The sequence below is a fragment of the Aethalodelphis obliquidens genome, unplaced genomic scaffold, assembly GCF_003676395.1.
Source record: "Aethalodelphis obliquidens isolate GAN/ISIS:26980383/991018 unplaced genomic scaffold, ASM367639v1 scaffold7, whole genome shotgun sequence".
Taxonomy (NCBI): Eukaryota; Metazoa; Chordata; class Mammalia; order Artiodactyla; family Delphinidae; genus Aethalodelphis; species Aethalodelphis obliquidens.
The window spans coordinates 63,685,473-63,973,830 of record NW_020837951.1 but is presented as its reverse complement, the minus strand read 5'-3'; the positions used below and the strand labels follow the sequence as shown (position 1 = coordinate 63,973,830).

The 288,358-nt window shown below is 39.2% G+C and overlaps 3 protein-coding genes across 5 annotated transcripts in view; all 3 read left to right on the top strand.

The window, feature by feature from the left end:
* Positions 1–95,813: 95,813 nt before the first annotated feature.
* FREM1 (FRAS1 related extracellular matrix 1) lies at positions 95,814–251,803 on the top strand. Its single transcript, XM_027105887.1, has 36 exons — positions 95,814–96,306; positions 101,143–101,237; positions 103,946–104,247; positions 105,623–105,819; positions 110,152–110,475; positions 110,874–110,982; positions 129,229–129,360; positions 131,455–131,799; positions 137,599–137,741; positions 149,231–149,427; positions 150,147–150,237; positions 151,583–151,750; positions 155,285–155,493; positions 158,939–159,032; positions 162,157–162,409; positions 172,121–172,300; positions 176,122–176,307; positions 181,590–181,786; positions 185,252–185,474; positions 190,070–190,214; positions 194,965–195,106; positions 197,676–197,871; positions 201,851–202,115; positions 209,823–210,237; positions 215,884–216,085; positions 216,803–216,947; positions 225,667–225,796; positions 228,364–228,436; positions 234,751–234,900; positions 236,364–236,602; positions 237,293–237,340; positions 237,614–237,778; positions 237,958–238,086; positions 238,524–238,636; positions 247,029–247,114; positions 248,929–251,803. The coding sequence occupies exons 1-36, from the start codon at positions 96,067–96,069 to the stop codon at positions 249,126–249,128; spliced, it is 6,528 nt and encodes a 2,175-aa protein (XP_026961688.1). The 5' UTR covers positions 95,814–96,066; the 3' UTR covers positions 249,129–251,803.
* Positions 251,804–270,713: 18,910 nt separating this feature from the next.
* CER1 (cerberus 1, DAN family BMP antagonist) lies at positions 270,714–275,035 on the top strand. The gene is made up of 2 exons (XM_027106001.1): positions 270,714–271,850; positions 273,687–275,035. Exons 1-2 carry the CDS (start codon positions 271,188–271,190, stop codon positions 273,999–274,001), a joined length of 978 nt encoding a protein of 325 aa, XP_026961802.1. The 5' UTR covers positions 270,714–271,187; the 3' UTR covers positions 274,002–275,035.
* Positions 275,036–287,098: 12,063 nt separating this feature from the next.
* The window catches only part of ZDHHC21 (zDHHC palmitoyltransferase 21), a 69,111-nt gene continuing 67,851 nt past the window's right edge, over positions 287,099–288,358 (top strand). The window contains exon 1 of one of the 3 annotated variants that reach the window (XR_003432673.1): positions 287,099–287,307. The gene's annotated coding sequence lies outside the window, so the exon portion shown is untranslated. Of the gene's footprint in view, positions 287,308–287,687; positions 288,020–288,358 lie in introns of those variants that run through there. The other 2 variants (XM_027105883.1, XM_027105884.1) reach the window with 2 other exon arrangements.

Here is a 288,358-nt window from a genome sequence, read left to right as displayed (position 1 = left end):
GAAACGAAAATCATTTTATTGCCAGTAAAAATCTTCCAGGTTTAGTCAAAGCAAGTTGTAATTTCTGGTGCTCCTTGGCTCATTAGCTCTTCCAGATGGTGCATGTAAACATGGCAGGAGCTGCAAACTGTGTGAAGGCCGAAATGTAAGTCAAGAAATAAGTACTCATTATAATTTGTATGACAAATGGAAAGCCTATAAAGCGAAACGGTGCATTGCTCAATCAATTTCATCCCGTTACTTTTGGGATCCCCCAGGGACTATTTTAGGAAAAGGACTTTCCCCATTTTGTCAAGGTCAGTTGTCATTACAGTGTTTAGAGGAGTCCTTAGTCTAGCACAGATATGTTTGGGTGCATCGTAGGTGCATTCTTTCTGCTCTTGATGATCTGTGGGCTGATTTTAGTTCTTCCAAGAAGAATGAAGGAGAGAGAGGAAAATGTCACCTTAAAAATTTGAGGGTTGGGGCTTCCCTGGTGGCGCAGTGGTTGAGAGTCCGCCTGCCGTTGCAGGGGATGTGGGTTCGTGCCCCGGTCCGGGAAGATCCCACATGCCGCGGAGCGACTGGGCCCGTGAGCCATGGCCGCTGAGCCTGCGCGTCCGGAGCCTGTGCTCCGCAACGGGAGAGGCCACAATTTGAGGGTTATTTGAGAAGGAATAGGAGGCCGGTTGCACGTGTTCTCATGCCCACTGTAGTGGATGTGATGGTGCCCCATCCAGATTCCTCCCTCTCTAGGACAAAGGTACTCATTCCACTATCCTGCTGGGAGAGTTGATGGCAGGTAACTCTCAATGGAGGCCCTGAAGAGATCTTCCTGGCCCAAGGTCACATGTCTTCTGAGCAGTCCACATCTATTGGCTGGTTAGTGTGGGAATATAAAGGTTCAGGTTCCCCATCTCACCCTCTATCATCCCCCTCCTCAACTCAGGACAACTATGAATGGCCACCCCAGCACCTGAGATCCTCATAGGATTTGCTGAGGCCTTTCTTGCTACTGAATTGCAATCCCACTTTCTGTGCAAACTTTAATAATTTAGCACCCAACATAAGCAACAACATGAGGTGGTAGAAAGGGCTCCAGACCAGGAATCAGGAAACTTGGGGTTTAATGCAAGCTTTAACAGTGTTAAGCTCTAAGATCTCAGACAAATGATTTGTCTTCTATGTTCCTTATTTTCTTATCTTTCAAGTGTAAAGCTTGGTCTGGATCAGCAATTCTTACCGAGGGATCTCCCCAAGGGAGTGTCCTTCGACTCTGAAACTCTGAAATTATACATGACGTCAAAGGGCTCCACAGAAGTTTGAAGAACCAAAGCACCAGGTGATTATCAAGTCACCTCTGGCTAAAAACCGGTGCTTCTATGAATACTACATGAATTAAGATGAAAATTATAGAATCTACAGTGAAGAGACACCTTTACTGACTCTGGCTTGTAGAATCTGAGTCTAAGTAAGGAGAGAAGAAATTTCAATCTAGTGAGAGAATTGAGAAATATAGGCAACCTTTGTAGCAGTTCACGGGGAATTTCTGGAGAAAGCTGGAAAGAACCCTGGCTCATTTGATCCTTAGGAAGTGGAGACTCTGAGGGATCAGCTTCAGCAATCTAAGGGCATCTGGCTGCATATTGAAAGTTATAGCTATGACAAAACAAGCTGACCTCTGTGCTGGGGGAGATTCGAAGAGCACTTCTTTATGCAGCAGCTTATGGGAGAGGATGACAGAAGTACCCGAGGTGGTTGCTTCCTAGGAAGAAGCGATGGAGTTTATTCTACAGAAGGGAAAACGTAAAGTAGGCATCAGAATATAGCATAGGTGGGAGAGTTTCCTACCTTTGCAAGTATTTAAACAAGGCAGAGAAATCACTTGACGGTGTTGGGGGAAGGATTCCTACCCTAGAAGGAAGGTTGGGCTAAGCTGTCCTACAACTGTATGGGTCAGGGTTTTTATGAACCCGGAAGGATTCTAATTCATGATCATTGCATATAGAAGCTACAATTAATAGAAGGGCTACGACAATTAGAATATCATGTAATGATGAAAAAGAGATCATGAAACCAATCAAGAGATAATACAAAATTTCCCCAAGTGGAAATATTGTCGGCATGACCCAAACCTGGTGGATCTAGCTAAGGCTCGGAGTTGTTTTTGTTTGTTTGTAATACATCTATACATTGTAAACACACTTTCAGTTTATGAGGGATTACTAGTCATATCCAGTAGGTGGCTGACAGTATCTTACTGAATAACAGAGGATGCATGGGACAAAATAGATGAGAAGATTCTGGATTTTCCTGCATAAATCACACTGACTGCTCCATGCTGATGATCAAGGACCACGATGGAGACGTCTTGGCTTATGCTGAAGAAAACATTTGCTGTGCCGTGTGGCAGTGTTTCATTATTTCTGTCAGCCTCAGGTGACTTCTCACTTTCCTTGAACAGCAGAGTAAGCCTATTGAGCTTGTAGGAACTTGTTATTTAAAACTGGAGATTTGATTTTCCAGGCCCCAGTTCTGATGTTATTGCCTTGGTGCACAGTCTTGGATCTCTTGGGGCTCTCTGAGTCATTGTCTTTCTAATTGTGTCAATCATGCCTCATTGCTTGCATTTCACTGACATAGACTTCTCTTAACTCCTCAAAAATTTAAATGGACTATTCATACCTCAGGTTGGCCTGTTTTTATAATTTTCAGTACTGGTGTCCATTAATTTTCTGTTAGTAAATTCATCTCAGGACAGACAAGAATGGTCTTTTTCTTCATATTTTTGAAGTGAGTTGTACAGGAATCTCTAGAAATGCATGATTTATTTTTATCAAGCTTGATTCTTTTATCCTTGGATATTACCTTACACCTTCAGTTAATACAATTATTTTAAAAATTATTCATCAATATAAAATTGTTCTTCTAAATTATGAAATCATTTTTAATATCTTTTCACAATATGTGAAGAGATAATCTTACTGGCAGATATGAAAAAAGTATTTCTTCCTGAAAAGTTCATTAGCTGAATTCCCATTTCACTAGCTTTTTATGCACCATGTCTCAAAAATACATCAAACAATACTTGAATAAAAAATGACTGGGAAACTGCCTGCAGAAGCAAAGACACTAACATGATGGATATATTATCCATCATAACCATCATAACATAATATGATGGATATATTATCCATCATAACTCAAGTTATCTTTTACACAGTGGCTATGGAAGCATATTCTTTATATGTACGGGCTCATTAAATCCTTCCTCATGAGGTGTTATGCCCATTTTATATACAGTAAGCATTAAAGGGACACTTGCATAAATCCATCACATCTTGTTTCCTTTCCATTAATCAACCCCCAAACATCGTGGTGAGGCAGTTCTCTCCCTCCCTCCCTCTTGTCTCTCACTTGGTCTCTCTCTCTGTCTCTGTCTCTCTCTCTCATCACATCTTCACCTAGCTCACCACACCTAGCTCAGGCCCTCGTTATTTCTCACTTAGATGACTCTAGTAGCCCTGAACTTGTATATCATTCTCTACCTTGCAGCTGGCTTGTTTTTTCTAAAATAGTGGTCTTGTATTAGGTTTTTTTGCTTGCAAGTGAGTGAAACCCAATTCAAACTGTATTAAACAAATGATGTAGGGATTTATTGGGCTACATCAGACCCAAAAGATGGGTCTGATTAAAGGCTCAGCGTGATGTAGGGTTTCCGATATACATGCTGCGTATGTTGGTCACTGGGAGCCCAGGACTCAGACTCTACCAGCTGCACAGCCCAGCAAAAGCAGGACATCTTCCCACATGGTTTTGGCAGAACAGGTCCCAAGAAGGGTCATGGGTCTGTACGTCAACCAATCACTGAAGCTTGAGTCATGCAGGCCTTTCTTTGGGTAGAACTGGGCTTGGAGGACAGAGTCAGCTCCACCCAAACCCCATGAATGGGTTCTGTTATCAGCTGAAGGGGAGAAGGGAGCCTTGGCAGGCGAACACAACAGATGTACATGACATTCCATATTGAAAGTCTTGCCACCACTCCCAGCTGCCTTTGGATAATTGCCAAACTCCTTAGCATGTTACATATGCCTCATCTACCTGTATGGTTTTATTTCTGCCTCTCTCTGTTTTTGACTGACAACTTGTCTAGGGTTCAATTTAGTCAGCACGTCACAACTTCCTTCTAGCCTGTCAAACTGGGTTAGGGATTCCTTGTCTGTGATTCCAGAGCACCTTAAACCTCTGCTATCCCAGCCCTGAACACCCTTTTTTTTTTTTTTTTGGTAGTTAGTGTTTATCAACCCTGAAATTACTAGAGAATCCTCTGCTCGGGAACTTAAAATATACCCATGCCCTAGCTCTACTCTAGCTCAAGTCCTTCAGAATCTCAAGGTGGGAAATGGGGGGACTGCCTATCTATCTATCTATCTGTCATCATCATTATTTATCTGTCTATCCATCCATCTATCATCAACCTACCTACGTACCTATCACGTATCTTATCTCACTCATTTTTTCTTAAGCTCCCCTGGTAATTCTGAGGTACAACTAGACTTAAGAACCACAGGGTTCCATCATGAACATTCCATCCAGATCTACAATTCTGTCGTTCTAATCCAAGATTTGGTAGGAGGTTTACCTACTCTTTACCTCTCTTTTCTCCTGCTCTTTCCTCTATTCCCCTTCCCTCTTTCTATTTCTAGCTCTTGCACTGAGAGATATTGAAGCCAGACTTCTATTAAAAAAATAAATACAAGGGACTTCCCTGGTGGTCCATTGGTTAAGACTTTGCCTTCCAGTGCAGGGGGTGTGGGTCTGATCCCTGATTGGGGAGCTAAGATACCACATGCCTCGTGGCAAAAAAAACCAAAACATAAAACAGAAGCAATATTGTAACAAATACAATAAAGACTTTAAAAAATGGACCACATCAAAAAATCTTTAAAAAATGAATAAATACAAAATATTTTCTCTTCATTTTAATTTTAATTGCCCTTAGATGCTTGGAGGCTATCTCAGTGACAGTGAGGTTATCAAAAGAATGAGTTACTTGGTCTGTTGCCTCTTTATCCTAGCTCAGCCCAGTCTTTCCTCATATGGGGCCCAGCTCTGGAGCTGTGCCTATGGGCCCCTTATAATTATGTCTCAACAGCACGGCCAGTCAGGCCCATAGTGAACAGAGTCATCTGAGGCGCTTTCTGTAATGTTTCAAACTGTTGTGTTGTTGACATTCAGTGCATGTGTTTGTCATTGACACACAGGCTCCCATTCCAGCTGGAAAGCCTTGCCTTTCATGTCAAACCTCTTTAAAGGAAACGTTCCTACTTCTCTCAAAGCCAGAGAGAGTGGATGGGAGGGAGGAGTTTGTTTGCCCACATCTTCAAACGCACTGCATTTTGGGGATGCCAACAGGACTGTTTTCATTTGCTCCCCACAAAGGGAGATCTCTGCTGCTCTTCCTGAGATCCTGACGGAAGAGTGTTTGTCTTTAATGTCATGAGAGAGAGAGTGCAGCTGTGTTTATGGTGGGAGTTACCTGTAATTTATGTTCTAACTTAAACATTTGGGAAGATGAGCTGTTTCCTTTAAAGACCTGAATTCTTTCTTTCTTTCTTTTCTTTTTCTTTTTTTTTTTTTAAAGCTCAACTCCTACAAATTTTTTAAGCACCAGGAAGGCAGTTGGAAAATCAGGACTTCTGATGTCTGGAACAGAGTTGGAATTATTGAAATGGGAACATTCTAGAATGTGAACATATACTTAATTTCAATCCATAAAAGCATAAGCAAATGAGGAAAACCTCACCCAGCTGGTTTTCTAAATAAGGGCAGGACATTTCTTTGTGGGTTCGTGAGCCCCCAAGCTGATCATATCATGTGTCTCCGTCAGCTCCCTTACTTTTTTTTTTATAGCTCAAATCATGCTAAATTTCATTATCCTGAAAAAGTGACTTCCAAGGACATTGGGGAAAGTGAGCTGGGTCACCACCACTCAGGTTTGGGGACTGGGAAGAGGCGTGCAAAGGGTAATAATTGTGAACTGATAGAATCTAATGGAACCCCAAGTGTTTGTTTTATAAACATCAACAGATGGATTCCTCCCCTCGGCTGACCCAGTGAAATATGGTTTGTTCTCCTGTAGGACCTTGAGAGGAAAAATCTATTTGTCCCTCCTCTGCTAAAGGAAACCAGAGCCATTTGTTCATATTTATCTTTAGGACCTGTTCTCTAAAAACTAACCTTCCACTGAAAAGTTTACCAGAATCTCTAAAGAAAATTAAAATGTAGCATCATTTATTTATCAATTCAGCAAACACTAAGTGCCCACTATGTACAGGTATTATGGAAGGAATAAAAAGATGGTTGTGAACGCTACATCTATAAAAATGCGTTTAATAAATTATAAGTGCTTTAGTAAGTCACTGAACAGAATTGCCACTGGTCGCAGACATCAAAAAAGACATAAAGTACTTGGATGAGATCTAGATTTAGTCTATGATGTTTTCTTATTCTATGAATCTTGGGGCCCTTTGACAAAAAATTCAAAGAGGTTAATCTGGCTGGACTCATTTTTTGTGAGCCTACATTGTCTCATGGTGTTGCTCTTTTCTTTACCAAAATTTTCTAAATTCTGAGTAGCAGTCAGTTCTAGAATTTTCCTGGGAATTGATTGTCACTGGTTTGTACTTTTCAAGATCTCTGAATGTTATTTTAATCATTTAGGTTTTTCTAACTGTCCTCTACAGGCAGCACCATACACAGGGGATGGAGGGTTAGTATTGCAATTTTGTAACCAAGCCATCAGCAGTATGGGAGCTTACAGTCCTACATTAGCCTGGTCAAAGTCAAAATGACTGTTGGGTTTCTGAGCTTGCACAGAAGTGTACTTTGTCCATATCCTCCCCACAAAAGACTTTCAGAATTGTCAGACAAACTCCCCTTTGGCTACTCAGAAAGCACCCACCAAAATGCCTTCCTAGGTTTTATGAGTTCAGTTTGAATTTGTTCCAGAATTATTATAAACACCTCTTTGTACCGCTAAACACTTTTTGATAAGTGTAAAATTATTTTAAAATAAAAAGTTAAAAATAATATAATTTATTCAACTAATTATTGATCGTTAGACCTTTAGACTGTTTCTAAATTTTCTTTTTTTGAATAGCTTTGTAGTGAATATCTCTGCCATAAATTTTTGTGTATATCCTATCTATTTCCTTATAATACATTCCTAGAAGTGCAAATGTTGGGTGAAAGTGTATGCACATATTTTTTCCCCTTCCAGTTTTATTGAGATATGATTGACATACAGCATTGTATAAGTTTAAGGTGTCCAGCACAATGATTTGACTTACATACATCATGAAATGATTATCACAGTGAGTTTAGTGAACATCTGTCATCTCATACAGATACAAAATTAAAGAAATAGAAAAAAAAATTTTTCTTATTATAAGAATCCTTAGGATTTGTTCTTAATTTTCATATACAACATATACGAAAGCAGTGTTAATTATATTTATGATGTTGTACATTATATACCTAGTACTTATTTATCTTATAACTGGAAGTTTGTACCTTTTGACTGCCTTCATCCAATTCCTCCTCCCTCAACCCCCTGATTTCTGATAACCACAAATCTGATCTCTTTTTCTATAGTTTGTTTTTGAAATATAATTGACCTGCAACACTGTGTTCGTTCCTGTTACATAACATAGTGATTTGATATTTCTAATGATCAAATTTCAAAATGATCACCATTATAAGTCTAGTTATGGTATGTCACCATACAAAGATACTACATATTTATTGACTATATTCCCCACGCTGTACATACCCGTAACTCATTCATTTTACGACTGGAAGTTTGTACCTCTTAATTTCTCTCACCTATTTCTTTTTTCCCCTCAATCCCCTCCCCTCTGGCAACCACCTGTTTGTTCAAAGTGTATGCATATTTTTTGATGCATATTATCAAACTGTTCCATAAAGTTTCTCTTAACATTACTCTTGGCTGTTAAAATTTTAGAAGTATTTTTTAGTTGGATAGAAAAGAATGATACTTCATTGTTGTTGTATCTTTTGCATTGCTTCTATTACTGAGGAGAGTAGCAGTCTTTTCAGGTTTATTACCTGTTTTTACTTTGTGTGTGTGTGTAAATTACCTGCTTATGACTTTCACACCTTTCACTTTTGGCAGTGCTCCCATTTATCTTTGCGATTTGTATCAAGTCTTTCATGTGGTTCCCAGTCTTGTCCCCGTGTTGAGATTATTTTCTCAGTTGACAACTTTGGAGGTTTTATGTTTAATTTGTTAAGAGAGTGTGAAAGTTTTGTGTTATTAAAAAAATTTTTCTCCAAGAATTGGAAGCATAAGAGTATATGAGCAGCAGCATCTAAGTAACATCCAAAATTGATATCTGCCCTGGTAATCAATCTTTACCCTTAGACTTAGCTCAAACCCTCCAACTCTTTCCGATCAGAAGATGAGTTTCTGATTAATACTGGTCTCTCAGGGCGTGGCAAGGGCATGAAAATGAAACATATAATCTGTGTTCTACCAGCTCATGTTCCCATCGGTGCAAAATTCAACGCAGGACTCTTCTCTGTTTCGAAGCCCTACCTTCTCTCGCTTGTGGTTTTCTGAGAATTCAAATAAGGCCCGTCACTTCATTTCCCACCAGTCCTGCTTGTGCATAGACACCTCCCATGAGTCAGGCTTCTCCTCGTCCCCAAACCTTTTCTCTAACAACTTTCTGTCATTGCTCCCACCTTCAGTTAGTTTGTCCAGAAAAGTCCCCTCCACTCCCAGCCCCACTTATCTGCTTGGAATGTTCCTACTCATTCTTAGGACTTCAGCTAAAGGCCACTTGTAAGCCTGATGCGAGGTGAGTTGATTGTCAAGGGGAGAAGTACACAGAATCCTTAGATATAAGTTTGAAGTCCCAGATGAACCAAAGCATAAGTGACTCATGGCTTACAATCTATGCAGGTGATTTCATTACCTCTGACATTTTATCATATTATACTTTTAATTTATTGTTTCCATCTGAGAAGTTGGAGTACACGTTTTCTGAGCCCTGGGGGCTCATACTGCCATCCCCTTCAGTGGGAAGCCTTCTCTTTCTTCTTGGGCAGGTTCCCAGTCTCTAGCATCATGCCTGTGTCTCTCTCAGGATAGTTGCTTGTCGTCCTGACAGTTCTCCCTCGATACTTTCTCTTTTTTTTTTGCCTACTCTACTGCAAGCTCTGTCGGAGCTCCCTCTGGGTCTTATTCATTTTTATGTTTTCTTTACCCCCAGTGATGCCTGATATATAGAATGTGCTCGATAAAAGTTGAGCATTGTTATTCCTCTCATTGCAGAAATTATATTTGTAGGATGCTACAATTGAGAAATATGAATTTTACTTTATATCCAATAGTTTGTTAATCACACAGTACATATATATTATGAAAAAAGTAGAAAATACTGTTAAATAAAAAGAATAAAAGTAAAGTGTTCTGTAATTACACTTCCCAGAAATCGCCACTGTTAATATGTGGGCATATATTCTTCCAGAATTTGAAGAAGAAGATGGTGAAGAAGAATATGTATTGAGTCCTCACTGTGTGTGCCAGGCATTGTACTAAACACTTCATATGGATTTTTTCACTCAATCCACATGTTAACACTGTGTGAGAGGGCGACTGTTATTTTCTCCATTTCAGGATGGAAGACACTGAGACTTAGGAAGGTTAAATGACTTGCTCAGGATCACGTGACTGACAAGTAGCTTAGCCTGGATTTGAACCCACACAGTGTGAGCCCAAGCACACGTGAGTCAGAAGAGCATGGTGATCAAAGTGTGAATCTCTAGAGCCAAACTACCTGGGTTTAAACTTCATTTCCTTCACTAACGAGCTGTGTGACTTTAGGAAAGCTAATTAATATCTCTGTGCCTCAGTTGCCATCCCCTCATCTTTAAAATGGGGTTAATACTGATATTAACCCCAAACTCTGCACAGAGTTGTAAAGAGGATAAAATGAAATAATTTGTGTGAAGTACTTAGAAAAGTGCCCACCTATAGTGAAATATGAATTGTTAGCTTTATATTACTATGTATATTAAATAAAAATCAGCATACTGTAATGTTTGTAAACTCTTGACTTACTATACTGTGAACATTATTTTAGTTAATAAATATGCTTGTACCACATCATTTATAAGACCATACAGTATTCCAGCTCTTTGAATATACTGTAATTTATGTAACCACTTTCCTGTTTCTCTAGGATATGAGCTTCATGAGATGGGTCCTGTTCCAAGTACTGTGACAAGGCTAGCATAAGGTAGGTCCTCAATAAATATTTGTTGAATGATTGAATGAATGAATATTATTGATGTTATTTCAAATTTTTCACTTTTAATCATATTTTTAAGAATTCCTGGGCTTCCCTGGTGGCGCAGTGGTTGGGAATCTGCCTGCCAGTGCGGGGGAAATGGGTTGAAGACCTGGTCCAGGAGGATCCCACGTTCCACGGAGCAGTGAAGCCCGTGCATCACAACTGTGGATCCTGCACTCTAGAGCTAGCGAGCCACAACTGCTGAGCCTGCGTGCCACAACTGCTGAGGCCTGCATGCCTAGAGCCTGTGCTCCACACAAGAGAAACCACTGCACTGAGAAGCCCGCACACCGCAGCAAGGAGTGGCCCCCGCTCGCTGCAACTAGAGAAAGCCTGCGCGCAACAATGAAGACCTGATGCAGCCAATAAATAAGTAAGTAAGTAAGAATTCCTTTCTTTGCAGGAGGTTTTGAAATTTCCCTAACCTTCTAATTATTGCTTAAGAACCAAAATGTAATTCTTACACTGAGGTAAAGACATGTTTTTAATTAATTAATTAATATTTGGTTGTGTTGGGTCTTCGTTGCTGTGCGCAGGCTTTCTCTAGTGCTGGAGAGCGGGGGGCGACTATTCGTTGCGGTGCACGGGCTTCTCAATGCGGTGGCTTCTCTTGTGGCAGACCACGGGCTCTAGGTGCACGGGTTTCAGTAGTTGTGGCTTGTGGGCTCTAGAGCACAGGCTCAGTAGTTGTGGCACATAGGCTTAGTTGCTCTGTGGCATGTGGGATCTTCGTGGACGAGGGCTTGAACCTGTGTCCCCGGCATTGGCAGGCGGATTCTTAACCACTGCACCACCAGGGAAGTCCCGTAAAGACATGTTGAGTCTAAGGATACCCATTTGGTCCAAGAGAAAAAATACTGCAGCTAAAGTAAAGGTGCATGGTTACGTTTAAAATAATAACTTTAAAAAGTCTCTTCCATGAAATTGTTTTCAAAGATTATTTTACCATGGGGTAAATTTTAACAAAAATTGCTCCAGTTAACTCCAAGCACAGTGACATGCATAATGCTTTGATTACACATATGAAATTCATTTAGTCAAATAGATTGAGCAGGAAAAATGCAAGTTTGCGAGGGAAAAGAAAACCCCATTATGATAATGATAGAGTAGTTCCCCAAGATCTAATCACATGCACATTTAGAAGAAAGCATTTTAGATTCTTTGTCACAGCAACATGTGGTGACTTTCTAACTATTCCCAAACAGCTTCACTCTGCCTTCAAAATTCCATTTTGTGTTATACACATCTGTGAAGTTGCCGGCAGAGACTTATGAAACTTGGACATTTTTCAATTTAACTTGAAAAATGTGCTACTTTTCCTCGTCCCTTGACCTAGGGTGGAAAATAGTGATGAATGGAGAGTAAAGATGAATTGAGGTGAGGAAAGCCACTTGACGTATTGTTCTGATGTAGTAAACACCTCAGGGAATTTCTTTAAGGAGGTGATGAGCCTGGCCGTATTGACCAGAAGGAAGATAAATAGACAATGACTAACTTGAGGAACAGCTGTAGCAAAGAGTTGCTCCAGAAAGGGAAGAAATCTAGAGTCCAGCCAAGAATATCCTTTTTGTCAGTTGAGATTGTGTCATGGTTATATCAGGCTTCTGGTTAGACTTAATTTAATTTTATTCTTTGGCCTTGAGCTCAAGTGTAAACGACATAGTCCAATCTGCGTTGTAGGATAGCACTGAAGTTGCTTTGGATTTGAGTGTCAATTTCGCTTTCATTTTGGTTTTGTTCAGTGTGAAAATGGTAGTCCCTGGCTACCTGCAACTGTAGTTACATCACTTGGAGCCAAGACTCTGAAAACATAATAGGAGACATTGGAGACCTGTGAACAATGGTTAAACGGTTCACTAGGCATCTTAAAGGGAGATAACCTATGGATATTTTGGCCTAAAGTCCACTCACAACCTAACTGAATAGCAGAGTGTGACGTAAAAATAATCTTCCTAGGTTTGCCTTTCCTTTATCTTTTCCTCTTTTTGTCTGCTTCTCAGTTTTTTCTCTTGTTCTCTCCTTTCGATTCTTTCTCTTTTCTCCCCTTCTCCCACCTTTAAATGTGTTTCTCCTTTTTTCCTATATCCTCCTTCTCCCCCACTCCCTCACTGCTGCTGCCCTTTGCCTCTCTCTCTTATGACTTCCCCTTTCTTCTCCACGCCTCCCCGGTTTTTAACTGCCAACTTTTTAACTTCATGGAGCTGAAGTATTGTTTTGATGGTAATTGTGAAAAAGAATTTTACTGTTTGTAATTTTAAAAATAGTTTGAGGAAAGTGTTTATTTTTCCAAGGAAAAAATTGTGCTCCACTTTTTCTGATCTTAGTTTTATTACCTAATATAAAGCACTTGAATAAAGGCTGGCACAGGAAAAGCACTACATTAAATCTCGGCGATTAGTATTCCCTTGATTCAGTTTTTCTCTCTGGATCGGTCAACCTTGAAAGAAAAAAGATTTCCTCTGTTTTCCTTAAGCAAATCAAGATGGGCTCTTGCTGTTGCCCTTATAGATGCTCTTAAGGATGGAGCATTCACCCTTTTTCCAGCCCCCTGTTTCAGTGGATCAGTATTAACTGGTCTACCCAAACTCTTTCCACGTAATTTAAGCTTACTTTCTTTTGTTTGAGCCTTAGCAGAAAGAACAAATAAATAATGCCTCCATGAGATAACAGTCCAAGTTCTGGAAAATGGCTCTTGGGCCACCTTTGGACCTGTTGTAGCATAGTCCACGGACAGAGCATGGGCTCTGGAGCCTTACACTCGAGTCCATGGCCAAAGCATTTAACCCTCTCAGCATCTGATTCTTCATCTGTTGGGAAACATTCAGAGGACTGTTGTGATAACTAAAGAAATCCAAGCTGACAAAACAGCATAGTGCCTGTGTGTGGTGAGATCCTGATAAATGGCAGCATAAACCCCTGGAGCTCCCACGGTGGGAGATTCTTCTCATGAAAATGCTACCAATTCTTTCTCCTACCTCTACATAACCCATAAATAATGAGTGTGGTCTGGGAATATTAAAATCAGAGAGATCAAAGATCATTAGTTATGGAGAGAGAGAGAGAAACAGAGACAGTCAATCGGCCTACATACCTTGTGCCTCTGGGCACAGAGACCGCCTCTTTGGCACCTGAGTGACTAAACCTGGGGGCTTCCCAACATAGAGCCAGGAGAAGTAGTGGGCCTATCATTTGCTGAACTGACTTCTTTCAAAAAATCTTGTGTAGGAGGGTCTGCCCCTGGGGTTACCCCTCCTCCATTTCCCCACAGGCATTGCACAAGTATCTTGGTTGTTGGAGAAACCAAGCAAAGGTGATAAACTGTCTCTTTTTCAAGCATAAGGGTTACACAAGACAATGTCCTGTGTGTGTGTGTGAGACAAGATAATAGAATTAAACCCTTCTCTTAGCAATACTTGAAGTGCCCCTAAAACTTAATCTCAGGTACAGTTTCTTGATACTTTCCTCAAAATAACCTAAAAATGCTGAGACCAAAACTGATCCAGGCAGGAAATGTTTTTTATAAAAACGTACATTGGATACACTCCTAAGGTTTCAGTGGTTCTTAATTGCAGGTCAGTGTTCACTGCTGCGCTGCCTGCCATCACCTGTGAGCTGCACTGCCAACTGTTTAACTTTGGGTTTTGTTTGTTCTTCTTTCTCTAGTTGCTTTAGGTGTAAGGATAGGTTGTTTATTTGAGATTTATCTTGTTTCTCTAGGTAGGACTGTATTGCTATAAACCTCCCTCTTAGAACTGCTTTTGCTGCCTCCCATAGGTTTGGATTGTCGTGTTTTCACTGTCACTTGTCTCTGAATATTTTTTGATTTCCTCTTTGATTTCTTCAGTGATCCATTGATTATTTAGTAACATGTTGTTTAGCCTCCATGTGTTTGTAAATTTTACAGTTTTTTTCCTGCAATTGATTTCTAATCTCATAGTGGTGTGGTTGGAAAAGATGTTTGATATGATTTCAGTTTTCTTAAATTTATCAAGGCTTGATTTGTGACCCAGGATGTGGTCTATCCTGGAGAATGTTCTGTGTGCACTTGAGAAGAAAGTGTATTCTGCTTTTGGATGGAATGTCCTATAAATAGCAATTAAGTCTATCTGGTCTAATGTGTCATTTAAGGCTTGTGTTTCCTTATTAATTTTCTGTCTGGATGATCTGTCCATTGGTATAACTGGGGTGTTAAAGTCCCCCACTATTATTATGTTACTGTCAGTTTCCCCTTTCATGGTTGTTTGCATTTGCCTTATATACTGAGATGCTCCTGTGCTGGTTGTATATATATTTACAATTGTTATATCTTCTTCTTGGATTGATCCCTTGATCATTATGTAGTGTCCCTCCTTGTCTCTTGTAACAGTCTTTAAAGTCTATTTTGTCTGATATGAGTATTGCTACTCCAGCTTTCTTTTGATTTCCATTTGCATGGATGCCAACTGTTTAATAGTAACATGATTAGTAGTTAAAGTGATCAAGCTTGCAAATGATTTAATTTCTAACCAAATAGATGAAAATGAATTCAAAATTTTCTCTATAATGACCTCACTTTCACTTGCTTTCATTATGCTTTCCTGGGTGAAGAAAAAGAGGTTGGCATTGTGGCTGGCAGGTGGGAATCTTTCTTGACCCAAGATGTGAACATCATTGGTCATGGCTGTCATAAACAGTGGTATAAAGATGAACCTGGCAGAAAATGGGATGCATTGGGCCACTATTGATTCTGAGGTGAAACCATAATGCTTTAATAATTCACTCTTTTGCTTACTCAAATTCACCTTTCTCAGGTATGCCTATAGATACAGTGTCTTGATGATGAGTGACAGTCTGAGGAAATAGATCTTTTGGAGGATCTGTATATGGAGGTGTAAGATGTTTCTAGTTCTGTGAGGACAACAGGGGAGAGATAAAAGTTAGACACCAGAAGAGGAGCAGGTTAAATCTGCAGGCAGCTAGTCTTTAAGGAAGCCAAGAGAAGGAAGGACAGCCGCCTTTCCTCCTCCGTGGTCATAGAAGAGATCCTGTGACATGATGACCCGTTTCTCAAATCTGAAATGGTATAAGAACCTCTGAGTTTGAGGGATTCTTTGCAGGCTGCAGACTTCAAAGATGTGATGAGTTAGGCTGGGGAAGGGGTCTGAGTCTATTCAGTAGAGTTTTCTTTTTCCTGCAGTTTCAGGAGGATCGGGTAAGAGAATGGAATAGTGAGAGGAAATAATGGGAGAGACAGTCTTCCATAGGCATCCTGTACTCCTACGCATCTTTGCTGAGCATGCCAAGAATGCAAGGCCAACATCACTTTATACCCAGGCCATTGCTCAGGACGGTGTTTGCAATGAACAGGCTTGAAGCATGAAGTAAAATCTCCCTCTGGGACGAAGCAGGCTTGGTTATTGCTTCCTATGACATGGTAAGTTCCTGGAGCTCAGTGTTCCTCTCCTGTAGAGGAGTGCCTGCTACCCACTCTGTGTGGGCATCCATCTGGCCTCCGTGTTACCGCTATTTGGAAGCCAAGTGGAACTGATGCAAACATACTAATGCTCACGCTGCTTGCTATGCCATGAGTAAAGTCCCCTTTCTCTAACCAGATATCCCGTGTCTTTTGCTAGCATCCACGAAAATGGTAGCAGGGTAACTTGTTAGTTTGTAGACAGGTTAAAATCAAATCTCACACCTAACAGGAAAGGAATACAAAAGTTTATAGAAATGTCTGGAAACTTGAGCCTTCACCAGAGCACTTTCTTTTTCCCTGTCCTTCATGAAGTTGCTCACCCATCCTTAAAAACCAACAATAAACTCTGAGGTTATTGGCAAAGCTGTAGAATTCTTGGACTCCTTAAATTTGACCTCAAAAGTCACTGAACTTCCTGAATTCTTCCACAGGCACAAGAAAGAAGCCATGAGAGCACTGATGCAGTGTGTTTGATAGTGGGCGACTGGGGTCTTGGAGAGGTCAGGCAGACCTTCTTGCCCTCAGGCTATACTTAAGTCAGTCCAATTTTCAGACATCTCCAAAGAGTGAGTGCGTTTAGCCACATTCCCTCAGGAGTCCGTTGTAACATTTTCCCTTTTCCCTTTTAGGGCATTTCTCTGCTTTATAATTTAAATAGAATGAAAAGGCTTATTAAAATTTTTTTCCTTTTGTGGACTTCTGTGGGTATTTAGAAAACTGGTCAGACCCTGAGAGAAAGACAGAACAAAACCTCATGAAGTTCACTGTCATTGTCTTTTCTCAAGGCTGAATGGTGTTCCAATTTTCTTTAAAAATCTTTCTCTGTGGGCTTCCCTGGTGGCGCAGTGATTGAGAATCTGCCTGCCGATGCAGGGGACATGGGTTCGCGCCCCGGTCCGGGGAGATCCCACATACTGCGAAGTGGCTAGGCCCATGAGCCATGGCCGCTGAGCCTGCGCCTCCAGAGCCTGTGCTCCGCAATGGGAGAGGCCACAACAGCAAGAGGCCCGCGTACTGCCAAAAAAAAAAAAAAATCTTTCTCTGTGAATTTCATTCCCATAACTGTTCTCTCTGTTGGTTCCTTCAGGGAAAATAGGAAATGAACTCAACTTATACCATCTCAAGATCTTTCCAGCCTGCTAATCCTTAATACACTTTTCTTTTTCTGCCAGAGACTTCCATGAGTACCATCTTTAGGGATTGTATTAAGTGGATCCCTCAATTGGGACACTGGAATGATCAAGTTCTAAGGCTATTTCCAACGTAAGTTTTTTTTTTTTCTGCGGTACGTGGGCCTCTCACATGTTTATTTGGGCCTTACCTTGTGCAGGCAGCTGAGATTTAATTATCTGATTGAGTATAGTAATTTAGCATGTAGCTCTTTGCCATAAATTCTTTATTTTTTCCTCTTTAATTCCTTAGTGACACTTCTCTGGCACAGGATTTCCTGGGTTAGGGGTGGAGTTAACATATGAGTGGGGAAAATTGTGCAAAAGAGGCCTTGGAGAAGACCCTGAGAGATCATTAAAACTCTGCTTAATTAGGTACTTAGCAGAATTTTATTTCTGCTCTTAGAAGTATTACTTTGGCTGTGACTATAGTCAACCATTTTAAGTGGTGTCATTATCAATACACTGACCATTAAAACATTATATTCTGCCTCTGAATTCAGCCAACTTTTAATAGCTTAAATGAAGTCAGAAAAAACATGATGTTGAATGACTGTTGTTAATATGAAAAAACATAAGTGATGATTTAAATTTTCTTCATTTTGCTCATATCCATTTTCCAATTTTTCTATTGTTAGTACCTAGAAAACTGATGTGGGATGTATTGCTCAGAGTTATATTTTTCAATTGTTGAAAGGGTCAATAAAACCCAGTAGGGCTTGTGGTGATCTTGCCATATTGTGGAAAACTCAGTATTACTGAATGTAATGTTGGAGTAGATGAAAAAAAGCACCATTTAGAATTTGAGGAGTAATAAATACCTGGTCCTTGTTTTATTTTATGGAAATGTTTCTGCTTTGAAGACCTGTCTTTAATATACTTATGTGGTCTCTGAAGCAGTTCCCAGTACTTCTTTTCATTGGCATAGCTCTTTTGGGGTCCTAGAGCCCTTAAAGGCCAATGGAGACTGTTTGGCCATCCTAATTTTAGGAGTGTCCCCTGATGTGAACATCTTATATAATCAGGTACAGTCATGAAAACTAGGAGATTAATTCGGTGCAGTGCTACTAGTAGCTAAATTACAGACTTTATCTGGATGTCATCAGTCATTCCACAGCTAAAGCCCTTTTTCTCTTCCAGGACACCACATTGCATTTACTTGCCATGTCTTTTTTGTCTCCTTTCCGGTCTAGGAGAGTTTCTTGCCTTTTCCTTGTTTGTTTATTTATTTTTTATGGCCCTGACACTTTTGAAGAGTATTGGTCAGGTTTTTTGGTTTTTTAAAACATTAAAAACGATGGAAGTATAGTTAATTTACAGTGTTGTATCAATTTCAGGTGTACAGCAAAGTGTTTCATATTCTTTTCCATTATAGTTTATTATAAGATATTGAATATAGTTCCCTGTGCTATACAGTAGGACCTTGTTGTTAATCTATTTTACATATAGTAGTGTGTATCTGGTAATCCCAGACTCTTAATTTATCCCTCCCTCACCCACTTTCCCCTTTGGTAACCATAAGTTTGTTTTGTATGTCTGTGAGTCTCTTTCTGTTTTGTAAATAAGTTCATTTGTATCATATTTTATTTATTTATTTATTTATTTATTTTTTGTGTTACGTGGACCTCTCACTGTTGTGGCCTCTCCCATTGCGGAGCACAAGCTCCGGACGCGCAGGATCAGCGGCCATGGCTCACGAGCCCAGCCGCTCTGCGGCATGTGGGATCTTCCTGGACCGGGGCACGAACCCGTGTCCCCTGCATCGGCAGGCGGACTCTCAACCACTGCGCCACCAGGGAAGCCCTGTATCATATTTTAGATTCCACATACAAGTGATACCGTATGGTATTCGTCTTTCACTGTTGGTCATGTATTTTTAAAAAATTTTTATTTTTTTTTGGCTGTGTTGGGTCTTCGTTGCTGCGCGCGGGCTTTCTCTAGTTGTGGTGTACAGGCTTCTCATTGTGGTGGCTTCCCCGGTTTCGGAGCCCAGGCTCTAGGTGCACGGGCTTCAGTAGTTGCAGCACGTGGGCTCAGTAGTTGCGGTGCATGGGTTTAGTTGCTCTGCAGCATGTGGGGTCTTCTTGGACCAAGGCTTGAACCCATGTCCCCTGCATTGGCAGGTGGATTCTTAACCACTGCGCCACTAGGGAAGTGCCTGATCAAGTATTTTTTAGACTGCCCCTCAGTTTGGCTTTGTCTGATGTTTTCTCATGATTAGACTGGAGTTACAGAGTTTTTGGAGAAGATACCACTCTTCTCGTTGCACATCACAGGTATATAATATCAACATGACGTTTTACTGTTGATGAAAACTTTGATCATTTGGTTGAGGTGGTGTCTTCTAGGCATGTCCACTGTAATGTTATTATATTACTCTTTCCACACCCTGTTCTTTAGAAGTCAGTCACTAAGTACAGCCTTTTCTCAAGTGGAGAGGAATTAAACTCCACCTCTTGAAGGGCAGATTCTCAAAGAATTGGTGGACATGTGTTAAAATCTCCACAGTAATAAATATTTTGGTTACAATCCTTTAAGGCTATGTAAAATGTCTCATTTCTCTATAAAGTTTTCCTCATAATTTTAGCCTTCATTAGTGAATCTCGCCTGCAATAATTTTTACTGTAGTGTTCTAAGGTGATTTATTATAACCTTCATTACTATGTTTATTACTTGGAATTCTTCGGTAAGGAAGAGCTGTCCCTTCTCCCGGATTTGTTCATTTGTTCAATCATTTATATGTATCAGAATGGGCTCATAGATATTTGTTTTTATTCTCTGTTTCTAGCTGAAACTTCTTACTGACTTATATACCTTCTGGTGGCATCTACCCCATGTAAGCAAATGCTGGAGGTCTCTTTCTCCCTCCTGGTACCTGTTTTTCTCAGATTTCACATTACTCTTTTGCCCTGTGATCTCAGTTGTTGGATGAGTTCAAGAAAAATAGGTCATTTGCATCTCAGCTTTTTTGTTGTTGTTGTGTGTGCGTGACACTTTTTCCAGCTCTTTACATCTCTACTCTGAAACCAGAAGTCTACATATTTTAATATAACATGTAATATAGTTCAATGTACTATAATACCATATAATATAATAAACAAACCAAATGTAAAAGGATATTCTGAGCATAAGTAGAGGAAACTATAATAGGTATTAGATGATATTAAGGAGTTTTTATTAGTTTTGGTAGATGTGATAACGGTATTGTGGTGGTGTTAGATAACGTCCCTTGTTTTTAGGATGGCTTGAGGAAATATTCTGGTATGAAATATCATGATCTTTTTGTCATATTTTGTTTTGTTTACACAAGGGTCTTTAAAGTGACTGTTTGATCATGGAGTCCTAAAGATTTAAGTTGAAAGGCAGGCAACCAAGATATGCTCAGTATAAGTTGAAAAATTGGGGCCTGATTTACTGCAGGACTTTGCCTGAATTGAGCCAGTGGTATAGGGAGCTGTTACTGTTCCCTCAACCTCTAGACTGACTTACTTTATAGACCCAGAGCCCTTTGAAAAGGAGGCAGGCACACCTGAGGAAGAAACTTCAGTAATATCACAAGCACATAAGGGGACTCGCCTTCCCCAGTGGGACCTGTAGACATTTTTCATGGTCACTGCACACTGTGGCTAGGTAACTACCTCAAACTTCTAGGAATTACTGAACACCGACTTTGCAACAACACTGGTACCTGGGGACACAGGATGCCATTGTAACGCGAGTTCACGGAGTCTGCGTTTAGGAGATAAATGGATTTTTAATCAGGATATCTCTCAGCGGTCTCAGTGGAACCCTGATTATCACTCATGGTTTATTTTCTATTTTCTGTGTGGTAGTTTAAATAGCGACCCTCAGCAGATAGTAGAATCCTCACTTTAGCTCCCAGACTGTTACAATAAAGGCTATTATGGTCTAAAAGACCAAAGGAAGCATATGGTATTTCACTTGCCAAAAAAAAATAATAAATCAAAAGCAATACTACATTCTTTGGGGGAACCTCAGGTATTAGAACCACCACCAAAGATGTGAAAAGACTGGTGCAGTCTTACCACATCCTCATTATTTATTTATTTATTTACTTACATTTCTTTTTTCAAAAAAATTTATTGCAGTATAGGTGATTTACAGTGTTGTGTTAGTTTCAGGTGTACAGCAAAATGATTCAGTTATACATATATTCATTCTTTTTCAGATTCTTTTCTCATATAGGTTAACACATAATATTGAGAAGAGTTCCCTGTGCTATACAGTAGGTCCTTGTTGGTTATCTATCTTATATATAGTAGTGTGTGTATGTTAATCCCAAGCTCCTGATTTAACCCTCCCCCCAACCTTGTTTCCCCTTTGGTAACCATAAGTTTGTTTTCAATATCTGTAAGTCTGTTTCTGTTTTGTAAATAAGTTCATTTGAATCATTTTTAAGGTGTTTTGTTGTTGTTTTTTTGTGGTACGCAGGCCTCTCACTGTTGTGGCCTCTCCCATTGTGGAGCACAGGCTCCGGACACGCAGGCTCAGTGGCCATGGCTCACGGGCCTAGCCGCTCCGTGGCATGTGGGATCCTCTCCGACTGGGGCACGAACCCATGTCCCCTGCATTGGCAGGCGGACTCTCAACCACTGCACCACCTGGGAAGCCCCATTTGAATCATTTTTAAAAATTAGATTCCACATATGACTGATATCACATGATATTTGTCTTTCGCTGTCTGACTTCACTTAGTGTGATGATCTCTAGGTCCATCCATGTTGCTGCAAATGGCACCATTTCATTCTTTTTTCTGGCTGAGTAATATTCCATTGCATATATGTACCACATCTTCTTTATCCATTCCTCTGTCAGTGGACATTTAGGTAACTTCCATGTGTTGGCTATTATAAGTAGTGTTGCAATGAACACTGGGGTTCATGTATCCTTTCAGATTATGGTTTTCTCTGGATATATGCCCAGGTGTGGGATTGCTGGATCATATGGTAGTTCCATTTATAGTTTTTTAAGGAACCTCCATACTGTTCTCCCTAGTGGTTGTACCAATTTACGTTCCCACCGACAGTGTAGGAGGGTTCCCTTTTCTCCATACCCTCTCCAGCATTTATTGTTTGTAGACTTGTTGGTAACGGCCATTCTGACCAGTGTGAGGTGATACCTACCTCATTGTGGTTTTGATTTGCATTTCTCTGATAATTAGTGATGTTGAGGATCTTTTCATGTGCCTATTGGCCATCTGTATGTCTTCTTTGGAGAGGTGTCTATTTAGATCTTCCACCCATTTTTTGATTGGGTTGTTTGTTTTTTTGATATAGAGCTGTGTGAGCTATTTGTGTATTTTGGAGATTAATCCCTTGTTGGTCGCATCATTTGCAAATATTTTCTCCCATTCTGTGGGCTGTCTTTTCATTTTGTTGATGGTTTCCTTTGCTGTGCCGAAGCTTTTGAGTTTAATTAGGTCCCATTTGTTGTTGTTTTTATTCTCATTACTCTAGGAGGTGGATCAAAGAAGATATTGCTGTGATTTATGTCAAAGAGTGTTCTGCCTGTGTTTTCCTCCAACAGTTTTATATTGTCCAGCCTTACATTTAGGTCTTTGATCCATTTTGAGTTTATTTTTGTGTATGGTGTTAGAGAATGTTCTAATTTCATTCTTTTACATGTATCTGTCCAGTTTTCCCAGCACCACTTATTGAAGAGACTGCCTTTCCTCCATTGTATATTCGTGCCTCCTTTGTCATATATTAATTGACCATAGGTGCGTGAGTTTATTTCTGGGCTTTCTCTCCTGTTCCATTATACATATTTCTGTTTTTGCACCAGTACCATACTGTTTCGATTGATTTAGCTTTGTGGTGTTGTCTGAAGTCAGGGAGCCTGATTCCTCTAGCTCCATTTTCCTTCCTCAGGATTGCTTTGGCTCTTCAGCATCTTTTGTGTTTCCATACAAATTAAAATTTTTTTTCTTCCCAGTCTGTGAAAAATGCCATTAGTAATTTGATAGGGATTGTACTGAATTTGTATATTTTCTTTGGTCCACATCCACATTTTAAATCTCCTGTTTGGCCAATGCCACAGACAGAAGGATTTTGGAGACTAACAATGGATTTCCTTAATCTTAATTAAGAGATGACTTCAACTGCATCCTTAATATAGTTTCCTTACCTGGAACAAATTGATTCTGTCTTGGCTACTGGATTTAACAATTGAACTGGCATTTCTCTCCAGTATTCAATTAGTAGAAAATATCAGGAAACATTTGCTTCCAACTGGAACAACAATAAACTTTGCCTAAATCACATCAGGTGATACCAACTTCATGACTTTATGCCACTCCACAGTGGTCTTGGGACCTTGGCCATTCCCACATTTCAACAAGATGTTATATTGGCCCACTACACTGATGATGTCATCCTGGTAAGACCTGAGGTGCAGGAAGTAATGAACACCATGGATGCTTTGGTAATACACTTATGTGTTGGTTGTGAGACAATTGTGTGTCAAAGGGTAGGAAACAAAGTCCTAAAATATACAGGGCTTTCTTGTTTATACTTTAAATCCTCTCCGCCTCATTGACCACTGTAGAATAAGATCACCAGATGTGTGTGGGCAGTGACCAGCATCGTGCAGTTACAACCTGACAGTGCCTCACCCTGGGCCTCTGGCACGTGCCTCTGACTCCTCACACTGGAGATTCTCTCACACTCTTACCTGGGATACCTGCAGGTGCCACTGTGACATTCATGCATATGTAAGCTGTTAGGGTGAGGGAGTTATGGCTCCATAGCAATGTGGCCCTGGATTAATTCAGTTGGCCACTCCTGCCTAGGACTTTGACTCTTCCAGGCGTAGCACAGAGCTGCAGGGACAGCCAGAGATTATTCATGTGGTAGTGGAGGTAAGAGTCCCAGGGTGTAATGATGAGTGTTCAGTGTTGGCGCCCCCAGCGGTAGAGTCCAAAACAGTTCCTGTGGAATGAATCTGGCTGTGTCTCACTTGGCTACCTTCCTTCGTTCCTGACCATTGTTTCAGCTTTGTTTTTCAGTCTTCATGTTGATTCTCTGAGCTCTCCAGTACTTGTTTCCGACAACTTTTCTGCTTAAGTAGTTTCTGCTGTTTGCCACCCTGAACCCTGACTCTGTAAAGTAAGAAAGTTAGACTAAATGACCTCTGCAATGATTACCTCATCTTTTTTTTTTCAGTCTATTATTATGCTCTTCCATTTCATCAATGGGTATGCTTTTGTGAAGTTTTTTTTAAGAAATAAAAGCACCTGAAATTAATATGATGTTGTAAATCAACTATACTTTGATGATAGTTAATAAAGAATTAGAAGTTATGCTTTAATAGACTTAAGTTTTTAATTTTTCTTGGGGTTGTCTTTTGAGAAGATGTGTGTAAAAAGCAGAGAATTTGTAAATACCAGTATGATTCTTAGCACTCATGAGGCTTTTTTTACTGGACGTTTTGAAATAATTTTATTAATTAAAACCCAACTGGGTGATTTATTTTAGAATTAATGGTGTGACATTTTATCAGGAGGTTAGTTCTGGTTGTTAATGACCACAAAGGCAGAATGTAAAAATTTCCACAAGAAAATTTTGTGAGCAAGAAAAAAGCAAGATTTTGATTGTTGTTGTTGTTACTATTGTTATATACTATTAACTCAATTTAACGCTTGGTGACTGAAGGATCTGATGTTTGCTGGTCTTTTCACACATGAAGATAGTATGAAGGATCTGGTTAAAACAAGAGAGAGATGCAGGGAGGCCCAGAGGAAAGATCACAGCCAGGTGCTAACAGCTTGAGGAGATTTGAAGTCTACATGGGGAAAGATAGAGAGGCAACCCTTTGGATGGTAGCTGAGGATACATTTTGGAGAAATGGAGATGTAGGATGGGGATTTTTGGAGAGAAATACTTTGTGTGTGATAAAAACAATCTCCATCTCCCCCAAGAAGTCATAAATTCCATATTGCTTACTGATGCCTGTGGGTGGAAGTCTCTTTATTTTAAAGGAGATAGGAGAAGTGTAGGGTGAAAATGGAGACAACATGCAAAGGTAGTCAACACTTGGATTACAGAAATCATATTTATAAAATCCTGTAAATGTCATTTTTCACTGTCCTTAACTGAGACTCAGTTGAGCTCTAGTAGGATTCTTGCTCAGAGGCTCTTTCCTTAAGATACATCTATTTTCACAGATTTGGCCCATTTCCACCAAGAAAGGAGTAGCATGTCCTGAGGTCCTACAATGCACCAGTCACTAAGCCAGTTGCGTACCAAGGTGGGGGAGGAGCACAGTGGGAGTTGCCTGCCTGGGTGAGAGAAGTAGCTGATCACTGAACTTCTTTAGGGCTGTCTGTGGATTATAATAATAAAAAGCAAGTAAATTTTAGCTGGTTTTATTATTGTTTTAAAATTCTCTGCAGATAATGTACCCCCTTTTGACTTGCACCTGGGTGCACATCTCCCAGTACCCCTTTGGTATGCCACTGCTCTCTGTATTATCTGTTTTACCATTTAGAATAACTCTACAAGGCATTGTCATCCCATATTATAGACGAGCCTTGAAGAGATTAAGAACTTTATTGGAGACAAGAGCGGAGTCAAGATTTCAACCCAGCACCTTGGCATGAAAACCTTTTCTGTCCCCAGTACATTGCCCTGTCCTCCTCAAGGCAGCCCGGACAGTATATCAGGGGACGGGTTTTCTTCTAGTCTAGGATTTGATAGATGACCACTCCTCTTTCTTCCGCTTTACCTTCATGAAGGGTAGAGGACCACTTTGGGCAATGGGCAAGTACTCATTCTGTCCCTGGTGACAAAAATAATTTGGTTGTCTTTGGTCTATAAAGCTCTTAGAATGTCAGCTTTGATTGTGAAAAAGACTTTATAAAAGTGGTGACTAAATTCGGAGCCATAGGACAGGAAAGCTGTCCTACTTCCTAATGCATTTACCTCATCCTCAAGAAATAAACATACATAGCACTGTAGCTTGTTTATGATTAAAGGCAAGTGTCTTGCATGAAAAAGTTGATCTTTTAAAAAAGAGCTTAAAGCAATCCAACTGTCCTGATGAAGTATCAAAAGTAATTTACCCTTGGTTAAAATGTGCCCTTTATATCTGCCCCCAGTGAAAGGATGGATGCACTAGAGCAGTAAATTAAGAGTTCAAAATACTTGGGAAAGTTCGCTTTGAACCGAACTAAACATTAAGCAGCAATAGAAAAAAACGCTTCTTAACTGCTTTTGAATTGCAACCTCCTTTTTCCTGTTTTCCCCATTTTAGGCCTCCTGTCTTCAGTTCTGAATATTTATTGTTAAAATATACTTACCAAAGATAGATTAATTCTTCTTTGCAGTTTTCTTGGTTAAGTGTTTCTCTTGCTTATAGATTAACAGGCAAAATATTTTTGACTCAAGTCTGAACAAGACAAACATATGGATTATATTTGTTTTGAAATAAACATGGCTTTGAGGCTTGTCTGTGGCAGTAACAGCACAAACAGAGGGAGAGAAAAATACATTCTGGCCTTTTCTAACATCAAAACACTTAGAAATATTTGGGGTCAGTCATAACCCCAGCAGCACAGATGTTTTCATCCTTTGAGTTATCCTGCCATTCACCCAGAATCCTACAACTCTAGTCAGTTGTAGGGGATTGGTTGGAAACTTCCCTGCTCACTTTCCATCTACCTCCTACCCCCTGGCCCTCCTTATTTTACGGTGGAAGTTAACTAGAGCTATCAACTTCTTAATCTAATTTCAGATTAAATTATGCTGCTGCCCTTAGTATCATATTTGTCCAAGTGTGATCTATAGACCCCCTGCATCAAATGACCCAAGGAGCGTATTAGAAATGCAGAGCCCCAGGCTCCATGCCAGTCCTAACGAATCCATACCTTCATGGGTAGAGCTCAGGGATCTGCATTTTAACCAGATACCCAAGCACGCAAAAGTTTGAGATCTACTGTTCCCAATCACTTAGTATTAGCTAAAGGTTTCCTCTTGTTAAATTGTTAGCCTATTGAAATCCTTGGGCTGTTATCTCGGTAACAACAGTTTTAGTACTGCTTAAGCTTTCCATTCCACTAGTATTTATTGATCCCCTGCATTTGTGCCAAGACTTTTCATGTTCATGATTTCAGGTAATGATAAATTGGCCAGTGAAGTATTTTATTCCACAATAAAGATGAGGAAACTGAGGCTCCCAGATATTAAGTGACTTTGCTCACCCAAGTTTACACAACTAGCTAACGGTGGAAGTGAGATTTGCATCAGGTTTGACTTCATAGCTCAACTTATATTTCTATTATAGCTGTTCTTTTGGTGAAATACAGGTGTTTATTGAGCTTCTACTACAGACCAGGCACTGTTCTAAATGATGGAGATGGAGTGAGAGCAGATGAGACCCCCCCCAGACCACATTCCAAAGGGAGGAGACAGACAGTAAAAAGCTCAAATGCACATAAATACCCGCATTAAAGAACACGTGACAAATGGAGATTCTAATTCAGAAAAAAGTGTCATTCTTATAATCTTTATTGTCACATAAAACTAAATAAGACATTATTAGTGTTTAGGGCTAATAAAGTTCTCAATTATATCTAGCAGACGATGTAAGAATTGCCCATAAATGTTAATTAATGAGATTGTTACCAAGGAAATACATAATCTGGAAATTCACTTCTATCTCATCAATAATCGTAGTTACCAATCAACTGGTCAGACTGGAAAGAATTTTCAAAGTTTTTAAGCACTTAACCATGTAACACATCAGGCAAACATTCTTCACCAATCACCTTGAGCATCTCAGCCTCCAGAAATGGATTTGAAACAGGACAGAAGTAACTGTCTCCACGCTTGAATTAGTCATGGAGTCACATGGGCTTAATGCTCATTATATTTTGAAGCAAGCTTGAACAAATGCCTTTCTAGCACTCACCAGAGAGCACTTTTATTTATTTATTTTACCTCATTTGTGGTTCTGTTCCTCCTGAAAGCGAAATTAAGATGAGTGACTAGTGAGAGAGAGAGAGAGAGATCTCCCACATGTTTCCTTGAATCCAATGAGGTTGCCTGAAAACAAAGCACTTAAATTCCCTTCACCTAGTTCCCGGCTGAAGTTCCTTCTTTGAGTTTCACTTCTCCATGCTGTTGAGGGAGTCCATGTAAGAAATAATTAGTTGAGGACTCTTTCTGCCTCCTCTCAAAATGGCTTTTGAGACATTGCTCCTTCTGTTTTCCTGAGCTGCTCTAAAGAGTTATTGGAACATAATGCTCAGAGCAGTTTTGTTGTCTGACGAGCTCTGCCTGGAATGTCTTTCTCTTTGTGAACGCCTGCCTAAACCTTTCCTTCAGCTCAGTCCCCTCTTACTTGCCGTCCCCCTTCTAAGGAGCTAATCATCCCACCTGCCTACCCAAGCTCTGCATCTTGAACACAGCTTCTGCAGCTGAGATTTTCACAGTTTCCTTGTCTATCTTCTTCAGCGTTACCCTGAGTTACCGTAAGGATCATAATCATGACTTAGCCATCTCTGAGTTCTTTGCATTCATCACAGCAGGAGCCACATATAACATTTTTTGAATTCAATCCAATTGGTGTTAGTTTGAGAATAGGATTAGGCTTTGAATACTGGGAAGAAGTTGTTCTGATAACTGAGAGCAACTGGGAAGGTATAGAATCTGTCCCAGATGTCACCAAGGGACCTACAACTCGGTGGGAAAGGGGGCACAACACAATCGGGGTATCTAATGGAAGAAATTGATCTCTTTCTTGTGAATACTGCTAGACGGTTGAGACTGCTCAACAAACTGGTTGCAGTCAGGGTGGCTGTAAGTTACTTTATTCTTCTTGCTGCAGTGGTAAATGGGATTGTTTCCTTAATTTCTCTTTCTGATCTTTTGTTGTCAGTGTATAGGAATGCAAGAGATTTCTACGTATTAATTTTGTATCCTGCAACTTTGCCACATTCCTTGATGAGCTCTATTAGTTTCCTGGTAGCGTTTTTAGGATTTTCTATGTATAGTGTCATGTCATCTGCAAACAGTGACAGTTTTACTTCTTCTTTTTCAATTTGTATTCCTTTTATTTCTTTTTCTTCTCTGATTGCCATAGCTAGGACTTCCAACACTATGTTGAATAAAGGTGGTGACAGTGGACATCCTTGCCTTGTTCCTGATTTTAGAGGGAATGCTTTCAGCTTTTCACCATTGAGAATGATGTCAGCAGTGTGTTTGTCATATATGGCCTTAATCATGTTGAGATAAGTTCCCTCTATTGCCACTTTCTGGAGAGCTTCTGTCATAAATGGGTGTTGAATGTTGTCAGAAGCTTTTTGTGTATCTATTGAGATGATCATATGATGGTTTTTATTCTTCAGTTTGTTAATATGGTGTATCACACTGATTGATTTGCTGATATTGAAGAATCCGTGCATCCCTGGGATAAATCCCACTTGATCATGGTGTATGATCCTTTTAATGTGCTGTTGGATTCTGTTTGCTAGCATTTTGTTGAGTGTTTTTATGCCCATGTTCATCAGTGATATTGGCCTGTAATTTTCTTTTTTTGTGGTATCTTTGTTGGGTTTTGGTATCAAGGTGATGGTGGCCTCATAGGATGAGCTTGAGGGTGTTCCTTACCCTGCAATTTTTTGGAAGAGTTTCAGAAGAGTAGGTGTTAACTCTTCTCTGAATGTTGCATAGAATTCACCTGTGAAGCCACCTGGTCCTGGACTTTTGTTTGTTGGAAGTTTTTTAATCATTGTTTCAATTTCAGTACTAGTGATTGGTCTGTTCATATTTTCTGTTTCTTCCTGTTCAGTCTTGGAAGGTTGTATCTTTCTAAGAATTTGTCCATTTCTTCTAGGCTGTCAATTCTATTGGCATATCATCACTTGTAGTTGTCTCTTATGAGCCTTTGTATTTCTGTGGTGTCAGTTGCAACTTCTTTTTCATTTCTAATTTTATTGATTTGAGTCTTATTTATCTTCTCAAAGAACCAGCTTACTACAGTGTATTTTATGCATACTTGAAGGCTAAGGTCCATCACTGGACTATGGCCTCTCCAACACAATGCTTGGGTAAGATGGGCCACTAGCCCCAGTTTTCTGGATGTTTCTGAAGTTGCCTCATCTTTGAAGTAGCTGGTGGAAGAGAAAAAGCTCTCTGGAGCTTAACCTCCTTGCTGTACCTCAGTTTCCCTCTATATTCCATCTCCTCCTCGATCCAGGAAGGGTGGATATTTTTGTGCCTCTCCTCCCTGATAGGCTGGAACTTTGCCTCTCTCATTTTCTCCTCCTTCCTAGCCTCATGGCTTGTTTAGCTTTTATGGTAAAAGGGGATCAGGAAGAAAAACTAGCTTCTCCATAAAGGAAAAAAAATTAGGAAGCAATTAAAAATATTTGCTGTACTGTCCCTGATTATAAATCAGAAGCTCCTAGAAAAGGTAGCCTATTGAGTCATACCATTAATATTTACCTTACTGGGAACAAATGAACAAAGGTATTTTCTTTGAGAGTTGGTTTTGATAGAAGGAGGGGAAAAGAAATGTTAAAGTCAGAAGTATCTATGACCAAGAAAAGTGCAAATGAGAGGTTAGGGAGATAAACTCACCCACTTCCTGCTAAGATACCAAATGTATCTGACCCTACTGGTAAAATTCATGTTTTCCTCCCTAGATTCAGATGTGGGACAAGCCTTATTCATTTATAATATTTATTTAGGACAGTGCTTCATGCTGAGCTGTTTGAGAATCCAGTTGTGTTTTATTTTCTGGTATTTTGAGCTAAGTGAGGATTTTTCATCCCCTAACATTTCAGTGATAAGAATACTTTATTTTCCAGACACAGGTTTTTACAGACATTTCCATTCTGTGCATTGCCTGGTCTGGCTTTTGTCTAGAAAAGACAGATCAGTCAAGCCCTTGCCAAATGAGAGATAACGATGGAGACTTTCTTTATGCCCCTGGGGTAGCACTTTGAGAAGAACTAATGGGGGAAGCCTGGTGTGTGTGTGTGTGTGTGTGTGTGTGTGTGTGTGTGTGTGTGTGTGTGTGTGTGTGTGTGTGTGTGTGTGTACACATGAGGTCTTTGGTTTCTCCATTCTTTAAATCTCAGTTTAATACTTTAGTTGGGAGTAAACATGGGAATTTCCTGGTTCACCCATAGGAAGGATGAGAAGCCTGGGAAAGCAGAGTCTTCATATGTTTAGGAATAAGTGAAGTCCTAATAGCTGTTCATAAAATGGGTGGGTTATTTTTCCTGATGGAGAATAAGTGATTCCATTATTGGTACAAATAACAGTATAGGTAGAAGTCTGGCCTCCACTGCTTCACTCCGGTGGGTAAAAGCCATCTTTCTCTGGGAGTGAAAGGGAATAATCAATTGCTTTGGAAAATGTGGGGTCATGGCCATTACCTGGTGGATGAGAAAGGCGTGGTCTTTGGGTTCAGACCTGGGTTCCAGTCCAGGCTCTATTACACACTAGCTGAGTGACTTTGGGCAGGTTACTCACCTACTCTGAGCTTCTGTTTCTTCATGAGTATGAAGGCAAAAGTAGTACATACCTCACCGAATTGTAAAAAGGGGATAGTTACAGAGCCTGCCTCCTAAAAGGGCTTCATTGAACACCTTTCTTTTGTGGATGCTGCTTTCTTTTGCAAAGAAGGAAAGCTAACATCCAGAAAATTAGTGAAGACAAACTCCCAAGAGCTGATTTTCTCTTAATAATCATCTACAGTAAATGGCAGGCGACTATTTTCTCAATGCAAGGAGTTTTATTCTATGAACTCCCCTCCTACATAATCTTAGAGGTCTCTCTGAAAATTTGGTGTGTCATGTCTCATAGAAGTTAGTTTTAAGAAAATGCTAAAAGTTTCATATTGTGCTAAAGGGGAAGAAAATGAGAAACACTGGGCATGTACCTAACAAATGGTGTCTTAGTTCAAGGACTGAGTGGTTTATAAACAACAGAAATTTATTTCTCACAGTTTTAGAGGCTGGAAGTTTGAGATCAGGGTGCCAGCATGGCTGGGTTTTGGCGAGACCCCTCTTCCGGGTGGCAGTCTGTCATTTTCTTACTGGATCTTCCCATGATGGAAGGCAGTGAGTGAGATTTCTGGGGTTCCTTTTCCATTCATGAGGGTGTTGCTCTCATGATCTCATTACCTCGCAAAGGCCCCACCCTGCTAATACGATCACACTGGAGTTTAGGGTTTTAACAATGAATTTTGTGGGGGGCAGGGGTACACAAACATTCAGTCGCAACAAATGGTGATTTTGTACCGAATTTGCCCACATTTGGTAGTTTCTCCTTGGAAAGGAAATCACCAATAATAACAGGCCGTCTACTACATGCTAGGTATTTTCATTACACATACCCTCTTTCTAATCAATGTGAAATACATACAAGAGTTATTTTTAAACATTTGCCTGTGACCCTTAGCAAGAAATACGTTTGAATTATGTGTGTGTACATATGTAACATAATTATATATGAAGTTAAAGCAAAAATTTCAGGAAACAATACTGACCCTTATGCCATGAAATGAAGCCTTGATATTTTCTATTCTATACCATTTCATTTGGTTAAAATGTTGATTGTAACTCAAACTGGTGTTATGACCTGCTAATGTGTAGCAAATTGCATTTTGAAAACCCCTGCCCTACATTCTAGGTACTGGTATCCACGTTTTGTTTTTTATAGCGGAAAGGACGTTCCAAGAGTGTGTAAGGTGTCAGAGGCCACATGGCTGGGAGGTGTCAGAGTATGGATTTGAATCCAGAGTTCTGATTCTGAACTCCATGTAGCTTATACCATACTATGCTGCCTTTTGTGGAATTTTCCTCTCTTTTTTTGTGTGTGTGTATGTGTGTGTTTTTATCTCCCAAACACACTTAGCTATACAGAGACCATGAAATCGTTTGTTAAACCAATCCTGGAAGTTATTAAAATAATTCCACTAGACTCAAAAAGCACGGCCTCTAGAACTTTTCTCCTTTGCAGGGTTCTCACTAAACATGCTCTATATGTAGAAAAACTGGTCTCTTTATTCAGAAGTTTAAAAATATCATTTTATTTTCTTTCCAAAGGGAGGCACAAGTTGCTGGTTTAAACTGAAGAGAAAAATATCTGCTTTGTGTTTGCCTTTTATTTTGCACCCACTTGGCCTAGAAAAATGAACGAAACTGGCACCAAAGTAATGAGGGCAATGTTGCACCCCTGGATTCATTCTGATGATGTTTTACTAACACCTAAAGCAAATCAGAGAATATGACACACCCACATTTTATAGCCTATCATGTTATTCCAGTACCATGTTATTTTCTGGAATTCTTAAAAATAGTAAGGTTTGCATATACAATGTGAAGAATAGCTAGTGTGTTTATTTAAAAAATATTTTATTTGAGGAGTCTGGAAAGACCGTTACATGGCCTTTCACCATTTGCAGTTAGATGGAGAGACTTACCTTATCTGTGTGATTTTTCATTAAAAAGCTGTAAGAGTCTGACAAGCGAAAGCCCACCAATGCCTCACAGACAGCAACTGCCTTGATAACTCTGTTATGTCCAGACCAGAGCTAAGCCTGGTTAAGTCAGGCATTTTTTTTTTTTTTTTGCCGTACGCGGGCCTCTCACTGTAGTGGCCTCTGCTGTTGCGGAGCACAGGCTCCGGATGCGCAGGCTCAGCGGCCATGGCTCACGGGCCCAGCCACTCCGCGGCATGTAGGATCTTCCCAGACCGGGGCACGAACCCTTGTCCCCTGCGTCAGCAGGTGGACTCTCAACCACTGCGCCACCAGGGAAGCCCAGGCATATATTTTGACATTCTAATTCTAAGGCTTCTAATTGAAATGGCCAGAATGTATATGTGATTACTGCAAAATACTATAGTTTGTTTAAAAAAAAGAACAAAAAAGAAATGAAAGAGATTGCAGGCTTTGATATAACTCAATAGCTACTAAAGATTGGACTACTGCCCAGAAGACCAGAAAAATCTCCATTATGACTGGTCATTCATTCAGTCAATAAATATGTATCAAGTATTGGGACTTCCCTTGTGGCGCAGTGGTTAAGAATCCGCCTGCCAATGCAGGGGACACGGGTTAGAGCCCTGGTCCGGAAAGATCCCATGTGCTGTGGAGCAGCTAAGCCCATGCGCCACAATTACTGAGCCTATGCTCTGGAGCCCACGAGCCACAACTACTGAACCCACGTGCCACAACGACTGAGCCTGTGCACCACAACTACTGAAGGCTACATGCCACAACTACTGAGACTGCGTGCTGCAACTACTGAAGCCCTTGTGCCTAGAGCCCGTGCTCCTCAAGAGAAGCCACTGCAATGAGAAGCCTGTGCACTACAATGAAGATCCAATGCAGCCAAAAAAACCCCCAACACACTATGTATCAAGTATTTACAATCAGCCCTTCATATTCCAAGATCCTGCATCCATGGATTCAAGCAACCATGGATAGAAAATATTCATAAAAAAAAATTACAGAAAATTCCAAAAAGCAAAACTTGAGTTTACTGCATGCTGGTAATTAGTTACATGATATTTACATTGTATTTTCAACTATTTACATAACATTTACATTGTATTAGGTATTATAAATAATCTAGAGATGATCTAAAGTATATGGGAGGATGCACCTAGGTTATTATGCAAATGCTATGACGTTTTATATAAGGAACTTGAGCATCTGTGGATTTTGGTATCCACGGGGGTCCTGGGACCAATCGCCCATGGATATTGAGGGTTGACTGTACTATGTGCTGTATTCTGTGGCAGGCTGTTTATTCTCAAGGAGTGTATTCATTGCAAAATTAATTTCTTTATGCCTCCTCTGTTCAGAAAGCATTTTGGGTGATTGGGAGCTTCCTCTGAGCACATTTCTGGTTCTGATGCCATGTGCAATGACATCTCATGGGAGGTCACTGGCGGCAGAGTTGAGGTTATAGCAGAAGTGGAGTTGAGCAGTCTCCTTTCCTCTTATCTCATTTACTGGGTAGTTGTCTCCGTGCATGAGGATGAGAACAGTGACTATTAAAATTCACTTTGCTCTATAGAGTAAGAGCCCTTTTCTTAGACCTTTAGAGTTCAGAGAGGTTTGGGAAGGGATCCTGATTAAGTATGGCCTTCGGGATCTGTGTATGTGTGTATTTTCATTCATTCATTCATCTTTAAAAAAGAGACAAACAAAATTAAAAACCAAAACACAACACCTCTACCCTCAGGAGCATCTATTTACTTTTGACATGGTGGTACTTAATCCAGGAGCCATGTTCCTGGGGAAAACTAGTTGTTTCATAGGCTTCTTTACAGACTTTTGGTTTCTTTGGAATAAAGAATTCCAGGAAGCAACGGGCTACATGTAAGAGAGCACAACAGGGCTTTTTAAAGGTTCACTGAACTGACCATTGTGTTGCAATTGAGTTTTAGGGCCAGGATCAAGAGTTCTTTTAAATAAATTTTATTGAACTTCTGCTTTGTCTGAACTAGATCCTACGTGGGCAAAAATACCTGGAACACAATAAAGGCCTAATAAATATGTTTTGAAAAAATAGGTGGATGGTTAATTCTTGGTCCCAATCTCAGTGAAGCTTGAAATCTAGTGTTGAAAACAGGCACTGATTTTCAGTGACTCATCTTTTCAACAAATATTTATTGTCTACTATTTTTTTTTTTTTTTTTTTGCGGTACGTGGGCCTCTCACTGTTGTGGCCTCTCCCCGTTGCGGAGCACAGGCTCCGGACACGCAGGCTCAGCGACCATGGTTCACAGGTCTAGACTTTCCGTGGCATGTGGGATCTTCCCGGACCAGGCCCCGAACCCATGTCCCCTGCATCGGCAGGCGGACTCTCAACCACTGTGCCACCAGGGAAGCCCTAAGTGTCTACTACTGACTGGTACTTTTCTGAGTTCTAGGCAACAAGATTATGTTAACAACGAGGAAAGTATTACCTTTGAGACCATTAACCAACCTTGAAATTGTAAGTTGAAACCTTAGTGTCATAGCAATGTCTGTAACAGATAGCTGTTGTTCAGTGATTATTATGTACCAGCTACTATACAAAATGTTTTACATAATTATCATATGTTTTACATAATTATCATATGTAATCCTTATGACACTCCTGGGGGGTACTGTTATACTATTTTAATTATTATGTCATTTTTACCGTTGAGGAAACTGAGGCTTAGAGAGGTGAAGTAACTTACCCAAAGTCATAAAGCAAAGAAGCAGTGAAACTAGGATTTTAATCTTTGTGGGATTTTTCCATTCCTAATAATTTTTTAACCTAAAAGCTAAACGTAACTCTTTGCAATTAAAAAGCAGTCTCAAAAAAAAACCCTAAGAAAAAAGTAGTCTCATATTCTTTTACTGAAATCCTTCTGTAAGTGAGGAAGCAACATTTTAGTTGATGGTTGATTCTGCTCCATCTTACTAACATAGGAGTCCAGGCCAGTGCCCGCATTTAGAGACCTTGAGTAATACTACATGAGTTTTATTAATGACTGCTCTTTAGTTAAACTTTATGAGTCTATGTAAATCTCATGACAAATGAGACTGAGCCTTGTTTTGAAATATTTCCTTTCCTTTTTTTTTTTTTCAAGTACTTAAAGTCTTCTCCTGCCAAATCTGGAGCTTTTAATTAAAAGTGCAGTGCCCTGGAAAGGATGAATTCTCTCCCCCGCCCTGCTCAGACCTACAGTTTATGGCCTCTTTGGAGGAGAAAGAGCTTATGCAGCTGTAAGAAGAGTGAAATGGTGGTCAGAGAGAAATAGCTTTTGGTTTCCTTCATTTTCTACTCATCTGATCCTCAAGCACCCATGCCAAATGCGAGGGTGGCTGCAGACTGCTGTTAGGTATTGAAGTTTAGTCCGATCATAGGCTGAAAAAACTACTGGTACAACTACTGGGGAGAGTATCTGTGACTTTCAATAGTCTTGCTTCATGAGAAACAGAGAGAGAAGATGAATAATATTTATAATCCTCCGTGCTGGGCTGATAATTATTTCCTTGGGTTACACTATCTGAAACCATTTACTCTACCTCAATCCCTCTTTCCCTATCAAAGGGCAAAAAAAGAAAGGTACAGCTGAGTTTTATTTCTTTTTATTTTTTAATATATTTAAAATTGAATTGTAGTTGATGTACAATATTATATAAGTTGCAGGTATACAATATAGTGATTCACAATTTTGAAAGGTTATATACTCCATTTTATAGTTATTATAAAATATTGGCTACATTCTCTGTGCTGTACAATATATCCTTGTAGTTCATTTTATACGTAATAGTTTGGACCTCTGCCTCTATATTGCCCTCCCGCCCGCCTTGGGGATTGGTCAGAGTGGCACAGGTACCTCTGGCTCCTCTTCTCCATCTTCTCTCTCTCTTCCTCTTCTGGTCCTTCTGTCAGTCCCTTTCCACCATTCACTTAGAGCAAAACCTTTCTTTGTTTGATGCCTAAATGTCTAGTTTTTATAAGTATCTACCTCATGCATTAATGAGAATGCAGTGAAATAAATAAGAAGTGAAGAACTTAGAAAGAATTCTGAAGATGTCAGTCGCAGGATTGACATTGTGGGTGGAAGTCCTGTGAATTTGCCCAGAAACCTGGACTTAGTCTGATGCCCTGTTGTCACTGTCTTGAAATTATTAATAATTTTTGAATAAAGGGACCACATTTTCATTTTGTGGAACTGCATTCCACACATCCTGGAGCTGGTTCTGCTTAGCGGTAAAGAGGCAAGACCATGCTTTTCCCAAGTGCTGTCATTTAACGCAATGATTGTTTTTGACAGTAACATGACTTAATATACTAAAGATTTACCTTTGTGAATGTGTGTTAGCACACCAAACTTCCTTTCCCTCTGTGGCCACTACAAGAGAGCTAAAAAATAATTGCCTTGTGGTATGTTTGACATAACTGGCTTTCACATACCACAAAGAAATTTGAGCTCCTTTAAAATTGAAGGATCAGCATTGTTAGGGGATTTACAGCATTTTCAAAAAGCATGCTCCCAGGTTCACATGCTTTCCTGATTCCCAGCACAGAGGAAATTCTGTAGAGAAGCAGTGAGAGCCCCTGCTCTCACCTTATAAAAAGAACCACTATGGAGTGTCATCTTTATTCATGAATCCATAAATCCCACAAATATCTTTTGGGTGCCTGTGAGGTGCAAGACACTCTCTTACCCACTGGGGTTCTAACCATGAACAGGACAGACCTGGCCCCTGCCCTCTTCAAGCCCCCAGTCTAGTGGGAGAGATCAGATGTTACAAGAGGTGCCGTGAGGAAGAGGTATTGAGTGCTGAACCAAACTTGGGTTCGCTCGCCTGTGTGCAGTAAAGCCAATCTACTGACACCAGGTTGTGGTGAAGGAAAGTGCAGCGTTTATTGCAGGCACCAAGCAAGGAGTCCGGGGCAGCTAGTGCTCAGAACACTCAAACTCCCTGATGCGTTTCAGGAAAGCATTTTTAAAGACAAGGTGAGAGAGGGGAGTCCCAGGGTAAGTCATCAACTTGTGCACAATTCTCTGATTGGTTGATGGTGAGGTAACAGGGTGGTGTCATAGGGTTAAAATCAATCCTTAGGTCTGGGAGCTACATGTTCATGGTCATCAAGTAGTTAATTTCTTCCATTTGGTGGTGGTTTTAGCATCTGTAAAACAACTCAGGAAATGTGCATCAGATACTATTATCTAGGGACTTCAGAGAGGAGCTACAGCAGAGGGTATGGGCGAGGGGATCTGTCCTGGAAAGGCCCCATATGGTCCTGCTCAGTTACACTATAGGAGTACATGAGGAAACCTAAAGCAAGTAGGGAATCAAGGGGGACTCCTGGAGGAGGGGACTTCTAAGTTGACACCTGAAGGATGAAAGGACAAGAGGAATGTGATCCCCTTAGAGCTGACTTCAGGGACAGCTGGCCCAAGGGAGTGAAAGGACCTTGTATAGCGCTACACTAAGCATGGTTTTCAGGTCAAGTTGAACTGAGTGTTCTTTTTGCTGCTAACTAGCTGTGTGACCACATAGAAGTTACTTAACTTCTCTGAGCCTTTATTTATCATCTGTGAAATGGGCATAATTATGGTACCTACTTCACCTGGCTGTGGTGAAGATTGAGGAGCTAATTTCTCCAAAATCTAGCAGAGTGCTTGGCAAAATTTAAGTGTTAAATAAATATTGGCTATATTGTTTCAAGACATATTAGCTGTTTTCCTGGCATAGCAGCTGTTACTTTTATGATTAAGATATGAAGTTCTAAAGCAACACCACAGAGACTTACTAATAAGTTTGGCTTCTTGTCATTTATGGTTTGGGCACACATTCACTGCTTTTTAGAGCCTCACCATATCTGAGCAGCATTTCTACTGCAAGGAAGGGGTTTTCCCTTGTCAGTGGGGAAACACAGTGGCCAGGGACCTCAATGAGAGGGTCAGTCAAGACATGAGATCTGCTGTCCTGAAGGAGCCAGAGGTCTGAATCTCATTCACTGTGCTCAGTTGTGTTGCAAACAGGACATGATGTGGTCATTCTCAAAGGATTCAAACCAGGGATCCTTTTTAATATGGGTATTCAAGATGTTGAGGTCATAGCCCTGAGAAAGAACTGGGAACCCTCATAATCCCTTTGAAAAGCATTGGTTTTATGCAATTTAGTTGTGGTTTTAGCATATGGCATCTAAAGGATGCTGGAAACATGAACGTCAGTACTCACCCCTGTCACCTGGTCTCCTAATTATTACCATCTGTCCTTACTTCATTGATTCCCTGTGACAGAGTCATACCTGCTCCATGATGGCCTAACCAGGTCAGTTGGAACAACAGCAAAAACCATGACTGATGTTTGTGGCGCTCTGCCTAACAGTCTGCTCATCCAGAAATAGGATGCAAGACTGTTTGGTTTTTCTGGCCTAAGGTTTAAAAAAGTTCTAAGAGTAGGGCCAGGAACCTTTGGCTCTGATCTGGATCATCTGCTTTGCAGAATTTGTTCTGAAATATCAGTTTCAGTTTCTTTTTTTTTTGCGGTACGCGGGCCCCTCACTGTTGTGGCCTCTTCCGTCGAGGAGCACAGGCTCTGGATGCGCAGGCTCAGCAGCCATGGCTCACGGGCCCAGCCGCTCCGTGGCATGTGGGATCTTCCTGGACCGGGGCACGAACCCATGTCCACTGCATCGGCAGGCGGACTCTCAACCATTGTGCCACCAGGGAAGCCCCAGTTTCAGTTTCTTGAAACACTTTGGACTTTCTGTCCATAGGTTTGTTTTTTTTTTGCTTCTTACTCATCTACTGATAAATAATCAAAACCTATATCCAAAGCACTCTAGAAAAAGGAAGCTCTATTCTCTGTGATCAAGGAGTTACAATCTAATTGCAGAGACGGAGCAAGCCTGTATGAATGGTAATTTGTCCATCTGTGGCTGATATATGGGCTATTAAATCCCTCAGTTAATACAGTGGAAGATGGAATTCATGCTGCAGCTTTGATTCATATGTAATTCTAAGATTTCATTGGTCAAGAATCCAAGGGTCTGAGGGAGAAGGCTGATTCACCACCCTAGTAAAGCTGAGTGATTTAACAATGATACTGCTGCTGGTAATAACATCTGGGTTATCTGTTACTTACCCAGTGCCCATCTCAGCTGTTATATGTGTAATCTTCCCAACAACACACGTACTATTATTACCGTTTCACAGAAGAGGAAGTCATCTCAGAGAGACTGAGCAATTTATTCAAGTCCACACAGCAAAAAAGTGGCAAAGCCAGGGTTGGAACTCATGTCTACCAGTCAGTGATTCATGAAACGTGTTTCTTCCTGTCTGTGTGATGTTGTAGACACCTTGAAGACAGCATTTCCTTTTCTGTAAATGGGATAAAAAGACAATTGGGGGGCTTCCCTGGTGGCGCAGTGGTTGAGAGTCTGCCTGCCGATGCAGGGGACGCGGGTTCGTGCCCCGGTCCGGGAAGATCCCACATGCCGCGGAGTGGCTGGGCCCGTGAGCCACGGCCGCTAAGCCTGCGCGTCCGGAGCCTGTGCTCCGCAACAGGAGAGGCCACAACAGTGAGAGGCCCGCGTACCGCAAAAAAAAAAAAAATAAATAAAAGACAATTGGGTTGTTGTGAAGATTAAAAGAATTGATACATTTAAAAGGGCTTGGAAAACTGTAGAGTGCTATCAATATATAACTTAATATTATAAAGAAAACTTACATATGATCTCCCAAACTCATAAAGTGAGCTGTTTTATGCCAAAGCAGGCCTGGGCTCCCTCCCTTAGAATCTGTTGGTGACACAGCTCTACACATGTTCAGCAACTTCTGTGATATTTGCCACCAGATGAATAGGCCACTGGTCACATTTGAGAAACGTTTATTGAGCTCATTTGTGTGTCAAGCAAAATGCTGGTTGCCTGCTATGTGATGGGGCAGACCTGCTTTCCTGGAACTTGTAGCTCTATGGGGGAGGTTAGGATTAAATCCATAAATTTGCATATATATATATATATGAAAATTTTGATGACTTCTCCAAGAGGGAAAACTGCCATTTTTTTGAGAGAAAACCAGGAGAATAGGCCTAATTCAAATGGGCCAGGAAGTAACTTTTGAATAAGTGATGTATAAGCTGAAACTTGAAGGTTGAGTAGAGGTCAATTGAATGCGGAGCAGGCAGCATAATCCAGGCATAAGGGCAAATTTGAAGGCCCAGTGTAAGGAAATAATAATAATACTTAATTATAGTAATTATAAAAGCTAACATTTAGTGAACTCTGATTTGTGTGCCAGCTACTATACCAAGTGCTTTACCAATATTATCTCATTTCAGCCTCAAATGCCCTCTGGGGTAGATGCTATTTTTATTCCTGTTCTACAAATGAGAAAACTGAGGCTAAAGAGATGAAGTGTCTTATCCAAGGTCATATAGTATGTAAGTCCTGGAACCAGGATGATTACAAACTCACATTCTAAGCCATGATCTTGGTTCAGCTAAATAAGGAAAAGTTGGCCAGTCCATCTGTTAGGGCTCAGCTGCAGACAACAGAAACCACCTTAGCTAGTTTGAGGAAGGAGAGATTTACCGGGTACTCAGTGGTTTACAAAATCACTGAAGGAGCTGAAAGGGAAGCTCCTGGGCTTAGAGTCCGGGCCAAGCTTGCAGAGACAACCTCTTACCCCCAGAACCACATTGTTACTTCTGTGATTAGGAAAACTGCTGCTGCAGCAGCAAATAAAATCTGGAAGCCAGTGACTGCAGAACTGTGCTGATTCTGGCCCAGTTTGTACCAGCAAAAGGGATGCCTCATCCTCTGCCTCTCCCCTGCTTAACTGGGCCCTCAGGTCAAGTCTCACACAAGTGCTTGTGATTGGTACAATGAAATGACATGCTGGTTTCTAGCAGCAAAGGGGATCCAGGAACTGCAGTTCTTAGCTTTCCTGACATGCGTTGCAGGGAGACATGCTCAACGGGAGTGGGCTCCCGTCAGTGGGCAGTCAGTCCGTGGGCTCCAGCTCACCAGTGGGGCTGGACTGCAGGAGTGATGGGGAAGGGTAGATGGGACCACATCACGAAGGCCTTTGGGCTATGTTAAGGAATTTATATTCTATGTAGAATACAAGGGGGAGCAGGAGACTGTCAAAGTCAGATAATTTTTTAAAAAGACTAACCTGGCTGATGTGTGGAAGGTGGATTGGAGGAGACAGGAGTGAATGCAGGAAGATTATTTACAGGCTATAAGATGGAAAGAATTGGACAGATTTGAAATATGTTTTGGATACTGAATCAATGTGGTATGGTGTTGAGTTAGATATGGGAAGATGGGAAAACCAGTTTTCAGGCTTGAGAAACTGGGAAGATTGGGGAGAATTTGCTGAGACAGAAAAGGCTGGGGAGTGACTTGCTTAGGTGAGTGCTGGGGGAAGAATTGGAGAATCAGGAGTTCTGTTTTGTAGATCTCAAGTTTGAGATCTCTCTTATGCCAGTGGAAATGTTAAATGATCAGTTGTGAATGACTCTGGAGTCCGGAGAATCAGGACTAGAGATAGAAATTTAGGCGTCATCAGTATATTTATTTAAAGTCAAGAGACTGGATGGAATCACCTACGCACAGAGGATGGTGCAAGAGGAGAAGGGAGCACAGGGCTGAGCCCTGAGCCATTCCAGCTGTTATACGGTTAGGGTAGAGGAGGTGGGACCAGCACAGTAGAATGAGAAACAAACACAGAGGTAGGAGGAGAACAGAAGAAAGTGGGAGAAAGTGAAGGAGAGTGTGACTTTTTAAGAAGACAATTGTTCATTGGACTAGACAGAATGGAGGGCTTTGGTGACTTCTGGTATCTTGGAGAGGGCTGAAGAGTAAGTTGAGGTAAGGAAGTGCAGAGAAGGTTTGTAGGCAACATTTCTGAGAGTCTCGGCTGTGGAGGAGAACAGCTGATGTACTTAGGGGACTGTGAAGTCAAGGGCAGTTTGTTTTGTATGTGTTTTGAACTCACTAGAGAAAGGGTCCCCAAGTCCCCAGGCCGTGGACTGGTGCAGGTCTGTGGCCTGTTAGGATCTGGGCCGCACAGCAGGAGGTGAGTGGTGGGCCAGCGAGTGAAGCTTCATCTGCCGCCCCCCACGCTCGCATTATCACCTGAACTATCCCCCCACCCTGGTCCATGGAAAAATTGTCTTCCACGAGACTGGTCCCTGGTGCCAAGAAGTTGGGGACTACTGCACTAGAGCATGGAGGATGCTATGGGAATGATCTTATGGAAAGGAAAGAGGAGTATACTTCTGGATGGGGTGCAACAAAGTGAAAAAGTGAAGCTCTTGAGAGGGAGAGGGGGTGGGATCCTGGCCCACAGTGCGAAGTGGCCTTTGATAGTCTCTCTTAACAGGAAGCAATTAACAAAGGGGAGCCACAGCCTTGAACGAGCCAGGGATTTCGTGGTGAAAGCATGTTGGAAGGTTTGTCTGTTGGTTTCTGTTTTCCCACTAGCGCAGGAGGCAAGGCTGAGGCATCAGTAATTTGAGGAGAGCATCCTGGTCCCTCTGTCTGAAGAGACAGAGCTGGAGGTCTGGTTCAATCCCAAAGGCTGCTACCATGTTCTCAGCCAGAACACTGTGACCAATGGATCATTCTGGTATCTGGCCCTGATAAAAGGATCTCTACTCCGAAATGAGTTATCCTTTCCACCTCTGGAAACCAAAACTACCCAGCAAAACCCAGTCGTTTCCCTACCATAATAAAGGAATTTAAGTTCTCTTCATCAGGCACATCAGTACACGTGTAACATGTATTTACTGTGGACACTGGGTACTTGCACTTGGATGGGAGAAATAGGAATAAACAGAACAATACAGAGAAATCCTGGGGTGGAAGGGGGGTGAATGCTGGGCTTCTAGAGAACAAGAAGGAAACCCAACCCACTTACTTCCAGACATATTTTGGTCCCCAGTTTCTATGTTCTTTCCAAAATCTCCATCCCCATTATTCACAGCTTCCTTCTTTCCTGGTGGGGGAACTCCTTCTCTGAGGGTGGTAGAGAAACTCACTAATGAGAAATATTAGAATATTAAGAGCAGGAGACAAGCATTACAGAGAATCTTCTGGCAGTGTATCCTAATAGAGGAAATGCTGTGTCTCCAGGTGGAGAATAAAGAAATCACATCCCCTGAAGCAGTTAAAAGGAGCAAGTAGCCAGACTATACAGGGTGTGGGTGCCCTGTCGTGGCCCCAGGCAAGACGTCAAAATGACTGTTTCCAATCAGAAGTTCTCAAAATATTGATACTATGATTTAATGCCTGTTAGAAGGCCCATGTGAGTTGTGATTGAGTATGAAATGGGACACATGATTTGCTTTATAATCCGTCTGAAGCCCTTATAAAGGCCCAATGTTTTGGAGAATATTTTAAGCTCTGGTGAAGGTCACAAGGCTTTAACTGGCAGGAAACTCAGGCGAACTTTATTAAAATAGCAGTTCTTGTGTAGCTCCCTGAACTAGAAGAAATGGTACAACAAAGAAGAGGAGGAGCACAGGTAATTATATTTCACTTACTTTTTCCAGTCCCTTTCTTTAATTTATTAGTCAGTCTTTAGAAACTGCTTTTGCTGTTACATTAGCTGTTGGCTTGTTACCTCAGCGATTCGCGGTCAGAAGACATCTCACTATCTCACTCTGGATAGTTTCACTGTTTTTCCTCCTTCCTCACCTCTACAACATTGGGTGTCAACTTCTCTGCCCCTTTTCAGAAGATTTGTCATTATTTTGTACGTGGACTTGGGAAAAAAATCCTATTTTTTTTTTTTAGTGTTTTCTTCCCTCTGTCTCCTCTAATTATTGTTGTTGGACATCTCTCTGGGTTTTCTATTTTTTGCGTTTTTCCCCCCTTTACAATTCACTTTGAGTGTGTTTCCTTTGAGCTGAAATCCCCAGAAGCTGGAAGACAGGTGAGGTGGCATCAGCTATACCCTTTCATTAAGGGTAAACTAAGAACTAGGGAGCAGTGCTCGTTTCTCCAGCCTCCATCAGGAATGGAAAGGGTTCCTGGGAGCAGGTGGAAGCTATTCTCCACCAGATGACTCAAGGTCACTGGGATTTCTCCTTACCCTTCTGAACTCAGGGCCTCACAACTCCCAAACTTCCAGTCCATTTTTAGGGTGTGTGAAGTTTCCTGGAGGCTGAGTTGGTAATCCTTGGTCCTCTGATGCCTGTGTAACCCCACTCACTCCACCCCATAGCTGTGTAATGTTCAAGACAACGAGGGAACAGAGGAACGACTGATTGGTTCAGATCCTGGGGCTTGGTCTTCAGTGAATTTTCTCATTGCTTAAACCTCTGAATGTTTGTAAAGTAGGGTGTTTGTGCATATGTATGTTTTTTAATAGCAGTATTATAATTACAAATTTTGAAAATGGGATATCTTCACGGGTACAAAGGGAGGAAGCCAGGATGGTGGTGTGTGTGCAATGCCGCGGTCAAACTCCCTTCCTGAACCTGGTCACCTTTGAGAAGCTATAGTGGGCTCTCAGTAACAGTTGAAGCAAGAGCCTTTGTTTTTCTCTAAGCCCGTTCCTTGGATTCCCTAAACTTTCCCCAAAACATGCCACAGAGGACACCACTTTTCATTTGGAAAAAACAGGTTTGGGAATAAATATTGCTGGTTAGGAGAAACAGAGACCTTCCTCTAAAGAGGATGTGGTAACGTGAGAACAAATTCATTTTCTCTAATTGCATTTCTTTGAAGAAACTTTTGCTACAGGTAGGGGTTGGAGGAGAATTTGCTGACTCACCCAAGAGACAGAGTCTGGGGCTCTGGTGAGTGTGGCATTATGGCTTGGGCATCCCTGGTCTAGGCTGTCAAGGCTTAGCTGGGGACATAGGGTCCCAGGGAGCATGGAAGAGGGTTGTTTGAAACATAGATGCTCATGCCGTGTGGTTTTCTGCCTCTCTCTGTGATCAGCATTATGCTTAGTGCACTCAGACCCTTAGGTTGCAGGATGTGGCCCTCAACCCTACCTTTGCTCAGGGAAGGAAGGAGCCCTGTCATTGCAGGAATTTGTCTGTTTGGCTCTGCTGGGTGCTCCAGTTCACTCAAGGAAGAACTCTCTTTCCTTGCGTTATCTTCACACACACACACAAGTGCCACTTTCTTCCTTAGGATCTGGCCCTAGATGGACTTGTTCTTTGTGAGTTTCAATATTCCCTTGGCTCAGAGAGGCAACTCCAATATCTAGTGGGCCTGGGCTGGGCACAGAGATGGCCGTTGTTTAGTCTTTGAGCTGTAGGTCTTCTTGTCACTTCTCTTTCATTTAAGGATGAAACCTGTGAAACAAATGCCTCGTGCTATTGTAAAATTTACTCTTTGATGGAAACTCTGGCAGGACCTGGGTGTCAGGTTGTGCTTTCCTTCCTGCGTGCCTCTCCTTGAAGGGCTCTGCTTTTTAAGGACCAGCTCTAGGAATTGACGTCTTCAGCCATGGTGGCCCTGGGACCTCATGGAAAGGAGAGATGAAAGATAACCCTGTTAGAGACAGGGGTTGAATAGTAGAACCTTACCTTTTAAAGTTCCCATTTTGTTCTTCCTGCCTCTACATTGATGCTGAAAGACAAAGAAAATGAGAGGCTGGGACCCATTATTCACTCTCCTCTTTCTAAGCAGGTAGAAGACATTCATTATGGAATGAATGATGTGATGTTCATTAATGAATTATGTGACTTTCTGCATTGATTTAATTGTGACTCTTTCCATGCTCTTCATTGTTAAAGTGGATAAAAATATTTTCTGCTGACCTTCCTGGAAAATTCAAATGAAGAAGGGTTTTCTGCATGTGGTCCTGATGGGTATTTCAGAGAGTGGTCCTCTACCAGAGAAAGATAGAATCTCAGGTCTTCAGCAACATGTATGTTCCTTTCTATAGGATTCTGCTTTCTTAGCACAGGTGGAGTAGTATCTGATCTCAGGGGCTCAGCATTGCTCACAGATCAGCTCTAACAAAATGGGGAGGCTTGGCTCACAGACACCTAAGATGAGAAGATGGCTGATGAGCCATTTGGAGGACCCATTCACCTCAGGTGTTCTGAACTCTCCTAATAAGCCATTCAATGGCCCCTGAATCACAGTGTTTGGGGTTACTCTGGAGCCCTCTGCCACATGCAGGTGGATGGTCTGTGAGCTTTGGAAAGAAGCCCTGGTCCCCGTTGCCTTTTCCCAGCTATTCTCCTTGACTAGATGTCCTCATCTGTCCCTGGAGTTCCCATTCCTGATGTCATTCTGTTTCAATGATTGATTTAGAAAAACGTGAAGGAAGAGAAAAAGAAACAAGAGTCAGTCTCTTCTGTGAGATGGACCTAGAGTTCCTCTACCTGATTGGTGTCATGGTCTTTTTCAAACATGGAATGCCACTGAATTCAGTAGCAAGACAGAAGGAAGACCCTGACCCCAAACAAAACAAAAGCTCCAGGACTCACTAAAAGGCAGAAGAAACCAGCCAACGTTCTGCATCATCTGACGTGCATTGCTGTCACAGGTGATGGGGCACAGAGAATGCGTGCTCCAGTCTGAGGTTCCAGGCCCCCATCAGAAGGCTATGGGACAGTCGCAAAGGGCTCCTGAGGACAAATGAGAGGCCAGCCCCTCTGCCACCATCCAGCCTAGCGCATCCCACCACCAGCTCATGGCTGCTAGATATCTCCACCCTCCCCTGGTCCTTCCTGTTTTCCTCAGCATACTGTAAATTTATATGTATACACCTGAAAACAAAAAAAATTAATCATAGTCAACCTAAGAAAGTAATGGAAAGTTTTATTTGAGCCAACCGGAGGATTATAATCCAGGAGATGGTCATTCAGAAAACTCTGAGGACTATTCTTACTGTTAAAGGTCAAGGCACAGTTCTATGAGTTTTGGAGACAAAGGGTTATATACCAGAGTAACATATTGACAGTTTGCATAGTCCAACAAGGCAAGTAGTAGGTTATTGTGACCCCTTACAGGATTGAGACAGGAATGTTTTCTATTAAGGAGCTACCTTGCTGGTGTCAGGAGGAAACTGCTTTTGTTTTTGGCGAGTAGACTTCCCTGTGTCTCCTAAGGGGATCTAGTTAATGTATAATCAGATGCACACTGCACACTAAAGGGCAAGGGGTAGTGGCTCAAATGGGCAGAGAGAGGATTTCATGTTTAAAAATGTTCTTGTCCTGCTTTAAAATAATTTTATTTCATCACACCTTAGTGTAATTTTCTCTCTACTCCACCTATAATCCAGTTACTACTTGGTTCCCTTTTACTCCTTCAAAATACAGGTTTGGACACCACCATTTCCACAGCCTTTGGAGATCTGAAGATCTCTCAGGAATTTTTACTAATTCCCAGGGACTGTTTTTTGTTTTTCCTTTTATAAAGTTCCTTATTAGATGGGAAGAATAGTATAGACTCTAGGGTTTGAAAAAGTATAACAGGTGACAGATGAAGAAACGTGAAATTAGAGATAATATTTTTATAAAACCTTTCATTAATGAATATTGTCAATCATTAACACTATCTTTTAAATACAATTATTACATTTATATGGTATTGTGACTTTTTTCCTGATCATTTTTACACTCATTATCTGGTTTGCTTTCACAGCTATTCTATATTATAGCTACTATTATAATTACTTTCCTCATCTTAAAGTTGAAAAAGCAAAGGACCTTTGTCAAAGATGTTATAATATTCACAAAAGTATATACATATATATATATACACACAGACACACAGACACACACACACACACACACACACGCACACATGCACACATACACTCAGAAGTGTATTCTAATATATTGGAGGCATTCAGAAAGTCCTGATTTGGTTTTGCTGTTGATTATTTAAGATCAACTATATCTACAAAATTTATTTAATACTGTTTATTAAGTGCATGCAGTATGAACGGCATTGTTCCAGAGACTATGGTAAATATAGAAAGAGTAACGTAGCCTCTGATATCAAGACTTATATAACTTAATTGGAGAGAAAGCCATATGAATATGTGATTTTAAGGAAAGACTAAACAAAATAAGTAGCATAATAAAATATTAGTCCAAAATTAGCAATTATAGGGAAATTAAAGTCATGTTATCTTAGTTGACAGGGATCGTTGTTTTAAAAACTTTTCTTGGGAAACACAGTACAGTTATGATCTAATCATGTATAGAATCTACAGTACATTTTGTTTGGAAATAGATCCTACACATTAAATTTATAAGGATCTTGTACACATCTTAATAATGGCTCTTATTACTTTCCTGATTTCTTCAAAGTTTTTTTCTTTTCACTATAGCAGCCAACATCTCCGATACTCCCCACCTCTCCAAACGTTTTCATTCTCTGCATTTTTTTATTTAGAAAGGCAAAACCCTTTCTTCCAAAATATCAAACTTCTTGACGATTTAGATATTGTTGCTTTTCCCTGGGTTAGGGATAAAAGTAAATATTTGCAGGTTGTGCAAAGAACTAAGAACGAATTGCTTGGTACAGATGGAGAAATGTCAAGGATTCATTCAGTTCTTCCTGGAAGAAGGTGGACATGCATATTTACAAATAGAAATACATATTGAGCGAAGTGGGGATTTCTGGCAAGTCTCCATTTCCTTTTTCATATGTTTTCTAACTCAGTTTGCAGACTCTGTTTTGCATTGAAAAGTATCCACCCAGATTCCATCAAATGCTAGCAGTTCTGAGTGCCCGCAAACTCCAATTACTATGGGAAATTGTATGGGATGGGAGAGACTCTGGATATCTCTCATTCAGGTGTTCAGTTGGTATATCTTAGTTTTTTGTTTTTAGATTTTCTCACTGAATGATAAAACAGGAGCGTACAAGCTCCTGGAAGCAATGAAACCCTGCATGTCATGAAAAGGATTGTAAGCTAAGATCACATCCATTATCATGGGTAAAAAGTCTTTGATACTGTCTGTGTAATTCCTTCTGTGTAATTACATACACGACTCAGGTTTATGGTATATAGAGATTGAATTACAATCCTTGGCTACATGCTTACGAGTTTTTGTGGTTGTCTCCATCAGAAAGAAAGTTTTAGAGTCTATAACTCATGAACTACATATTTAATAAGCGCCACTAATGATTCTTTCAATTTGTTTGTGTGCAGAACTGGCTCTAACTGACTGAACAAGCTATTTTTGCTCCAATTTCTTTATACTTGTTGAAATAGACAATTGTTACTAACTTAACCACGGGAAGAATAATTTCATTTGTATTGCGTGAAAAATATTGACTGGTTTCTAGTTTTATTATAGGTGTTTTCCAGTAAAAATTATTAAAACATGTAGATAATGCTTGCCAGTGCTAACTCAATAAGTAGAAAATAATTAGGATTATCATTAAGCTAGAGATCTCTACGTGTGTTGAGCAATTTTGGAGGCTGCACTGCTATACCCTCTATAACACTAGAAGCTATCTAGCAAATCGTAGGTGTTGTAACAGATTTGTAGTGTAGAAAAGAGTTAGTGCAGGGCTTCCCTGGTGGCGCAGTGGTTGAGAGTCCGCCTGCTGATGCAGGGGACACGGGTTCGTGCCCCGGTCCGGGAAGATCCCACATGCCGCGGAGCGGCTGCACCCGTGAGCCATGGCCGCTGAGCCTGTGCATCCAGAGCCTGTGCTCTGCAACGGGAGAGGCCAAAACAGTGAGAGGCCCCCGAAAAAAAAAAAAAAAAAAAAAAAAATGAGTGCAAAACTGAGTGAGAGGATGACATAAAGGGTAGGTAAAAGCTTAGCAAGTCAGAAGGGCTCTGATGAACCCACAAAAATTGTATTAAACTTTTTCAGGGATTCTTCTACTGATGGCATTAAAAGAAAAAAAAAAAAAAAAAGAAACACGCAAACAAAACAAACCAAGAAAATCCCCCAAAGAAAAGACAAAAATCATCCCATATATCCCTAGTTCCAAAGGGGAAAGAGGTATCCCTTGGTTTGTGGCCACATGATTCCAGTGTCTGCCTCTGTGTCATGTCACCTGCTCCTTTTCTGTGTCTATTCTTCCTTTGCCTCCCTCTTATAAGAGCTTTCGTGATTGCATTAGGACTCACCTGGATAATCTCTCTGTTTCAAAATTCTGAATTTAATCACACTTGCAAAGTCTCTGTTCCCATATAAGGCAATTCATTCACAGGTTCCAGGAGTGAGGACCTGGATGTCTTTGTGGGTCTTTATTCAGTCTACCCACCCCCACCTCTATCTTTATTCTTTTTCTGAACACTAACTAGTTGGATTGACTCTTTACTTACCTCCTCTCTCCTATTTTCCTCATCTGTCTTTGTGTTCTACCTTCTGTCTTTCTTATTCTCAATTATATTTTCTAAACCTTCTTTTGAAATTTTAATTTCTCCTGTCATATATTTAGTTTCCAATATTACTTCTTGCTTTCTTAATACTCTTTAAAATATGGCATTGTGTTCTTATTTCATGGGTGTAATATTTCCTCAAATGTCTTGTGGATTTTTGGCTATCAATTTCATTCATATTTAAGAGTGAAGCATCTAAAGGTCATTTCTGTCTATGGTTTATTGACAGGTAAGAAGGTGCTAAGACTTCATGGGTAGTTATTTTTTACTCAGCTGTTAATTTTCCCTAGAGAAGAAACCTCCTACATCGCCCATGTAAGTTTTCATTTACTCTGTAAGTCAATTGTCATTTGTCCATTTATTTGCCATCTTCTAGATTTTGTATTCATCTCTCATCTGGTGTCATCTTTAAAAAAGTGAGATAAAATTCACATAACATCAAAGTAACCATTTAAAAGTATATCATTCATTGGTATTTTGTACATTCACAATGTTGTGTGACCACCACCTCCATCTAGTTCAAAATATTTTTATCATCCCTCAAAGAAACTCCATACCCATTAAACAGTCATCCCCCATTTCCCCCATAACCACCCAGCCCCTGGCAGCCACTAATCTGCTTTTGGTCACTATAGATGTACCTTTTTAGATATTTCATGTAAATGGAATCATAAAATATGTGACTTCTGTGACTGGCTTCTCTCGCTTAGTGTTAAGTTTTCAAGGGTCACCCATGTTGTAGCATGGATTAGCATTTCATTATTTTTAAGGGTGAATACTATTCAATTGTATGGCTGTGGCACATTTTGTTTATCCATTCATCAGTTGATAGACTCATCTGCTGTCATCTTACTATTCTGTTTGGCTGAGTGGACTTGTGCCACTTAATACTTTTATTGACATTTTTGTAGGATTTGGGAAAGAAGCAAAGAAAAATGTATGTGTTCCAATCTGCCCTACTTAACCCAAAGTGTATGCCATTGTTTTAAACTAACAATACAGACATATTGTGCTTCTCTTGAATAACACACAAATAAAAAATTGAGCTTGTACAAAACAACCTGGAATGGGCATTGTCCTCTAACAGACCACAGCTGCAAGCAACAAATAATGACTCATACTGGTATTCCTCATCAAAAATTCATATTCATATTCTTTAATATACTAGAGTTGGCTTTCAGATAGCCCCTTTAAAATACTTTATTCTTATTTCTTTGTTTTTACTTTTCAGTTACATGTAGTTATATGTTACGTCATCATTAATTTTCAAATTAGGGAGGACTGGCTCTAAAACTGGTCGCACCCAAGAAACTTCAGTTACTAGAAGAATCAGACTAATTTAACAGCCCCACTCACCCTCCAGCATAATTCTGGATCATAATAATAGGGTGGATTCTAGATAGAAACTGTTAGATTCATTTAATTGGAAATATGTTGCATAATGATTTTAAAGATTTTATATATATTGTGTCCTTTATAATTCATTGTCAAGACAATACTGTAACAATAATGATAATCGAATACCCAAAAATCAGCCACAGTCTCTCAATTACAACAGATTAAGAGTTTTTAACACTCCCATCTAGCTCTTAGTTATTAACATTCCTAATGCTTACATAATTATAATCATTTAGATAGATATAATTCAATATTCTGCTTTATTTCACATATATCATAAGCATTTGTTTTTATTGCTTTAAAATCTTCATAATCGTCATTTAGTGGCTGAATTATATTTCATTATGTGGGCATACCATAATTTACTTAATCATTCTCCTAAGATTAGGCATTTGGGCTATTATGAGTTCTTTTGAATAACTGTGAGACTTGAATGGAAGCAGTTAATACACAGCTAGAAGGAAAGTGGTCCTATTTATAGCTCTTAGACTTTGTCTCAGACAAGCCTGGGTTCTCTTGTGTTGGCTCAACTGCTAGCTTTGTGCCTTGAGTGAGTTTCCTTTTATTTATTTTTGTAATTACAGTACTTGATTGAGGTCTCTTTTACATACAATAAAATGCACAGATCTCAAATGCCTAACAATGAACTTTTACATATGTACACACCTATGTGACCACATAAACCCCTCCCACCCAAGTGTAACCACTCTTCGATTTCTGGCACCATGAATTCATTTTGTCTTTCAAAATTCATATAAATGGAATCACACAATATGTTTTCTTTTGTATCTGTCTTATTTTCTTTGAAATGTTTTTGAAATTTGTCCATGTTGTTGTGTATATCAGTTTGGAAGTTTGTTCCTTTTAATAGCTGAGTAGTTTTTCAGGGTGTGGATATCCCACAATTTGTTTATCCTTTCTTCTGCTAATGGACTTTTGTGTTGTTTCTACTTTGGGGCTATTATGGATAGAATTGCTCTGGTTGCTATGAACATTCTTGCACAAATGTTTTTTTAGATACAGGCACTCAGTTCTCTTGGGAGTCTATCTAAGAATGGAATTGTATTATAAAGTAAGTATAGTTGGTGAAGTTGACAAACATGGAACAACATGGTGCAATCACAATACTGAATGGAATGGAAAATATGCCAAGACCTGACTTGAGTAAATCTTTCAATCTCTCTGAACTTTAGTTTCATCAGCTTTAAAATAAAAATGATAATACCTTCCCTGAAGAGTTGCTATGAAGATTAGAATATATGTGAAGAGCGTAAAGTACCTGGCATAGGATCTGGGGCACAGTAGGGATTCACTAAATGGGAGCTATGATGATGATGACGGTGGTGTTTGTGTAGTGGTAGTGGTGGTGGTGGTGGTGACAATGAAGAAGATGATGGTAATATGATCTCTTTACAGGCACTGTTGAGTAGACTTGTTGAATTAAATATAGAGCTGACCTCTTTCTCTAAACCTTGAAAGAAAGTCTGAAAATGTTCAAGAAGGTCCCTCTTGCATTATACATTGGCTATACCTTTGGTTCTTAAAAAGATGCCAGCAGCCCATCCCTGAGATTCCTCTTTAATTTTCTGAAGATGGGGCCCAGTCTTCTGTATGTTTTAGATGTTCCTCTGGTGGCATTAATCTGCTGTCAGGGCTGAGGACCACTGCTTAGCAGAAGAATTAATTTATAGCTCACCGTGTCAGACTTTGCCATTCCTCAGTTCTTCGAGGTAGCAGACTGACTGTGTTACTTTTACATTCTTCTCTGTGCTGACCACTTCACCCTCATCACCTCTGAGACCCTGAAACCATCTCTGAGATTTATGTCTTATTGGTAAGCTGCCTCTCCTCCTTTTCTCTTGTTTCTCTTACGAATCTCAAGCTGTTGATTTTAGAAGACGTGCCTTTGTTCCCCATTTGCTGTTTGGCCTCAATATGCAGTCTCAGTCTTCTCAGATGTCACCTTCTCAATATTTTCTTCCTATTTCTCCCGATGTTTTTACCTTTTCATTTAAAATAAACACAAATATGGCAAACTCCTGCAGCCTCTGGTAGCTGGCAGCCTGCAAACCTGGCTGTTCCCACCTTGGAGGTACAGATTATCCTGGCAGACTGTTGAAAGTTGTTGTGACTTAAGGAGCAGCTGGTTTTTCTTCTCCTTCTTTCTTTTTTAAAATATTTAAACCTTAGTTTATTTTCACTTTTAATTGTCAAATTAATATATGTTTACTGTGGCAGAAAATTTGGAGAATTAAGTCTAAAGATCCAAAAACAACAACAAAAATAATTTGTGTAACTTTGTCCCTTATATAGTCAACATCCAGTTTCAGCTCCAGCGACTCCTACATGTAGGGCCCTGGGTTACTTCTCTTCCTGAGTCTGTAGCCTCGTATGTTAAAGAGGGAGGATAACAAAAACCTGATAGAAAAATGGGAAAAGACATGAATGATAACTCACCAAAAAACAGATAAAAATGGCTACTGAACATATGAAAAAACATTCAATTTCTCTTATCTTCAATAAGATAAATGCAAATTAATGGCAAAAAGTTTAAGGCTTGACAACACACTTTGTCAGTGAGGTAGGGGACAAACAGGCGCTCTCAGATACTGCACACCCTTATAGAGAGGAATGTGGCAATTCTTAAACAGACTACATATATGTTTACATTCTGATCCAATAGTCCTACTGCGAAGAATTTACTCTGAAGATGTATCTTCACAATATGAAATAGACATGCACAAGATTACTCATTGCAACATTATTCATGATTGTAAAATATTGAAAATAAGCTAAATCCTCAGATGTAGGAAATTTTTATTGAATAAACTATGAAACATTTAAATTAAGAGGAACCATGCAAGTCTAAGAGAAAAGGATAAATAACTCCATAAACAGAAATGAAGTAATGTCTTGTGAAAGACGAAAAGGCAAGGGAATACTATATATACAGTATACTACCTTTGTGTAAGAAATGTAGGTAATAATAAAATATACATTGCAAGAAGGATAAATCGGAAACTAATGAGACCGATTACCTACGGGGGTGGATGGGAACAGAGTAGAAAGTACAGGACAGTGAGTGACACTTCTTTGAGTATATTCTCTTGTGTAGTTTTGATTTTGGGCATCATGCTGATGTTATTTCGCTCTCAAAAAATTTGCATCAACAAGAATGTAGGGGAAAATAACCTTAAAGTGGAATATAAACAGAAGTAGATGAACGCAATTTTCAATAAATTAATATAACCGCTTAGAAGGGTGAAGAAGAGCTAAATCGAGTAACTTTGAACATGGTATTTTGGCTATTGTTAGTCAAAAGACATTTTTTTTTCTTTTATATATTTATTTATTTATTTTTGGCTGTGTTGGGTCTTTGTTGCTGCTTGTGGGCTTTCTCTAGTTGTGGCGAGTGGGGGCTACTCTTCATTCCAGTGCGCAGGCTTCTCATTTAGGTGGCTTCTCTTGTTGTGGAGCACAGGCTCTAGGTGCGCGGGCTTCAGTAGTTGTGGCATGTGGGCTCAGTAGTTGTGGCACACAGGCTTGGTTGCTCCATGGCATGTGGGATCTTCCCCTACCAGGGCTCGAACCCATGTCTCCTGCATTGGCAGGCGGATTCTTAACCACTGCGCCACCAGGGAAGCCCCAAAAGACATTTTTGAACTATATTTATTAGGTTACTTTTTTTTTTGCATTGAATGGGTTTAGCAATTCTGAAATTACTTTCTGTATATGGTAGGACTGAGCAGTTGAGTAAATATATTGATGATGCTGGCAGCCAGACTTCTCACAGTTGGGGAAGAGGGATACAAGTATGGAACAGGGGAAGGCTGGGAAGAACACTGTGGTGATTGGTGTTGGACTGCAATTAGAGGTATCAGTAGGAATGTCTATATATCTATACATATACATATGTGTTGTTTAAGTCTGTTAGACCGCTATAAAAAATTACCATAGAGTAGGTGGCTTGTAAACATCAGAAATTTCTTACAGTTCCAGAGGCTGTGAAGTCCAAGATCAAGGAGTCAGCAGAGTCAGTGTCTGGTGAGAACCGCATCCTCATAGACAGCTGTCATCCGACTTTAATCTCATATAGCGGAATGGACTAGGGAGCTCTGTGGGGCCTCTTTTATAAAGCACTAATCCCATTCATGAGAGCCTCACCCTCATGATCTGAGTACCTCTCAAAGGCCCCACTTCCTATCATCACTTTGGGCATTAGGTTTCAACATAAGAATTCTGGAGGGAATACAAATGTATGTAATCATACATACATACATATTATACATATGTAAGTGTATTTATATATACTTAGGTATTTATATATACTCACGCTATTTATATATACATATATAAATAGTGTATATTTATACATATGTAGATACATACATATGTGAATGTATACACACACATTTCTTAAATACACACTGAAAAGACTTAGAAGCAACCCCTGCCCCCAACAGATTTTGGTTTTCAAATTATCATACCACATTAAAAATAGTTAGTGCTTCTTGAATTAATGGCCAATTCCAGGGCCAGGGAAGAGAAACAGGGCATGGGATATATTTTTGTCTAAAAAGTAAGGGTGTACTTAAGGAATAATGGGAACTTGTATTACTCAGGTTTCCCCAGAGAAACAGAACCAATAGGATTTATATATTTATATAATATAAAATTTTGTATATTTATTAGAAGGAAGTTAAGAATATATTTGGTAGTATATTTACTGTAAAGAATTAGCTCATGTGATTATGGAGGCTGGCAAGTCCCAAGATGTGCAGAGTGAGTAACCAAGCTGGAGATTCAGGGGAGTTGAGGTGTAGTTCCAGTCCAATGGCTGGCAGGCTTGAGACCTAGGAATAGACAGTGTTTCAGTTCGAATCCAAAGGCAATAAAAAGATGATATCCCAGTTTGAAGACCACCAGGCAGGAATTATTCTCTTTACCTGGGAAAGGCTCAGCATTTTTATCCTATTCAGGCCTTCAAGTGATGGGAGGTGGCCCACTCACATTATGGAGGGCAATCTGCTTTACTCAGTCTACTGATTTAAATATTAATTACATCCAAAAACACCCTCCCAGAAACACCCAGAATAATGTTTAACCAAATATGTGAGCACCCTGTGGCCGAGTTAAACTGAAATGAAAATTAACCATCATAAGAGCTATGAAAAAAGAAAATAATGAGAGCAATGGATTATAATTCATTGAATAAAATATAGATTGTGAGTCCATAGAGACAATAAATAAACAAATAAGTAAAAGAAAAAGCAAATCTCTTTATTAAATGAGAAAGCCAGGAATGATGGAGGTAGCTCACTGTTTTATGACCATTATAGTAAAAACTGATTCAGACAAATATCTATAAATATTACAATAGTAGGTGAAAGTTTGATGAGGTGATGCATATATACATACTCTCAAAGAATCCCCCTAAAAAGGTAACTATAGTGGAGAAATCTGGCTGACACTACCTGATGGTTTCAGCTTTATTTAACATCTCCAATTATGTGATAAATGGATGTCATGTACCTCCTGATGTGATGCACTGAGGACACAATATCACATATACACCATTCTTGCCAAACATGAAAGAAAAACAAATTGTGGGGAAATCTACACAATACATGGCCCATGCACTTAAAACATGTCCATGTCATGAAAAACAAAAGTTGAGGAGCCGCTTCAGATCAAAGGAGACTAACTCTTTGGTACAAACATCTGAATGCAGTGAGTGATCCTGGATTGGATCCTGGATCTGAAAAAAAAAAGTGCTGTGTAGGACATTATGGGGAAAATATAGTGTATAGTATGAATGTGAAATTTTCTGACTTGATCATTATACTGTGGGTATGAAACAAAATGCCTGTTGTAAGGAAACACACAGTGAAGTGCTTAGGAGTAAGGGGGCATGATGTATGCAACTTACTCAAGTTGTTCAGAAAATGTATGTGTGCCTGTGGAGAGAGACACAAAAAGAGAAAGATAAAGCAAACATGGCAAAATGTTAATTGGTAAATCCAAGTGAAGGGTATAGAAGTGTTCTTTGTAATATTCATGAAAGTTTTCTTTAAGTGCAAAGTTATTTCAAAATAGTTATTAAAGTTAAAGACAGAATAAGAGTATCTATACTATTTTTATAAGGACTAAATAGAATAATCTATAAAAGTATTTTAACCCAGGGCCTGGCATAGAGGGGAAAACTCAATTAATTGCTAGATATTATTAAACTAAAATGAATATAATATCACCATATTAATATTTTATTAATATAGCAATTGATAGTCACTATCAATATATTAATATCAACATATATCAAAACACTTGATATCAATATTATATTAGTATTTGATCAACATATATATTTACTATGTTGATAATAGCATTGATACATTAATATTACTACTACTAATATCAATATACAGATATTTACTGTTGCAGTAGCTAATTTTATTAAAATAATACTATAAAATAATTATGCTTTTTCACTTAAATTATATCATGAGTAATTTGATTTTTAATGATGTGTGATATTTTATTGTTTGTATATTTCACAATGAAAATCTTTTCTAATTTTGAATGTTTATGTTGTCTCTACTTTTTAAATTCTTTTATAAGTAACATCTTGCTTATAAATTTATAAAATAATTTATAAAAAGTAATATAAATTTCTGTCCCTCTTCCTGATTGTGTAGGACAGGGAGTAATATTGCAAAGTCAAAAGGACAGACATTTTAAAAACTCTTTTGTTAGCTGCCAGAGCCTTTCCAGAAAGATTTTTCCCCCTTTCTCTTTCACTAGCAGGATATAAATATGTCTCTTTTATCTGTCCTCACCAACATTGCATATTATCAATTATTTGGCTCTTTAGAAGGAGCTGATTTTTAGGAATTAAACTGTTTCTGAGTGGTAGAATTTTGTTAGTTTTTAAAACTTTCCATTTTACTTCTGCTTATTGCTTGACATTTTCCTAAGAAGAATTACCAAAAAAGAACCCCAATGAAATAATTAAAAAAAAAATAAGATGAGCTTAGTAGGCCAAAGTAATAATGGGACCAATGTAGATTGTATGGTTTCTATATTCACAAGGAAAATCATGCTGTCACCAAGGAAAATTAGCTTCACAGGTGACTAGACTTGAGATAGATTCCCCATGAGGACAATAGGTTTTTGGCATCAGATAGGCACGGGTTCAAATCTTGATTCTTTCATCTACTAGCTTCTCACTTTGGGCAAGTTATTGGACTTTTCTAAGCTTTTGTTTTCTACTGGCAAAATAAGAATAAAACCACCTACCTCATAGGGTTTTTGGGAAGTTTAAGTAATGTGGGAAAAATGCTTGGTAACTTACTGAATGCTTTATAAATATTAGTTTAAAAATTTATCATGCAGTTGACAATGTTTTCAGTTACAATCTTATAATAAATAAAATAGTGGGTGCTGTAAGCTTATAGGCAGTGTCTCTTAATCTGAGTCAGGAGGAGAATATTGCCAAAGTGTAACTCAGAAAGTGAATTATCTGGGAGGTTAAAAGTTGTCCTGGTATCAGGATCCATGACTCCAGTGATTGTAGTTTAATAATGCACTGAACCAAAGGTCTGCAGGTCGGATGACCACATCCTAAATGTTTAATTATCTTCCTGCACTTGCCCAGGAAAGAGACCACCAAAAAACAACTTCTTGCTAATTTGATGCTGACCTAAGACCTTTAGATAGGAGAACATTGATTTGATTTGATTCTGAAAGTAACAAAACCAACAGCTTTGTTTGTATCTAAAAATGCTGTAAAATGGTACTTAGATTGCTTAGGAATCAAACATGTTAGAAAAGATATGGCCATTTCAAGTTTCTGTAAATCAACATTGCCTTGGGGTTAGACTGAAAAAATGTGTAATATATTCCACCACCAAAAGACCTCTTCAAAAGGCGATTGTCTATTTCGCCTGGAAAAAAAAATATTTCCCCTATCACTAGGTTATCATTGTAAAGCTGGATTATCAGTTGTAAAAGTGCTCTTAATTTAAGGTTTAAAGGGAATGGATGTTGAAAAATTAAGTTTCTATTTATCTTTCCAGGAAACAGATACATTCCCTTGCTTCTTGATAATTAGCAGATGCTATTAATCCCTCACAAAATATGCCCCCAAAGCCTTAGCCTATGGAGCAGAATCTGCCACAAATGTCAGAGGATATTTACCTGGCCCAGATTTATGTTACACATTGAAATTAAGTCTAATATTAAGGGAAATAATCTATTTGATTAATATTTATGCATACTAGTGAATAATTTGAAAACACATGCTACAAACTTCTAAGGTAGAGTGGTAAGACAGTGTGCCAGAAATATGCACTGATGCATAGGCGTAGAAATGGAACTTGGTTTGAAAAAGAAATTCCATCCCTCTTTGGATAGTGCCTCTTTTTCGAATTCCCTTTTCAATCTGTGGAATAGGGTGCCATTAATCTACACTGATGATAACTTGTTTTAAATGTCGAGATAAACTCAGTGATACCTGAAAATACCAAGGTGAAGGGCCTCTCTTTGTGGGAAGCTATGGAAAGAGATGGAAAATTTCATCAGCGTCTCTAGTGCATTGCCTCCCTCACTAAATATCCAGGAGCATTTCATTATGGTGGTAGTTTGGGGAGTGTGCAAAAGCAGTGTAGTTCACAATTTCAAAGCTTGCATTATCTTCAAATTCCCCAGGGATCAAATGGCCCCACCTGTGACTGTGGTGGTTGGCCTTTCGAAGAAGGGAATTTATGATTATTTTTGCTGAAACTAAATTACTTCTGAAATGTTGTGACTTGCTTGGGGGAGAGTACAACTTGGTGTTGACCAGCCATTCCCTTGCAAATCTAAGAGCACTTCATTAAGAGACTGAGGGGTTTCTCCCTTCCCACTCTCTTGTTTTGTTCTTGGCAAGTTGAGTGTTGCATCATTCTGTTATAAAAACAGCTCCAAAGCACCAAAATTTGGCAAATTCATGATCTTCCATCGTAATCATGATGGGGATAGTTTGGGATTACTCTAGTCAAATTTGAGAAAGTAGTTTCAAAAGAAAAATTATTACCTCACTTTCCATTCCAGCCCTCAAACCCCACTCTTTCTCTCTAATTCCAGTTTTAATTATAATACCAAGATGACTAATACCATCTGAATTTTTTCAAATATAAAAGTTGGAAATTCACACTTCACATGTTTGACATTTATTTGGAGAAGTCAGAAAAGCTCCATGTTAGTCCAAGGTATTGACATATTTTAAAAGTTATTGATAATTCATTAGTAAGTGTTAAAATTGAAGAAACTGTCTTTCCACCGTTGTGTAGTCTTGCTTCCTTTGTCGTAGATTAATTGACCATAGCTGCGTGGGTTTATTTCTGGGCTTTCTATCCTTTTCCATTGATCTATATTTTTATGCCAGTACCATACTGTTCTGATGACTATAGCTTTGTAGTATAGTCTGAAGTCAGGGAGCCTGATTCCTGCAGCTCTGTTTTTCTTTCTCAAGATTGCTTTGGCTATTCAGTGTCTTTTTTGTTTCCATACAAATTTTAAGATTTTTTTGTTCTAGTTCTGTGAAAAATGCCATTGGTAATTTGATAGGGATTGCACTGAATCCGTACATTGCCTTGGGTAGTATAATCATTATGACAATATTGATTCTTCCAATCCATGAACATGGTATATCTTTCCAACTGTTTGTGCCTTCTTCGATTTCTTTCATCAGCATCTGGGAAGACTGGACAGCTACATGTAAGAAAATGAAATTAGATCATTCTTTAACATGATACACAAAAATAAGCTCAAAATGGATTAAAGACCTAAATGTGAGACCAGACACTATAAAACTCCTAGAGGAAAACGTAGGCAGAACACTCTCTGACATAAATCGCAGCAATACCTTTTGTGATCTGTCTCCCAGCATAATGGAAATACAAACAAAAATAAACTAATGGGACCTAATTAAACTCAAAAGCTTTTGCACAGCAAAGGAAACCATAAACAAAATAAAAAGACAACCCACAGATTGGGAGAAAATATTTGCAATGACATGACTGACAGGGGATTGGTCTCCAAAATTTACAAACAGCTTATGAGGCTTAATATCATCAAAACAAACAACCCAATCAAAAAATGGGCAGGAGACCTAAATAGACATTTCTCCAAACAAGACATACAGATAGCCAAGAGGCACATGAAAAGATGCTCAACATTACTAATTATTAGAGAATGCAAATTAAAACTACAATGAGATATCACCTCACACCAATCAAATTGGCTATCATCAAAAAACCCACAAAGAATAAATGCTGGAGAGGGTGTGGAGAGAAGGGAACCCTCCTACACTGTTGGTGGGAATGTAACTTGGTACAGCCACTATGGAGAACAGTATGGAGGTTCCTTAGCTAAAAATAGAGCTACCATATGACCCTGCAATCCTACCCCTGGGCATATATCTGGAGAAAAACATGATCCGAAAGGATACATGCACCCCAGTGTTCATTGCAGCACTGTTTACGATAGCCAGGACATGGAAGCAACCTAAATGTCCACTGACAGAGGAATGGATAAAGATGATGTGGTATATATATACGATGGAATATTACTCAGCCATTAAAAAGAATGAAATAATGCTATTTGCAGTAACATGGATGGAACTAGCGATTGTCATACTGAGTGAAGTAAGTCAGGCAGAGAAAGAGAAATATCATATGATATCCCTTATATGCGGAATCTAAAAAGAAATGATAGAAATGAACTTATTTACAAAACAGAAACAGACTCACAGATTTAGAGAATGAACTTATGGTTACCAGGGGGAAAGGGTGGGGAGTAAGGATAGTTAGGGAGTTTGGGATCAACATGTACACACTGCTATATTTAAAATGGATAACCAACCAGGACCTACTGTATAGCACAGGGAACTCTGCTCAATGTTATGTGGCATCCTGGATGGGATGGGATTTTGGGGGAGAATGGATACACGTATACGTATGGCTGAGTTGCTTTGCTGTGCACCTGAAACTATCACAACATTGTTAATCGGCTATACTCCAATATAAAATAAAAAGTTTAAAAAAAGAAAAAAAAATCTTAATGATTATGAAGCTTAATTAGAAGAAATTTTACAAAATAAAAAATATGGAATAATGAAAGAAAAAATGTTAAAATTCTTTCATATTTAAGAATATTTGAAGCCTTTCTATCAACCTTGTCGTTTACCTATGTTAAAGATTCTCCTGGCTCTACCTGGTTCAGTCTCTTCAATTTATTGGTATTCCTGTGAATATAGAAATAACAGAACTTGTCTTCATGATTTGAATCTCTTGTTCACCTAACCTCAAATTGCAAGTAAGATCCTTGTCTGCTTAAAGCCAGACAACCTTAGTCAGCAAAGAGCATTAAATTTTTCTATTTATACGCCATTTTTTGTTGATTCCTTAAATTAGAAGTTGACATGCCATTAATCTCAAGTAGAAACAGAAGTATCAGGCATCACTTAATCATTCGTTTAGGAAATTAATCATATTATAGGGGAAAATCCATCAAACTATGCAGAACATTAGAGAAAAAATGAAATTATCAGTATACCACAAAAGAACCAATGGCTGATTTTAGAAAATAATTGCAAAATCTGACTTTTTAAATTTAAAAACTCACTTGGTTTTCATAAGGTATTTAACTGCTATCAGTTTGCTGTGTTAAAGAGACAGCTTGCATTCTTTTTATCCAATATATAAGCTTAACATGTAGTCTGTCTCAGAAGATATATATTTGCTTCTAACCCAAATTAGACCATACTTACTTCTAGTGAATGCAAAGACAAAATTGACATGTGATTCTTTTTTTTTTTTTTACCCTTGAAGGATAAAGATACTTCCAGATAATTCACTTCTTTGAAGATACTTTCAGGTTTGGTAAAAGTAGGTTTTAGAGAAAAGATGATCTTGATTATTTAGAGAATATTCAGATACAGTTCCTTCCTTCTGCTACATGGAAAGCACACTAGATTGGGAATCATAAACATCTACATTCCAATCCCAGTCCAGCCAGTTGGACTCACGGCCATGGATCCATCATGAATTTCTCTAGGTCGGTTTCATCATCAGTAAAATTGGAAGGATAATGCCTTCTCTATTAACTTCAAAGTTTTGAGGATTAAATAAAATCATGAATGTAAATGTGGAATCATGAACCATAACACTATTTATGGAGACAGGAAAAAATATATGCCCAATATTCTTTGAGGAGAAAGTATAAACTCTATATTCTTTCATTTATTCCTTGCTTTGCAGAAGCCCTATTTTCTTTGATTCAATCTTGGCTAATGTAATCATAGCTAAAGCCAGGCTGTTGATCCAGGACTTGTTACATAAGGAGATTGGGAATGTTTGCAATACATTGGCTTAGATCAATAGTTCTCAAACTTTTTGGTCTGAGGGTTGCTTTACACACTCAAGAAATTATTGAAGGTCCTGGGACTTCCCTCGTGGTCCAGTGGGTAAGACTCCACACTCCCAATGCAGGGAGCCCGGGTTCAATCCCTGGTCAGGGAACTAGATCCCACATGCATGCTGCAACTAAGAGTCCACATGCTACAACTAAAAGATTCTGCATGCTGCAACAAAGATTCCCAGGTGACCTGGGGCAGCCAAAATAAATAAATATTAAAAAAAATTATTGAAGGTCCTGAAGAGCTTTCATTTATTTGAGTTATACCTATATTTAGTATATTAGAAATTAAAACTGAGAAATATTTAAATACCTATTAATTTCAAAGGAACAACAATAAATTTATTATATGTTAACATAAATAAATATTTTGGTGGAAAATAACTATACTTTTGAAAGCAAAAAACCCTGAAAAAGTGGTGGTGTTTTACATTTTTGCAAATCACTTTAATATCTGACAATGCAAAACAGCTGGATTTTCACAGCTGCTTCTGCATTCAATCTCTTGCAACATCACATAGCCTCTGGAAAACTATGTTTTATACTCATGAGAGAATGTGGATGAATAAGGAAGAGATTATCTTAATATTATAAAAATAATTTTGATGTCATAGAGGCCCTGAAATGATCTTGGGAACCTCCAGGTATTCCTGGCTACTTTTTTTTTTTTTTTTTAATTTTTTTTTTTACGCGGGACTCTCACTGTTGTGGCCTCTCCCATTGCGGAGCACAGGCTCCGGACGCGCAGGCTCAGCGGCCATGGCTCACGGGCCCAGCCGCTCCGCGGCATGTGGGATCTTCCCGGACCGGGGCACGAACCCGTGTCCCCTGCATCGGCAGGCGAACTCTCAACCACTGCGCCACTAGGGGAGCCCTCCTGGCTACTTTTGAGACTGCTGGTTTAGAAGGTACTTAAAAACAAACATTCATCCTGTGTTGTGATGAGGGTAAATCCTATTAGCATGATACCTGAATCTGATTTAGTAATCAAAAACATTTTTCTAGGCTGCTGTTTAAAGACCCGTTAATGATAATCTCCTATGAATTTAGCAATTATTCTTTTTAAAAATTGAGAAGTAATTGAGTTCTAACACTGTAAGTTTGTGTACAATGGGTTGACTTGGTACATTTGTACTTTGTGAAATGATTACCACTGTAGTGTTAGCTAACCCTTAACAATTATTCTTATAGCTAAACATACTAATTTGTTTTCAGGGAACTGAGTTTTCTGTACTTCACTTGTATATAAAGGGCTTAAAACTATCTTTTTATTGTCAGAGAACTATCAGTACTTCTCTGACTTATTTCTCTAGTGGCTTTTTGTATAACTGGTGACTAGATTATAGACTTATTTATCCAAACAATTTAAGAGGAACAATTTACTTTGATACAAATGTAAAATGGTATTATTATTGTGAGTGAGACCCAGGAAGGTAAGAGGTTTGCCTCAAGTCACACAGCTGCCTGATGGGAAAACTACAATAGAACCTGATCTGACACCTGATTTACCACTTATATCACAACTCATTCTTAACTCTGTTGGAACTCTTTTAGTAGAAGCAGGGAAATGCCCCCGGCTTCAGACCAGTCAGACCCCTTGTTTGTATGCTCCCATAGTGCCTTGCACTTCCCCCTTCATAATACCCGTCATGTTCTAATTTCTAGTTCACTGTTCACCACCCACGAGATGGTGAGCTTCATGAAGGCAGGGTTCACATCCGCCTCTTTCACTGCTATGTTCCTGATATGTAGCAGACTCTGAACAAATTTTTATGGAGTGAATAGCATTGTGCGGAATCCACAGAATTTAAAGTCAGGTTAGGTTTGACTGGACTTGGAAGTTAATATTATTATTTAAAATTCTGCTTAAAATACTGTAGCTAAAATATACATTACTTTATGACATAGCAATTTCAGACCTGAAATATACCCAAGAGAAATTAGTACATAGGTCCACCTAAAAACAGGTACAAGAATGTTCACAGCAACTTTATTCATAATGGTCCCAGCCTGGAAACAGCCCAAAAAAGAGAAATAAATAAATTGTTGAAGATTCATACAATGCTATAATATACTGTAATAAAAAAAGAGAAACTATTGGTGAAAAACATGGATGAATGTCACAGAACTTACGCTGAGTGAAAGAAAACAGACACAAGATAACATACACTATATGATTCCATGTATACAAAGATCAAGAAATGGCAAAACTCATCTATAGTGATTGAGGCCAGAATAGTGGACACCTCTGAGTTGGGGAGGAGGGTGTTGACTGGACAGGGAAATGAGGGAACCATTGAGAGTGCTGAAAATGTTCTCTGACTTGATCTGGGTGGTAGTTACATGAGTGAATGTGAGCATGTAAATTCATCATGCTCTATACTTAAGGTGAATGTACTTTACTATATATGGATGGTCATTTTGGTTGTTTCCACTTCTTGGCAACTGTGAATAGTACTGGTATGAATACACGTGTGCAAATATCTCTTAGAGATCCTGCTTTCATTTTTTTTGGTGGGGGGTATATATCTAGAGGTGGGATTGCTGGACCGTGTGTTAACTCTATGACTAACTTTTTTGTTTTTGTTTTTGTTTTTGTTTTTTGCGGTACACGGGCCTCTCACTATTGTGGCCTCTCCCGTTGCGGAGCACAGGCTCCGGATGCGCAGGCTCAGCGGCCATGGCTCATGGGCCCAGCCGCTCCGCGGCATGTGGGATCTTCCCAGACCGGGGCACAAACCCGTGTCCCCTGCATCGGCAGGTGGACTCTCAACCACTGCGCCACCAGGGAAGCCCTGATTAACTTTTTTGAAGAACCTCCATGCTGTTTTCTGTAGTGGTTGCATCATTTTACAATCCCGTCAACAGTGCATAAGGGTTCCAATTTCTCCATGTGTAATTCTTAAAGACTTTCTTTCCTCCTTGAGAGATTCTCTGGGGATTGTGACCAGAGGTACCATTTTTTTTCCGACACTTTTGAATTTTAAAAATATGCTTATTAGATTTTATTTTTTAAAGAAGTTTTAGGTTCACAACAAAACTGAGTGGAAGGTACAGCCATTTTCCTTATACCTACTGCCCCAACATATGCATAGCCTCCCCCCCTTATAAATATCCCTCACCAGAGTGGTATCAGATTCACCCAGAGTCTATAGTCTATGTTAAGTTTCACTCTTTTTTTTTTTTTAAGATTTATTTATTATTTATTTATTTATTTTATTTACTTTTGGCTGCATCAGGTCTTAGTTGCAGCATGTGAGATCTTCGTTGAGGCATGAGGGATCTTTTGTTGTGGCGTGCAGACTACTTCTCTAGTTGGGTGCATAGGTTCCAGAGTGCGTGAGCTCTGTAGTTTGCGGAACTTGGGCTCTCTTATTGAGGCACACAAGCTCAGTAGTTGCGGCGTGCAGGCTTAATTGCACCGCGGCATGTGGGATCTTAGTTCCCTTACCAGGGATCGAACCTGTATCCCCTGCATTGGAAGACGGATTCTTTATCACTGGACCACCAGGGAAGTCCCACAAGGTTCACTCTTGGTGTTGTATGTTCTATGGGTTTGGACAAATTTATAAAGACATCTATCTATCATACAGAGTAGTTTTGTTGCCTGAAAAATTTTCTGTGTTCTACTTATTTATCCCTCCTTTTTCCCTATCCCCTTATTTTTTATTGTCTCCATAACTTGGCCTTTTGCAGAAGTCCTGCAGTCGGAATGATACAGTATGTAGCCTTTCAGAATGGTTTCTTTCACTTAGAATCATGAACTTAAATTTCTTCCCTGTCTTTTCATGGCTTGATTACTCACTTCTTTTTTAAGCCCTAGAGATCTAACGTACAGTGTAGTCAAAAGAGAAAATAATTTTGTATTATAACCATCAAACTTGCTAAGAGACTAGAACTTAATTATTCCAACCACTAAAAGGAAAAGGTAATTATATGAAGTGATAGCGGTGCTAAGTATCACTACAATAGCAATCATATTACAATATATAAGTCTAACAAATTAACATGTTGTACACCTTCAATTTACGCTGCATTATATGTCAGAAATATTTCAATAAGAAAGGGCTCCTATTGCCTCAAAGATTGAGACGGATGTCTCTCATGGTGCCTGACTGTCCTGCCCAGCTGCTTCCCTATCCCTATTCCCTGTTCCCATTCGGAAAATCTTTCCCCACTCTACCTTGTCCTGTTGAGCCCCTAGATCCATTCAAGGTATTAGAGAATTGTCTAGATTAAATGAATTAATAAATGCGTGTAAGTAAAAATGTACATTAGGGATACATGTTCAATAATTATTAGTGATCCTTAATCATATCTCAGTATATAACATCTCTATATAGTTTTGTTTTTCCAACTGCATTGTAAGGTTTTTGAGAGCAGGCGCTAGGTCCTACTCATCTCTGTTCCTCCCAAGATTAGCACGCGGCCTACCTTATACCAAGGTACAGTAACTCTTGTTGAAGAGAATTTAACAGATCAGCATGTTCTGGTTTCTGTGAGACATATTTTTGTGACGTTAGCCTCATCTTTCTAAACAAGTCTTGGATTTAGTTAGTAGATTTGTGCTGTTTACTCCTACGATGAGAAAATCATCTTTTGCCTGTGGGTGTGTTTTGGTACTTTCAGTGTACCCCGCTTAGACTAAGCTGCCATGAATTTTTTAAATGTAATAACTGTTTTTATTTTGACTTTTTCTTTTCTTTTCTTTTTTTTTTGCGGTACGCGGGCCTCTCACTGTTGTGGCCTCTCCCATTGTGGAGCACAGGCTCTGGACGCGGAGGCTCAGCGGCCATGGCTCACGGGCCCAGCTGCTCCGTGGCATGTGGGATCTTCCCGGACCGGGGCACGAACCCGTGTCCCCTGCATCAGCAGGCGGACTCTCAACCACTGTGCCACCAGGGAAGCCCTATTTTGACTTTTTATGTTACAAAATACATTGTCTTTTGAGACAGAGGAGTTAGACTTTTTTTCAGAATCAGTAAGCAGAGACTCCCAACTGCTTGAGTTATGCTTGGAAATATAAAATTGTTCTTGGTGCTAAGCTTGTAAAGAGCGAATCACTCCCAAATCTCACAAAGATAGTGAAATGTAAAACATCTTAAAATTAAATTGTTTTTGCTGCTTTTGGTGCATTTCCCCCTTTGCTGTAAAAGGTGGGGATAAAAAGGATTCTTGATGATTTTTTCATGTTTTTAATGTATGTGTGGTAATCCTAATGTCTGTTTACTTTTTTCTTATTTATTAAAGTATATTTGATTTACAATGTTCTGCCAATCTCTGCTGTACAGCAAAGTGACTCAGTTGTACACATATATACATTCTTTTTAAATATTCTTTTCCATTATGGTTTATCACAGGATATTGAATATAGTTCCCTGATGTCTGTTTACTTTAATGCTAGCATTTGAAGCTGTGTTCAAGTTAATTATTAATGAGAAAAATGCAGCACACTGGAATGAAATGAGTCAGTTTATTGTGATTCCTGTCTCAATTTAGTGGACAAATGTGGAAATGATAATGCGATGAGTAAAATTTTTAGTCTAAAGTTTCCATTTCCACAAGCAATAGCCTTGAATATGGAGGATGGGAAACACTTTCTCAAATAGATTCCATGAAGCACATGTAATCTGAGTATTAGTCCTCATAAAATGAAAGAACTTGAATCTTTCATTCTTTCAGATCTCCAGCTGGACCACTGGCTCCAGACATAAAACAAAGTGCTAGGAGAAGGATTTCTTTTTATTAACAGCTGTACTGCTGAGTGTGTACATGTGTGTATTCGGAAAAGGCTGTCCTTTCAGTGTCTCTCTTGTCAGTACACTCTCTTCCAGTACCCTCATTCAGAAGATTTCTTTAATATATTTTATAAGGAGATTCTTTTAGAAATCTTTTATGAATATCTTTTAGATTTTTAAAAAACTCTTTTTTAAGAAAAAGTTTTAGAAATATAAGGTTTATTTTCTTCCTTTCCAATCCTCATGCCTCATTTTTTTTTTTTTTCTTGACTTATTGTATTGGCTAGGGTCTCCTATCCAATATTGAACTGTGGGCATTATAGCAGGCATTTTTGTCCTCTTCCCTCTTTAGTGGTTACTAAAAATTACCATTAAGGATGAAATTTCTGATAGAGGCCTTTGATTTGGTAAAAAGATTTCCATTCTATTCTTAGCTGGCTAATAGTGTTTTTTGGTTTGTGTGTTTAGTGAATCAGTGTTGACTTTTACTGAATACCACTTTTCTGCATTTATTAAGATGATCAGATGGCTTTTTATCTCCTTCAATATATTAAACTGCTAGATGTTTTTATTTTTGAACCATCCTTGCAATCATGAAATAAACCCTATTTGGGTACAATATATTTAACAACACATAGGTAGATTAGATTTGCAAATGTGTTATTTAGAATTTTGCACTATGTTTAAAAAAGTGATCTTGGTCTGTACTTCTCAAATTTCAAGCAGAGTGCATGGCTCTTCTTCCTTCCTTGCTGGGGTTTGTTTCATTCCCTGTTATCCCCTAGCCACCCTGAACTTTGAGGTCTGCAAGTCTCTGTCTCTAAACACACTCGCTGGGTTGCGTTTCTGTTCTTTTCTGGTACACGGGGTGTTGATCTTACTTTAATTTCACTGACTTTTAAAAAAAAACTTTTATTGGAGTATAGTTGATTTACAGTGTTTACTTATTTGTTTTAAGTTGATCTATTTAAAGTGTGAGCGCTTCCACTCCCGGCCAATAGTCTTTTTTGTTTCAGCATTGCTTCCCATAGCCATCGGGTTTTATAGATTCAGTAGAAAACCATCTTCACAATGTGTTGGATAACACCTCTGTGCTTGGTGCCATCAACAACATTTAATAGACCCAGTCCTAATATTTTTATATGGGCTGTTGGTGAAGGTGTTGGCTGTACTCCTTACAGAATGCTGTATTCTACAGCAGTTCAACAAAATCATTCATGTTTACAATCCAAAAAAGGTATGGTCATCTCCAACACATGACATTTTATATTTCTCATATCATGTCAACCCTAAGGTTAGAAATAGAATGATTTCTTTAAAATGTGTTTCATTTCAGCACTAAGTTCAACAGCACATGGTGCTTTTAGGGAAAGAATTCTTTGTTGTTTCTATGGCTAGCTCTTTTAAAATATTCTGGCTTTGCATTTTAACTTGTTTAAAGATTACTTTAGTAAAGTTGATAATTGTATTATTTCAACAGCCCCTATCCATCTGTGGAAGATATAAGAGAAAGACTGTATTTATATAAGCAGGCACTTAAGATTTCAAGATATTTGGGCTAACCTAAGTCTAGCTCTGTTTATTCTAGAATATGTTCAGCACAAAGTTAGGCCAAGCATCATGTATATAATTAACTTAATGAAAATTACATTTCTTGCAGATATTTTGAAACATGTTGCAATTTAAGTTTTGGGGTTTTTTTTTTGCTTAGAATGCTGAAGTTATTTTTCCCCATAGAAGTGGCATGAAACATTTATTTCTGTTTGTAGATGAATCCATAAACTTTATTTAGCCCAGATGTTAGAAGAAGCACATCAACGCATCATTCCTTTTGTTGTTGTTGTTTTTTGTTTTTTTTCGGTATGCGGGCCTCTCACTGTTGTGGCCTCTCCCGTTGCGGAGCACAGGCTCCGGACGGGCAGGCTCAGTAACCATGGCTCACGGGCCCAGCCGCTCCGCGGCATGCGGGATCCTCCCGGACCGGGGCACGAACCCGTGTCCCCTGCATCGGCAGGCGGACTCTCAACCACTGCGCCACCAGGGAAGCCCTATCATTCCTTTATCAAAAGAGTTTTGTGGGGCTTCCCGCCGATGCAGGGGACGCGGTTTCATGCCCCGGTCCGGGAAGATCCCACATGCCGCAGAGCGGCTGGGCCCGTGAGCCATGGCCACTGAGCCTGCGCGTCCGGAGCCTGTGCTCCGCAACGGGAGAGACCACAACAGTGAGAGGCCCAAGTACAGCAAAAAAAAAAAAAAAAAAAAATTGTGTCTCAACTAATAGCATCTAGAATCATCTTCATTTCTTTTCAGGTGAGATATTTACAAGCTGGAAATTTGTTTTTCTTAGCTTTATTCTAGACATAGAATATCTATTTGCAGATAAAAAGATAGATAGAACAAAATTAGCATACTATAATAAAATTTTGAAATAAATAAAATAGAATTTTACTTGGAAGAAAAGAAATTAAAGCTATGCTGAACTTTAGATAATTAACTTCCTTACCCCATGACATGTTCTATTTTTTAAATTAAATTAAATTTATTTTTTTATACAGCAGGTTCGTATTAGTCATCCATTTTATACACATCAGTGTATGCGTGTCCATCCCAATCTCCCAATTCATCCCCCTCCACCCCCCCCACAGCTTTCCCCCCTTGGTGTCCATATGTATTTTCTCTACTTCTGTGTCTCTATTTCTGCTCTGCAAACTGGTTCTTCTGTACCATTTTCTAGGTTCCACATATATGCGTTAAGATACGATATTTGTTTTTCTCTTTGTGACTTACTTCACTCTGTATGACAGTCTCTAGATGCATCCACGTCTCTACAGATGACCCAATTTCATTCATTTTTATGGCTGAGTAATATTCCGTTGTATATATGTACCACCTCTTTTTTATCCATTCGTCTGTCGATGGGCATTTAGGTTGCTTCCATGACCTGGCTATTGTAAATAGTGCTGCAGTGAACATTGGGGTGCATGTGTCTTTTTGAATTTGAATTTGGTTTTCTCAGGGTATATGCCCAGTAGTGGGATTGCTGGGTCATATGGTAATTCTATTTTTAGTTTTTTAAGGAATCTTCATACTGTTGTCCATAGTGGCTGTGTCAGTTTATATCCCACCAGCAGTGCAAGAGGGTTCCCTTTTCTCCACACCCTCTCCAGTATTTATTGTTTGTAGATTTTCTGATGATACCCATTCTAACTGGTGTGAGGTGATACCTCATTGTAGTTTTGATTTGCATTTCTCTAACAATTAGTGATGTTGAGCAACTTTTCATGTGCCTCTTGGCCATCTGCATGTCCTTTTTGCAGAAATGTCTATTTAGGTCTTCTGCCCATTTTTGGATTGGGTTGTTTGTTTTTTTTTAATATTGAGCAGCATGAGCTGTTTATATATTTTGGAGATTAAACCTTTGTCAGTTGATTCGTTTGCAGATATTTTCTCCTATTCTGAGGGTTGTCTTTTCACCTTGTTTATGGTTTCCTTTGCTGTGCAAACGCTTTTAAGTTTCATTAGGTCCCATTTGTTTATTTTTGTTTTTATTTCCATTACTCTAGGAGGTGGATCAAAAAATATCTTGCTGTGATTTATGTCAAAGAGTGTTCTTCCTATGTTTTCCTCTAAGAGTTTTATGGTGCCTGGTCTTACATTGAGGTCTCTAATCCATTTTGAGTTTATTTTTGTGTGTGGTGTTAGGGAGTGTTCTAATTTCATTCTTTTACATGTAGCTGTCCAGTTTTTCCAGCACCACTTATTGAAGAGACTGTCTTTTCTCCATTGTATATCCTTGCCTCCTTTGTCACAGATTAGTTGACCATAGGTGCATGGCTTATCTCTGGGCTTTCTATCCTGTTCCATTGATCTGTATTTCTGTTTTTGTGCCAGTACCATATTGTCTTGATTACTGTAGCTTTGTAGTATAGTCTGAACTCAGGAAGTCTGATTCCTCCAGCTCTGTTTTTTCCCTCATTACGGCTTTGGCTATTCGGGGTCTTTTGTGTCTCCATATGAATTTTAAGATTTTCTGTTCTAGTTCTGAAAAACATACCATTGGTACTTTGATAGGGCTTGCATTGAATCTGTAGATTGCTTTGGGTAGTATAGTCATTTTCACAATATTGATTCTTCCAATCCAAGAACATGGTATATCTCTCCATCTGTTGGTGTCATCTTTAATTTCTTTCATCAGTGTCTGATAGTTTTCTGCATTGTCTTTTGTCTCGTTAGGTAGGTTTATTCTTATGTATTTTAATCTTTTTGTTGCAATGGTAAATGGGAGTGTTTCCTTAATTTCTCTTTCAGATTTTTCATCATTAGTGTATAGGAATGCAAGAGATTTCTGTGAATTAATTTTGTATCCTGCTACTTTACCAAATTCATTGATTAGCTCTATTAGTTTTCTGGTGGCATCTTTAGGATTCTCTATGTATAGTATCGTGTCATCTGCAAGAAGTGACAGTTTTACTTCTTCTTTTCCAATTTGTGTTCCTTTTATTTCTTTTTCTTCTCTGATTGCCGTGGCTAGGACTTCCAAAACTAAGTTGAATAATAGTGGTGAGAGTGGACATCCTTGTCTTGTTCCTGATCTTAGAGGAAATGCTTTCAGTTTTTCACCGTTGAGAATGATGTTGGCTGTGGGCTTGTCATATATGGCCTTTATTATGTTGAGGTAGGTTCCCTCTATGCCCACTTTCTGGAGAGTTTTTATCATAAATGGGTGTTGAATTTTGTCAAAAGCTTTTTCTGCATCTATTGAGATGATCGTATGGTTTTTATTCTTCAGTTTGTTAATATGGTGTATCACATTGATTGATTTGCCTATATTGAAGAATCCTTGCATCCCTGGGATAAATCCCACTTAATCATGGTGTAGGATCCTTTTAATGTGTTGTTGGATTCTGTTTGCTAGTATTTTGTTGAGGATTTTTGCATCTATATTCATCACTGATATTGGTCTGTAATTTTCTTTTTTTGTGTATCTTTGTCTGGTTTTGGTATCAGGGTGATGGTGGCCTCATAGAATGAGTTTGGGAATGTTCCTTCCTCTGCAATTTTTTGTAAGAGTTTGAGAAGGATGAGTGTTAGCTCTTCTCTAAATGTTTGACAGAATTCACCTGTGAAGCCATCTGGTCCTGGACTTTCATTTGTTGGAAGATTTTTAATCACAGTTTCAATTACATTACTTGTGATTGGTCTGTTCATATTTTCTATTTCTTTCTGGTTCAGTCTTGGAAGGTTATACCTTTCTAAGAATTTGTCCATTTCTTCCAGGTTTTCCATTTTATTGGCATAGAGTTGCCTGTAGTAGTCTCTTAGGATGCTTTGTATTTCTACAGTGTCTGTTGTAACTTCTTCTTTTTCATTTCTAATTTTATTGATTTGAGTCCTCTCCCTGTTTTTCTTGATCATTCTAGCTAATGGTTTATCAATTTTGTTTATCTTCTCAAAGAACCAGCTTTTAGTTTTATTGATCTTTCCTATTGTTTTCTTTGTTTCTCTTTCATTTATTTCTGCTCTGATCTTGATGATTTCATTCCTTCTGGTAACTTTGGGTTTTGTTTGTTCTTCTTTCTTTATTTCCTTTAGTTGTAGCGTTAGATTGTTTATATGAGATTTTTCTTGTTTCTTGAGGTAGGCCTGTATAGCTATAAACGTCCCTCTTAGAAATGCTTTTGCTGCATCCCATAGGTTTTGGATTGTCGTGTATTCATTGTCATTTGTCTCTAGGTATTTTTTGATTTCCTCTTTCATTTCTTCAGTGATCTCTTGGTTATTTAGTAATGTATTGTTTAGCCTCCACGTGTTTGTGCTTTTTATGTTTTTTTCCCCTGTAATTGATTTCTAATCTCATAGCATTGTGGTTCGAAAAGATGCTTGATATGATTTCAGTTTTCTTAAATTTACTGAGGCTTGATTTGTGACCCAGGATATGATCTATCCTGGAGAATGTTCTGTGTGCACCTGAGAAGAAAGTATAATCTGCTGTTTTGGGATGGAATGTCCTATAAATATCAATTAAATCTATCTGGTCTGTTGTGTCATTTAAAGCTTGTGTTTCCTTGTTAATTTTCTGTTTGGATGATCTGTCCATTTGTGTAAGTGAGGTGTTAAAGTCCCCCACTATTATTGTGTTACTGTCAATTTCCTCTTTTAGAGCTGTTAACAGTTGCCTTATGTATTGAGGTGGTCCTATGTTGGGTGCATATATATTTATAATTGTTATATCTTCTTCCTGGATTGATCCCTTTATCATTATGTAGTGTCCTTCCTTGTCTCTTGTAACATTCTTTAAAGTCTATTTTATTTGATATGAGTATTGCTACTCCAGGTTTCTTTTGATTTCCGTTTGCATGGAATATCTTTTTCCATCCCCTCACTTTCAGTCTGTATGTGTCCCTAGGTATGAAGTGGGTGTCTTGTAGACAGCATAGATATGGGTCTTGTTTTTGTATCCATTCAGCAAGCCTGTGTCTTTTGGTTGGAGCATTTAATCCATTCACGTTTAAGGTAATTATCGATATGTATGTTCGTATGACCATTTTCTTAATTGTTTTGGGTTTGTTTTTGTAGGTTGTTTTCTTTTCTTGTGTTTCCCACTTAGAGAAGTTCCTTTAGCATTTGTTGTACAGCTGGTTTGGTAGTGCTGAATTTTCTTAGCCTTTGCTTGTCTGTAAAGCTTTTGATTTCTCCATCAAATCTGAATGAGATCCTTGCCGGGTAGAGTAATCTGGTTGTAGGTTCTTCCCTTTCATCACTTTAATTATACCATGCCATTCCCTTCTGGCTTGTAGAGTTTCTGCTGAGAAATCAACTGTTAACCTTATGGGAGTTCCCTTGTATGTCATTTGTCATTTTTCCCTTACTGCTTTCAGTAATTTTTCTTTGTCTTTAATTTTTGCCAGTTTGATTACTATGTGTCTCGGTGTGTTTCTCCGGGTTTATCCTGTATGGGACTCTCTGCACTTCCTGGACTTGGGTGGCTATTTCCTTTCCCATGTTAGAGAAGTTTTTGACTATAATCTCTTCAAATATTTTCTCTGGTCCTTTCTCTCTTTCTTCTCCTTCTGGGACTCCTATAAAGCGAATGTTGTTGCATTTAATGTTGTCCCAGAGGTCTCTTAGGCTGTCTTCATTCTTTTCATTCTTTTTTCTTTATTCTGTTCTGCAGCAGTGAATTCCACCATTCTGTCTTCCAGGTCACTTATCCGTTCTTCTGCCTCAGTTATTCTGCTATTGATTCCTTCTAGTGTATTTTTCATTTCAGTTACTGTATTGTTCATCTCTGCTTGTTTGTTTTTTAATTCTTCTAGCTCTTTGTTAAACATCACTTGCATCTTCTCAGTCCTTGCCTGCATTCTTTTTCTGAGGTCCTGGATCATCTTCACTATCATTATTCTGAATTCTCTTTCTGGAAGGTTGCCTATCTCCACTTCTTTGAGTTGTTTTTCTGGGGTTTTATCTTGTTCCTTCATCTGGTACATAGCCCTCTGCCTTTTCATCTTGTCTGTCTTTCTGTGAATGTGGTTTTTATTCCACAGGCTGCAGGATTGTCGTTCTTCTTGCTTCTCACAAGCTGGGAAATTTTAAAATTTTATCTGAGAAAAGATTGTCTGTCACACTGTGTTTCCTGTTGTCATTAAGGCTTTATTTCTTATTTTTCAAGATCAGTACATGAATCATACACTGTCACTATATTTTGTGTGTTTAGTAAATCATGTTTGTTTACTTATAAAGAACCTAGTGATTCTTGGAGAGGTTTCACGCATTATTCTTCGAGCACATGGAATGAATCAAGAGATTCTAGAAGATTTTAAATTTCTTGTGACCTTGAGTAAGTGTATATGTACCTTTCCTTGCTAAAGTATCTATAAAGCATGTTTTAAAATGAAATAATTGTTTTCTCTCTCCTCTTGAATTCTTTTTCATTTTTTTCTTTGCTTTATTCCTTCTTCAGATAATCTGCTTCCCTTTCTTTTCCATTTTCTTTTCTCTTCCTCTCATTTTTTCCAAGAGAGAGGGTAGTATGTGGTGACCTTGTTAAGGGAAACCACAATCTAGGCTGAATTGGATTTACAGTGCCTTGTACTTCTGGTTAAGGTTTAGAATAGCCAGACGTGTCTCCGTATAAACATTTTCCCCAAAGCAAGATAATACTCCTACTTCTCTATTTATGGTCAGTTTAAAAGTTAGCCCAGATACTATGCCATTATTTTTATTTTTTCTGGTGGAGATGAAATACAGGAAAGCATTTTATTATGCAGTTGTTAAGGAACAAGACTTTCACCCACCCACGGAATCCTGCCCAGTTTCACTGAATGAATCTGTGCTGAGAGGACATGTCTTGACCTGTAATAGAGCTGAATCAGTGGGGTCATAAAGTATATGCAAATGAGATGAGATTAATAGCGTTTTTCTGGATTTTTAAAAAAGAACCAGACACATTAAAAGCCTTATAAACTGAAGAACTAAGGTGGTACTTAAAAACAGCCCCCTAGAATCTCCTCTTTTCCTTTAAAGGCTGTGACCAAATTTCAGAGGGGCCAGGTCTCCTCTCTCCTCCCTTCTGAATGCTGGACATCTTGTCTGAATTTGAATAAAAATCTTTCAGGATGGGAATTTGTTCCAAGAAAGGTTCAGGAAGAGTTTGAAGTTTCTGGAAAAAAACTTGTGTGAGTATGAGTGTGGGTGGGTATAAGCAATGTGTGTGTGCACCTACGTGTATGTGTGTTTGCACGCACATGGGTGTGAGGGTGTGCACACGTGTGCCTGTGAACTCGTTTGTATGTGGGTGTGTGTGCGTGCACGTGTGTCGATGCCTGTGTGTGGTGTGTTTGGGTGATTGTGTGTATGGGGTGTGGGTGTGTGCCCATGTGTGTGTCTGTGAGCGCGTGTGCCTGTGCACTGAGGGCGGGAGAGGCAGCTTCAGCTCAGCCAGTGGCGGAGCAGTTAGTACAGAACTAATAGTGAGAAAGGAAGCTGGGGAGAGACTAGGAAGAGACGCAACCAACCTTATTAACGAAAGCTCAGTTTTGTCCCTGCGGACCCAGCCAGCAGAAGGGACTGGAGAGCTTGGCTCTCTGCCAGGGAGGTCGGGCTCCCTGCAAGCAGTTGCAGGCATCCTTGATCATGCCCTCCTCCCAGGGAGCCCTGAGCTTGGCAATCGGGAAGTTTTCAAAGCCGCAGAAGCTGCAGCCCCGGAGAAGACCAGCAAAGACAGTGGAGTGTGTATGTGACCTTCAGTTTTCTATTTTCTTGTTGGGTGGGTTAATGGATTTTTAGTACAAAGAAAGCTAAAACTCAGCTGACCTGAAAGACTGGAATTTCAGCTCTCTTTCCCTCCCCGGGCTGTTTTTCCTCCCCCTTCCTCTCAAAGCCCTTTAAACCAGAGATTACCGGGTCAGTGACTCTTATCCTGCCTGCCTGCGCCAATGGTTTCTAGCTCTTTGGCTTGGCAAGGAAAACCACTACCTGTAAGTATCTGCTTTATGTATTTCCTCTCATCTTGGCTGTGAATGTTCTGCTAGAATGCCCCAGAGGTTATCTGTGTGGTAGCTTCACTCGAGTCTGCTTGCAAAAGTTTAATTCTCATGTAAACTCCCAAGGTGGCAAATTGCGGTGTTAAAAAGCCATATGCCCCAAGTGGGAGGCTCTTTATTATGTAACACAACTTTATAACTCTCTTCTGAATCCATCCCCAGTAGCACTCACCAGTGAAATAAACATTTTTCCATTCTGTAATTGTCCCCCTCAAATCAGAATATTATTTCTTTTCAGCGAAATGAAATGGCAAAAAGAAAAGATGCCCAAATTAACAAAATAGATAATATTCTCATGGTATAAAGATATAGAAATTTGGAGGAATTTGGATACCTTTGCTTTAGTTTAGTTATCTTTGGATATGTATTTCTTAAAGCATGGTTTCTGTTTTTATGGGGATGAGAGCCGGTGTTGGAGAGGTAACGAAATAATATTGTTCTGAAGTTTCTCACCGATTTTTAAGCTCTTTCTTCTCATTCCTCGGATTTGGTCCAGAGACTTTGGTGCTGTAGTAAATAGTTTCCTTTAGTTGTCATCTGGATCCCCAAAATAATTTTCAAGGCATTTAATTTTTGTTTCTGTTTTTTTTTTTTTTAAACGATTGTGTGCAGTCTTCTTGTGTGGCGTGAATTAGAAAGCTTCAAAAGAGCATTTCCGAGGGCTGGTTGGAGTTTATGGCCTGGGAATCTTGCTGGAGAGATTAACCTTTTCAGGACTGTTTCACAGACCAGAGCTAGAGATCCAAATGCTTTTCAGGTTTCTGCTCCACAAAACTGATACCACCATACGCTGCTCTGGTTAAAGCTTGAAGATTTGCTTCTTAGTCCCCTGCCTTCGTGTGATACAAGTGCCTTCAGCATAACACTAAGAAAACGTTAACTACTTTTCCTCTTTCTCTCCATCCGAGGTCCTCATAACCCAGTGTACCTAAGAACCACTTGGGTGCTTGTTGTAAGGCAGGTGCTTAGGCCACACCCCGAGAAGAGTTTACATTTTGGGTAGAGCCGAGAATTTACCCAGGTGATTCTGATGCAGGCGCGCTCACACTTGGATGAGCAGTGCTCTGCATCGTCCGTCCTTGGCAATTAAATTCTTGTGACGTCCTTGGTTAATGTTAAACCTCATACCTAAATAATAAACTTGAGTTTGAGCTGATGTTGAACATAAGTTACATGAAGCATGGTTTGGCATGCTTGGCCGGCAAACCAGAACTTTTAACCAGCTCTCCCACCAAACCCTTTTTTTTTTTTTTTTTTCCTTTGCTCCCCCTTTCCATCCTGCCTCTCCATTCCCATGAGTGAGAAAGGGAGTCAGGGAAAGGTACCCCAATTCCATGTGGCTATGTGGTCTGACCTGCTCTGCATGGATAAGCTATGTTTGTCTTGGAAACTTTAAACCCAAGGGTATTCTTAATTCTTTATCAACTTGCAGGGGATACTGTGCTCCTGGGGCTGAGTTGGGCTGAACTGAGCTGGATTATTTCTGGGGACCGTTCAGGAGCAGTTTAATTCCTAGAAATTTGTTTTGATGGGACCAACCCACAAGGGTCGGGAGAAATAGGAAATGATACCTCCATCATGTTGAGGTCCTCGTTTGACAGCATATGACAGTAAGAAATCAGCTTCCATCCCCATCCCCAATGACATTGAATGGCTTGTATATTTATAGTAAAAAGAAAATAGGATGTGGCCACCAGTGCCCCTTCCTTTTTTTCCCTCTCCTCATTCCAAATATTTGTAGGTGTCTGCTACATGGCAGGCACTGTGTTAGTGCCAAGGACTTAGAAAGATCAGTGTGTATAAATGGATAGACTCTGTCTTCTTGGTGTTTCACATCTTAGGTGTTGCTAACCAATCTTGGATGAATCACCTATTCTTTTTATTTATTTTTTCACATTTTACAACATCTTTATTGAGATATAATTTCTATGCCATGAAAGTCACCATGAAATTCATTATAAAATGTACAATTCAGTGGTTTTTGTATATTCACAAAGTTGTGCAACCATCACCACAATTTGTTTTGAACATTTTTGTCACTCCAGGAAGAAACCCTATATTAACAGTCACTCCCCATTCCTCCCCACCCCCTCCCCTAGGCAACCCCTAATTAATCTATTTTCTGTCTCTATAGATTTACCTATCCTTGACTTTTCATATAAATGCAGTCATGTAATACGTAGTCTTTTGGAATCACCTATTCTTGCTAACCTTCTCTTCCTCTGTTAATATAACAAAAGGGTTGAATTCAGTGAGTTTTGATATCTTTCTAGCTCTGACATTCTGACATCGATGGATATAGCTCAGTTTCACTGTTTGCTTTGACAGCAGGCCCAAAGATTTGGCTTACAGCTTTTCTTAAAAATTTTAAAAAATACCCTTTAATTTTTTTTTTCTCTCACAAAGAACCAAGACCACTGATCTAGTGAGTTAGACAAATGCCACCTTTCAGAGCACACAGTCATTCCACACAATGGGATCCTGTAACTCTCTAGAAAGGCTTTTTCCCTGGACCAGGTTACATGGGATGGCAGCCTCTTATCTTGTCTGAATCTGGTGTTGCTCCCCCTTTGGAGAGCTGGGTGGTCTGAACAGGGCTTGCTGGCTTCCATACTTGCACAGCTTGCTCCCTGACCCTTTCATTCAAGTGATTTAATAGCTTTTGTACGACTAGGTGAGAGGCTCAAACAGAGACCTTTGAGGGGCTGGAGGAAAAAAAAAAGACAACTCCCTAATGAAATCTCGCCTTTTGTCTGTACTCGAGTTTCTCTTACTGCAGTGACTGGGGCAACATTTCAAAGGGTTCTAAAACTTGGCCATCAAGATAAGAATATCAAAATATAGCTGTGATCTATGTATTTTTCTGACAAACATAGCCTCCAGCTGTCTGAAGATACCGTGTTTGGATAGGAAAGTGCTCACTGGAGGACAGAGTACAGGGATCTTGCAAAGTTAGGATATTTTTGACAAAACATTCTTGGCTTCTCATTGGTAAGCTTAATGGAGATGGCAAAATAGACTTTGGTTTCCCTTTTATCCCTCCCTAGTTCTGGATTTGCTGATACGGCGTCAAAATACTCCTTTGGTGCATCATCAAAAACTGCCAAGATTGTTTGTCACTCTTCACTCTCAATTTTATCCTTGAAACCTTCCTATCTGGCTTCCTTAGAGACGGGGGCAGGTAACACTCCAGGACTCACTAAGCTCCAAGTCCTTCCATTGGTGCAGTCCACTTCCCTGGGATCCCATCTCTGCATCCTATCAAGTGTTACCCGCTGCTCAGTCCTTAGAGATGCTTCCTGAATCCTTCTCTTACAATAAATAAACCAGGGCTTTGCCTCATGAGGTCACGCTCAATGCCATGGTATTTTCATTCCCAAGTCTACATTTCTTGTTAGCACAAAAATTCTTAATAAATTATTGATATATTTCTTATAAATTATTGATATAAGCCCAAATCATTAAGTAGTTAGGATAATTTCAGAAAGGATCAGATTTCCCAGATGAGGATTCATCCAAATGTTTAAAAGTTGTTGTTTCCTATCAAATCCTGTTCATTGCCTAGATTTCCTTTTTTTTTTTCTGTGAAAGTGATTCTTCTCGTAAAAACAACACAGCAACAACAGAAGAGCAGTGCTTTAGTTCTGTTTTATATAAATCTTCTCTTTTGTTATAACATGGTAGGATGAAATAGTTTGTCAAATAGGCATTAGTGATTTTTTTGAAACCAGAAGGTAGTGTTGATAGGAGAGCCCTATCAAATATTGAATCAGAGTGTGGTGTAGTAGACAAAAAGAATGGCCTTTAAATAAATTTCAACTGGGTTCCAACCCTAGGCTGTGATGTTCTTTGGTTCTGTGATGTTGGCCAAATTACTTACCAGTTTCCTTGGGAGTAAAACAAATACATTTATACTTACCTCACCAGGTGTTTGGAAGGGCTAAAAGACATTTGGAAAGCACCCAGCATGGTGCATGACATATGATAAGTTCTCAATAAATATTTCTTCTTTAGGAGAGGACTAACAGGTGTGGAGGCTGGAAAGAATCAAACATGTGGCGAGCCAGGCAATTTACAGGTGAAAAGAAAAGGGAAATGGGAAATAGAACTTTCTTCCAGACCTCATGGACTGGGCAGGATAGATCTCCATCCACCACTTCCTCTGCCTGTAACTCTGGGCAGCAGCCTTGTACTCCCTTGATTCCTTCTTCCAGATTAAGTGGAAGCATGAAACAAATCCATGAGCTCACACACTACCAAAGGGATTTGTTAAGGAGAAAACAAAGGCAATGTGAATATCATTCTGTCCTTTTTTCCTGACCCTTCAGAACTAGAGACTTGTATAGCCATTGCACATAAATATCTGAGAAGAATCATTTTGTTTCTCTTGGGATTTTTCTCCATGGTAGCAAGTGGCCTAACCTCAGGGGAAAGTATTTGTTTGAGATTTTGAAACTCTGCAATTGCCCCATGGTCAGCCTACGAGCTATCACCAAGTGGAAAGACACAGCCATTCAAGCATGTGGTGTGAGCTCTTGCTCTCCCTCTCTGTCTCTGTCTCTCTCTGTCTCTCACTCTTCTACCAGTTTTTCTTTTAAGTCCAAAGTTTGCATTGAGGTAAGTCAGTCTCTCAGCTGATAACGTATTGATCTTCTCTGTGCCAAGCCCTGTGACCAGGACTGGAGATGTTTGAGTGAGCAGAACAATTATGGTTGTTATCTTCAAGAAGCTTACAGACTAAGGTCAAAGGCAGACATGTATAAATGACTGCAGATAAACATTTAAATGCCTGTAGGTGTGCAACACGTGGTAAGGGGTATTGCAGGATTCTATGCAAGCAGTTAAAACTGGTCTGGGAGGTTGAGACCCGAAGGATGGGTAGAATTTAGCCAAATGGAGTGGTAGGTGGGAGAGGGGAAAAGGGCATTCATGGCAGATGGGACAACATGGATGAAACGTGTAAAGGCCTAGAATGGGCAGTGCCGCGAGTTTAAGGAAGGAACGAAGACCTGAGTGACTAGCTTGTCCGTGGCAAGGAGGAGAGTCGTGTGAGAAGAGGCTGGAGAGGTGGCAGGGGGCAACCATACAGGGAAATCCAGTCTCACAGTTAAAAGGGACCCCAGAAAGCACCTAACCCACACTCCCTCCCTGAGACAAAGACCCCTTCCTGTGTCTGTACCTCAGCCCTCACCATTACTGGACAGCTCTGAAGGAAAGTTCTTTCTGAGGGGAAGCTGAGATTCACCCATCCTCCTGTTTCTGCACACGGGAACCACAGAATAAAGTCACTCCTCCTGCAGGTGTCTGAAGACAATTTTCTTTTTTTTCATAAATTACTGCCCAAGTAAATCTTCTCTTTCCCATATATTTGCAATTGATTTTTGGGGTTGTAAATTTATATGTTTGTGCTTGTTGAAAGTGAACTTGCTGGCTTCAGCCCATCATTCCAACCTCCATTATCCAGGACGTCGATCTTGATTATGCCCTCAGTGGTAACAGTTAACCTTCCTGGATTTTTGCTGTCTGTGAATCAGATAAGCTTGTTTCTATATCTTTGTTTAGGAATTTGGAAAATTGTTTAACCAGAAGGAGCCAAAAATGGAGCTATGGGCAACACTCAAGATGTTACTCACAGAAATGTCCAGGTATAAATGAGAAGAGCTCAAAGATGTTACTGTGTGTTGATAGTCTTGTTTTGACAAGAATGCTAAAAGCACAGTTCAACTATCATTGCTGATTTCATTTATTGATACATGTGTTGAATGTGTATCACATGCAACAGACAGTTCTGTCCTCCTGCTTTCAAAACACATAGTCACACCATCATGTAGGATATGATAAATGCCCCATGATGGGTTTCAGTAAAATGTGACTTTTCTGCAATCACAGAAACCAAATGGAATGATCAGATCTTAGGGCATCTTGGAGGAGGCATTTCGCAAGGCATTGATATGTGAGGAAGATTTTAATAAGGATGGAAGCAAAGACATGCAGGGGGCAGACATGAGCAGGGGCTTACAGGTGGGAAGTGTCAAGCAGGTCACTGTGAATGTGTAACTGAGGTTACGGGAGAGGGAGGGCTGTGATTTGGGGCTACATGAACCTAGAGGTGATGGCCAAAGACCATGGGAGTGGATATGTAGTGAGAAGCCAGTTGAAGTCAGATTTTTTTAAAATGTCGTAGTTTCAATGATACAATGTGACCGAGAGAGGAGAAAACAGAGGGTGGAAAGAAAAGGAAGAGAAGATAGAAGAGAAAGAAGCATTGGTGAGGTAGAAGGAGAAGCGGGGAGTATACTGAGTCCATAAACTAGGGGAGAAGAAATTGTGCAGAAAGTGTGGGTGTAGCGCATTGTGGGGCGCTATAGAGATCAGAGAGGATTGTTGGAGGAAAGTTCAATTTGCTGTAACAGTTAGGAGGTCACTGGCAGCCTTTGAGACAGCTATTTCAGTGGACTGGGGGCAATCAAAATCAAGGGTCCTTTTAGGAAATACAAGGCTGGTGAAGGAGTGGGTAGAGACAGCATTTTAAGGAGATAGGATAGTTGGTCAAGACGAGGTATATAATGGGAAAGGGGAAAAGAAAATGTTTGATGAGGATTAGTAGTTAATAGTCGCAATAACAATGTGCTTAGATGTGCCCACCCTAATGACCTCATTTTAATTTTCCTCCTTACGGACTCTATCTCTAAATATAGTAACATTCTGAGGTACTGGGGGTTAGGAATTCAATATATGAATTTTGGGGGAACAAAATTCAGCCTATAACACCATACCAGCACATCAAGGCCTCCTCCTGGCATTAATTAGCTGATCTTCCAAATTCTCTAGACATTACTGCAGCAAAAGAAAATAGAATGAAACCTGTAGCCACATAAACCCACATTTAAAAATCAGTTTAGTTTCTGCTTTATAGATGTTAAAAAAAATCAGTTTATAGTGCACTCTGGATTTAGAGTTTGTCTTCAGGATGAGGTGACAGAGAAACTTCCTCAAGCAGGACTACCTTTGCACTTTCTGGGTTTTTTAATTTAAAAAAATGGTTTTCTATAAGTTTGCAAACTTTGGGCTTAAAGGTTTTCTTTCTGCAGGAATTCTTAGAGCCTTTAGTAAGCTCATATTACATTGTAAATCTTTAAAAGAAGATTTTGGCATTCTGTGCTTCACATATATTTGGGTATAGAAGACTTACGCGGAAAACTTTTCAACGTCTCCAACATGTGCATTTTAAAAAACACAGTTTGAAAAATGTGGCCTTTATCAGCCAGATAGACATTGAAGTATTGAAAAATCTAGGAAAGGAGACCTTCTAATGAGTTTGTGTGGTGGTCAAAGATTCATCTTTGCAATCTTGCCCTGGATGGTACAGCCTGAGGGACACTTTCTCTCCACAGAGTGAAAATCAGGGTGTCAATTAGTACCATCTTTCCAAGTAGCATGCATCGAGAGCCTCAAAATAAGTTTTATACCCTTTGATCTTATGATTCCACTTCCAAAAAACTATCAGAAGGAAATAACTAGAAAAATAAGCTGATTTAATGAAGGATTTTTTCATCACAATTTATTGACATAGTAACTAGTTCAACACCACAATGGAATGACTCTAGAAATCCATGTAGAGGATGTAGTGCACAGATGAAAAGTAAGATCACAAGGAACGTTTAATAATACGGAAAATGGTTAGAATAGAATGTTATGTAACTGGAAAAGAATGGTACACTACTCTTTTTGTAGTGTGGTTCTAATTAAGTTTAAAAACTGTAGATACATATACTTACTTATGAAAACCGAAGGGCATTTTCTTTGGGTGTTGGGAAAGTGTAATGTTTTCCTTTTCTTTATGTGTTTATATTTTTATCCTTTAGTTAATGAGCATGTATTTCTTTTATACACATAAAAGGAAGTTATTTTCAGAAAAAAACAGGTAAATAGATAAAATGAAGGATACGGACTAGTTGATTTCTGAGTTTTCTCGTAAACCACACATCTGTGATTTAGATTACAGTTTAGAAAAAGTTGCAGAGTGAAGGAAGCAGAATGTTATAAACAAAATCAACATGTATTTTATTAATTTAATAGACTGGAATTTTGAAGTGGCCTGTTTGCTTTGAGGCCTTTAAACTGTGCTTGTAGTGTAAGGAGTTGGAACACTCAGATGCTGGTAGGCAAGGTATCTGCATTAATTATATGTTCTTAAAGTAACAGCTACTTCCTTGAGAGAACATTGCCTCCACTGAAATATTTATTTTTGTAATTTATTTTATTTATTTATTTTTGGCTGCATTGGGTCTTTGTTGCTGTGTGCAGGCTTTCTGTAGTTGCGGTGAGTGGGGACTACTCTTGCTGCACTGCGCGGGCTTCTCGTTGTGGTGGCTTCTCTTGTTGCGGAGCGTGGGCTCTAGGTGCGTGGGCTTCAGTAGTTGTGGCACGTGGGCTCAGTAGTTGTGGCTCACGGGCTCTAGAGAGTAGGCTCAGTATTTGTGGCTCACGGGCTTTGTTGCTCCGCAGCATGTGGGATCTTCCCAGACCAGGGATCGAATCCATGTCCCCTGCATTGGCAGGTGGATTCTTAACCACTGAGCCACTAGGGAAGACCGCCTCCAGTGAAACTTTAACTCCTGCAACAGCCATCAGTTGCTGTCTGGGACCATAAAGGAAGTTGTTAAGGGTTTGCATACTGTAGGAAAAAGACTCCATGGATAGTGAAGGAATTGCAAAGAGTATATGATTTTGTTGTAATGCAAAGTGGTATAATATAGCAGTTAAGTGCACAGGTCCCGGGGTCGGCAAATATGGGTTATACGACGCTGGAGTCAAGCTGATGACTTTAGGCAGGTAACTTAAACCTCTTTGTACCTCATTTTCCAAATCTGTAAAATCGCTGTCTACTTCCTAAAACCGTTATAGGAATTAAACAAGATAATGTATGTAAAGTCCTTTGAACAACGCCTAATCCATAGGAAGCACTTAATAAATGTTCGTTTTTATTATGATTATGATGTCACTTCCTTAAGTCACTGTTTATCTATAAAATCAGAATAATAATAGAAACTGCTTTATAGGTTTGTTGTGAGAAATAAATGAAAACAAATATATAAAGAATGTAGCCCAGTACCTGTATACAGTAAGTAAAAAGTACTAGTAGACATAAAATGAGAAAAGAAAGATACAGTCAGCCTTCCATATCTGTGCATTCTACATCCATGGATTCAGCCAACTACGATTGAAAATATTTGAAAAAAAAACTCCAGAAAGTTCCAAAAAGCAAAACTTGAATTTGCCTGGCAACTATTTACACAGCATTTACCTTGTATTTACAACTATTTACATAGCATTTACATTGTATTAGGTATTATAAGTAATCTAGAGGTGATTTAAAGTGTGTGGGAAGATGTTCATAGGTTATACGTAAGCACTTCGCCACTTTATATAAAGGACTTGAGCATCATCGTGGCGTTTGGTATCTGTGGAGGGTTGGGGGGTTACTGGAACCAACCCCTGTGGATACTGAGGGACAACTGTACTATAAATTGTTGAGGAAAATGAATCTTAGAAGAAAATCAATCTTAGAAGTCTTCTTCTCCACGATTCTATTCTCCCCGGAAATCCTGTGTTGGGTAAGATTGCCACGGATTCTCCACCCCTGTGGGGGGCATTGAACAATTAAAGCTCCATAAGAGGTGATGAGCTTCTTGAAAGAGAAGAACCTGTTTTGTATTTGTGTGTTCCCAGGGCTGCTTTTGCAGTGAGACTGTCAGCATAGAGGACAGAGCCCTTCCCCAGGGTGCCAGAGACCTGCTTCTCCCAGGCTGTGCTGCCTCCGGCTGTGACCTTGGGCCAGCCTTAGACTGACTCCTTGTTGCTTATGACAAGGTGCAGTTAGACTTCTCTGTCTCTCTCAGGGAAGGAAAGTCAGAGGAGGCAGTGGATCTGAAGTCCTTGGTAAAATCTAAGTCTTAATTTCCTCAACTGCTACACAAAGAAGAGAGCCACTTTCTCTGAGTTTAGACAGTTAGTTGTTCCCTTGGGGGACCGTTCTCCTCATTTCCAGTTCATTGCTCTTGGGTGAATCAATTTATGTCACATATGATTCGGAATCATTTCAGTTATTCTATGGATAATTATATGCAGCTATGAGTTTATGCCTGAAACTTTTACATTTGATTCATATGAATTATTTTGGAAATCAATTTGAGTGAAAATCATGATGATTGAAAAAATTCATTATAAGTAATTCCACGATGGCTTCTATGTTTCTTCTGACTGGTATTTTAAAGACTTTAATGTAGAATACAAGTCACGGGCTTTCTTATCAGTCTAGTCAAGGATATCAGAATCTCTGTTTGAGTGGGTGGGAATGGGTTGATCCTGAGTTGGCTACTTCTTTTTTTACTCAAAATGCCACTTCTCTATTAGTTTATTTTCTTTCTTAAAGACTATAGGGTACTTGTAGGATCTGAAGCTGTGAGTCATGAGGTAATAGCTTCAAGCACAGGGAAGATAAAATGTTCCATTGTTTACATCATCTTTGGTTGATTGGTAATAACTACCTGGAGTGCTGAGAAGAGTATCAGACCAGTAGGAGTTCTGCAAATAGCAAAGCAAGCCAGCAAAAGGTTAGGATAGATTATTGATATCTTTTGTTTTTTAAAAATTAATTAATTAATTAATTTTTGGCTGCGTTGGGTCTTTGTTGCTGCGCGCAGGCGTTCTCTAGTTGCGGCAAGCGGGGACTACTCTTGCTGTGGTGTGTGGGCTTCTCATGGCGGTGGCTTCTCTTGTTGCGGAGCACGGGCTCTAGGTGCGCGGGCTTCAGGAGTTGTGGCTCGCGGGCTGTAGGCACGTGGGCTTCAGTAGTTGTGGTGCACACGCTTAGTTGCTCCGTGGCATGTGGGGTCTTCCCGGACCAGGGCTTGAACCCGTGTCTCCTGCATTGGTGGGTGGATTCTTAACCACTGCGCCACCAGGGAAGTCTGATTATTGATATCTTGATATCTGTGCTGGGTGCAGGATGGGGAAGGTGCTTCTCTTGTGTCATGTAGCTTCCATTGTAAAATTCCACAGAGGAACAATAGTAAATATGATTATCTTCAGGGCACATCGTTAACATTGACCATCAAGAAGTTCCATCGCAGAGAGAGCCTGGGAGGACAGCGGGGATCCTGCTTTTCCTGTTGTGCACAGATTACCTAAGATAAATGACAGGAGTACCATGTTTATATCAGCATGGAGAATACATCCTCCTGTGGTTAAACTGAATGTGTAATTATGAAATGAAAACCAGCTCAGCTATACCAGATGAAATGTTACTGAATCATTTTCTTCTGTTCAGGAATTTACTAAGAAAGAACACTTTTTGAATTTTTATAAGGAAGAACTCAGAGCAGGATGGTTTTCCACTTTCCAAAACATCTTTTCACTTTTTTGTTGGCTTGTAGAGATATCCTTCGAATACATGATTTCCACATGAAGAAAAAAGGCAAGGGTGGGAAATGGCCTGTAAGAGCATAACTGATTTGCAGGATGACGTGAGGATTGTGAAATGCTGAGAAGCAGCTGAATCACACAAGCAAGCAGACAGGATTTGTTTCTATTGCAGCATCAAATTAAGTCCCATGTGGCTAAAAGTCAGTTGGTTTACAAGCTCCCTTGTAGAATCTGGCCACCTTTCTACTTCCCTTCCAAAGCTCCCACTGATTCTGCTGACGCTGTGGCTGCCCACATCAGTGACGAGAGCAAGCTACAGACAGCTGGATTCTGAGGATCTGACTTGGCCCTATGTTGGGATTAAGCAAACAGAGTTCTCAAGATGTGTTAGGTTTCCCACTAGGGTGTTGTCAAGTAAATGTTGGCTGCCTCTGGACATTGTAATTTTGTACCAGAAACTAGGCAATTCTGTCATCTTCTTTGGTGGAGATAAAAAATCCATCATCATCTGAAATCTTGTTTGACTTAGAATCCTGATTTCCATTGCTATTGTTCTGTGTGGTTTTTGTTTTTTTGTTTGGCCTTTTCTCTCTCTGTTCATCCAAATCCTTTTCTCTTTCCCCTCCACTGCCACCTTCTTCATGTGAAAAATCAGAGCAATATTTTCCATGGAATGTCTACGTACTTGGCATTTCCTAACACCAACAGAAAAATGCAAGCGCAAAATTAGAATGTAAATAAAACACAAATAAAGCATACTCTTTTTGATCTTTATGGCACCTAATTTGGTAGCCCAGTTGATTGAAGGCTGAGTTTTGTTTGATTTTGAACTTAGAAATTGTTACTCTTGTACTGTTTACCTCCCAGCAGTGTTGAGGTAATACTGAAATATTAGCATTCAGTTTCTTACTTCGACCTCCTGTTTTAAGACTGTGAGGAAGAAAAGGAGAAATTTTGAATGTCATTAAAACACACTTTGACTTTTACTGAACCTAATTCTGCCCCCTTCATCCAGGACCAGGTTCTGCCATTCTGTTTTTCTCGAGACAAGCTTTACCCTCTTATTCCTTTGACATATTTTGTAATAATAACATTACATTTATATGGGGCTTTGTAGTTAAGAAAATATTTCCACATGGACTATTTCGTTTGGCCTCACAGGGGAACTGGAACAGGCAAGACAGATGGCCCCATTTTTGAAAGAGAAAACAGATGTTCAGAAGAACCAGGGTTAGAATCCAGGTCTTCAGATTCAGGTCTTCCCTTCCCACATCACTGTGGCACGGGAAGCCACAGAAATAGATTTCCTTTTCTTTCTTTCTTGTTTCTTCCTGGTAGATGAACATTAGAATCTTGGTCTTTGACCTTATCTGCTCATTAAGGACTTACTATGCTATAATTAGAGAATGAGCTATTTCCCCATATGCTGTAGGTAAGAAGTTAAAATATTTACCTGATTTGTGACTAAACAGAATTAACAAAAAAATTGAAGAATAAGGTAGTTATTAACAGTGTAAAGTTATACTGGTTTATTATGCCCATTGGAAGGTCTTGCATTTTCATGATTTTAATTTCTGCACATGGCTACTGAAATATTTGTCAGAAGGTGTAGAAAAAAATGCCGTCTTTCCTGTTTAACAGTGGGTTAAACAGGAAAGAAGTTTACATCCTCTGCCATGTAAAATTCTGGCAGAGTGGGCTGGTGTGGTGACTTCACTTTGCAAATGTCCCAAACACCCAGGCTCCTTCTGGCTCACAGCTCTGCTAGCCTGAGGTGTGGCTCTCTTTTTTATGTGCAGGGCAGCCTCCTCAGTCTGGGTAACAAGAGGGAGAGAAGCATAAAGATAAATCCATGAAAAAAAAGGAAGAACGAGGTCGCTAGGGAGTGAGGGGAGACAAAAAACAGGTCCCAGGACTGGACCCTAGGCTCCCCAACATGAAAAAAGTCAGGGATTCTAGGAAGAAGCAGCAAAGGAGAAGAAGGGAGATGAGAAGAATGCCTGAGAGTATAGAGTCCTTGCAGCCTTTATGGGTTAATTTAATTCATTGAAATCTCAGAAAGCCAAGTTTTTTCTCTTATCTCTCAGTTTTGGGTGATGCCTACCCACCCTTTTGCTTCTCTTCTTTGTGAAAGCGCTGCTTTTTTGAATGATCTTAGGTGCCAAAGGTGAATGGAAACAAGTTGTGAAAGTTCAACAAGCAGGTTTGCATTCTTGCCCAAACAAGCCAACCTAATTCAGCCTGAGCGTGGGCAACATGGTCAGTGGGAGGATGGGACTGTTTTATTTGGGGACCGACACCATAAAAAACAGGCTGCTCTGTGAAGTGTGCACCCGCCCGCCCCCAGGTGTTAGGTGACATGTCACGCACTGTCTCAAAAGTGAAAGGTTTCAAACAGGGACAAGAGAATGAGCCTTCCCTTAATGTATTAGAGGTGGGCAATAGTGGCATTTTTGTCTACACCTTCTGACAAACATTTCAGTATCCGTGTGCAGAAATCATTAAAATTATGAAAATGCAAGACCTTCCAATGGGCCTAATAAACCACCATTATGGTCTATCATGGATAACTAATCGTGGATATGATTCGTTCACCTAATCATATCTTGGAATTAAAGATATATTTCAATACCTTGCACTTTGGATAAAATCATTTCTGTTCTTATGGGACACAGAGAAATACTCATGAAATTCTAAGTGGTTAAAATAGAAAAAAAGACTCCACTTGTGCGAATTCTATACTTTCTATGTAGTTAGCATTGCAGATGATGTATAAATGCACGTACATCTGCCGTGCCATTAGCTGTGTATGTTGAAGCTACGTTACTGGATTCCTAGCCCTTGTTACACCTAAACAAAACCCCAAATGATCACTTAGAAAAAATGTCTTTTCTCCAGTTTCCACTCAAGCGTTTCTTAGGTGTCTTCATTGCCCAGCAAAGTCAAAATTGTGCCCATGTGACAAATTATTAAGCCTTTTTTTTTTTTTGAGTGGGTTGCACTGATTTAGAATTAATCATGTTTTCAAACAGTGGGCAAGTAATTCTATCAGCTCTCTTGCACAAATGAGGTTACAGTCCTCATTTATCAAGTGAGAAGACAAAAGCAAAGAGTTCAACAACTTTCTGTGAACGCAGAGGAGCAAACGCTGCCCGTGGCCGTGAGGCGGGCTGCCTCCTGTCGGACCACACAACTGACGTCCCTGTTGGGACCCGTTGAGTCCGGAAGCAGGAGTTACCGCCGGGGAATGAAATGGCTGCATTGCCTTTCAGATGCCCCTGGAGGTCAAGTTAGTTTATTTGTTTTTAATTTAGCTGAAATTACAGGCTGGTTGAAAGATTCCTTTGTCGGTGGGGGTCTTTTGAATAAGCCACATAAACCTTTTTGTTTCTCTCTCACTTTCCTCCAACTCCTCGTCCCATTTGCAGGATTAAAAAAGCACTTGGGAGGCACATTAATCTTGCCGGGCGTTGTCAGGAGTGATCAGCGAGTTTTATTAAAAGCTCTGGGACTGCCTGAAAGACCTCCTTGTCTGAGTTTGAAATGAAAGGGACGTGTTAAGATCTTGGGGCACATTGTCGGGACCCCTTGCCCTGCCCCTTGGACTATGAGCTGACACCCCCGGAGAAGGCACAGAAGCCCTCCTTTGTTGAAGGGATTTCACTGGTGGATGGAAACGAGTTGGCCCCTGTCGGCATGAGCTCTCTACGCTGGGGTGGGCTCGGTGCCCTGCTGCTGCTGCTCAGGCTGCTCCCAGGCTGGGCCAGCCTCACCCTCATCCGTGTTAACCGAGGGGTCAGGGTGATGAAGGGCAGCTCCGCCTTCCTGTCTCAGGATGACCTGAAGTTCGCCATCCCCAAAGAGAAAGATGCCTGCAAAGTGGAAGTTGTGATGAATGAACCAATAACCCAGAGGGTTGGGAAACTCACTCCACAGGTAGGTCACATCTGAGATTTGCTATTTAGTAGTGTGTATGAATGAGAGTGTGTGATAATGTTGGGGGTGGGGGAGAGAGAGCGAGAGAGCGAGCGAGAGAGCGAGCGAGAGCGAGAGAGAGAGAGAGAGAGAGAGAGAGAGAGAGAGAGAGAGAGAGATCAAGCTCTTCCTTCAAGCTACCAGAGGTGAGTGTTGTAAGGTGTTCAAATTTGAAACGGTGGAGTTGCAGTTAGCGGGCATAATACTGCACTGTTTTTTCTATGCAAGGTGAAACCTGTTAAAAAAAGTTTTTTTGACGTATAAGGACATATAACATTAGTTTCAGGTGTACGAGATAATGATTTGAGATTGGTCAAACCTGTTTTTTGAATGTTCTTGGGTGACTGTGGATTACAGCCTTGAAACCAACAGGAGTTACTCCTATTTATGTCAACCCCTCTGGAGGAAGGATGGTTTGAACAGATATGGATGGATGCATTTTTAAAATTCGTAATGCACCAAATTGACAAGTCTTTCCAACTTATCCTCTCTTATTGACGAGATCTTGTGTGAATATTACCAGCTAACAGCTAATCAGCCAGGAAAAGGCATAATGGTAAGGGAATCACATCTTATTTTAGGTACATGGCCACTCTATGAGAATCTTAGGGGAGAGAGAGAAAAAAACAGAGCGAGGGGGAGAGAGAGAGAGAGAAGTAAACGAGAGGGAGAGAGAATGAAAACGGGTTGGAGTGGGCAGTCTCCTGTGTGGTGTGATAAGGTCAGTCTTTATGGGACTATTCCTGCCCCCAAATTGTCTCACCCATGGCCAGAGTGCCTTTGGATAAGATATCAGGGTTTCAGGACATCTTTAGGACACATTTGTGACTGCAGAATAGCAAAAGTTAAACACGAAGACATTTTAATCTATTACCATCCCTTGAACGTTCCCTTGAGTAAGGGAAGAGATCTGGAAATGATATATGAAGACACTTCATTTTAAATATTCATTGTTCTTCAAAAATGTCTTCATAAAATTTTTTTTTCCCTTTAATCACTACCATGGAGACCTTGTCATTTAAGGGTGTTCTGTGCTCAATCCTTTTGTAGGGTGGAGTTACCCTCTAATTCATTGGGTTTAGGAAAGTCTGTATTATCATACATTTGCTTAAAGAGCTTATCTTTATACACAATAGAAAATTGCTTCTGGTCTTATTACTTGTTCCTACTGTGGTTGAACTTTCTTCTCAAGGCAAACAGTTTTCAGAATATTCAATGCTGGGTATGGCTGCTGCTCCTAGCAAAATACAGCATTTCTGTTTGCTGAACTGTGAGCATTAATGTTCTTCCTCTTCCTCTCTATTTGGCTAAAAAACTATTCTATCGGCTTATTCAAAAGTGGTATTAGATGTCATAAAGATGAACTAAAGAGACTGAGATAGATGCTAGCTCAGGTTGACATCTCTGGACATTTCCTTTACTTCCATTACAGTTATAGTCTGATTCTGAAACACATCAGAATGCTGTGGCAGGCTCTCACATTGGGAGTATGGCTCATGTGACTGTGACTCAATGTCTCCCTCCGGCTTCCTGTGAGTTTTTCTTTTGTCAGTCAGTGAGCTTCAGATGGGCATCTAAAAAATGTTAGTATGTGCTCATGGACCCAGGTCACCCTGGTTTTCCCATGTGTGTGGTAAGTGCAACATCTCCCCACTTTCACCCAACATAACTTATGCTGGAAAGTGTGTTTGATTGGCACCTGTAAGTTAGGGATAAAGGAGACGCCTGGGATAGCTCATGTCTGGAGCCCCAATGCACTAAATGCGATGAGTAGGTGACACGAATAGGCTCAGCAGCAGGCCGTGGAGCCCTAACTACAGGCACGGGGGTCAAAAGCAAATCCTTGGAGTTTGGGGGAGCAGCAAAATAGGACCCGAATCCTAGATGTCTGGGATCCCTGACAGAGCAGAGACCCAGGGCTATATGGAAAAAGGTGGATGCCTTATAAAGACGATGAACTGATAATTTGGTAACCCTTCCAATCAATATATTAAAAAAACGTGTGCAACATGTATTTAGAAGTAAGGCTGAATGTATTTTGTGAGATAAGAAGAGAGGAAAGATTCCTCCTTGTAGCGCGCTGGGGTAATCTATGGTCCAGCTGTATTAAGCTCTGGCCCCAAGCATGCAAAACCAAAGGCCTATTATTCACCAGATTCTCCCTCCTTAGAAAGCATTTTGGGGAGGATCTCCTGTTACTTAAACCAGCCTCTGGGGATATCCTCTCCCCATCCCAAATAGCCTATGACTTCTAAAGTGCTTCATATAGCACTTTCTATGAGAGTAATGAAAAATAGCATCATTTTCAGTGATATTTTAATAGTCTTCACTATGTGGCTAGCTCTGAGGCACTGGAGAGCAAAAAGGGATCCACGTGACTAGAACTAGGTAAAACATTTATTTGGTCACAAGGATCAAGTGGTGTGATAGATCTCTAAGTTGTCTCCTTTTCAAACTTTCTCTGATTTTCTGGCAAAAATCCATTACTAGAAAGACAATGTGGAACAGAAACAACATATCTGTCTGATTTAGGGAAGTCTGCATTGCAAGGCAAAGGGGCAGGGCTCCAAACATCCCCAAAGGGTCCTCTAATGTGCTGATTAAAAGATAATGTTTAGTGTATGTCTATCCAGAGGTACATCTGACATCTCAAACAGATTTATATCATCTAAAGTAAATACGTGATATATAGCTGCTAACAGTTATTCTGTGGAAAGGAGTCCATTAAAATGTGGAGTTTCGTTGCCTTTTGGTCAAATATGAGAACTGTGTACTATCATGAAATCTGTATGTCCGGAAAACTTTGTTTCTCAAACCACTTGGTGATCCTATTTTTTCATTATGATAATTTCAACAAAAACAAAATCCCTAAGTGAAAACTGCTTTTTTGCAATATGTAGCTGTACTAAATTCAGGTTGATGCAGTTCTCCCCAGGGATTGATTTCTTATGGAGTTTTTGAAATTAAACACAGCCAAGCATAGCCAAGCCAATTATGCACACACAGACACACACACACACACACACACATCCTAAACATTACTCTTTAATAGAGCTCACTAGTAAGTTGAAAGCAGGCTTATTTGGGCCCATTCCTAGCGAGGTGACTGTATTAACAACACCCTGCTGTGTAATGAACCGTTTCATGTGAGTTGTACAGAAAATGTTTTGTTTAACATCTGTTCAATCAGTGTTTTCATTCCATTACTGAAGTTTGTCGTAGGACCAACAGGTTCATTTTCCTATTGGTTATTTGGAAAGGGATTTCACTTGGTGCACACGAGTACCTTCTGTCTCGATAACCTTCTCGAGATAGTCAATTAGAGAAGGTTGATGGCAATATGTTTTCCTCATGTTTTAGGACAAGACTTACCCACTCACAGTACTTCTCACCCCTGACCCAAAGCAAGAAATTTCCTGGGTGGAAAAGCACCCCTGTTTAGCACTGAGCTCGCTCTTTTGAATAGGAAATGCAGAAGTAAGAAAATATCTCTAGTTTGAACCAGTTTGCTGTCATTAAAGTGAGTAATGAGTTAGGAATGTGTGACAATTTAATTATAAATTGTAATTGAAAAGCAATTGAAGTGGAAAAAAACAAAGCTAGACAGTAATTAGAAAAGGATTTAGCTCTCCTTTGTTTTAGTTAGTAAATTTATGGAATTATGGTTGTCGCCTTTTATAAAAGGAAAACATATTATGAAACATAAAACAGATGTTTCTTTTAACAAAGCAGATTGTCTCTTTGTTACAGTGACTATCTGTCAATGATATGGGAAAGGTCTTTCCTTTATCTCCTTCCTTGTTGTCAATTAAAAAGAGGAACCAAAGATGTCTGTAGGAAACGATCATTTGTATTAGTGAGAAAGTCTTCTCAGGGAGGATTATGTTGTTTGTAAATGTTTGAGGCTGTAACAAGGTACAGGCTAAATAGCATGAACTCAACAATGATGATATGTGAATACCTCGAGGGTATTTCTTAGAACTCTACCAAGTCAGATCGGGCAGAATGAGGGTCATGGTGTGAATGGAAGAGAAAACTCTTCTTTTAAAAACTATGACTCCCAGAATACAACAATTAGCAATCCTTAGTAGTTCTGAGTGAGGTGATACAGTTAATTATAATTTTGTTTGAATAGAGAAAATTGCCTTGACATTGTTATTTGTCTCATCAGTCATTTCTGCTATTACATAACTAATAAAAGCAGGCTTTTGCAAGTAAATGAGAAACATCTGTGGGTCGTGTTTGGCTCTGATCGACCACAATAGTGTCTGTAGTAAGTGGCTTCATTTTTAAATATACTATTTGGAAAAGAAAGCAATAAAAGGAGAAGAAAAAAATACAGAGCTAATACAGCGTGTTTGTATGTGGGGTAATGCATGCCTGTTTCTACATACACAGAGGTAGACCTCTCTGACTCAGTTGCTATGGTGTTGGTAAATAACATTTTGAAAAATGGAACCATATTTTAAATGTACTATACACTGGAAAAAGATAGTTATTTAGAGATAATCACTGCTTAATTTATCTGCCTGATCTGCTTGGATTTTCATAATTTAGATATTCTCAAAGCAAAACACAGCTATATAAGCAGGATGGTCATAGGCATGGGGGTGGGTAGAGGTGGTGATGGTTAAAACACACACACACACATACACACACACACACACACACACACACACACACACACACACAATACTAAGAGACCGTAATTTCTTCAGGCAGTACTTTACTGCTGGAAAAATTAAAAAATGTACCAGTTTTCTCACAGATATGTATCCATTTCTTCATGTGAACTAGGTCTTTGACTGCCATTTCCTCCCCAATGAAGTAAAGTATACTCACAACGGTTGCCCAATTCTTGATGAAGACACAGTGAAGCTTAGACTTTACAGGTAAGCAGCATAGAAGCATTGTTCATTCCTTAGCAGATAACCACTCTGTGTACTTCTTTTTCTTTGGATAGGTATTATTATGATGGGAGTTACTAGATTTCAAACAAGTAATTCGCAGTAGGAACTGGAGACCTGAGTGGGTGAGGCAAGAATTGTAGCAACCTTTCAGTTACTTTTATTTATATCATCTTCCTTGGGGCATTACTGTGGCAAATTATTAGCCCTCTCCTGTTTCTCTTTAGAGTTCTTGTATGGATATCTCTGGTCATTCAATTCCCCACTTATGATAAAAAATGGAGATTACAAACTACAAATTTTTAATGAGAATTAGGAGGAAAATATATTCCAAAAGTGAATGAAATTCTTCTTTTTGATTATCAACTGCTTATTTATTAGAAGTGCAATATCTTCTATTTTTCAACATATTATATTTTAAAAAGGTTCAAAAAATCAATTATAGAGTTGGACAAAGTGACCATATGACCCAGCAATTCTACTCCTAAATATACATATATACATAAGAGAAATAAAAGATATGTTTACACAAAAATTTATACACAAATGTTCACTGCAGCATGTCTCATAAATGCCAAAAAGTTGAAACAATCTAACTGATGCATGTGTAAACATGATGTGGTATATCCATACAATGGAATATTATTCAGCCATAAAAAGGAATGAAGTACTGATACATGCTACAACATGGATGAACCTTGAAAACATTATGCTAAGTGAAAGAAGTCTGACACAAAAGGTCACATATTGTGTAATTTCATTTATATGATATGCCTAGAAAAGGCAAATCCATAAAGACAAAGTGGATTAGTGGTTGCCAGCTGTTGAGGAAGGGGTGAATGGGGAGTGAATGCTCATGGGTGTGGATTTTTATGGTGGGGGGGTCATAAAAATGTTCTGGAATTAGGGAGCATGACGGTTGCATAACCTTATGAATATACTAGAAACCACTGAATTATAAACTTTAAAAAGGTAAATTTTAGGGTCTGTGTAGTATATCTAAATAAAAAGTTAATTTAAAATTACATAGCACAGGGAGATCAGCTTGGTGCTTTGTGACCACCTAGAGGGGTGGGGTAGGGAGGGTGGGAGGGAGACTCAAGAAGGAGGGGATATGGGGATATATGTAAACGTATAGCTGATTCACTTTGTTATACAGCAGAAACTAACACACCATTGTAAAGCAATTATACTCTAATAAAGATGTTAAAAAAATATAAGCTCATGGTTATGGTATTGCTGACTTTATAGAAGCAACTGAGAATTCAGTGTAGGTGGAGTAGGCCTTATATAGTTTTTTACTTGGTTTTTGTTGCTTTTAAGAGTATTTGGCTAAAATACGGCAGCATGAATTTCCCCTAAGTACTAGACTAATATGAGTCTAGAGTTTTGTAGCACAGTGAATCATCCTATAAACACTTATGATCATCTGCTATAGGTTAGGCCCATGCTAGACATAGGAAACAAAAACATGAGGAGACATAGACTGGTTCTCATGGTCTCATGCAAAAGATGGGTCGCTAACTGTGATTCAGAATGACAAGCGGCGAAAGAGAGGAGTGAACCAAATGCTGTGCTCAGGAAATGCGATGGCACCGAAGGGTTCCTTAGGAAGCTATGCAATCAGCATACAAGGCTGTTTGATTTTCCTAAGACTTTAAAGTTAAAAAACAAATTAGCTTCAAAGAGCTTGCTGGGAAGGGCTGGAAAAGCTAATGAATTCTAGCTGTTCCTACTTCTTTCTTCCTTGAGCTTCTGAGGGATGGGGAGGGTAGAGGAGCACACATGAAGGGCAGAGTTAGAGGACCTGTCAAGTTCCCTGGTCTTGAGGATTTAAAATAGAATATTCAGAGGAGTTGGAGGCAGAAAACCAGGGAGCATGTTTATTACCCTCTTACCTCGTCTCTGGCCCTTTTGGCAAGCTACTTGACCTCCTTGTGCCTGTTTCCTTATCTGTAAAATGGGATTAACCACACTTATGATAGATTCCTGTGAAGACTGAATGATATACTCTTCATAAAGTTTAGTATCTGCCCGGGCCATCGTGAAAGCACGTCAGTTAGGAGCTGCATTATTGATACACACCCATCACCCATTAATTTTCTCCCTTCAGTAAAGAGTGACAACCCCTATCTGCTGGTCTCTGTAAGTATCCAGAAAACAGAGTCACTAAGGGAATGAAGGGAATGGAGGTAACAATCACGGAATACCCTTTATATGCCAAGCGCTGAGCAGAGCACCCCAACTAGACTGTAGATGACTATTCATGTAGTGGCATTTCTGAAGAGCAAAAGGGCCTTGGTGCTTCAGAAACCCCTCACCCCCTCACTCCTGAATTAAAAGTCAATCCATAAATTATACATGCTGGATACTCTTAAGTTGCACACATGCTAGAGAAGGGACTCTGAGCTCATCGCAGTCTTTAAATACCAGTATCGATGATGGATTTGAGAGAAGGTGTTAAAAGAAGGGTCATTGGAAAGGGAAGTAACAGAAAAAGGAGTTGTCACCAAGGTAAGGAGAAGAAGGGAAAAGAAGAGAGAGGTTGGGAGTAGAGTATAAAATAAAATCCACACTCTACGTGACACACTGATTGTGTGAAAGCCAATCTTTAAGCTTCCAGCCAAGTTAGTACACAATATCAGAAGTACCTGGGCACCAATAATATTGCCTTTGCTCTGTTCTGTCCACAGATTGACTGAGACAGACACCTTCACGGAAACCTTTATCCTGCGGGTCTATCTCCTGGAACCAGACTGTAACATCATCCGTATGAGTGACAATGTACTGGAGGTGTCTGAATTCTATGGCCTGTCCCGAGCCATTGATAAAAACCTGCTCAGATTTGATTATGAGAGGACGACTAGTCTGGAGTGTACAGTCAGGCTGGACCCTGTGGGAACTCGGCTGCCAGCCCATGGCCAGCTGGTTGTGGTGGAGCCCTGGCCGGAAGAACCTCGTGGAGATCAACCACACAGTTTTTTCCCTGAGTCTCGTATGATATGTTTTAATACTTATCTGGATGTTACTAAAGCTGACAGATCTGTAAATGGTCATCTTCTACCATGACAAAGATTTTTACTTAATATAATTTGTAGCTGGTTGAAAAATGTAAGTTAGTGGTTAAGAGTGTAGACTTTGGAATTGGAAAAACCCGGGCTTGAAAACTGCCTCTGCTATTTATTCCCTGTGTGCTTTTAGGCGAATTATTTAACCTGTCTAAGTCTCTGTAAAATGGACAAGGATAGTGGCTGTTCCATAGGATTGTATAAAGATGGGAGTGAATGAGATCACACAGACACAAAAGTGCTTAACACAGTGTCTGGCTCATAGCAAGTGCTCGGTAACTGTCAGCTGTTATTATTAATAGTAGGTAGCAATGGCAGTGGTAGCAAAAGTAGCTGGTGAATTTACTAAGTATTACTAGACTTGGAGCAGGTTTGAGGTAGAGCTGGTGGGCAGCAGCCATGGTTTAAATCAGGAAGAGTTAATGGATAACGTTCTTTCTGTTATTCATTTAATTATCACATTTTGGGTACCTCCTAGATGCATAATAGTGTTTCAAGCACTGTGGGAAGACCAAAAAATATAAGGGAAAATCATAATCACAGTAATACCTTGAATTTGGACAGAAATTTATAGCTGAAAACATGCACAATAAGTCATCTCATTTGGTCTTCACAGCCTTCACAGGGTAGGAAGTAGGATACCCATTTTGTACATCAGGGAAATGTGCAAAAGGCCACTAGACAAATAAGTGGCCTGTGAGTATCATATACTGTGCAGGAGTGAAAAAGGCAGTTGGACAGAGACAAAAGACTATGTGTTGGAGAGATGACTGTGGTTTTCAGTGGGAGACAGCAGGTTGGCTCAGGTGGTCAATGAATATTTGAAGAAAGGTTTAGAAAAAAGATTAAGTCGACCTGAAAAGGTTTTCAGGATTTGAGTGTGTGACAAGCACTAAGGGGAGTGAATTTCAGTGAGTAGAATATTCTAGCAGAGATGGCATGATGGTACCATGGAAGTGGATGCTGTAAAGGAAGACCAGAGCAGGACAGTGGAAGGCCTACAGTGAGCCTGTTAGTCAAAGATGGTCCAGCACCAGAAAATGCATTTTATATATTTTTTCTCTTGGTCACTTTTGGTGGTTAAGAACCTGATTGGATAATTGGTCAACTGTTCTTTTCAGTAAAGGCAATGACAGGTTTTCAAGAAAATGACAACCTACTCAGTGAATGATTGGAGGGTACATGTGAGTAGTCTTTGGGCAGTGAGAGGGAATGAGTACCCATGGGAGGGAGGATGGGTTTTTAAATTTTACAATCATTAATGTACAAGTGACTTTCTTAATTCACTGCTGTACATTCTAGAACTGGGAACAGAACTGAAGTGTCCTGGTGGCAGATGTCCCCTGGGACTGAAGAAAATAGGAAGTCTCAAAGTGAGCTGTGAGGAGTTCTTGCTGTCGGGGCTTCGATATCAACATCTGAGTCCCCCTTCTCCGCACATTGATTACATCTCCATCCGACTGGACCTCACAGATAGCAGGAGTAAAATCATATACAAGGTAGAGTCTGTGGGGTTATGTGTCTGTGTCCCCAGCTGATCCACAGCAAGAAAGCCAGTTCCACGGGGGCGCTCGTGCTGGTTCCTGTATGGTTGTGGGTAGAACAGCTCAGCGAACTGCAGACTTGTTCTGCCAGTACGTGCTTGAAACAGTAGCTTTTGTATATAATATCAGTACATAGTTTCCCTTCTCTGGCTCTCTTGTAGCTCTATCATCACTGAAGCAGCTTAGAAAGGACCTGGGTCAGGTTACATGCTAACTTTCTTCTCCCGTTCCCTTCAGTATTCCTCAGATTCCCGTTTCTGCGCTTGTAACTCCTACTCTTTGATGCTTCATTTACTCCTTTATTAGAACCTCCTTTCATCTGTTAGAGGAAATCAGAGGGTCCACCCACCCACTCTGCAAGGCCACAGGAATCTGGGAGAGAGGGGGAGCTCAGTCCTACTTTTATGGCTGTAGCAGATGATATCATTTTCACTCTTTCAGACTTTGAGTTGGAGGACTGGGTTGTCAAGGAGACAGCCCCCCAAGGACTTCCTGCATCTTCCAATCTCTTTTACATTCTCCTGCCCTTTCTTTCCTTTGATCTCTTCCCATGGAAACGATGACAGAAAGTGAAATCAGCCTATATAAGAGATTTGACATGCTATTCTCTTAATTCATGTATGCTGTAACTTGTTTATTTGGGAAGCTGGGGTGACTGTGTACCTGCTGAAACAGCTCAGATTTTGTGCTGATTTAAGGTGATCTGAGATGACATTTGTGGAAGACCTCCGTCTTTCACAGGCTGACTTCTCACTAGGATTTCTCCTAACAGACCCAGTCAAATATTGAACATTATTACCACAGGAATTAATAAAACACGGAATGATAAGGAAATGAGTAAACAGGATTATAGAATTTTATCATTGAGATTTGGAAAAACCCTGAGGTAGTCTGGTCAAACTGATCAGGTGAATCACTTGGGGAGCTTTGAAAGAATAGATTTGAGTCTAACATTAACAGTTAAGAGCATGACTTTGGGCCCAGGTTGCCTGGGTTCAAATGTTAACTAGCTGTGTGACTTTGTACTTTATGCCTCATTTTAAAAATCTTAAAACGGGCATAGTCGTACTTACTTCTTATTGAGAGGATTAAATGAGATAATGCTTACAAAGCACTTGGCACAAAGTTGGACATGTAATAACCTCTCTACATATTTTGCTAGTGAAAAAACTGATCATCAGCCAGGTTTGGAAGTAATTGGCTTAGCCCAAGCCCCTTGTTTTATAGTGGTAGCCAGAGAAATCGTGAACCTCGCGAACCTTGACTCTACATGCCTGGCTGAGTCAAGACTAAACCCTACGTCTCTTAACGACTAGTATGTGTCTTCTGTTCGTTTTGACGTCAAACTCCTTTCCCTTTTAATGCTTTTTTGTATCTGTAAAAAAAAATTAGAGCCATTTTTCTTCCTAATTGATTTTTCTTCTTTTTCCTCTGTATATTGATAAAGGGTTTTATGTTTTCAGATCAGTTTTGCTAGGAGTTTCCCCTTTAAAATAACCTTCCTGTATTATTTAGAATTAACCTATTCCATAGTCAATTTGGCATGTCACAAACAGATATAAAAGTAATATGCTCAACAGCAGAGGATTTTTTTTTTAAAGCACAGAAAGAAAAATAAGAAAACAAAACTAGGGGTATTTCCACCATTTTTATATATATACACCCTTACACACACATACACAAACACACATACAGAGTGAGTGGGGAGGCATGCACACCAGAGTTAGTTTATGGAACTGAATTTATACTGTATTTGAAGTTTTGTATCTTGCTATTTTTTAATTTTTATGCTGGTATAGTCCTTCCTCATCAAGTGACTAAATGACTGTTCACCCGTAATTTCTTATAGATTTAAAAACATTTTCCTGTTTATATTTGCCTTTTTATTCTGCCTGAAATGGATTTTATCATATTTTGAAACACAGAACAGTTTTTTCCAAGTAGCCAAAATTTTCAACACTGTTGAATAATGGACATGTTTTTAGATGAGTCTTCTATTGTATAGAAAGATATTATGTGTCTATTTCAAGGCTAGCTCTTTTGTTCCTTAGATTTGCCTACCTATTCTTGTGCCAGTACCATATTATTCTAAATATAAAAGATCTATAATAGACTTTAACATTTTACAGGCAAGTCCTTCCTCATAGCCGTGAGTCCTTCCTCTTCAAAATTTTCTTATTCATTCTCACCTATTCTTAGTTCTAGGCAAGTAATTAAATATTTATGTTAGTTTTTTAAAAAAGCCCCTAAATATTTTTTATCAGGATTGGATTAAAACTATAAATTATTTTGGGAAGAATTAGAATATTGGAACATTTCCATATTGAGTTGTCTCATCCAGACAAAAGTTATCTAACTTCATCGAGGCAAATGATATTCTATATGTTTCTGTAAAGTTTGTAGTTTTCTTCATGTCAGTTGTGCACACTTAAGTCCAGTCCTAGACAATTTGTTTTTGTAAAATTATTATGACTAGTCTTCTTTTCCTCCACTATTTCTTCTCATTGGTTACCGATGATAGATAGGAGAGCTATTTCTTAGACTAATCTTCTTTTGTCTGGCTTCATTCTTGAATTCAATTATTCTAAAAATTTTTCAATTCTTTGGGCATTTAAAGACCATAATTACATCTTTCACTAATGATGATAATTTTTTCCTTTCTTTTTCAATAATTATTCCTCTTTTTTCTACTCTTTTCTCCACTGGTTTGGCCAGAATAGTATTAAATATAGTGATGCTTATAAGAATCTTTGTCTTGTACATTTTATCACTGTCAACTGCCCACACTGTCCTTTTTAATGTTTCTTGCCTTGAATTCATTTCTCTTTGAAATTCTTATGGTTACAACTGCAAACTTTACATGATAAGTTAGGATCATCCTTTTACTTTTAATCTTTGTATATAATTTTAAGTGCCTCTCTGGTAAGGTAGATATAATTGGATATTTAAATTTCAGAATATTTGTCTTGAACAAGAGAATATAGGCTATATTTCTATAATAATGGATATCTGTGGGTTTTTTTCTATCATCTTGTTTTCTGCTTTCTTGCTAGTTAAAAGCAATTATCTTGCACTCTAGTTTATATTTTCTTAGCCTTTATCTTTACTTATTTGAAAAATCTTTATCCCACTTTAAAATTTATTTCTAAATTTAAAAAATTCTTTAACCTATATTTTTAACATTTAAAGTAAAAAATGAAGTCTTTTGCATCCTTCCTATATATTATGAGGATTGATCCTATCTATCCTTTCTCACTGCAGTTACTCACCAGCAGGCTTGGTTAATATAGTCTGCAACTTTAGTTCCAGTTTATCATTTTTATACCTTATGATTGCTTGCATCATCTTTTATTTCAAGTACACTCTTTTGACATTTGTATCCATTTTGTTAGTATGTTTCAAATAACATTTATTTAGGCTTAACTCTAGGTTTAATTGGTCTTATTGTTCGGCACCAGTCCTTTCATACTGTAATTTCCCCATTCTTGTTTAAATTGTAAATCTTCAAATGTTTTTCAATGGCTCTTGAAGACTAAATAGTGTAAACTCTGTGCTGTCTCAGCATATCACTCCTTTGTCTTTATAAATCACGCAGTGAGAAGGGGGTGGGGTTGTCTTCTTCTGTTTCTCTCTTTCTTTGAGCCTTGCTGACTAGTTTCTGAATTTCCAGGCTGGGGGGGGTGGGTGGTTTGGAGAAGTTTGGAGAGAGAGGTCTTATTGGACCAGGCACTGATGGAATATGACTTCATGTTCTCTGAGTCTGGCAGATGTTTCAAGCTGCTTCTTAGTCTCGGGGCAATTTCATGGTTCCTCTGGAGAGCCCCCATTGCGAAGGCCTCTCATCTTGGGAGAGTACATTTCTAGCCTTATTGGTCAATTGCAGTTCCTCCCGACACTCCTAGGGTATGATTTCCACTTCCAGGTTCTTTCTGCTCAGATTCTTTGGCTTCTCACAGAGGCACCCTAAAGGTCGGGGTCCAGGATGACCCTAGACCAACACTCTGTCCCACTTGCTCCACATCTGAGAACACTCGTTTATTCCTTCCTGCCACAAACAAGGACTAGAGACTGATCCCAGCACAGATACCATTATTCTTCTGCCTCTGGCCACTGAGCTTCCTCAGGTATGAGCCCAGCATTAGTTCTCTGTGTGCCCCACCAGTAAGAGACACATACTCAGGCTGGCGTGAAGGAAATAGGAATGTGTTAAATATCATACTATTTACCCTGATTTTATAGCATCATTTATATTGTTTCCCCCTTCATCTTTTCTTTCTCCTTCAAAAGTCAGAGAGTGTGTGGTTACCCGTCTATATCAGAGCTGGCATCCCTAATCAGATTCCAAGGGCTGCATTCATGGCCATGTTTATTCTGGAAGTGGATCAGTTCATCCTGACCTCTTTGACTACATCAGTTCTGGACTGTGAAGAGGATGAGACCCCCAAACCCTTGCTGGTGTTCAACATTACTAAAGCCCCGCGCCAAGGCTATGTGACTCACCTGTGGGATCACACCAGACCGGTGTCCTCCTTCACCTGGAAAGACCTAAGTGACATGCAAATTGCCTATCAGCCACCAAAAAGCAGCCATTCTGAGAGGAGACATTATGAGGTAAGAAGGAAGAGAGACAAAGCTGCTAGCCTATTTGGTATTCATAGAGTCATTGAAGAGGCTCCGCCAGTGGAGAACCACTGCTTTGAGAGAGGCTCTAGTGGTCTGATGCTGGACTGACATAGTCTTCTGAGCAAATGCAGGGAAACATGTCTAGCATATTTGCTTATTTGGGGTTAAGAACTTCTTTCACAGAGAGGAAAAGTTAAAAACACTGATAAACTAAGGAACAAGACCTACAGCCTGAAAAAGTGAGATTAGGTTGTCAAAAATGAGATAAGGCAACAGCAGAAACCTGAATCAGTTTTGCCTCCATCTGTGGTGTATAGCCCAGAAATAATGGTATTTTATATTATAAGCGGTCAATGTGTGGTTCATATGCAATTGTTTGTTTACAGGTGGAGTTGGAAGTATATGACTTCTTCTTTGAAAGGAGTGCACCTATTACCGTCCACATCTCCATCAGAACAGCAGACACAAATGCCCCGAGAGTGTCCTGGAACACAGGTAAAGTGCAATATAGGAGTCAAGCAACATAGCCTTGAAGGGAAGACAAGAAAGTGTATGGGTCAGGAAAAAAAGGTAGCTTTATTCCCATTTTACACATGAGGCAACTGAAACCAGACAGGTTAAGGGTATCAGATAGTTATCTTTTTGGTTTTGTTTTTCCTGCTGTCAGGGTGAGAAATTTAAATCCAGGATTCTTGTGTCCTGAAACGAAGTTCTTTCCTTTAGAGGAGATAAGCCAAAGATCCCTTTCCACTGATTGAGGCAAAAAAGTGACGATTTGTGATATTGAGCATAGTTGGACTGGGAGAGAAAAGGTCTCCAACTCAAAATTGTTCAGAAGCATTGAAGGAAGGCGTAGACTGTAATCCATTGTCTTATTGTTAAGTTGGGTTGCATGGAAATGAAAATGTATAAATAAGAGTTTAAACTGCTTTGTTTTATTTTTTTAAATTGTGTAACTGACTTACAATTTTATATTAGTTTCAGGTGTACAACATAGTGATTCAATATTTTTATATATTATACTCCATTTAAAGTTATTATAAAGTATTGGCTGTATTCCCTAGGCTGTACAATATATTCTTGTACCTTATTTATTTTACACATAGTGGTTTGTACCTCTTAATCCCCTCTCCCTATCTTGCCCTTCCCTGCTTCCCTTACTCCACTGGTAACCCGTAGTTCTGTATATCTGTGAGTCTGTTTCTGTTTTTTTTCATATTCATTTATTTTTTTAGACTCCACATATAAGTGATAACATTGAGTATTTGTCTCTCTGTGACTTATTTCACTAAGCACAATATGCTCTAAGTCCATCCACGTTGTGGCAAATGTCAGAATCTTATTCTTTATTATGGCTGAGTAATATTCCATTGTATACATAAACCACATCTTCTTTACCCATTCATCTGTTAATGGACACTTGGGTTGCTTTCATATAGTGGCTATTGTAAATAATGTTGCTATGAACATTGGGGCACATGTATCTCTTCCAATTAGCATTTTTGTTTTATTCAGGTATACCCAAGTAGTGTGATTGCTGGGTCACGTGGCAGTTTTATTTTTTAGTGTTTTGAGAAACCTCCATACTGTTTTCCTCGGTGGCTGCACCAATTTACGTTCCCACCAACAGTGTATGAGTGTTCTCTTTTCGCCACATCCTTGCCAACATTTGTTATTTGCATTGTTTTTGAATGATAGTCATTCTGACAGGTGAAGTGATATATCATTGGGGTTTTGATGTGCATTTCTCTGATGACTAGCAATGTTGAGCATCTTTTCATGTGCCTAATTGCCATCTGTATGTCTTCTTGGGAAAAATGTTAATTCAAGTCTTCTGACCATTTTTTTTTTAACATCTTTATTGGAATATAATTGCTTTACAATAGTGTGTTAGTTTCTGCTTTATAACAAAGTGAATCAGTTATACATATACATATATCCCCATATCTCTTCCCTCTTGCGTCTCCCTCTCTCCCAATCCCACCCCTCTAGGAGGTCACAAAGCAGCGAGCTGGTTTCCCTGTGCTATGCGGCTGCTTCCCACTAGCTATCTATTTTACATTTGGTAGTGTATATATGTCCATGCCACTCTCTCACTTTCTCCCAGCTTACCCTTCCCCCACCCCGTATCCTCAAGTCCATTCTGTAGTAGGTCTGCCTCTTTATTCCTATCTTGCCCCTAGGTTCTTCATGACCTTTTTTTTTTTTTTTAGATTCCATATATATGTGTTAGCATACGGTATTTGTTTTTCTCTTTCTGACTTACTTCGCTCTGTACGATGGCTGAGTAATATTCCGTTGTATATATGTGCCACATATTCTTTGTCCATTCATCTGTTGATGGACACATAGGTTGTTTCCATGTCCTGGCTATTGTAAATAGAGCTGCAATGAACATTGTGGTACATGACTCTTTTTGAATTATGGTTTTCTCAGGGTATATGCCTAGTAGTGGGATTGCTGGGTCGTATGGTAGTTCTGTTTTTAGTTTTTTAAGGAACCTCCATACTGTTGTCCATAGTGGCTGTATCAATTTACATTCCCACCAACAGTGCAGGAGGATTCCCTTTTCTCCACACCCTCTCCACCATTTATTGTTTGTAGAGTTTTGGATGATGGCCATTCTGACTGGTGTGAGATGATATCTCATTGTAGTTTTGATTTGCATTTCTCTAATGATTAATGATGTTGAGCATTCTTTCATGTGTTTGTTGGCAATCTGTATATCTTCTTTGGAGAAATGTCTATTTAGGTCTTCTGCCCATTTTTGGATTGGGGTGTTTGTTTTTGTGATATTGAGCTGCATGAGCTGCTTGTAAATTTTGGAGATTAATCCTTTGTCAGTTGCTTCATTTGCAAATATTTTCTCCCATTCTGAGGATTGTCTTTTACTCTTTTTTATGGTTTCCTTTGCTGTGGAAAGGTTTTAAGTTTCATTAGGTCTCATTTGTTTATTTTTGTTTTTATTTCCATTTCTCTAGGAGGTGGGTCAAAAAGGATCTTGCTGTGATTTATGTCATAGAGTGTTCTGCCTATATTTTCCTCTAAGAGTTTCATATTGTCTGGCCTTACATTTAGGTCTTTAATCCATTTTGAGCTTATTTTTGTGTATGGTGTTAGTGAATGTTCTAATTTCATTCTTTTTCATGTAGCTGTCCAGTTTTCCCAGCACCACTTATTGAAGAGACTGTCTTTTCTCCACTGTACATTCTTGCCTCTTTTATCAAAGACAAGATGACCATATGTGCGTGGGTTTATCTCTGGGCTTTCTATCCTGTTCCATTGATCTATCTTTCTGTTTTTGTGCCAGTACCATACTGTCTTGATTAGGGTAGGTTTGTAGTATAGTCTGAAGTCAGGGAGCCTGATTCCTCCAGCTCAGTTTTTCTTTCTCAAGATTGCTTTGGCTCGGGGTCTTTTGTGTTTCCATACAAATTGTGAAATTTTTTGTTCTAGTTCTGTGAAAAATGCCAGTGCTAGTTTGATAGGGATTGCATTGCATCTGTAGATTGCTTTGGGTAGTATAGTCATTTTCACAATGTTGATTCTTCCAATCCAAGAACACGGTATATCTCTCCAACTATTTGTATCATTTTTAATTTCTTTCATCAGTGTCTTATAAGTTTCTGCATACAGGTCTGTTGTCTCCTTAGGTAGGTTTATTCCTAGGTATTTTATTCTTTTTGTTGCAATGGTAAATGGGAGTGTTTTCTTAATTTCACTTTCAGATTTTTCATCATTAGTGTATAAGAATGCAAGAGATTTCTGTGCATTAATTTTGTATCCTGCTACTTTACCAAATTCATTGATTAGCATTAGTAGTTTTCTGGTAGCATCTTTATGATTCTCTATGTATAGTATCGTGTCATCTGCAGTGAGAGCTTAACTTCTTCTTTTCCGATTTGGATTCCTTTTATTTCTTTTTCTTCTCTGATTGCTGTGGCTGAGACTTCCAAAACTATGTTGAATAATAATGGTGAGAGTGGGCAACCTTGTCTTGTTCCTGATCTTAGTGGAAATGATTTCAGTTTTTCACCATTGAGGATGACGTTGGCTGTGGGTTTGTCATATATTTCCTTTATTATGTTGAGGTAAGTTCCCTCTATGCCTAGTTTCTGCAGGGTTTTTATCATAAATGGGTGTTGAATTTTGTCAAAAGGTTTCTCTGCATCTATTGAGATGATCAGATGGTTTTTCTCTGTCAATTTGCTAATATGATGTATCACATTGATTGATAGGGGTGTATTGAAGAATGCTTGCATTCCTGGGATAAACCCCACTTGATCATGGTGTATGATCCTTTTAATGTGCTATTGGATTCTATTTGCTAGTATTTTGTTGAGGATTTTTGCATCTATGTTCATCAGTGATATTGGCCTGTACTTTTCTTTCTTTGTGACATCTTTGTCTGGTTTTGGTATCAGGGTGATGGTGGCCTCGTAGAATGAGTTTGGGAGTGTTCCTCCCTCTGCTATATTGTGGAAGAGTTTGAGAAGGATAGTTGTTAGCTCTTCTCTAAATATTTGACAGAATTCACCTGTGAAGCCATCTGGTCCTGGGCTTTGTTTGTTGGAAGATTTTTAATCACAGTCTCAATTTAAGCACTTGTGATTGGTCTGTTTATATTTTCTGTTTCTTCCTGGTTCAGTCTCTGAAGGTTGTACACTTCTAAGCATTTGTCCATTTTTTCCAGGTTGTCCATTTTATTGGCATATAGTTGCTTGGAGTAATCTCTCATGATCCTTTGTATTTCTGCAGTGTCAGTTGTTACTTCTCCTTTTTCATTTCTAATTTGTTGATTTTGAGTCTTCTCCCTTTTTTTCTTGATGAGTCTGGCTAATGGTTTATCAATTTTGTTTATCTTCTCAAAGAACCAGCTTTTAGTTTTGTTGATCTTTGCTATCGTTTCCTTCATTTCTTTTTCATTTATTTCTGATCTGATCTTTATGATTTCTTTCCTTCTGCTAACTTTGGGGTTTTTTGTTCTTCTTTCTCTAATTGGTTTAGGTGTAAGTTTAGATTGTTTATTTGAGATGTCTCTTGTTTCTTAAGGTAGGATTGTATTGCGATAATCTTCCCTGTTAGAACTGCTTTTGCTGCTCCCATAGGTTTTGGGTCATCGTGTTTTCATTGTCATTAGTTTCTAGGTATTTTTTGATTTCTTCAGTGATCTCTTGGTTATTAAGCAGTGTATTGTTTAGCCTCCATGTGTTTGTTTTTTTTTTTACAGAGTTTTTCCTATAATTGATATCTAGTCTCATTTCAATTTTCTTAAATTTACCAAGGGTTGATTTGTGACCCAAGATATGATCTATCCTGGGGAGTGTTCCATGAGCACTTGAGAAGGAAGTGTATTCTGTTGTTTTGGGATGGAATGTCCTATAAATATCAACTAAGTCCATCTTGTTTAATGTATCATTTAAAGCTTGTGTTTCCTTATTTATTTTCATTTTGGATGATCTGTCCATTGCTGAAAGTGGGCAGTTAAAGTCCCGTACTATGATTGTCTTACTGTCCATTTCCCCTTTTATGGCTGTTAGTATTTGCCTTATGTATTGAGGTGCTCCTGTGTTGGGTGCATCAATATGTACAATTATTATTTCTTCTTCTTGGATTGATCCCGTGATCATTATGTAGTGTCCTTCTTTACTTCTTGTAATTGTCGTTGTTTTAAAGTCTATTTTGTCTGATATGAGAATTGCTACTCCAGCTTTTGATTTCCATTTGCATGGAATATCTTTTTCCATCCCCTTACTTTCAGTCTGTATGTGTCCCTAGGTCTGAAGTGGGTCTTTTGTAGACAGCATATATATGGGTCTTGTTTGTGTATCCATTCAGCCAGTCAATGTCTTTAGTTGGAGCATTTAATCCATTTACATTTAAGGTAATTATCGATATGTATGTTCCTATTACCATTTTCTTAATTGTTTGGGTTTGGTATTGTAGGTCTTTTCCTTCTCTTGTGTTTCCTGCCTAGAGAAGTTCCTTTAGCATTTGTTGTAAAGCTGGTTTGGTGGTGCTGAATTCTCTTAGCTTTTGCTTGTCTGTAAAGAGATCCTTGTTGGGTAGAGTAATCTTGGTTTTAGGTTTTTCCCCTTCATCACTTTAAATATGTCCTGCCACTCCCTTCTGGCTTGCAGAGTTTCTGCTGAAAGATCAGCTGTTAACCTTATGGGGATTCCCTTGTGTGTTATTTGTTGTTTTTCCCTTGCTGCTTTTAATATTTTTTCTTTGTATTTAATTTTTGATAGTTTGATTAGTTTAAGTCTTGGTGTGTTTCTCTTTGGATTTATCCTGTATGGGACTCTCCATGCTTCCTGGGCTTGATTAACTATTTCCTTTCCCATATTAGGGAAGTTTTCAACTATAATCTCTTCAAATATTTTCTCATACACTCTCTTTTTCTCTTCTTCTCTGGGACCCCTATAATTCGAATGTTGGTGTGTTTAATGTTGTTGCAGAGGTCTCTTGAGACTGTCCTCAATTCTTTCCGTTCTTTTTTCTTTATTGTGCTATGCAGTAGTTATTTCCGCTATTTTATCTTCCAGGTCACGTATCTGTTCTTCTGCCTCAGTTATTCTGCTGTTGATCCCTTCTAGAGAATTTTTAATTTCATTTGTTGTGTTGTTCATCACCATTTGTTTGCTCTTTAGTTCTTCTAGGTCCTTCTTAAACGTTTCTTTTATTTTCTCCATTCTATTTCCAGTATTTTGGATCATCTTTACTATCATTATTCTGAATTCTTTTTTAGGTAGACTGCCTATTTCCTCTTCATTTGTTTGGTCTGGTGGGTTTTTACCTTGCTCCTTCATCTGCTGTGTGTTTCTCTGTCTTCTCATTTTGCTTAACTTACTGTGTTTGGGGTCTCCTGTTCACAGGCTGCAGGTTCGTAGTTCCCGTTGTTTTTGGTGTCTGCCCACAGTAGCTAAGGGTGGTTTAGTGGGTTGTGTAGGCTTCCTGGTGGAGGGGACTAGTGCCTGTGTTCTGGTGGATGAGGCTAGATCTTGTCTTTCTGGTGGGCAGGTCCTTGTCTGGTGGTTTGTTTTGGGGTGTCTGTGTCCTTTTTATGATTTTAGGCAGCCTCTCTGCTAATGGGGTGTGTTGTGTTCCTGTCTTGCTAGTTGTTGGGCGTAGGGTGTCCAGCACTGTAGGTTGCTGGTCGTTGAGTGGAGCTGGGTCTTTGCGTTGAGATGGAGATCTCTGGGAGATTTTCGCCGTTTGATATTATGTGGAGCTAGGAGGTCTCTTGTGGACCAATATCCTGAACTTGGCTCTCACTTCTCTGAGGCACAGCCCTGACGCCTGGCTGGAGCACCAAAAGCCTGTCATCCACACGGTTCAGAATAAAAGGGAAGAAAATAAAAGAAAGAAATAAAAAATAAAATAAAGTTATTAAAAAAAGTTATTATTAAAAAAATTTTTTTAAGTATTAAAAGGGAAGGTAGATTGCAACCAAACCAAAACACAAATCCACCAATGATAACAAGCGCTGAAAACTATACTAAAAAAAAGGAACAAAAAAGGACCAACAGAACCCTAGGACAAATGGTAAAAGCAAAGCTATGCAGACAAAAATCACACACAGAAACATACACATACAAACTCACAAAAATAGAAAAAGGGAAAAAATATATATATATTGTTGCTCCCAAAGTCCACCTCCTCCATTTGGGATGATTCGTTGTCTATTCAGGTATGCCACAGATGCAGCGTACATGAAGTTGACTATGGAGCTTTAATCCGCTGCTCCTGAGGCTGCTGGGAGAGATTTCCCTTTCTTTTCTTTGTTCGCACAGCTCCTGGGGTTCAGCTTTGGATTGGGCCCCGCCTCTGCGTGTAGGTTGCCTGAGGGCGTCTGTTCTTCGCTCAGACAGGACAGGGTTAAAGGAGCTGCTGATTCGGGGGCTCTGGCTCACTCAGGCCGGGAGGAGGGAGGGGTACGGATGCAGGGTGAGCCTGCGGCGGCAGAGGCCGGTGTGACGTTGCACCACCCGGAAGCGCGCCGTGCGTTCTCCTGGGGAAGTTGTCCCTGGATCACGGGACCCTGGCAGTGGACGGCTGCACAGGCTCCCAGGAGGGGAGGTGTGGAGGGTGACCTGTGCTGGCACACAGGGTTCTTGGTGGCGGCAGCAGCAGCCTTAGCGTCTCATCCCCGTCTCTGGGGTCCGCGCTTTTAGCCGCGACTCGCGCCCGTCTCTGGGACTCTTTTAAGCGGCGCTCTTAATCCCCTCTTCTCGCGCACCAGGAAACAAAGAGGCAAGAAAAAGTCTCTTGCCTCTTCAGCAGGTTCAGACTTTCTTCCGGACTCCCTCCCGGCCAGCTGTGGGGCACTAGCCCCCTTCAGGCTGTGTTCACGCCGCCAACCCCAGTCCTCTCCCTGGGATCCGACTGAAGCCGGAGCCTCAGTTCCCAGCCCCGCCCGCCCCGGCGGGTGAGCAGACAAGCCTCTCTGTCTGGTGAGTTCTGGTCGGCACCGATCCTCTGTGCGGGAATCTCACCGCTTTGCCCTCCGCACCCCTGTTGCTGTGCTCTCCTCTGTGGCTTCGAAGCTTCCCCCCTCTGCCACCCGCAGTCTCCACCCGCGAAGGGGCTTCCTAGTGTGTGGAAACATTTCCTCCTTCACAGCTCCCTCCCACTGGTGCGGGTCCCGCCCCTATTCTTTTGTCTCTGTTTTTCCTTTTGCCCTACCCAGGTACGTGGGGAGTTTCTGCCTTTTGGGAGGTCCGAGGTCTTCTGCCAGCATTCAGCAGGGGTGCTGTGGAGTTGTTCCACGTGTAGATGTATTTCTGATGTATCTTTGGGGAGGAAGGTGATCTCCACGTCTTACTCTTCCTCCATCTTGAAGCTCCTCCTGCTGACCATTTTAAAATCAGATTGTTTGGTTTTCTGCTGTTGAGTTGTGTGAGCTGTTTATATATTTGGATATTAAGTAAGTTGTCTTTTCATTTTGTTGATGGTTTCCTTCGCTGTGCAAAAGCTTTTACGTTTGATTAGATATCATTTGTTTATTTTTGCTTTTGTATCTGTTGCCTTAGGAGAAAGAGCCAAAAAAATATTGCTATGATTTATGTCCAAGAGTGTTCTGCTATGTTTCCTTCTAGGAGCTTTATGGCTTCCAGTCTTACATTTAGGTCTTTAATCCATTCTGAGTTAATTTTTGTATATGACATGAGATATTGTTATAATTTCATTCTCTTACGTGTAGGGGCCTGGTTTACTGTAGGACTTTGCCTGAATTGAGCCAATGGTATAGGGAGCTGTTACTGTTCCTTCAATCTCTAGACTGACTTACTTTATAGACCCAGAGCCCTTTGAAAAGGAGGCAGGCACATTTGAGGAAGACACTTCAGTAATATCACAAACATATAAGGGGACTCCCCTTCCCCAGTGGGACCTGTAGACATTTTTCATGGTCACTGCACACTGAGACTAGGCAACTACCTCAAACTTCTAGGAATTATTGAACAGTGACTTTGCAACAACACTGGTACCTGGGGACACAGGATGCCATTGTAGTGGGAGTTCACGGAGTTTGCGTTTAGGAGATAAATGGATTTTTAACCAGGATATCTCTCAGTGGTCTCAGTGGAACCCTGATTATCACTCATGGTTTATTTTGTAGTTTCTGTGTGGTAGTTTAAATTGCTACCCTCAGCAGATAGTAGAATCCTCACTTTAGCTCCCAGACTCTTACAATAAAGGCTATTATGGTCTAAAAGACCAAAGGAAGCATGTGGTATTTCACTTGCCTAAAAAAATAATAAATCAAAAGCAATACTACATTCCTTGGGGGAACCTCAGGTATTAGAACCACCACCAAAGATGTGAAAAGACTGGTGCAGTCTTACCACATCCTCGTTTTTTATTTATTTATTTACTTACATTTCTTTTTTCAGAAAAATTTATTACAGTATAGTTGATTTACAATGTTGTGTTAGTTTCAGGTGTACAGCAGAATGACTCAGTTATACATATATTCATTCTTTTTCAGCTTCTTTTCTCATATAGGTTAACACATAATATTGAGAAGAGTTCCCTGTGCTATATAGTAGGTCCTTGTTGGTTATCTATCTTATATATAGTAGTGTGTGTATGTTAATCCCAAGTCCCTGATTTAATCTTTCCCCCCTTCTTTCTCCTTTGGTAACCATAAGTTTGTTTTCAATATCTGTAAGTCTGTTTCTGTTTTGTAAATAAGTTCATTCGTATCATTTTTAAAAATTAGATTCCACATGAGTGATATCACATGATATTTGTCTTTCTCTGTCTGACTTACTTCACTTAGTTTGGTAATATCTAGGTCCATCCATGTTGCTGCAAATGGCATCATTTCATTCTTTTTTCTGGCTGAGTAATATCCATTGTATATACGTACCACATCTTCTTATCCATTCCTCTGTCAGTGGACATTTAGGTTACTTCCATGTCTTGGCTATTATAAGTAGTGTTGCAGTGAACATTGGGGTGCATGTATCTTTTCAGATTATGGTTTTCTCTCGATATATGCCCAGGTGTGGGATTGCTGGATCATATGGTAGTTCTATTTATAGTTTTTTAAGGAACCTCCATACTGTTCTCCATAGTGGTTGTACCAATTTACATTCCCACCAACAGTGCAAGAGGGTTCCCTTTTCTCCACACCCCTCTAGCCTTTATTGTTTGTAAACTTTTTGATAACGGCCATTCTGACCAATGGGAGGTGATACATCATTGTAGTTCTGATTTGCATTTCTCTGATAATTAGTGATGATTTTCATGTGCCTATTGACCATCTTTATGTCTTCTTTGGAGAGGTGTCTATTTAGATGTAATGCCCAGTTTTTGATTGGGTTGTTTGTTTTTTGACATAGAGTTATGTGAGCTATTTGTATATTTTGTAGATTACTCCCTTGTCAGTCACATCATTTGCAAATATTTTGTCCCATTCTATGGGCTGTCTTTTCATTTTGTTGATGGCTTCCTTTGCTGTGCGTAAGTTTTGAGTTTAATTAGGTCCCATTTGTTTTTGTTTTTATTCTCTTACTCTAGGAGGTGGATCAAAGAAGATATTGCTGTGATTTATGTCAAAGATTATTCTGCCTGTGTTTTCCTCTAAATGTTTTATATTGTCCAGCCTTAAATTTAGGTCTTTGATCCATTTTGAGTTTATTTTTGTGTATGGTGTTAGAGAATGTCCTAATTTCATTCTTTTACATATAGCTGTCCAGTTTTCCCAGCACCATTTCTTTTTTCCATTGTATATTCTTACCTCCTTTGTCATGAATTAATTGACCATAAGTGTGTGGGTTTATTTCTGGACTTCCTATTCTGTTCCATTGATCTATGTGTCTGTTTATGTGCCAGTGTCATACTGTTTTGATTACTATAGCTTTGTAGTATAGTCTGAAGTCAGGGGGCATGATACCTCCAGCTTTGTTCTTTTTTCTCAAGATTGCTTTGGCAATTCTGGGTCTTTTATGGTTTTATGTTAATTTTAGGATAATTTGTTCTAGTGTGAAAAATGTCATGGGTGTTTTGATAGGGATTACGTTAAATCTGTAGATTGCTTTGAGTAGTATGGACATTTTCACAATATTAATTTTTCCAATTCATGAACATGGGCTATCTTTCCATTTCTTTGTATCATCTTCAATTTCTTTCAGCTTTCTGTAGTTTTCAGAGTACAGGTCTTTCACCTTCTTCGTTAAGTTTATTCCTAGGTATCTTATTCTTTTTGATGCAGTTTTAAAAAGGATTGTTTTCTCTTTATGATTGTTATTATTAGCTTATAGAAAAGCAACAGATTTCTGTATATTAATCTTGTATCCTGCAACTTTATCAAGTTCACTTATTAGTTCTAATAGTTTTTTGGTGGAGGCTTTAAGGTTTTTTATATATAGTATCATGTCATCTGCAAATAGTGACAGTTTTTTTGTTTGTTTTTTTGTGGTACGTGGGCCTCTCACTGCTGTGGCCTCTCCCGTTGCGGAGCACAGGCTCTGGACGTGCAGGCTCAGCGGCCATGGCTCACGGGCCCAGCCGCTCTGCATCATGTGGGATCTTCCCGGACCGGGGCACGAACTCGTGTCCCCTGCATCGGCAGGCACACTCTCAACCACTGCACCACCAGGGAAGCCCAAAAGTGACAATTTTACTTCTTCCCTTCCAGTTGGATGCCTTTTATTTCTTTTTCTTGTCTGGATGCTGTGGCTAGGACTTTCATTACTGTGTTAAATAGAAGTAGAGAGAGTGGTCATCCTAGTTTTGTTCCTGAGTTTAGCAAGAAGCCTTTCAGCTTTTCGCTGTTTAGTATGATGTTAGCTGTGGATGTGTCATAAATGGCCTTTATTATGTTGACATATGTTCCCTCTATGCCAACTTTGATAAGAATTTTCGTCATGAAAAGGTGTTGAATTTTATCAGATCCTTTTTTTGCACTTATTGAGATGATCATGGGATTTTTACCTTCCTTTTGTTAATGTGGTGTATCGTATTGATTGATTTGTGGATCTTGAACCATCCTCGCTTACCTGAAATAAACTCTACTTGATAATGTTGTATGATCCTTTTAATATATTGTTGATTTGGGTTTGCTAATATTTTGTTGAGGAATTTTGCCTCTATATTCATCAGAGATATTGGCTGGTAATTTTGTCTAGTTTTGGTATCAGATTCATGGTGGCCTTGTAGAGTTAATTTGGGAGAGTTCTCTCCGTTTCAATTTTTTAGAAATAGTTTGAGAAAGATAGGTATTAGCTGTTTTTTAATATATATTTGGGAGAATTACCCAGTGAAGCTGTCAATCCTGGGCTTTTGTTTAGTGGCAGTTTTTTTTTTATTATTTAAAAAAAATTTTTTTTATTACTAATTCAGTTTCACTACTGGTGCACAATCTGTTCAGATTGTCTATTTCTTCCTGATCCAGTCTTGGAAGAGTGTATGTTTCTAGAAATTTATCCTTTTTCTCTAGGTTGTGTAATTTGTTCGCATATAACTGTTTGTATTATTCTCTTATGATTTTTTTCTCTGTGATATCAATTATTTCTCCTTTCATTTCTTACTTTGTTTATTTGAGTCCTCTCTATTTTTCTTGATGAACCTGGACACAGGATTATTGTTTTTGTTTAACCTTTCAAAAAAAACAGATTTTGGTTCCATTGATTTTTTTTCTATTGTTTTTTTTTGTCTCTATTTTTATTTATTTCCTCTTTGATCTTTATAATTTTCTTCCTTCTGCTGACTTTGGGCTTCCTTTGTTCTTCTTTTTCTGATTCCTTTAGGTAGTAGGGTAGGTTGTTTTTTAAGATTTTTCTTGTTTCTTAGGGTAGGCCTGTATTGCTATAAACTTCCCTCTTAGAACTGCTTTTTCTGTGTTACACAGATTTTGGAAAGTTGTGGGTTTATTCTTTTTTTCATTTCTCTCAAAGTATTTCCTGATTTCCTCTTTGATTTCTTCATTGACCCATTGGTTTTTTTAGTAGCATGTTTTTTAGTCTCCACGTGTTTGTGTTTTTCTCATTTTTCTTTCTGCAATTGATTTCTGGTCATACCATTGTAGTTGGAAAAATGCTTGATATCATTTCTATCCTCTTAAATGTTCTGAGACTTGTTTTGTAGCCTACCATGTGATCTATCCTGGAAAACATTCTCTGTACACTTGAAAAGAATGTGTATTCTGCTGTTTTTGGATGAAATATCCTGTAGGTATCTGTTAAGTCCAACTGGTCTAAAGTGTCATTTAAGACTATTATTTCCTTGTTGACTTTATGTCTGGATGATCTGTCCATTGATGTAAGTGAGGTGTTAAATTCCCCTAATATTATTGTATCGTTGTCAATTTCTCTCTTGATGTCTGTTAATATTTGCTTTATATACTTAGTTGCCCCTATATTAGGCATATTTGTTAGCAAATGTTATATCCTTTTCTTTTGTTTATCCCTCTATCATTATATAATGCCCATTTTGTCTTTTGGTAAGACTTTGTTTCAAAGTCTATTTTATCTGATATGGGTATGCCTACCCCCTGCTTTCTTGTCATTTCCATGAAGATCTTTTTTCCATCACCTCACTTTCAGTCTGTATGTTTTTAGCTCTGAAGTGGACCGCTTGTAAGCAGCACATGGATGGATTTTGGGTTTTATTGTGTGTGTGTTTTTTTTAATCCAATCAGCCATCCTATGTCTTTTCATTGAAACATTAAGTCCACTGGCATTTACAGTGATTATTGATAGGTATGTACTTATTGCCACTTTGTTACTTGTTTTCTGATTCTTTTTGTTGGTTCTCTCTGTTCTTTTCTTCTTTTAGTTGCTTCCCTTGTGTTTGATGATTTTCTTTCGTGGTATGCTTGTGTTCCTTTACTATATATTTGCTTTTACTAGTGGGATTTTTCCTTTCCTACAGATTCTTACTTCTTGTTGTAGCCTGTTCTTTTCCACTTAGAGAAGAACCGTTAGCATTTCTTTTAGAATTGGTTTAGTGTTGATGTACTCTTAGTTTTTGCTTATCTGAGAAGTTCTTTATCCTTCCTTCAATTCTGAATGATAATCTTGCTGGATAGAATATCCTAGGTTGTAGGTTTTTCCCCTTTCAGCACTTTAAATATATCATGCCACTTCCTTTTGGCCTGCAAAATTTCTTCAGAAAAATCCATTGTTAGCCTTATGGGGGTTCCCTTGTATGTGATTCTTTGTTTTTCTTTTGCTACCTTTAGAATTCTCTTTTATCTTTAACTTTTGCCATTTTAATTATGATATGTTTTGGTGTGGTTCTCTGATTTCATCTTGTTTGGGATGCTCTATGCTTCCTGTACCTGGATATCTGTTTTCTTCTTCAGGTTTGGGAAGTTTTCAGCTATAATTCCATCAAATAAATTTTGACCCCTTTTTTTTCTCTCTTCTCCTTCTAGGACCCATGTAATGTGAATGTTATTATGTTTGATGTTGTTCCAACCGTCCCTTAAACTGTTTTCATTTTTAAAAATTTGTTTCTCTTTTTGCTTATCTGATTGGATGTTTTCCATTATTCTATCTTCCAGAACACTATGTGTTCCTCTGTATCACTTAGTCTGTCATTAATTATTTCTAGTATGTTTTTCGTTTCAGTTATTGTATATTCAGTTTTGACTGTTTTTTTCCATATTTTCTAGTTCATCTATTCCCTAGTTCAGTTAACATTCTTATTACTAATCTTTAAACTCTTTTTCTGGTAATTAATTCATCTCTGTTTCACTGGTTGGTTTTTCAGGTTTTTTTCCTTCTTTCGTTTGAAATAAAATCCTGTCTTCTTGTTTTGGTTAACTTTCTCTGTCTCTATAAAATTAGGTAAAAGTTACCTATCCTGGTCTTGAATGTGTGTCCTTGTGTGAGAGCATCCCTATACAGTCTGTGTGTTCCCAGTGGATTTCACAGGAGAGCTTGATCTGGTGTGAACATAAGTCATGTCTTTCCCCAGAGCATGCTGGCAGCTATCAACCTTGTAGGGGTTGGGGCTGGAGATGGAGGAGCTAGAGCCAGAGCCAGGTGTGAGTGGGAGCTTCTCCTCTGCTCAGTGGCCAACACCACCCTGGAGCTGGAGCGGAAACCCTGGGTTGGGCTCAAGCCAGCTCCCTCCCCCGCAACTGTGCACTCTCCTCAGCTGTGGCAGCCCTGATTCTAGTGGGGAACTGTGCCTCAGAGCAAGAGGGGTTGGAAAGGGTGCCTGGCATGGGCCAGGGCACGCACTGAGGCAGTTGTGGGAAACCAGCCAGAGTCCTGGGCAGTTTCAATCTGCTTTCTCTCTCTTGTCATGGGAGTGAGTGAGAATGTGTGTGTTCTTCATGAGCAGAGTCTAGATTTCTTACAGCCCTGTTGTCAGTCCTATTGGTTTTCAAACCTTCTAAGGGCACTCGTCCTCCCACTGTTGGACCCCAGGGCTGGGGGACCCAGTATGTGGTTCAAGCCACTCCCCAGGGATATCTCCACCCTTGTAATCCCCCTCCTCTTCTGTGTCCCCTCCTAGGGGTGCAGGTCCCAACCTGATTGATTCTCTTCCTTTCCTACCCAACTCCATGTGGATCTTTCTTTTAGCCTTGGTTGCATAAGGGTCTTTCTGTCAGTCTCCAGTCCATTTCCAGTGAGAATTGCTCCACATGTAGATGTATTTTTGATGCATTCACAGGGGTGGGAGGAGGACAGGAGGTGAATTCTGCATCTTCCTACTCTGCCATCTTGACCTCCTCCTGCTTTATTTCTTTTAAAAGAAGGCTTTGCACTGCCTCTCATTCCTGAGTAGATTTAAAATGCAATGTATATATTTAGATAAAATGTAAATGTGAAATGTAAATGAAGATTTTTTTTCCTTTCCCATTAATACCATCAGGAGCATTCAAAACATACTTATAAACAGTGTTGGTAGGTTCAGTTAACACAGAAGATATCTGTGTGATTTAAATACTCAGGTGGCAGCTTAAACTGATTACCTCTTGAGCTTGTGTGTGTGCTTGCACGTGGGTAACATACCATGTGTGCGTATTTGTATGTATGTGAGTTTCAGTAGAGATGGACAACGTTGGTTGGGCATCCTTGATTTATAATCTGCCTCTCCGTACAACTCTACCTCTGTTTGAGGGATAATGAGAGAAAAGAATGAATTAGTGATCTAAAGTTTAGTAATAATCAAATATTAATTACGTTATTGCTTGAGTGTAGAGACTTAATGGTCTGCATGTGTATGTGTGATCTGTGAAACCAGGCTTGTTAAGAGCTCCAAATCTGGTTTTGACTAGTTTGGACACCAGAATTTTTTTTAAATGAAATTTTATTTATTATGAACTTAAGTTCATCATTGAAAACTTGGAAAGCACAATAAGTAGGATAAATAATAATGAGTTAATAGTAATGAATAAATGAATGAAATAATGATAATATTGATAATAAATAATGATAATATTGATAATTATCAATATTGATATTATCAATATTGATAATATTGATAATAAATAATGATAATATTGATAATAAATGAATGAAATAATGATAATAATAATGAGTGAATAAAATCACTCATTACTTCACCACGAAGACATAACCACCATTACTATCTTGCTATATAAATTTCTAGTGTTCTCACTTGCTCCTCTCCTGGATCCCATGATGCCTTGTCCTGTGCTGTACTGTGCACTTTTGGCTTCAAAACCCTCATTACCAGTCGCAGAGGTTCTTTATATGTGCTTGTCCTCCCTCTCTCCCTCTTTCCCTGCTTCCCTTCCTTCTACCCATCCTTATTTCTCTCTCCCCCACTACCTCCTTCCTCCCTCCCTCCCTCCCTTCCTTCCTTCCTTCCTTCCTTTCTTTCTCTCTTTCTTTCAATATGCCATATGTCTCAGCCCAGGTACCATAGCAAACAGCCCCTTAGGCAGATTACATGCACTACGCTTTACTGAAAACTAGAGTAAGGGGAAGGGAAGTTGGGGGTTTGGGGGCAGCAAATAAAAAGGTGGTGTGACTGAGATGGTCATAGGTTTACAAGAAAATAAAGCTGATGTGCTCGATAGTGCTGATATCTCCAGTAGGAGATGAACCCACTCTGTGTGGGAACAGTCAGGGGTGGGGTTGAGAAAGTGTGAACAAACACATGTCAGCTCCTTCCATCTCCTCTCTCACCCTGGTCAGTTTGCCTCACTGGATGTTAACTCCCCACATGCCTAGGTTGTGTTACCTGGCTCTTCTTAACAGCCACTGTACAAACTCCTTGAGTCCCATGGTGTGGGACCTGGCCATGGTCACAGGGAAGTTCACGCCAAAACCTTGTCTGGTGGGCAGTTGAGGGCAGCAACATCAGAAGATGAGGCAGTGGTGGCAGCCAGGGCTTTACAATGTGGGGACTGCGGGAAGCCTATTGGAGCTGCTGCAGCTAGAAAGCAGGCACATGGTCAGCATCAGGAGGAAGGGGAGCTGGGTAGATTTGAGGGGAAGCATTAACTGGGTCCACCAGTGCACTGTCTTTAAATTTCAACACCCCGCTTCTTTAAAAGGCTTTGCTCCTTTTCGAGAGTCTCTTCAGTCTGTTGGCCCCCAGCTCTACTGGGTAATGGGAATGGTTGACGATGCTGCCTGTCTCTTAACGGCAGTGTTCAGTCTGGAATCCGTATTCTTGCTCTGAGCAGCACGCATTCTCTCCCCATATTCCCTCCAGCGTGCTGGGTCCAAGGAGAAGGTTTTATTTTTAATTTCTTTAGTTACAAAAGTCCCTTCCTTATTAGAGTCTAGATTAAAACACAGCCCTCATTATAAAGTGTCAGACCTTTCCTGTCTGACATCATTAAATATTCCCTAGCACAGTAACTCTGTGTTTGTGTATTTAACCACTTGAATTCTCTATCCCGTGGGACACTTATGCTCTTATAATTTATGTGTAAAAGCACTTCTGACTCTTGCCCACTTAAAATATGTGAATGCAGCCTTTGAAAAATTCCTTGTGGACCTTTTTGAACTAGAGACCACTGTGAGCATAACATCTGTTATTTCCTTCTAATATTTATTTTTGGCACCATCATGCCCCTAAAGGATATGCCATAAGGAACCAGTTGTCAGGTTGGAGTCAATAGTACTAATAGTAAAAATATTACTTAAAATAAACACTAAATTCCAGTTTCTCGAGAAGCTTTTGAAGATACAGTTTTTACCTAGTTTTGTGAGTGAAAATTCTTTAATCTTGTCTTAAAGTAGGCATCTTGGCATGTCATAGAACTTTCCAGGACACTTTTTGTGCTTTCTCTTGTAGGTCTGAATCTCCTAGAGGGACAGTCTCGGGCCATCACTTGGGAACAGTTTCAGATTGTTGACAATGATGACATTCATGCTGTCCAGGTAGTCATTGTGGATGGCCTGCAGCATGGACAGCTTACTCTGAGAGGTGAATGAACAAACTTTGTAACTTAGAAAAAAACCCAAGAAGTATTTTCTCCAAAAGCAAATCATATTTAACAGGATATGTGTAGTATCTCTTGGGCTTCATTTCTAAATGAATTATCATAATCCCCAGATCCAGAGATCTTGAAACCATTGGCTTTTGTATTAGGATGCTCAAATCAATGGATGACATTTTATGAATGGACTTTTGTACTTGAGTCATTGTTTAGATCTCAGATTTGCTTTCTGGAGCCATGTAGGGCTCCTTCTAAATATACTCCTTAACTGATTATCTTATCCCAGTTCAAAGACAAAATTTTTCATTTCTCTGCTTCAGAGAAATGCAGTGAAAAACAGAAAAACTTATGTTTTTTAATTAGTTAGTAATAATTATGCTATTATGTTATTAGTAGCAGTTGCTGTGGTTTAAAAGAAATGAATTTATAGTTATACGGATGGTAGTTAACAAGGTAATGGCCCTAATAAAAATATCCATACTTAATGATAATATAGTCCATTTCTTGTAATGAGCTCAGAGGATTTAATTCTATTATCCTCTTACTTTGCCAAACTGTAAAGTAGAAAGAGAGCTCTTATTTATCATTGTTTGTGATTAGGAAATTCTGAAAAAAATAAAGTCAAAAATAAAATGATAAATTCTCTTGCCTAATCCCAAGACAATGGGAGTTTAGCTTAAGCTGGATGTATTAGTTAGGATGGATGTTCAGCTGCATGTAAGGAAAACACAACTACAGCAGCTTAAAAATTCAGGAGTCACTCTCTCCTTGTGACAAGTTGCACAGAGGTAGGTATTCTGTATCCATGATGCCAGCGGCTCTTTTCTGCTCTGTCAGTGGTCACAGGATGGTGCCTACACCTCTAGGCTTTTAATCAGTGTTAGGGGAAGGAAGAAAGAGAAGGAACAATAAAAAAAATAAGGCCATCTAAGTTTGCTCTATTTTACACTTTTCCTAGGAGGCTGATACAATGAAGTCTGATTATATCTCTCATCAAGTTACATACTATCCCCCTAGGTGCAACAGAGTCTGGGAACCTGAGTATTTTTAAATAGTCATGTTACCATTCTAAATAAAACTAGGATTCTTGTACTGAGGAAGAAACAGAAAGTTCCTGTTGGGCAAGTAACTCATAGTGTTCATTATACTCATGTTTAATCCATAAAACCATATGGAGTGGGGAAAGAAATAGGACACCTGCCATCAAGAATTGTAATAGTTTGTGCAGAGTGAAGCAATGTTTATCAGTACTATAGAAATGAAGTGGAGAGTCATAGCCCATAATGCAATGATGTTCTGGCTCAGAGGAAGAAAATAGTTTAAACGTTTATTAAGCATTTACTTTGTGCCAGATCGTACAAAGCATTCTACATACTTTATCTCACATCAGCTTTATGAAGCAAGGTACTATTACACTCACTTTACAAATGGGAACCTGAGCCTTAGAGAAGTTGACTTGTCTGTCTGGAAAATGGCCGAGCTGGGATTCGAACCCAGGCCATTTGCTACCAGAGCTCTAGCTCTTGCTCATTAAGCTAGTGATTCTCAAACTTTAGCATGCATTAGACTCCTGAAGGGCTTGGTAAAACATAAATTGCTGGGACCCACCAGCAGAATTTCTAATTCAGTAGGTCTGGGGTAGGACCTGAGAACTTGCATTTATAATGACTTCCCAGATGGTGCTGATGCTGCTAGTTCGAGACCACGACTCTAAGAAGTGCTGTCAGATGATGATAATGAGTCGAAGAACAATTAATACTTATTGTAGGTACACTGTTGTTTGAGTTCTCTCATCCTTAAGAGGGAATGTTAGGTAGGTATTATTATCTCTCTTTTAGAGATGAGTCTCAAATAAATTAAATACCCTGCCCAAGTCCACCCAGCTAATAAGTATTACAGCCAGTATTCAAAACCAGGTCTTTGGAGCCCCAGAACCCACTAAACAATCTATGGTTTTTCCAGGCGAGGGAAGCATCGGCTGCACCACTTTCCATTTCACACCCTCTCCTGCAGTGCTGCTTTCACTAACCTGCTGCCTCCACACCTTTTTCATTCCGCTCCACCTCTGTTCTTTCCATCAGGGGGGAAGGGGTTTCTCTTCACCGTGGCTGACCTTCAGGCTGGAGTCGTTCAATATCATCATGACGACAGTGACTCCACCAAAGACTTTGTGGTCTTCAGGATATTCGACGGCCAACACAGCATCCGACATAAATTTCCCATCAACATCTTGCCCAAAGATGATAGTCCACCATTCCTCATAACCAATGTTGTGATTGAACTGGAGGAGGGGCAGACCATACTGATCCAGGGTTCCAAGCTGAGAGCTTCAGACATGGACTCCAGTGATGACTACATCTTCTTTAATATCACGAAACCCCCGCAGGCTGGAGAGATCATGAAGAAGCCAGCACCAGGACTGATAGGTAAGTTCTGGGCAGTTAAGATCATTTGTGTCAGAATTTGTGCTAAGGGGGACATCAAGTTTATGAGGTAAGATTCTATTATTATTATTACCATTTCGTAGATGGGAAGCCTGAGATTTAGGTTAAGTTGATCTATCCATATGGAATCTAGAAAGTTCCAGAGCTGGGCCTCAAGATAACCATTACATCATGAAAAATTAAGTCTGCTATGCAAGGTAAGAGAACAAATAAGGTTGAAGAGATATGTTTGACCTATTCTACATTATTGATAAAGAAATTTCATGAATAACATTTATTTACATTTTGTTAGAATAATTTCATAACTACTTTTTGAAGTAGGTAGGTCAGGAGCTTGACAAAATAGGTATCAAGCAGTTTTACTTAAGACTGTTTCTTTTTTTAAACATGTTTAATTTTATTTTTAATTAATTATTTAAAAATTGAGATATAGTTGATGTACAATATTTTATGTTTCAGGTGTATAACATAGTGATTCACAATTTTTAAATGTTATAATCCATTTATTGTTATTATAAAATATTAGCTATGTTCCCCATGTTGTACAACATATCTTGAAGCTTATTTATTTTATATATAGTAGTTGGAACCTCTTAATCCTATATGCCTGTATCGCTCCTCCCCCTTCACTCTCCCCATGGGTAGACACTAGTTTGTTCTCTATATCTGTGAGTCTGTTTCTTTTTTGTTATATTCACTAGTTTGTTGTATTTTTTAGATTCCATGTGTTAGTGATATCATACATTATTTGTCTTTCTCTGACATTTCATTTAACATAATACCCTCTAAGTCCATCCACATTGTTGCAAAATTTCATTCTTTTTAATGGCTGAGTAGTATTCCATTGTATGTCTATGTGTGTGTGTGTGTGTGTGTGTGTGTATACACACCACATCTTCTTTGTCCATTCATTTGTTGATGGACACTTGGGTTGCTTCCATGTATTGGCTATTGTAAATAGTGCTGCAATGAACATTGGGGTGCATATATCTTTTCAAATTAGTGTTTTCATTTTTTTCAGTCATATATCTAGGAGTGGAATTGCTGGGACATATGGTAGTTCTATGTTTAGTCTTTTAAGAAACCTCCATACTGTTTTCCACAATGGCTCACCAATTTACATTCCCACCAACAGTGTACAAGGTTCCTTTTTCTCCACATCCTTGCCAATATTTGTTATTTATGTTCTTTTCAATGATAGCCATTCTGACAGGTGTGAAGTGATATCTCATTTGCAATTCTCTGATGATTAGTGATGTTGAGCATCTTTTCATGTGCTTGTTGGCAATCTGTATGTCTTTGGAAAAATGGTTACTCAGTTCTTCTTCCATTTTTTAATCAGGTTGTTTGTTTTTTTGCTGTTGAGTTGTATGAGCTGTTTGTATATTTTGGATATTAACCCCTTATTGGTCATATCATTTGCAATATTTTCTCCCATTCAATAGGTTGTCTTTTTGTTTTGTTGATGTGCAAAAGCTTTTAAGTTTTACTAGGTCCCATTTGTTTATTTGTGCTTTTGTTTCTTTTGCTTTAGGAGACAGATCCAAAAACATCGCTATAAATTATGTCAAAGTGTGTTCTGCCTTTGTTTTCTTCTAGGAGTTTTATGGTTTCAGATCTTACATTTAGGTCTTTAATCCACTTTGAGTTTATTTTGTTTATATGGTGTTAGAGAATGTTCTAATTTCATTCTTTTACATGTAGCTATCCAGTTTTCCCAGCACCATTTATTGAAGAGACTGTCTTTTCTCCATTGTATGTTCTTGTCTCCTTTGTCATAGATTAATTGAACATAAATTCATGGGTTTATCTCTGGTTCTCTATTTTGTTCTGTTGATCTATGTGTCTGCTGTATGCCAGTATCATACTGTTTTGATTATTGTAGCTTTGTGGTACAGTCTGAAGTCAGGTAGTGCAGTTCCTCCCAGCTCTGTTCTTCTTTCTCAAGATTGCTTTGGCACTTCAGGGTCTTTTGTGTTTCCATACAAATTTTAAAATTATTTGTTCTAGTTATGTGAAAAGTGCCCTTGATACTTTAATAGGGATTGCATTGAATCTGTAGGTTGTCTTGGGTAGTATGGTCGTTATAACAATTTTAATTCTTCCAGTACATGAACAGTGTATGTCTTTCCATCTGTTTGTGTTGTTTTCAATTTCTTTCATCAGTTTCTTAATTTCAGATGCATTTTAACAACCCTGCATTTGTACTCTCCTCCCCTCACAGCTGTTTTTGATGTCATATATTACATCTAATTTTTTGTATATCCCTTAACTGCTTATTGTGGATGTAGATGATTTTACTACTTTTGTCTCTTAATCTTCCTCCTATCTGTGTGTGTGCATGATTTACTACCTTTATATTGTGTGTTTGCCTTTACAGATGAGCATTTTGCTTTTGCAGTTTTCACGTTTCTAGTTGTGGTATTTTCTTTTTCTCTTAGAGAAGTCCTTCAACATTTCTTGTTAAGCTGAACTCTTTTAGCTTTTGCTTGTCTGTAAAGCTATTGATCTCTCCATCAGATCTGAACATGAGCCTTGCTGGGTAGAATATTCTTAGTTGTAGGTTTTTCCTTTGCATCACTTTAAATATATTGTGCCACTCCCTCTGGCCTGTAGAATTTCTGTTGAAATTCAGGTGATAGCCTTATGGGTGTTCCCTTGTATGTTACTTGTTGCTTTTCCCTTGCCATTTTTAATATTCTCTATCTTTAATTATGCCATTTTATTTTATTTTATATTTTTAAAAATATTTATTTTACTTACTTATTTTCCTTATCATTATTATTTTTTTTGGCTGCGTCAGGTCTTAGTTGCAGCACACGGGATCCTTGTTGAGGCATTCTGGATCTTTTCATTATGGTGCGCGGTCTCTTCATTGTAGTGCTTGGGCTTCCCTCTAGTTGTGGCATGTGGGTTTTCTCTCTCTAGTTGTGGCGAGTGGGCTAGAGGGTACGTGGGCTCTGTAGTTGTTGTGTGTGGGCTTGGTTGCCCCGTGGCGTGTGGGATGTTAGTTCCCCGACCAGGGATCGAACCTGCATGCCCCGCATTGGAAGGCTGATTCTTTACCACTGGACCACCAGGGAAGTCCCAATTTTGCCATTTTAATTACAGTATATCTTGGTGTGTTCCTCTTTGAATTAATCCTGTATAGGACTCTCTGTACTCCCTACACTTAGATATCTGTTTCCTTTACCAGGTTAGGGAAGTTTTCATCTATTATGTCTGCAAATATGTTGATAGGTTCTCTGTTTCTTTTCCTTCTGGGACCCTTATAATGTGACTATTAGTGTGCTTGAGGTTGTCCCAGAAGTCTCTTAAGCTGTCCTCATTTCTTTTCATTCTTTTTTCTTTTGTCTGTTCAGCATCAGTGATTCCCACTACTCTGTCTTCCAGCTTCCTGGTCATTTCCTCTGTATCATTTAGTCTACTGTTGAGTCCTTGTACTGTATTTTTCATTTCAGTTATTGTATTCTTCATCTCTGTTTGGTTGTTCTTCATATTTTCTAACTCTTTGTTAAAAAGCTTCTAACTTCTTGTTCTATGCATCCATTCTTTTCTTGGGTTCTTTGATCATCTTTATCATCACACTACCCTTATCTCTTTCTCAGGTAGATTGCCTATCTCCGCTTCACTTAGTTCTTCTTCTGGGGTTTTATCTTGTTTGTTAGAAACACGTTTGTTCCTTTGTTGCCTTATTTTGCCTAGGTTGCTGTTTTTATTTTTATGTATCTGGTAGGTTAGTTACATTTCCCAATCTTGGAGAAGTAGCCTTTTGAAGGAGACATCCTGTGTGTCCCAGCAGCACATCCCCCTCTCATCACCTGAGCTATATGCTCTAGGGGTTCCCCCAATGAGGACTGACTGTGTCCTTCTCTTGTGGTGGGCTGACTATGTAGGCAGTCTTGTAGGGTTGATTTGCCCCCTGTCCAGTTGGTTGCCAGGCCCTGCCTTGTGTGGAGGTTGCTGACTGCTGGTTGGTGGGACCGGGTCACAAGGTGGTGCTGACTACAGAACCCCAGGGGGCACTGGGGCTAGTGCTGGCTCATTGTTGGGTTGAGTCAAGGTCCAGGAGACTCCAGGGCTGTTAGCCACCCACTGGTGTGTTGAACCAGGTCCTGGGGCTAATGCTGGCCTACTGGTGGGCAGAGCCAGGTCCTGAAGTCTGCTTGCAGGACCCAGGGGTCCTAGAGCTGGTTTTGGATCACTGGTGGGTGGGACTACTTCCTGACACAGTTGGGTGCAGGGTCCAGGGAGTCCTAAAGCTTCTGTTGGTCTACTAGTAGGCGGGACCACGGTCCAGTTGGTCCCCATGCAGGTCCTAGCCTATTAGTGGGCAGGTCTTGTCTGCAGGCTGCATGTCTGTGGCTTTCTTTCAGCTAGTGTCTGCCCCTTGGTGGATGAAACTAGTCTGGAGGCTAGCGCAGGCTCCCTGGAGAGTGGGGCTGGGGCCCAGGCTATTCTGGAGCTGGTACCTGCCCAGTGGTGGGTGCAGCTGGATCCTGAGCTCTCTGGTGGACAGGGCAACGTCCAGAAGCAGCTGTTCATGCAGGAGGTCTTATGACAGCCTGTCTGCTGGTGGGTAAAGCTGTGTCCCCACCCAGTTAGTTGCTTGGCCTGAGGCATCCCAGCACTGGAGTCTACAGGCCTGTGGGCTGTGTCGGGGCTGGGTCTTCACCCTAATAAGCTAAAGAGAAGATTCCACAGTGGCGTTTGCCAGTGCCAGTATCCATGTAGTAGAATAAGTTCCCAAAATGGCTGTTGCCAGTGTCTATGTCCCTAGGGTGAGCTGAAGTTGCCTCCTGTCTCTCCAGAAGATTCTCCTAGATCAGCAAGTGATTCTCACCCAGGCTTCTATCAAATGACTGCTTCTTCCCTGGGTCCTGGAGCATGAGAGCTTCTTTATGTACCCTTTAAGAGTGAAGTCTCTATTTCCCCCAGCCCTCTGGGACTCCCAGAAGTCACCCCACTGGCCTTCAAAGCCATATGCCCTGGAGGCTCACCTTCCCAAGTGCAGGACCCCTGGGCTGGGGCTTGGACCTCTTAGTCCTTTGAGAGACTCTGCAGTTGTAATTATTTTCTTGTTTGTGGATTGCCCACCCTGCAGTATGGGACTTGACTATTTTGTGACTTTGCCCTTCCTACCCATCTTGTTATTGTTCCTTCCTTATATCTTTAGTTGTAGAAGCTCTCCTCTGGTAGGTTCTGGCCTTTTTCACTGATGGCTGTTCTGCAGATAGTTGTGATTTTGGTGTGCCCATGAGAGGAGGTGAGCTCAGGGTCTTTCTCCTCTGCCATCTTGGCTGATGTTAAGACTATTTCTTGAAAATATTTTTCTAATGCTAATTTTTCTATATATTAAGGCAGATGTAGTACTTTAATTTTTCTGCTTTATTATTTATAAGCTTTGATAAAAGCATTTAATAATGATTCCGTGGACAAACTACTATACATAAAATAGATAAGCAATAGGGATTTACTGTATAACACAGTGAACTATATTCAGTATCTTCTAATAATCTTTAGTGGAAAAGAATCTGGATATATCTATATCTATATCTATCTCTCTCTCTCTATATATATATATATATCTGAATTCCTTTGCTGTATACCTGAAACTAACACAGTATTGTAAATCAACTATACTTCAATTTAAAAAAAGGATTCCTTGGGTACATACAACATACTAGACTGAGAAAACTTCTGGAGATAAATCCAATATCATTATACCCCAACACCTGGCAGACTGTTACAAAGGTATGTGATATTTTGTGGACCCAATAGGCTATCCTGTCCCTGGCTTCCTTCAGATGGATCTGTTCAATGGCATCATTTACTATCGTCATTTTGGTGGAGAAATCTTTGAAGATTCATTTGAATTTGTCCTGTGGGACAGCCATGAACCTCCAAATCTCTCAGAGCCACAGGTAAGAGTCCGTCTCTGAACTCTTTCCCAAAGTCTTGTCCACAGATATCAGTTCTAGAAGATGTAATTAGAAACTACAGGAAAACAGATTTCAAAGCTCGAAGTTTGAGAAGCAATTGAGTAAGCAAAATTAAGTCAGTTTCTTTGCAACATAACTGCTCTCTTACTTTTCCACAGAGTTATGTAAATTACCATGTATGCAGTGTTTCCAAGGTTATTTAACCATCAGACCCTTCTATAAAGAGCACCTCACAAAATTTGCTTGCTTCATAACAATAACAGCAAAAAAACCCACTGACTTATTTTGTGTGTTGTGGTTAAAACATAGGCTCTGTAGTTAGACTGTCTTTGTTTTTGTCCTGTTCTTGACATTAACTGACCTGTGACTCAGTTTCTTTATCTGTAAAACAACATCCTTATAAAGTGATTGTGAGGGTAAGTGACGTAATACATGTAAGTATTGAGAACTTTCTGGCACATAGTAAGTACTCAATAAATATATTAGCTATTATTTATCATTGCTTTTGAAGAACTAAGAGTTTTACTACCACTCAAGGATATTATTTAAATATATAGAATACAAAAATAGGCTTAAGGAGCCATCATCCTATACAAATTACAGATGAGGAAGGGTCTGGGCAACTCTAAAGGGGTAGACTCCTTGCAAGAAGAGGATGATTGGTGGTAAGGATGGAAAAAAAGGCTTCTGAAAATAAGTGGTACCCACTACATATAGTGTCCCTGTTGGTTATATAATATCATCTCATAGTGTCATGGTCACTGACATTAGCCAATGCATAGATGATTGAGCTATTCATCTGTCTGCCAAGATAAAGGTAACAAATGGAAGAGCCCAGAAACTGAAGGAAGTAGGTGCTCCTATTAAGAGGGAATGGAAAATGAATCAGAAAATTCTCAATTCACCTGCTTATTGACTGAAAAGAAATCAATTCCTTTATAAATAACAGCCTCCTCTTTTCATCAATGCGTAAAATTATGCCATTTCTAGATTACATTTTTGCTTGAGGCCTGAGATGATTTGATAATCCAAAATGGAAACTATGAATAGGATTTATTTCTAAATCTTTTGTTGTATCCATTCAAACTGAGCTATGTTTCTGACTAGAATACTGTATCGTTTTTAGCAAACTATAGGCCTTTTTAAAAACAGAAAATTCAGGACTCCTTTTTCCTTTTCTGCTATTGTATATTTTATAGGGCATATTTTTCATACCCACATAGATGTCAGTTTCCTCTACAGTAAAGACCACAGTAATGAAAACTTTATTGAAATAAAATTATTTTTAAATCTTGGCAAATATGTCAGGCTGAATTCTATAGATCCAGTTATTCCCCATGATGGATGGGCTTCTAAAGAAGTCATAATCATATTTTTCTCTACTTTTATTCATCTTCTTAGTCTATGTTGCAGGGGAGGCAGGGAAGAAAGAAGGGAAGGGTGGAGAGAGAGAGAAAGAAAGGGAGGGTGGGGAGTGGGAGGGAGGGGAAAAGGAGGGAGGGAGAGAGGGAGAGTGAGAGAGAGAAACAGAGAAACAGAGAAACAGAAAGACTTTTGCTCTGTTTTCATGTACCGCCTATTTTTTGACTCCTAAATATTCTCCAGCTCAGACTTGTGTACCAACATCTCTACCTGACATCTCTACATTCATTTTATTTATTTATTTTTTCTATTTGGAAGATTTATTTATTTTTTAACATCTTTATTGAAATATAATTGCTTTACAGTGGTGTGTTAGTTTCTGCTCTATAACAAAGTGAATCAGCTATACGTATACATATATCCCCATATCCCCACACTCTTGCGTTTCCCTCCCACCCTCTCTATCCCACCCCTCTAGGTGGACACAAAGCACTGAGCTGATCTCCCTGTGCTATGCGGCTGCTTCCCACTAGCTATCTATTTTACATTTGGTAGTGTATATATGTCAGTGCTACTCTCTCACTTTGTCCCAGCTTACCCTTCCCCCTCCCCATGTCCTCAAGTCCATTCTCTACATCTGCATCTTTATTCCTGTCCTGCCCCTAAGTTCTTCAGAACCTTTTTTTTTTTTTTTACATTCCATATATTTGTGTTAACATACGGTATTTGTTTTTCTCGTTCTGACTTACTTCACTCTATATGACAGTCTCTAGGTCCATCCAACTCACTACAAATAACTCAATTTCATTTCTTTTTATGGCTGAGTAATATTCCATTGTATATATGTGCCACATCTTCTTTATCCATTCATCTGTTGATGGACACTTAGGTTGCTTCCATGTCCTGGCTATTGTAAATAGAGCTGCAATGAACATTGTGGTACATGACTCTTTTTGAGTTATGGCTTTCTCAGGCTATATGCCCAGTAGTGGGATTGCTGGGTCATATGGTAGTTCTATTTTTAGATTTTGAGGACCCTCCATACTGTTCTCCGTAGTGGCTGTATCAATTTACATTCCCACCAACAGTGCAAGAGGGTTCCCTTTCCTCCACACCCTCTCCAGCATTTATTGTTTATAGATTTTTTGAGGATGGCCATTCTGACTGGTGTGAGGCGATACCTCATTGTAGTTTTGATTTGCATTTCTCTAATGATTAGTGATGTTGAGTATCCTTTCATATATTTGTTGGTAATCTGTAAATCTTCTTTGGAGAAATGTCTATTTAAGTCTTCTGCCCATTTTTGGATTGGGTTGTTTGTTTTTTTGATATTGAGCTGCATGAGCTGCTTATATATTTTGGAGATTAATCCTTTGTCAGTTGTTTCATTTGCAAATATTTTCTCCCATTCTGAGGATTGTCTTTTTGTCTGGTTATGGTTTCCTTTACTGTGCAAAAGCTTTTAAGTTTCATTAGGTCCCATTTGTTTATTTTTGTTTTTATTTGTTTTTATTTCCATTTCTCTAGGAGGTGGGTCAAAAAGAATCTTCCTGTGATTTATGTCATAGAGTGTTCTGCCTATGTTTTCCTCTAAGAGTTTTATAGTGTCTGGCCTTACATTTAGGTCTTTAATCCATTTTGAGTTTATTTTTGTGTATGGTGTTAGGAAGTGTTCTAATTTCATTCTTTTACTGTAGCTGTCCAGTTTTCCCAGCACTACGTATTGAAGAGGCTGCCTTTTATTGGCATATAGTTGCTTGTAATAATCTCTCATGATCCTTTGCATTTCTGCAGTATCAGATGTTACTTCTCCTTTTTCATTTCTAATTCTATTGATTTGCGTCTTCTCCCTTTTTTTCTTATGACTCTGGCTAATGGTTTATCAATTTTGTTTATCTTCTCAAAGAACCAGCTTTTAGTTTTATTGATCTTTGCTATCGTTTCCTTCATTTCTTTTTCATTTATTTCTGATCTGATCTTTATGATTTCTTTCCTTCTGCTAACTTTGGGGTTTTTTTGTTCTTCTTTCTCGCATTGCTTTTGGTGTAAGGTTAGGTTGTTTATTTGAGATGTTTCTTGTTTCTTGAGGGAGTATTGTATTGCTAAAAACTTCCCTGTTAGAACTGCTTTTGCTCATCACATAGGTTTTGGGTCGTCATGTTTTCATTGTCATTAGTTTCTAGGTATTTTTTGATTTCCTCTTTGATTTCTGCAGTGATCTCTTGGTTATCTAGTAGCGTATTGTTTAGCCATGTTTAGCCTCCATGTGTTTGTATTTTTTACAGATTTTTTTCCTGTAATTGATATCTAGTCTCACAGAGTTGTGGTCGGAAAAGGTACTTGATATGATTTCAATTTTCTTAAATTTACCAAGGCTTGATTTGTGACCCAAGATATGGTCTATCCTGGAGAATGTTCCATGAGCACTTGAGAAGAAAGTGTAATCTGCTGTTTTTGGATGGAATGTCCTATAAAAATCAACTAGGTCCATCTTGTTTAACGTATCATTTAAAGCTTGTGTTTCCTTATTTAGTTTCATTTTGGATGATCTGTCCATTGGTGAAAGTGGGGTGTTAAAGTCCCCTACTATGATTTTGTTACTGTCGATTTCCCCTTTTATGGCTGTTAGCATTTGCCTTATGTATTGATGTGCTCCTTTGTTGGGTTCATAAATATTTACAATTGTTATATCTTCTTCTTGGATTGATCCCTTGATCATTATGGAGTGTCCTTCTTTACTTCTTGTAATAGTCTTTGTTTTAAAGTCTATTTTGTCTGATACAAGAATTGCTACTCCAGCTTTCTTTTGATATCCATTTGCATGGAATATCTTTTTCCATCCCCTCACTTTCAGTCTGTATGTGTCACTAGGTCTGAAGTGGGTCTCTTGTAGACAGCATATACACAGGCCTTCTTTTTGTATCCATTCAGCCAGTCTGTATCTTTTGGTTGGAGCATTTATTCCATTTACATTTAAGGTGGTTATCAATACATATGTTCCTATTACCATTTTCTTAATTGTTTTGGGTTTGTTATTGTAAGTCTTTTCCTTCTCTTGTGTTTCCTGCCTAGAGAAGTTTCTTTAGCATTTGTTGTAAAGCTGGTTTAGTGGTGCTGAATTCTCTTAGCTTTTGCTTGTCTGTAAAGGTTTTAATTTCTCCTTTGAATCTGAATGAGATCCTTGCTGGGTAGAGTAATCTTGGTTGTAGCTTTTTCTCTTTCATCACTTTAAAAATGTCCTGCCACTCCCTTCTGGCTTGCAGAATTTCTGCTGAAAGATCAGCTGTTAACCTTATGGGGATTCCCTTGTATGTTATTTGTTGCTTTTCTCTTGCTGCTTCTATTATTTCTTCTTTGTATTTAATTTTTGATAGTTTGATTAATATGTCTCTTGACATGTTTCTCCTTGGATTTATCCTGTATGGGACTCTGCTTCCTGAACTTGATTGACTATTTCCTTCCCATATTAGGGAAGTTTTCAACTATAAACTCTTCAAATATTTTCTCATACACTCTCTTTTTCTCTTCTTCTTCTGGGACCCCTATCATTCGAATGTTGGTGCGTTTAGTGTTGTCCCAGAGGTCTCTGAGCCTGTCCTCAATTCTTTTAATTCTTTTTTCTTTATTCTGCTCTGCAGTAGTTATTTCCACTATTTTATCTTCCAGATCACTTATCCATTCTTCTGCCTCAGTTATTCTGCTATTGATTCCTTCTAGAGAATTTTTAAGTTCATTTATTGTGTTTTTCATCACTGTTTGTTTGCTCATTAGTTCTTCTAGGTCCTTGTTAAAAGTTTCTTGTATTTTCTCCATTCTATTTCCAAGATTTTGGATCATCTTTACTATCATTATTCTGAATTCTTTTTCAGGTAGACTGCCTATTTCCTCTTCATTTGTTTGGTCTGGTGGGTTTTTACCTTGCTCCTTCATCTGCTGTGTGTTTCTCTGTCTTCTCATTTTGCTTAACTTACTGTGTTTGGGGTCTCCTTTTTGCAGGCTGCAGGTTCGTAGTTCCCGTTGTTTTTGGTGTCTGCCCCCAGTGACTAAGGTTGGTTCAGTGGGTTGTGTAAGCTTCCTGGTGGAGGGGACTGGTGCCTATGTTCTGGTGGATGAGGCTGGATCTTGTCTTTCTGGTGGGCAGGACTGTGTCTGGTGGTGTGTTTTGGGGTGTCTGTGACCTTATTATGATTTTAGGCAGCCTCTCTGCTAATGGGTGGCGTTGTGTTCCTGTCTTGCTAGTTGTTTGGCATAGGGTGTCCAGCACTGCAGCTTGCTGGTCATTGAGTGGAGCTGGGTCTTAGCGTTGAGATGGAGATATCTGGGAGAGCTTTCGCTGTTTGATATTATGTGGGGCCTGGAGGTCTCTGGTGGACCAGTGTCCTGAACTTGGCTCTCACACCTCAGATGCTAAGGGTGGCAGCCTGCCAGAGTACCCAGATCCTGTCAGCCACATGGCCAGGTACGTGGGGAGGTTCTTGCCTTTTGGGAAGTCTGAAGTCTTCTCCCAGTAGCTGTTCTGTAGGAGTTGTTCCACATGTGGATGTAGTTTGATGTATTTGTCGGGAGGAAGGTGATCTGCATGTCTTACTCCTCCACCATCTTGAAGGTGCCCCCTCTGGCTGGTGGGCGGCTGCAGCCAGCCGTCTCCAGGTGGCGGTGAAGTCAGGCGGCTGTTCTCGCTGGCTCCGGCAGACCTCTGCATTCAGTTTAAACTCAACATGTTCACAAGACATTTAGCATATTTCCCTGAAAATTTTCATGAAACCACTGTAACTAGAATCTTTGAAGTCATCCCTACCCCCTTTCTCTCGCGTATCTGCATAACCAGTTGGTCAGCTAATCTTAATAAATCTACTTGAGAAATTTCTCTCATCTGTCTCTACTTCCCCACCCCACCGTCATTGCTTTAGTCTCAGCCTTCATCCTTTTTGGACTAGATTATCCTCCACATCTGTCATATGGTCTCTTAAGAATAGACGAGATTAGCCACATCCTTTTTTTTTTTTTTTTTGCTGTACACGGGCCTTTCACTGTTGTGGCCACTCCCGTTGCGGAGCACAGGCTCCGGACACAGGCTCAGCGGCCATTGCTCACGGGCCTAGCCACTCTGTGGCATGTGGGATCTTCCCAGACCAGGGCACAGACCCGTGTCCCCTGCATCGGCAGGCGGACTCCCAACCACTGCGCCACCAGGGAAGCCCAGCCACATCCTTTTAATTGAGGACAATTAAAACTCATTGTTGCAGTAGCAGTATGTTTAGTAGAGTACATCTAGTGTCCATTTTTTCCCAGCTCTCCCTCTTCTGATGTGTGGCAGCTTTAGCTCATTCAGACTGTGGACTGGCACTCAGCTATAGAATCACCTGCTCCAGGAATCATCCTCTGATGCTCCTATTCCATACCTGTTTCCCCAGGCTTGACCATCTGGTCCTTCTATATAATCTGATATGAAATTACTATAATGTGAGGCCATTATTTTATTGGATCAACTGTGAGCTCATTTATGACAGGAATCCTAATTTATTCATCTCTCTGTCTTCAGATCTTGGTATCTGACTCAGAGTAGAACCCCAGAAATGTGTGTTGGTTCCAGAACAAACTCTGGTTCTTTGAACTTTTATTGAAATGAGGGGGAAATAAGAAGACCCAGACATGTGGCAGGGACTGGGGAAGGAGTAAGACGCGGAAGTAATAAGTGTAAAGCTTTAGTTTTCAGAGTTTTCAGGAATTAGTTGTGTGCATAACAAAAAAACAAATATTTTGTATGTGTGTGCACTGTTAAGAATTACTGTGTTGTAAAACCCTGATATCATCACTGAAGCTCCAATTTTTAAGGGACTCAAATGATCAGCTGCTCTGTTTGATGACTGCATCTTCAGTGTGGATGAGTATCCAGTCATGTCTTACAAATAGAAATGTATTTAAAATATTCAACAAAATCTGTAACTTTCAGCTGTTCAACTACAAGTACAGATGAAATGGTTACTTGATGGGAGCTTTTGTGATCAGAAGGTTCCCCAGTCACTGAAGATTAAACTCAGGCCCAGGATTGTTTTGGCCATACTGTGAGAACACCTCCTTTCATAGGGGCAGAAATCAAAGATCTCAGGTGAGAATCTATTTAAAACAGGAAGGAAGTTACACAAGTGGAGATGCTTCTTACTTCTTCTCATCTTTTCCATCTAGATACTCCTACTGAGAGATCTACCTGCACATCAACAAGATATTAGCAAGAACCCCCCTCTCTTTCTACCTTGGTTGCCATGACTGTCATCAAATAAAGCCTCACCTACTCAATTTGCTTTTGAAAAATATTTTCTTAGGTTATTACAGAATTGTTTGTATCACTACCCAAGTGCTTATCAACATAAGACTGGTTTAAAAAGCTATATCTATACGATGAAATACTATCAAACAAACCAACCAAAAATACCAGTAAATCCATGGAAAATATTCTGTATCTTAACTGTGGTGGTGCCTTGACAGGTATATAAGATTGTCAAAACTCATCAAATTATATACTTAAACTGAATGTAGTTCATTGTATGTAAAGTAGTCCTGACCAGAAAAAGGAAAAAAAAGAAAAATGTTTTCTTCTTTATTCCTCTCAGTAGCGGGCTTCATAGAATTTATACCTTAGATTTTAACCCGGGGGAGAGTAACGTTAGCAGTAAAATGGAGAGCGAAACCTAAGGATAGAAGAGAAATGGAGAAAGAGGACTAAGAAACAGGAAGAAAGGAGCAGATGCCACAAAGTCCTGGGGGCAAAGTGGGAGGAAGGAGTGCAGCATGACCAGAGGAGAGAACAGGCACCCAGAGTGGGCATTTATCAGAAGTCAGACCGGAAAGGGGAGTGGGCAAAACTAGCATTGGAAATAACTCCTGGGGGTGAGAAATAGCACTGGATCATCTCAAAGGAAGATGCAAAAGAAGGAATCAGGCAGAAAGCAAAGCTCAGTGCAGAGAAGGGATCAAGAACCCAGGTCTACAAGGAAGGCAGATAGTAGCCAGTGGAGTATCATATTGTGAGCTGGATTCTGAGGGTCAAGTTTAGTGGTTGTCATTTTATAAACTGATTTATTACTTTATGTTCCAGTTCCCTGCAGATCTGTCTGTGGGTGCTTGTGGCCGTAAGTAGACTGGATGCATGTAGGGGAAGGCAACAAGCAAGAGCCCAGTGCCTAGTATGGGCCCTAGTTTTCCACTTTGTGGGAATGGGTATTTAATTAGGTCTTTTTTACAACCAAATTTCAGTAAAAACGAGAAGACTTTATTTCTCTATGGAGTTTGTTAAAATAGGATCTTTCTCGCCCGCAGAACACAGACACAATAATTATTTGGACATGCATAAATACGTAAAGACACATCAACTTAAGCGATCAGAAAGCATGTTGAAAAATGTGCCCACCATGAATTACTACTGGGGTATAGAAAAGCATGCTTGTACATTCTTTTTGCACAAAGAACGCACTGGAGAATAAATTAGCATAGAAAATGGTCTCTTTGAAGGCACAATAACTATTGTTTCCTTATTAAGTCTAGTTTTTCAATTAAATGGAGCTTCACTGATCCACACCATGGCTGGGATGTCCCATAGAGAATTTCTGAACTTTAGAGATTAGCAAAAAACTGTAACTGGAAAAAAATCATGACACAGATTCCAGGAACTGGAGAAATGACTGTCATTGTGTTCCTTTGTTTTGATTACTGAGTTTAGTTTCTAATTATTGAAATGCTTCATAATGGAATAGTAAATATGCTGTATGCTTTTGTAAAAGTAATGAAGGATGGAGACGGAATTAATTTATTGAGCACCTACTACCAGGTACTCACTGTGCTATCAGCTATCTCATTTGATCCTGACAGCACTTCACTATAATAGTCATCCTTATTATTCCCAGTGTAAAGAGAGAAAAACTGAGCCCCAAAAGGGTTAAATTATTTGCCCCAGGCAGCAAAGTTTGTAGGTGGCTGAGCTGATGTTCCAGTCTTTTTCGTATCATAGCAAAAGCTTAACCATGTTTTAGTTTTTGCTTTGTATGTTAACTTAAAAAAGAAATTCTCTTCATTTTCAAATTGGTTATTGTGAACACCATTATCTTAGAAAAAATTGGCATTGCTGATCTGTACTTCAGTGACAATATTAAAATAAATCAAAACCAGAGTCAGAATACTTTCATGCATCAGGCTGTGCAACGACTCATGATGCCAAGCAAATGTACCATTTCAAGAGAGAGTAATTGCTTTCTCCCAGCCAATCATGGATTATTGTAAAAAAAAAATAAATGTGATGGTAAAAAGCTGTTTGGCAAAGTCTCCTTTCCCTCTTGCAAGATCCAAACCTATGAATGTTTGAGAAAATTCTTAACATCACAAACAGGGCATGTTGACTCATTCAGTGAGGAAACACCTATAAAGTGCCTCCTGCCTACAAAATACCATGCCAGATGTGGTGGAGCTATAGAAATGAGCAAAATATTTGTTGAGCACATAATATATGCCAGACATTTTATCTTCATGGTGATATTTGATCTTCATAAAATTCTGTGAGGTTGTTGATATTATGCTTAATTTACAGATAGGAAAATTGACACTCAAAAAAGTTGAGTGACCTGTTCAAGATCAGTAACAGCTACCAAGTGGTTTACCCAGGACTTTAACTGTCTGTTCACTGCCAAATTCCATGTGGTTTGCACTATACTATGATCCTCCTCGTGGAACTTTCAGTCTAGGAGAGATTTACATGTAAACTACTAACTAATAATACAAGACAGTGAAATAATGATGTTTACCAAGGGATAACCAAAATTCAGGAAAAATTAATTCCAACTGAGAAATTGGAGAACGTTTCAAGAAAAACCTTCAAGGGTAAGAAAGACTCAGGTTGCTGGAGAGAGCAGGAGAAAACCATTCCAGACTGAAGGAACAACAGGATTCAGAGCATAGAGGCATGTTTGAGGACTAGGTCTGGGTCCACTGAGTGCAATCAGGATGCTGGATTAATGTTGAAAGGTCATAAAAGATAAAGTTGAAATAAAGAGTGTGTTTAAACTGTGAGGGGTCTTGAATACCATGCTAAGGAGTTTGAATAATTCTATCCCTCCTGGGGGGTTAAGATTTTCTTTTTAACTTTCTTTTTTAAAAAATTTTATTGAAGTATGGTTGACTTACAGTGTGTTAGTTTCAGGGGTACAGCACAGTGATTCAGTTATTCATATATATGTGTATGTATATATATATATTCTTTTTCAGATTCTTTTCCCTTAGACGTTATTGCAAAATAGTGAGTGTAGTTCCCTGTGTGATACAGTAGGTCCTTGTTGGTTATCTATTTTATATATAGTAGTGTGTATGTGTTAATCCCAGCCTCCTAATTTATCCCTCCCCTGCCTTTCCCCTTTGGTAACCATAAATTTGTTTTCTATGTCTGTGGGTCTATTTCTGTTTTGTCGATAACTTCATTTGTATCTTTTTATAGCTTTTTGAGGAAGTGAATAACCTGATTTGACTTGTATGTTTTAAAAGATAACACCAGAGGTATGAAAAGTCAAAATGAGTTATTGGAGTTAGGGCTGATGGAAAGCCGTTGTGATGATGTAAGGAAACTATGAAAACTGGAGCAAAGTCAGAAACAGTGGGAATGACAGCTGTGGGACTAGGGTGTGGTTACTGTTTAGAAAATTTTGTAAGTACAAACTCCGGGACTTGGTGATGTGTTATATGTGGGTAGAGAAAGAGGAACCAAAAGTAATGTCGAGGTTTCCAGGATCTATGACTGAGTGGAAAGAGGAAAAGAAAGCCCAGGTTGCTGGTAAAGGGAGGTGTAGAAGTAAAACCAGGAACATATTTTGTGTATTATATGCCTATTCTATAGCACTCATGACTGCATTAACTATAATTGTGATAATCATATTCTTAAGTTAGAATGAAAAATGGGTGGAGAATGTTCCATTTTTCACGTTCCTACTAACTCCCCAATCTTTTCACTGGAAGTGTTTTACAAAATGGCTGGTTTTGAAAATCATAACTGTGACTGGATGATAGTGGGGTGGCTTTCTTTGGTGTCTTTTTGGTATTTCAAATTAATGGTAAAGATAATTTCTTTCCAGGTGGTGACAATCCACATCACTCCAGTAGATGACCAGCTTCCAAAAGAGGTTCCTGGAGTTTCTCGACATTTGGTTGTTAAGGAAACGGAGGTGGCCTGTATCACTAAGAAACATCTACATTTTGTAGATACAGAATCATATGACAGGGAGCTGCTCTACACAGTAACCACTCCTCCATTTTTCTCCTCTAGCCACAGGTACCTCTACGAAGAGTCATCACCTGGGCTATTAGTTGAGGGTTGCGTTCTAGGATTGAGTTGAAAGTGTCAATGTGTACTACTGTGGTTCACTTGCTTTCTTGGTCACACGTGAACTTATATTCAATTCAGCATTTATTCTGATCTCAAACTTGTCTCATACCTCCCTTCAAAAGCTATATTAATTGGTAAGTGGCCTGCAGCTTGTAGTGTCTTCAGCTTAGGGAGGCTTAAAACAGTCTTTAATCCCTTTTTCTAAAGAGAATACTTTTTTTCTCTTTAGTAAAATGTACTGAGTCTTCATCGTTTTATTTTTAGATATTGCAGCCCACAAAAGTGGTCATATTCTCTGATTCCAATCCAGAAAATATCATGAATATACCTTAGGTTTGTATTATCTACCAAAGGATAGGGAGGAAACGTTTTTAGGATGAGTATCTAACTACATCTTATTGTAGTTAGATTCCCTTTCATCATGTCAGAGCAGAAATTCTGTACATACTTTCTGCAGTCATGATGAGAATGGCATTCATGATACTAGACTTAAGGCTAGAACCTCCCCCCGCCTGGATATAAAGAGAGAATATAAAGATGGAACATTTGATTTCTTCCTACAGTGAATACTTTTAGCTTCAGAAAATTTGGTTGTGGGCTACTATTTGATTTAATTTTTCCTACTGGGAAAGTTAGCTGATGTGTTCTCTTGTATTTTTGTTTAGACACTTGGATGCTGGGAAATTATTCATGGTAGACAGCATACCAAGGCTAACCAAAAACCCTGCAGCTCCAGGGTTGAAGTCATTCACTCAGGTATGATGCTATGCTCGTGTTGACAAACATGACGGAAGTGTCCTCTGAGAAGGTACGGTGCTCCTAACGTTGCACTTGAGAGTATTGGCCTTTGACATCTGTCACAGGCAACAAATACTTGATGTCTATATTCTTTCTGCTTGCACATTTCCATTAAGCAAGTGACATGTAACATTTGAAAATGCTTGATCAAGCTGGATATGATTGTAAAATCTCGTTATAATTCAACACAGTCTTTTGCATCAATTTAGGTCCCTGGCTTAGGGCTCTGATTTAGGGACCTGGTGCATATGTTTTTACTCCATCAAAGTCAGTTCGTCCAATATCCTACCATCTTAGTTTCCTAGGGCTGCTATAGCCCAGTACCACAAACTAGGTGGCTTAAAAGAACAGAGATGTATTGTCTTACAGTTCTGAAACTAGAGGCTAGAAGGCTAGAAGTCTGAAACCAAGGTCTCAGGGGGGCCACCATCCTCCAAAACCCTGTTTGGTCGGGGGGCAGTGGGGTCTTACCTTACCTCTTTCCATTGTCTAGTGGTTTGCTGGCAATCTGACATTCCTTGACTGGTAGATCATCACTCCACTCTCTGCCTCTGTCACGCCATGGCTGTGTTCTCCCTGAGTCTCTCCCTTCTTATAAGGAACAAGTTATATTGGATTAAGGGCCCACCCTACTCCAGTATGGCCTTACCTTAACTAATTACATCTGCAACAACCTTGTTTCCAAGTAAGGTCACATGCTGAGGTACTGGGGGTTAGGACTTCAACGTGTCTTTTTTTTGTGGGGGACATAAGTCAGCGCATGCTATCTACTGCTTTCCAAAATCCTTCATTAGCCCTCTCCCTGCTCCTGTGGCCTCTGCTCTGCAGACCTGACTAGAGGCCCAGTAATGATGAGTGATTAGGCAGCAGCTACCCCTGAGCTGCTGAATCTCTCTGTAGTTAGAGGTTGTATTAGATGAGTATGTCAACCTATGTGCTAAGTACTATTATTTTTTTCATTTTGTAGGTAAGGAAACAGAGACCTCACAAGTTTAAGTAGCTTGACTGATATCACACAGCTACTTTGTGGCACAGCTGGGTTAAAATGCAAGTCTCCTGTCTTTCACAGGGTTGCCTGGCTTCAAGCACTTGACGTAGTCACTTAATTTCTTTGTTCTTTTCCCTCCTGCTTTTAGAAAATGCGATTTGTAAGATAGAGCTTTTTATGATCTTCAAATTGATGATGGTGGCATTTACAATGTTCCCTATCAGTGAATGAGACGGGTATCTTAGACTTAGGTCTCTAAATGTCTCTCATCCTGGGAAATTGGCACCCACATGTCCGTCTTCATTTGCTTTGCAGCATGCTGTGAACTATATGAAAGTGGCCTACATGCCACCCATGCAAGATATAGGCCCCCACCCCCGACACGTCCAGTTTGCCTTTTCCGTCAGTAACCAGCACGGCGGCACTTTGTTCGGGATCTGCTTTAACATCACGATTCTTCCGGTGGACAATCAGGTCCCTGAGGTAGGCGTAATGCTTGATGTGAAGGATGAAAAGGCGGGGAAGACCTAAGGGAAGAAAGATTTTGAAAGCCTTACTCAAAATGCTAACTTCTCTTTAGGCTCTTTCAAAGAACTTTTTTATTTTCCAGCTACAGTGTAGGAAAAGAAAGCATGGGGAGGGGGAGTCCTTCACCTCCTATGGGACTTTCTATCTAAAAGATGAGATTTTCTAGTTGCTGAATTTGGCATTATTTTCAAAGCTTTATCAAAATCTCTTTCCTTTCTGCTGAGTTTCATGTGTTGATCAGGTGAAGGGGATTAAATTAGGAGTCTCTTAGCAACCAGATAGGCTTATTTGCTCTCTCCGCAGGCCAGCTATGCTGTTCTGTCATCTAAATAAGCTCTTTAATTTTCTAAAATGAATTAAGATGGACCCTTGCATCCTATGCTGTTCCACTCCCCAATGTTTGTGTAAGCTTTAAAGCACTTGGGTCTCTCATTATAAATCAAATTACAAAGGCGATGCTACCTTGTGCATCTTATCTGCGAGGCTGGGATTCATGGTGAGAATTTGTTCCCTACCTGCTCCCTCCCCATCAGAGCACTAGAGTTAATGAGGGTGGCTATTCCTAGGTTTGCTTTTTCCCTCAAAAGCGGAAAGTGTGATTACCCATTCATTAGGAACCAGAGGGGACTAGAACTCACATGTGTCTCATCCCTAAGGAAAGAGGCCACCTTCCCAGGCAGCCACCTGGAATATGGCCAGGAAAGCACGGATGCTCCTTTTCCTTTGCTTTCCTCACCATCTCTAAGCTGCCCAAAGTTGTGGAGCAGAGGTCTCACCCTGCAGGACCAAGGGGCTTACCCAAACCACACAACTGTTTTGATGAGTCTAGATAATATTTGAAAATAATGAGTTGCCAACGCTTAAACATCAGGAGGTTTTGTATCAGGTTTGGATTTCTGGCTTCTCTTGAAAATTTGGAAGCTCTGGCAACACTGAGTCCACTTCCCTACCCCCACCCCACAGCAACTGAACAGGGCACATTCCCCAGTCACCCAAGTCCCCACCCAACTCAAGACACCCATTTACATCACTGGCTTGACCCCGCCAGCCTCTGAGCTTGCAATATTTGGTAGAAGATGGGCCCAAGAGCTCACAAAAAAGGAATGTAAACTATGTTCTTTGCCTCCTTCCCTGTCAGGGACCAGATCATGTTCCCTGTATAAAAAATAGTTTAGAATGTCTCTTAATTTTTTTATTTTTTTTTGTGGTACGTGGGCCTCTCACTGTTGTGGCCTGTCCCGTTGTGGAGCACAGGCTCCGGATGCGCAGGCTCAGCGGCCATGGCTCACGGGCCCAGCCGCTCCACGGCATGTGGGATCTTCCCGGACCGGGGCACGAACCCGTATCCCCTGCATCGGCAGGCAGACTCTCAACCACTGCGCCACCAGGGAAGCCCAGGAATGTCTCTTAATTTGATTAGATGTTATTCAGACCATCCTTTTCTATGTATGAGATACGTGCCCTGAAATAGCCCAGCATCTAAAGAAGCTAATGTGTGTTATAGAACAATCACAGAGAAACAGTTTTTTATGCCAAGCTGTCCAGCCTCTTGCTAGAGAAAGATGATCTGTGGTAAAAACCAGAAAGGGTGAAGTGAATAGTTACCTCCATCATTTGAAGGTAAATGGAATAGTTACGAGGACTTGGGGCTCAGGAGGCTTAGTGGCTTCTGTCTTTTTTCTACAGTGGATGGGACAAATGAAATAGTACTGTAGAGAACTGAGAGTAGTAGAAATAAAATTAAATGAGTGGCTTCAGTGAACCTAGTCATGGGAGTGGTTCCCTGGTGTGAAAATCCACAGTTATCGCTGGGCTAAGTGATAACCGTTAGGGGATCTTGACACCATGCTGGCCTGAAGTTCCAGAAATCCAAGCACTGGGTTCAGGCAGGGACTAGAAAGTGAATAATTAATGGGGGGGCAAATTAGCTTTTAGTTTTTTAAAGTTGTCCTGAAATACATATATATTTAAAAATCGTCTAATGAGGCAAAGTATATTCCTTGAAACTTAGCATCTTGGGATGTTAATCGATGCAACTCAGGACAAAATGAGGTTGGCGGACATGGACCATGTTTCAGTGGTAATAATCCTCTTTAAATAAGAACTCCATTTATTTCTTTCTCCTACAAACAGTGAAAATGTAGGTTTGGCAAAATCAGAGTAAGGCACTTAGGAAGGGTGCGGGTGAGTGGCTGTAGGGAGAAAAGGCTCTTACTTTATGTCGTCCTTTGCTGGCAGAAGTAGTTTATTACAGAATACAAGGCAGCTGTCCCAGAGAGCATGGTCTCATCATTTCCATGATCCAAGGAACTGCCCTTGGGGCGGCTGTGCCCTGGTGGGTGGGAGGATGGAGCAGGGCTCTGGGTGGAGGCTGTGATTTCTTGCTCACTTCCCTTTCCTCTGCCCATTTCTCGGGCCTCCGTCCTCTTTACCAGCTCTTGCCTTAGGGAGTGCTCTCCTTTCTAGGAGTGGCAGCTGCTCTGAAGAGAGTAGCTGCTTCCTCGGAGAACCCTGTGTCCTCACGTTAGCAGAGCGCTCACCCCAGATCGTGTGTGAGGAGCCTTCAGAGCCCATGACTTGGTAGCCCAACTGTATCTCCCTGTTTTTGCTTCTGTGTAGTAATACAAATTTGAGAAAATGATAGGTTAAACAAAGTTAGCAGATTTTCCTACTGTAGGGTCTCAGAGTGCTGAATACACTTACGAATCTTATAAACCTCCAAGGTGAAGATACCGTATGTGACTATTTTCTAGATGTGTTTGACCATGGAACACTTCTTGCCAACTCCCAATGTGATGATAAAATAGCCCAAGCCCTTCTAACTTGCTTTTTACTTTCAAGTAAATTTTTATTGAACGGTGAGTTTTTCTGTTAGAGAAAATTATCTTTATGGCTTTAATATTTAAGTCTAATGCTTGAATAAATCTATTTCCTATGAAATCTTCAATTTCTAGTCTTTCATTTCCCTGTTCTACTTCCATATCTAAAACACTCACTACCCTGACGCTTAAAAGCTCCAGTCAATTTCCCAAGTCTTTAAGAATTTTTAGGGTGTAAAAAGGGATGGATTCTTTCTCTAGGGGAATTTGATGTAGGTTTTGTTCATTTTGTAGACTAAGGTACATATGTGCCGAGCAATGGTAGGTGTGGACACGATGAGGAATGTTGTTCTCAATTTAGCACCAGTGATGGTAAATCTGACTGCTGCTTCTACTCTACAGGGTCTGAGATCAGTGAAATGCAGATGCTTTCAGGTTTCTAGATCTGCCTTGTTTCTTTGTGTCCATCAATGTTTAGAATTGGAAGCATTTAGTGAAAAATACTTTTCAGCCAGGATGTTCAGCTATGAACTTGTTCCCTTTAGCACATTCTTGAAAGTTTGATTGACATGTGAAAATGGTGCTGGAAGTTTTCTGTTGGTTTCATGAGCTCTGTCTTCAGGTACACCTCATGGAACAAGGCTTTAAATGTTTCCTTCCTTCTTTCTAGGTATTTACCAACCCTCTGAGAGTGGCTGAGGGGAGTCAGTGTGTCATCAGCACAGAGCATGTCCTGGTTTCTGACGTGGACACCAAACTGGACAACATCCACCTCTCCCTGCAGAGACAGCCTCAGCACGGAAGGGTGGAGCTGAATGGATTCTCTCTAAACACAGGGGCCATATTTTCTTGGGGAGACCTCCAGGCCTTAAAAGTTAGGTCAGAACATTTCCTGGCTTCTTTGTTTTACGTGCTTTGGCTCCCATCTGAATCAATTGTGAGGCAGTGTAAGAAGTTTGTCCAATTCTTTCAGGGGTAGCAACATGCCACCTAATACTTTTCCAGGGTCAGTTGAAAATTAGAAATGACAATCCTTTAGTTTCCCCCCAAGGCATTTTCTTTCCCTCTGGCTTGCTGTACTGGTAGGAATGACATTATGAATATTTGAGCAACAAAAACTCGATTAGCATGAATATTAAATTTGCTGCAACTGCTTGTATCACAAGGGGTAACAATCAAACTAGATGAATAGAGTCTGAGATAATCTATAAGGCTAATCTACATAATTGAACTTGGTTTTAAGAAAAGCCAATTTCTTAACCCTGGCAACTCTGGGATAGAATTCTGTTGATCGAAGTCCTTAGTGTGAATTTTTAATCCATTTTACTGGGGAGGGGATTTGAGGGCAAATACGTAGGGTAGGTTGGGTAGGTAGGACATGGAATAGTACTTGGGTCTCTTCCAGTCAGGGGTGGAGTAATCCCTGTCTCATGGTCCTACAGTAGTTCCCCTCACCTTGAGGACTTTCATTTCTTCTACCTAATGCAGTTATGTAAGAAACTTTTTCTTTAAAATCTAGTAAAACATCTTCTTTGTAAAACAATGCAAGGTACTCAAAAGCAGTGGTCAGGTAGACAAACATACTGGTTAATTTCTCACTTGTACAAGTTCAAGTTATAAATGGGAATTTTGTCCTTTTTGATAAAGTGTAGTAGAAGGTATTAAGCATCAAATGCTTAGTTCTACATTTAGAAATTGATGGGGAAGGAGAATTTGTGTACAGGAAGATCATTTTCATCCAACAGTTCAGTTACACTGCTTTATTTTACAGTTTCCAATATCTTAACCTCTTTTCACTACTCTTATCCTCATTAAAATTTCCTTTTTTCCCCAAGATCTCAGCTCTTTCCTACCTGTTAGAAAGAGAGCTCTGTTTAGGTAATTCTTACTAGGGAATGAACGATGGATAGAAAAAAAAAGTACCAGTGTTTGCCAGCACGTATATTTCAAGCATTCTTCTAGAGACTTGCAATTATGGGTTTTTTTCATTAAACTTCACAGCAATCCAACCTGACAAGGTAGATGGTTCTATTCTCATATTATAGTTGAAATAACTAAGACACGAAGAGGTTAAGGTCACTTAGCTGGTGTGTGCAGGACTCTGGTTTTGAAAGAAGTTCTGTTTGGTTCCATAGCCATGCATTTGGATGTGTACTCCTAGACCTATTTGGCCCTTTTAGAGGCATTAGCATGGTAAGTATATTTGAATTAGCACATTATCACATACCAATCTATTTTTGATGAAGATATCAGGGAGTATGACAAAATAAAGCATAGGAGGCAGTGTTGGCAGGGAAATTGGGGGTAGGAGGTGGGCTTTCTCCACCCCTGGAATCGAATCCCTAGCTAGTGTATGGGTGAGTCTCGTCCTGAGTAAAACACCTTTTAGCCCTGGAATTTTTTCGTATGTAAACGTTACATATGTTCAATATACAATACAATTTTTAAAGCAACTTTTTTTTTTTTGTGGTACGCGGGCCTCTCACTGTCGTGGCCTCTCCCGCTGCGGAGCACAGTCTCCGGACGCACAGGCTCAGCGGCCATGGCTCACGGGCCCAGCCGCTCCGCGGCATGTGGAATCTTCCCAGACCGGGGCACGAATCCGTGTCCCCTGCATCGGCAGGCGGACTCTCAACCACTACGCCACCAGGGAAGCCCTAAAGCAACTTTTAATTTCATTTCCTAGAACTTATTTCCATAACTGAGTGTCTTGAATGGATCACTGATAAGCTAAAAATTTGACTCAGTTCAACAATTATTTAGAACTTACTGTGTATCACTACAGTGGACTGAAGAGTAAATGGAAAGTCTAGAATTAGACAATTCCTTTAAGAAACTTGACTGAGAATTAAAAGGAAATAGGGTCAAGGCAAGACCAAGAAAAAATATATATATACATTTTTTGTAAATTTATTTATTTATTTTTGGCTGCGTTGGGTCTTTACTGCCGTGTGGGCTTTCTCTAATTGCGGCGAGAGGTGGCTTCTCTTGTGGAGCACGGGCTCTAGGCGCACGGGCTTCAGTAGTTGTGGCTCGTGGGCTTAGTAGTTGTGGCTTGCAGGCTCTAGAGCGCAGGCTCAATAGTTGTGGCATGTGGGCTTAGTTGCTCCATGGCACATGGGATCTTCCTGGACCAGGGATTGAACCTGTGTCCCCTGCAATGGCAGGTGGATTCTTAACCACTGCGTCACCAGGGAAGCCCTAAAGCAACTTTTAATTTCATTTCCTAGAACTTATTTCCATAACTGAGTGTCTTGAATGGATCACTGATAAGCTAAAAATTTGACTCGGTTCAACAATTATTTAGAACTTACTGTGTATCACTACAGTGTACTGAAGAGTAAATGGAAAGTCTAGAATTAGACAATTCCTTTAAGAAACTTGACTGAGAATTAAAAGGAAATAGGGTCAAGGCAAGACCAAGAAAAAATATATATATACATTTTTTGTAAATTTATTTATTTATTTTTGGCTGCGTTGGGTCTTCACTGCTGCGTGTGGGCTTTCTCTAGTTGCGGCGAGAGGTGGCTTCTCTTGTGGAGCACGGGCTCTAGGCGCACGGGCTTCAGTAGTTGTGGCACGTGGGCTTAGTAGTTGTGGCTTGCAGGCTCTAGAGCGCAGGCTCAATAGTTGTGGCACGTGGGCTTAGTTGCTCCATGGCACGTGGGATCTTCCCGGACCAGGGATTGAACCTGTGTCCCCTGCAGTGGCAGGTGGATTCTTAACCCCTGTGCCACCAGGGAAGTCCCGAAAAAATACTTTTAAGTCTAGAGAAATTCAAGAATCTTTATAGGTTCAGAGGAAAAGAGTTAGTAAATAGCAAGGGGGAAGTGGCAGGAGAGAGGCAATGAATAATGCATAGATAAAGTTTTAGGGCAGAGCTGAATCCATCCAGAGCACAGGCAGAAGGAATAACCTTAAAAGTGGGGGAGGAGGGAGAATTACCAAAATCCACGTAGTGTCCCACTTTTACCTGTCACTGCTCAGTCTCAGTGTCCCCTTTGCCCCCAGCAGTGTTTTCGGTAAGTAGGCAGAGCTACACCCACTGGTTCCCGTTTTTACAGTGACAATTTGAAGAGCTGCTTTTTGATTTGGGGACAAGTTATGAATGCATAAACACATTTTTCCAGGGTGGAGCAATTTTACATTTAAGGATACTTGAGTACAGTAGTTACATATGTGACTTCATGATTATGCTGGGGGTTTGGTTATTTATTTATTTGTTGAACATATGGCCAAAACCATGGAAAAGTTCTTGTGACAGGAATCTCAGTGCACTCTCACAGTGGCCTTGAGAGGTTAGTGACAGCTGTCATCCCCACAGGTATCAGCATGATGGATCTGAGATACCTCAGGATGACATACTACTGGAGATTACAGATGGCATAAATGCAGCAGAATGTGTGCTATACATTGAGGTACGTAGTAAGTTCCCTCCATGGTTCATATAGAAACAAACCTCCTAGTCTGGAAGCCTCTTGGGGTCTCTGATAGAAATTGAAGCACATGGACTTCAAAGCAAGAAGGTGTCTGCTTACATCTTTGATTATGTCAGGACAGGCAATAGAGAGCAAAGTTATATTGGTGAAATGGGCATATGAGTTTCTTGTGCCAATCGATTTAAAGGTAGAACTACTCTGACCTCAAACCCAGAGACTTAATTTAAAAAGCAGTCATTTCCATGTATAAATTATTTCTAATATTTTTGATCTGTAATGCCCAGAAATATTTATTTAGCAGTTGGACAGGTTAGGCTAGCATCGCTGGGTTTTTCCCTGTTGTGTGCAAGGAGCCGTATCTATATGTGCGATGTGACCCTTTGTGAATTCCTGTACTATATACCCCTGGCCTGTTTGAGATGATTATTTTCCCTCTTTTGAAAAATGAAGGAAAATCTGCACATAAAGGTTGAGTATATGCTCAAAGGCCTGATGGGAACCCCCGAGTTTCTCTGTTGGGTGACCATCCACGTCCACAAGCATAACTCATAGGATTTGCAGGTATTTATAGTTAGTGACAAAGGAGGGTCAGCAGAAGACTTATCACGCTTCCTGAAGATCCACTAATTATTCTTACCCTACCAAATTCTATTTCTGTTTCAATTTTGTCAGTTCTTTGTAGTATGAAATTATTATTAATGGTCATAATAATGTGTTTGTAAGATATTTTACAGTTAATAGTTAAGAATGATCACATCATTCTAGTGTTTTAAGAAGTACACAGAAAAGAAATTATCCCCGTCCTATAGCAAAGGTCTGAGAAGGTTCAATGACTTGTCCAAAGCCATTAACTTGACCATGTAGACCTGGGCTGGCATCTCCACTCTGGTACTCAGGCCAGCGTTCTTTCCTCCTCACCACTGCCCACATCTAAATTAACAGGTGATTGTAATTACCACCCTTGCTAACATTTCCTGAGCACTTATCCATGCCAGTCACAGTGCATAGCCACTTCTTTTCATTTTTTCCACTTAGTTCTAATGATGGTCTTGTATCTAGATGAAAAGCAGTACGTTATTTCAGCTTCAAAAAGGAGAGTTTTCTTTATTGGCAGACTTTTACATATAAAGAAAGCTTTTCTGAGTTAATTTTTTTTCCTGAAAAGCAAATTTATGGTGAAAACCCCAACTCTGTCTTCTGTCCATGGCCATCTTCTCATTAATGACCCTAAGCAGTGAATTTGGGGAAAAGAATTTGTGTATTATTACTTTTGAGACAAAAGGGCATAGCCTTTGGAAACCAATCAGAGCTTCAGGAAAGTTTTAGACAATTATGTGTGATTTTTTTTCATTCAGGAGGAATGTTTTTAATTCTATTGCCTTTGGACTTTTTATGCATTTGAAAGCTGAGGATATTTTGTGAACTGCTGCAAGGTGATGATCATGAATGTATTGGTGAGATTGATCAGATGGGGTCAAGAACAATGATAAAGAAGGTCTTCACTGAATCTACGCAGAGGACTTGAACAAAGATACTGTTTCCTAATAAGCCAATAGAAAATGGAATAGAGTATTGCATACTTTTCTATCTTTAGTTAAATAAATAAACCTGGGTTTCCATCACCCCATCTCTCTACCTGTTAAAGGAAAGTGTCTTCATAATTTCATGTATATTTGTTGTCGAGTTGTTAGCCTGTTGAAACAGTAGGGTAACCAGGGCATATATACGTAGTTACATTCATTCATTCGTTTATTCCATAAATACTTAATAAGTGCCTGCTATATGCCATGTCCTATGCTAAATTCTTGGGCTGTGTTGATGAACAAGATAAATAAACTTCCTCTTCTTTTAGAGTTATGGGCAAGGGATGAAGGCAGGCTTTAAACAGATTATCACTGAAATAATCAGTTAAAATGTGGATGTGTTCTACAAGTGAACAGGGTACTAAAAGAGAGTAAACAAGGGAAGTTTCTAAGTGAGTCTGAGTTGTCAAGAAGTTTTCCTGGAGGAATCCATATGTAACCTGAAGGAGGAGGTAGCCAAGCAAAGAGCTACAGGAGAACATACCAGGCAAGGGACAGACAGAAGATGCAAAGACGGGGCAAAGGCCTGACATGTGTGGAACACAGTGTCTTGGGGGTAGAAATGGACAGGAGTGGCAAAGGAACCCCACAGCATGAGATGAAGCCGAAGACATACTAGGAGAAGCTCTGGGAAGCCATTGAAGGTTCCCACAGTTAGATGACTTGATGAAAGCCACGTTTGAAAAAGATCACATTGGCTAAAGCGTGGGGCAAGGAAATGTAGGGGTGACGTATTCACAGGCCAGACTTGATAAATAAATGTGCAGCACACGCCGAGTTGTGGTCGTGAACTCAGAGGAGGACTGTCCTTCATTCCTGTTTAGAAGACATACTTTTTCACATTTCTACAAAATCTTTTAAAATTTGGACAGCCAGTGTGATCCCATGTTGCTTTTTTTCCCTTTCTGCTTGGAAATTTTATTTTCGTGACAGTGAGAGAAAAATGTTTTATCAAGTTGAAAACTGGCATTGATTTAATGGTTATGGGGTTTCAGATTTAACTCAAAATGTTTGAAGTGCAGCTGCTGCTTATTATAAGTCCAGAGAAACTTCCTGGGTGGCAGGAAGTTGAGAGTAGAGGAAAGCCTTGTAATCATCAAGTAATTTGAAATATAAATAACTTTGATGTGGTAAATGTAAATGCTCAGACCACAAGGACTAGATTTCCTGTAGAATATGGGTAAATTTAGCAAAGGAGGATAGGGGCTTGGGTGAAGGATGCTTTATATCACATTTAGATTTTGTCTGTCTTGAAACAAACGAGAGCTTTGAGCCCCAAACCATAACCATGCTCTCCCATCCCTACCTAAAATGTCTCTCATGTGGGTCATTTCTTGCAAGTTGGTTCATATGGGGAAAGTTAAAAGATACAGATGGCTTGGCCAAATGCCATGGCTATTGTTTCACGTGTCTGGAAGATTGAAAATGCCTGTCATTCCAGTTATGAGCTATGAGTTACCAGTTGGGCAATTTGTCATTGCTCTTTTTTCTTGAAAACATGCATTTTTTTTCCTGCTTAGGTGTTGCCTGTAAATGATGAGCCACCGGTCCTAAAGGCAGACCTCATTCCCATGATGTACTGCTCAGAGGGCGAAGAGGTGGTCATTACCTCTGAATACATTTTTGCTACTGATGTGGACAGTGATGATATGAAACTGATGTTCATGATTGTTCGAGAACCTCAGCATGGGACAGTGAGGAAAGCTGGGGTCACAGTGCGTCAGTTTTCTCAGGGAGATGTTACGGCAGGGGCTGTGACGTACAAACACACAGGTAAGTGACAGTACTGTGACTAGTCTGAGAGTGGGGATGCAGCAACATGACAGAGTCTTAGCCCACTCCTTGCTGTGGGCTCTGATAATCTAACAGTCTTAATGCTTCCTTCCATTAAAAGAGTGGCAACCCATCTCCCATTTTCAAGTATGATCACCATATTCAGAAGTATTTCTTGATCTCAGTAATATAACGAATTTCACAGAGTTGAGAAAGATCAAGTGTTATTGCTGCTCTGCTCCTGATGCTTCCACATAGACCTTCAATTCACCCTGGCTTGTCCTCGTTCCTGTTTTGGTCAATATGAAGAAGATTATTTGACCATCTCAGCTTCTGGCTCCCTAAATCATAACAGAAATGCCTGAAGTAGGCTCCCTAAGATAATTATCTTATTAACTGTAAAAGTTTCCTGATTATCAGCTAGCTCCTAAGAAGAAACCAGTCTGACCTTTGAGTTCTTGAAAAGCAAAGATCATGTCTTACACTTTTGTGTAACTTGTCCACAGCCCATGACAGTGGTGGACATAGATGAGAGATACAGTAAATGCTAGTTTATTAGCACTGTAGTTACATTTCTGGCATTGCATTATATTGTTATCCGGATGGCATTTGTTCCTTATGTAAAATGTTCATGTAAAGAAGATGTGAATTCAACATCTGATGTCTGCGAGGCACAGTAGTAGGCACTGTGGCTTTACAAAGGAGTATAACCCAAACCCTACTATGAAGGACTTTTGATTTAAAGGAGTAAGACAAACACATTCCCACGTAAAGCTGACAGCGTGACACATCTGCCCATCGCCACATCACCGCCCCTCCCACATCTGATTTCTGGGTTGGGGCCCCTTCCTCAGTAATACATCTGCTTCCTCTACCTAAGTTTTATCACACTCCATTACAATTTCACGTTTACTCATCCATATGCCTCTCTAACCTGGAAATTCCATGGGGGAAGCGTGATTGGGTGTGGGAGGCCAGGTGAGTGATACAAGAAATAAGAGGTATCGGAATTCAAATCATTTTCTTATTTGAAGAGACAGAGAGAGAGAGAATACAAGCAGGGAGGTGGGAGGGAATTCAAGGAGGGGGATTGAGATAGCAAAGGATTCATTTGGACATGGGAGAAAACACTTTGAAATAATATTTTTATGGGTACTTTAAAAAACAGTGATTCATTGCGATACCAGCTCTTAATCACTCAACTAAACATCTTTTTTCTTTAAATGCTATCTCCTTATCTTCTTCTTTATGTTAAGTCTTAGGAAAGGTTTCATTGGCTCTTTCCTTGTCCTGAGGAGCTTAGCCCACTTGTTCGATGTCTCTCAATGTCTCTCAAGAGTTTACAGCTAGGTGCTTCTTTTTAATTTCCCCAGTAGTTCTCAGACTAGCAGAAAAGTGATCCAAAGACCAGTGATTGTTGATTTTTACATAATTTTAACATCTTTGGCAGGCTCACACAGCATAGATAAATTAGTGGTGAGATGAATCTGTCTTCTCTTCCTGCGCTTTGTTCCAGACGTTAAGCAACAGTTGTACATATGTATAACTCTCTTCTAGTGTGGTGGCCATAGAAGAGAGTGTTGACACATTTTTTTCATAAGACCTAGTGGGACACTGGGGCAAATTGTTTCAGATAGACATTTTTGTTATGTTAATAAATTAACAGAGGGGCAGAGTCAAGATGGCATACTAGGAGGACGCTGAATACGCGTCTCCTCACAACTAGGGCACCTACTAGGCACCAGTGGGACCACGGACACCAAAGGGGATGGGAAGAACCCCCCAGTGACTGGGTAGGACGCGGGGTATGGGGGAAGTGAAGGGGGAGAAGAAGTGGAGGCGGGATGGGACTGGAGCCCCTGCTGAAGGGTGGCTGGGGGAGGGGAAGGGATCCCATGCCTGAAGGGGAAAATTGGGGGACCATTGGGAGGGCAGAGGATCAAAAGGGAGCGTGGCCAGGTTTCCCCTGCCCACTTGGGCCGCCAGGAACCTGCTGAGATCCGGGGCCTGATTCTCTGACCACCTGAGGCCCCTTCCAGCTGCGCAGGTCCTGAGGGAGTGGGAGGGAGGGAAGGGGGAGCAAAAGTGGGACCGGCAGCCCTGAGGGGCAGCTGGGGGAGGGGAGGAGTTCCTACACCCAGCGGGACCCACCCACAGTTAGGGGTCCAGCGGCAATGGGGGAGACCCTGGGGGAGATGGTGGGGGAGGGGAATGGAGGAATGGAAGGGAATGGAGCCAGTGCTTTCCCTGTCCACTTAGGCACCGGGGAGCCTATTGGGCTCTTGGGCCTAATCCTCTGCCCTCAGAGCCTCCCTCCTGCTGCTCCGAGCCCAAGCCCCGCCTCTACGCCCCCACCCAGGGCCCCACCTCTGCACTCGGAGACCCCCTCCAACGCGCTGGGTCTAAACTCCACCCACACACCCTGACCCAGGGCCTTACCTCCAAACTCCAGAACTCCACACTCCAGAGGCCCTCCTTTCCACGTGCTGCCTCTCCCCTTCCGAGCGGGTCCTAAGCAGAGGCCCTGCCCCATGCTTGAATGTCTCCCTGCCTAGGCCCTGCCCCTAGGGCCTTTTCTGGCTACGTGGGTCCTGAGCCTAGGCCCCACCCCACACTTAAACGTCACCCACCCACCTGCCTAGGTCCCACCCCACCCTAAACCACTCCCCTCCCTAAGTTCCACCCCCACCTAAACTCCACCCCCATAGCCAAGGCTTTTTTTCTCTTTTAGATTGGGGTTCTGTTTTACGATGTTGATTCATTGTTGTTGATTCTTTTATATTTTTATTTTTCCTAATAAACCTTTTATTATTCTAATTTTATTTTATGCTTTATATTTTGTTATTGTTCTCTCCTTTTGGCTTGTTCCCCCCCCACACTTCTTTTCTTTTTTCTGTTGTGGTTTTATTTTACCTTGTTGCAGGTGTTTTGATTATAGTTTTATTTTTCCTAATATATTTTTTATCATTCCAATTTTATTTTGTTTTTTATTCTTTGTACTGCTTTGTACTGCTTTGTACTGCTCCTTTTTTTTTTTACCGTGCCATGAAGCTTGTGAGATTTTGGTTCCCAGGCCGGAGGTTGGGCCCGAGCTCCTGTGGTGGGAGCTCCGAGTACAAATTGCTGGACTAACAGAGAACCTCACACCCCAGGGAATATCAATCTGAGTGAGGCCTCCTGGAGGACCTCATCTGAGCACCAAGATCAAGCTCTATCTGCCTGCCTGCAAACTCCACTGCTGGGCATCTCAGGCCAAACAACCAGTAAGACAGGAATAGAGCACCACCCATCAAAAAAAAAAGACAAAAAAGGAGACTACATAATGATCAAGGGATCGATCCAATAAGAAGATATAACAATTGTAAATATTTATGAACCCAACATAGGAGCACCTCAGTACCTTAGGCAAATGCTAACAGCCATAGAAGGGGAAATTGGCAGTAACACAATCATAGCAGGGGACTTTAACACCCCACTTTCACCAATGGACAGATCATCCAAAATGAAAATAAATAAGGAAACACAAGCTTTAAATGATATTAAACAAGATGGACTTAATTGATATTTATAGGACATTCCATCCCCAAACAACAGAATACACTTTCTTCTCAAGTGCTCATGGAATGTTCTCCAGGATAGACCATATCTTGGGTCACAAATCAAGCCTTGGTAAATTTAAGAAAATTGAAATCCTATCAAGTATCTTTTCTGCCCACAGTGCTCTGAGACTAGATATCAATTACAGGAAAAAATCTGTAAATAATACAAACGCATGGAGGCTAAACAATACACTACTAAATAACCAAGAGACCAAGAATTCCAAGAAGACCAAGAAGAATTCCAAGAGGAAATCAAAAAATACCTAGAAAAAAAGACAATGAAAACACGAAGACCCAAAACCTATGGGATACAGCAAAAGCAGTTCTAAGAGGGAAGTTCATAGCAAAAAAATCCTACCTCAAGGAACAAGAAACATCTCAAATAAACAACCTAACCTTACACCTAAAGCAAACAGAGGAAGAAGAACAAAAAACTCCCCAAAGTTAGCACAAGGAAAGAAATCATAAAGATCAGATCAGAAATAAATGAAAAAGAAATGAAGGAAACAGTATCAAACATCAATAAAACTAAAAGCTGGTTCTTTGAGAAGATAAACAAAATTGATAAACCACTAGCTAGACTCATCAAGAAAAAAAGGGAGAGGACTCAAATCAATAGAATTAGAAATGAAAAAGGAGAAGTGACAACTGACACTGCAGAAATACAAAAGAATCATGAGAGATTACTACAGGCAGCTATGTGCCAATAAAATGGACAACCTGGAAGAAATGGACAAATTCATAGAAAAGCACAACCTTCCGAGACTGAACCAGGAAGAAATGGAAAATATAAACAGACCAGTCACAAGCACTGAAATTGAAACTGTGATTAAAAATCCTCCAAAAAACAAAAGCCCAGGACCAGGTGGCTTCACAGGCAATTTTTATCAAACATTTATAGAAGAGCTGACACCTATCCTTCTCAAACTCTTCTAAAGTATAGCAGAGGGAGGAACACTCCTAAACTCATTCTACGAGGCCACCATCACTCTGATACCAAAACCAGACAAAGATGTCACAAAAAAAGAAAACTACAGACTAATATCTCTGATGAACATAGATGCAAAAATCTGCAACAGAATGCTAGCAAACAGAATCCAGCAGCACATTAAAAGGATCATACACCATGATCAAGTGGAGTTTATCCCAGGAATGCAAGGATTCTTCATTATACACAAATCAATCAATGTGATACACCATATTAACAAAGTGAAGGATAAAAGCCATATGATAATCCCAATAGATGCATAAAAAGCTTTTGACAAAATTCAACACCCATTTATGATAACAACTCTCCAGAAAGTAGTCATAGAGAGAACCTACCTCAACGTAATAAAGGCCCTATATGACAAACCCACAGCCAACATCGTTCTCAGTGGTGAAAAACTGAAAAGATTTCCACTAAGATCAGGAACAAGACAAGGTTGTGCACTGTCACGACTATTATTCAACATAGTTTTGGTCACAGCAATAAGAGAAGAAAAAGAAATAAAAGGAATCCAAATCGGAAAGGAAGAAGTAAAACTGTCACTGTTTGCAGATGACATGATACTATACATAGAGAATACTAAAGATGCTACTAGAAAACTACTAGAGCTAATCAATGAATCTGGTAAAGTAGCAGGATACAAAATCAATGCACAGAAATCTCTTGCATTCCTATAAACTAATGATGAAAAATCTGAAAGAGCAATTAAGGACACTCCCATTGACCATTACAACAAAAAGAATAAAATACCTAGGAATAAACCTACCTAAGGAGACAGAAGACCTGTATGCAGAAAACTATCAGACACTGATGAAAGAAATTAAAGATGATACAAACAGTGGAGAGATATACCATATTCTTGGATTGGAAGAATCAACATTGTGAAAATGACTCTATTACCCAAAGCAATCTACAGGATCAGTGCAATCCCTTTCAAACTACCAATGACATTTTTCACAGAACTAGAACAAAAATTTCACAATTTGTATGGAAACACAAAAGACCCCGAATAGCCAAAGCAATCTTGAGAAAGAAAAACGGAGCTGGAGGAATCAGGCTCCCTGACTTCAGACTGTACTGCAAAGCTACAGTAATCAAGACAGTATGGTACTGGCACAAAAACAGAAATATAGATCAATGGAATAGGATAGAAAGCCCAGAGATAAACCCACGCGCACCTATGGTCAACTAATCTATGACCAAGGAGGCAAAGATATACAATGGAGAAAAGACAGTCTCTTCAATAAGTGGTGCTGGGAAAACTGGACAGCTACATGTAAAAGAATGAAATTAGAACATTCCCTAACACCATTCACAAAAATGAAGTCAAAATGGATTAGAGACCTAAATGTAAGACCGGACACTATAAAACTTTTAGAGGAAAACAGGCAGAACACTCTATGAAATAAATCACAGCAAGATCCTTTTTGACCCACCTCCTAGAGAAATGGAAATAAAAACAAAAATAAACAAATGGGACCTAATGAAACTTCAAAGCTTTTGCACAACAAAGGAAACCATAAACAAGACCAAAAGACAACCCTCAGAATGGGAGAAAATATTTGCAAACGAATCAACAGACAAAGGATTAATCTCCAAAATATATAAACAGCTCATGCAGCTCAATATTAAAGAAACAAACAACCCAATCCAAAAATGGGCAGAAGACCTAAATAGACATTTCTGCAAAGAAGACATACAGATGGCCAAGAAGCACATGAAAAGCTGCTCAACATCACTAAGTATTAGAGAATTGCAAATCAAAACTACAATGAGGTATCACCTCACACCAGTCAGAATGGCCATTATCAAAAAATTTATAAACAATAAATGGTGGAGAGGGTGTGGAGAAAGGGGAACCCTCTTGCACTGTTGGTGGGAATGTAAATTGATACAGCCATGGAGAATAGTATGGAGGTTCCTTAAGAAACTAATAACAGAACCACCATATGACCCAGCAATCCCACTACTGGGCATATACCCTGAGAAAACCATAATTCAAAAAGAGTCATGTACCAAAATGTTCATTGCAGCACTATTTACAATAGCCAGCACATGGAAGCAACCTGAGTGTCCATTGACAGATAAATGGATAAAGAAAATGTGGCACATATATACGATGGAATATTACTCAGCCATAAAAAGAAATGAAATGGAGTTATTTGTGGTGAGTGAATGGACCTAGAGTCTGTCATACAGTGAAGTAAGTCAGAAAGAGAAAAGCAAATACTGTATGCTAACACATATATATGGAATCAAAAAAAAAAAAGTTCAGAGGAACCTAGGGCAGGACAGGAATAAAGACGCAGTTGTAGAGAATGAACTTGAGGACATGGGGAGGGAGAAGGGTAAGCTGGGACGAAGTGAGAGAGTAGCACTGATATACACACACTACCAAAAGCATAGCTAGTGAGCAGCAACTGCATGGCACAGGGAGATCAGCTCAGTGCTTTGTGGTCACCTAGAGGGGTGGGATAAGGAGGTTGGGAGGGAGATGGAAGAGGGAGGGGATATACGTATGCATATAGCTGATTCACTGTGTTGTACAGCAGAAACTGACACAATATTATAAAGCAATTATACTCCAATAAAGATGTTAAAATAAATAAGTTAATTAACAGAAATACTGTATTCAAAAAGGTGTTTGGTTATTTGAATGTTATGTTTTCTGGTAATGTTCACTCAGTTACTCAGTTGGTAGTAATTTAGTGCTCTTCTAGGATGAGTAAAGAGAACTTCAGTACTATAGGATCTAAAGTTTCAGTGGCCCCGCTCTTTCCTCCATACATTGGTTATAAAGATCACCAGAGAACAATTGTGTCACCATTATTTTACTTCATCGATTGATTTATTTTATCTTATTTCTACGATTATGAAAACAGTACACGCTCATTGCAGAGAACATGAAAAAATATAACAAAGTTTTGAAAAAATTACCTTACTTACCTTTCAAAGAGAATCACTGTTAACATTTCAGTGTTACAGTATTTTCGTTTTTATAATCATAATTTTTAACATAGTTGCAATCGTGTTATATGTGCAGTTTTGTAGATTCCTTTATTTATTTAGATAATCACCTAAAAATGTTTATTAAAATATTTAGTAAATTTTATATATTTTTTGTAAACACGTTTTACTAATTGAATAATATTTTATGATATAAAATTACATTATTAATTTCCTATTCTCCAAACATTATATATGAGGTCATTCAAAAATTTTCTTTCAAATAGCAGCACAGTTAACTATTTTAAGTATAAATTATATCTTTAGACTGTATTTCATTTCAAGGTAAAGAATTCTTCCACCAATGCTGTAGCCTTTTTAGTGTTTAACCCTCAGCCAAATTTTCCAGCTCTTTCTGTAAATGTATCCTATGCTTCCATTATATTGAAATTACAGTTATTGAATGTACTATGTTTGCTTTTTTGATTAAGCTGTTTTCATTTCCTAGATTTTTCTACTTCCCTTCCAGCTCCCTCTCCCTACACGTCCTCTCTCCTCATCTCCCAATTCTCTGCCTTATCTGCCTTATAAACTACTCATCCTTTAATGCTCAGTACAAAGCCAGCAAGGCCATCTGAAAAGACTTCTCTGACTTTCTCTGTTGTGTGTGCCTTCCCCCCATGCCATCATCAGCCAATATTCTCATCCTCGTTCACCCTCAGCACCTGGTACATAATCAGGCTGAGATAGATGAATTTTCCATTTAATAGGTAAAAAATGGCTTAATAGTAGCAATTTCATATGGTTCCACTTAATACATACACGTATCTGTGATGTTCTAACTGAACTGCATTTCTTTCTCTACCATTAGACTGTGTCAGCTCCTGACACATAGTAGGTCTTTGGACATTTGACATTCTTTTGAACTGTCTTTTGACGTTTTCAACACGTCTGCCTTTTTCTCTGCTGAGGCACCCAGAACACTAATTTTCATATAACAGGCATTAAGTATATATTTATCAAGTGAATGATGAGTAAACAAACTTTATGCCAATTTGTTTTTTATAATTATGAATAGATGAGAGGTGTCTTTTTTTTTTAATTTTCCTGAAGTTGAAGGCAGATTGTTTAATTTTAGTTCTCTCAACTTCACTGTTTTTTAAAAATAAATCCAGTTATCTCATCCTTTAATCATTTGGTTGCTTAATAATATCATCTCGAGCTTTTCCTTGTCATTTTTTTCAAACAGGTAGAATAATGCCAAACACAATGCTCTGTAGATTTAACCAATGTGTCTTGTGAAAAGAGATGACATCCCTGATCTTTTGTGTCCTAGGCTCATCAAAACTTCAAACATAATTGCTTCCCTCTTGGCACTTTGAGAGTGATGCCTGAGAATTATCAAAAGCATATCTGCAGAACTTTCCTGTCCCCTGGACAGCAAGCATTCCCACCTCTGTGCTGTTAGTTCGTAATCCAAGAGCAGATTGTTCTGTTTACTGGTGAACTATCTAGCCCTGACGTTTTCTTCCTTCTTCCTCTCATTGCCTAAGTTGGGGCCATTTTGAATCCCATAGCTGTAAGCTCTAAAGAGTAAACAGAAAATGAAAATAAATGCCACTTCTTTTCCAGGTGCTGTTGCTATTTTGCTAACATCTTGGCTATTATGTAATGAGGAAAATACTGAAACCAATCACAAAAATGTGGATTATATCTGTATTTCACCTATTCTGCTTCTTCTGTAGTGAATGGTTGTTCATTTAAGGTGGTTAATGCAAATGGGAAGACAATTACCAGAGGGAAAAGGGTGCCTTCTGTTCTCCCTGAGGTTGGTCCTAACACTAATAATTATGAGAGAAGAGTAAAGCCATCACGAGTCAAGCTTCGTGTCTATCCCTTATTCATTTATGAACTGTCAGACCCTTGTTAGCCCTGTTTTGCCCCTCCATATGGTGATAGATGGCTGGCAGGGATTTCACCAGAGGCAACAGATGGGCAAGCATTTTTGTGTTATTTTTATGACTCTATTTAATTGCATAGATAAAATTGAGTTTTACCTTTTAACCACATAAGTTCCTTCCCTTGCCATTTCATGCTTGTAGAGCAAGTGTGAGTGGGTTTCATCTTGGCATTCTATGTTTTTAAAAGTCAGGCTTAAACTCTAGTTGTGTCTTCCAGGTGGTGAGATTGGCCTGGTGCCTTGTTTTGACACCATAACGTTGGTAGTTTCGGACACAGAAGCTGGCCCTTTTGTGAATGGACCTCATCCATCTGTTCCTCGTCGTGAGTCCTTTCCAGTGTATGATCTCAACATCACAGTGTATCCAGTGGACAACCAATCACCTTCAATTGCAATAGGTGACAATTTTTTCTTTTAAAGTTCTATTATTTCACCTAGTGTCATACCCATGGTCCAGTGAAATGATGCAATTTACATATAGTCAAAATAGAAAACCACCATACAGAATTGCTTCCAATAATTGCCTCAATACAAATTTGTGGAAACTCCCTGATCTATGAAAGATTACAGGGCAAAAGAATTTACTTGTTTAAAAATTTAGATAAATCTGAGGGACCTTCAAGATGGCGGAGGAGTAAGACGTGGAGATCACCTTCCTCCCCACAAATACTTCGGGAATACATCTACATGTGGAACAACTCCTATAGAAAACCTACTGAATGCTGGCAGAAGAACTCAGACTTCCCAAAAGATGCCCTGAGGCGACCTACACGCAGAGGCGGGGCCAAATCCAAAGCTGAGCCCCTGGGAGCTGTGAGAACAAAGAAGAGAAAGGGAAATCTCTCCCAGCAGCCTCAGGAGCAGCGGATTAAATCTCCACAACCAACTTGATGTACCCTGCATCTGTGGAATACCTGAACAGACAACAAATCATCCCAAAATTGAGGCAGTGGATGTTGGGAGCAACTGTAGACTTGGGGTTTGCTTTCTGCATCTAATTTGTTTCTGGTTTTGTGTTTATCTTAGTTAAGTATTTAGAGCTTATTATCATTGGTAGATTTGTTTATTGATTTGGTTGCTCTTTCCCTCTTATATATATATACATATATATATTTTTCCCTTTTTCTGTTTTTGTGAGTGTGTATGTGTATGCTTCTTTCTGTGATTTGGTCTCTATAGCTTTTGTCTCTATAGCTTTGCTTTTACCATTTGTCTTCGGTTCTGTCTGTCTGTTTTTTTTTTTTTTTTTATAGTTTTTTTTACTTGTTATCATTGGTGGATTTGTTTTTAGATTTGGGTGCTCTCTTCTTTCTTTTTATTACTTTTTTATTTTTTTAATTTTTAATAATATTTTTTATTTTATTATTTTCTTTCTTTCTTTCTTTTTTTTTTTTTGGTCCCTTTTCTTCTGAGCCGTGTCGCTCACAGGGTCTTGGTGCTCCGGCCAGGTGTCAGGCCTGAGCCTCTGAGGTGGGAGAGCTGAGTTCAGGACATTGGTCCACCAGAGACCTCCTGGCTCCATGTACTATCAAATGGTGAAAGCCCTCCCAAACATCTCCATCTCAATGCTAAGACCTAGTTCCACTCAACACCAGCAAGCTACAGTGCTGGATATACCGTGCCAAACAACTAGCAAGACAGGAACACAGCCCCACCCATTAGCAGAGGGGCTGCCTAACATCATAATAAGGTCACAGACACCCAAAAACACACCACCGGATGCGGTCCTGCCCACCAGAAAGACAAGATCCACTATCATCCACCAGAACACAGGCACCAGTCCTCTCCACCAGGAAGCCTACACAACCCACTGAACCAACCTTAGCCACCAGGAGCAGACACCAAAAGCAATGGGAATTACGAACCTGCAGCCTGCAAAAAGGAGACCCCAAACAAAGTAAGTTAAGTAAAAAGAGGAGACAGAGAACACACAGCAAATGAAGGAGCAAGGTAAAAACCCACCGGACCAAACAAATGAGGAAGAAATAGGCAATCAACCTGAAAAAGAATTCAGAATAATGATAGTAAAGATATCCAAAATCTAGGAAACAGAATGGAGAAAATACAAGAAACGTTTCACAAGGACATAGAAGAACTAAAGAGCAAACAAACAATGATGAACAACACAATAAATGAAAGTAAAAATTCTCTGGAAGGAATCAATAGCAGAATAACTGAGGCATAAGAACAGATATGTGACCTGGAAAATAAAATAGTGGAAATAACTACCGCAGAGCAGAATAAAGAAAAAAGAATGAAAAGAATTGAGGACAGTCTCAGAGACCTCTGGGAAAACATTAAATGCACAAACATTCGAATTATAGGGGTCCCAGAAGAAGAAGAGAAAAAAAAAGGGTCAGAAAATATTTGAAGAGATTATAGTAGAAAACTTCCCTAATATGGGAAAGGAAATAGTCAATCAAGTCCAGGAAGCGCAGAGAGTCCCATACAGGATAAATCCAAGGAGAAACATGTCAAGAGACATATTAATCAAACTATCAAAAATTAAATACAAAGAAAAAAATATTAAAAGCATCAAGGGAAAAGCAACAAATAACATACAAGGGAATCCCCATAAGGTTAACAGCTGATCTTTCAGCAGAAACTCTGCAAGCCAGAAGGGAGTGACAGGACATATTTAAAGTGATGAAAGAGAAAAAGCTACAACCAAGATTACTCTACCCAGCAAGGATCTCAGTCAGATTTGATGGAGAAATTAAAACCTTTACAGACAAGCAAAAGCTAAGAGAATTCAGCACCACCAAACCAGCTTTACAACAAGTGCTAAAGGAACTTCTCTAGGCAGGAAGCACAAGAGAAGGAAAAGACGTACTCTAACAAACCCAAAACAATTAAGAAAATGGCAATAGGAACATACATATCGATAATTACCTTAAATGTAAATGGGTTAAATGCTCCAACCAAAAGACATAGACTGGCTGAATGGATACAAAAACAAGTCCCATATAAATGCTGTCTACAAGAGACCCACTTCAGACCTAGGGACACATACAGACTGAAAGTGAGGGGATGGAAAAAGTTATTCTATGCAAATGGAAATCAAAAGAAAGCTGGTGTAGCAATTCTAATATCAGACAAAATAGATAGCTAGTGGGAAGCAGCTGGATAGCACAGGGAGATCAGCTCAGTGCTTTGTGACCACTTAGAGGGGTGCGATAGGGAGGGTGGGAGGGAGACACAGAGGGAGGGGATCCTGGGATATATGTATATGTATAACTGATTCACTTTGTTATACCACAGAAACTAACACACCATTGTAAAGCAATTATACTCCAATAAAGATGTTAAAAAAATATTTAGATAAATTCGTGGAGAGAGAATGCAAGTGTGTGTGTGTGTGTGTGTGTGTGTGTGTGTGTGTATCTGTGTGTGTGTGCACACCCTTGGGAATGAAGACAACATTGCAATCCTCAGATATTCTGGTTTTATTTCACGTGGGAAAATATCATTTGCCTGCTGGAGAGCCAATAATTTATTTTATCCATAATAATTTCTATTAGAATTGAATGAGTATATTAGCGAGACCATTTATATATACTTGACCTTATTTGCTTTTTAGAAAGTCATCTCTTCATAGGCATTGTGTATATGTTCTGTGTCTCAAAAAAAAATGCAAACATATGTATGAATGTTATTATAATTTGCAAAGTATCTCCTAAGCAATGTTCTGGGGAGGAAGCATTATCCCTGCAGAATAATTAAGCACCAAGGCATGAAAAAATGTTCATTATGAGCGATTCATAATAGTTCTCAGGCAATTAATGCTCTGACAAACAGAGGCAACAACTGATCTTGAGGAGTACATAGACCACATTTAGTGACTTATCATTAAAACAGTTTGGCAATTCTTAGTTTCATTTGTCACTTCTATAGACACAAGGGAAATCAGAGTTCCTTGAGAGTGACTAAAGGGCTGTACTGAAGCATTTAGTATTTCTGCTCTCTTTCTATTATTGTCTGGCTTGCTTATACAAGAAAAAAATATAATTCCGTTAAGTCAAATTAAATTCCCCCCATTACCCCTGAATATATTCACTGTAAGGAGAATTATGCCAAAGGAAATGAATATCTCCCATGGAAGTATATTTGCATGTAGGATGCTTCTATGAATTGGAATTTCAATCACTCCCTTTTGTTCTCACTATTCTGATTAGAGGATTTCACGCTAAGTCATAATTGTGTTATTATTTGTATGCAGGTACCATGTTCTTTGTAGATGAGGGTTTCTCAGCAGCCCTTACTGTTAACCATTTGTCTGCCACTGATGCCGACACTGCAGTAGATGACTTGGAATTTGTTTTGGTTGCTCCTCCCCAGTTCGGCTACCTTGAAAACACACTACCTTCTGCAGGTTTTGAAAAAAGCAATATGGGCATCAGCATCGGTAAGTCATGGCTTTGTGTCCAGCAATAATTAGCCTATGTTTGTGACTGATTGGTTAGATCATGTTTAATAACTGGGTTAGGACTTCAGAAATGTTCAAAGTACTGTATATACTCAAGGAATTATTATTATTACCAATACTTTTGAGTATTATTGTTTTTCGTTCTAATTTTTCATTTAAAATTTCCCCATGTATGGGAGTTTACTTCAAAATAAATGGAGATTTCACTTATGAAAACTATAAGAATAAATATTGAAGAAATAATGTTTTTAAAGGCCCTGATAGCAACACAGAACTCTGTGATAGAATAAATCTGGTGGAGCTCACTGGTCTCATTCTCACAGTTTTTTTTTTAACACTTTTAAAAGATATGGGCAGAAAAGATTAGGAAACATACCATGGAAATGTTGAAGGTAATGACATTAATTTTGAAACCAAAATGCCTCTCAGATACTGAAATATCTCTGGTATTTCAGGCAAAAAGAAAACAACCAAAACAAAAACAGACACCAAAAACACAGTTGTCCAAAGGCACCACTTTAGAGTTATTCTCTAAGCACCTTTTGGGGTACATCTATCTTAAATATGAGAGAATCTGGGTTTAAGATTAATTGCATTAATAGAGTGACTGAATGGATAGAAAAATAAAAGACCCAACTACATGCTGCCTACAAGAAACTCACTTCAGCTTCAAGGACATACATAGGCTTAAAATGAAGGGAAGGAAAAAGAGATTCCATGCAAATGGAAACCAAAAGAGAGCAAGGGTAGATATACTTATAATAGACAAAAGAGACTTTAAGTCAAAACTGTAACAAGAGACAAAGAAGGTCATTACATAATGATAAAGTGTTAATTCATCAAGAGGATATAATAGCTGTAAATGTATATGCACACAACATTGGAGCACCTAAATATATGAAGCAAATACTAACAGATTTGAAGAGGATAATACACAACAATACAATAATAGTAGGGACCTCAGTACCCCAATTTCAACAATGGATAGATCATCCAGATGGAAAATCAATAAGGAAACATTAGACTTGAACTATATGTTAGACCAAATGAACTTAACAGACATATACATACATTCCATCCAACAAAAGCAGAATAAACATTCTTCTCAAGTGCACATGAAACATTCTCCAGGATAGATCATGTGATGAGTCAACAAACAAGTCTTAGCAATTTAAAAAGATTGAAGTTGTACCAAGTATCTTTTTTGACCGCAATGGTATGAAATTAAAATCAATAACAGGAGGTAACTAGAAAATTCACAAATATGTGAAAATTAAGCAACACACTTCTGAACAACCAATGGGTCAAAGATTAAATTTAAAAAAGAAATCTAAAAATCTTAAATAAAAATGGAAACACAACACACTAAAATATATGGGTGCAGCAAAAGCAGTGCTAAGAGGAAAATTTTATAGTGATAAATGCTACATTAAAAAAGTAAATCAACTAGAACTAGAAAAACAAAAACAAACTAAGCCCAGGTTTAGCAGAAAGAAGGTGATAACAAAGACCAGAGCAGAAACAGAGAACAGAAAAATAGAAGAGATTAATGAAACTGAATTGATTTTTTAAAAGATAAATGAAATTGGCAAACGTTTAGCTAGACTTAACAAGAAGAAAAGAGAACTCAAATAAATAAAATCTGAAATGAAGGAGGAAACATTACAACTAATACAGAGGATCATAAGAGACTACTCTGAACAATTATACACCAACAAATTGGACAACATAGGAACATAAAACTTACCAAGTCTGGATCATGAAGAAATTAAAAATCTGAACAGACCAATAATCAGTAAATAGAGTTAATCAGTAATCCAAAACCTCCCAAGTAAGAAAAGCCCAAGATCAGATGGCTTTACAGGTGATTTCTACCAAACATTTAAAGAAGAGTTAGCACTCATTTTTCTCAAACTCTTCCAAAAAAAAGGAGGAGGAGGGAACGCTTCCAAACTCATTTTACAAGGCTAGCATTACCCTGATACCAAAGACAGATAAAGATACTACAAGAAAAGAAAACTACAAATCAATATCTTTGATGAATATAGATGCAAAAATTCTCCACAAAGCAATAACAAACTGAATTCAACAGCACATTAAAAGGATCACACACCATGATCAAGTGGGATTTATATCTGTGATGCAAGAGTAGTTCAGCATATGCAAATCAATAAATGGGATACACCACGTTGATAGAATGAAAGACAAAAATCCTATGATCATCTCTATAGGTGCAGAAACAAACATTTAACAAATTTCTACATCCTTTTAAGATTAAAAACTCTCAACAAATTGTGTATAGAAGGAACATACCTCAACATAATAAAGCCTGTATATGCAGAACCCATAGCTGGCATCATAGTCAACAGTGAAAGGTTGAAAATTTTCCCTCTAAGATAAGGAACAAGACAGAGGTGCCCACCCTCATCATGCCTATTCAGTATAGTACTGAAAGTCATAGTCAGAGCAATTAGGCAAGAAAAAGAAATAAAGGGTGTCAAATCAGAAAGGAAGAAGTAAAATGTTTCTGTTTGCTGACAATATGATATATAGAAATTCCTAAAGACTTCACCAAAAACTGTTAGAACTAATCAACAAATTCAATAAAGTTTCAGGGTACAAAATCAACATACAAACATCAGTTGTATTCCTATACATGAAGAATAAGCTATCCGAAAAAGAAATAGAGAAAACAATCTCATTTATAATAGCATCAAAACCAATAAAATATTTAGGAATAATTTTAACCAAGGAAGTGAAAGATTTATATGCCAAGAACCATAAGACATAGAATTGATGTCTTGATGAAAGACACTGAAGAAGACACAAATGGAAAGACATCCCATGTTCATGGACTGAAAGAGTTAATATTGTTAAAATGTCCATACCGCCCAAAGCTATCTATAGATTCAGTGCAATCCCTATCAAAATCCCAATGGCATTTTTTACAGAAATAGAACAAACAATCCTAAAATTTGTATGGAACCACAAAAGACCTCAGATAGCCAAAGCCATCTTGAGAAAGAAGAACAAAGCTGGAGGCATCACACCTCCTGATTTCAAGCTATTATTACAAAGCTATCGTAATCAAAGCAGTATGGTATTAGCATAAAAACAAACACATAGATCAATAGAACAGAATAGAGAGCCTAGAAATAAACCAATGCATATATGGTCAATTAATTTTTAATGAAGGAGCCAAGAACATACAATGGGCAAAGCACAGTCTCTTTGAGAAGTGGTGTCGGGAAAAATGGACAGCCACATGCAAAAGAATAAAACTGGACTACTATCTTACGACACAACAAAAATTAGCTCAAAATGGATTAAAGACTTGAACATAAGACATGAAACCATAAAACTCCTAGAAGACAACATAGGCAGTAAGCTCCTTGACATGGGTCTTGATGATGATTTTTTGAATTTGACACCAAAAGCAATGGCAAAAAAGCAAAAATCAACAAGTGGGACTACATTAAACCAAAATGCTTCTGCACAGAAAGAGAAACAATCAACAAAATGAAAAAGTTACCTATAGAAAGGGAGAAAATATTTGCAAACCATATATCTGGTAGGAGATTAATATCTAATATATATAAATTACTCATACAACTCAATACAAAAAGCCCAAACAATCTGATTGAAAAATGGGTAGAGGACTTGAGTAAACATTTTTCTGGAGGAGATGTACAAATGGTGGAACAGGTACATGGAAAGGTGTTCATCATCCCTAACCATCAGGGAAATGCCAGTTAAAACCACAATGATATATCATCTCCCACCTGTTAGAATGGCTATTATCAAAATGGTAAGAGATAACAAATGCTGGCGAGGATGTGGAGAAAAGGGAACTGTGGTGCACCGTTAGTTGGGAATGTAAATTGGTACAATCACTATGGAAGTTCCTCAAAAAATTAAAAATAGAACTTCCGTATGATTCAGCAATTCCACTTCTGGGTGTATATCCAAAGAGAATGAAAACAGGATATCAAAGACATATCTGCACTCCCATATTCATTAGAGGATTATTCATAATAGCTAACATATGGAAACAACCTAAATGTCCATTGATGGATGAATGGACAAAGAAAATGTGGTATATATATATATATATATATACACACACACACACACACACACACACACACACACACACACATACATTAGGATATTATTCAGCCATGAAAAAGAAAGAAATGCTGCCATTTGCAACAACATGGATGGACCTCTGAGAGCATTATAGTAAGTGAAATTCATCAGACAGATAAAGACCAATACTGTACGGTCTCACTTATATGTGGAATCTAAAAATATTGAACTCATAGAAACAGAGAGTAGAATAGTGGTTGCCAGGTGCCGAGGGTAAGGGTGAGGAGATGCAGGAGATGCTGGTTGAAGGCTACAAACTTTCAGTTATAAAATGAATAAATTCTGGGTATCTAAGGTATAGCGTGATGACTATAATTAACAATACTTATTATACACTTGAAAGTTGCTTTTAGAGTAGAGCTTTGATGTTCTCATCATATCAACAACAGCAAAATAGTAGTTATATGAGGTGAATGATATGTTAATTAACCTTATTGTGATAAACACTTTGTGGTATAGAATGTTTCAAATCAACACATCATACACCTTAAACTCACACAATGATTTGTGCATTATGTGTCAATAAAGTCGGAAGAAAGAAAGATTAATTGCATTAAAGTTTATGCAGTTTCTCCTGTGACTCATACACAACACAGAGTATTTTTATCTTTTGATTTAAGGCAATGTCAGAATACCAAAATAGCAGGTCAGTTAATTCCATTCATTCCTACCAGTTGATATGTAGTCAAGTAGGCAGATGATTGATGGACTCTTGTTTTGCCTTTATATGAAAGAGATGGTTCTTTTCTTGTTCAAGCATGACAAGAACTGCTCACACAGGAACACTGGTTTTAATCAAGGGAAGGAAAGTCTCTCTGACATTCATTCCAAGTGTATAAAGAATGGTCATGAAGTCCCTATAATCCTAGTTAGCAGTTATTGCCCTTCCGTTCTCCATGAAAATTTTAATTGTTCCTTATAATTTATGGATATCTGTTTTTATGTTGATGGTTATAGTGATTATAGCAGCCCCTGAAGCTGATTGTTAGGTCAACTGCTATGACCTCTTATTTCCTCTGCTGAGAAATAGGCTATCGGATTAAGGATTAAGGACCAGTAACTTGGAAAAAAACGTTTTTCTTATTTATGTGCTCCATCTTGGTGTGCTCTAGCTTCGTTTCGGTGGAAAGACATGAAGGCTTTACACATTAACTATGTGCAGTCCAGGCATCTGAGGATGGAACCAACAGCCGACCAGTTCATGGTGTATGTCACTGATGGGAAACGACGCTCCTTGGAGATACCATTTTACATTATAATCAACCCCACAAATGATGAAGCTCCTGATTTTATAGTGCGGAATGTTACTGTAAGAAAGATATCAGAATTTTCAATTTCTCTTTTATCATTTTCTAATTTTTATTTTCACCTAGCCCATTTACATTAGTCTATGTGCACTTAACACTTTAAGTTGATGAGAAGTAGAGAAGCCAGTAACCTGTTATGTAATGCAATCACTTGAAAAGTATTTTTCTAATAATAGTGATGTTGGTAATGATAATAATAATTGCTAACATATAACAATTGCATGGTTACAATTATAGTTGCATATATAGAGAATGTAGTACTTACTAGGCTGTAGGTACTATTCCAAACCCTTTACATGTATTCATATTGAATCCTCGCAGTAGGCTTTTAGAGTGATGGCATTATTATTGCCATTTAATAACTGCAAAAAATGAGGCTTAAGAGGTTAAGTTAGTGGCCCAAGATCACAGCGCTTGGAAGTAAGTAGCAAGTAGGGGATTTGCACCCAGGTGCTCTGATTCCACAGAGTGCCCTCTTAACCAGTGCTATAATAGCAAGGGCTCTTAATTCGTGAATCACAGGCATCTTTTTTTATACAGCTATTTATAAAGATACATGAAATGAAAAATACAATTTGGACCATTATTTTTATGCAGTTTGAAAATGTCTTTATATTATATAATAATATTTGTTAGTTTTATTTAAAAATTCAGACATATACTTAAAATGGCCCAGCATATCACTGCTGAGACAACAACTGTTGTCTTAAAGAATAATAATAAATATCTATGGTTAAATAAGTTAGAATGTTGAGAAACATACACAGTGAAATATGAAATTCTCCCTCTTCAACAGCCCCTACCCATAGCCACTCCCCATCAGTTGAGGTTTTAGTAATTAATTTCCACAGAAATAATTTGTGCACATGCCAGTGATGTGTGTGTGTGTATATGATTTTTCTGTATGTTTTTACCTACAAATCAGGGATCATACTATACCCTACTCTCTACTTAAAAAAAAAAAACCTTAATTACGTATATTGTAAATATTTTCATATCAGCATATAATCCTTTTTAAACAGTTCTAATGTTTATACAGTTATTTAAAACAGACATGCATATAGCAAATCCTGATTAAATGAATGAGCACAGGCTTTGGAGTAAGAGGGACTTGGTGTAGCTCTTTACTAGTTGTAGGGTCCTGGGTAAGTTATTTCTCTTTGTTTCTGTTTGCTCATCTGCAAAACGTGTATCAAATCTTCGTTTAGGGTAGCCATGACAATCATGATGGTCAGGCACATAGAAAACCCTTAATAAATAGCTGTCATTCATGTTAGTCTTGTTATGTTTGTCATCTTTTTTCAGACATTGACCAAAGCACATATTATCTATTTTGAAACCATTATCTTGCCTTATTTTGCACTAAAAATCATCAAACTCTAAATGCAAAAGTCTTTATTTGATTTTAATTTTCTACTGAATCTTAATGGTATATGAAAGCCACCTCAGGATGAGACTTAAGAGCCAGTTCCTGCTTTTCCTCTTCTGTTGGCACATGGATTTCTCCAGAGAGCACTTCAGTAATTATGAGAGAGAGAAAAGAATTACAGATGATTCCTTCTATACCTACCTCTATTGTCTTGTATCTGTCTAGGACTGGGGTTTCTGAAATAATTAGGCCACTGGGAATTTGTCTCTTGCTCTTCTCTGAAAGCAATCATGCTTTTTTTTTTTCCTGTGCATTCCTTAGAGAAGCTGTTGAAGAGTAACAAATATGGAGCCCCATGTGTTATTGGCAGAGCTGGCTTTAAGCTTCAAGTGATTTTTTAAAATAGTCATATTTATTTTGCCTTCTTGTGAAAAAGTGTATTTATTTTGTAGCTAGCTGGGCTTCCATCAAGTTGTGCTGCAACTTGCAAAGAAAAAATTGAGGTTTTAGTTTAAGTTATTATAATCCATTTCAAAGCTGTCTACTAGTGAGTTTCTGTATTTTATGTCTCTTGATCTAAACCTATTTTTTATAATCTCAATAAACAATTGAATGTGCAAAAAAGAGTCCCACATTTTTTCAATAAAATTTCCCAGTCATCTTATGAATGAATTTAGCATTTTGTAAATAAGAAAGGTTGCCATACAGTGAGTCCAGGAGCCCCAAGCTTTATAAAGACAGATAATTAGAACATCTTTTTAAGTTGCTTTATGAAAGTTTTTGGAGAAAAAGGCAAATTATCATCAAAGACGATTCCCTAATTCTCTCATTGTGTATTCAATTATGATGCCATCTCAGTTTTTAATAAGAAAACCAGCATAATTTTAGCCCAAATATCAGATATTATGATTCTTTTTTATGCACGTTCAAGGAAGAGTGGTTGCAGAAAGGCTCTCTTCAAAGTCCTTAAGAGAGGCTGAAGGGAAAGGCCATTTTCACAAATCTAAACTGTATGTCTTCTTCAAAGCTAAAATGTCCACTCAGCCACGAACACATTCCTGGGCTCCTCCACTCTTTTGCACTTCTTGTTTATCCATATTTAGTAGCACTAGATATTTTCTTCCTTGTGTCATAGTTATTGATGGACAGGCCGTCACATTCTCATCTCACTTTGATTCGTTAGAGTATTCGTATTCCCACAGCATCCAGTGAACTGCAAATGCCCAATAAGCACATGTTAAACTTATACACTCATATTATTTAGATCTTGCTATATTTCACAATAGGAAACAGAAATACTTCTTTGTTCCCTTGCTATGAGAAAAAGAAGATAAAGATGACTAAGCACCGTGTCAGTGGTACTAATGGTACTGATGGTTTTAAATAACTAGATCCTACATGAAATGAAAAACATTCAGTTCTCTTTATGCTTAAAGGATTATGAAACCTGAAGTGGGGTGCAGGGTCGTTCAGGAAGATTAGAGGTGTGAAGACTGGGAAGAGATGAGGGACCCAGAATTAAAATATATTCTATCATGCATCCAGAGGCATCCTCTCAACTGTTGTTGACTGTAATTGAAATATAGAAGGTTTTACTACAATGACAAAAGTTAAAAACACCTAATACCCCCAGTGTGCATAGCAGATATTTGTGCCATTTCTAAAACAGAAACGTAAGAATTATGAAAGCAACAAGGTCCAGGAGATTAAAATAACAGGTTAGGATCTGAAGGCAGGGTCTATACCTGGTGACTTCCAGAAAGCAAGCATCCCTTTGGTTGCTTTTTCCCCCAACCTTTGAGTTATGAAATATATATATGAGATTCTATGTATCTCTCCTTTAGTCCTTCATGTAAATAAAGTGCTTTGAAATCTTCAAAAGAAAAATGTGAGAAAGATTAATAGATTTGTTCTTGTCTTCGAAGGTCACGTTGAACCAGCAGTTTCTTTTTAGGACTCATTACACACACATCTCATGGAAAATTTGCATGGGTATCTTAAAATTATATAGGATATGTTAAAATTATTTTTTGAGCAGTTTGCCAAAAGAAAGACAGGTTTTATTTAGCATGCAGCTGACTTTCCTGTTTTTGTTTAGGTGTGTGAGGGTCAGATGAGAGAGCTGGATTCTTCCATCATTAATGCTGTTGACCGGGACATTCCCAAGGACCCCTTGCTGTTCAGCGTCACTCAGAAGCCACGTCATGGCCTCCTCATCAACGGGGTGTTTAGCAAAGACTTGCCTCAGTATAAGCAATCACCCAACCCTGGCCAGAAGCATGAACTTGTTTACAACTTTTCTATGGAACTTCTCAAGAATGGTATATCACGCTTCATTTCAATTTGTTTGTTGTTGTTGATTTAATAATTTAACCCAGGAAAGATAATAATAAATCACAGAAAGAGGAAGTGAAGAAATGGCATTCACCTACATTCATTATCCCTCAAGGGTTTTCTCTGGGCTCTGGATTAATGCAGGGCTTGAAGCCCCAGCTAGAGATAGTGGGTAATTGAAAAGGAAATAATATGTTTTCCTTCACTTTTCGAGCATCAATAAAAATGGTATTTGTGATTTTTGGTAGTTTACCCCAAGCTTTTTTTTTTTTTTTTTTTTTTTGCGGTACGTGGGCCTCTAACTGTTGCGGCCTCTCCTGTTGCGGAGCACAGGCTCCAGACGCGCAGGCTCAGCGGCCATGGCTCACGGGCCCAGCCACTCCGCGGCCTGTGGGATCTTCCCGGACCGGGGCACGAACCCGTGTCCCCTGCATCAGCAGGCGGACTCTCAACCACTGCGCCACCAGGGAAGCCCTACCCCAAGCTTTTAATGTCATAATAAAAAAAATTTCTTTTTAAAACTATTGAGATCGTGGAACTAAATTGAAGAGATTTGTCTGCCCAAACATCCACATTTGAAACAAATATAGAACAAATATAATAACTCATTATTCTCTGAGGAGATAATTTGCCCTTTAAGGAAATGACACATTGGAATAGCAGCCTGAATTATTCTTTCATTACTCTTTCTGAAAAATTGATCTTATCCCATTTAACATATATATATAAATGCTTTTAAATATTTGAGAAAAGTGTGTTGGCTCTAGAATCACTGCCTACTTGCATTCTCCTTCCTGCCCTGCCTTCATGTATTCTGTTTACCCTGCCTGAGGGGTCCTTCCCTCTCCTTCCCCTGGCCACCCAGTACCAGCCTTCAGAACCAGTTCACTCTCGACCTCCCTGTGGAGCCCACCCGCACACTCCAAGCTCTTCCTTCTCTGTGTTTGATTTATCTAGGACTCGTTCCACATTTTTCTCTGTCTTTAAATTGTTCCTTTCCCCAACCAGAGCTCTCTGCCCCAAAGTTTATTTTGCAATAGTTGCACAATATCATATCATGTTTGAATTGAAAAAGCTAATTAACATACTTCTCAGTTTTTATCAATTGCAAAGAAAGAAATTCCAGAGCTTAAATGATGGTATTACCAAATGAATAACCCTGTGTAGGAAATAATACAATATATTGTTACAATATTTTCTTCAAATTTAAGGCCAAGGAAAAAGAAATAATAAATCAAATTTTACTCTCAGGAAAGTCAGTTTTTTGGGACTTCCCTGGTGGCGCACTAGTTAAGAATCTGCCTGCCAATGCAGGGGACATGGGTTCGATCCCTGGTCTGGGAAGATCCCACATGCCACGGAGCAACTAAGTCCGTGTGCCACAGCTACTGAGCCTGCATGCCACAGCTACTGAAGCCTGTGCGCCTAGAGCCTGTGCTCCGCAACAAGAGAAGGCACTGCAATGAGAAGCCCATGCACCACAACGAAGAGTAGCCCCTGCTTGCCGCAACTAGAGAAAGCCCGCGTGCAGCAATGAAGACCCAATGCAGCCAAAAATAAATAAAATAAAATAAACAAATTTTTTAAAAGTCAGTTTTAAAAAAATAATATTCATTCTTTATTATTAAGTTAAATAAGTATTGTATGCATATTGTGTGAAGTTTGCACTACATGATCATTTTGAAGAAAAAAATTTTCATCTAAATTAATATTTTGGTGACATTCTCAGAGATTAGATTTTCACCTGTATTTTATTTTTGGTTCATTTATGGCTACATTAAAAAAAAAAACTTTAGTATATTCTAACCTCTGCCTCCACCAAACATACAGAACTTAAAAACTACCATATTATGTAATCTGTTTTTTTTCTTATCAATTATTATAAGCATCTTTTTACCTTTTAAATATTGAGAACATGATTTGTGATAATTACAGTGTTTCATTATATGGATATACTGCACTGTAATTTTATACAACTATCTCCTATTTTTAAATATGCAGATAACTTCATATTTTGATGTTATAAGTTATATATCAATAAACATATTTTACATATATTTATATAACATAAATCTTGGTGCCCATCTCTTAATATTTCTTTTGAATAAATTTTTATAATGAGATTGCTTGGTACAGAAAAGTCAGCATTTATAATACTTTTCGGGAAAAAGAATACCATTGCTACCACGTGCCTGGGTATGCCTTTTGTCCTAATCAATAATGGATATTATTTTTAAAAACCTTTGCAAACTTGGCGGTCATTAATAGTCTCTCATTGTTAGCTTGATTTGAAGTTCTTAGATTGAGTGAGATTGAACATATTTTCATGTTTATTGACCAGATATGTATGTTTCATCTTTTGTGAATTTCCCAATAATATCCATTGCCCATTTTTCCATCAATTCGTATTGATTAATAAGGGATTGGTAAATACTGATGCTTTGTATTTTTGTCACATTACAATAAGTTTTTCCATGTTTTATTTGCCTTTAATTCATGTTTTTAAATACAGAAGTCAAAATTGTAGGTAGTAAAATTTATTGTTATTTTTCTTTATGTATTTTTCTTTTGTTTTTATATTAGGAAGATCTTCTACATCCAGGAATAAGATATTTATTTGTATTTTCTTCCAAATCTTTTAAAACAGCTTTATTGAAATATAACTCATGGGCCATAATATTCACCAATTTAAAGTGTATAATTCAGTGGGTTTTAGTGTATTCATCATCACAGTCGATTTTAGAACATTTTCGTTACCCCAAAAAAGTAATACAATACACATTAGCAGTCACTCTCATCCCTCCCTCCCCAAAACCCCGGGCAACCACTAACCTATTTTTGCCTCTATAGATTTGTCTGTTCTGAACATTTTACATAAGTGAAACCATATAAATGGAATATGTGATCTTTTGTAACTGGTTTATTTTATTTAGCATAATGTTTTCAACATTCACCCATTTGTAGCATGAGTCAGTACTCCATTCCTTTTTATTGCCAAATAATATTCAGTTGTATGGACATACCACAATTTATTTATCCATTCATCAGTTGATGGACATTAGGGTCACTTCCACTTTTTTGACTATTATGAATGATGCTGTTATAAACATTCATGTACAAGTTTATTATATGGGTATATACTATATATTCATTTCTCTTGGCTATATATCTAGGAGTGGAATTGCTGGGTCATATGTAACTCTATGTTTAACATTTTGAGGAACTGCCAAACTGTTTTCCAAAGTAGCTGTATCATTTTACATTTCTACCGGCAACATATAAGAATTCCATTTTCTCCACGTGCTCACCAACATTTGTTATTGTCTATCTTTTTAATTATAGCCATCCTAGTGTGTGTGTGTGAAGTACTATCTCCTTGTGGTTTTGATTTCCATTTCCCTAATAGCTAGTGGTGTTGAGCATCTTTTCATAGGTTTTTTGGCTATTTATATATCTTCTTATATCTTCTTTGGGAAAATGTCTACACAGATCCTTTGCCCATTTTGTAACTGGGCTGTCTTTTACTATTGAGTTGTTAGAGTTCTTAATACATTCTGGATACTAGATCCTCCCTTATCAGGTATATGATTTGTAAATATTTTCTCCAGTTCTGTGGGTTGTCATTTTGCTCCCTTGATGGTTTCCTTTGGAGTTCAAATTATCTATGTTTTTGTTGTCGTTTTGTTTTGTCACTTGTACTTTGTGTCTTATCTGCAAAACCATTGCCTAACCCAATGTCACAAATGTTTTCTTCGAACAGCTTTTCTAGCTTAGCTCTTGGTGTTTAGGTCTATGACCCATTTTGAGTTAATTTTTGTATATAGTGTGAAGTAGGGATCCAATTACATTTTTTTGGCCTATGGATGTCCAGTTGTCCCAGCACTATTTATTGAAAGACTACTCTTTCCCCATTGAATGGTCTTGGTGCCGTTGATGAAAATCAGCTGATCAGATACGTATGCGCTAATTTCTGGGCTCTCTTTTATTAGGTTCCTCTGTATCTATTCTATGCCGGTACTACCCTATCTTGATTACTGTAGCTTTGCAGTAAGTTTTGAAAATGGAAAATGTGAGTCCTCCAACTTTGTTCTTTTTTTTCCCAAGACTGTTTTAGCTATTCTGGGTCTCTTGCATTTCCATATAAATGTTATATAGGTTTTTAAAAATAGTTTTATAATTAAGTTTTGATTCATCTAGAGTTTATTTTGGTTGTTGGCTTGAGGTAGGGATCTAACTATGAATTTCTCTATGTAATGAACTAATTTTCTGTTTCATTTAAACACTCTGTCACCATTGTTCTCCTGCAGTTTATTAAATAATATTTACTTTCTCACTGATTGTAAATAAGATCCTTATCAAATACTAACTTATTTAAATAGGAACTTTCATTGAACGAGGACAGGTGCTCTTACTTCATAAAACAGTTTGATTTATGCATTTATCAATGCAACCTTATTGTATTGATTAATGAGCTAATGCTAATACCAATGCCTTGGAGGTTAAAACAAATTATCTGTGACGTGCTTTGAAGTGGTTCGATCATAAAAAAGATTTACTTTCTCTCTTTTTTCCCTTTTTCCAGGAATGAGATTGATGTATTTGCATGATGACTCAGAGAGCCTTGCTGATGACTTTACAATCCAGTTGTCGGATGGGAAACATAAGATACTTAAAACCATTTCTGTAGAGGTCACCCCAGTTAATGATGAGAAACCAGTGCTGAGCAAGTAAGCTACCTGAAAAGAGTGCCTTTCAAATTCTGTATAAAATTCTGAGGTCTGGAAGACTAGATGCAAATGGAATGTGTGTCCTCAAGAGACAAACAAGTCTTTGACAGCTCCTGCCTGTTACAACTTGCCCCACCTAGTCAGGCACCTAGAACCTTTGGTGCAAATATTAGTTAATATAACTTCTCCTTAACAATTCTCAAATTAGCCTTTTTAAAATTAATTTTTATTGGAGTATAGTTGCTTTACAATGTTGTGTTTCTGCTGTACAGCAAGGTGAATCAGTTATATGTGTACATACATCCCCCCTTTTTTAGATTTCCTTCCCATTTAGGTCACCACAGAGAATTGGGTAGAGTTCCCTGTGCTATACAGTAGGTTCTCATTAGTTATCTATTTTATATATAGTAGTGTATATATGTCAATCCCAATCCCTCAATTCATCCCACTCCCCCTTCCCTCCTTGATATCCATAAGTTTGTTCTCTACATCTGTGTCTCTATTTCTGCTTTGCAAATAAGTTCATCTGTACCATTTTTCTAGATTCCACATATAAGTGACATTATACGTTATTTGTTTTTCTCTTTCTGGCTTACTTCACTCTGTATGACAGTTTCTAGGTCTGTCCACATCTCTGCAAATGGCACTATTTTGTTTCTTTTATGGCTGAGTAATATTCCATCGTATATATGTACCACATCTTCTTTATCCATTCCTCTGTTAATGGACTTTTAGGTTGCTTCCGTGTCCTGGCTATTGTAAATAGTGCTGCAGTGAACACTGGGATGTATGTGTCTTTTAAAATTATGGTTTCTCCACCTTTCAGTTATTTGATTTTCCTCTAAAAGTTTTATTTACTTGTCAATAATTCAAAATAACCAAACATACAATATAGAATGAACAGTGTACTAAATATTTAAACACATGCATGTACACACATCAGAGTGTAATTAATATATAGATTCAATTAAAGTGTGGTAATATTAACTGCAGACAGTCCTCACTGTGGATTTGGTCAAACTTTGAACTAAGAGTGACTGAGGGAAATATATCACTGACACTTCTTTCATCATCTTGGTATTTCATTGTCCTCCAGTCCTCTACTGTGTTCCATAGGGATCAATGCCCCCTTGCCACCTGTTGTCAAAATGATCACTTTTTAAAAATTCTGTACTGATATTATTAATTGCAGACTTTCTCGGTGTCTCCCTCTGTAGCTGATCAGAGTTTGGTCATAGGGTACAGAGTCTTCATCAATTATATTTCTATAGCTCTAGCCATTTCTCTTTTTATTGGAAACTCTACAGAACTGTCCAAGGTTAGAACTTTAGGAAGTCCGACTCTTCTCAGGTGCTGGGTGGAGAGAATTGTCTGCTTCTTGGTACCTCTTTGACCATTTTAATGGTGTAGCAGTGAGGGGCATTGAGTAGACAGTCCAAGTCTTTATCAGGAAGCGAACAATTTCCTGAAGTGTGTAAGCTCCCAAAGTCTCGTCTGCTTTGCAGAAAACAGGACCTTAAACAAATCCCTTCCTTATTCTGCCAATTCTCCTGCTGTTCCCTACGGGCCACCAAGGCCCTTGGAAAGCATTATGGGAAATACTGGAGATAGTTTTTTGGAGGATTGCATCTCAGATATGAGTTTGACAAGGAATATTCAATAGAACTTTCTATTTCCTTATTCTCTAGCTGGAATGTTGGATTGGTAAATCTTGATTTATAAAAATGAAAATATGAAGGATATTGTGGTATTATGAAACCTCCTTTCTGATGACCTCATTTTACCTAAAAAGAAGGGAGAGAGGTGAAAACTGGTGTTTATTAAGTGCTTACTATGTGGCAGTACGTTGGCTCCTTTCACATATAGTTGTTCCTTAGGTCCTCACCAAAACTGTGTGAAGTAGGTATCGTTATCCTCACTGAGACAGCTGAGACCAGAAAGGTAAAATAACTTAACAAGGCACTCATTCAGTCCTATCTGATTTACTATTTCTTGCTGTGTTCTTGCTATTAAACTTCCTGGCATAGCTTCATCTACAGAATCACCAAAGCTCCTCTAACTTTGCCTCGAAATTCCTCCTCCTTCTTTTCTTTTTTCCTTTTCTTCTTTCCCTTCCATATGTGTCCTTGGGCATATCACCTCTCGCCTTCTCCCAGAACTTGCTCCATTATTTTCTCCCTACCGCATCTTCCATCTCTCTCTTTTCATTCCTTCTGCTAATAAGACACAGGGATATAGTTAGTGGTGAAGGGAGCAGATTCTGGAGCCAGACTGCCTTCATTCAGCCACTTACCGGTGGTGTGACCTTGAACGTGTTAGTTAACCTCTCACTACCTCTTTGTCAACTTCTTTGTAAATGGCGATAATAGCAGTATCCTCTTCATGTGGTTGTTGAAAGGATTAAAGGAATTAAAATATGTAAAGGTACTTCAGAGACTAGTACCTATTAAGTTCTCATAAGTGTCAGTTATTAGCATTATTCCAAGCAGGTATTCTCATTCTAAAACTACAACGATGACCCAGTCCCTCATTTATTTCAGTGCCAAAATATTTGGAGGAATAGCTTGTGTTTGCTTCCTCTATTCCTGCCCACTCTCCAACCTCCCTTAAAAGTTACCCTTGGATTTCCCACCATATCTAATGGCTCTTCTCATCTTGCTGGACCTTGTTAGGTCATCTGACACCATTCCTTTGATATTCCTTTTAGATGCTGTGCTTTTGGCTCCTGGGGTTACACCCCCTTAGTCCTCCTCTGATTCTAGTTGCAGCTATGACGGAACGTACCCTGCACGCTGTCTGTGCCCCATCTAAGTGCCTGTAGTGCTCTGCTTTTTTGCCTCTGGGCTTTCTCTGAAGCAGCAGTGGCTCATTCAGCCCATGTCCAGGCACAGGGGAGAATACTTTGAGGGCAACCCTCCACCTATGAAAGGTAGTGGAGAAGATAAGTATCCCAGCCTCCTATCCTTCTGAAGCATAATTTGAGGCATATTCTACATGGCTCTTCAAAGGATCCCCAGCAGGATTGAGCCCCAGAGCAGTAAATGCACCCTTCATTGCCTTTTCCTCCTTTCCTTCCTCACTCCTCCCTCCCTCTCGCTTGTTCCTGAGATCACTTCCCAAATAAATTACCTGCACCAAGGTCTTTGTCCCTTTCAGGGTAACTCAGACTATGACATACTTTCTTCTCTCTTGGACCCTCTGAAATTTAATTCTGACCCTTTCTTTCTACCAGACTCCTTATCATCTTCATTGTATTGGCTTCCTGTTTTGATTCATCTGTTTCTATATTAAAAGCACCACTGAGGGGACTTCCCTCGTGGTCCAGCGGTTAAGACTCTGTGCTCCCAAAACAAGGGGCCTGGGTTCAATCCCTGGTCAGGGAACTAGATCCCACATGCCGCAACTAAAGATCCTGCCTGTGGCAACAAAGATCCCGTGTGCCACCACTAAGACCCGGCACAGCCAAATAAATAAATATTAAAAAAAAAAGAGAGAGACCTTTCCACACAGTCATGTGTTTAAAAAAAAAAAAAGCACCACTGGGAATTCCCTAGCGGTCCAGTGGTGAGGACTCCATGCTCTGACTGCCAGGGGCCCGGGTTCGATCCTTGTTTAGGGAATTAAGATCCCACAAGGCACGTGGCGTGACCCAAAAAAAAAAAAAAAAAAAAGATGCCCACCACTTATCTCCATAAGCCCTAAACCATCATTTAGCCTTCTAAAATGATAGGATTCATATTCTCTAGTAAAGAGGTGGGCAAAAGTCATCTCCTATGGCCAGGGAAGATGTCAGTTATGAGTAGGCAAGAAAAACCTAGTAAAAGAGGTTAGAACTGAGGTGCTTGGCCTATGGCTTGTCAGCAGAGGAGTGGAAGGCTGTTGAGAATGACCAGTTGATGCTACACAAATGTCCTTAATCTAAATCCCAAGGAAACTTCCCAGTTTTTCTCAGAAACAAAGTGTCAAGTTGGACACAGGCCATGTGTGATGACCAAAACCAAGAGCTAGAAACACAGGTGAAAAGAAATCTCTTCTTCCCTTTGGTAGGACCAGGGAAAACAGCCATATTGGCTGTGAAAGCAGCAGCCCTTTATAGGAGACACAAAACCCATAGCAGCAGCATTTATGGTAGAAGCAGCACCTGCTCTCTGTCCCAGCCTTCTCTTCAAGATGCCAGGAGCTGACCGGGCAGCTGTAGCACTTGGAAAAGATGAATTACTGTGAAGAGAACACTAGTTACCCAGAACATCACCAAGGAGGAGAGTAATGTAGAGGGCTACAGATTACCTAAATATCACCAAATTCATAATGGTCTATCATAAAGGTAACCAGAACACCCGTGAATAAGTCATTTCATTTCTTTAAGTTCCTGTCTGTAAAATTAGAACAATAATACCTAGCCCACTTACTTCATGGTGCTGTTGTTGTATCAGATAAAATTTTGGAAACAAAGTCAGTTTATAAAATAAATTTTAACAGAAAATTATGAAATTCTATACAAGTAGACAGAAGTATGTAATTACCTCGTGCCATACTCATTGTTGCTGACTAATTGTCCTTAGGACTTTCACATGTAAGGTGAAATGAAAGCATATTTTACAAATCTGACTCGTCATTTTCAGTACTTTGGATATTGAATATCATTCCCTAATTTTTTAAGGTTGAACGCTGTAATAGTCATTATCAGTGTCCCCTCCTAAGGTGATGTCTTCTATTTTTTATATCAACCCAGACATCTTCCTTTTTACAGGAAAGCTGAAATTACAGTGAATATGGGTGAAACTCGTATTATTTCTAGTGCAGTTCTCTCAGCCATAGATGAAGACTCCCCCAGGGAGAGGATTTACTACGTATTTGAAAGTCTTCCCCAAAATGGGCAACTTCAGCTTAAGGTTAGTGGCCTTTTTACTTTTATTTTTCAAAATGAATGTAACAGGTATACATTTTCTGAATGCACAGATTCCTATAACTGAATTGATTCTGTAATAGCCATATTTTGCTCAGAGGTAGAAAATTTAATTTTCCTAGTTTGGGGAGAACTCACACTATTCTAAATTTACTTCCTCAATTCAGGGTAAATTCAACCAAAATTAAGGTTCATCATTGCTCCTTCCCCATTGGGACTGTACCTAAATTGGAGCATAGGGAGTTACTGGGGTAAAGCAAGTTATCTAGTTACTGATAGACTTTATTTTTTAGAGCAGTTGTTATGGGTATCAACAAACTGATTCTAAAGTTTATCTAGAGAGGCAAAATACCCAGAATATCTAACACAATATAGAAGAATGAAATTGAAGGGCTGACACTACCTGACTTCAAGACTAATATACAACTACAGTAATCCAGACAGTGTTGGTTTGGTACAAGAATAAACAAACAGATCAATGGAACAGAATAGAGAGCCCAGAAATAGACCCACGCAAGTGTAGTCAAGTGATTTTTGACAAAGCAGCCGAGGTAATGCAATGGAGAAAAGATAGTCTTTTCACAAATGGTGCTCACCAGTCTGATTCAGACTGTGTGTGTGTGATGTCCAAGAATCAACCCAGTACAAATTATAGATCAGTCACTTGAGAAGGTCACTTGAGTATTCCATCATAATGTCTGTCTGAATGGTGGATTAAGGCTAGCAACAGTAACCACCAGCCATCTCCAATGTGATTATTTGACTGAATGCTTAACTTTTAATGTAATGTAGGTACAGCCTGAGAAAAGCAGCAAGGATTCATTCTGTGTAGAACAGCTTGATTGTCTTAGATTGTGGGCACCATAGAGAATCAAAGTGAAGAGCAATCACAGATTTAAATTGAGGTGCAGCTGTGTCCTTATTTCATTTCAAAGAGTAATGAAGCAGAAATGCAGTGACAGCTCACACATTTGGGTGACATGGGAACTGAAGTGTTTTGGTTATGAGAAAATCCAGATGGGTCCATGTTCCCAATATGGTGCCACAGAGTTCTCTCCCTGCTCTCTAGGGCTTTTCCAAGTCTCTCCAAGACCAGGGACCAGGCCTCCTGGACTTTCTCACGCGTCCTGGTTTTCTGGTTGACTTTCCTGCGTTTTCCCCACCTTGAGACTGAATCTTATTTTCTTCCTCTTTGGGGGCTTGCAAATGATTTTGTTAAGTCAGAGCTCACACTTGGGAATGCAAGTGGGGAATTAGATGGAGATGACAGAGAGCAAAAGATATCATCTTCTGTATTTACTTTCTGGGAAAAGATCATAAAGAAAAACATTAAATAGAATTGCAGGCCGTTTGGTTTAAAACCTGAAAGAGAATCTGTTTTAAAAAATAAATTTACAAACAGATCTTATGATGCAGACAAACAATGTGCTTAATTATTATAATTAACTTTCACCCAGTGAGCACTGGGGCAGAACATACCTGTGTGCAAACTTCAGATGGGCACAAGCATTAAAGGGAGGGAACTTTATCAAATAGAATGACAAAGGGAAGTGGTAATACAGTGAGGGGAGAGAAGGCATGTGGAATAATGTGACAAAGGAAATTTTTTAAAAATCATTTAAATTTCTGTTATAGTCTCTTAAACCAGACAGGAAAAGCACAAGATAATATCATATAGTAAATTTTTAAGATGACATTTTGCTTGAATTACCTCAAATGACTTTTATGAGCCCTTCTTAGGGAAAGCTATGCATTTTTAAGAGAAAACAGTAGAATTATTAATCAGAGACAGATTTATTATTATTGTATTTTCGAATAGTCTCAGTTGTCAGCTCTCCCTCAGCATAAGGACCTCTTTTAATTGAAAATGCCACAATTTCTGCACTGAATTCTGTACAGAATATATGCTTAACTAATGCCAGCTTATTATTAGAAGAGCATGATACATAATACATATATGATATTTGCAGTTGTTTTCGTGCTGACTCAGGGTATAAGTGTAGGGAGTGATAGGGACTTTGATCATTTTTGGTCTTTTGGAAGCCTAAAACTGTGTGGACAGTAAATACACCCATTCTATTTATGTTTTATCTACTTCAGATAAGCCCAGTGACAAACCAGTATGAAATAATAGGTTTTATTAGTTGTACAATGCTAAGAACTAAAAACAAAAAAGGAAACCCCAAATGAGACACATTTAATTTTTAAAGAATCAATTCCAACAGCTCGATTACCCACCTGCTCTCAATAATTGAAATACTTAATCAGCTATGATTGCTTGTGTTAAATACCTTGGAAATAGCACTGCAGTTGAATTGCCACAAGACTTTGTCAAAAATCCTTTGGTTAAAGCTCGTTTTTTCCCCAAGGCCTGAAATTGTTTTAATATATTTCTTTAAATGGAAAATATGATGCAGAATGGCAAAAGATTAAATCTAGAGTTTTCCTGAAATATCATTCATATTGGAAGTTTTCAGAGGATATGGAAGATGTCCACTGACACAACGTGGGGGGAAAAAAACCCTGGGCAGCTGACTAATTCTGACACCTTTCAGATAGGGAGGGACTGGGTCCCTCTCCATCCTGGCATGAAATGCACTCAGGAAGAAGTGGATCTGAACTTGCTGAGATACACACACACCGGCGCAATGGATTCCCAGAACCGAGACAGCTTCACTTTTTACCTCTGGGACGGTGACAATAGGTCCCCTGCATTTGACTGTCACATCACCATCAAGGATATGGGAAAAGGTAAAGCATGTCTGTCAGGGTTTATTGGAACCAACTTTTACAACCAGAAGTGAGCTGGTGTAAGCCCTTAAAGCTTTTCCCCTCCCTCTCTTCCTCTCTTCCTCTCTCCCTCCCTCCTTCCTTCCCTCTCTCCCACCCTTTCTCCTTCCCTCCTTTCCTTTCTTCCTTCCATCCTCTATCTTGAAATTCCATCATTTTTGATTTGATCCTTTGACTCCTCACTTGCTTTGCCTGGGATCTGTGAGGTTTATGAGGGTAGCCAATTCATGTTATTTTCAGTATTTCAAAAAGCCTATTAAAAGCCCAGCCTTGCCCACAATATGGCTGCACAGGCTACTTTAACTGTCAGGGTTTTAAGCTTTAAGTAAAATTTTACCAAATCAATGTGATGACTCTAGTTTTATCTTCAGGGATTGAGTTATTACTTGAAAACAGAGTTTGAAAGGAAAAATATTTTCAATACAACAATAATACAGGAAATACAAATAAATGTGTCTTAAAATAAAAAAATAATAGAAAGGAATTTTGTTATTGTAAAGGTTGGAGGTTGTTTGTTCACTTTGGAAGTGCTGACAATACTCTTCAGGGACAAGGGAGAATGCTGTAAGATAATTATCTTCTTGAATTAATTAAAGACCATTTGCATGATAGGACTCAGCAACACATAAATGGCAGAAGGAAGAGATTGAAAAAAAAATACTGGAAAGGAATCTCAGCAAGGGAGAGTGTAAGCCCTTGATTCCCAACATGTCACTCACTACCCCATACTTTTCCTTAGAGCTTATGTGAGGAGGGTAAAGATCCTATCTCATTCATCTGTATAGTCCAGGATCTATATATTCCCAGGACCAAGCATAGTCTTAGATCCTCAGTATGTGCTTGATTGACAGTGCTTTCTTTTTTTGCCTTGGCTGCCAGGAAGCTCAGAGCTAAATTAAATTGGATGCTTAGGTACAGTAAAAGTCTTACTTCATATATATGGTAAAATTACAGTTCTGAATTTTTTTAAGAAAAATTTTAAGCTAGCTTGATTGATTTTCAGATGTTTATTTTGGGGCTGTATAATAATATATTTTATTTGCTTGTTTCCTTGAAGATGTCTAATAAGTGACTCTCAGATAAGCTACGTGTTACTGTACACATTTATTTCTCTCTGCAAAAGTAAGACTGCATTCATCATAAGTATCTGTCCAGGCAAAACGTAATACAAGTAAAATGCACCTAATGTATTAGGGCAGGTTATCCTGTCATTGCCTTACCGAGATGCATTCCCTAGCATGGTGGAGGAGAGTTCTGTTCCAAGCAGCCACCTGGAGATTCTTTCCTGCTAGGGGATCATTTGTCTCGGAAGTCCTTGGAGTCACTTTGAGAGTGAGATATGGAGGATAATGAGAGAATTTCATGGGCTAGGCTTGGAGTTAGGGTACCTGTGGCTGAACTGCAGTCACGGGCCACATTAAGGAGTCTGGGCTGTAGAAACTGGAGCAATGCATCCAGGAAGAAAAGGCATTGAGACTGGTGAGTGCCTCACTAGTCTCTGCTACAATTGACACGTGATTATTTTCTAAAAGTATTTGTGAAAACTTACATCAGGTAGATACATTAACCTGTTAACATTTTCAGAAGTTCATAATTTCTTTTCTTTTTTAAACGTAGTGGTGTTTTATCTCTGTACAGTGTTCTCTCCTTCCCCTCCTCCTTCACTGTTGCTGTCCTTCCTTCCCTCCTTCCTTCCTTCCTTCCTTCTTTTCTTTCTCTCTCTCTCTTTCCTTCCTCTCTCCCTCCCTCCCTCCCTCCCTCCCTTTCTCCCTCCCTCCCTTCCTTCTTTTCTTTCTCTCTCTCTCTCTTTCCTTCCTCCCTCCCTCCCTTCTTGCTCCCTCCTCCCTTCCTTAGCATCAGTTTTCTCAGTTTGCAGTGTAACTTTATAGCCATAATTGTTCATCTCTAAATGAAACTATACTGAATTGTTAGACTAAATCAACACTAATATTAGCATATTGAGCACTTGGGTTATTTCCATTTGGGAGCTATTATAAATAACATTATGTCTTCCCATTGTGCTGTGTCTTCTGATATGTGCAGTGGCAAAAATGACATGGACATCTTTGAGAGAAGTTGAGAAGGACATTGTCTATAGTTGACCCTGATCCATACTCTGTCATTACAGTGCTGAAAAGTTGGGTTCAGGCTAAACCTAGATGCTCTTCCTCCACTCAGCTGTATCTTCTGCTCCTGGTGAAACCTCCTGTGCATGATTTTTATTTCCCCAGCCTTGTTCATTCTTCTTACTTCCTTGATATATTCATCTTGACGCCCTGTGAAGAATCTGGGGCTCAGGTTTTGATTTAAAATTAGGTTGGTCATTGATTCTTAGGTTGGACATAAGTTGCATAGCATTTTGAGTTAAAAGCATAGTATACAAAAAAGACCAATTTGATCATCTAAAACAGGGTTTCCCTGTCTCGGCAATATTGACATTTTGGAAAGCAGAAGTCTTTGTTGTGCATTATCAGATTTTTAGCAGCATCTCTGGTCTCTACCCACTGGAAGCCAGTAGCATGTCTCAGATAGGATAACCACAATGTCTCCAAATGTTGCTAAATGTCCCCTGGGGGGCAAAATTGTCCCTCATTGAGAAACACTGGGGTAAAATTATACCTCCTTGATGTTTTATTTCCTTATAGGACTAAATATCTTTTCAAGGTTTTATTGACTGTATTTTTAATTCAGAAATGACTTGGCATTTATTTTACACACATTTCCTTTTGGATATTCACCATTTTAGTGTTAGTTTTCAAGAATTCCTTATATACTAAAGAAAGGACGCAAAATAATAAAATGTTTGAGTTTGTGCTCTTGGGTCAGATATTCAAGCTCCACCTTTCATAATTGTGTAATCATTAGCAAGTTGGTTAACATTTCTACACCTTAGTTTCCTCATTTATAGCCTGAGAAATATGACACCTTAACCCTGTAACTGTACAAAGTAGAAACTCTATAGTATTTTAGTTGTGATTTTTTTAATGAACCTCAGGTGAGCAAAATTGGATTATAATCCTTAGTTTGTGAAGCACTGTATCCTTTGTCTGTGTGTGATCCTCTTCTCCTTTGCTCATTCAGACACTCATTCATAGTCTTTTAAACATAAGACCACCTGTGTAGCCACCACACATACAAGGACTGGAATATTAACAGTATCAAACATCTACCTATGTGCTCTTTCCAACGTCCAGTGAGAACCACCATCCTGAATTTTGTGTTAATTTTCTTACTTTTGTTTATACTTTTCTGGGACTTGCTCACTCAGCTAATAAATGTTAATAAGCTACATCTTGTGTGGTTGCATATAGCTCTAGTGCATCTATTTTGCAGCTGTACAAAATTCAGTTGTATGAATAGACCAGTTTGTTTATACATTCACCTTTTGAGAAGGCATTTGGGTTGTCTCCATTGTTCTCAGTTACAAGCAGTGCTGCCATGACCATTCTAGCCCAGATCTCCTGGGTACAAGTGCATGTGTTTCTCTCCAGCATGCAGCTGGAGTGGAATCCTTGGGTCAAGGCATAGGTGAGTATCCAACTCTTTACAAATAATTCCAGATTGTGTACCAGTTTACACTCCTACCAGACTCATATGCAAGATTCTACGTCCTCTTCAACACTTGGTATCATCAGGCTCCTACATCCTTGCCAATCAGAGGGTTACAAGATGACAGCTTACTGTGATCTTGATTTATATTTCTGTGACTATTCATGAGACTGAGCGTCTTTTGTGCCTTTGTTGGCCATATTGTTACGCCTTCTTTGTGGTATCTGCTCGTGTCTTTGGCTGAATTCTTCTATTAATCCTTGTTATAGAAATCTTGCTATGTCATATTAGTTTTGACTTCTGCACAGTTTGACCTTTGCTTTTTACCTTCACCTTGGACATTTTATTTTTAAAAATTTGGTTCTTGACCACAACCTCTTCTGCCACGCAGGTGATATTGTCATCCGGGCAAAACCACTTTCGGTGTCTAAAGGTGACAGAGGTTTCCTGATGACCACCACCCTCCTTGCTGTGGACGGAACAGACAAGCCTGAGGAACTTCTCTACATCATCACCTCCCCACCGCGATATGGCCAGGTCGAATACGTCCGCTATCCTGGGGTCCCCATTACAAGCTTCAGCCAAATGGACATAGCAGGACAGACAGTCTGCTACGTACATAAGAGCACGGCAGCTGCCCACAGAGACACGTTCAGGTGAGCCCCGAGGAAACTTTTCAGAACTCCTTCTTTGGATTAGTGCTTAGAAAGACAAAGGAGGGGAAAAAATGGGTCCTTTTCCAGCTCTGGTGTGAGTATGCTCTTCATCCACTCCCTCGATGGATGAAAGGGAAAGGTGCACAATTAAAATGACAGCAGCCAGCCAAGAAATTAGGGCTCGTTGTTTAAAAATAAACACCTAAGCAGATCTCAGTGCAAGCTGTTCCATGAAGAGACATGTGAAGACCTGAGGATCCCCGCTAATGAGAGCTGCGGAAAAGTAATTTACCTCTTTTTGAGTATGTTTTTCTATCTGAGGGAAAGGAATTTGCTAGTAAACATTTGGCATAAGCAGACAGTGCCTTTTGACACAATGTGTTCTGGTAACTACATCATAAATCATGTTGCCATAAAATGGATCGTATTTCCCCATAGAAACCGTGTTATAATTGGGGGCTGTGCACCTGTTCAAGGATTCTGTATCAAATAAATCACTGGAAGGAATAACAATCTGTTGAAAAGGCAAAGATACAACATTAATGAAGGTCTACATTCATTTAAAATACTGAAATCTGTTTCCAGTCACAGAAAGCAAGAAAAACTGCAGAGGATCTATCATTTAGCAGTTTGCAAAGCTGGCTGAACTTGAGTTTCCCCAAGGACCTCAGGGCTGGGATGAGAACCCGGAAATCTTAGACTAGCCTTTGGGGGACCATGGTACACATCTAACCCTGAATTTTACCAATTAAGAAGGAGGCCATGGGGCTTCCCTGGTGGCGCAGTGGTTGAGAGTCCGCCTGCCGATGCAGGGGACACGGGTTCGTGCCCCGGTCCGGGAAGATCCCACATGCCGCGGAGCGGCTGGGCCCGTGAGCCATGGCCGCTGAGCTTGTGCGTCCGGAGCCTGTGCTCCACAGTGGGAGAGGCCCGAGTACCGAAAAAAAAAAAAAAGAAGGAGGCCCTGAGAGCATTGATTCATTTTCCATACACATAGGACTTCTGGCCTCCAGTATAATTTTTACCATGTCAGAAAACAACCTTCCAAAGAATGCTATAAAATAACATAAATGTCGCAGACTCCTGTGTTATTTGAACGGCTCCCATAAACTATCAATTACACTGATATACCCGTGTCCAAATACCACTTTCCTCTATCATATATCTTATCTATCTAAATTCAATATGTCTGCTATGATAAACAGTGTTTAAATGTCAGTAAAGATGATTTTGCTTCCCTTTTTGGCATTTGGAATGATGATTTGAAAAGATGATTTGGATAGTTCAACTGTTAAACAAAAAAATCCAGGGGAGTTTGAACTAATACCTTCTTTTTTCCCTTGACAAGTGTTCTTAACAAGCAGATAATCATTTGGTTGGTCACTCTCTCAATAACGAATTCAGTGCTTGAGTGTTGCTCAGTATTAACTGAAACGTCAGAAGTGGGGAATACTTTCCCCACTGGTTCTTTGGCTTGGGAAGGCATAGGCCTGGGGTCAGTTCCTGCCTTCATTACATCACATCTCTGGTTTTCGTCAAGTCACACATTCTCCTGTGCTCGCATTAACTCTTCCATGAAAAGGAATGATGCTCATGTTAGCTGCCTCAGAGAGTTTCTGAGGGGTTTAAATGGGCTTGTGTACATAAAGTACTGAAAACAATACATGGCACGTAGGAAGAACAAGATAAATATTGGTTTCTATTTGTACTGTTACTATTGTTGTTGTCATTCTTGTTGTTATCATTGTTTACTATATTCTTTCCTTGGCCCCATGTTTTTCTCTCCAATCTTTACACCACTAAGATTAACCTTGGAGGAAAGAAGGTATAAAGAGCAATGATGATTCTGTTTTTCCTGTTTGTTAATGGAGGGTGGATGCTTCTAGGCTTAACCTAGGTCTACCAGATTCAGGGCTTTTCGTTTGATACCCATTTCTGGGACTTCTTGTTCCTGTCCATTCCTGCTTCCCCCTGTCAACGCCTATGGGAGAGTCTGTTGAAGACATTAATGACTGTATTGGAGAAACCAGAGATCCTACTGGTGAAGCCAAAGAATGAACATGTAAAGATGTTGAGAAATAACAATTAGGTCTTAATCAGATGGTAGTGATGAGCTGAAAATGAAAAACAAAATCCCTAATGTGAGGATTGGTGATACCATAACAGTTTCCTAATTCACATGCAGAGAGAGTCATACTAGATGGTGTTTTAGAAATCATTCATCCCAGGAATGTCTAACTTTCTAGACTCTGAAGAGACTTACCTGAGAGGTTTAAAAAATTCAAATTCTTGGGCCTTACCGCAGAGAGGCGACTTTGGTAAGTCCAGTTTCAAGCCCAGGAATCTGTATTTTTAAAAGCTCTCTAGGTGATTCTGATGCTATTGGGACTAGCCATCTCCAGTCTGGTCCAGTCCATTGTTCCAAGTATGTTCTCAGGAGTTTGAAGATTTACAGGAGGCTTCTGAGGGCCTCCCAGAGACAGAAAATGAAGGGGCTGAATTGGTGGGACTCTGCAGCTCACATCCCAGTTTTCTGAGATAACTTTGTTTGGTTTAGTTTTTTGGTGGTTTGACTTTTAGTTTGTTTTGCACACTGAGCTTCTGGGCGAGGTTTTCTTTTAGCAAAAAATCTGTGGTTCTATTTCCTAAAATGAGTGATTAGTACCATCAATGATACAAAGATGCAGAATGACGTGGGCTGGTACAGGAAGGAGACAATAAATAATAGGGATTCAAGAGTGGGAAACTACTCCCTTTTAATTCTCTCTATCCTTCTGTTTCTAGAAGGAAGTCTCAGGCCTGTGCTCATATGTACTTAGCAGCTCTTCAATATTAACTGGTTTCCCTTTTTAGCAAAGAGCGTACAGGCCTCAGGCTCTAAGCCATTGGCCAACAATATCTAGCTAGAATGAAGAACAGTTTGTCTTCCTGTATTTATTTTTATAGTATTTGTAGTGATTAAGTTTTTATGAGTGAAAACTTTGAGCTTTTAGTATTTAAAAGGTTTCTTTTCAAGTACATTTACTTAAGCAGAAAAGTGAGTTGATATAAAACAAAACAGTAGGTAATAAGAGTACAGGTAATACTAGAAAATGGCAACAATTGTGATGATGGTGTTTGAATGACTTAAGATTAGGGAACAGGTCCATAGAGAGACAGTAAACGAACAACAAGGGTTGAAAAGCATTGATTTAATCCAATCCCTTCATTTATATCTAGGAAAGCTAGTATTGCTTGAACACCTGTAATGCATCAGGCAGTGTTCTAGACCCTTTTTTGTGTGTATATCATTTCCCTTAAGCCTTACGCCACCACCTTGAGAGAGGTGTCTTGCTCCCATTTTATGGATGAGAAAACTGAGTTTCCAAGAGACAAAGAAAGTCACCTAAATTGACATAAGTAAGTATCAGAGCTGAACTTGGGCTGAGATCTCATTTTGGAGAGGTCTTTCCATTATACCTGGTTGTACCAAAAATTTGTGGACAATTTGTACTTGTGGGAAGGAACCTTCTCAATGTGTCATTCTGACGTTTGGCCAGCAGTTTTACATATTTATAGTGGAAGAGCCTAGCATCTGCTGAAGACCCTCCTTTTAATCTTGTCATTTCACTAACCCAATCATCGACTGCTGTGTTGTTTGTCAAGTGGCGCTCAACCAAAGCTGAAAGCCTGTTTTAATGAAAGTGTGATTATGGTGCTTTTTAAAAATTAAATATATGCAACCAATCTAATCACCTAAATTTATGTTGCTTGCTGTTAAATCTGGCAAGGAATTTGGCTGGGTAGAAGAGATAAATTCTGCGGCAGAGAATTTTCCCCCTTCCCTTTTTAATGTAAGCTATGGCAGCATTAATTAAACGGGGGAGTTTCATGGTCAGATTTTTACCTTCTGCAAAACTATTTTGTGAATCATAAATTTCTCCTGTATTGTTTGGTGCTGCTGGCCTGGAAGAAAGATTTGGCATCGCATTCTGGGACAGATGACACCAAGTGATTAGCAAGCTGACTTCAGCTGCTAGCAGCCGGGGACTAAAAGAACATGCTAATGTCCTCCATTTTGACATGCCGGCTGGACTTTTTTTTTTTTTTTTTTTTTCCCTGAAGAACTGGCTCTATTTATGATTCCATTTTTATCTTTTAAATGCCATGACAGATGGCAGATTCTTCAGCCAACTCTATTGCCAGGAAATGCAGAAAGCTTGAAAGCACCATGGTAATGGTGAAATCAGACCAGGCAGGCACCCCAGACAAATCTAAGAGTCATTCCCCAAATTTCATGAGACAGTGGTCATCTTGGCTATGTCTCTTCTCAAGGGAGGGGGGTGGTAATAAAGGAAATGGGACCCACAGAAGGAGCTGCTCCCTCGATACCACCAGCTTCTTAAGCTTGGAGTGGATGCCATAACAGCAATGGCACTATTGTTTTAGAACTTGAAAATATGTTTGGAAGGTTTCTTTTGAGGGGGGTGGTAGTGCAGCATTTGTAGGATCATCTGGTCAACCTTTGTAGACACGAAGCACTGACCTTGTCTCACTGGTTCTGCTAGGCTTTTTTTTTTTTTTTTACTGGGAAGCCAACCATGACCATCCTCCCTGTCTCTCTCTCTCTGATAATGTTCTCTGCCTGTGAGTAGTTTGCATTGTTACTGGTGAAGGTGGAATGATATGTGTGATCCAGTCCTGTTGAGACATTGTGTCCTTTTCACCACTGGCTTCTTAGCTTTCAGTCAGTGCAGACAGCTGCCTTGGGGTCCCAGCTGGGAACGCTGGCCTCAGTAAACATATTTCTTACTCTTACATGGTCCCTCTCCCGCTCGCCCTCATTCCCATCTGTCTGATGGCAGGCTGCCGGTTTCCGACATGGTCAAATGCCCATCAGAGGCAGGGAGGAGTCTGCGATGGACCACCTGGATCAGGAGAAAACTTCAGTGCCCCCCACACGGGTCACACACACAAGGATAAATGCGGCCGCCTCGAGACTGAGCTTGGAGGACCTTGTTGGGCATTTTTGGAATTCAGTCTCCAGGGAAGAAAGTCAGAATCTGATACTCAAAATGACTGCCTCTGATGAGCCCGTGGCAGTCGCTGGGCCTCCCCCTTCACCTCCTTGCCCCTGAGGGCTGCCTCTCCCCTTCCTTCTTTTTCCTTCTCCACCAGTATTTGACCTGCTTTTAACGGGGCACAAAGACTTGAATTCCACAATTAATGCTAATACTAGAAATACATGTCCTCTGGCTTAAATTTTTGCTCAACTCTAAATGGCTAATTTAAAACTCTCCACAAGAGCATGTGTGGATATAGGGATCTGGTAGGGAATAGACAGCCACTTTATTGTGAAAGAGGGCAAAGTTGGAAGCCTGAAACGTGTTTCTGGAGGGGTTAAGTGAAAAAAGGAGAAATTGGAGGCCCTGAGGGAATGCCTAGTCTCCTTATTTTACCTCTGGTCAGATGATAGGCTCCAGGGAGGAAACATGAAAAAGTTAACAGGAAAACAGTGGAATAAAGGCATAATTCCACGAAAAGCTGCCCCTGAGAAACAGACCATGATTTTTGTACCTAAAAAATGTATATCGCTTGATCTTTGAAACTGTCAAGGTGACTAGTAAGTAAAAAGTTGAAGTACACACACAAATATTTTTCTAGGTGTGCTTTTTTTTCCTTTTTTAAAAAATAATGAATTTTGCAAACACTTCATGATCCAGCAACGAAATTACCCAAATGTATTGTTTTGTTTTAAGGAAGCTATGTGATTTGGCTCAGTCTACAATTCTAAAGTTAATTCAGTATTCTTTTCCAAACTGTAAAAATAATGCTGTGGACAAAACCAGGTCATATTCTTTACAAGACAAGGTGTGTGAAATGTCAAAAATGTGCTTTATCTGTAGTACTTCACTTAGCAATTTTAACTTTTTAGACAAGAATTTCTATGCATCACATCCTATTTTCCTTGTAGGCAGTCTTATCAACTAGATAATTTGAAAGCTCAAAATTTTTAGCCTAGCCTTCAAAGCAAAATCTGTATCAGCCAAACTCATCTCTTACGTTTTGTTCAGCTGCTTTTTTTCCCTGAGTCCTTCGCCTCAGGCAGGCTGGTTGCTACATGACGCCCACACAACCTGGTTTCAGGTTCCCTCATGTTCAAAAGCAAAGCATCAACCTTCCAACCCTGGAGGATAAGACACATTTTGTAAAGAATGAAAAACTTGGTAGTCACATTTGTCAGATTAGTAAAGATAAACCCCATGTCTTCTCTAGTTTTGAAAAAGAACCTCCTAAGTAAATTATTATATAATTTAATGTTATATGCCACAGCAACAGTTTTAGACATGTTTACATCCATGGAATATAAGAGTATCTCTCTCCCCCATGAATATTTCAAGCACCTGGTACATGGAGAAAAACGAATAGACAAAACTCTGTGATTATTTCAAAGTACATTTCTTTGGCCTACGGTGAATGTGTCAGTTCCATTTGAGTAGTGATTTCCTAACTTGTTGGAGTTTTAATAGTGCATTCTGTGGGCTTAATTTCATGATGGTCTCCATTGTCCTTCAAATAGAAATTACATGTTGAAATGTTCTAAAGATCATTTCAATTAGTTTAATTTTGAGATTGGCAGTGCTGGGTGGAATGTGATTTAGTGATCAATATAATCAGAAGCACATTATGGTATCATAGAACCCGCGATTGTAAGAAAGATTTTGCTCACCTTGGATTTGTATCATTTCAGTTTTCTCTTTGTAGGTCTGCAGTGGTACTCAGGCACCACAACTCTTTCTTAGTGGACTGCTAAACCAGCATTTATTAAAAACTCTGTAAGAGCAAAAGGTGTGAGGTCAGAAAACCTGGGTTCTGGTCCCAGCTGTCTCCTACCTGCCTTATGATCTCCTGCCACGTTTCTGAACCCCTGTGCTCTAATTTTCTTTTCTTTAAAGCAGGGGAATAATCGTTATCTAATGGCTCTCCCCCATATCTTGTCAGGGGCAAATGTGGAAGCTCAAAGAAAAGTATATGAATTGAGTGAATTAGCCAAATTTAGCCCACTCAGCATTTTATTGGATGAGCTTCCAATGATCAGTCTTAAGAGTTTAGCTTATTATAGCACAGGGAGATCAGCTTGGTGCTTTGTGACCACCTAGAGGCGTGGGATAGGGAGGGTGGGAGGGAGACGCAAGAGGGAGGAGATATGGGGTATATGTATATGTATAGCTGATTCACTTTGTTATAAAGCAGAAACTAATATACTATTGTAAAGCAATTATACTCTAATAAAGATGTTTAAAAAAAAGTTTAGCTTATTAAATTCTCACCAAAAAATACAGTTGCAAAAGTCTATATATATAAAATGAGTGTACTCTTCAAACTAGTGCAGTGGATCTGAAAGGATGTGAAATTCCTATTTGGGGCAAGGAATTACACTAAGTACTGACAAGCCTGAGAAATATCATTGGCACACTCTGCCCCATCATGTGAGTTACCATCAATGTTGATGAAAGTACTTTGGGAGTTAGAATGGTCCATTTGTGCATTACCCAGTGATTGGTTTAATGGATAGAATAGTGTCCTCCTGAAAGATCCACCCTTCAGTTTTCATTTTCGTCCCAACACGACATATCCTTTAGTAAAGGTGTGTATTGTTATCATTTCATTCCAGTAGATGGTGACACAAGAATCCATGTTGAAGGCTACCTTGCCTCTCTTTGCCAGATTCATCGTGAGCAATGGACTGCAGACCAAGCCTGGGGTGTTTGAGATCACACTGGAGACTGTGGACACAGCCTTACCCGTGGTGACCAGGAACAAGGGGCTGAGACTGGCTGAAGGGGCCACGGGTCTCCTCTCCCCTGACCTCCTTCAGCTGACCGACCCTGACACTCCAGCGGAGAACCTCACCTTCCTTTTGGCCCAGCTTCCACGACACGGCCAGCTCTACCTGCAGGGGACAATGCAGCTTCCACACAGTTTCACTCAGCTGGACGTGGACAGCGGGCATGTGACCTACAGGCACTCGGGAGGGCACTCTCGCACCGACCGCTTTACTTTCGTGGCCACGGATGGGACAAACCAAGGCTTTCTTGTGGATGGGAGAAGGTGGCAAGAACCTGTTTCATTCACCATCCAGGCAAGTATGACAAATACATGGTCCTTGGCCAGAGATGTGGAGAGAACGACTTCCAGGAGAACTGTTGCCTTATTTCCTTCCTTCTTTCATTCAAATGTGTAGTGTGTGTCTACAGTGTGCCAGGCACTAAGGAAGGCACCAGGCATGTTAATATGAACAAAACAGTTGTGCTCCCTGTGTACAGGCTAATGACTGGCCTTTGGAGTCAGTGGTGGTACAGAAAGGACCACAGAACATGGGCTTTGGAGTCAGACACACCTAGGTTGGAATTTCTGTTTTAAACATTTTAATAGCTGTGTGACCTTAAAAGAGTTCTTTGACTCTTCTGATTCTACTTTGCCTTCTTTGAGAAACAATCCTTACACATTATGGTGAGAATTAAATAAGATTAGGTATCTGAGGTACTAGCATATTGCCTGAAATACATCAGATATTCTGTCTCTTGTGATTACTGTAACAACATCTAGCTACACTATTATGTTGATGCCTTTTGGTCTGTGTTATCTACTGGCATTTTAATGGTTTTCAAGTAAACACATGGAAACTTACGAAGCAGCATCAATATTACACATGTATTAATGGTGGGGATAATAACGGTAGCAGCTACAATTTTTGGAGTGTTAACTGTAGGTCGGACCCGCTTTCCATAAATCTCATTTAATTTTTATAAAAATCCAATGAACTAAGTTTTATTACCTCCATTTTATAGATGGTCAGGAGTTCAAAAGTTTGGTCAAACACACATAAAGATCTCAAGCCTTTTTGATCCCCAATACTGTGTCCTTTCTGTGGTACTACGCTGCCACAGTTGTGTTGACTGTTACGATGGTTCTTGGAGGGCATAATGTGTGTTTCTTTTTTAGTCAAAACACATCAAGTATGTTCTGGCTCTCAAAGCCTTGAATCCAGTCTCCTTGGATATAGTTCACCCTGTTCTACACACTTCCACCAACAGCAAAAAAAGATGTAAATCTGTCTCTTAATTCAGGATACATTCTGATTATGTAAAATAATAATAATTTTCCCTTGCTCTTTCATCTCTGTCTTAGAGTTCTCCAGAGAAACAGAACCAAGAGGATGTATATAATTTATATACATATAGATTATGAGAGAGAGAGGGGGAGAAAAAGAGAAAGGGAAAGATTGATTCAATTGATTTATGTTCAGGAATTGGCTCACGCAATTGTGGGGTCTGACACATCCAAAATCTGCAGCGCAGGCCAGCAGCCTGAAAATTCCAGCAGGAGTTGATGTTACAGTCTTGAGTCCAAAGGCAGTTTGGAGGCAGAATTCCTTCCTCTTCAAGAGACTTCAGTCTTCTCTTAAGGCCTTTAAGTGATTGCATGAGGCCCACCCACATTATAGAGGGTAATCTGCTTGACTCAAAGGCAATTGATTGAAATACTAGTCCCATCTAAAAAACAAAAAAATGCCTTCACAGGAGCATCTAGCTGGTGTTTGACCAAACAACTGGACATCAAACCCGGCTGAGGTGACATATCAAATTAACCATCACAGTCTTTATCTAAGGTGGGATCTGAGGAGGAAGGTGGGGAATTACGATCACATGGAGTGGTTACAAGATGAATCTTTGGCATGAGGGAGGTCCAGAAAGTGGAATGAAATTATGATGTACTAGGAGAAAAGAGAAGGTGTTGGTAATATTGGTACAGTATGTAAGAAGTACTTTGTACATAGTAAAATTACTCTGTTTCTTTTTAAATTATGTTTTACTTGTTGTTAGTTTCATCCCACTCTTCAGTCTGTTAATATCTTTTTCTTGACCCCTGACCCCCCACACAATGTAGAGAAATGTCACTGTACTGCCCAACCTGGAATAATGTTCTGATCTATTTGGTTGCAAATTTGTAGGAGTTACTAATTCTGAGTGAAGGCATAAGAGTTCCGCACTACACTCCAGAACAGAGAGGGAAAAGGGGGTACAGTTTGAAGAGAGTACCAGAACTTAAATCAGGTTTCTCCCAACACCAATAATATCTTAAAGAACATGGTTATCATAGGAGAGTTATCTCTTGGAAGTTGTAGAATTTACTGATAGGGAAATATTCAATACTTGTTGTAAAGGTTTTTCATTAAAAGTACAAGGGTTTCCTTGCCTTGTGTGTTAAAAAGCAAGCAAGCAAACGAACAAAAAACCTCACAAGGAAGGCCTCAAACTTTCTCCCACAATTCCCCTGAACTTCCTGGTGTCTCTGAGCCAAGAAGTCAGACAATTTAGGAAATGACTCACCCCTCCAGCAGTGCAGGAGAGCGACCTCCTCAGTCTCTTGCTTTTAAGAGCTTTTTCTGGCAAGACAATAGACGTCAACCACCACTGAGGGATGAATTGGTCCAAATAGGTCTACTAAGCATGGGTGCACTACTGTTAGGGTCCCAACCTGGCTAACTGAGGGCAAAGCTACTGGATTTAAACACAAAACTGATACCAGCAGGCACTAATCTGACATTCATTTTGTAGGAAATCATGTCTATCCGACCAAGATTCTGCAGTCTTTTTTTTAACTGAAGTATAGTTGATTTACAGTGTTGTATTAATTACTGCTGTACAGCAAAGTGATTCAGTTATATGTATATTTACGTTCCTTCTTTTTTAAAATATTCTTTTCCATTACACTTTATCATGGAATATTGAATATAGTTCTCTGTGCTATACAGTAGAACCTTGTTGTTTATCCATTCTGTATATAATAGCTTACATCTGCTAATCCCAACCTCCCACTCCATCCTTCCCCCAGCCCCTCTCCCTTAGGGGACCACCAGTCTGTTCTCTATGTCCGTGAGTCTTATTCTGTTTCGTAGATAGGTTCATTTGTGTCGTATTTTAGATTCCACATATAAGTGATGTCATATGGTATTTGTCTTTCTCTTTCGGACTTACTTCACTTAGTATGATAATCTCTGGTTGCATCCATGTTGCTGCAAATGGCATTATTTCGTTCTTCTTTGTGACTGAGTAGTATTCCATTGTGTGTGTGTGTGTGTGTGTGTGTGTGTGTGTGCGCACACCACATCTTCTTTATCCATTCATCTGTCAATGGACATTTAGGTTGTTTCCATGTCTTGGCTATTGTGAATAGTGCTGCTATGAACATAGTTATGCATGTTTCTTTTTGAATATAGTTTTGTCCAGATATCTGACTAAGATTCTGCAGTCTTGGTGTAATGATTCCTGTCATCTTTCTTAAAAGGAGACAATGGGAGTGGGAGTGAGGGAGAAAGGACCAGCATCACTGCTTTCTAAGGTTTAGGCAAGTGTGAGATGATTTTTAGTAAATCCAACACAAGTGATCATAAGGATGTAGCCTTTTTAAAAAAATGTCTTATACTCCAATATTTTAAAATGCTTCTGTTATACTGATCCAAAAGACCTGCTTTTGAAGAAACTAGAAATTTAATAAGACTAGAATAGATTTTAACACAAAGTAGGACTGAAGACACAACAGGGGACCATGTAACCGGAGTGTAGATATTAACAATTTTTTTAAAAACAAATGAACACAACAGGCATTTATTCATTTTGTAATACTTTTATTTTTAAGGAAAATATAACATTAAAAAAAATCCCTATACTCAAGTATTTACCAACTTTGAGTATTACTTACATGGCTTGAAGTATTTGCATTTTTCCTCTCTTGACATTGACCGTCCTTCCTACTAGTCACCTTGGAGCTTCTCCCCCAGTGGCCATGATAAGTGTTTGACCCTCCACCTCCCACCCAACCTCACAGCTCTGAGGGTGCTATCCACACTTTTTTAGGAGAGGAGAATGACTAACTTTTGAAAGTGTTTGTTGCTATTTCAGCTTATAAAATAATTGTTGTAAAGAATTCATAAACTACAGAAAAGGACAAAAAAATAACCCTTCGTCATCCTACTGCTGTCAGTGGCTCCCTTGCATTCTTTTATTGCAATAAAAAAAAGGATGATATTATATGTACTATTATGCATATTGCCTGTTTCCACTCATAAAAATTTCCTCATGTCATTAAATCTTCCTTGAAAACACAATTTTTAAAGGCTGCATGGCACTCAATCTCAGGCAGAGGTGTTTTATAAATCCCCTGTTGGACTTTTATGTTTTATGGAATTTTTTGTTAATTGCTATTACAAATTATATTTTAGTCAACATCCACATATATATATATTTGCGTACATATGTATTTCTGTAGGATGCATTCAAAAACTGAAAATTTTGGATCACAGTATGTGCACATTTTTAATATACATATACGTCTAATTTATCTCCAGAAAATTTTCACTAATTTGCATTTGTACCAGCAAAATATAAAAATGTCTGTTTTTCCAAACATTTACCAACATGAGGTATGATTACGTTCTTTAATCAAAAAGCAGTTTGCCAACTTAAAAGGAAAAAAAATTTTGGTTATTACAAAATTCCATACAGAAATACTCAAAGGAGAAGCGGTAATTTTTCCTCATCCCAAGACAAATGAACAGGTTTGTGCAAATGCTCCCAGAATTTTGTCTATGTCTGTATGAACATATATATGTATTTGTTTTGATCAAAAATGGTAGTGTAGTTGTCTCCTATTCGGCAACTCGCTGGGTTTTGTTTTTTGGTTTTTACCAGTTAACGTTGAATTGTGGGAATTTTTCGTTACTAGTTTGTCCTGCCTCCTTTTCTTATTAATAGCTGAATAGCAGTTTATCACATGATCATACACAAAAATATATATAGTCTTATCATTGACACTCTTTGGTAGAATTACAAGAGGATCATTTGAGGTAAATAAAGTTAAAATTTGAATGATTAGGAGTGAAGGGAAGTACAAGTGTCCTTGTACCTCTTTTGTGGTATCAGTGATGAATTGTGCTAATTCATCCTAAAATGTTCCCTCCATAACCTATAAGAGTCATTTTGAAGAGGGACTGAGCTCCATAGGATACCTGAATGAGGCCCTTTGTAGTGTTTGAAACTATATATCTCTTTCACTCAGGAGTAGTTGCCCATCACAATCTTCACAGATTGAGTCTACCTGTTTAGTTACCCGGTTCTCACTGTCAATAAAACAAATATGCAAGTGCCTGTAGATAAGCACCTTTCACTTTTTTTTACTGAGGTATTTTTATTTCTACTCAACGTTTTTGCTATCTTAACAAAGACGTGACAAAAAAAAATGTTCAATGCATTTGTAAAACCTTACATGTTTTCTTCTGTAAGTCACCAAACACTGGGAAAAAGGGGAAATCCTTCTGTAGAACTAATATTAAGTTTGCAATACAATTCTTGGGTCAGTTTTAATGTATTCATTCAACAAGTATTTCCTGAGCTTCTGTTATAGCTGGGCATTGTGCCAGGTGCAGGGAATAGTTGGGGAGAAAAAGACATGTATCTGCCCTCAGGGAGTTTAGGTCCTAATGGGGTAGTCAGACGATGGACAAATAAATAAAGCTGGGTCAAAGTTTACAGTAGAAAGTTGGCCTCTCTTCCAGGCACTATGATATTTGCTGAGAATATTGTGAATGAGATAGTTTTCAGCAGAAATTAACCAATAAGGAATCTGAAATTCAGGAGCGTTTGTCATCATTGAACCATTAAAGCCCTGTGTTGCTTGGGGATGAGAAGCCTTTGTATAACACTGTGTGTAATTATTGGTCATGCAGGTGGACCAGGTGGACAAAGCAGCCCCCCACGTCACACATTTGCATTCCCCTTCTCAAGTGGGGCTCCTGAAAAATGGTTGTTATGGGATTTACATCACTTCCCACGTGTTGAAGGCATCGGACCCCGACACTGATGGCAATCAGATCATCTTTAAGATTTTACGAGGCCCCCAACATGGACATCTGGAGAATACAACAACAGGTACTGCCTTCCTTACTCCTTGTAATTGCTCATTTTAAAATACCCAGTGGCTGGCAATGCTAGACAGTAATTTAATTAAGTGCAGGCCCATTTGGTAAACACTCCCCAGGGCTTCCTGATAGATGCAGTTTATAAATCAATATAGGTGCTAAAGAGGGTTTGAAGCTGAGTTTTCCTAAATTCATCTTGAGTGGGAGAACTAAATACTGATACACAGTTGTTTATTGTTTACAACTTTTTTTTCAATAACCAGATCGTAATATATTGACAGGAACACACATTGTCAGGACCAAATTCATATTTGTGACTCATTTTTTTCTGTCATGAATTCCAAGGTGATGTAAGTTCATTAAAAACAATTTTTTTGGTGTAAGTTTTCTCTGGATTGTATCTTATTTCTGCTTTATGAAGACAATGATCACAATATGTCACTAAACAGGATGGCACAGAATTTTAGATTTTATTACTATATTTTCCTACTCCCTATCTATTTTCATATTTAAGGTACAATATTTCTGAGACAAAGTAATTTGGAAGCCTAATTTAAGTTCATTGAATTTGAATTTTAAGATAGTTACATTTTATTAATTTCTTTAAAAAATATACTTTGGCTATTTTTAAAGAGGAGTTTGAAATAAAATAGCCATAAAATTGTATCAGCTCTTACCTAATATTTTGTTTGATTACCAGTGAAACTCATTTACTTCTTTTTTGTAGGTGAATTTATCCATGAGAAATTTAGCCAAAAGGACTTAAACAGTAAGACCGTTCTTTACATCATAAACCCATCTTTGGAAGTAAATTCAGATACCATAGAATTTCAAGTCATGGACCCCACGGGGAACTCTGCCACTCCTCAAATGTAAATTCTTTTGCTTATTCAATAGTCCTGCATATAATGTCCAGAATGTATCTTATTAGGAAAGCGAAATGTTATTTTTTAATCAGAATCTAAGAGGACAAATTGATAGATTATTTCACAAGCTCATAGAATTGATTTTGGAGAGGGAAACTTCTATTACTGCTTGATAATGGGAAAGCCAGTAGCTTCGCAGAATATGGAAACGTTAAAAAGTTAAGTTCATTAACTTAACTGGGTCATTCATTTTATGCATGCATTTACAAATGCATATCCTTTCACACCCACAGAGGTTTCTGTCTTGACGATTCACTGGCATCCAGGACTGAGCTTGTAGGCTCATGTACAAACCATGCAGCAAGAGGTCACTCTAGGACCGTGTTAGTAACCACAGTTTCCTAAATCTAAATCTCTAAAATATCTAGAACTGGGAAGAATGAGGAAGTCAGGAAATGCTAGCAAAACATCTTCTCTTCCCAAAAACCCAAGCAATAACTAGTGACTGCTTTTGTAAGTCAGTAAACCTACCATAGGTAAGGTGAAGACAGTACAAAGAGGAAAACAGACTTGGGGAGATATTAAGTGATACTTAGAATTTGTATAAAGTGTATGTCTTTCAGAATAACCAGAGTAACAAACCCTCAAAATTAACAATATTCACAGACCATAGTAATTTCACTCACCAGGTCCCTATTCTAAACTTTTTTGGAAGGTGTACCTTGAGTAACTTGCCAGCTGTCAGATGATCACAGAAAGGTTAGTCATAGCCCAGTTCTCCACGTGCAGTGTTTTTTCTTTCTTTTTAAGTTTGATACCCTTCCCAGTCACCTCGAAGGAAAGTTGTTCATTTATCCTAGTTTTAGTATTTACCTTATCCTAGTCAAACTACGTCCCATAAGTGAGGACAGCTCCTTTACGGGGCTTTTATGACAGAATATGGACAAAGGAAGAAAATAAAAATTGAGAAATTCACCTCTGCTCCCTTCATTCTTGCTTTTTCTTTCTAATCCTGAATTGTAGTCCCAATATCTGCCAGCAGAGGTCTCTGTAGTCATTGTTAGAAAAACACGTCTTTAACAAAACATGTTCCCAGGGTCCCACCTCTATTGCCTGCAGTACCTGGTCCAGATTTTTACCGAGTGGCTACTATAGGCCAGGTGTGCAGTACAAGAAGCTGGGAAATAGGTATGAGCAAGGAAGTCCTGTCCCCTGACATTAAAATACAATCATGGCGCTATAAAAGTAAAACAGCTGCCCACCTACCATTAAAATGCTCTTGCCTCGGGATTACAATCCTTATAGAAAATATATTACCTACTTGCAATTCAGACAAATGTCTTCCAATTTCCAAGGAAATTTTTTTTTTAAATCCTGCTCCAAAAATATTAATAAATTGATTTCACTTGCTTTTTAATAGTTCAACTAAAAAACCTAAGAATATTGATCAGACTTGCTACTCATCAAATGCTGACTGCTGGTCTTCCACATGAGAACACAGCATAGGTGCCAGAGAATTTTTTTCCCAAAATAGAGCTAGATTGATACTGCTTCACCTACATACCCTTTTCAGTCTTCATTGTTACCAAGGGCATTGTTTTGAAGATGATTTATGATTTTAAATAATCCTCAAACTTATTGCAGAATCACAGAATTTATAACCTTACTTGAGACTTTTAAAATAGGCTCCTACTTGTACTGGATACCTTTTTTCAGGTACTTACGCTGAAGTTGTTTCTAATTCAGCTTGTAATGATTGGAACCAGTGGAATATAATGTAAAATATGCCTACTGATGGTTAATCCCAAATAACTTTGATTTGATCTGACATATATTAAGTTGTCTCCTCTAGAGTGGGTGGGGGGAGGTGGAAACTACTCAGTGCTTATCTGTATAAATTTTGAAGGATATAGTTGGCCCTAACCTCATTTGTAAGTAGATGTTTTTTGGAACAAGAAGAACTTTTTCTTCCCAGCAGGAAACAAATGTTATGAATAGTGGTCTGTCTTCCCATGACAACCAGCAGGAAGCTACTTACACATACATTATAAATCACAGGCATTTACAATGTAGGTTTCTGCTCTAGTTCATTGCTCTTCGTTTAATCGTCAAAACCACCTTTAAGTTAGGTCCTATCATAATCCAGAATTTACAGGTGAAGAGTCTGAGGCAAAAGGAGATAGGAAGTGACTTTTCCAAGCTCATACACCTAGCTAGTGAAGGAGCTAAGATTTAGGTCCAGAAAGTACGGTTCTTGAGTCCATGGTTTTTCCTCACTGCGCTAAAGGACTTTTTGCCCACTTTTAATGAGTGTGCAGAAACGGCCTATAGGAAAAGAAGCAACAGACTCAGCTCCCTTCTTTCTCTCCAGTCTTTGGCCACCAAAGCAACAAGAAAGGGGGAATACTTACTCCTCAAGACCTTAAATGTAAATTACATTTACATTTCAATATGAGTGTGTACTCCATGGCTAAGGCACTGGGGGTTATGGGACAGATAATACACAATAAACCACTGGACTGAGAGCCAAAGAACAGGGTTTGAGCCTTGGCTCTCCCACTGACCTGGGTCAAGGCTTACTTACCTTAGTTATCTTATCTGTAAAGTGGGGGCAGTACTACAATTTCTTCAGTGGAACGAATGAGGTAAAACATATGTAAGCATCTTCTATATTTAAAGTCATTAACAAATGGGACCTGTGGTGGTGATTACTATTGTTGTTCATTCACAAGGGGGCAACAATTGACTGAAGAAGGATCCCAGAGACATTTGGTGGCCAGCTCAAGCCCATCTCTAGTTAGAACTTGACTCTGCGTTGATCCACAAAGTGAATAATCCATATGCTTGTTAGTCAATCAGCTAAATGCTGTGGAACTTTGTGTTCTTTTCTGGCTTAGACGGTATTAATAGATTAATATTCTGCATGTTTAAAGGGGTGGGACCTTCTATAACACAGCTGAAGAGACAGGTGGGTGCAATCTGGAGCAAAATGGAGGCTCTTTAAAGAACAAGAAGGACCCATGTTCAGGGGGAATTGTCCCAGAATCTTGATTGCTAGTAAGTTTTTGCCATGGCAGCATTTCTATAGAATATCATTCCTGAAGGGTCAATAGATATTCCGTTAGAAATAGTGTTTGCAAATCTTAACGTAATCAAGTTATTGCTAGCTAGCTTGCGGGCTGCTTAATGCATCAAATGCTAGAGTCACGAAGATGCTTGTATGCACTGGGAATCTTCGAGAGAGGGGTATAGTATACAACATATCTCAACCTGATTTGACTATAGAACCAAGACCACCCTACCCCAGAATAGCTCATGAAACAAGTTTTTCAAGGGATACATTTGGGAGACATTTTATTGTAAATAGAAGTTATTTTAGAACACTGAAATCCATGGAAATTTGCATCAAGATTTAGATTTGGTTAAGTGCCAAAATTTCAGGCACTGTGCTAGGCGCTTTTACGTATGTTGTCCAATTTAATCTACAAAACACAATCCTCTGAGGGTGATAAGAAAATCAGGCTCAAAGCATTTAAGTAATTGGCCAGAAGTCACTAAGTGAATGAATGGCAGAGGCCACAGTGCACCCTGACCTCAACGTGAGCGCTCATCTTATCGGCTCACGCCTTGGCGTGATTCGCTCATACGCCCACGACAGTTCTCTAGTCCGATGTGAATCTCAAGGTGGTCTGCATACCACCCAAACTCAGTTACACAGGACCACATAAAACACCTCTGCAGACCACAGAATATAGCTGACTTCTGACCAAGCCAGTTTCTTAACATGCATTCAGGGTTGACCTCTTCCTTGTGCCCACTGCAAAAAGGTGAACTTCAGAAGAAAAGCTGACCATTGCTGAAGTTCTGCATAACTCAGTAGCTGCTTCATGATTCTAAGCACTTTGATTCTTCTCCTGCCTTTGGCTACCCTCATTCTAGCTGTTCTGTTATTCATCCTTGGCCTTAAAAGAGAAGAGCCAAAGAAATCAAAAAAGAAAAGGAATTTCTAGCAGGCGAACTTGGCAATGCTTTAGCAGCTTTTATGAAACACATTGTAGGGGAAGAGTTTGAAACTCTTAGTTAGGTTCGGCTTTCATGTTACCTGCAAGCCAGAAGTTAAAGTATTTATCTCCAGACGAGATCTAAGAAACCACAGAGGAAGGGAAAGGAAATAGCCCTTATTAAACACCCACTGTGTACAGGTGCTTTATACATATTAACAAATTTTAGTTTGCATCATTTGACGTGAATATGATTCCCCTCATTTTAAAGATAATGAAAACTGAGGTCCAGAGAGACTAACTGACCATAATCACACACTAATAAGTGGTTGTGAGATGTGTCTGATTCCAAAGCACTTGTTGGGGGTACTAGCTGTGCTGCTTCCTGGCTAAACACTGTTTCCCCATTATCATGCGAGAAAGACAAATATGAAAGTGCAGGTGTTCATAGCATTTTTACTGAGCTTAATAGCATCCCCTTTGAGTTGATGTCTTAGATTGAACACTTGGAAAAATATTTTTTACCATTTCTATTTTCTTAAGTCATGTGCTACTTGATTATAAGTGAAGATCTAGTTATAAGAATAATTTAATCACAATTTTAGCTACTATAAAACCTTTCACTGAGAAGCTCAAAGTACTTAATGAGTATTCTTTAAGGTTCATTTAACCTCTTTGAAGTACAGACTCATTATTATTGCACTTCGGGAAGTGAGGAAACTGAGGCATAGAGCAGCCAAGTACCTTTTTTACACACCCTTGTTAACCTGGATTAATGTTCCATATCCCAAAGTAGAGTTTTAATCCCAACTGGTTCTTCTGGTCCATTGTTCCTTCATATAAATGAACCGAGTAGCCACAAAATAAAATATCAGAAAGTATATACTTTTGACTCTACTTCAACACTATTGACTACTTGGTCCAGACAATTCTTTGCTGTGGGGCAGTGGTGGAGGGTGAGTTGGGTGTCCTATACATTGAAGGATGCTTAGCAGCGTCCCTGGCCTCTACCCGCTAAATAACCAGTATCACCCTCCTCCCACTGTGAAAAACAAAGCTGTCTCTAGACATTGTCTGATGTTGAGAAGCGTGCACAGGCCTCAGAAAACAAGAAATCATGCTTTATGATAGAATGCTCTTTTACCAATGCCACCTTTCTCTCTAGTCCAATAGGAGCTAAAGAATCCAGAGTGAGTCAGGGCTAGAAAAAACACGTGAGGATCATCTAGTCTAGCTGTTTTTTCAGACTGTGTGAAATACGTTAATAGGGCTGGGGAGAAAAAAAGTTTCAGTGGTCAACTTAGCTTTTCAAACAGGAAGCTAAACAAGGTTCATTATTTCCTTTAACAAATACTTAGTGAGCTCTTACTATGTCTCAGTCACTCTAGAAGGGACTTGGTGATACATCAGTGAACCAAAGACCCCTGTTTACTTGGACTAAGTACCTAAATACTTAGCTAAGTTCCTTGGTACCTAAGTAAGTGAAATAGTATGGTATACACGATACGTACTTTGGAAAATGAAAGTTGGTCAGATTAAGGGGGATCACAGACACTGGATTTTGGGGACGGATTGCAATTTTAAATTGAGTGATTAAACGGATTTTCTCGTGCTTGACTTAGAGTTAGAGAGGGACCGGAAGTCCCATCCCGTTTAATTTCTACTCCTCCATCCCGTGTCTTTCATTCACGATAGTTGTTGGGAACCAAAATTTAGCTTATACATTAAAGAAAATGTTCTATTGTTTTGAGTCCCCACAGTCACTTAGGGAAGGTTTCTCCCCTGGGGATGACTTTCCCCATGAGGGACATTTGGAAAGTTCTGGAAACAGTTTTGATTGTTGTAACCAGAGGGGAGTGGTGTGGCTAAATCTGGTGGATCTCATGAGTAGAGGCCAGGGATGCTGCTAAACTTCTTGCAATGCACAGGACGGCCTCCCACCACAAAGAATCATCTGGTCCCAGATGTCGATAGTGTCAAGTTTGAGAAGCCGTGACCTAGGGCCTTAAGGAGTTCTCATGTCCTGCTAAGTGACTTGAAATGATTGCGTTGTGGGCTTCACAGAAAGTGTATCTATAAACTTAATTTCTGACTTCAGAGTGAGCTTTACTTTGTGATAATAGAAGGGAGGGATCATTAAAATGTGAAGATTTGAACCAACTCTTGTCTGCATGACACCTCGCAATCCAGAGCTTCCCACATTTCTTTCATGGGGTCCTGCACCTGGTTACCTACATGATACCAAGCATACGTCTGTGTGGCTTCTTTCAGGGAGAATTCCCAAGTGATTGACTACATCTCTTACTTTTCTTTCAGGTGTTTGTGTAGAGTTTTAGCAACTGCAGTCTCAGTGTAGAAAGATCTTCTTCAATACAATACTGCAGAAAACAAAAAACACATTCAAAACATGTGTCACACGTATCCTCTAGGTATGCAAGTGCTTCGTGACTTAAGTATTTTTCTGGAAAATATACAGCCCGGCTTAAATTTCATGGCTTTTCAATAGATCTTTATTATTTGTAGGGAGTAGTTTTAAGAAAATAAAGTAGAACATTGTGTAATGACAATCTTAACCTCTAAGCGTTATGAAGCATTCTAATGGTGTATCAGGGTTATGTACGCACTTTCCCAGACACCAAGACCCTTAATGCTTTGAAGCTGAACAACACTCTGCATGGTCCCCTTATGGATCTAGATCAACAATCAAATCACATTTCACTTTAGGCCTTGGGGTCACCTGGACCTGCAGAGTGACACTGATGAATTTTTGCTGGTCATGGTTAGCATTAGCAATGGATGGATTCTTAGAAGGTTGAACATTGAAACTCATTTGAACCTTACTGAGAGTTAGCTGAAATCCATCCCTGTGTATCTATTTCACTCCTTCCCATTGTTCCCATTTCCTCCTCTTTTATCTTTCCCTAATCCCTCTCGCTGATTTTGTTCTCCTTTCTCATTTATCTGGATCCTTTAGGAACTCTTTGCAATGTGTTATTTCTATTAGCATTTATAACATCCTTGTTGCTTGTTATCTTGTGATTCTTTAAGCAGTCTCTTATTTATGTCTTGATTTGAAATCAGTTGCGTCAAAGACCCATGAGGGGTCTTTGAATACTATTGAATATAAGGATCCTATTTTCATGTCAAAATTTTGTGAAGCCCAGCATGCCAATAATAATAAATTTCATATGTATTGATTGAATAAACATTCATACAAATTCATTCCACACTCCCACACTCCCCCTTGTCCCACTGGCCCAGGGTTGGTGGAGTAGGAGACAGTGCTACTGAGTTTGTTTCGCTCGTGAACTGAATCTATAGGATGTGACTGTGACACATGACTGGTACAAGGACATACAGTGATTATTAGAGGATAAACTTACTCTCTAATATGAATGATCTACAGGAAAGTCTGGAGAGCCCTGTGAAATTTGTGAATTCTATGCTCTACATAGTAGCACCCAGAATTTCTAGTTCTGAAAGGAAAAGAAAATTGTAAAGTAACTTTAAAAGTCTAGAGGAAAGAGCCTGAATCTAAGTGAAAGTTTGGGAATATAGTAAGGCAACCACTGAGGGTTTTGTGAATGGAGAATGAAAGGGAAATGAATAAAACACAAGCAATGGAAGTGGGTTAAATGATCATAGTGAAGATTGCTTATGTCTTTATTGCTGAAAGGTTACAGGGGGTAAAGGATGTAAGAACATATTTGAAGAGAAATGTTCAGGTGAAACATTTCAAGTTTTCTCACCTCAGAAAGGGAGACACTTCAGGGTAAAGATAAAATTGTAGTCCCCTGCTTGAGCTCAGACTGCAAGAGTCATGAAGAACTTCAGCTGGGAAGAAGAATGGTAGAGAAGGAATAGTACATTTGGTTTCAGATTTATACTGGGGATTCCATCTCTGCTGTCTGTTACCTTTGTCATAGCTTTTTGCCTTCGAGGTAGTTATTTAACCTCTCTAAGCTCAGTGTTCTTTTCTGAAGAAAAGAAAAGAAAAAGTCCCTCTCCATGCCATGGGATTAAAGAAGTCAGTTTCCATCACATGTCGGGCTTACTAAATATAGCGTGGGGAAAAAAGACCACCCTGTATTTAGCAAGTTTATCCTGTTGTATAGCTGCATCCAAGGTACATATTAGCGTAGCCCTTTTATATGCACAGAGGAAGGGACAGGTAATGCTTTAAAACACATGCACATTCTAACTCCTAGGCACATCCTCAAAGATATCTTGTTATTAAACTGAACCCAAGTTCAGAGAAGACCTGTGCCTGGAAATGATCTTGTTGTATTGATGAAGGAGGCCAAAAGATAGGAGAGAAGATTTCATATCAATGTCCTTTCCAAAAATGAACTTCTCCTTGAACTTAACACCTGCTCCTTTCCCTTCTGAAGATGCAAGTAGGAGTCTCTTTTCTATCACTAATAATTGTAAGACCTCTGATAGACTTTTAACCTTATTTCTGCACTTATAAATGGAATTCTTATCCATGCTCTACATCACAGCATTGTTAAGAGCAATAAATGAGACAGTGACAGTAAAAGTTCTTTGTGAGCTAAAACGTCCCAAACAAGTGTAAGGAGCTTGTAGCATTGGTGTAGGTTGATGAACCACTTCTGTCTCCCAGTGTGGACCAGTGGTTCAGCTTCCTACCCAGCAGAGGAGCCCCCCAGGCATCCATTATGAATTTCTCATGATTTTCTTTCTTCTTTTCCTTACATGCATAGCTTGGAACTGAAGTGGTCTCATATCGAGTGGTCACAGACTGAATATGAGGTCTGTGAGAATGTGGGCGTATTGCCCTTGGAAATTACCAGAAAGGGATATTCCATGGACTCGGCCTTTGTGAGTGTAAAGGTAACAAGTCTGTCAATTTTCAAGCTAAAACCTCGGTTGCTGGTTGGTGCCTTTGATTATTTCCTTAGAAAAATTCAGAGTAACTAAGGAAATTTCAAACTGCACGAGTGTTGCACTATTCCCGAGAGTCTAAGTACAAAACCTCCTTGTCCCTCCATCACTTATCTAGGTGAATTATCTCCTAGATAGGATATTTCTAACCCATTTTTAGTTTTTAAATCTGGTCTTTAACTCTTGAAGTTTGATTTCACAAGGGAGATCTATCCAACCTAGTGAACTTGGGCCAAACTCTGCTTTGGAAAGAAGAGTTGTAGGCAAATGTAAGTCCCCAAATGGCTTTCTCTTAGTATGCACCAAGACCATTTCCTGTGGTCTCAGTGGATGAAAAAATCAGGGAACACACCTATCGTAAGCTTCACCCAAGTCATGCAAAATTAAGAGACCATGTATCAATACAGGCACCCTGAAATATAAGGAATTTTCAATAATTATTTTTGGACTAGTCACCTGCCATTTCTTTACACTGCCATGGGCCGTGAAGCACAACCTATGGCTTCTAGAATTGAAAGATTTTTTTAGGAGTCACTATAAAAATTGCACTTCACGTGAACGAGAACATGAAAATCCTGTACATACGAATGCTGGTGAATGAGCCTGAAAGACTCCCCTCCTCAATCTAAGGAAAAAAGCAGTGATACTAGCTTCTGGGAAAAAAATGCCATCTCAGTTAAGTCTCAATTACAATAATAAGTTCAAATCACCCTCACAACCTCGTGCACATAAATCCTACTATATCCAGACTCAGTATTTATCTTTCTAGTGGGCATAGGGTCTTTTCCCCTGATCTGGGGTGTTTTATTATTGTTAAATCATCAGATAACTGGGTATCCCCTCTACTTTCCCAGTAGATAGTTTATGGAAAAAGAAAGAACCCGCCTGGATGGTTTTCTAATATTCTTCTGGTCCTCCATAAAAAGCACCATATGCTCCAGTCTGGAGTTGCGGGCCACAGAACCGTTCACCATGCCAAGTAGAAACAACAGACGTAGTGTGACGGAACCTTTTGTCTGCTTAAGCTGAGTGCACACAGTGAAGCTGCCAGCTGAGTCTGCAGGCCTTTCGCAAACAGCCCGAGTCCTTCAGGGACCACTCTGCTTACAGCACAGCCTGCTGCTTTAGCCTGGAGCCTATTGGCTGCTTGGCTGGGAGGAGGGAGAAGAAAGCACTCTTACCCTACGTCGTTTGCCCTGGTTTGAATCACACACCTGCACCGGACTCATTTCTGCAGCCACCTTGACTCAGCCCATTCCTTTTCCCACGTAGGATTCTGTAAGCTCAGTGGCGGTAAATACTAGGTAATTGCACGTGCAAGAACCACATGGGGAAATGTAACTCCCAGCATATGATGGGTACAGGTGTGCAATGGGCTGCCTTTCCACAGGGAAAGGTTGTTGGGGAGGAGCCTTGGCATTGTGGAGAAAGAAGAAATGGGAGCTTAGGAGGCAGTACTCTTCTTGAGCAAAATGTTTCCACTGCAGACCACTGACACATGTTAGGGCCTTTGGTTAGAAATGCAGATAATGTCTGAGGCCAAAGAAATAGGAATTTGCAAGTTTTTACTTGTGCCCTTCATCCCTTTGTAAGAAAGTGAAGGAATAGAGTAACTCACTTTCCTGAACATCTCATTCAAGGACCTCTTTTTCAAACCAGCTGAAGCTTCTTTTTCAAACTCCTTTTCAACCATATTTCAAACTAAATATGTGTTCTTCACACATATTTAGGCTCCTCTGGGGGAAGTTAAGGGCACGAGATGTCAGAGCCCTTAAATCACCTCTGTTCTTTAGCCCTGGGGGATGGGAAAAAGGGGTCAGCCAATTGTCTCTTTAGACTGGACCAATTTTTTTTTTTTTTTTTTTACAACTTACTTGAAGGAGCTTCTGAAGCCCTTGGTTCTGGGTGTGGATGGCCTTTGTGTGGCTGTTTCCCAGGACTGTCATCCCCACAGAGCCCTCATTCATGTCTGTGAAGAGGAATGGTTTCATCCAGATGCGAAAATGGACCAGACTTGTTTTAGTTCATCTGGTCTAAAGGCTTTCAGTGCCCTGAGCTCGCAGGATACCTCCAAGCTGGCTGACAGATCAGCACCCCGGTTGTCAGCAGTACCCACTTTTCCTTCTCTTCACTGCCCTTCTCCCTTCCCTCCAAGGCATTATTTTAGGACCTGGTTGGGGTAGAGGGAAGGCCATGAAATAAAATGATATTTGCAACAAAGAGAAATATACTGTTTAAAATTCACATTACTTTCTCCAATAACCAAATCATTTATAAAGGAGAAGAAAAAAATAAAAATAAAGTTTTATGTTTACTTCCATTGATATTAGTCTAGGAAAAAGTTAACTTTAAGGAAGATGGGTCAAAAATGATGTATTAGAATAAAAAAACCACTTAATGTTAAAAACAGATTTAAGAGCATGAGTTTAGTCTAGTATGAGATCAGACTAGATGTTTTTCTATTACAGAATATTTATTTTTATTAAAAAAAAAGATTTTGTTTTTCCCCTCTTAAGGTCAACCAAGTGTCAGCTACAGCTGGAAAGGATTTCACTATGACTCCATCTAAGCTGATTCAGTTTGACCCAGGTACGTTTTGCGTCTACACTTTGTTTCATGTTTTTGTAAGAAAGTCTGGAGATGGTGGAAAAGACAGACTATTATGCAACTTCAGCCAACTAGAAACTCCTCAGGGCACAGGATCACCCCTCTCCCAGAGAGATGAGTTTGTACTTGAGGCTTTGCCCCTCATATTTTATGTTATTACTAGTGAGTATTTATTTAAAACGAGAAGAGAGATCGTAACAAATAAAATATATAAAATATTAAGGCAAAAATCCATAAAAAATGCCATTAAAAAAATTGTTCAGAGGTCTGACACAAAGCTGAAATAATGTAATTGCCTCATATTTTAATGGAAATTTTTTGAATGTTATAGTCATGTGGATTCCTAAAGGGTCATTTCTAAATTATCTCTCTTGGAATAGGCTGATATGAACAGATTCCAGGGGAAATTATTATTTAATTAGATAACACCTGTTTTGTTTTAAGAGTTTGGAAAAATTTTGCTAGGTGCAAAAGGGAATACAAAAGCATGGAGCCTGTTCTCAAGGATGTTCTATCCTGTGAGAAATATAGACATGAAAACAACTCACTAATAGAGTACATTGTGACCCCAAGGATGTGCCATTGTTCTGGCTAAGGAAAATCCTGGAAGACTTCCTGGGGGAGTTGGTAGCAGAAGAAGGGGACTTAAACTGCAGGACAGACATTCATTTGGCTAACTGTGCCTTAAGTACCAAGGCGGGAGCCATGCCCCCTTTCCCTGGTTTCTGTAGATGGGAACCAGTAGCTCTCCCTTACTGCACTGCATGGTTGTCTCTCTTTCCCTCTGGTATGGAATGGACCTAGATCACCTGTCCAGGGACAAAAGGAAAAGGCCTTGAGAAGCAGCCAGGGCGTGTGGCTTTCTGCTCCCCTGCAGAGGAGGTGTTCTGCATTCTGAGAACAGGCCATCCAATCAAGACTTTAGCCATTGTCTGCCACTGACACATGAAATTTTGGGCAAAGGCAAAACAAAATGGCCTGAATACCATTACCACTCCAAAACTGACAACCTTAATATTAAACGTAGAGGAGGCTTCCCTGGTGGCGGAGTGGTTAGCACTCCACGCTCCCAGTGTGCGGGGGGCCTGGATTCAATCCCTCATTGGGGAACTAGATCCTACATGCATGCCGCGACTAAGAGTTCACATGCCACAACTAAGGAGCCCGCCTGCCACAACTAAGACCCAGCACAACCAAAAAAAAAAAAAAATTAAACGTAGAAAAGAAATGCCTTTCTGCAGTTTACCACAAGTTGTACAATGTTTAGTGACTGTATTAGTTTGCTGGGGCTACCCTAATAAAGTATCACAAACCTGGTAGCTTCAAAACAAGAATTATTTTTCTAATGGTTCTGGACGCTAGAAGTTCAAGATCATGAGGTGGGCAGGGTTGATTCCTTCTAAGGGCTGAGAGGGAATCTGTTCCATGCCTCTCTTCCATGCTCTGGTGCTTTGCTGGAATCTCTGGCCTTCCTTGGCTTCTGTTGCATCACCCGATCTCTGCCTTTATCTCCATAGGATGTTCTCCTTGTTTGTGTCTGTGTCCAAATTTCCCCTTTGTATACTGACACCAGTCATCATAGACTAGGGGTCCACTCTACTCTAGTATGACTCCATCTGAATTACATCTGTAATGCCCTTATTTCCAAATAAGGTCACATCCTGAGGTACTGAGAGTTAGGACTTAAACATAAGGATTTTTGAGTGACACAACTCAACCTATAACAGAGAGCCTTACATTTGACATGGAACAATCCCGATATTGTTATTGGCCTCCTTCCTGTGATATTTAAGTTTCTGACTTGCATAATTTTGTCCCTCAGACTGACCACCCTTGATGAGAAGAGCTATTCCTGTTATGTATTTGAAGTTTACCCTCGGGTTGCTGCAGGCTCTGGTTCTGATCAACCCTAAGATGAAAGGATTTGATGCATTGGCTCTGTGCTCTCTATGTACTTCATGTTAAGGCAGGTCCGGCCTTTCCTCTTTTCAAGAGGCAAGAGTGCTTGTCATATATCACCTTTATTATTTGAGGTCTGTTTGTCACAAGATCAGGAGTGATTTTGGCTTTTGGTGGATTTTGAGCAGCCCACCAGGTTCTCTGTTTGGATTGATAGGGACTAGAAGATATCACACTGGAGGAGCTCCTGGAAGCTAACTCTTGCAAGTCCCACTGGGTGAGGGAATGCCCATTTGCTTTCAAGAGTTTACATGCTGCTTCCAGTAGATACTAAAGACTTCTGAGGGTCTAAATCGTCATAATTTTAGAGATTATTTAGACTTTTTTTTTTTTTTTTTTTTTTTGGCGGTACGCGGGCCTCTCACTGTTGTGGCCTCTCCCGTTGCGGAGTACAGGCTCCGGACGCACAGGCTCAGCAGCCACGGCTCACGGGCCCAGCCGTTCCGCGCCATGTGGGATCTTCCCGGACCTGGGCACGAACCCATCGGCAGGTGGACTCTCAACCACTGCGCCACCAGGGAAGCCCTATTTAGACTTTTTTTTTGGCCACACCGTGCGGCATGCAGGATCTTAATTCCATTTCCAGGGATCGAACCTGTGCCCCCTGCAATGGAAGCGCAAAGTCTTAACCACTGGACCACCAGGGAAGTCCCTATTTAGACATTTTAAGAAAATAAATAAATATAGCTTATAAATGAAAAAGAAACAACACTTGGGTGTTCATTGCTTTGGAACTTATTAGCCAGAAACTGTTTCATAAGCTGATGTCTTCCTTTAGAGAATGTTAGAATTCCCCGTGTCCACAGGTCCTGTAAATACTTATTTACTCCCATCTTGTTCATCCTTGCCTCTTTCAGATCTGGTGTCTTCATCCCCATTCCCACCCCTTTCACCCAAAGCAACCTGTTCATTTCTTTAAAAACAGCAGCTTCCATGATTGGTGAGGAAACAGAGAGTGAGAAATCAAAGACAGTGGAATATCATAGGGTTTGAGAGCTCTTGGAGGGAGCTGAAGAGAAACTGAGGGACTTTTCAGTCTAGTGAGCTACACTCAAGTAAGCTTGCCTTGCAGCTTTGTACCAAACCAAAAGCTAACCCTGACTACCTTGCCTTCTGCTATTGTGAATAATCTTGAGTCAAGGTGCAAATATTCTTAAGAAAAATGATTGTTTTCCTTTAAAATAAATGTTCTTCAAAGGTTTGCTGCATTCTTAATTGAGACTTCATTGTGCCTGAGTCAAAATGTTTTCCAAAGAACAGCTCTCTCACGTGGCATTTGCTGAAAAACATTGAGAATATGTCTTTCAATAGTGAAATGTGTTTTGCGGGAAAAGATCCAGGAATGAACTCACTCTGTAAAGTGGGCTATGTCTGCATAACCTGACACCTCTCTCTCCTCTTCAGCACCTTTTGTTTCATGGGAACAGGGGGCCAGTTCATGCCTTCTGAAATTGTTTATAATCACCGTGATTTCACAAATACTTTGCACCTTGAAGGCTGGAGAGGAAGGAAAAAGAAAAACTAAGAAAGTTCTGATTTCTAATCTCATTAACCTAAAAAAGGAGGTCCTGTGTGCCTACCTGGTAGACATATAAACAAAGTTGAAATGCAGCAAACCAATCAAAAGTACTTAAATGAAACTTGGAATAGATCTTCTCTAACCATCTGGTTCTACTTCATAAGGTTTTACAAAAACTTTAAGGTTTTTTGGGGGGTGGGTGGGGCAGTGGGGGGAAGGGGTACTATAATTTATTAAACAGTTCTTAAAATAAGAAGGCAAATGGTTGGGGCTTGGGGAAAAAATTTTTTTTGTATTGGATTTTTATTTGAATAACACTTAACTTTATGGGCTTTGAGAGTCAAAACAGCTCTCTGAATATTAAAACCTTAGTATTCATATGCCTTCTTCATTGTCAAGTCTCTTTTCTCTCCATGCCAATTTATTACAACAGCTGCCTACGTGGATTCCCAACTTCTAGCCTCTCTGCTTGTCTGCCTGGGCCCCTAAATCTTCCCACATACCACTTTCAGGTTCATGTTTTTAAGACATCCATTTTCAAGAGCCTTCCCTGTTGCCTGTGGTTTAAAGTCTGAGTCTGACCCACCTAGTGTCGAGGGTTCTCTGCAGTCTGGCTATACCTACCACCTCTCTTCCTTGGCGTGACCTCTCTACTCCAGCCGGGTAATCTGCTCAGCCCTCCTGATCAAGGTCTCTGCTTTGCTATCTAACTGACTTTGCTTCTGTTGTTTTCCCATTTCCTCCCAGGTCCTTCCAACTGTGGAGCCCACATACATGTAGTATTTACCATCTATTCTGTACCTTGTGGCAGCTAATTATACACAACCTGGAATAATTGACTTTTTTGGTATTTACATCTTGTCTCTTCAAGAAGGTTTTAAATTCCTTTGTGTCAGGGCTTCCTTATGTTATACCTCTAGTATTCTCCCTGGCATCCACCAAAGGCAAGCACATAATACAAAATATATATTTTGATGGACTGATTCATCCAGCCACGAGGTGGGAGTTAATGTAGTTTATATTAAGTGCTTCAAATTTTGTCTTTGTAAAGACTATGAAAGTAATTGATTTAAGAACTCAGTGGAGGGACTTCCCTGGTGGCGCAGTGGTTAAGAATCCACCTGCCAATGCAGGGGACACGGGATCAATCCCTGGTCTGGGAAGATCCCACATGCCACGGAGCAACTAAGCCCGTGCGCCACAGCTACTGAGCCTGCGCTGTAGAGCCTGCGAGCCACAACTACTGAAGCCTGTGTGCCTAGAGCCCGTGCTCCGCAACAAGAGAAGCCACCGCCATGAGAAGCCTATGCACCGCAACGAAGAGCAGCCCCTGCTCGCCGCAACCAGAGAAAGCCCGCGCGCAGCAACAAAGACCCAACGCAGCCAAAAAAAAAAAAAAAATCAATGAAGGACTCATACGTGTTATGACATGGATGAGACTTGAAAACATTAAAAAAGAAAAGTTCAAAAAAAAAGAAAAACTCAGTGGACACTGAAAGCTTAACAACTTACCTGTCAGCCTATTTTTTTTTAATAAAATTATTTCAAAGACCCTTAATTTTTCTAAGTGCAGGCAAGAGTAGGACAAGTGAACAGTTTCCTCTTTCCATTGGATTCTGTCGGGATTGATGAGACTTAGATTCCATGATGAACTCTATAAGCAACATACCTTCAAGAAGGAGGCCATCATCTAGCTAGCACAACTGAGAGGCATACATCTGTAGAAAACAACCTGCAAGGAGAAAAGAATCCGATTTTCAGATGAGAAGCCTAGAAAAAAATGTTTAACTGCTTATATAGATGGGTTTATGGGAATAAAATCACTCAAATAGCCAATGAGTAAATGACACAGAATAAAGTTTCAAAACTTAGTCCTCAAAGGTTAAACCATAAGTTTATCTTTTTCCCCTTAAAACTGAGCCATCTTTCTTCCCTAAACAATACTTTCTTTCCTTCCTGCCAACTCTTCTAAATAAACCCATGGGGGATGTCCTGCTATCCACGTCATGGAAACTGGTCAAGATTTGACAATTACAGAAGTTTCTTCCCACTTTAATATTTTGTGGTTTTGGGGTTGCTTTGTGTCCCATCTTGGTGGTGACAGGATAGCTGGGGATATGTTTGTAACATCAAAGCTCTTTTGCATTAAGTTAGCAACGTTACTGTGAACCAAGCTTGATTGTAACTCCATGAACAGAGGCAGACAGAAAGAAAAAAAAAAAATTGGCTCCGTCTATTTCAAGAACCCCCCCCCCCAGCCTATAAATTCTCTGTAGGAGGATATCAAACTCCTGAGTATTACATCATCAGAAAAAGCATTTGTGGGCTAGAAGGGTCTCAGGAAGTAGGGCAGCCGATGGAAGCAGCTGTCGTTAGAAATCAATCATTTCTGTGAATAGCATGAAGTACCATCCAATAATCACTTCTGACTGTCTGCATCAACATCTTAAGGTTTTTCAAACTATTAAGATTTAAAGATTGCAGTACTTGTTTATTCTTAAGGAGAGAAGGGGCAGGTCAGGAAAAAATTGTCTTAGATCTCAACTGCTCACCATTTTTTGTTCATCCCTTGCCTAATGCAGCTTGCTTTTTTTTGTTACAGTGTTTGCATTTAAAGGGAAACATCATTGTCCAGGAACAAATGTGGTCTCTTAATATTATTTAGGAGAACAGCACGACTTCAGCGAGTTGGTAGCGGTACAATAGCTCACTCAGGCTACTGCAGTCTAGCTGTAGACATGTTAATTAATATATTTCTCTGACACCTAGGTGATTGAAATAGCAATTAAAGAGTAATTAAAATGTTTACTTCTTGTAGGAATGTCAGCTAAGATGTGGAATATAGCAATTACCTATGACGGATTAGAGGAAGATGATGAGGTCTTTGAAGTAATTCTGAAATCCCCCGTGAATGCGGTTCTTGGCACAAAGACAAAAACGGCAGTGAAAATTTTGGACTCAAAAGGAGGTATTCTTTTGATCCTCATCTTGAAATCAGGAGCAGTCCTGGCACTGTAGTTGCTTGCTTTCAACAGCCAGTGTGCTTGATAACACCTTCAAATCAAAATGCTTAATTTCTTGTCAAGAAAGCAACCTCAGTCGTGATGTAGGCCCTTTATTCTGGTTTCTGCTTCATGTGGTTTTCCTCCTGCTAAGAACGACCGTTTGAGAAAAGCAACAAGTCAGAGCTTCGTTGTTTTTTTCCTCACCCGTTTGTTGTTCTCACCAAGGGGGAAACAATGTCGCTGAGAATCTATCGACAATTATTTTCCCCCCAGAGTTTATAGGGCTGTAATTATCTTCCTCTGTTAAAGAGAGCTCCTAATGCCTAAAATCTGAGTCCCCACTGTAGTGTGACCCCGAAAATTCTGAGAGGAAGGAATTGGAGAAAAATAGATGTGAAAGATGCAGCTGGCTTGGGGATTCAGGAGCAGCTGGAGAATATTAATTAATAACCTTGGGTTGCACGGCCAAATAGGTCCTGGATAGTATATGCTAAAGAACAACGTGTGAACTAAAAATAAAGAGCAGCCCAAAGTCTTGGTGCTCTGACGTTTTTCCTGCCAAATACCTTCTACTTATTTGTCTATATAGCAGTTGACAAGTGTCCAGTTACTATGCTTGGTCTCACCTTCCTATTTTGACACATCACGCCCTACAGGCCATATGTTTTTCTTACCTGAAATTTATTATCTCCTCCTTCTCATTCTATAATAAAAACAGACACTATCCTCTTTCCTTTACCATAGCATCTCTCCCATACCACCTTACCTCACCAAATTCATTTCTTTTTCAGTAAAATTTTCTGGTCACATTAAGTACATGAATACATAAAATACACACTTTACGCATGAAGTGTAAAGTATCCAGACGAGGCTGCTAGGTTTAGCATTTTTTCATACTAATTGGCAATATTTCTAATCAAAGGAGCTCCATGAAGATTTACTGGATCTTTTCTGTAACAGTTAAATGCTCATTTTTATAACTGTTAACTTGATTTCACTGACATCTTCAAACAATTCCAGTTTCTCCCTCTAGGAGATTGGGGAAAGGATGAACACTTTAAAGTGTTTGTGCAATGATACTTGATCAGGGAGTAAACCCGATAATATGGAGGAGTTCTATAATATGAAGGGAGGCTATTGCCCAGGTAGAAGGGATGATTATAAAATCACGACAGTGATTTTCATCTGTGGTTCGTGAAATCAATTTCATGACTTATAGTCACCCTGTAGATGTGCAGAAGGGCACAGCCTTTCTGGATGAACACTGATGAAGAGTAAAGGGGTTTCTGGCAAATGGCAGAAGGCAACATCTGGTGGGAAAATCATCCGTCTGAGTTTAATGACAAGCTGCTCCAGGGACTTTCTCCATGTGATCACTTATCTGTTTGTGTAAAATGAACTGACCTGCCATTTTGTGCGCCTCCAGGACAGTGCCATCCTTCATATGCCTTCAATGCAAACATGCCCAATGCATGGGAGAAGGGCATTTGGAGGCTGCTCTCCCCAGGGGCTTCCTCACGCACCACTTCTGGTTCCTTTCATCCGGAAAGAAGACCCCTTCCGTCTTCCAAGCAGCTAGCAGTCACCAAGGGAGACACCCTGCGGGACTTTGATTCTGAAGATCTTTCTGTCATGAAGCTTAGGACCCAAGGGAATGGCAAAAGAGTAAGGATGGTGACCTCTTTGGTTTTGATGTGTGGAGTGCATACTGAAAGGATCAAAAGATCTTAATAAGTATTCTGAAACACTGTGGAAGCTGTTCTGGTTCTCACAGTGACTGAGGGCCATGGTGATTTTCACGGTTCCTTATACCATCATGAAGTGCCTTTTGTATACAAATATCATAATGCCGACCTACTTCATTTATTGTACTGACTGAGGTGATAGATGTACTGACTCATCCATATGATTTCTGCTTTGGTTCCTTTTGTGATCAAGACAGATGGGGAATGACCAGTGACGCTGAAATAGAATGAGATTAAATGATCTACTTGGGTGTGGAAACAATGGCTTTGACATTATCAGCCTAGTTTTCTAGCCAGGCACACACTCATGGGGTGTGTGTGTGTGTGTGTGTGTTTTCTTGGACCTCTGTGTAGTATAGATGTACCAAAAAAATAAGGATGTTTTTTCTCTCTAACTGGGACTAAGAATAGATGAGTCAACATTGATAAAGTGCCATTAGATCCAGTGATTTTATAAAAATTCCAATGATTTAGGCATGGAAAATCTTAAGAAAAATATATGTTTAAAAATTTTTCAGTCATTAAAAATATCTTATTGGAAGGGTTTTACCCTACTGCTAATTATTATTCAAGTCAATTTTTTTCATATTTTGTTCTCTCTTGATTTCAGGTCCATCCATCCTCTGTTTATAGAAATGGAACAGACATCATCTACAATGTAAGCATAGTCTGAGAGAATTGCTAAATTTCTTGTATTTATGGATACAAAATATTTAGTGAAACTACCTTTCATAACTGTTATATTTATGTATTTCTCTTAAAAACATGTTTTGAAATTTGTTTTAGAAGCTTGGGTGGTCAGAAAAAAAAATACACCTTTTATCTTTTTGTTTTGATCCAATTTTTGGATTGCTCATTTTTGCAACAAATGTTTTTGTTTGCTCTCTTGGTGTTTATTTTTTCTTTATTGTTGTTTGTTGATTTCCTCAAGTATCATGGAATGATTTCCCTGAAACTGGAGGATGACAGTTCCTCAACTCACAAAAGTAAGGCCAAAGTATCCATTGTTAGTCAGCCACAAAAGACAATCAAAGTGGCAGAACTGCCTCAAGCAGATAAGGAGGAATCCACAACTGGCTCACACTTCCCCCAACAGGTATGAAAATCTCTTCACTTCCTATTCACTTTACAACAAGCTGTGTTCTGGGTCATAAAACAGCCTTCAAGCTTGGGGATGGTTGATGCAACACAAATGCTACTCAACAAAGGATGACCTAAAAGAGGTACAAGTGTGATCAACTTACATCAAGTCTGAATCACCTTTCTTTGCCATAGGACCGTTTGCCCTCATTTCCAAAGAACTGCACACTGGAATTGAAGGGACTCTTCCACTTTGAAGAAAGCCTCCAAAAGCTGTATAAGTGCAATGGAATTGCCTGGAAATCTTGGAGCCCTCACACCAAGGTGGGACACAGGCCGAGCAGCCAAGTACCTGTACTTGCAGCATGTCCCATGATAAGCTGAGAGAGAGGGAGTGCCCTGTCCACTCCTGCTACCTCGGCCTGCTCTGTTACACTTCGAAGGTGAAGAGGAAAAGATGGCCAGTTGGCGTTTTAAAAATCACAAAACACATTAGTTAAGCAATACAATTTGAAAAGATGTTTACTTATTTTATTCAATTATCATAATGTCAAAGTGTAAAATTAAAACACTGCTGACTTTACCAGTGTGTTCCATAAAAAGCCATTGCATTTCTCAAAGTAGAGGATTGGGATTAAGGCTGACCTCCTTTCTGGTGACAAAATTACTCACATTAGGGGACTCATAGGACTCTCTATGCTGAGAACAGACTCTAGATTGTAAAGACCATTATAATGTGAACATGGACAACTATTTTTCAGGTGGAAGATAAATCATGCCCAGCTGGGTGGCACCATCACTTAGGCTACTGCCACTCCTTGATCACAGAGCAGAAGGGCACCTGGATCGTAGCCGCCCAAGCTTGCAGGGAACAGTAAGAAACCCTGTTTCACATTTGATTGATGTTTCTTTGCTGATGTTTCTCTGTTTTCTCATGGAACTGTAATGTTGCTTCATTCATTCAAGCGTTGAGTGTCTGATATCTACCTGGCTTTGTTTTAGGATTTTGGAGGGAGCTCTGTAGTTCAGAATGGATTTGGGCTGACCTTAATAATGTGTTTTTACTTAGCTCTTTTATGATAAAACTGTGCCATTGCCACAGTTCTATTTTTTTTAACATCTTTATTGGAGTATAATTGCTTTACAATGTTGTGTTAGTTTCTGCTGTATAACAAAATGAATCAGCTATACGTATACATATATCCCCATATCACAGTTCTATTTTTTAGCCTCTCTACCTTAAACTTTTGGAGAAAGTCAGAAGGAGATTCTCTGAGTCAGCAGTGTTGCAGATTCTAGATTTATTAAATAGTAATTCCTGCCCACTGATTTGAAAATATATAGCAATGAAAAGTCTTATGGCATCAGGCCTATAACAATGTAAGAGGCATTGATGATTATGAAACCAGACGAGTTGGACAAAGGGTGATTGGATAACAGAACACTCAATGAAAGATGACTCATGGTCAGATAATGACAACAAAATTTATCTAACTGAGGCAGACTTTAAAAATGCATATGTAACTATCTCTGACCCTCCTTTTTTGCCTCCCTGGATATTATCCAAAGCAATGCAATTAGACTAATATGTTCCATGGCTAGAAATTGAGACTAGATAAATTGCTGGTGGATATCAGTCAGATTTTGCACTTCATCAAATTTTAAAAGTTATGTTCATCTAAAGACACTATTAAGAAAATGAAAGGTTAGACCACATTTGGGAAAAGCTCATCTCAAATCATGTATCTGATAAAGGTCTCAAATCCAGAAAATATAAACATCTCCTACAAATCAGTGACAACCAGATTTTTATAAAATAGCATATACACTACCAAATGTAAAACCGATAGCTAGTGGGAAGCAGCCACATAGCACAGGGAGATCAGCTCTGTGCTTTGTGACCACCTAGAGGGGTGGGATAGGGAGGGTGGGAGGGAGGGAGACGCAAGAGGGAAGAGATATGGGGATACATGTATATGAATAGCTGATCCACTTTGTTATAAAGCAGAAACTAACACACCATTGTAAAGCAATTATACTCCAATAAAGATGTTAAAAAAAATAGCAATTGACTTTGAGATTTCACAAGTAAAGAGAGACAGTTGGTCAATAAAGACATGAAAAAAGGTGCCCACCACCATTAGATGTCAGAGAAATGCAAATTAAAACCACTTCACACCCACTAGAATAGTTAAAATCACAAAGACTATGTTGTAGAGCAAATGGAATTCTCATTTATTGTTGGTGGAATTGTAAAATGGTACAACCTCTTTGTAGAACTGTCTTGCAGTTTCTTATAAAGTTACATGCATCTGCCCTGTGACCTAGCAATTCTACTCCTAGGTATTTACCCAAGAGAAATAATAATATATGTTTAAAAAAAAGCACTTACAAGAATTTCATTAGTAACCTTTTTAATAACAGTAGTTTGGGTCATTTGTCTTCTTGTTATTGATTTATAGGAATTGTGTATATTTTCTCCATCAAAAAGGGAATAGACAAATTTCCTTTTCTTGATAAATTAATTTTTTCTTTAGAATATAGAAATATTATTTTACAAATTTATTTTTTATGGAAGTATAGTTGATTTACAATGTTTCAGGTGTGTAGCAAGTTACGTATATATATTTATATTCTTTTTTTCAGATTCTTGTCCATTATCGATTATTACAAAATATTGAATATAGTTCCCTGTGCTATACAGTAGGTTCTTATTGTTTATCAATTTTATATATAGTAGTGTGTAGCTGTTAATCCCAAATTCCTGATTTATCCCTCCCCTCCTCTTTTCCCCTTTGGTAACCATGGTTTATTTTCTTTGTCTGTGAGTCTATTTCTGTTTTGTAAATAAGTTCATTTGTATCATTTTTTTTCAGATTCCGTATGTAAGTGATATCATATGATATTTGTCTTTCTCTGTCTTACTTCACTTAGTATGATAATCTCTAGTTGCATCCATGTTGCTACAAATGGCACTGTTTCATTCCTTATTATGGCTGAGTAATATTCCATTTTATATATATATATATATATTATATACCATGTGGCTGAGTAATATTCCATTGTATATATATACCATTTCTTCTTTATCCATTCATCTGTTGATGCACATTTAGGATGCTTCCATGTCTTTGCTATTGTAAATAGTGCTGCTGTGAACACCGTGGTGCATGAATCTTTTCACGTTAGAGTTTTCGTCTTTTCCAGATATATGCCCAGTAGTGGGATTGCTGGGTTATATGGTAACTCTATTTTTAGTTTTTTAAGGAACCTCCATAGTGGCTGCACCAATTTACATTTCCATTAACAGTATAAGAGGGTTCCTTTTTTCCCCACCCTCTCCAGCATTTATTATTTGTGAGCTTTTTGGTGATGGTCATTCTAACCAGTGAGAGGTGATACCTTAGTGTAGTTTTGATTTGCATTTCTCTAATAATTAGCAATCTTGAGCATCTTTTCATGTGCCTGTTGGCCATCTGTATGTCTTCTTTGGAGAAATGTCTATTTAGGTTTCTGCCCATTTTTCAATTGGATTGCTTGGCTTTTTTTGATACTGAGCTGTATAAGCTCTTTATATATTTTGGAAATTAATCCCTGTCAGTAGCATCATTTGCAAATATTTTCTCCCATTCTATAGGTTGCCTTTTCATTTTGTTTATGGTTTCCTTTGCCATGCAAAAGCTTTTAAGTTTAATTAGGTCCCATTTGTTTATTTTTGCTTTTGTTTCCATTATTCTAGGAGACAGATCCAAAAAAATATTGCTGCGATTTAGGTGAAAGAGTGTTCTATGTTTTTCTCTAGGAGTTTTGTAGTATCCAGTCTTACATTTAGATATTTAATCCATTTTGAGTTTATTTTTGTATATGGTGTTAGAGAATGTTCTAATTTCATTCTTTTACAGGTAGCTGTCTGATTTTCCCAGCACCACTTATTGAAGAGACTGTCTTTTCTCCACTGTATATTCTTGTCTCTGTCAATAGATTAATTGACCATAAGTGCGTGGGTTTATTTCTGGGCTTTCTATCCTGTTGCATTGATCTATGTGTCTGTTTTTGTGCCAGTACCATAGTCTTTTGATTACTATAGCTTTGCAGTATAGCCTGAAGTTAGGAAGTGTGATTCCTCGAGCTCCATTCTTCTTTCTCAAGATTGTTTTGGCTATTCAGAGTGTTTTTTGTTTCCATACAAATTAAATTTTTTTTTTTTGGTTCCAGTTCTGTGAAAGATACCATCAGTAATTTGATACGGATTGCACTGAATCTGTAGATTGTCTTGGGTAGTATGGTCATTTTAACGATATTGACTCTTCCAATCCAAGAACACAGTATAAGTTTCCATCTGTTTGTCATCTTCAGTTTCTTTCATCACCATCTTATAGTTCTCGAAGTACAGGTCTTTTGCCTCATTAGGTATTCCTAAGTATTTTATTCTTTTTGATGCAGTAATAAATGGGATTATTGCCTTAGCTTCTCTTTCTGATATTTTGTTGTTAGTGTATAGAAATACAACAGATTTGGGTAATTAGGTGGATCAATAAAATAAAAAAGATATTGGGCGACTAATACAGGGTTGTCAAAATGAAGACATCAACAATATTACCTTAAATTGCCATTATTTCACAAGAAATGTTTTTTGACACCAAAATCCTAGAAGATCATAATCTCAGAATAATGGTATTAAGAAATACATAAATAGATATTTTGTTCTGCAGTAAACTATTATAAAATCCAGTATAATAGTGATGGAAATTTTCTATCTCCCCTATTAATTCAAGAGGATTAGTGATCGTATATAGCAGATCAAACATTATGTTATAAGCAGTTTCAGAACTAACTTTTTCATATCATTGTGAAGTTAATTTTATAAACCTCTGGTTTCAGGGAATTGTTTAACTGTAGTACTGAGACCTTTTTTTAGATGTAAAACTGAGACAGCTTTCAGAACAAGAGAAAGTTTTCAGGGGGCAACTGGAGTTTTTCCATCATATTTTAGAGAGTGACATTATGTATCTATCAGTAATATAAACTATTTTGACTTACATGTTATGTATTTACTATATTGGTCCAGAAATTAAAGCATTTATCAAATACCATTTCTGACGGTATTCCAGGGTGTGTAAGAGATAAAATATATTTGGTGTGAGATTTATATTTTTTTTCCTAAATTAATCAGTTTATTGTTAGGCAGATTGTTCTTTTTTTTTTTTTAATAAATTTATTTATTTATTTTTGGCTGTGTTGGGTCTTCATTTCTGTGCGAGGGCTTTCTCTAGTTGTGGTAATTGTGGGCCACTCTTCATTGCGGTGCGGGGGCCACTCTTCATCGTGGTACGTGGGCCTCTCACTGTCGCGGGCTCTCTTGTTGCGGAGCACAGGCTCCAGACGCGCAGGCTCAGTAGTTGTGGCTCACGGGCCCAGTTGCTCCGCGGCATGTGGGATCTTCCCAGACCAGGGCTTGAACCCGTGCCCCTGCATTGGCAGGCAGATTCTCAACCAGTGCGCCACCAGGGAAGCCCGAGATTTTAAAAATATAAAAAGCTTCTAATTTTCAAATTTTAAGTGATAAATGGGTATGAATATTTGACCTGATGGCTTTTGTATGATACTTCAATATGCATTTTATTTCAAAAGGACAATAAGAATGATGATCCCAAGAACAGTTAATACTAGTTACAGGCATTCCAGCAAATGCCTAGCAGCAGATTAAAAGCAAACTAAAACAAAAATAAAAGATCTGCACATTCTTTTGGATCAGTCATTTTAAGAGGAACACTTTTGGATGACAAGGCCACCTCAGTATATTTTTCTCTGAACCCCAAGACCTCCCCTGTCGTTCAACATGTTTTCATTCATTCTATGGGCCTCTCTGCTTCCCTTCACCCATTACTTTTCAGGTTCATTTAGTCCTCTTCTCCAACCTCTTTCCCTTGAAAAATAAATATTCCTCTGGGAATTATCGATTCCTTCTGTGATGTAAAATTAATAGTTTCAACATTTTATAACCTGGCTATTTACCTTCTCGTGAATATTTTTAGGAGATGGTTTTAGATTCTATAATTAGAATTAATATGCATCTAGAGTGTTTTTGTTTGGTCTCAGGGACCATTTTTCAATTCTCGGTTATGTTTCCTCAGGCTCCCTTGCTACCTGATGGTCCTTTACATATGGTCATTTACAGCACCCGTGTTTCAAGAAGAACAGCAAATTTTACTCTATCCTTTGTCCTTAATCAGATTGCTAACTCAACCCAATCTTTATCTCCAATCTCCTTTGCTCCCCATTGGTGTTTTATTATTTTTCTAGCCCAGAGGAGCCAGACTTCTAGATTAGGTATTTCTTGAATTTACATACTGTAATCTCATCTGCTCATTTCCTTAGGCAGTCATTGTACATTTGGTAATTCTATTATTATAGATCATTATCTATGAAACCATTTTGCTTTCCCACAGGAATGTCTGGAACCCCTGCTGACCTATCCTTAAAGATTTAGTCTAAAATACATCTATATTTAATCAAAAAGTTTCAAAGAAGTAGATGTTTATTTCTGTAGCTGAAAAAATTAAGGTTTCTGTTTTTAATACTACACTTTGAATGCTTTCAACTTTCAGAGCTGTCAAAAGATTTTTATTTGTGTGTGTCTCTATATTTTATTTTTATATCTCTATAATATATACATATCTATATAGTTAATATTCTCTATTTTATTTGTATATGAGTATAAAAGAAAATGAATGGTATTTTTATAAAATAATCAACATACAAATGCCTAAATATTTTTTTTGTAAATAACTATGGTCTAACATTTTACGTAGCCTAAACACAGCTGTTTTCCTCTCTTGCTCTTTTGGGACTTTTTGCTTCTCATAGCATCAAAAAGGAAATCAAACTTGTACTTGACCAGCTAAAATGGATTTTACAAAGTATCTTTTAAAGACAGTTTCAAGGATCTTAAAGCAGGAGGAGATGTTAATATCCTTGAATAAAACCTGTTCCTTCCTGATAAAGACATTGAGGCAGAAGTTACATCCATAAGGAAATTGGGGACAGAGCAGGAAGTGGAACCCAGGTGTCCCATGTTCTGTCTAATACACCACATTGACTGAAGCAGCCCCTCAAGCCCTCCCTCAGTCTATATTTTATACACATTTCATATTCTATGTTCTAAACCCGCAGCACCTCAGAATTACCATATTGGATGTGAGAGAGAGGGGAGAAAAATTGGCTATCATATCTGCTGTAACTGTCAGATAGGAGCTGACAGTAAGTAGTAAAGTCAGAACCAAGTCACACAACCGAAATCCGGCAGCCCAAGGACATTCAGAAAAGTGGGGAAGAGCCTACCTATCTCAGAAGGCCCTGAAGTCACCACTGCATCATACAAAACTAAACTACTGTACTTAGGAAAAAAATCATTAAGAGACAGGTTAGATTATGTTCACTCTACATGATCTGGAAAAGCAGAGAAATGAATCTAAAGTTTGGAAAGATATAGGCAAAATGAAAAAAAATTCAACAGTCTAAACTTGTGACAAGTATGTATTACTAATGATGTTTCCTGCTTTTTAAAATATCAGTAGATATTAACCAGGCAAGAAGATCAAGGTGATTTTGTTTGTTTCTTTTTTTTTTTTTTTTTTTGAGACTTTCTGTATTAGAAAAAGAAGAAAAGAAAAAAAATAATTATTTATTGGCTTTTTACTTAAAGCATTTTAAAGAGCTTTTAATGAACACTGTTGGGGAATTAGATAGAATCAAATATTGCTTATAGGAATAATTCAGCTAGCTGAGAAAATAATTCATAAGGAATTCTTATGCCTGTTAAGAGTGTCTGTCATCAGAAAGACAAGAGATAACAAACACTGGCAAGGATGTGTAGAAAAGGAAACCTTTGTAAACTGTTGGTAGGATTGTAAAATGGTGAAGCCACTATGGAAAACAGTATTGAGGCCCCTCAAAAGTTAAAAATTGAACTACCATATGACCCAGCATTTCCTCTTCTGGGAATATGTCTGAAGGGAATGGAAATGCTATGTCGAAGATGTATCTGCACCCCCATGTTTATAACAGCATTTTTTACAATAGCCAAGACATGGAAATGACCCAGGTGTCCATCAACAGATGAACAGATAAAGAAATTGTGGTACACGCACGCGTGCGCACACACACACACACGAATATTATTCAGCCATAAAAATAAGGAAATCCTGCCAATTGGGACAACACGAGTAGACCTTGAGGGCATTATGCTAAGTGAAATAAGTCAGACAGAGAAAGACAAATACGATATGATCTCACTTACATGTGGAATCTAAAAACAAAAAGTCATAGAAAAAGAGATCAGATTTGTGGTTACCAGAGGTGAGGGATGTGAGGTGGGAGAGTTAGATGAAGGTAATCAAAAGACATAAACTTCCAGTTATAAGTAAATACAGGGGATGTAATGTATAACATGATGACTATTGCTAACACTGCTGTGTGGTAGATTTGAAAGTTGTTTAGAGAGTAAATTCCAAGAGTTCTCATCACAAGGAGAAAAGCATTTTTTTCTTTTCTTTTCTTTTCTTTTTTTGTAACTATGAAATGATGGGTGTTAACTAAACATATCGTGGTAATCAAAGTTCACTATATATGTAAGTCAAGTCATTATGCTGTATACCTTAAACTTATTAAAAATAGAATTATATTTTGGGGAAAATGTTTATACATATTTGTAAGAACAGGTGCTTTAACTTCTGCACAACATACGAAGGTTTGACAGTGAGGCTGAGCCTGTTTCTCTGGGTGGGATGAAAGAGTCACAAATATTGGGGTATTTGACTAAACATGCAAAGCTCAAAATGTCGGCTTCAAGTAATTTTTCCGAATAGTTTGGGTTACCTTACTGGCCAAATTAACTGGGAAATTGCAAAATTTATGCCATTTAGAGATAAACTTCCCATGAGAAGAGTCATTTTTTGGCATTAAGTAATTAATCTATATAAGTAAGCAGTTGCTGATTTTCTCAAAAGACGTTTAAAAGCCATTGAATTTGTGCTTTAAAGCCCAGATTTTATTACACAATATCACTTTCTTTGCTGTCACCTACCCCACCCTGCAGATACTCATTAATATAAAAAAATAGAGTATTAAAATCTTGGAAAGTTCTTTCTACATACATAGCTTTTTTTCTATTTTAAACTATCTTTGATTTGCATTATGCATTTCACATCAGCAGAAATGTTGAATTCCTGTCACTGACACTCTCATTTTCGTGTGTTTGCACCTAGTCACCTGGGCAGCCTTGTAACTGTCCTCTCCAGGCAGCATATGCAATGGCTGTGGGACATCAGTGGAAGAAAGCCCTTTTGGATAGGCAAGTATCCGCGCTGCCCTGAGGGGGAAGGCAAGAACGCGAAGAGAACATCTCCCTTCCTTAGGCCAAATAATTGTGGTTTACAATAATAAGCAATGGTTAGACAGTTGGACAGTCTGTCTTTTAAAACTCATCTTAATTACATAATACTTTCATTTATAGGCATCTAGCTCCAAGAAATAATGTGGAATGTGATTCAATTTATAAGTAAGAGAATTTTTAAAATGTTATTTCTAAAAGTAAAAAATTAGAAACAGTTGTAAATAGGAGATGGTGAAATAAATTACAGTGTAGCCATATGAAAGAATATTTAATATTTAATGCTTTTGTAAGGCATCAAATATTAAAGACATGACAAAATACCTTATGTTTATGAATTCATTCAATGTTGAATGCATATTGCATATAAAATATGTAATGCACTGCATTTGTGGCAAGGTGCTAAGTGAAAAAGCACTGTCTACAGCCATATGAAGCATGAAATAATTTAGAATAAAAAAGAAGTGTATGTATGTGTGATATACATACATATATACTTATATGTATAGACACAAAAAGAAATAAGCCAAAAAGTTAGAAATTTATTTTGTATCTCCAGTTAAGAATTATAGATCTTAATTTTATCCTTTGTTTTCTGAATTTTTAATATTTCTACAGTTTTAACAGTAATACAAATCTTTTCAAGCCAGTTTAGATATAGAATTCTCAGGGTGCACTGAAGTTACTATTCTTACCATCTCTCCTTAAAGGTATTGTATTTCAGGGAATTATAATAAATGCACTCTTGGCTTCTCAAAATCTCTGTAATACTCAGTGAGCGTCTAATTCTGAAATCATCTGAGAGTATTAAATTAAGGCTGGAAGATAAATTTTCTCTGTGTCCACAATGACTGATGTCAAGGCTCTATCCCCAAAAAGTCCTTGGGCATAGCATCACCTGATCAATAATTCAAAGAAACAGTCCAGAGGAGACAGTCATTCCCAACCAAAAATACTTCATTTTATTCTACCCCAAAATATAGAATGAGAACTAGTGGGGAGAGGGTTACATGCTATGTAACAAAGACTGTTTTCATGGTCAAATTTGGTTTGGGAGCTGCCAGGCCATCCTACTGCAGAGGATTCTTTTCTCATGCTATTATTTTTATTTCTATTCTGAAAGACAGGAGGAGGAATGCTTCTTTAAGAAAAATTACAAGAGCTTTACAACATTGAAGTGTAATTTTCAAAAAACTGCCAGTGGGAGTAGAGAGACAAGTTGAGAAAAGCTGCTTTTTATTAGAACTGTAGCAGATTGAAAAAACCTTAAGCTCCAGACTAAAAATAATACTTAGTAAGCTACTTTCAAATATAAAAACCGAGACATTTAAATCGTGAGGAAGAAGAATAGACAAGAGTGTGATAGGAGTTCTGCCTGTAGGATACTATGAATAATAATTGCTATTTATTAAACACATATATGTCATGAGCTTTATATGAGTTATCTGTTTTAATCCTCAAAACAGTCTTGGATATATTTAGATATACACTTCTGAGTTGAGAAAACTAAAACTCAGAGAACTCAGAGAGGTTAAATAACCTGCCCAAAGATGCTCAACTAGCAAGTGGTGGAGCTAGGATTTGGATTCCAATCTGCCTGACCCCAAAGCCTTGTGTTCTCACTTGTGTCTCATAGGATTCCCAGGTCCTAGTCCTTGTTTTAGAACCTAGGCCTACATTTGTATGTGATTACTTAACTTCGAATAACAGGTTGATATGCTGTCCAATTGTAAATGTAATAAAATCCTATGACGCACTTCTTTGGTTCACATTAGGTTTGAATGACCAAGTGCATGCTGGCCACTGGGAGTGGATCGGCGGTGAACCTGTGACCTTCACCAACTGGAGGAGAGGGCCTCCTCAACGTTCAAAGCCTGGCAAGAACTGTGTTTTGGTTCAAAGACAAGGAAAATGGCAAACAAAGGACTGTAAGAAGGGCAGATCTCACAATTATATGTGCTCCAGGAAACTCTAAATGTAACTGGCCCTACAGGTGCCCACTTGGGATTTCTTACCTATTTATTTCCAGGATTTGTGCACATGGCTCAATAGAAAACAGGGTGTCATGACTGACGGGTACATTTTTTTTTTTTTTAATCATAGTGTTTGAAGGATTCTGTCTAGTAAAGAAGAAACACAGTTAAATAGTTCCGGGAAGATTGATAAATGAATGTTACTTATAGGAAGAGATAAAATTTTTGCATCTCAATACCTTCCAAAATAAAACCCCAAGTATTATATGGCACAAGATTTGATTATTCCGGAGACCTCACTCCCTATTTCAGCCAATACGATTTTCATGGTCCTTGGATGGTTTTGGTCCCAATACCTCAAATGAGTCCATTCTGAAATCTATATTGCAGGTGCTTCTACTACTTCAATCTGAGGGAAGCTCACCCTGCCAGTTCATTAAATCAAGGTTGAACTGCAAAGGGTTGCTTTGTCCCTTTGGAGCCCTTTCACATGTGAAAGCTGAGAGGCTGTGGATAAAAAGGAGAATTCTCTGTGGTGAAAAAGGAAGGCTTTAGATGGAAGAATCTGGCAGATGGAAACTCATCTGCAAAGCTCTAGTTCAGGTAAGAATTCAGGGGCTACCTGTCCTTCAGAGGTCTACCCATCACTACTCACAAGACAGATCTCCTTTTCTAATAAGAATGGTGCACCATTCCAAAGTAAATGATTGGGTTTCCCCAGCTTTACAGGGTCATGAGAAATTTGAAGTAACATGAGCCTTTCTCTTCATTCACGTTTATAGTACTGACAGGCATTTCTCAAGGACATTTGGAATAAAAAGCATATATGAATGATGATTAACATATGGGAGAAAAATATGACTTTCTCAAAAGTGTCCCAATGAACTGTGCTGATGAACAAAGAAAAGTAATGCTGAAAACAGAGCTCTTGAAAGCCTATCTCCTCAGAAAGGATTTTGATACAATTTTGAGCCCTTAAATATTTAATATTTGTAGAAATGCCATGTTAACCTGATTCCCTAATGAAAAGGTACCTTATTAATTTATAATGGCTGCTGAGGGAAACATTTTGTAGCAGTGATGCATGTTGCAGCCTTGCAAGGACTCCCTTCTGAAATCAAGGTTTAATTACAGGAAATTAAAAATTAATTTCTAAACCATTTACTCAAAATTTTCCTCTTTTCATAATCCCTGAAAAATACGGTTATGCCACATGTGACTTGCTGTAGGAGCACCAGGGTCACTTCAGAATCAAAATGGAGTTATTAAGTGGACCAAAGTTTTGGTGCAGGTTTTATTATAAAAATACCCTGAGAGAAACTAAAAGTGACTGAAGAAATTCAGTCCCGTTTCTGGTTATAAAACATGACAGGCTTATTTTATTTGTGCTCATTTATCAAGATTTTGGTTAATAGAAATATTTACAAAAAGAGGTTGGAATGAGATTTAGACATTCTACATCTTATTAAATTCCAACATCTTTGTGGAGTCGGGAGGCTCCTTACCTTAGATATCACAAGTAAGCTCTGGACTGCTGTGATACACAGGTCTTCTGTATGACACAAGTAGTTTCTGGTGTTTAACCAAAAGAAGTAAAACCCATTCTCTGTATCAGTTCAAATCCCTTCTGATCCACTGGCTTCTGCAATGTGGAAAGATGGGATGCCGAAGAAAGAAATGAAGAGCTGTTTACCTAAAGGGCTATATCCTAGGAGGGAAAGTAAAAGTTCAAGGAATGAGGAATATACTAGAACTATAGAACTATATTAACTATTTAAAACTGGAAATCCAGAACCATGGCAACTATGTAGAACCTGATCAGCATGGTAGATTTTATTTTACATTCCTGCCATGACAATGATATTTAAATGTAATTGCAAATGTTAGCACAAAGAGAGACTGCTTTGATTTTTATAGCAACTAGAAATACTAGAAGAATATTTAAAATATTCTTGATCATGAAAACATTAATTCAGGCAAGTGTAGGTGCTGGGCAGTATTCATCATGACCTTCATCTCCTTCTCATGATTGGGCTTTGACTGATGGGGAAATAGAAGTAAATGATGGTCATGGGTCTTTCCACCTTGATTGGTTACTGTCATCCTTTAGGTTCTGGTGGGAGTGGGAAGGAAGGAAATGGAGTGATGGTAGAATGGCAATGGGAGGTTATACGAAAGGAGAAGAAAGGGAAGAGTGGAGGAAGAGATGAGGGTTGATTTGTAGCTGAGAAAGAGAGCATCAGAAAGAAGGACCTGAATGCCACCCAACTCTTCTCCCCAGACTTGAATACCGACTCAGGAAAAGTCCCAGTTAATCCAAGGGCATTAACTCAGCTCAATAGTGTGTAGCTTTTTAGAATCTTGTACCGTTGGTCTTCAACAAAAACATACATATATATATAGTATATATTTGCTAAGCATAAACTTAAAAAACATATGACAATCACTTCATCTCCTTCCAAGGAGTGGTAAAAATGAAGTAGGTGACATTTACTTACATTTTTGTTTGTGTTTATTTTTAAGACAGCCAAAAAGAATATGCACATATTTTCATTAACACTATGGTTCTGTGTAATTTAAATCATAAGCTGGTGCTGATTAATTTCTGTGACAAAGCAGCTTATTAAATATACTGTATCTAGAGTTGTATACAAATTAATAAAACAAACTTATTTCTGGTTCTGAATCACTGTCCCTTTAGTGTTTAACATTTTTTATTTATTCTACCCATTGCAAGAAGAAACGGAGAAGAAAAGTCAACATGTATGTTTCATCCTTACTGTTTGGATCAGCCTTTCATTATACAGATTCCATCCATCCATCCATCCACCATCCATTCAACAAATATTGAATATGAAGTGCCAACCCTGTACCTGATAGTGTTCTGGATACTGGAGACGTGGAGTGAATGAGATAGGAAGGTAAAAGTATAAAGGCATAGTGCAAATATGCAAATTTCTAATAGTTCTTTTTAAGCATGGAGCTCTTTTTCTTAATCAGGGAGGAAGTCATTGATTACATTATCCCTTTTCAGAACTGGAGGGAAAGCCACACTGACACAAACAGCTCAGGCTGTCTTTTGTTTTATTTCTCAACTGATTAAGAAGCTGGTGTTAACTTCCTGAATATATAATCTGGTCAAAGTGTTATTGATAGCAGCTGTCTCAGATTTTCTGTCTCCAGATCAAGTTAGGAACTAAAGTTTTCAAATCTAGGTAATTAATTTTGTAACAATTATTTTTTTCCAAGAAGACAAGCAGTGTGTGTCTGTGTGTCTTTGAGATTCCTGGAGTAACAGGAATGAAAATGAGAGACCTTTGATGTCATCTCATCTAATATCCCTTTTGTATAGCAGAGGAGACTGAAGTCCTCAGATGTTAAAGTAGGAAGAGATCAGCACTAAAGCTACAGTCTTCCAAATCGTAGGCTGGATCTCTTCTAATTATCCCATGTGTTTATTACCACTCTGAGCAAATGGTTTTATTATGTTCAAGTAAGATATCTTTCAATGATGATTATGATGAAGTTAACCATATACTTTGAAAACATTATTGTAAGTGAAAGAAGATGGACACAAGGCTGCATACTGAGTGATTCTGCTTATATGAATTGTCCACATTAGTAGATTAGTGGTTGCCAGACGGTTGTTAGAAGGGGAAATTGGAACTAACTGCTTATAGGTACAGGGTTCCTTTTTGAGGGAATGGAAATGTTCTGGAATTAGATAGTGGTGATGGTTGCACAACCATCACTGAAGTGCACACTTTAAAATAGTAAAGCTTGCACAGAGCCCTCAGCCACGCTGAGGTCTAGGCCACTGCACAGCTGGGCTGTATCCAAAGGGCCACCACTGCGTGAGCCTTGCATCTAGAGATGCCCTTGCTGCCCTCAGAGCCACCCGCAGCTCACAGTGACTGCAGGAACTGCTGTCACCACCACATATTTGTCACTTTCAAAGAATTACAGTACTGTACAGTAGGCCTCTCTCTTGGAATTGGAGAAACCACATTATCAGCCCATTATCATAGTAGGTGGACCTTCAAGATGGCAGAGAACTAAGACGTGGAGATCATCTTCCTCACCACAAATACATCAAAAATACATCTACATGTGGAACAACTCCTACAGAACACCTACTGAATGCTGACAGAAGACTTCAGACTTCCCAAAAGACGTGTGGCTGACAGGGTCTTGGTGCTCTGGCCTGGTGTCCCTCTGAGGTGGGAGAGCTGAACTCAGGATGTTGGACCACCAGAGACCTCCCGGCCCCACATAATATCAAACAGCGAAAGCTCTCCCAAAGATCTCCGTCTCAACACTAAGACCCAGCTCCACTCAACAGCCAGCAAGCTCCAGTGCTGGATGCCCCATGCCAAACAACTAGCAAGACAGGAACACAACACCACACATTAGCAGAGAGGCTGCCTAAAGTCATAATAAGTTCACAGATACCTCAAAACACACCATCGGACGTGGCCCTGCCCACCACAAAAACAAGATCCAGCCCCACCCACCAGAACACAGGCACCAGTCCCCTCTACCAGGAAGCCTACACAACTACTGAACCCACTGGAAGCAGACACCAAAAACAACGGAAACTACGAACCTGCAGCCTGCGAAATGGAGATCCCAAACACAGTTAAGCAAAATGAGAAGACAGAGAAACACACCGCAGGTGAAGGAGCAAGGTAAAAACCCACCAGACCAAACAAATGAAGAGGAAATAGGCAGTCTACTTGAAAAAGAATTCAGAGTAATGATGGTGAAGATGGTCCAAAATCTTGGCAATAGAATGGAGAAAATACAAGAAACATTTAATGAGGACCTAGAAGAACGAAAGAGCAAACAAACAATGATGAACAACACAATAAATGAAGTTAAAAATTCTCTAGAAGGAATCAATAGCAGAATAACTGAGGCAGAAGAACGGATAAGTGACCTGCCAGATAAAATAGTGGAAATAACTACTGCAGAGCAGAATAAAGGAAAAACAATGAAAAGAATTGAGGGCACTCTCATAGACCTCTGGGACAACATTAAATGCACCAACATTCGAATTATAGGGGTCCCAGAAGAAGAAGAGAAAAAAAAAGGGTCTGAGAAAATATTTGAACAGATTATAGTTGAAGACTTCCCTAATATGGGAAAGAAAATAGTCAAGTCCAGGAAGCTCAGAGAGTCCCATACAGGATAAATCCAAGGAGAAATATGCCAAGACACATATTAATCAAACTATCAAAAATTAAATACAAAGGAAAAATATTAAAAGCAGCAAGGGAAAAGTAACAAATAACATACAAGGGAATCCCCATAAGGTTAACAGCTGATCTTTCAGCAGAAATTCTGCAAGCCAGAAGGGAGTGACAGGACATATTTAAAGTGATGAAAGGGAAAAACCTACAACCAATATTACTCTACCCAGCAAGGATCTCATTCAGATTCAACAGAGAAATGAAAACCTTTACGGACAAGCAAAAGCTAAGAGAATTCAGCACCACCAAACCAGCTTTACAGCAAATGGTAAAGGAACTTCTCTAGACAGGAAACACAAGAGAAGGAAAAGACCCACAATAACAAACCCACAACAATTAAGAAAATGACAATAGGAACATACATATCGATAAATACCTTAAATGTAAATGGATTAAATGCTCCAACCAAAAGGCATAGATTAGCTGAATGGATACAAAAACAAGATCCACATATATGCTGTCTACAAGGTACCCATTTCAGACCTAGGGACACAGAAAGACTGAAAGTGAGGGGGTGGAAAAGGATATCCCATGCAAATGGAAATCAAAAGAAAGCTGGAGTGGCAATTCTCATATCAGACAAAATAGACTTTAAAATAAAGACTCTTACAAAACACGAAGAAGGACACTACATAATGTCAAGGGATCAATCCAAGAAGAAGATATAACAATTGTAAATATTTATGCACCCAACATAGGAGCACCTCAATACATAAGGCAAATGCTAACAGCCATAAAAGGGGAAATCGACACTAACAAAATCATAGTAGGGGACTTTAACACCCCACTTTACCAATGGACAGATTATCCAAAATGAAAACAAATAAGGAAACACAAGCTTTAAATGATACATTAAACAAGGTGGACTTAATTGATATTTATAGGACATTCCATCCAAAAACAACAGAATACACTTTCTTCTCAAGTGCTCATGGAACATTCTCCAGGATAGATCATTTCTTGGGTCACACATCAAGCCTTGGTACATTTAAGAAAATTGAAATGCTATCAGCAGTTCTAAGAGGGAAGTTTATAGCAATACAATCCTACCTCAAGAAACAAGAAACATCTCAAATAAACTAACCTTACACTTAGGGCAATTGGAGAAAGAAGAGCAAAAAAACCCCAAAGTTAGCAGAAGGAAAGAAATCATAAAGATCAGATCAGAAATAAATGAAAAAGAAATGAAGGAAACAATAGCAAATTTCAGTAAAATTAAAAGTTGGTTCGTTGAGAAGATAAGCAAAATTGATAAACCACTAGCCAGACTCATCAAGGAAAAAAAGGGAAGAGACTCAAATCAACAGAATTAGAAATGAAAAAGGAGAAGTGACAACTGACACTGCAGAAGTACAAAGAATCATGAGGGATTACTACAAGCAACTATATGCCAATAAAATGGACAACCTGGAAGAAATGGACAAATTCTTAGAAAAGCACAACCTTCCAAGACTGAACCTGGAAGAAATGGACAAATTCTTAGAAAAGCACAACCTTCCAAGACTGAACCAGGAAGAAATAGAAAATATGAACAGACCAATCACAAGCACTGAAATTGAAACTGTGATTAAAAATCTTCCAACAAACAAAAGCCCAGGACCAGATGGCTTCACAGGCAAATTCTATCAAACATTTAGAGAAGAGCTAACACCTATTCTTCTCAAACTCTTCCAAAATATAGCAGAAGGAGGAACACTCCCAAACTCATTCTCTGAGGTCACCATGTTGCTGATACCAAAACCAGACAAAGATGTCACAAAAAAAGAAAACTACACACCAATATCACTGATGAACATAGATGCAAAAATCCTCAACAAAATACTAGCAAACAGAATCCAGCAGCACATTAAAAAGATCATACACCATGATCAAGTGGGGTTTATCACAGGAATGCAAGGATTCTTCAATATATGCAAATCAATCAATGTGATACACCGTATTAACAAATTGAAGGATAAAAACCATATGATCATCTCAATAGATGCAGCAAAAGCTTTTAACAAAATTCAACACCCATTTATGATAAAAAATTATCCGGAAAGTAGGCATAGAGGGAACTTACCTCAACATAATAAAGGCCATATATGACAAACCCACAGCCAGCATCATTCTCAATGGTGAGAAACTGAAACCATTTCTTCTAAAATCAGGAACAAGTCCAGGATGCCCACTCTCACCTCTGTTTTTCAACACAGTTTTGGAAGTTTTAGCCACAGCAATCAGAGAAGAAAAAGAAATAAAAGGAATCCAAATCAGAAAAGAAGTAAAGCTGTCACTTTGCAGATGACATGATACTATACATAGAGAATCCTAAAGATGCTACCAGAAAACTACTAGAGCTAATCAATGAATTTGGTAAAGTTGCAGGATACAAAATTAATGCACAGAAATCTCTTGCATTCCTATAAACTAATGATGAAAAATCTGAAAGGGAAATTAAGGAAACACTCCCCTTTACCACTGCAACAAAAAGAATAAAATACCTAGGAATAAACCTACTTAAGGAGAAAAAAGCCCTGAATGCAGAAAACTGTAAGACACTGGTGAAAGAAATGAAAGATGATACCAACAGTTGGAGAGATATACCATGTTCTTAGATTGGAAGAAACAGCATTGTGAAAATGACTATAACCCAAAGCAGTCTACAGATTCAATGCATTCTCTTTCAAACTACCAGTGGCATTTTTCACAGAACTAGAGCAAAAAATTTCACTATTGGTATGTAAATACAAAAGACCCTGAATAGCCAAAGCAATATTGAGAAAGAAAAACTGAGCTGGAGGAATCAGGCTTCCTGACTTCAGGCTATACTACAAACCTACCCTAATCAAGACAGTATGGTACTGGCACAAAAACAGAAATATAGATCAATGGAACAGGATAGAAAGCCCAGAGATAAACCCATGCACATATGGTCACCTTATCTTTGATAAAGGAGGCAAGAATATACAATGGAGAGAAGACAGCCTCTTCAATAAGTGGTGCTGGGAAAACTGGACAGGTACATGTAACAGAATGAAATTAGAACACTCCCTAACACAAAAATAAGCTCAAAATGGATTAAAGACCTAAATGTAAGGTCAGACACTATAAAACTCTTAGAGGAAAACATAGAAGGGTCACTCTTTGACATAAATCACAGCAAGATCCTTTTTGACCCACCTCCTGGAGAAATAGAAATAAAAACAAAAATAAACAAATGGGACCTAATGAAACTTCAAAGCTTTTGCATAGCAAAAGAAACCACAAGCAAGACGAAAAGACAACCCTCAGAATGGGAGAAAATATTTGCAAATGAAGCAACTGACAAAGGATTAATCTCCAAAATTTACAAGCAGCTCATGCAGCTCAATATCAAAAAACAAACAACCCAATCCAAAAATAGGTAGAAGATTTAAATAGACATTTCTCCAAAGAAGATATACAGATGGCTAACAAACACATGAAAGAATGTTCAACATAACTAATCATTAGAGAAATGCAGATCAACACTACAATGAGGTATCACCTCACACCAGTCAGGATGGCCATCATCCAAAAATCTACAAACAATAAATGGTAGAGAGGGTGTGGAGAAAAGGGAACCCTCTTGCACTGTTGGTGGGAATGTAATTTGATACAACCACTATGGAGAACAGTATGGAGGTTCCTTAAAAAATTAAAAATAGGGCCTCCCTGGTGACGCAGTGGTTGAGAGTCCGCCTGCCCATGCAGGGGACACGGGTTCGTACCCCAGTCCGGGAAGATCTCACATGCCACGGAGCGGCTGTGCCCGTGAGCCATGGCCGCTGAGCCTGCGCATCCAGAGCCTGTGCTCCGCAACGGGAGAGGCCACAACAGTGAGAGGCCCGCGTACCACAAAAAAACAAACAAACAAAAAAACTAAAAATAGAACTCCCATACGACCCTGCAATCCCACTACTAGGCATATACCCTGAGAAAACCATAATTCAATAAGAGACATGTACCACAATGTTCATTGCAGCACTATTTACAATAGCCAGGACATGGAAGCAACCTTAGTGTCCATCAATAGATGAATGGGTAAAGAAGATGTGGCACATATATACAATGGAATATTACTCAGCCATAAAAGGAAACGAAATTGAGTTATTTGTAGTGAGGTAAATGGACCTAGAGTCTGTCATACAGAGTGAAGCAAGTCAGAAAGATTAAAACAAATACCGTATGCTAACACATATATATGGAATCTAAAAAAAAAAAAAAAAAGGTTCTGACGAACCTAGCAGCAGGACAGGAATAAAGACGCAGATGCAGAGAATGGACTTGAGGACACGGTGAGGGGGAAGGGTAAGCTGGGATGAAGTGAGGGAGTGGCACTGATATATATACACTACCAAATGTAAAATAAATAGCTAGTGGGAAGCAGCTGCATCACACAGGGGGATCCGCTCAGTGCTTTTTGACTACCTAGAGGGGTGGGAGAGGGAAGGTGGGAGGGAGACACAAGAGGGAGGGAATATCGGGATATATGTATACATATAGGTGATTCACTTTGTTATACAACAGAAAGTAACACACCATTGTAAAGCAGTTATACTCCAATAAAGATGTTTAAAAAACGGTAAGTTGTATGTTATAGGAAATATTTCTGAAAAAACGCTAGTAAAAATCACCACATAAAAATGTATTTTAGAGAGCTATAAGTGTGTTGATGTATTAGCTGTGTGTTTACGTAATTCATCCAAGATACTTTTTCCAGTCTTTGCCCCAAGTCTCTCTCAGGTTTTTTATTTGTTAATACAGTTGGTTAAGGGAAAGAAAATACTGATTCGACATATTTTAAAATTTAAGGTACTGCTTTATTGATCTTCCTCCTCTTTCCCGCTATTAATCATGGGACAACAGTTACTGATGGCGGAGTGTGTCTGTAATATCCAGAATGCCATGATTTTCTTAAAATTTATTTTATAAGTCTTCAGTAAGGATTGCGCAGGAAATGAATAGACTATCCCCATAACTTACACATATAACTGTTCATTTTGAACAGTTTTTATGGGTCTTATATTCTGCTAGGCAATAAAGTTTAGTTTATCCTAAGACAGAAAGGAACAAAAATCAACCAACACTTCCATTAAAGGCCTTATGGTAACCTGCAATACTTTTTCCAAGCAATGAAGTATGAGTTCACCTTTCACTTCTATCCCCATCTGTATTATTGCTTCCTACAGGTAATCACTGCCAAGTTATCCTACAGAAGAAAAATGGAAAACAATACACTGTCCTAAAACTAGTCAAAAAGGAAGCTGCAGTGGCTATGTTATCAGAAAATTTTAGAGCAAAGAGTATTTACCAAGGATAAATAAGGTTAGCTTATAATTTAAAGGAGCCAGTACATCAACAAAACATAATAATCCTAAATAGTCATGCAGCTAATAACAAAATTAAAAATAGAGATGTAAGGAGACCTAGACAAATCTCTAATTATAGTCGGTAATGTTAATACCCCTCTCTCGATGATTGATAGAACAAGTAGGCAGAAAATCAGTAAGGATAGAGAAGTATGGATACTGTTAACAAATTAACCTAGCAGATATTTATAGAACACTCTACCCACAGACAGCAGCATATACATTGTTTGCAAGTGCACATGGAACATTTACCAGGGCAGACCATATTCTGGGACATAAAATGGGTCTCGATATACAAAATATGTTCACTAGCCACAATGGAATTAAATTAGAATTCAGTAACAGAAATATCTCTGGAAAATCCGTAAGTGTCTGGAAGCTACATTATAGATTTCTTTAATGCTGGATTAAAGAAGAAGTCAAAGGGGAGCTTAAAAATTATGGTGAACTGAATTAAAATGGAAACACATCAACGATTGTAGGATACCATGCAGTACTTACAGGGAATTTTATAGCACTAAATGCCTATATTAGAAAAGAAGAAAGGTATTACCCTCAGCTTCCACTTTAAGAAAATAGAAAAAGAAGAAAACATAAATAAGGAAATGAAAAATACCAGATCAGAAGCTAATGAAATAGCAAAACAGGAAATCAATAGGGAAAATCAGTGAAACCGAAGCTGATTTTCTGAGAATATCAATGAAATTGGTAAATCTCTAACCAGACTGATCAGGAAAAGATGAGAAGAGGACACATATTGCTAATATCAGGAATGATAAGTGACATCAGGTGACAGCACTACATATTCTATAGCTACTAAAAGAAAAATAAGGGACTGTCATAAACAACTTGTATCAATAGACAGCTTAAATGGTCAAATTCCTTGAAAGAGACAAACGACCAAAGCTCAATCAAGAAAAAATAGGTAACTTGAAAAAAGCCTAGAACTCTTACAAAAGTTGAATTTGTAGTTTCTCACAAAGAAATTTCCAGGCTCAGATAGCTTCACTATTGAATTCTGCAAATATTTAAGGAAGAAATAGTACCAAATCTTTATAAAACTCAGAAAATCACAGAGGAATGAATACTTTCTAACTCATTCTGAGGCCAGTATTACTCTGACAGCAAACCATACAAAAGTATTGTAAGAAAAGAAAACTTCAGACCAACATCCCTCATGAATATAGATGGAAAAATTCTAAAAAATTTTTACCAATTAAAATCAACAATACATACAAAAGGATAATACATCTTGACCAAGACACTTAAGAAAATGACAAGCTACAGACTAGGAGAAAATACTTACTATGCATATATCTGATAAAGGACTTGTATCCAAACCATATTTTTTAAAAACTCCAATATAGAGAATATAAGACTATATTATATTTCTCTAGTAACCAGTGATGTTGAGCATCTTTTCATGTGCCTCTTGGCCATCTGTATGTCTTCCTTGGTGAAATGTCTATTTAGATCTTCCGCCCATTTTTTAATTGGATTGTTTGGTTTGTGTTATATTGAGCTCCTTGAGCTGTTTGTATATTTTGGAGATTAATCCTTTGTCGTTTCATTTGCAAACATTTTCTCCCATTCTGAGGGTTGTCTTTTTGTCTTGTTTATGGTTTCATTTGCTGGGCATATGGCTGATTCACTTTGCTGTACAACAGAAACTAACACAGTATTGTGAAGCAATTATACTCCAATAAAGATCTATTTTTTAAAAAAGACTATTATATTATTAAGAAATCAATAATAATTTTTTAAATGGGCAGAAGATTTGAACAGATACTTCACCAAAGAAGATATATGGATGGCAAATAAATACATGAAAATATGTTCTCCTATTGTTCAGTCATTAAGGAATTATAAACTAAAGCCACAATGAGGTAGTATTACACTCCTACTAGAATAGCTAAAATTAAAAAGGCCGACTGTACTAAGTGATGGTGAGGATGTGAAGGAACTGGAGCTCTCATACACTGCTGGTGGAAATATAAAACAGCCCCACCACTTTGGAAAACAATTTGGTGGTTTAAAAGTTAAACTGTGTATGAACCAACCATTCCACTCCTACGAATTTATACAAGAGAAGAAAATACATATCTCCGTTCAAAGACTTGTACATAAATGTTCATAGCAACTTTATTTGTAACAGCCGAAACTGTCAACAGCCAATTGTCTATTATCATATGAATGGATAAATAAATTATAGCATATCCCTGCAATGAAATACTATTCAGGAATAAAAAGAAATGAGACATTGCTACAACATGGACGATTGTTAAAATACTTATGCTGAGTGAAAGAAGCCTGACAAAAAAGAATATACAGTGTATATGTACTCCATTTATAGAAAATTCTGGAATGTGCAAACTAATCTATGTTGACAAAAAGCAAATCAGGTGTTATCTGGGAATAAATGAGGAGGACAGGAAATGGCAGAGGAAGGGATTGCCAAGGGACAGAAGGAAGGTTTTAGGAGTGATGGTTATGTTCACTATTTTGATTGTAGTGATAGTTTCACAGATATGCACGTGTATACATATATGCACATGTATGTCTAAATCTATCCAACTGTACCCTTTAAGTACATTTTGGTTTTTGTTTATCATTTATCCTTCAATAAAGCAGTATAAAGAAAGAGAAACAACGAAATAATCTCTACAACACAGTGGAAATTTTTCAAAACAAAATGAAAGCTATATGCATGAGGATATCTTTATTTCAGGGCAATAAAAAATTGGAGCAAAGTTACATGATTTAAATGTCCAATGACAGAAGAATGCTTAATGGAATATTGCCTCCATTAAAATAATAATTCTATCCCATAATGTTAAAGTAGCAGAATTTAAAATAATATATGCACAAGTTTAATAGCTATATTGCAATAGGCAAACTGACCACAGAGAAAAGCATAAGGTAGGTTTAGATCTCAATCCCACCACTGACTAGCTATGTATCCTAAACTTAGGTTTCTTATCTAGAAAGTGGGAGTAATAATAGCTTCCTAAAAAATTGTGAGAATTAAATGTGAAACTATGAAGAATATGCCTAGGACAGAGTAGGCATTCAATGAAAGGTAACTTTGTAAGAGTTGAAGAGCTATGAAGTGTGAGTGTGTGTGTGTGTGTGTGTGTGTGTAATGCACAGTACTTGGAAGAGGGTGACAACTTCAAGCAGTGTTGTCCTTACCAGTAAGCAGGGAAGGAGGAGCTGGGGAGTAAGACAGTTGGGGTTTTAAAGTTGCATTTTCCGGTAAGAACTTTCCCATGTATTAGGATATTTTGTTGAATATAGAAATGTTTCCATTTGTTGGAAAAATCCAGAATTTTCTTTCTTTTTAAAACCTCAATATGCCTTGCTTTCAGGCATGATCTATGATACACAAATCTCATTATAAAGAGAGACAAGTTAGGGGATAGTTTTTCCCCTGACAGAAAGGATTGTTTGTTTTGCTAAAGGATTGTTTGTTGCTAAGGACTTGGATGATAGTTGTTTTCTAAGAATGGCTCTGCAGTGAGGCCATATTTTCAAAATTCCCTTTTACATACAAAAGTAACACACTTGCTGCATATATTGAGTGTTCATCAGGCCTCCAAATGAATATGTAAATGGTGCTAGATGGAGAAAAATGTGGTTTGGGGTGTACAAGAGTCAGGGAGGATTCAGACTAGAAGCTGAAGGACAGAGAAAGCCAGCTGAGACTGGCTCCCAGTAAATCACCTTCTTGCCTACAGATTTCCCACCCAGCAGAATCCTTAGGTCATTTTGGTGACTAGCTGCGAATAACAGGCTTCTAAGAGTTTCAGATTTGAATCAAGAGTCACATTTGAACTTTTGCACATGTGACTAAGGTGTGCCCAATTTTATAGCAAACTTGGACCCAGGGTCAGGTACACAATAGAAGGCAAGCCTTACCGGAAGTTTCTGCTTTGCTTTTGCATTTTATTGTCACGATTTTTCACGGTTTGTCTTATACCACCTTGTTACTTAATTCCCACACCTTGGAGGGAAAAATGTGTAATATTTTAATATTTATATTACAGATACTTAACATTATGTTTCTGCATAGGTGTTGCCAAGAGAGCAAAGCCAACCTTTATTTATAGAGGGTAGAAAATATAAATCTGTCTAAAATCTTTTGTGAAATAAAGGTCTTAATATTTCCAGAGTTGATTTTGGTGCCTACTCTTGGAGAGGCTTAGAGAAGCGTTGTGAATACAATGTACCATTGTTTTAGGTTTCCTATCCACGACTTGCTTTTTTCCCCAACTTCCCTCTCTTTTGGCAACTTCTCCTCGCATTCTGTCCCACATTTGGCCCCGAGACAGTTGAAAGCTTTGCAAGTTGATTTTCCATTCCCATCTGAATTTTAGCTTAGCCGTGGAACTGTTTTCCATGTGTTTTTAATCATTTGTCCATGTGTTATGAGCTTATAGGGACAATATGTTTCCCCCAATCTGCCTGCATTGTATAAGCAGAAACTGGCAAGGTGGCCAGTGGGGGAACAGTTTTCAGAAGTTGCCCCCTACATTCATTTCTGTTGGTGATACACCATCCCCATCTTCCAACTGGAGGGAAACAATTTACAAGCTGCATAAAGTTAACTAACACAGAGTCCACTGGCCTGAGTTGGCTTTTTTCAAAGTATAATTATCTTTCGGAAGAGATTTGCCTGGGAACCGTGGCTGGTATGACAAAGTTCAAAGACCTACTCTGAGACTGTGGCCAAGCTGGGAAATAAAGTTTTATTCTGAGTCTTCCGAGGCTCAGTGGAAATTTGATTTTAAAATAGGGTCTAAACACAGAGAATTAAGGATAAGTTCTCCAGGACAAAGAGATACCTCTTAGAAAGTAAAGCACAACAAGGACCCATGTCAGAAGTTGCTGTCCAAAATTTTTACTGGATTTGGTATGTTAAAGCAAACATTCATTACAAAAAAAAAAAAGCAAACTTTCATTAACCTAAGTGTAGAGCAAGGAGCCAGGAACAGGAAAGAAACAAAAATACATTAAGCAAAATCCCTGTTCTCGAAGTCTGTGTCAGACTGCTGTCAATGCAGTCTCCAGCAAACACAGACCTTGCCTCCAAGGAGCCTTCTCCCCGGGTTGGGAAGACACACATGCAGCCAAATTAAATCAATGCTGAGGAATTGCTAACTGGCAGAGTAAAGAAGGGACTTGGCTTCCGGAGCCCCAAATAAATCCTGGTGTTATGGGAGAGGTGACTCCCTGTACATCCTCTACTCCCCAGAAAGCTGGCTGGATGGCAGATCTGCTCTTGGAGGTTAAAATTGCAGGTTTCTCGTAGCTCTTTTGCCTACTCTGACCTCCCTTTCTTTCTCCATTTTATTTAGGACCAAATTCATGAGAAGTGAGTTTCATTTTGCAGAGAGTTCCAATAGCTACACGGAGGCATGGGTGATCCTGGGAAGAAAGATTTAAAGGAGGGCTGCAGCAAAAAGCTAGACTTCGGTGGGTTGATATGTCAGTGGACGTCAGAAAGTAGAGTTTGGGTTTGGACAATTCTTTCCAAAGTTTGCCTGGGAAGGCAGAAGACAATACGGAAGAAAAGAACCTGGAAACCTTTATGAAATCAAAGAGACATTTTTAAAACTTGAAAACAAGCACACACTATATAAATGCTAGTAAGAGGCAGCCAGTGGAGTGAAGGGAGTTTGATGATATGGGATGAGACTATTAATAAAGTAGGTTGGAAAGGGTGGATTTCAAGAGCAGAGTGGAAAGGAGGAATGAATTGTTGTGGTTTGATGATAAAGTCAAAGGAAACGCTCCCATCTGATGGCTTCTATCCTTCTCTGTGGAAGAAGGGGTGAGTTCATTTGCTGAAAACGTTGAAAGAAGCAGAGCAGTCAAAAGTTTGAGATTATCAGAGAAGATTTTTAAATAATCTACCTGGAAAATGAAGAGAGAGTTGACTAGAGTCATACAAAAGCCTGCTGGGCAGAATTGAGGGTTCAGTTAAGATGGGAGATCATTTATATGGAATCAATTTTCTCCATTTTGTAATTGTCTCTGCCAGAATTCCATAGCCCAGAAGTGGTCCAGGAAAGAGGGACAGCTGGGTGTTTCCAGGGTTGGAATTTTACTAGATCATGCAAGAGAAAGAAAAAGGGATGAGGAAGTTGGGAATATTGCAAAAATTTGAAGTGATGGGCCATGGATACAAGCTGGATAGGGAAGGAAGTGAAGACCAGAGGATTTATATTCACTCATTCACAAATATTTTGAGCAGCTATTACACAGAAGGAACTCTTCTAGGGCCTGAGATGGTGACCGAGAAAGGCAGAGCCCCTACTTTCATGGACTTTAAAATCTAAAGTGGAGACAAATGTTAAACAAATGTTCATAGAAGTAATTATTTAACTGCAATTGTGGTAGCACTATTATAAGGGCAAAGCAGAAAACAGATGCCGTGGAAACAACTGAGAGAACGGAAACAACAGAAGGTTGTCCTGAGAGAGTGGAATGTGAAATTTACCGGTCAGAGGTGGAGCAATTCCTGGGAATAACAGGGGTGCGAATGTAAAGGGGATGGAGAGGCCAGGCAGAGTGGAATCATCAGATCTCAGCCAGGGTACTGAATAGGACATCATGTAATACTGATGGCATGTTATTGGTCAGACCCATCCATGTGAATCCTGAAGTTACCCAGGGTAATAACAGGATCTGGGGTGAAAAGAAAGGCAATGAGCCAGATGAGGAAAGCATGGCAGGTGGTATTTTTTCTGGCAAGGTTTAGGGACATGAAGTTAAGTACCTGAGATCATGAGGCTTAATAAACTGTCAGGCCGAGCCAAAGTTTTTCTGGCTTCAAATCTGGAGTTACTCCCACTTACATTACTCTTTCTGAGAGCAGCTTTCTGCAAAATGAGAAATGATCCAGGTAAATTTTAAGGATTAGGAAGAAGGAGCATGACAGATGTTTATCATCAGTGAAGGCATCCTGGACTAGCTATAAATAGAGGCTGTAGGCAGTGGGGGATGGATGGATGCTGGATGGTGGGGCACATAGTGAAGTCGCCTTGGCTGCCTTGGCCTCCTTCTCAGATTTGTAGGAGCCCTCTGTGAGATCCTGGTAAGTAGCTTATTTGTCAAATTTAGGTATTGTCCATGACTTGTGCATAGTAATAGATACATCCCCAGTTGCAAAAAGTAAAATGCTTCTTTACGGTGTGGGAGTGTTTTGGACAGAGAGCAATAAGATCACTGAAACTGCTAACAGAATAATCTGACCTTAAAATGTAATGCTGAGATCAGTGCCGAAGAGTGGAAATGGGGAAATTTTATAATATGGTACACCATTTGGTATTTGTCTTTTTCTATTGTCTACATATTTTTTCTCTTTGAGTGATGTATTAGTTTGTTACAGCTGCCAAAACGAAGTACTACAGACTTGGTGGCTTAAACAATAGAAATTTATTTTTTCACAGTTCTAGAGGCTGGAAGTCCAAAGTCAAGGTGTTGGTAAGGTTGTTTCCTTCTGAGGGCTCTCTTCTGGGAATGTAGACAGCCGTCTTCCCCTTATGTCTTTACATGGTCTTTCCTCTGTGTGTGTCTTTGTCTCAATCTCTTTTTCTTATGAGGACATCAGCCTTATTGGATGAAGCCCCACCCTAACGGCCTCATTTAAATTTCATTACCTCTCTAAAGGCCCTATCTTCAAATACAGTCACATTCTGAGATACTGGGGGTTATGACTTCAACATGTAAATTAGGGGGAAGACACAATTCAGCCCATAAGCGGTAACAATTTTAAACGATTGAACATAAATAAGTTGACAACACTGATGGCCTCCACGGCAGGACAGGAAGCCTGGGAGTTCAGAGGAATATTTACTTTTTACCATACAATTTTTTGTATAATCTCAATTTTGTTGCTACACCTATTTATTACCTAATCAAAAATAAAAGAAAAAATTTGCATGACATCTATTGCACTACCTGGTGCAATACTTATTTGCAAATGTTTATTGAATAAAACTAGTAGAAACACAGTGTGACAGTCCACGGTGCCTTTGGGATTTGGATCTACCTGAAAGTCCCTGATTAGTGCTAGGAATGTTGTCTGCCTAGGTTTTCCTTGTGTAACTCATTTTGAATAAGCTATACTCTCCCTCTAGATTGCAAACTTCATTAGGCCTGGACAAGGACACCCTCACTATTTTATCCTTAGGACCTAGCACAGAGCTGGCACTCAGATATATGCTGTATGAATGAGTGTATCCATGAGTTCAATAAGTGAAGTAGCTTTGGGGAGGTAGGCCTTCCTAATGTTTTCTTTCCATAGAAAGTGGAAAGGAGGGGAGTGGACAGGGAGAGAGAACTATGTTTTAAATAATTTACTAAACTAAATCATGATAAGAGGTTTAAGGGGAAACCACGTACCCTAATTTGCTGTCTTCCTTGTCCTTTGGAAAAGAAGGGAAAGATTTTGCCTTCTTTTGAGTTCTTTTTAAATAATCTAAACTCCCATGGTCCTGTGGTTATTCTCTATTTTGAAAAGAGAGAGAGTTTTGAGGCAATGGCATGTACCCTAGACAGATTTCTTCCACAAAGCCATCAGCCCAAATTCCCCTTTCTGTCTCTCAGTTTTAACTCTAATGCCTATCTCCTACCCCAACGCTGCCTCTCACCTTTTGTTGATTTAGGTCTGGGGTTTTTACAAAAGAATTGAGTTTCTCTGTTTCCCCTTAGAGAGCACTGGACTGCTTTTAGCTCCTTTCTGAGAGTCTGTAAGAGGGACAGAAAAACATAGCTGTTACTGTTCTCTCACAGGCACACTGGGAGCTCCACCCAGTCCTGAAGACATCCTAGTGCCTAGGAAGCCAGGTCAAGTTGAACTCAGAGTTCAGATCACGCGGAGCGTGAGTTATAAATCGGAAAGAATGAAGGATGGGATTGGACCCTCTGGCTCGCACGAAGGCTTGAGGTGGTCCCAGAAAGCAGATTTAGGCAGACTTGGGCTCATGAAAGCTCAGGCCTGCCTTCCGCTGTGGCATTTGGTACTAAGGACACCAGCAATTTGTGGTGCTCTCTCCACACAGCGGCTCCCTGCTGTGTCTGGAGACCCCCTCCACACCTATATCTCCATTTGGCTTCATCCAAATTGGGAGGTCACTGTATGCTTGTATGACTGAAGACCCACACCAAAATGTTTATGTTTTTAAGCATAAACTATAATGTACCACATACACAGCTTCAGAACTGATGTAAGGACACAGTGGTGAAGGGAGAATGTCATCTGCTGTTAACTGTAAAAGGCAGGGGTTGAAGATAGACTCCTGTACCGTAGTACTCGTCACAGAAGGCTTTACTTTGCTAGATTTACCCTTCAAGATATTTGCACATTTTCTCAACAGGAGTGACAGAACAGCAAAAGGAAATGCTCCATGAGTAATTTTTAAATGACATTTATAAACACCAAAATTAGTATCAGGAGAAGAGGGGTTTAGGACTAAGGAAAGGATAAATAGGCATAACTGACATCCCTACAGCTAATTGAATAAAGTTATAAAATGTGTGATACCACTAGACTACTTGAGGGCAGGAAGTAAGTTTTCATCATTTTCTATCATATTCTAGTATCTAATATGATGCTTGGCCCACAAAGTGAGTCTTCTACAAATTTTAATTCAAAAGAAATTATTTGAATTGTACCCTATGTTCAGAGACAAGCAACCTGAGACCCCGAGTAGAATTTCTGGAATAGTCTTCAGTCTGGGGAAAAACTGTGATTGATGGCAATGGAACTTCAGGCACGAAAACGTAAAGTCTAAAAGGAATCAGGAAACCTATCATAGTTAGCTCCCACACCATATTTATAATTAAGTGGTCAGCTAATATAAATTATGTCATTTATATTTAGAGTGGCTAGCTCTGGAAGGCCTATTGCATTGGATGGCTGAGGGAAATTAAGAAATTCAAACAGCAGGCAACTTTTAAAAAGCACTTTAAAAGAAATGGCAAATACTAATGTTCATTTAGTATGAATCAACTGTACCTTAAGTAATACTAGCACAGGTTCTATGGGTACTTGGTACAAGTAAAGTATATCTCTTCTGATAGATTTCTGGAAAAATGATGGTTCATTTAAAAATAATTCATTATTGTAGGTAAAAGGACTTGACGCTTTGTCTCACAGAAATCATGCCTGACTATTAAGAAGAACACTAGTGTCTGAAAAAAATATTCAAATGGATCACTTCTTGGAAAGAAAGATTAATCGGTACTGAAAAAAAGAGAAGGGCATGTTCCAGGCTTACGTGTGTTACTGAAAGCAAACAATATGGTGATTAAATTAAAAGGGGAGAAATACAAGCAAGTACTGAGTCAATTCCCAATGGAAATACTGTTCAGTTAGTGTAGAGGGTAGCTTGAACTCAACTCTGGGGTTCCATTTTTGTGGATGTGTTCCTTTCTCATACCCTCATCTGATTTATAACATTTTTGAATGATAGTCATCTAACAAATTTTCCTTTGATCCCTGAAGAGTCATGTTTGCCTTCATCTTTATTTAAGCTGGTCATCAATTACTGCAGAATAAAGATGATGTGGATTCTGTAAGGTAAAGAATGGACCAGCCAGCTTCATGCCCAGAGCTATCAAACCTGGTTCTTTGAATCCACGTTCTCAAGTCTGGCTCTTTGTTTAGAGAAATTAAAAAAAAAAAAAAAGTCAATAGGGTGGCTTGAGGGAAAGACACTTCCCCATCCTCAGTGAGGGCTAATGAGCTGTCAGTCTATTACTTAGGATCCTGTTGAGAAATTTGTGAACAATTGAAAAAGCTTATCTGATGATTGACCAGTTGTGAAATTTAGCACCAAGTATTTGATTCTTAAGGTGAGGGGATTACTTGGGAATTGTGAGTTTCCATGTGTGGAAAAGGAGAATATACTCCCTTTACTGTTACTATGCAAAAATCAACAACCCTAACCACATCTCAGTAACAGGGAGTGTCCTCTGCTCAACGAACTTAACATCCCTCTATTTCTTCCTTTCTTACAACTTTTATATACTTCTTTGGCTGCTTCTCTGTGTGTGTGTGCGTGTGCGTGTGCGTGTGCGTGTGCGTGTGTGTGTGTGTGTGTGTAGAGCCTAACAGCCTGATCTTTGGCTAAATGTATGCGTTAATTTTTATCTGATATACTTCTCTCCTTAAAACATGTCTGTTCTATCCCAGCACAAAGCAGATGCACCACAAATATTACCTTACTCTGGTCCTTCTAACAACAGTGATGGGAAATCCGGGCAAAGAATGTGTTGTTTTCACAAATACTGCTCTTTAAATCTCAGACGATAAAGTGTCAGCTAATTACCCCCTGGGTCCCCGGCTTTCACTGAGGCCTTCTAAAATACACAAAACCAAAATGAAGGCAGGACACCATTAGCACTACATAATTCAAGCAAACAAGGAATGTGTTTACTCTGCCTGGCTACTGACCACCTGCCTTCCCATCCCACAAGGCAGGTATCTATATATAGCATCTCCCTGTTCACAGTCCTGCAGAGAGTGAACCTCTTTTGGGGCCTCACCATCTGTGAATCTGCAAGAAGCTTCGGCCCCGACAGCATGCATCTTCTCTTCCTTCAGCTGTTGCTACTCCTGCCTCTAGGGAAAGCTGCAAGGCACGGGGATGGCCGCCAGAGTCAGAATTCTGTTTCTCTCTTGCTCCTAGAAAGGCATCGCAGAGAGCTCTCCTTGGGCAACCATGAGGAAGCTGAGGAGAAGCCAGATCTGTTTGTGGCAGTGCCACACCTAATAGATGCCAGCACTGCAGGGGAAGGCCAGAGGCAGAGAGAAAAGATGCTGTCCAGGTTTGGGAGATTCTGGAAGAAGCCTGAGAGAGAGCTGCACCCACCCCAGGGCTCAGTCAGTGAGCAGTTCTTCCCTGGGACCCAGGGTCTCACTCAGCCAGAGGATGGGATGCCAATGGAGAAATCTCCTCTTCGGGAAGAAGCCAAGAAATTCTGGCACCATTTCATGTTCAGAATGAGTCCAGCTTCTCAGGGGATCATCCTGCCCATCAAAAGCCATGAAGTGCATCGGGAGACCTGTAGGACGGTGCCCTTCAGCCAGGTATTTGTTCTGGGTGGGGAAGGGGATCCAGGTTTTCAGGAGCGGGTGGACAGCTGGGACAGGTGGAAAGTAGGGGACGAATGTGCCAGGAGCCCGAGTCTCACCTCATTCCCAGATTTGGTCCTTGGGCCTTCATCAGTGGATTTGGCAAAGTATGATCATACTCCCTAAATTTCCTTCCAACCTTGGAAATGCTGCAAGAATGGTATGATGGTACTTCATATTGATGGCATAGAGCTTTGTTTTATGGGGATGTATTTATTTATTTCTACATCGGGGTGGTCTTATCTGGAGAGGTAATTGACTGTACCCCCAGTTAGGAAGTTGGGAATTTAGAGCAATCACTAGAACTTCTCTCTAGCTACATCTCTACACTCTATTAGGACATGGATGAACAGGTGGATTCCATCTGTAGATAAGATGGGATACATCGGACTCCTCCCCAGACATGCATGTATGGTGGTCTTAACCCCTGTATTTCACACCTAACTACTTCATAGGTCTATAAAATATGTTGAGGTTGTCAGGCAGAAGTTGCCATGTTAGTTCTAGCATTACTATCACAAAAATGATTTAACGTATTTTCTCATAAGCTTTCAAAAAGTAATCTTGATGTGAAATCACATTTCCTCCTCTTAGAAACACCTGTTTCCCAGTTCATGTTGGTTGGCTGATTTGCAGTTATTATGATTGATTCCACACTATTAAGACAAAGGAGCATTCTACTATCTACTGCCTCCAGTCAGTCCTGGCAAAGCCCACACTCCAAATGTTAAATTAAAATTGAGAAATTGCATCAGGTCCTTAAACACAAAGATACTGAACCAAAAGCAATGCAGGATAGAGTAAAATTTTACAGTCCAGTAAAGCTACACAATTAAGCAGGCAGTATTATAAGGTAATTGACTGTGCAAGGCAGTTAAGTATTCTGAAAAGGCAAGGATATGTAGCAACGACAAGTCAATGATCAAATAATAATGACTGCTTCGTTGGCCCATGTATAATGAAAAAATTGCTCTTAAGAATTGGGCAATCAAATTTCCTTTGAACTCTTATTTTGAATTCTATCACTAATTAAATTAAAAATAAGGTGTTTGGCTCATATATTTTGAAGGGCACATAAAGCTAGGTGTATGGGGTTATGGGAGACGCAAAGATGATGTCATGCATGATGATTTAGAGGCACAGGTGCTGCAACTTCGCTCCATGCAACTTAATAGATTTGAATGTACTATAAGCGCTGTAAAATAGGACAGAATTAAACTCTGGATGTTCTGATCTATTCTATGAGCAATTGAACAAACATGTATTGAGAATATATTTTGTACAATGCACTGTGAAGAGTAGAAGGGTAAGGCACATTACTTATAAGAAGCTAACCATTAGAATTTTCAGACAGGTAACACCCAATTAGACAAAATGTCTTAGAGTTTGGCATTTAAGTGTAGAGTAAAATATTTTCATATTACCTTAGTTATTTTCTACAGGCTAATTTATTAATGTATCCAATAAAATTTAGTTAAGGTAGCTCCAAGCTCTTGAGATGCCATCACTTGATTATTGAAAACTGTATCCAACATTGGAAAGATTTTTAAATCTTTTTATTTATTTTTTGGCCACTGCACTGCACGTGGGATCTTAGTTCCCTGACCAGGGATCAAACCTGTGCCGCCTGTCATGGGAGTGCAAAGTCTTAACCACTGGACTGCCAGGGAAGTCCCTGGAAAGACTTAAATTTTAGTCTAAGTTATCCTCGCTTACAGTCTATAGCTTCGGCATCATGTATGGTAAAGAAATGACTCAAGGTAATTCAATGGAGATGTGTTTGTCTTTTAGACTGTCACCCATGAAGACTGTGAGAAAGTGGTTGTACAGAACAACCTTTGCTTTGGAAAATGCGGGTCTGTTCGTTTTCCTGAAGCTGCGCAGCACCCCTACACCTTCTGCTCCCACTGCCTACCTGACAAGTTCACCACGATGCACTTGCAGCTCAACTGCACTGGCCTTGCCCCCGTGGTCAAGCTGGTGATGCTGGTGGAGGAGTGTCAGTGCAAGGTGAAGACAGAGCAACAGCATGGCCACCCCGAACAGGCTGGCTTTCAGGCAGAATTTCACGTCCAGGATCCCTTTATCCCAGGACTTTCAACATAAAAAAAAGCCATCCCACTATTATCAGCAAAGTTGCTGATTATTCAGTCTGAAATGTTAAGTGGGTATGTAGTATTTTAAGAGAAATGTGGTTTACAAAGTAAGCACGATTTAGAGGTCATGGCATTCATCTAGTTATCGGTGCACATTTGGGATCTGGTCATGACTCTGCCGCTAACTGGCTGTAGGATGTTAACAAGTTGCAAAGGCTTTCACCCCCTTAAATTTTTCATCTGTAAAGGAGGGACTTGAACTAGATGATAGCTAAGGTCCTTTCCGCTACTAGTATTACATGACCTATTGTCTACAAGTTTTGGTAAAAGCCTTCCATCTGGAGAAAGCAAAGAAACTAGACCATAAAAATGGGTTTCTTTAATAGCTTATCAAAGCATTAGCAGAAAACTATATGTATATATTTATACATATATGTATATGCATGTATATATACATATCTGTATGGTATTTGTAGAAAGGATTCCTCATACTTATAGCTGCCTTTGCCCTCAGGCCGTGTTTTATTTGACTTCTATCAGATGATTAAGTAGTTCCATAGATGGAAGGAGTAACTTGTTTGGTTGCCTCCTTATTTTTGATACTCCCCATATAAAATTCTTGATGTCAGATCTCCAGCTTTGAAGAAGGAACATTGACGTCACTTGTAGTGGTTTACATAGGGATAAGGAACAATCATCAGTAGCCAAACTAGTACTTAAAATATGGGGAAGGAAAAATATATGACCAGTACCAGGTTTAAAGGTTAATCCAGAAATGCTAATGCAAGTGACCAAGGAATTCCAGTAGATATCAAATTAAATAAACTGCAAATGATTTAAAATTTAAAAAACAATTTACAGGTGAAACCCTTATCCACATGCATTTTGGATTAGGTAGTTTAGTAAGGGTTCTGTGTTTGGATGACTGTGTTTTTGCTACTGTATAAAAACTCTGTATTACAAATTTTACTTGCCAATGTCACAGTTGCAAATTCTGAAAATATTCCAAATATTCTAACGTATTAAATTTTAGTGTATGAAGCATTCTGGGAAATGTTGTGGCATTCAGTTGTCTTATATTTTGTCCTTATTTGTTTTGCCTGTCCCATAATTTAAAGACACTATTGGGAAATTACCTAGTAAGAGCATTTCTGAAACGGCTTCATAGGCTAATGACACTGGTCCAAGTGTTTCTTTTAACACTGCAAACAGCTTTCTGTTAAGGTCCTTCAATCACTGTCTTTCAGTCATTACATTTCTCCTGTCTGTATTTATTTGTATGAAAAATGTGCAGAACTGGCTTTCCTTACCCATATTTCTTTTTCTAAAATCATTCTCTAAAAATTCATCTTAAAAATAATTTTATTTGAATCCCTTTACTCTCAGAATATACAAAAAAGTATTTCTCAGAATAATAATTGTTTTTTAAAAGAAATTAATGCCTATTTAAATTCTATTCCTCTTTAATCACACTGTTTAATCGTGTGTTCTGAAGAAACGAATGCATTTATATTTAGTGTATATTCTACAACACATCAAAGCAACAGGATACGTGCTACACAGATACACATGTGGCATTTACGTCAGAGTATATCATACCCTTCGGTGGTCAAAGACAACCTAATTGGCCAAGGTATGGTCATGAGGATAAAACTGTTAAGCATTAATGATATCCCAGCTGGTCAATATATTTTGGTGCCAAAAGCTCTTGAGCAGCTGTCTAGCTTGCAATTGCCTAACCTTGATTATGTAAACCCTTCTCTGCCAATTGGACTATCCTTCTCCTCCTTACACACTTGCAAATCCCTTTTATCTGTCCTTGCAAATGGACTCTCCAGCCCAAGCCCCAAACAATCATCAGTTTTATTCAAACTCTGCTCTGCCCTTCCCTCATGTGTGAATTCAAGATGAGGTAGATGATGGTTGTTATCAGAGGTCACATTCAAAGAGTAGCAGCATGAACCTCACAAAATTGTCCATATTCGATGATTTTTATTAAAAAAAAAGGCAATTTCTAACTGTTCAACATAATACATGGCAGCATAAGAAACTGAGAGGAAACACACAAATATTGAACAATCTATTAAGTGCCAGATACTATGCTGTGTCTTTTATATATAATATAATTTATGTCATACATAAATACTTAAATTATACAATGCTCACAAGAAGCAAATGAGGTAATGGGACTTCCCTGGTGGGGCAGTGGATAAGACTCCATGCTCCCAATGCAGGGGGTTGGGTTCAATCCCTGGTCAGGGAACTAGATCCCACATGCATGCTGCAACTAAGACTTCTTATGCCACAACTAAGGAGCTGGCAAGCCACAACTAAGGAGCCCTGGAGCCGCAACTAAGGAGCCCATGTACTGCAACTAAGGAGCCGGCGAGCCACAACTAAGGAGCCCGCGAGCCTCAACTAAGACCCAGTGCAAAAAAAAAAAAAGAATCAAATGAGGTAAGTAAATACCGTATTTTATAGGAGAGGAATACAAGCCTTAAAATTTTAAGCAACTTGCCTAAGATCATGTGAGGCATATTTTCTATTTGTATTAAAATATTTACCTATTTGTTGTTTGTCAATTTAGATTTAACTCTTCTAGGTCTCTTGCCTATTGGCCTCAAAGCTAATTTTTTTTTTTACCTCTGGTCTAGCCCTCATATTTGATGGGGCAGTGATGTTATCTCTTGAAAGAGAAATCATCCCTAGGTCAGGTTCTCAGCCGAGCATTGCCCTTATCAGCAAGCCCCCTTATCAAGCTTGGTCTCATTTTCCTCCTGTATAAAATAAGGCTGGTAATAATTACGTCAGAATTACTGTAATGATCAAGTATAGGTAACAGCACATCAGAGAGCTTTAGATCCTGTAAAGCTAGGATAAATTCACTCTTCTCTATTCAGACCTTTAAAAAAAATTGTTTTGAGAAATTTAAAAGATAGAGAAAAGTACAAAAAGCAATATAACAGACACTCAAATTCTCACCACCAGAATAGTTAATGTCTGTCATCTCGTGCTTCTTGTCTATTTTCTTAAAGAAATAAACCATTTCTCATGTAAGTAAAGTCTCCTTTAACTACCGTGCTGAGTTCTATCCTCCAAGACTCTGACCGCTCAATACTTACCCCACCCCCCAAAATTCTTGTTTACCCTTCCAATACCTTTTATATTTTTGAAAAGGTACATAAACATCCATAGATAATACATAGTATTATTTTTGTGAATGTGTTCCTTTATTTGGCAGGTATTTATTTGTCCACCAGCTTTGTGCAAGATATAGCTGTAGGTGTATAGTTGTGTCTATAGCGAGGAAACAAGTCACACAAGGTCCCTGGTCCTCTAGAGTTCACATTCTAGTGGGAGGAGACAAGCAATTTGAAAATCAATCAATTCATCAATCAATCAGCTGAAAAGGAAAAATATCAGATGGTTGTAAGTGATATGCAAAGAATGAAAATAGAGGAGTGTGCTAGAAATTAGTTACCTTAGACTGAATAGTTTCTGAAAGGGTGACAATAAAGCTGAGTTTTTAATTACAAGCATGATATTCTATATAAATTGCTCTATGGTTACTCTTCTCTCCATATAGGATTCTGGTTTGTTTTTACAAAAGTTTTTAGAGCTGTTTTTTCCCATATATTTTATCTCTATTCTAGGAAGTTGGCATTAAGTATTCCCTACAGAGGGTGGTTAACTTAGCTTTGATAATTTATCAAAGCTATTGGTGTACATAGTCTCCTTAACCTGTCAATTTAATTCCTAGTTAAGAATATTATGTGTTCTCTGAACTTTTACTGATCATTTATTCTATACATGACACTATTCTGAGGACCCTTGGTTAACCAAAGATAGATAAAACACATTTCCCCCTACCTTGTAGCTTATAATATAGTAGCAGAGAAAATATATGCAAATTATAAAGCAATAATAGTGAGCAAGTCCTGTATATTATACACCTTTGTTATTCTTCCATTTCTAATATGTTTTATATTTTATATATTACATTATTGTAATGTATTATTAGATATATCAGATATATTTCTGTATATATTATAATATCATGTATTTATATATTCTGAGATTGATATATTTGCATGTATACATGAACATACACCTATGCCTACAATGTATAACTTTAATGTTTTGTAAGGAATAGATGTTTATTACCTGTAAAGCTAAATAAATGAATTTTGGGAGATGCTCTTGAAAGGATAGGTAGGGTACATAGCGTGGGGCGCTTTGAAAGGCAGCCACCAGGTCTTAAGCATGTATTTGGTAGGTCATGGGGAGTTTTTGAAGGTTTTTGAGCAGATTAGGTGGTAAGGATTTACAACAGTAGATTCAGAGGGGCTCATGACCCACCTGAAGTGTGCACAAATATTGTGGATATGGACATACTTCAGGGGAGATCTCCAGAATTTTCCTCTGCTTCTACAAAATTTCCATGAGCCAAAAATTTTAACAGTGGGGCTGGTCAATTGGAATGGAGAGAAAGCGTGGAGGCCGGAAGAGCTGGAAGAAAGCTTGGAAATCATGTGCACAAACCTCTTCTGCCTGAATCTCAAGAAAGTCACATTTCCATGTCAGGAACAGCGGACAAGGTTTAAGTGTAAGTCAGTGGGTCCTCTTCACCTTGTTTAATCTACTGTTCACATTCAGGAGTTGGCAATGGTGAAGTGGGTGAGTAATAATACCTTGAGCAAAGGAATGGACTTTCCTGAAATACTAGTTTTCCAAAGCCAGGCCCCACTTATCCACCCACATATCCGGGAGAGAGCTCAGATTTTCATTTTATTGCCTTCCTCTCTCCTATTTTGTTTTGTTCCTCCTCCTTTCATCCAAAAGAAACAATCACCAGTGACCCATCTCTGGGTGGGGACTTGGGTTAATGTTTCTCAAGGAAATGATCACAACTTCCTCTTGTCTACCAGCTAAGGGAAACATACCTATTTATGTTCAATATACAAAGAACAAGAGTTTCCAGTACATGCTTCTTTATAAGTCACAATTCCATTACTAAAGGAAACCTGCATCCTGCCCAAACCTCAGGCAAGAAATAGATAAATATTTAAGTGGATACACAGATTTTACATCTTACAGCAGAACTAAGGATGCCTCCATCAGGGGCCCTGGGATCCATGGGATTTAGTAATCTTTGACCATTACAAAAATAATATCCTGGAGCTTTTCAGGACCATGAGAACACAGTGTGAACTTATCATGGAAGGGGCTCCCCCATGTGCAGAGATTGAAAAAAGAGGCTTTATGTCCCTCACTCTCCTGTTCGTCTGCAGAGGAGATCATGAGTCCTGGCATAGCTCTAAGGAAAATGGCAAAGCAGGTGGAATTTTCTTTGGTGTCTACTTTTCCTTCTTTCTGCCTCACCCTTGAGCTCCCTTCCCTCTCTCACCTTGATTTTAGGATATTCAAATTATCTACAGTTGCCCAGGGCTCCTAATTCATGTCCATTCATCTATGTAGCTCATCAGCGTATTCATCCAGTTAACATCTATTTAGAATGGATTAAGCGTCAGGCACTGGGCTGACCCACTGGGGTACCAGGATGGCTCTGACAGCTTCCCGTCCTTAAGGAGACAGAATTTGCTGACTGGAGAGTTTGGGTTTCATTGTACAGGTAACTAGTTCTTCACCTTGGCTGTGTATTAGAATTATCCATGAGCATTTTAAATACAGAAATTCTGTTCTAATAGTTGGAGGTAGGGGCTGGGTACAGCAGGTAATAGTCGATATATTTTTGAAAGCTCCACTGGTGATTTTGCCGCCAGGGCAGATAATGAGTAGGTGGGAGCCGCTGCAGAATTCTGGTCACAGGAATTCTGAACACTTGCTCAGACTTCTTCTAGAACAAGAACATCATGCTGTTCTCCCAGACCTTCTTGATCCTCCTGTTGTTCTCCACCAAAACTCTCTTTTAAGTTCTTTAAATTTCATTTTCATGCAATTTATGAGTAGCATTACTCTCACCCGGTTAACTAAATTCCACTTTGTTGCCCACAGGAAATAGAGGTGTTTAATTGAGTTGATTTTTCTCCCCAAAATCATTTCCTCTTTTTCTCTTATACCTATTGCATGTATGCTTCCATTAGCATTTAGCACTGTAATTCAATAACTCTCATATTTTAGTGTGTCTAAAACTTACTTTGGGTGCTCACAAGCAATGCGTTTTTCGTTTCACACCCAGGGCATCCGATTCACTGGGTCTGAGATATGTTTGGGAGCCTGCATTTTTTCCACTTTTTCATTATGTAGGTTTTCAAACATACCAAAAAGTTGGAAAAAAATAGATCCAAGAATACCTCCGTAGCCTCCACCTTAATTCAACAGTTGTTGTTTGCCATATTTGCTTTATCTCTCTGTATGAATGTGTGTATGTGTGTGCTCACTACATATTTTTATATTGTTGAACCATTCAAAAGTAAATCACAGATATCATGACATTTCACCCTTAATACTCCAGTATGCCTCTCCCAAGAATGAGTATGTTTTCCTATGTAATAAAGATAATGATATCATTATCACTCCTAAGGAAATTAGCAATATTTCCAACATGTTACCAAGTTATTTGCATTTTAACTGATGTCTCCTGGATCTAGCTCACTCTCTCAAGTATAGAGGTGGAAATTTCTGACTTTATGGTGGGCTAGTGGAGGAGATCCCAGGGGAGCAACCAGGACTTATGAGACAACCCAAATAAGTCTTGAGTTAGCTCTGAGTAGATTTCACAAATCAGGACAGGCCAATGTCCCAGCTGGCAGGAAGACCCATTCCACTTGACACAAAGCCTAAGAGAAGCCAGACAGGTCATACAACTCCTAGGGTGCACTCCCACACACTGGCTTGAACTATAAGAAAGGTGAAATGTTGTTTCCTGCCTTGGGAAACTTCAAAGAAAATCCTCCTGCCCTTATGTTTAAAATAGAAAGTTGGGTGGTGAGTGTACAAAAAGGTATCTACAATCATTAACTACAATCCCAGTTTAAGGGATAAGATTGGTTCCGTGGAAATGATGTTGAATGATTCTCTGCTGTGATTAAAGAGTTAAAATTGTGGTCCAGCGTCAGGCTTCAGGGGAGCTGTAAAGGACAGGGATGGTGGGAGTGGTAGCGTGATACTTTTGCATGCTCGCTAATATCGTCTCCATAAAACAGCATCAACTGCTGCTGCTGCACACAGTGTAAGTTTAACATGCTCCTTTAATATTTACAGCATGCCCGTAGAAGATTTCAGTGATTTCTGCGGCAAGTAATGAATGACAGCACAACCATGATCAGACATCTTCAGGAAAAAGTCTCTCAGAATGCTGGTATTCACAAATCCAGACCCGAGGACGATTCCTGGGTTCAGGATTTTCTAAACCTAAGGTTGGCACCATTTCATTATTGCCTACATGGTTCTGTAGGGTCATATCTCCAGGTTCTCCCCAAACAGCAAAAGTGGACTAGGAAAAGGTGATGGGAACAAGGGGGTCACTTGCTAGAACAGGTATCGGCTTGGGACAGACTTTTTGTTTTTGTAATGCAGTTACAGTGAAAGTTACTCCTTGACTAAGAGAGCAAAGAACAAAGATATCAACAGAAGTGTGTGTGTGTGTGTGTGTGTGTGTGTGTGTGTGTGCCGTGCATGTCTATCAGTTTGGCAGGTATGGCTATCCAAAGCAGCACAGGTATTTAATAAACCCAAGATGTGGTCAGCACATTCTAATAGTACATCAGTCTTTCACCATTGCTTGCACTGAATTCCTCAATTACTCATTTGCTTGCCCCATGATCTTCTCCACTGTGACACTCTGAGCCTGCATTACCTATGGAATATTCCCAGGCATCTCTGTTTGGTGGTGCGCCCATGTCAATTACACTTTTTTTTTTTTTTACCACTTAAGGCTACAGCTTCCTGCTGTGGCACTGCAGGGTGTCAAAAGGTGAAATGCCTCGTGGCCTCAATTTTTTTCATCTATATTAGATGTAGATTCCATGAAGCCAAACCAGGTCTGTTGAGTTAGTATATGTAGAAAACAACCAAAGTAAATCCTTTAAAGTGTTTTACAGCCGTAAGTACTATTATGCAGAACAGCAGAAAGTACTATTTTTATTATCTCTGGCATCTGGGTTTTCTTTGAAGGACTCAGAAATTGTTTTATCCCCCTAGTCAACATTATCTCCACATGAGCCACGTGGGCTGTCCCTTTTAGTCTCTTCATCCCCTTTCCTAGTGCTGAATATTCCCCTATTTTCTTCCCCTTTCAGAGAGCCCAGCACCTCCTGTTCTTGTGTCTGCACAAAGATGGAAGCCATTGAATTTGAACTCTTAGCCTCCCTCCTCTCCCCTTCAAGATTTCCCACTTGGTCACGCTCTGGCTCTTCTTTGCTCTGACTTTGAGAATTAAGCAGCTGTTTCTTCTCTACCAAAGAAAACCCTCCTATTTGGACTCTTGATTCTACTGGTGCTCCTGCCTTTCACATTGTTTAAGCTCCCAATTCTAACTTGTCTTCCTCTTCTCTGTTTTTATGGTCTTGTCTTGTCGGTTTTCTCCGTCTCTTTCTGCTGTTTTCTTTATAATAACATCTCTCGATGAAAATCTCACTCAATCTTTCTCTGTCATGCAAAGAGGTCGGCATCATCAAAATTGCCCTATTTTTAATACATTGTTTGCATCGAATCAGGGCAGAACTTGCCATCGTCTTTCTAGACCCATTTTATTTCTGTCTTGGAATTCTGTTAATCCCATTTACTTAGAATAAGCTGTTTTCTGAAAATACCACTCACAAAAATAGTTTTTAAAAGCATTTAAAAACCTTCTATCTCAATCCATATTTCTCTAAAGGATGAAGGATCAGGGGGATCTGCCCAAAGCATCACTTCCTCCCATGTTGGAAGAGTCCACGTGTGAGACTGCTGAGTCTCATTGCTGAGAATGGCAGCTACTTTGCTGTGCCTTTGACACAGAAAGGGAGACCTCTTTCCTGAAGAACCTTGACTTTTGAGTTCTGACAACAGGGAGCTTTCATTATCAAATGGGTTCTTAAAACGTACTCAGCCAAAGACTACCAGGAACAAGTCTGTAGCATGAAAAAAAAGCAGATTTATTGCCTTGGAAAAAGGGAGGGCACATCAAAGGAGTGCCTGCCGCTAGACAAGCAGGAAGAGGTAGGCATCTTTTGTGAACTGGGCTCTCACTGAAGGACTTTGAAGAAGGTCTAAGGGAAGCAGGGATCAGTTTTGCATTGGTTGTTGTTTTGAGGTACGAGTAGAAAAAGAGGCAATTAACTAGGAACTGGGTGTTTTCATGAAGTGAAGGTGTCAAGATGACTGAGCAATTGGGTATCCCTAGTAAGAAAAGAAAATAGCACGTGGTCTGGGGCATCACTGGTCAGTAACCACCCAAAGAGAGGGTCGTTATTGTAATTTCTAACTGCTCCTTGATCTTGGCAGAAACAGTGTTTTCTATTACCGTTGCAGCTGCCTTCCTCTGTGTCTGTCCTCCCAGCCTGATTAGTGGCAGGGCTTTTTTCTTTTTTTCTCTTTTCAGTCCAAGATGGTTTTCCCTCTTTCAATTCCAAACAGATTTTCAGCATCCCAGACTCTAAACTCACTGAAATACATTTCCCCACCTAACCAACTGTAAGTATTTGGGTTCATCTTAATTTAACTTAATAGAAAACTCTAGAGCAGACATCAAGCAACCTTAAAAAGTTGAGGCAAAGCCATGTGGTTTCACTCCCAGGTTCCAATTTAGGATATTTAGAACTTTTCCAAATGCCCCACCACTCTGCCTTTTGATGATGCCACTGCCCTCACAAATAGCCTTTCTAGATTAGAGCAGGTCTATTACCCTACTCCAAAAGCTTAATGGCCCCTCATTGGAAATCTCATTGTCTTTGAAGCTCACCATGATTTGGCTCTGTTCTACCTTTCCATTCTCCTCTCTTTCTATGTGTTTCACATTTGAGCCACATCAGAGCGACCCTTGTACTTCTACACTTCCATGCCTTTGCTTACACTTTCCCTCATCCTGGAGGGATCCTCTGTCCCAATCAAAGTCCTATTCTCACTTATCTGAAGCAAGAAGTTTCTCCAGGAAGCCACTCCTGAATCAGCCTGTTGACACTACCAGCTGCTTCTTTAGCATTCCCATAGCACTTTGTTTATGCCTCTGGTTAGCATTGGTTTTCTTCGGTCTCCTAAGAACGCAGTGTTTTTTAAAGTTATCCGTGATATTTGGGGGGAAAAGTGTTATTTTACCGACTCTCTACGTCCTGGGGAACATAGAACTCTCTACGTTCTTAACCTGAAGTTCATGACTTCATGTCTGGGGACATGGGAAGGTGAAGTATCTTGTGAAACTTTATGTATACATCTGTATGTACACGTTATATAATTATGTAACTTGTTGGGAAGAGGGTCTACAACTTTCAGCAGATGCTCAAAGAGATGTGTAACCCCAAAGAGGTTAAGAATAACTATTAGAATATTAGACTGTTGTGGAATGGGCACTCTGCCACTCAAACAGATGGGGGAGAGGAATACAAACAACCCAGAAATCATGAATGTGCATCAGATGTGGGTGCTTAGGGCATGGTACCCAGCTGGGCAGGTGGAGAACTCTACCCACCCAAAGCTGCCAAGGGCTATTTGCCAGTACTGATTAAACTCTGGACTGTACTTTCACTGACTTTAGGAAATTGCAATAAAATTCTGTCCTCCCCCGTCAAGGCACAGCAGCACAGTCATTGGCTGAGTTTGTCCACATAAATGCCCTGACCGTGCCTTTGCTGAGAAGCCAAGTTGGCAGTGGCAGCAATGCCACTTGTCCTCATCTACTTTTTCTATTCCCAGATAAATTTTAGTTTGATTAATAATCACATTTCAGTCTGTCACAGGCACCATGAAGACTAAAATTCTGGAGGGAAAAAGTAGTGCATGACATATATCTTTTCTCCATCCTTAGACTAAATAGAAAAGCTCCTCAAAAGGATTATATGATGCCATATCTTCCTATTCTCTCACTTTAACACAGGTGTCTAAGTATATGGGTTGCAAGACAATACAGTCAATGTTGAGCATGAATGAGACAGCTATGACCTGACCTTCAGTGCAAGAGACAGGCCCTTGATGATACTGCCCATGAGAAAAAGACTCATGATTTTGAGAATGTTTTTCCTGCCACTTCTTCCATGCCTTTCTTAGAAAAGTCTCTGTGGAACTGACTTGGCTAATAACAGGTTAGCATTAGAAAAAGGCATGAAAAATATGTACACTTCCAATAGTCATGTGCATTCACATGCCCATCAACTAAGCCTCATTTTGGCACCTGTTGAGATCATTTGCCACAGCTTATTCTCTCCCACAAGGGTATGCAAAGAGAGAGCAAAAGAATATGCTATTCAGCACCAGGGTTTAGGGGGCAAAACTCCATGTTTCCTCTTCCTCAAAGTGACTAGTTATCATTATTACTTCTTTCTTTTCAAACAAACCCAGTTACAAAAATCCTACAACAGCAAAAGCATTATGAAAATCAATGATAATTCTTCCAAAAGCAAGTGTGACTGCCTTCAAACCTAGCTATTCGTGAGCGAAGGAGCTTACTTCTCAATCTGAAAAGCAATAAAACTTGCATATAGTCAAATAAACCCCTACCAATGAGTTCCTTTGGGATTAACAGATAATATTTTAACTCAGTAATTTTAAAATGAGCATGCATTAGAATCATCTAAAAGGCCTGTTAAAATACAGATTGCTGGGCTTCATCCCCAAAGTTTCTGATCCAGTAGATCTGGGGTGGAGCTGGAGAATGTGGATTTCTCATGAGTTCCGAGGTGATTCTGATGCTACTGGTGTGGAAACCACACGCTGATAACCACTGATGTAGGACTTTAAGGTTGTGAGGTATTGGTAATTAATTCAGAAACCAGGACATAACATGTTTTAAACTACCTAGTAATACAAGGTAACATAAGGGTCCAAAATAAGCTACAGTGTGTGTGATATTGAGAGAGAGGGAATTCGGGGCTGGCAGGATTTGAGCTGACTCCCAAGTCCAGATGGAATTAAGATCATCAGAGAGGAAGGTGGAGGGCATTCTAGGATGGGCAGAAGAATCAAGTTAGTTAGAGGTAAGACTGGAGGGGTAGGTAGGGACCAGTTTGTGGAGAATGGCTTTCAATGCCATTCTATAAAGAGTTCAGATTTTATGTAGCAGGTAGTATTTCTTCCATTCCCACATTATTCCTCCCATGGCATGCAGTCACAAAGCTCTAGTTCCAGGTTACTGCAAACATTTTAACCTTCCCAAAGTATTGTTCAGCTGAGGTGAGTGGGAACAGGGAAGGTTTTAGCATATCTCTGATGTTTGATGAAGATACGAATTGAGATTGGGAGTTGGATTATTTGCAGTGTAGAGTCAATTTATTTTTCCTAGGTTGGAGGGATGGGAAAGCCAGCAACTTTTGGATGGCATCTGAAACACTAAGTAAAGCTTGTTTCAGTATGGATTTTGGTTGCTGACAGGAATACGAAAAAATCATGGATGTCTTGGGCAACTGTGGCTCTTGAAGTGGGCAAGACCATTCACTAGAGGCCAGTGCTTTTCAGTCTTTAAGGTGCACATGTAGGAATCATTTGTAGATCTTGTTAAAATACAGATACTGATTCAGCAGGCTTGAAACGGTGCATTTCTAACAAGTTCCCAGAGGATGCTGATGCTGGGGACTGCAATTTGAAGCAAGGTACCAGAGGACATCCAGAGCGCGTTAGGGGTAGAGAGGCCCGTGGGGCATCCTTCCCGAAGTACGGAAGGAGGATAAATGCGATCCTTAAAGAAAGGCCCTTCTCCAGTCACTCAGGAGAGCGGGGACAATGGTGTGGAAGGAGGAGGAGAGCGTGGGCAGAGCTGGGAAGGTGGCAGCCGGGGAGGGCGGCGGCGCCGAGGTGCGTCAGGTACGGGTGTTCGGGTGATGGCTGTCCGGCAGGGCACATTGCCGCGGCGCGTCTCCGCGTGCTCGAGGCGCGATTTCTGGTCTTTAGGCCCTCGGCGGCTCCCATCGCGGCTCCCGGGCTCCCAGCTGGGACCGCGGCGGCGGCGGCGGCAGCCGGTCACTCCGCCGCGCGGGCGGCGCACACCTAACCCGCGGGTCCCGGCGCTCTGGCTCCCGGAAGCGGAAGGGGAGCGCGGCCAGGCTAGGGCGGTGGCGGCGGGACTAGAGGAGGAGGAGGAGGCGGAGGGGGAAGAAGCGGAGGTGGAGGGGGAAGAGCTGCCGGCGGCCGCGAGAACAGCGGCGGGGAGAGGCGAGCCCCCGGCGCCGGTGAGTGTGTGCAGGCACGAGAACGCCACGGCCGCCCCCCCGCCCCCGGCCCCTGCAGCCCGGCGCCCGGCCGCCCGCCCCTGGCTGCGCCCCTGTTCCGCGCCCTGTTCCCTGCCCGCACCTGCCCTCGTTCCCGCTCAGAACCCCGGGTCTTCTGCGTGCCCTGCCTGCCTGGGGCCTGGCCTTTCTCCCAGCATCTTCAGCCAGAGCTGCAGCCGCCCGCCAACTGCCCCTCCTATAACTGGTGGTGGGTGGGTTCGTGCTCCAGTCAAGATGATTTGGGGTAGTTTTTCGTGTGTGTGTGTGTGTGTGTGTGTGTGTGTGTGTGTGTGTGTGTGTGTGTGTGTTTAATTAAAAAAAACCTTTGCCCTGAGTTTCTCGCGTGTGAACTGTAGTTTCTCTCTCTGTACCTGCGCCCGGAGACCTGCGTAGGGATCTGGGATTTATCCTTGCCATCACAGCCTTTCATTCATTTCCAGATCGCTGGGTGAGGCTTCAGAAGACTTACAGGAGGAGAAATAGTTTGCTCCTTTACTGACCTTCTGCCTCCCTCCCCCAGATTCAAGAGTGGTTTTAAGAAAATGGCTTATGGATGGCAGCAGTTTGCACTTGTTACCATTCACTGTAACAGACCGCTAGATTTTAACTGGGGAGTCCATTTAAAGTTGTGCTCTTTCTCAAGCTGTATTTGGAGCGTATTTTAAGATCCCTTGTGAGTCAGTGGAGGATGTCTGTATCTCTAGGGCTAAGAAAACCTGACCAGTTTATTACTTGAAAATATTGCTATATAGCAGTCTATAAAAGTACAAGAGGAAAAAAAAAATCAAGGTCGTTGTGAGCAGGTCATAAATCATAGTGTAAAGTTACAGTATAAAATCATGACAACTAACGATAATTAAGCATGCAGGTTAAAAATATTTGTCAGATGGATCCAAGGCCTAATATGTGTACTTTAAAAAATTCACTGCCTTCCTTGTAGTAAAAAGTAATAATAATTATCATCTGATGATTGCTTAGTATATGCCATTCCTGAACTAAAAGGCCTCTGGTG

Coding starts and splice junctions, on each gene's coding strand:
- FREM1 (XM_027105887.1), top strand. CDS start 96,067: ATGAGCTCTCTACGCTGGGGTGGGCTCGGTGCCCTGCTGCTGCTGCTC. Junction 159,033..162,156: donor AATGTGTGCTATACATTGAG/GTACGTAGTAAG, acceptor TTTCCTGCTTAG/GTGTTGCCTGTAAATGATGA. Junction 162,410..172,120: donor TGTGACGTACAAACACACAG/GTAAGTGACAGT, acceptor TGTGTCTTCCAG/GTGGTGAGATTGGCCTGGTG.
- CER1 (XM_027106001.1), top strand. CDS start 271,188: ATGTGTTTACTCTGCCTGGCTACTGACCACCTGCCTTCCCATCCCACA. Junction 271,851..273,686: donor GGACGGTGCCCTTCAGCCAG/GTATTTGTTCTG, acceptor TTTGTCTTTTAG/ACTGTCACCCATGAAGACTG.